The following is a 288,358-nucleotide window of genomic DNA, read 5'->3' as shown; positions in this document are numbered from 1 at the left end:
ATAACAACTTTGTTACCTGAATTCAAGCAGAGAAATAAAATACGAATGCATTTATGCAGAGTTACACAAAACCTGTAAGCTATTTGCAGTCCAGTGGATGAACACTTTTTGACAGGACAAGGGGAGAGTGGTTTGGCATGATTCTGTTTGGGATGTGTGACTTTTCACCGAGGCTTAATCATCAGATTGGGCGAGATATATCTGCTGCTTTCCTCGCCGTGTTTGCAAGCCAAGGTTTTGTGATTCAGCACAGAAAATCTAAAAGCTATTGACATAAGGCTACTGTTTGCAGAATCATTTCTTTAGGTACAATCAATCACGCAGTCATGCTCACGCTTGCAGTTCACACAAGGCGACTGAGGTGCAGCAGTAACAGAGAAGGTGAAGTAAATGAAGTTTGATCTTTTTCCACTCTTGGCTTCCCATTTTTCAGTTAGCCATGTTGATCCGTTGTTTTGCTTGGCTGCCGGCATCTACCTGTGTCTCAGAGTGGGAGCGACAGTGCAGATCTGCACACCTCTCTGCAGAAAAGAGATGGGAGATTGCATTTCAGGGGGCCAGAACCGTTCTGCTGGCCTGGGGTGAAATAAAATCATGTCCAGTTTGCTCCATCCCTGTGATGTGCTCTTCCCAGCAGGGCTGCTCAGCATTCTGGTATATCTCTAAGTGGTAACTTCCCCTGGCTGATGGTTTTTGCATGTACCTACTTCTGTGTGACCATGGACTCATTTTTGTTTTTCCCAAGATGCCTATATGCTACTGAAGTAACACGTAAGATCGTTTGCTTTAGAAGCTGGTGAGAGTTTTTCCTGTAAGGTCATGGTTTTCCAGGCACCTAAAATGGTACATTGAAAACAAGTTAAAAGGAAAACAGCTTCCCTCTTTTTCTCTTAACTGTGTAGATTTTCAGCCTTAACTTTTTGTTTTGTTTCAGGGTTTGGGGGTTTTTCTTTGTACTCCTGGGAATCTGAGGTTTATGTGGCTTGGGTAAATGGGAGTTAGATGTCCTAGTAACCAGTGGAGAAGGTGTCCAGCCTTTTCTATTTGTTTGTTTCTGACAGCGCTGGTGGGAATTCTCTCTTGCTTGTCATAAAAAGTCTTTTGTGCAGTTCCCCTCTTTCTTTAGGCTTTAATCCAGCAAAACACTTTGAGCACACAAGTGCTCTCATTTGCTTTCAGTGACAATATTCAGACTTAACATAAAGCATGTGTTGGAGTGCTTTGCTGGGTCAGGGCCTGCTTTACTTGAGCTGCATATTAAGTCTCCATGTGTGCTATTCTAGAAGTTTCATAACTGCACCATATCAATTCTTCATTGCACTTAATATTTTCATACAGTACAGGCTTGTGAAGAGCACAGATTAACCAAAACACGTGTGGGTAGAAGCACAGATGTGCACCTAGCTGTGCTCATTAGAGCTGGAATATTCAGGGCAGTTATTTCCTATACAGCTCTGCTTGCAAAGAACAAGCTTTGCATTTTTTCCCCCAGTTCATTGTGTTTCATTCTGAGATTTCAGAATGATGACTTAAGGAAATAATCGATAAAGTAATTAAAATAGCCAGGCTTTGCCCACGCATGTTCAGGCCAGACATAGTGGTTAACAGTGACTTCCCTGCTGAAAGCACCAAGTGCATACTAACATTGCTTGAAACTGATCCCTGGCTATTCAGGTCTCACCGTCTGTCCATTTGAAAACAACTTTTTTAGGTTCTTTCCTTTTTTTTACCTTCACAGCGTCAGGAAAACAACTTTTAGACAAACAGACATGTTTGGGCAGCCCTCACTTTTTATCAGTAGTAAGCTGAGGGCATCCTTCATGTAACTCTATTACCTCCCTTCCTGCAACCTTTGGAACTCTGCCTGTACAGGGCAGAGTTAATGCAGGCTGGCTTTCAGCAACCAGAGCAGCCTAGCCTCCCATCAGGTTTCTGCACTGCAAAGACCTAGGAGTGTTACAGGCTCGTCAGTCCTATCGCTATCCATCTGTACACACCTGAGGGTGTAGCCCAGGGTTGTTTCTGCTGAGACATGCGAAAAGCATGTCTACACTTTGAATTGTGCTTTAAGGTAAGGTAAACATAGCAGAGGTATTGGGAGCCGCCTACCAAGAAGTGATAGACTGATAGCGCCTTCCGCTTGGTTTAAGCTGGTTAGCTGAAAGCTGTCTTATGTATGTCTTTGCCACACTGCAATCGCAAAAGCAATTTCCCTAAATACCAGGAACAAACCAGAGACTTATCGTGTGCTTAGAAGATACAAAATTAGGGTCCATGTGACGCAAATAGGGAATTAGTCTCAAAGCTGCGTGTCCCCAGAGTCATTTGAAACAGTAACCTAGGCTGATTTGACCTCTTACTTTTGCCATTCAGTCCTTCGTAAGTAATCTTCTGCCCAGAACCAACAGCTCTGGCATGACAACTGGGAGATCTCAGGTATGAAAAGAGTTACCTAGGAATAGCTAACTCTGAGAAAAAGGCTTGAGCAAACACAGTCTCAACCAGCCCCAAAATCCTGGATCTCAGAGTGGATTTCGGTCCTGTGCTTTTCATGCTGGGTGCATTTTGATGCAATGAATAGAAAAAATATTTTCCCATTTCAAATCAAAATCCCCTCACCAAAACCTTATAAGTAGTGAGACAGCAATTGTCCTGCAAGGTTTAGTTTTCTGTTTGGTTTTCTGTTCAGTTTACCTGCAAACATTTTTTCCTACAGAATTTTTTCAGTCGAGAGCTTTTCTGAAACTCAAACCTGGAAATTCATTCCAGTTCTTAGTGCTGTAGATGCTTTGGTTTTGATAGTCCATGTTTCAGTGCTGGCCTTGTTTCAGCAGTAGCAGTGGTTTTCCTCCTTAGTAGCTGGTGCAGTGCTGTGTTCTGAGCTACCGGCTACCGCTTCTGAGTTACCGGCTGGGCTTAAACCAGGACAACTGGGCACAGGTTCTGAGCGGGGAAGACTTCATCCCTCTTTCACCCGTTTGAGAAAATGCTTTGACTTCACAATATCCAAAATAGAAAATTCAGTTTTAAAGCAGGTTTTCTTTTCTTGACGTTTCCTGTACTAGATGAGATGGAATTAAAGAAATAATAAGGATTTAACTGAAAGTGTCATTTAAAGCTGGGACCCTACCCTGTGTAATGACAGTGCAGCTGTGGTGGCTTGTTCTGTAGGAGACTGAAATAGAATTGGCCTCTTCTTCCCACAGAAAGTTCTGTGTTCTTCAGGGCAGCATAATCAGGAGTCTTTTCTCAGCAACCTTCACCAACCACTAAACCAGCTCTAGTTCTCATCTTAATATAGAAGGGATGATGATACTACACACTGCTAGGCAAGGTCCTGGTGACCCAGGAGACAGTGATGTGCTACTGCCTTCTATGGAGGCAGACACCAAAGTTTGGACAATTTGTGTCAGCTGAGGTGATGGAGGAGACGGTTTCAGGATGTGTTACAGGGGCTAAAATTCTAACTTCAGGAAGTTTATTCTTTCTTGTTAAAATTTTCAGTAATTGCAGACATTTATGTATGTTTCATGGCTTCTGGTGGTAAAAGCAGTGTCTGGGTGATCCAGGACAGGATCTTTCTAGACCTCTGTCCTTGATTTATAATGCTGTTTTTGGTAAAAAGATCAATGTCTTATTTCTTCATGGGGGGCAAGATGTGACTATAAGAGAAGTAGTCTCAAATGTGGTTTGCAAGAGCCTTTAGCATCTTTCTGAATTGGGGATATCTATGTTTTCCTTTTAAATCACAATAACAACTCCATTCCACGAGCTTGTTTCTACTGGTATCTCTTGGAAAGGGGAAAACCTCGTGAGGGTGGAAGAACCACAATAAGACTGAGATAACCTGCACATTTAATGTGATCAATGCATTGTGTGCTTAGCCAAAGTAGTGTGAAGAATGATGGAAGATTCTAGTGCAAGATTCAGCTGGGGAGGGTGTGTGGGACCCTGGGATCTGGTGGAGAAGGCAGTCTTGACCTTTGACAAGATAAAGAAGGTGGTATGTTAGCTTATGTGTTTTAATCAGTGACTTTTTAAACAGCATTTTGTGTTTGTCTCAGATGGGGTTTGATGTTTTCACATTAGAATGTATTAGGTGATCTGCTAGATGTATCTCAAAGATGTTAAACCTTATATCTGCTTTAAGACAGGAGTAAAAATATACCTCTTTTCAGTTCCAGCCCAGCTAGCTGGAGATGGTTTTTGCCTCAGGCTTCTCATCATTACCCACAAAATGAGGAATTACTGCCTCTAGCGCAGTGATCAGTGTGAGCACTCCCTAAACCACCCATTAGGGAACATTAGCCAGGTTTGCTCAAACCACCCAATTAAAAATTTAAACTAACCTGCTGTTTTATTCTGAAGGGTATGAGGGAGAGCTCCTGTGGAGCAGCACGCCCAGCAGAGCAGCGTGTGTTTGTGTGACATTCACTTCCCAACTCGGGGGAGGTGGTTTCCGACAGAGGGTAATAACTGATAGAAGATAGCAGGGAAGGGGAGAGATGTCTTTTAATCAGCGTTGCTACCTAAAGGGTGATCAAATACCTGCAGTCTGCAGGCCCCAGCTTGCTTTGTGGGAAAAGGGAGATAGGAGCTGCTATGGGGAGACAGGAATGGGATGTGTAGAAGGGCACCATACTTACATTTATTTGTAAAAGTGCTTTTCCGTGGTCTCTGTCCTGCACCCACCAAAGTGTGCCATTTTCCACAGGCTTTTGTCTTGAAGCATGAATCCTGTCTCTTCATCTTACTGCCCCTTATATCTGTAGCTAACTGAAGCAGCAGCTTGTTCTAGCTGATGCTCCCCATGATTGCTGCCTTCTCTAAATCAGGCCCAGAAGGTGTTATGAGAATTTTGCTTCTGCTGTTCTTCCTCTTTCTGCTATACATCATCCCCAGCTATAACTGCATTGGGAGTCTAATGATCTAAAGCCAGATGTTTGGAGCATAGATAATAGGACAGAAGGATGCTTATGCACAGGGAAAATAGGGATTAATCTTTTTTTAGTATATATACTTTTCCCTCTTACTCGTACAACTCCTGCCACGAAGTGTATTCACTTTTAAAGAGAATAGCATGGGAGGTACAGGGAAAAAACAAAAACATCCCACAATTTAAGGAGGATCTAAGAGGATGCAATGCCAGTTGTTGCAGCGTAACCCCTGATTGTCTGAAAGTATATGAGAGAGGCTGAATGGAGAGACAAATACAGGGGAAGAAAGAAAGCCCCCTACCCCTGATTTTCACTTTTCCCTGAGTCACATAGATGAAAACTATCCCCATGACATGCCTATATCATACCTGATCTAGTTAAAGCTTTGAAGAGTTGATACTGGGGTGTTAACGTTAACCTGACTGGCAGAATAATTCTTGGAGTTGACGTGACCAAATATATCAAGAAGAAGATAAATTTCACTCTGGTGAGGTCCATTAGTACCAGCATGGGGAAAAATGAGACTGCATCTCCCACGCTAACCAGGAATCCCTTATACCGCTCCCATGAAGAGTTGTGCCTGAGGGAGGGAAGAATGGATCAGAATGAAGAAAGTGGATGTGGGGAGCTGAAAACTGTTGCTGTGACTTGAATTCAGAAGGGAGTAATTAATGGGACAGATGACAGAATCCTCTGTTCTTGAAATAAAGTACGTTTGCTCTGTGAATTCACCAGTGAGCATGACACTGAGATTCTTGTGGATCATGTAACATTTCACCTAAGAGGTCAGGATAACCTTGTGAGAACCTCTGGAAACAATGGAAGGTCATGGAAGGAGGTTGAGGCCAGAACTTTTCTCAAGCTGTCTGCATAGACCTGGTTGCTGCTGTATTTGCAGAGTACCCACGGCAAAATCACTCTTTCCTGTAAGGCACCACTGGCTGATACCTCAGTGTGCATTTTGATACAGATTTTGCACTCCACAGAAAACAGTCTGATAAATAAGTCAGAAGGAAGGACACCAGATAACTTGTATAGCTTCTAGAGCTTGTGTGGCTTCTAGAGGTTGTGTGGCTTCTAGAGAAGACCTATCTGGTGCTTTCTACCCAAAGCATTTCACAAAGGTACAGCTCTACTTGCTTTATTAAAAAGGGGTCCTAAAACGTGGAAGCTCAGAAAGTGGCTTTGGGGCTGGAAAGGAAGTTCATGGCAGGCTGAGAAGAGATAATCTTGTTTCCTGATATCCTGGGTAGTCACTGGTCTGCTGGGCTTGGCACACCAACCTTCTTCTCTTCCCCTGTGTCCTATGGTACATTGGTCTGTAGTCCTAGAAGGCAGCGTTCCATGGTGGTGGCTAGTAACGGAGGCTTCACTGCAGTACAGGCTTTGTTTCTCGTTTGTTTCAAGATCCTAGTGAAATGCATTCCCATTACTTTGGCTCTGTAGTTACCTCAGCAGCAACATCTTCTGAATCTCCCTTATTCTGAGGGAAACGTTTTTATTAAATCCACAAATATGGTGGGTCACTGGGCACTTAGAGGAGAAAGTGGAGACCAGCCTATTACCTATGGGAGGGATGACAAACTGATAGAGACTGTAGCATGGGCAGCAGTAGAGGTACTGCTGCAGGAACTACACATGCAAGAGCAGTGAAAGATGACGACTCCCTAGAAAAACAAAAGCAGACACACAGGAGCCGTTTACCAAATAGTAAGAAGTGGTATTCATGAATTGTCATGCTTTTTAGCCTTAATGCCAGTTTTAGAGCTTTGTTGGGAGGGTAAGAAGAAGCTGTAAATTGACATGAATCAGATCACCAGTCAGAACGTTTATGTGAAGAAAAATATACAGGGGTCTGCCTGAATCATCAGGAAAATATAAAGGACGGGGTTTTCCTTTATGACTAAGGAGTTGAAACTCATGACTGCCAAGTGAGAAACGGCATATTGTTCTTTGTTGAAAACTGGAAACAAAAAGGTAACCGCATGTCTTAACCTTTCTGTGTTGTTGGGATATTAATGCTTAATATCATTTATTAGTTCAGCTGCTCAGGGCTCTCAGGGCCTGCTGACCTTTTCAGCTTATAGAATGAGTTGATCTAATTATCAATATTGAGAAAGGTCTTATTCCTATCCAAAACAGTGTGGAGATTTCAGCGCAGAAACACATACCCAGCACACACAGGTGTGCAATCCTGTCTGTCTCTAAATGAGCTGAAAATGCCCCAGTTTGTTCCAGGTTGTGGGGGATCTCTGGGGGCAGACAGATGCTGCTTAAACCACGACAGCATCTTTTAAGCTCCCAAATCTGAACTCTTCATTCTCTCACTCTGTTTCTAGGCAGAGGATCTGCTTTACAAAGTAGTTATTTCCCTTTTTATTTCTCCAGGTATTTCTAGCATCAGCAGGTCTCACAGTGGTGAAGCAGGGAACTTCTTGCTCCACTAGGAAGTTTGCCCAACTTCTGCTTTCTTGCTATAAATTGGGTATTAATGCCTGCTTCACACACATGAAATGTGAAATCATGTATGGAGAGTCTAAAGCAATGTTCATTGATACACGCTCTAATGAGAAGGCTGCATTGCTACTGGTAAACTGGTGCTCTTTGCTAAACTGGTACTCAGTTTCCCAGTCATGGCCATGTGTAAGCCTGTGGTCTGGAGCCCACTGAGAAGGGTTTGTCTTCCACCACCTGCTGCAAAGTGGAAGGAAGAAATGTTACGTGTGATCTGGTAGCTGGAGTGGCACATCCCATATGCTTCAGGCATCTGGGTGAACAAACTGTGACTAATATTAATCCTGGTGTGTGATAATAATTGAACTGAGAGCATTATGAATGAAGGTATGTGCATCAGGTTATCTGTGTTATGTGTTTTAAAGCATCAAGGGTGAGCCACATGTAGTACTGATTAACTACGGTATTACCTGTCTACCGTGATTATGAATGCTCATGAACCTTCTTGTTGATCATGATAGAACTGGCGTCTGATAGGAATCTGGATCATGCTACAGGAAGTTGTGGTCAGGAGCAGGAAAACCTGGCTCTAGTGATGTTGAAGCTGATGAGAGGTGTAGAAGCATTTATAGAAAAGTTTATTGAAGGACTACGTGAAGGCAACATTCATGAGAGTAGTGGGGTAGGACAAAGTGGAAGAATTTAAAGGAGGAGACAGCTTGCTAGCTACTACAGAGAGAGCAGACTCCTGTCTTCTGGCTTTATGTGGTACATATGTCATAGAGCAATAAAATGCTCCAGAAATGTTGGACAAGACCTTTTCTGGGCGGCTTGGCCTTGCACCTGCCTGACTTGCTTGGATGTTGCTGCTCTCTGCCAACAAACTGAGGTGGTTGGCAAATACAGGATACAGTGAAGGAAGAATGGTAGCAAATGAAAAAGGTGTTTGCCTTTATGCAATAACCAGAGATGCATGAGGGAGCTAAAGCTGGGGAATACTGCCAGGAATACTTGAATGGCAGGTATTTGGTGTTCATTTGTATTGAAACTTAAAAAGGAAGATACTGGGGTTGGGGTTTTCTTTCACCATCAGTAGTACTTCTCCCCCCTGCCTTCCCATCTTTTTAATACTAAAATGTTTTTCTTCTTTTATATCCCCACTCAGTGTTTACAAAAGGGAGAGCAGTATCTGCTTATAGTGGCTAGGGAAGCTGTTTACATTTTCCTACATCCCTGATCTTAGTTAATATTTAGAGGAGCTGCTCTTGAGGCTATAGAGGAGCCTGCATTTGAACATGGAGCTCTCTGACAAATACATCTGGCAGAAAGGTTACCAATACCTTTGGTTTTGAATGCAAGCACTTGCTTGAGGCTGAAATACTGACATGTGGTGTCTTTCTGTGTGATGTGCTTACAGCTCTGTTGTATGGTGCATACATGTAATGCTGGTAAACATTTCTTCACTCGCTGTCCTGGAGACTAAAACTGTTCAGCTGTAGAACAAGGAGGATTAGCAATAGCATGCACTTCTCTGTTCTCGCAGTGATAAACACTTGACTGTGACTATGTTCAGTTTGGGCTATTGTGTAAATATTCTGAGCTCGCCATGCGCGGGTTGTCATCACTGTATCTAGCTTCATCTTGCAAGCTTTTACCCCTAAAATTAAACCAACAGGTCTTAATGGGACAAACTAGGCAAGGAAAGGGTACTGATAGATACAGCTGAAGAAATGGGCACTTAGAGAATGTTGCAGTATTTAGAGTCCGAGATAATAAAGTGTAGACCAGCATAAATATCTCACTAATAGATAGTAATGTGTTATGAAATCTAAAGGGACGTTCTTGCACTACTGGACTACGTGGTACGGAGTTGCTGCAATGTACGCTGGCAGCAAGCATATGCTTTTCAGAAGCAGTCAAACTACGTTTTGACAAACTTTAAGTATTTCAGTTGTCACAGTTTTCCTTTAAAATTGTATGTCAGGCAATGAGTACGAAGCAGCTGTCATATTCCTGATGGGAATAAAATCTCTTCCATTTGTATTCAGAGCTTACAGTGCCTATTCTGGTACTTTGAGAAGATACAAACACATCAGTCAAAAACATCTGTTACTTGTAATGGATTAAAAAGCACCAGGTCTAAATGCACACCTTTTACAAGGTTAGTTTTCAGCCTAATTTGAGAGTTTTTAAGACTTTCAAAGCTGAGGGTTTTACTGAGGCTTAGGTTCATCCCTTACAAAAGGTGTATAGCTGATGCTACGTTTGAATGGCTAAATGCATCCCAACAGCTTCATAAATCAGAATAGATTTGTTGCCCACCGAAACCAGCTGAACAATAGACTTACTCACAGATTTGATCCTACTCATTTTACATTTCAAGGCTCAAAAGAAGTGTCTAAGTTGACTCAATTGTTTTACTACAAATAATTCAGCCACTTGCACCAGGGGCCAGGGATAATAGGTCTCTGTAGTGAGGCCTCATCTGCAGTGCCTTCCCTGGGGACATCCATCAGATCCCACAGGAGCTGTGTTCAGACTGATGTTGCTCCATCCTGGGCCTTGCCATTGTTAGTCCTAGGTCATTTCAGCTGTCCTTCTGCACAGATGGGCCCAAGACTTATTGGGGCGCTCGGGGAGCAGGATGGGAACGGTGGTGCCCATGTGCTGGACGTGGATCATTAAAGTCAGCATTGGCAGATTATGTAGGGCTCAGGTGTCTTCTTGGCGGGGTACACCCAGTAAATTATTTATCTAAATAAAGGGTTATCCAAGACAATTAGCAGCCATACAGTGAAGCGTGCTGTATGCTGGGTTGTCTCCCTCCCTAGGTTACAGAGCCAAACTCTTGTAAACAAGGGGTGTAAGTGGGTCAGTTGCTTATTAGCCCTGCCAAATCAGAAATTGTACTTTCAGCTCAGTAGGAACAAATTGGTTGTGACTGCAATTATCCTTGCCACCTCTGCTCTGGTGTGGTCCCTTGCATACTGATCCCGAGATGATGTAAATTAACACGGCTTCTCTGACAGCGATGCCTGTGCCTCTTCAGCTGTGCCGTTTAGCATGGATATGCCTGGATTAATGGCATCTGCATGTCTCCTGCGTGGTTGTCATTGTATATGGCAAGGGGCAACAAGGATATCCCGGATTACGGAAGCTTTGATATTCTTGTTTCGGAATGAAGAGGGGCTCATGTAAACCAACTTTGGTGTCTTTGTATTGCTCAGTGTGCTCCCATCTGGAAAGGTTTACAAGCACAAATGCCTGGAGGTAGCTTGCATCCTTGAAGCAGGATAGATATGCAGAGCACATGTGGTAAGCCGCCCTGCGTGTGCTGAGGAGCTCTGGAGTGTCTGTTGTATGACCAGCTGTGTGGGATCAGCTCTGAACCAGAGCTGGCTCCAGGCAGAGCAATGTAGCATGTCTGCACTGTGCTCCATGTGTTCAGAGGTGTATTGCCACGTGAATACAACCACACCTGCACCAGCCCTGCGTGCAGTTAGGGCCACACAAACACAGTCTGGTGCCTGAAGCAATAAGCCATGTTGGACATAAACTGCCTCAGTGGTCTCTGCATCCTCTGCACAGTCCCCGTTTCCATATGCATGGGTGCCTGCTGCATGCCTTTGAAGCACTAAATCTGTGTCTGCAATAGATAATTGCACAAGTACGATTGTATCAGTTAATGTGTGACTATGTAACCACAGTCTGTTCAGCTTTCAAATGTGGAACAGGCCTTTAAATACATGTATTTCGTTTTAGTTTTGCTGCTGTGCTTTCTGATGTCCTGGTCAAGACGCAGGCTGAAAGTAGAAGGCTGTTCTGTATGGGAGAGGGAAGGGGATAAAGGACAGCTGCTTTTAGAAGTTCAATTTACAGCAGAACTTTTCCAAACCATTCTTCAGCCTTTTTCTGCTGTGAGAAGAGTGCTTTTTGCCCCCTGTGCATCATACGGGAGCAAAATGGGTGTATTTTTTCCTGGCAGAAAGGTAATTGTTTTCTTCAAGGTTTTTGTATCCTGTGTCCATTTAACCGCCATGTGGAACGACGTGAAAAGGGCTTTTTTCCCGAGTCTCTCTGTTTCCTCAGTCAAAGGGCTGCTCGAGTTTTAGGCTGCCTGTATTATTATCTTAGCAGTGATTTTATGTTGCTAAATAACAAGCTGTTAGCACAACCTTGCCACTGGGGTTGGTCACACTTTGTGTGCTCAGTGTGTACATGTGCTTCTTTTGCTAAGTCTCATCTCTCGCAGCCTATAGTCTGGTCATTTGAAGCAAGGTTCGCAAACAGCATAATAATGCTGGAAGTCACAAAAGAGGGAGCTAATGGCTGCAGCTGCTATTGTAAACCTGATTTCCACAGCCTCAGCAGGGCTTGGCATATCACAGGCAAGTTCAGGAAAAGGGGCCCTTCTGCCACAGCTGTGCCTGAGCAGTTGGGTTTTGTTGTCAGCCTCATATAGAAGCTGGGCCATGGAAGCCTCCTGCAGCACACTGAGTGGCCACAGCTCCAGTGGGAGCCTTATGTGCTCCAGCTTCCCTGAATTAAACAGAGGGTGTCAGTATGCAGGAGGTCACTGGAAACTCAGGCTCCGGGTCAGCACTGGGGAAGCTTCAATGGGAGATACTCTGGTTTGCCCTCTAACAGAGAGCATCACAGGCCCAAAGAAAAGTAGAGGAGGTGAAGGCATTAATTTAATGTGTAGCTCTGTGCTTCTACGAGAGCTGAAGCAGTCCTCCTTGTGAGAGATAGCCTATGCCAGCTCAAAATGGATAGTGTCTTCCTTATGGCTTCTTTCAAGCCTGTGAGTTTCCTAATGAGGGAAGAACATAAGGTCTTGTACTCTGTATGTTTTCTGTTCTTAAAGATGTTCTGAGTACATTCTATTGGTGTCCAACCGGTAATTCTCCTTTTTGCATGTAATCTCCCTTGATGCTTTCTGTTTGCATTCAGGGCCAGGGCTGGTTTCTGGCTGTCAGTACCTTTTAGGAAGATACAGAGTGGACCATGGAAGGACTAAGCAGCTTTACTTTAACTTCTCCTGTCCCTCTTCTCTCATGTTACTCCCATGCAGCCCATGTCATGTGAGTAAGGAGAATCTGTACAGTCCCAATGTACCTTCCCTAAATTAGCGTTTAAGGTGTTTGGAAGCACCTGTGACATTGAGACTGAAAATGGAGGCTCAAGTAATCTCCAGTAATGTCTTGGGTTTCTGTGCAAATACAGTGCTTTATTCTTGTAGAGATGCTGGCTGTGCCATGACATTGTGCGTGCTGGAGATGCAGATTTCATTGAGACATTTTGGCGTCTGGAAGCCAGCATTCCATGGCCTTCTGTTTATGTGGGTTAGGCGGTGCAGGTGGCTTTCCTTTCCTCCTTTCTAGCCTGCATGGCTTTCAAAATGTAATGCACTGCATTTGCATATCAGACATACCAATGGGTGCCATCTAGCATCCCTTGATAAGTGGTTTAGGCCCGCAGTGTTGTAGTCTACCTATATATATATATGTAAAGTTTATGCAGTTGTTTTGTGTGTCTTGTAAGTTTAGAGCATTTGCCCCCCATTCCAGGCATATTTGAAATTATCTTAAAGATAACTGCTTGTAAACTGGCATCAGGGGAAGAGAAAATCTATCCAAGTGCTGCCCGTACTGTGGGAAATGAGGTGAAACCTGGACAGTTGCGTAAGCTAGCTAATCAATTAGTGCATACACTCTGCTCTGCCAATATGTATGCATGTAACTACAGATAAGCCAGAGCATATGGGATTTCTTGCCTGGTGGGTATAATATGGGTCACATGTGAGGCTCAGGTTGGAGAAGGAGCCCCAAACAGAAGGTGCAAACCTGTAGGAAGTAGGTAAGGATGCTTAGGTATTTAAAAGATCATTTCTTGTGAAAAGGCTATGGTTGTTCTCTAAGGAGGATGCGAATTACACTTCAGAACCTGTGTGTGGTTGTTACGGCCCATGTAGTGTATTACTTGGGTACCTCACAACTCGTATGCAGCTTGGTCACACATTCCTTTCATTGCTGGTGTAAGCATCATACTCCTAACACATCGATAACTACGAGCCCCGTCTGTATGGTTTAGAAACATTAAAATGGAAATACTTAGGTATTTTTAAAACCCTGTCCTTATGTGACTTTCTCAGGGTCTCACAGAAAGTCTTCTGTGGGGGAGGAACTGAAGCTGTTTCTGCTGAGTTGCAGGGGAACATTTACATATGCCAAAGGCATGGGCTGCGTTTGCCAGCGCAGAGCCAAGGAAGCTGGCAGGGGTTTGCTTTACTTGGTGGCTGAGCTCTACCGGATCGCTCTTGCATAACAAAAACTGCCCCATTGCCCAGTTCCTGCCAGGTCCTCCCTAATGCCATTGCTCCTCATGCAGAAAATGAAGAGTTACCCAGCGCTGGTAGCGATACATCCGCCTGCCTGCAGGTAGCAAGCTGGAATAAAGGCACCGCTGCTCTCCACATCTTAAGGACTTACACTGTGAGACATTGACTCCTTTCCACAGAGAACTGAGTGCTTTCAGCTGTCGTTAAAGTCAAGTCAGCCATCGCTGAATCAGACTCTTAGTCCTTTTAGTAGGAGGGCAACATGAAGTAAGGCAGTGTGCGGTGATGGGGAAGGGAGAGGAGAGTTGTATTTAATCCATGAAGTGTATTTGAACTTTTACTGGGAACACTGGTGGGGATTTTTGGAGGGGAGCAGAATGACTTTGTAGAAAGTGCTTTTTTTTCCCTGTAAAATACTAAAATACCTTTTTTTTTCTTTTTTCCTTGTGAAAATTTGGAGATACTTAAAGGAAACCAAACATCTTTTAAAAATATACCTGTAATGACAAGTAAAAAGAAAGTGCCAATAAAAACCTTCTACCAGATCCTACTCACTAATTCCATTTAACATTCATTCTTAATGTAAAATATCAGTGTTTAAACACTTGAAAAAGTTTTAAATTTCTTCTCTGATTTTTTTAATATTTTTAATTTTTTTGTGTGTGTCTGATGCTACTGATGTGATCGCATTCAGTTGAGAACCCGAATGTAGCGGGACTCCCATCAAGGCTGTCAGTAGCACGGGGTTATATGAGCTTGCCATTTAGCTCTGTGTTTGCTCTCGGTGAGGCTGATAATTTCATCAACCTCCCTGAAGTTGCATTTCATTCTCCATAAATTCTTTAGTGCCTTTTTAAGCCTCTCGTATTGGAGCACTTTGTCTTCTGAAATGTCCTAGTTTGATCTGTCATTATGGTGGCACGTCACATTCAGTTACTGTGTGTGTCTCACTAGGTGCAATGCAATGCTGGCTGCCAACATAACTAATTGTGAGCCAGTCTTGCTCAAGAGGCAGAGTGCTGAAAAATGCAGCTGAGAATACCATTTTCAGAGTATCTGCTCTTTGAACTGTTTTGGCATCAGTGAAACACTTCATTATAGAGACACATAATAGAACCATGGGCTGTTCAGGCTGGGAAACTTCTGCCTAAACTCCTCGCTGTCGCTACCCTTGGTTCGGCCCTGCCAGCAATAGCAGCTAAGGGGATAAATGAATAGGCTGCTGTTTCCCAAAGCTTTCAGAAAGACGCTCACAGTTGTGCCTGCCACAACCTTCTGCTCTGTTCAGGTTTGCCCTCTTCAAGCCAGTGTCCTCATGATGCTGCCAGTGCTTTTTCTCCCACTCTGCTGCTGGCCCTGGCCAGTGCTGTTGCTGGGACTAAGTGAGCAAGCCCAGCAAAGCGTGTTCAGCTTGATCTGATGCCTTGCCTACAGCTCTAGTGTGCTTCGTCAGCTGGGAGCTGGAGATGTGAGCACAGCTCCACTTGCAGCTTCCAGCACAGACATTTCATCCAGTGCCAAGCATGTCAGTGTGACACCCAAATTTAGCATAGCAGTCCCTGATGCAGTTAGGGCAGAGAGAGTGGGAAATTGTGGCAAAAATACTCTGTTATGTTCAAAGAGAGGTTAATAGTGCCATTAATAAAGCTATTTGCTAGCAAATAACACCTCTGTATATAGACAGAGTAGCTTTGCCCTTTACAGCCATCTGTCCCTTCTTTGCCTCTCTCCCAAGCTATCTCTGTCCTCTTTTCTGTAACATCTATTTGCATCACTTTTGCCTTATTGGTTCCCCAGGCTTATGAAAGTTGAGTTTCCTGTCCAAAGAGAAGGAATTATACCTGCTGTAACCTTGCTGTATAGCTTAAAAGGTTTGTAGTTTTAAATCCTAGCTTTCTGTGCCACCTTTGGTAGTCTGAACCACTGTGAATGATGTACAGGTGGTTTGAATGATAGAAACAATGCCTGATATAAATCTTGCTTGTGTGGTCAACCCTCTTTTTTCTGCCCAGGAGTGGCATCATAAGCAGCATCACTACCTGAAGTATCTTTAGCATCTGAAGCAGCATTAGGTTGTTGTTTGTAGGTGGTCTTCAAAGTCAGGTCATACTGCTAGCTCCATTACTTCTGATGCTGTAAGAATGCTTATTCCTCCCCTCCCAGCCCCATACCTTGGGTTTATTTATGGTAATACGCTTTTGATTCCCTTCCTCTCCAGGTTCGCAGCCTGTAGAGTGCTTCTGAATTACATTTGTGAATGCATTTTCTCTGCAACTGTCGATGATAAGAAGAAATTATTTCTAATGAAAATCTTGCGTTATCATTCCCCTATCCTCTCAGGATCTGCAGCCTAAGGAGGAACATTAAATACGCAATGCTGTGAGAAAAGTGGAAGAGCCATGGTTATGTAGTTTGCTTCATATTTTAAGGATATTCTCTACTCTTTTAACGGCTAGGTATGAGGTTGGTAATAAACAAACAAGTCCAGGAGAAGCTGAGGTTTAGAGAAAATTAAGACCTATCATGAACTTTGGCTAAATATACCCCTGTGCTTCCTATGGATGTATGTGTTCCTTTCCCTTCACTCTCTTCCTCCTAGAATGCAAGAGTAATTTTACTTGTTCAGACTTAATTTTTTCCATGTTCTTTGGCCTAGAGCACATAGAATTGGAGTTGAAAGGAAGGAATAAAGCTTTCCAAAGGGCTTCCTTGAATCTCTGCTATAGTACCTACTAGAGTGGCTGAGTACAGACTTGCCTGAGAATTGAGACTTCCATTTATGTTAGAGTATATGTGGACCACCATGCTCAGTATTGTACATCTGTTTATGGTTTTACGTGGCTATCATTGTAATTTGAGTCCTTTCTATGTAGCAGAAAACCAGGAAAGTCACTAAGTACTTGCAAGAGAGGAGACCCATTAGCTGGAACAAGATTCAAGCAGGAACATTTTGACCCTGAAGCCATACAGTTTTAAAAATAGCCTTTCTCAAGTCTTCCAGGAGATGCAACAATAGCTGTGAGGATCTGACTCGAGTGCTTTGGCTTCCTATATGTGTCTACACGCCTATAAGCTGCTTGTTATATCAGTAGTGATAATTCTCAAGGTCATGGGCATTTGCTGCTCTAATCTTAGTCCGCTCCCACTATCAAAGTGGGATGACAGCTGCGTGTGTGTGTGCTGTGAGTGCAAACTGAATTCAAAACATGCTGTAAAACATTACCTGGTTTTCAAGGGCAAAGCTGAAGCTAGGTCCCCTCCCAGTTTTGCTTTGCACTTAGAACTGAAAAACAAGAAAGAGAAAATGGGGGGGAGGTAATCAGGCAGTTGAGTTTTGTTACTGCATTATTAATTTTCATTAAAACCATAATACCAACTAAATAGCCTTGGAAATGTTTAATTACCTCTTTCGTCAAAGGCATTTGACACGCAAATGAAGGACGAGCCAAATGTGATGTGAAACACAATAACTGTTACAAATAAATAGGCTCTGGGCTTGGGGGCCTTGGGTGGCCTCGGCTTTTAACATCAGTATGGTCTTAGGTCAGCACAGGCCTCTTCTGGTATTACAGCCTTTTAGTTTTAAACAGATGAGCTTGTTCTGTCTGTTTAGGCTTTATGATTTGTTTGAGGATTGGTTTGAGAGTTATTAGGTGGAAAAGCCTTGGGAGTGACAAATGTGATGGAGAGGCACATGACAGGGAGAAGATTTTGCTGTATCTTTTTTTCTCTTTTAGGTGGAATGGCTGTGATTAAAGGTGAGAAAGTATCATTTAAGAAAGGTTTCCAAATATCCATCCACATACATGTACTTTACAGAATGTCTGACCTCTTTTCCCTTTCCACCACAGATTTATTTCCTAAAAAGCTTTAGTTCTCAGGAAGGGAAGTGTTATAGATACTCCTGCCAACATATATCCATCTGTGAATGCTGGTGTGAATATTTATATGTTTGAATCAGAACATGGGGAGGGCTGCTTGTGGCCTGGGAGTCATTCGGTCAGGAAGCAGATGGCTTGGTGGCTACAATGAGCACATGATGTGAATTACTGGGACCAGTTGTGAATGCTTTCTGAGCAATGCTCATGGTAAATAGTGAATACATTGTGCAGTCTGGAGGAATGAGTTTGCCAGTATCTCTGCATTTGTAAATTATCCTGTTTCATTGCATCACTTGCACTGTTGACATGTAAATGGAAAGGCAACCAGGTTCTTTGAATACCTAGCCGGGTATCATTTAAGTCTGCAGCAGTATGACTAATTCAAAGTATGTCATTTTTGTTGAGCACTAGGTACTACATGCTTTAGAATTACAAGAAAATAAGAACATTGGTTTGGCCTGTACTTAATGATAACGCTCAGAACTTCCAGTCGTTTCACTAGTTGACTTGTCATGTGTTCTGGCTTCAGGGACCAGGTATTCAATTTTCACTGAGGAATACTGCCTCGTGTGGGACTTGTTCTGCTCTGGTATGACTTGGTTACCAGTTATGGCAGACTTGACTTTATTGTTATCAAAGCTTCACTTGCATTAAGTATTTTGCATCATTCACCTGCATTTTATGTTATGCTTTAACTTCCCTGGGTTCCCAGTCTCATACCTATTTCCAGCAACTTTTCAGCTCTGTAATAATAAATAGATTAGTTATCATTAAAATATTACTTGTGTATGTTTATGCTTTTCCTAGACACTAAGCATAGCATTTTTTAATCTAATAACAGAATAGAAAGTAGACAAAGGAAGAGTTCCTTTTGTTTGAATACATTTTCAGGAGCAAATCAGCTCCCTCTTCTGCTGGATCAGCAGTGGTTTTCCTGGATCTTAAAATGCAAGCATGTCCTTCAAATAAAATATTGTTTTCTTTGTAGATGGTCAGGAAAATCAATGAATCTTTTACAAACTGAAATTGCATAAACATAGAATTACTGTAAAGGCAGAATTGGGCTGAAGGTGGCATTTTTAGTGAGTATTTTGACTGCTGTGATTGCAATTTCTCATATAGTAATAATGATGGAGATTGGAACTCCCATCCCTTAAGCTGATCTCCATCGTTCGTTCATTCATTCATTTGTAAATTGAGTTTCAATGCAGATTGAGTCCTAGGTGGAGAATTATTTCACACAGCTTTTCCCCTTTTGATCTTTTATTCAGTTGAGCTAGTGGGATGCCTTGCTTCCATTTCCAGGGTTTTTCCTTCATCTTTGTCTTTGAATAAAGCACTGAAAAATGCTTTGATAACTTCATCCAACCTAAAAATGGTTTTCTTAACCTTTATAATTCCTGTTAAGACTGAGGAAACCAGAAGGTCAAAGGAGGTGATTCTCCCCCTCTACTCCACTCTCATGAGATCCCACCTGGAGTACTGTGTTCAACGCTGTCCTCAACATAAGAAGGATGTGGAATTTGATGGAGCGAGTCCAATGCAGTGCCATGAAAGCTGATCAGAAGCTGGAGCCCCTCTCCTATGAAAACAGGCTGAGAGAGTTGGGCTTGTTCAGCCTGGAGAAGAGAAGGCTCCAAGGAAAACCTTGTATCAGCCTTCCAGTACCTAAAGGGGACCTACAAGAAAGCTGGAGAGGGACTTTTTACAAGGGCATGTAGCGACAGGATGAGGGGGAATGGCTTTGAACTGAAAGAGGGGAGACTGAGATGAGCTCTTAGGCAGAAGCTCTTCCATGTGAGGCTGCTGAGGCACTGGCACAGGGTGCCCAGAGAAGCTGTGGCTGCCCCATCCCTGGCAGTGCTCAAGGCCAGGTTGGACACAGGGGCTTGGAGCAAGCTGCTCTAGTGGAAGGTGTCCCTGCCCGTGGCAGGGGTTGGAGCTGGATGGGCTTTAAGGTTCTTTCCAACCCAAACCATTCTGTGATATTCTATGAACTGCTCCATTTGCAATCTCATACACATGGGAAGCGAAACTTTGCTACAAACAGGCTTGGAGCCTGTGTTGCTGGGGTGGGAGTAGATGGAAGGACATGCTTGCAAGGCCACAGGCAGAGCACTGAATTAGGCTTCTCCTTTCCTATCAATGTCATCATCATTTCTAGAAAAACAGCTGCACCTGCAGTTTTCCCAGTGTGTTCACTGTATCTACCCAGGATTTATGGCATATCCCTGGGGATGCCTGTTATATGTCATGCACAGAAACGACTGGAATATTCTCAAAGTTATTCTAGACATAACACAGGCCTCAAGTCCTTCAGTGAATCTTACCCCAATGTCAAGCAGAGCAATGGACTCCATTGTCAAATGCTGTGTCAAGAGCAGTCATGTTGATGTTATCTTTCCACCTCCTGCTCAGGAGAGGGGCAAGAGCTGCCACCGTGAGGAGGCTCGCTCCTGCTGGGGAAGAATGCCACTTAATGATGGCTTTTGTGAGTTATAAATCTGTGCAGATTGCAAAATGCCCTGAATTACCTGGGAAGGGCTTTGTAACTTTGATTTTGCTCTGTAATCATTTGGCCAGGGTTACAACTACAACAGAACTGAGATTAGAAGACTGGATACCTGAGTTCTCCCCAGGTGATGCAGAAGGGACCTCAATATCTTCCTTCTGGGCAGCTGTAATGATGCTTTTGTGTTGCCCTGAGCTGGCTGTGCTGTAACAGAAAGGTTGTTTTTTCTGTCAGATCCTTCCTATCAAAAAGTCCTTGGTTTATCATCTACCAGTGACTTGTCTGTCAAGTTCGGTTTTCAGGTGTCTGGTCTCATCTTCCCGGTCCTCTGATGACTTTAAGATATGTATCACCCCGGCATTATATACCTTATTATATATATGAAAACATTTTGTATTTCTTCACCCACCACCCGTGGCTGTGATCTTGCAATCTACAGAGCAGGAACTCCTTGTCTGCACTTTTAATTATCCTGCCTAATGAAACAGAATTCCATGATTTAATGACTTTTCCCCTCCCTTTTGGTTGACTGCAGTCACCAGTATTTTATGAGGCACCCTTCTTTCCCTTTTAGGAGTCCCCATTCTTGATCTGAAGAAGTGTAATTCCACAGTCATAAGTACTTTATTTTAGCAGTTTTTATATTGGCGTCTTAAGTAATTTGGTTCATAAGCAACAATTGGTATAAAACACAGAAGACCAACTTCCATGGTACAGTGCTGTGCAGTTTATCATAGGAACAGATCTGAAGTCACTGTACTTACTGGCAAGTGATGCTGCTTTGTCTCAGGAGAGGCATAATCCAGAGGTGTGAATGCCAAACCAGGCTTCCTGCATTCTAGATGTCATATTTCACACAGCCATCCATAAAAATTACATTGGTTAGGAACACATTGACAGTCCTTGATTGTGTCCCGTTAGAGTGAGTGACTTCTTGAGGGCACAGCTTCTGATTTTCTGAATCAGTTATTTACAGCATACTCCTGTCTGATCCCAAGCTCAGACTTTTGTTGGTAACCATAAAGCCTACCTTAAGTAAAGTTATGATTTCTTAATGCAGTGAGGAAATGATGGATTAGCACTTCAATATGCTATGCCAGCCATCTGATGAATTTTATGGTGATACCATTCCCAAATTGCCCGTTTGCTTGGGACACAGCTTTAGTCACTGTCTTGCCAAGGAAGACATCACTTTTTCCCTTTAATTCAAGCTGAAAGTTAAGAGGAGTGCTGGTTTTCTTTTCTTTGCCTAAGTTGATGTCTGTATGGTGCTGTTTAGGGCTTGTGGCTAAACCAGTGTTGATAACACACCAGTGTTTTGGCTACTCCTGAGCAGTGTGTGCATAGTGTCACAGCTTTCTTTTTCCCACTCTAACCCCTCTGCCAGTGAGTAGGCTGGGGGTTAGGAGAGGACACAGCAGGACAGCTGACCTGGATTGACCAAAGGGATATCCCGTACCATATAACATCATGCTCAGCAATAAAAGCTGGGTAAAACAAGAAGATGAGGGATTTTTCTTTCATTGCTCAGAGCCTGGCTGGGCATCAAGCTGCTTCTGGGGGCTGGTGATGATGCCTTTGCATCGCTTCTTTGTTCCTTCTTTCCTTCAGCTATTAAACTGTCTCAGCCCATGAGTTTTTGGCTTTTGCTCTTCCTGTTTTGCCCCACATCCAAAGAGCAGGGTGGGGGTGAGTTAGAGGTGTCCTGGGTGCTTGACTTCGGGCCAGGGTTAATCCACTACAGTTGAAAACTTTAGTACTCACCTACATAATAAACTCACAGCATCACTCTCCAAGATGCCCAGCTTGGCTCTCTGGCCAGGCCTGTTCCTTACCCTCCTCTTCCCATTACAGGCCAGACCAATGCTTGTCCTATCCCTTCATCTTTCTGATGGCAAAATCTTGTTCTGCTTCCAGTTTTAAGATCTGAATGAGCCCTCTGTTTACCAGCTATGATGAAATTAGCGTTTGCCTAGCTGAATTGGTTATGGAGTCCTTGAACAAAAGGTTTTAAGGAACAGAATGGGATTTGGGGTAGTATGAAGAAAAAAATATTATTGAGTACTGTGGGGGCATGGTGGTTCCTGGTTGGCTCATTAGAAGGGCTGTAGGCTAGAACCTGATAGCAGTACTCCAGCTATATACCATCTGTGTTTCTTTTAATGACAAAAGCAATCACTGGTTTTCTGCAGTGCTGTCAAAATGCTGAGCCAACGTGCCGATCTGGGAGTGTGGTCTGGAGTTCTGGTCTGGCTTCTTCAGCTGGGCTTTTCAGCCAATTCCAGCAGCAGATTCTGTAATATTGGAGAGGTTTGATCCAGGGAAAGTGCAGATGTTGCAGTGCATTTAAATACTTTGGCAGTTTGAAAGACTCAGTACAGTCCTTAGGCCCTTTTCTATTTGTCTTACGTGACACTTGTGGCACAGAGCAGAAGCAAAAATAGGCAGTCACGTGAAAGCAGGAATTTTCCCAATAGAAGCACCCAGGCAGCTGGTCAGAGGCACTAATAGCTCTTAATACTTACTCTTCTAACATTTGCACTACCAGAGAGAAAGGATATTCAAGTGCAACAGTGGATCCTTGAACTCAGAGACAACTGGTTATGGTGTTATAGTGGAGGTTAGAGTTGTTAAGGGTAACAGATATTTATCAGCATCCTCTTTGTTCACTATTTTCTTGCAAACGTACTGACAAGCCACTTCTGGTCCTCACTGACTGAGGTGACCTGGTCTGATTTGTTCTGACAGCCATTATAATAGTAAACTGACAATCCTATGTTGCTCTTTTGGGATAAGATTAATGTATAGATGTTACTTTTCAAGGAGGAGATCAGTCAGTTGGAGAGGATACCTCAGGTTGACTTGGGTCATTCTTACCCTACGTTTGTGGTTTTCTTTACTGAGCATCAGCAGTTATACGTAGATGGCTAAAATGCCATTTTATCAGAACTGCTGTAGGCGAGGAAGCTGATGGAATTGTTCCAGTACCTTGCCAAACCAGTCAGGTAACTGCGTTCCACAAGCTTTACATTAATGCTGAGAAGTTCACTGTTGTGCTTTCTTAGAAGACATGCATGTGGGCATAGGAGAATGACTAGCGTCCACAGCCATAAGTCCACCTATTGCTCTAGTCTTAGTGGTATTGAACCAGAGAGACAGCATTCTGCACTTCTTTGTGCTGGGCCATGTTGATATGTGGTACCACTTTTATACAGATAATCCATGAAATGTTTCACAGCACTGCAAGTTACTGTGACTGGCTACAGAGAGGCATTTTGGATCATCCAGGATAATAAGGAGCATCATAAAAGATGTGTGGTATAAAGTGGTACTGAACAATGAGGTTGATACAAATATTCTGTCATGAAAACAGCATGCAAAATTCTGCTGTAGCAAACCTTTCTGAAGTCAGTGCTGGACAAAGCACCTCTTGCCAAATGCAAATGCCTCATTCGGACCTGACCTGCAGCAGTTACAAGGTACACTTCATTCATTTCTGCTTGTGCTGCTCTGTGGAATGTGTGTGCATGGATCTTGACCTTGGATTTGCTGTCAAACTTGAGAATGGTCAACATACATAGTGCACAAAAATGGGAAGTTCTTTTGGTGATGCCCTTCTTCAGATGCATGCATGATTTAAACCAAACTGAGAACTTCACCTGCGTTACCAGCAGAGATGATTCTCATGAGTCTTTTGCAGGAAACTGAGATCCACAGGAGATAATTCGCGTTACTTCTATTCATTTGTAGCCCTCTGCTGAAACATGGGGGAGATGATTCTATGAAGAGACAGCACTGCTGTCATTTTTGACAGTTAAATTTAGAAAAACAATCCACTTGTGTCACTTGCATCAGCCTGTGACTATGCAGCTTTCTGCACCGACTCTGATGCCGGTGATACCATCTCCCTCCATTAATAGTGCCACCGTTTATCTTGGTCTCTAGTGACTCCTCAGTGCTTGAAAACATGGCCACTGAATGTTTTTACAGAGAAAAATAGACAGCTTACCATAACCAAATGTGTGATTTCTCATGCACACCTTCCATAAAATCACAGTTTGGGGCTCCCCTATTTCTTCTTCTTCTTGCATCCTAATTCTTGAGTGTTTTAGGAAATAGCTTCAACATTCTTCTGCAATCCTAACATTCCTTCAAGTTGTTTCAACTATCCCAAAGTCTTGTCTAGTGCAGTCTGTAATAACTTGGGTTTAGCTTGGGTTTTTTTAATGTTGTACAGAATAGTGTGTCAGCACAGCACTACAGGAGAGCTCTCTATAATTACTTCAAGGATCGGTGAAGGATGACCAAGTGCATTGGTACATGCACTGTGCTTCCTCTTCAGCAATAAGAGGATCAGAAAATTGTAGGTACCACCCTGTGTGCTTAAAGCAACAGTCACACTCAACCGAAATAGAACTCACTGTGACTTAAGAAGGTGACATGCAGAGACTTAAGAAGGTGACATACCAGACTGGAAATCTGTCATATTATTTTGCTGCATTTTCAGCAGTTTCTCAATTTGTGCTTTTACTGGACTCTAAATCCAGTAGATTTACATCCTGACCTGTGCTTTTTTAAAGTAAACTCTATGGATGAGTAAAGTTCAGGAATACTTGATGCAGCTGCCAGAAGCAGGGAAGAAAGTTACTTTAAAACCACTGTGCATAAGACTCAGCCACTTCTGCTCCATGTATAAGGTATACTTCCTTATGTTATCTTCTCTAACAAATAATGGCATATACATTACAACAACACTGCACATGACTTTATAAAGCCGATGAGGATGAGCTGACCATTTATAACACTGAATTAACATTTCATTAGCTTAATATACTAATGGAAACCCTTTCCTTGCTGCTGTGGTGTGAACAGAGAAGAAGCAGTGACTGTTTGCTAAAGGGGCTCTTTGACACTCACTCACATTGTCTTTGGTTGGTATTGTGCATTTTGTGTTTGAGAGCCCAGCAGGTTTGTCACTGGGACATTAGGAACTGCTGACACACTTGCTGTTTCCATGCTGTATTCCAGGGCAGCTCGAAGTTCTCAAGACTGGCTTCACTGATACAGTTCAGCACAAGAACGACTGGAGCACACCCAAGAGAGCAGGTGCCTGAATGTGTATTAGCTCATCTGCGGGCATGCTTGCACAGGCTGTGCGCATATGGTCAGGACACGGAGCATGCAATGCCCACAAGCTCTTGTGAGCTTTCTCTGTGCTCAAGGTGTGGGCATGCTGCCTCTGCTTTTCTGCCAAGGACACCAGGAGAGGGTCAACAAAGGAAAAGGTCTTGGAGTATTGTGCATCAGCCTTCCCAGTGCAGAGAGCACAGGATAGCATCTTTCATTTGACCTGGTCCTGGGAATGCTAGGCTTCAGCTTCTTTAAGGTGCCACATCTCCTCTATGCCACTCTACCAAATCTCTGAGGTCAGATAACAGGAATGTCCAGTAAGCTGAAGATTCCCTTGGGGCTACTGCACATAGTGGGGAGCGGACCAAAGTGGAACCATTTCTAGGGTGGAGGAATCATAACAAGCTGCCTTGTGTTCTCCCAGATGGATCTGAAGCCAGAGCATATTAACCACATCTGGAAAACTAGTTCAGAATATTAACATGTCCTTTAGCAAAAGCGTATGATATCTGTGTTAAAACCAGGTCTTACCCTTCTCTTTTAATGTTCTCCAGACTGTTATGATTAGTTCAAAGTACATTATCCCATAGACGTTGGTTTCCCTGGGTCTACATGAAGATACACCTTTTTAATAGTTCTAAGTGTCCTTATTACACATCCCCATAGCACTGAATCTTGTAGGCATTCATTCAGCTTCAGAGGTTGCTTCTTCAGCCTCCCAAACTGTCCATAGTTTGCTGGTTGGTGGTTTTCACCTAGTTACACCTGCTGGGAGCAACAGGGTAGTACACTAAGGGGACAGGCTTAGCAAAAGAAACATCCACACAGTTAAGACGTAAAATATGACAGACCTGTAATAATGATCACACTGGGCCTTATCCCTAGGTTGGTTTAAGTACCCAGGAAAAACAGGGTCTCTCCACGTTGGCCTCTGGCAATAAATGGACTCCTTTTGGCTGAAGAATTCCCCTTTTTTAAACCATCTTTGTCACTCTTTGGTCCTGTTTTAACTGGTATTATCTCAGCCTAAATATTTAAGCCCTCACCCTCAGCATGTTATTGCAGAGCATATCCAAAGCCAGGCACATTCTCTTGGCTGATGGCCCATTGCTCACTTCAGCATTGCAGGTGAGGGATTCCTGAGTGCTTGAGCTCCCATTCCTGGACAACCCTGCCAGTGTCTAGGTCTTCCTACCAAATGGATAGTATAATTCCCTAAGAATACAGGGTTCAGATAGCATTCACAGGGACACATGAAACTCATAGTGACTGTACAAAGACATTTCTGCAAGCTGCTGCAGTCTGCCAGTGTAATTCTTACTGTAGTTTAGTTGCTGAAGGCTCATTTGATTCACCAGTCGCTCTGCTGGGGATGTAAAGCAGCTTTGCTTTTGCCATCTAATGTTATGGTGACAGAAATGAGACTGCTTCTGCAGGCTTCTGCCCTAGAACCCTAGCCCATTTGAGTTGTTCACCCTGAACATGTCTGTCTTCAATCCTGAGACTTCAGAGATGCACCTGGTGCTTTCTCTGCCATGCTCAGCTGTAGCTTGCTGGAAGGTACTGAGAGAACTTGCTTAAATGTCTTGGGCACAAACCTTCAGGATGATACTGCAGCTCTGTTCGTATGCAACTAGGTGCTGCCTGTATTCCTTCCTGTATGGTGTTTGGCTTGGTAGCACTTGAGTTTTGATCCCTGGCTTCTTTGCTGCCACCAACTTGGCTTTAGAACATTGTCAGGCTTTAGGAAAGAGGCTGTTTGTTTGGATGGGATCCATTCCTGGGACAACAGTTCAGTTATGTTGATTTTGCTGTGATGACAAGCCCAAACAGGTAAATTCTTCCCGTTTCCCTTAAGGTCTTTTTATTCAGAGCCTGACTGTCCTCTTAAGGAATAAAACTGGAGAGATAGTGTTAAAAAGCACTCATGCTAGAAATGAAAGGTGCGGAAGAGTGATCTAAAACCATAAATGCAAGGGTCTGTGTGTGGTGTGGAGGAGAGGGTGAAGATACACTGGCATTCTGTCTGTGAAGATTCGGTTTCCATTGCGGATTTGATTAAATTGTACATCTTTGTGTTGTGGTAGATGGATTCTGCAGAAAATTTCCACCGTGTCTGATGGGATAATGGATTGCTTTAAAACCACAGTTTTCTTTGGAAGTACAAGCCTGACTATACTATTTTCTCTGTAGCTATCAAGAGCTTAAGACATTGATTTGTCTGCTCAGGCTGATTACCAGAACTAAAATTAAGCCTAAATCCTCAATGGTTCTGCCTAAACAAGAGTAGCCTGACCTAATAACATGTTTCCTCCTTTGTCTACATGCTGACTCTAGAATTACATTGGTTTGCTGTGCTTAGGCCCAGGATGTAAAAATTGCCTCCCTTCCTATGTGTTTACTTGAGCAAAATACAACTTGACAGATTTCCTCCTTGTTTAGGAACTCAGAGAACTGAAGTTTAAATATATTTCCCAGGAGGATGGTTTCTTGTGCCTTCCTCTCTACTGCCTGTCTGCCTGTCCCTGAGCTCTAAAAGGAGCTGATGCGTTTTAATGTCTTCCAAGTTGTGCAGAGCTAAAAAGGGGAGGAACATGGAGCCATGGCAAACCTCATGCTGCTGAAGTTGGGTGGAAGTCAGGCTGAAAGGCCCTAAGCCCCAGGGAAGCTGGAGAGACATGTGGCGAGAGGGCTATGGTGTTTGCTTCTGATGTGCCTGTCCAGGGTAGGTCAAGGTCTCCAGGAAGCATTCATCTGCCTAGCGTTCCCATGAGGTGGAGCAGTGCTATCTCTGTTATAGAGATGACAACTTGAAAACAAACAGAGGTCTACACAAAGGCGAACTGTGGTCACTGACCACCAAAAAACTGGGCTCCTTTGTCTGGAGGAGCCACTCCAGTTCCACAAGCTATAGGAAAAACAAAGATTTGCTTAACTGGAGCCAACTTTTTGTGAATCCCCCCCCCCCCCCCAGTTTCACTGTTCCCCAAAGAGTGACTTTTTCTAGGTCATGTAGAAATGATTAAATAGTACCTTGGAGCAAGGAATGCCTTCCACTTCTTGTGATTGCCAGGCAGCCATGCTGGCCACTTGTCCATCTTTCCTGACTCCTGTTCAGTTGCATGTAGCTGTTAAATAAAGTTTCCCTGTGGATATTTATGTAGAGTGCCTATGGTACTTCAACAGAAGCCACTGGCAGCAAAGTCTCTCTCCAGTCTCTCTGTTACCACTGACTCCAGACTTCTTTAGATAATAGCTGATAAAGTTCAAAACATTAATTTCCACCCATAAACAGGAACTGGAAGCCTAGGGAGTTAATAAGGCTTTTTCATCTCAGCCTAACTCTCTGATCTAATTTCAGATAGCAGGAAATATGCCAACTTTAGCCGCTAATTAGAGTTACTCTTTGGAGATTATTTGTAGCAGACCTCCAAGCTTCTTCTAACAAAAATGCACTGACAGCCCTGCCAGCATAAATATGTTAGATGTTGGTAGTGTAGAGGCCATTTGAATTACACACTGAATTGTTACAAAGAGCTTTAAGATTACTGTTTGTGAAGTCTGATATATTTTATCTGGAAACCATGGTTCTGTATTACCCCAGAAACCCCAAGCGTGGCAGCATTGCCAGTTCTGTCTCTTCTTGCAGGTGCCAAAAGGTTTTAAATCATGAAAACCAGTGGTATTAGTGATTCCATTTGATTTTTCATTTGTTATTTGATCCTGGTTTTGAAACTGCTCTTGGTACCTTATTTGGCTGCAGTCGGGTTATATTCACTTGGGATGAGGCCTCTACTCTACTCTAGAATAACTTTTGCTCTCAGAGAAAGTAAGGTGCTCTTTCATCATGACAAACAAGTTTGTCCCACCCTCACAGTGGGCTTCAGCTCTCTCAGGAAGTCATGCTTCCCCGTGTAGCTGTATTTACTATTCAGCAGAAGTAAGACATACAGAATCTGACCCAGAGAAGTGGAGAGTAAGTGTATGTTGGCAGACATGTGATTGGAAGATTCCTTTTATAAATGTTTTTTCCTCTTGTAGCGCTCATATTTTATGCTTCTACCTCACCTTTCATTCAAGGTTGAGCTCTTTTGCATTCAATTTCTGCAACATCCAGGTAATGGTGGCCATAAAGCAGTTTATAAAATTAACCAAGCCTCACATTACCCCTTTGAGAAATTCCCTGAGCTTTATAATAGACATGAAGTGATGAGTCAGTGAGGACAATGCTGAGAATAGAACCGTGTCTGTATTTCAGCTGCTGTTCATCACTCACTCGTGAAGATGGGAAAATGTGCGTTACTGATTGCAGCTCCTCCTTCCGTGCTTTCTAAAGAGCACTACTGAGGGACACATAGTGCTTCCAAGGCAGTTGAGAAAACAGTAACCCACAGGAGAAAGCAAACACTCAGGTCCTAGACCTTTGTGGGTTTAATGTACTCTTCATCTCGGTTTAAAAACTGTCAGAATGCTTGGGTGCTGTATTCCTGGGTACCAGCCTCTTCTTTGCCTCCTCTAAACCAAATTCCCTGGCCAGTCGAAAGCTTCCAGGGTGATTTTCACATCACTGAAGCTGAGACATACAGTGCATCACAGTTAAATAGGAAGAATGAAGATATGGGCTAACTGAACTACATTATGCTTGAGATACCAGGAAGCATTTTCAAAGCAAAATATTTTGGTTTTCAGGCTTTCGACTGTGGAAATATTTAATGTAGTTGAAAATTCAGTTTTCCAGGAAAGGCAGTCCGGGGAAAAATGTTGTCCAGCCCAGGCCTGTGCCCTGTTTATTTTCTTTCTTTAAACTGTATCTAAAGAATTTATAGTAGTCTTTTTTCTATGTGCATCCTGTGTTTATAATTCATGTCTTGTTTAACCTCGGAGTCTATGGATGACTGGAGAACTGGAAGAATGACAGAGGAACCACACAAGCAAAACCAAATTAATTTGAGAGGGTGAAACGGGTTTTATTTTGATTCTCTGTTGCCACTCAGCCTTATGGCCATTTACACTTCCTAGCTTGATATGCTAGTACTGATACAAAATGAAAGAGTGATTCAGAGCAGGTAGCGTTTCCTTGCTCTGCCCAGTAAATTTAATGGCAGATTTATAAGAGGTAGGTTGTGTCGCTGTGGAGGAACAGTTCATAGGCACAGCTCCCTTCCTCAGTGAAATGGATTTACAACGCCACGAATCCCAAAAGTTGAAACCCACTGCTGAGCTCGGATGCCTTCTTCCTCTGCCCTGTTTCAGTGACCAGGCTGCCTGCCAAAACCTTTGCATCAATCTTGAAATATTTAAGCACTGCTTCAGTAGTTGTTTTCTCCATCCTACTCCATATTAATACAGCCTAATGGTCCATACTGGAGGGTGGCGGAAGAGCTGTGAATCCAACATGTTGGGTTGCTAATGGATCCAGGTCTGCAAATGACAGTGCAAAACAGAAGGCAGTAGAGTATCTGGCCCTTTGTCTTTTTTAATTAACCTCTACAGGAAGAAATACCTAAGAGAGACTGATTTCAACACTGACCTCTACTGGAAAGATAGAAGAGCTGCCAATGTAAGGGGAACTGTGGAAGCATAAGAAAGATGAATACTCACATCCCTGGGTTGTCAAAAATAAAACCAAAAATAAAGGCAGGCCGAAGACTGTAACTTTGGTTTGGGGTAGTTCTGATAAAGGACGTGGCTTCCACTTTTTTAGACCGTTTTAAGGCAGATACGCACATTTGTTGAAGTAAAAAACAAGAATGGAAGACTTTCCTTTTCTTTTACATGTAAAGACAGCAGGAAATGTTGCTGTGGCCATGTGTAGGGAAGTGGCCCCAGCCTGCAGCGCTCAGAGGTGCCAAGCCACTTGCCAATGCTGCGTCCCAACGTGACGGCTGGCCTGCAGCATGCTCGGGAGGGAGCGGGACGTATGCATGGGTTGAATTACGTCCTAGCGCAGAAGGCAGCTATGTACAACGGAGGATGCCATGGTGCTCTCAAGAGAGCCACAGTTAGGAAATTTAAACGAGCAGTTGCTTGGTCACTTCAGAGAAGACATCAGTGAAAACATTTACTTTGAAAAAAGGGTATGTGGGTGGCTTGGCCAGCAGCAATATTTTGGTTCTTTCTACTGTAGGGAATTAATTTTTTTCCCAAACTCAGCCAGCCAGTTTAATTTAGAGCAGATTTAAGTTACACTCGGGGTAATGTTGGTATTAAATGAGTGCCAGGGCTGTGGAGGTGAACTTCAGCAGCACTGTGTATTGGGTATTGCTGAGAGTTTGGATCCTGGCGGTAATTCATTAGAAGGCTGGTGTAAGGAGCCATAATTTTCATAGTGTGGAATAGAAAAGCAGGGAGAAGTGAAAAGCAGGACAATGTAAAATAGCATGTACACCAGTAACAGTTTTATCTTCTTTTAGCTGTTTTCTCTGATGTCCCTCCCTGTTTGCATGTAAACTTGCACCCACCTCTTTTCTGACTCTTTTATTCCATGGAATATACAGCACTACTCATGATCTGTTTGACCTGTTCAGCTGCCTCCCTGAACTGCTGTAAGCATAAGCGTAGCGATGGCTAGATGCCCTGCGATCATTGAAAGGTGTTGCCTAATGTTAGGATTCATGTATTTTAATCAACAGTATGTGTTGGATTTACTTCCAAGTGTCTGGACAGCCCAGTACTTCAAAACCAATCAGCGCTGAAGCAGGCTTTGTTTGCTACAGGATATTTAACACATTTTAGTTCTCAGAAAGTGCTGAGCTTACTGGGTGGGATTCAGAGAGTTTTAAAAAGGGGATGGGAGGAGCTCAGCTTTGCAGTCTTTAATTTTCAGAGGCCAAGCTATGGGCATGGAATGCTGAACTGTGAGTCGAGCCCTACTGCCTCCCCTAATGTCCCCTGGGAGAAGCAAAAACCCCAGATCAGATCCAAAACTGCCACCAGACTGGATCCAAAACTGCCGCCAGTTGAAAAGCCACGTGGAGATGCATAGTGTACAGAAATGCAGGGGGTACTGAAGTGCTCCGCAGTAAGGTATTGATCTGCGCTCCTATGTAAAAGAGCAATTATATGAAACAGTGATTTTAACATGCAGGTGTGGATTTGGGTATTAATGACGTGAGATGGGGAAAAGCAGTTTTCAGTATTGCATACATGCTTGGGATTTTATCTGAAACTCGCTTTCGGTGCCTTGGTCGTGTCCTTTTGCACGCAATCCCTGAAATTCAGCCCTGCTTTGTTGCCTTGCCTGAGTATAGGAAACCAGACGTTTCCAAATGCATTTCTGAAACTCGGGTGGGGAAATGGGTTGCTCTGCAGACCTGCTCAAGGTCTTTAAAGAGATGTTAGCTTAACTTTGCTCCCTAGGCTAAGGTGTTGGGTCAACAGTCCAGTCCGGGCTAGCACTCTGATGTCAACGAGGAGAGAAAGGCTTCTCCTTAGGTATTTAGTTAGGTTCATGCTCCCTTAGGGTCCTGCCCCTCTCACCTCATTGCAGAGCAAGCTAGGGAGGCTGCCCACTTCACTTAAGCTGGGTCCCGGCATTCGTTGCTGACCTCTATTTCCCACTGCCTGACATGGCTCTAGCAAGGCCAGGTCCTCACAGGTCTGCTCTAGGGCAGCTGCCTGACTTCTTTAGCCCAGCCCCAGGCAACTGGATACTTAAAAGTGGCACTTGGCTGCAGCTCAGTGTCTGGGCTCCCGAGTTCAGTTCAGGAGATGCATCGCTGCAGTAGATGTGATGTTATGCTGCTGAACACAATGACGGGCTGTCATCAAGGCAGCGTTGTGCTTTCACAGACCTTAGGACCTGAACGGCAGCAGCTAAACACAACAGCTTGCGGGGATTGATAAGCTAAAGCCCTCATTTATTACAGTTTCCTCTGAAATCGGCTGCGCCCCTGCCCTGCCTGGTGCTCAAGCTGTACTTCTGCATTATCTGCCTCTCCAGACAGGAGAACGTGGCACATGCAAAATCCCTGCTCCATTAAGATCTTTGTCAGGCTCACACATTTGACAGATACGGAAGAGACAATCTCAGGCTTCAATGTTTTGTGTCAGTGCTTAACAGCAGGGCCCTGAAGGCTGTTGTTACCCCTGGGGTTCAAACCAAAGGGGAACAGATTGGATAAATTGAGATTATTCAAGAAAGCTCTTGAGTTGTTTAAACTGTGGGCACCAGCCCGTACTGTCCAAATACACGGCGTTAATGGTCCTTGGAGAAGAACAATCAAAAGTTAATGAAAATGTTTAATTTTCGATACAGATTGCCGGGCTTGGGATTTTGAAAGCATCTAACTCCGCGCATCCAGACAGACACGTTTGAATTCTGACTAACTTTAATGTTTTAATCGCTGTGGTTTCATTATCACTTAATTGCTACCGATTAGAGTTTTTTTGTTTCAACTGCTTGTTACTCAAATGTTACATCAAAGAAAGAAATGTGAGCACGTCTTTTGATAATAAAGAATGTCTTCTCCCTTGGGCAGCAGTTAAACTTTTACCAGTTGCAGATTGGGCTCAAAATAGACTCAATACCTTCCCCTATCCCACGCAGTGTTCATTGATGGGGCTTTTTGCCAGCCTTCTGCTGCCTGATAGGTAGCTAAATCACAAAAGATATAGATGCTGCTTCCGAAGTGCTGTGAGGAATGGTTGCCTGGCCTCCTGGTCAGAGAACAATGCAATAAATACAAGCAACCAATGTATTTATCCGTACAAGAGGGGAAGCAAAGGGCTTTACACAGAACCGCCGGTATTAAGGTACAAGCTCTCCATCTGACTCAGAACATGACCTTTTGAAGTAATTCTGAGCCAGCTTCTAAAGGTATGGAGTTGTCAGCAAGTTCTGCCTACTCAGGTAATGTGGTTCTTGAAGCCTGTTACATGTTTCCTGAGTGAACCCAGACTTACCTGCAAAATCCTTGTGTACCTGTTTAGATGTATTTCTGTCGGTGCTCTTCTTGACCTGGGAGCGTGGGTTGTAAATGAAGGGCAAGCAGAAACGAAGGCACAGCACCTTAACTTCAAATGTAGAGCCAACAGAAGGGTGCAGATATACCAGCCTAAAGCCCATGTAATGCATTGGCAGCCTGTCTGTCACTTCTGTTTTTCCTGGCTTCAATGCTCTGTATTTTTCATCATTACTAAGCAGAAATCACTTTCTATGCAGTGAATGGTTGTAGCTTTATGAGGTCTTGTAACTTCTGTCTAGGGAGAAACAAAAGAATTCTGTCTATGGCTCCATCTCTGGTACAGGCAACACACTGTGGCTGGGGGCTTACTGTTTCAAAGTTCACAGAAATAAGGGCTTTCCCTTTCTGGAGCTGAGTTCTTCAGCACCTGTACATGTGTGCAAGTTAGTGGACACACACATAAGCGCATATATGTATGACACACTTATTTCCCTTGCTGTCTGCTCAAAATGGACAGTGGGGTTTGAGGCAAGGGATTTGTTTTAGTCATCTGAAAATCAGACGTGAGCTAAACTGTATGTGTGTAGTCAGGGCTTCTGTACTCAGTCGGGAGAGACAATCACCTTCAGGAGATTGTTCATCACTGTAAGATTAATTTCATGGGATGATTAACTTGGACTGAATATGTGTCTTTCTGATCATTAAAACTGGATGGAGTAAATCCCATCCCAAGAGGCTAAGGCATCTACCCTGTGATGTTGTCTAAATACCTTTAATTCTTACTACAGTTCCTTAAAATCTCATGATAGGCAGCATTTCAGAATATAAAAAATATAAAATGGAAGCATACCAGAACTGGAAGCAGGAACAGGTGACCTTGAGGGCAATACAGAGGCATTGTCCAAATGTGCAGAGATCAGGTAAGGAATGTCAAAGCCCACCTGAAGCTGAATCTGGTGATGTGCAATGTGCCCTTGCGGCAAGGGCTGCCAACAGCATTGTGGCCTGCATTAGGAAGAGCGTCACAGGCAGGATGAAGGATGTGATCCTTTCCCTCTACCCAGCCCTGGTGAGACCACATCTGGAGTGATGTGCCCATTGTGGGTTCCCCATTACAGAGAGACATGGACGTACTGGAGCAAGTCCACTAAGATGATTAAGGGACTCTGTGGTATCTGTTGTGTGAAGAGAAGCTGTAGAAGTTGACATTGTTTAATCTTGTGTATCTTACCAATGTGCATAAATACCTCTTGGGAGGGAGTAAAGAAGATGAAGCCAGGCTCTGTCAGTGGTTCTCAGTGAAAGGACAAAGAGGATGGATCATGAACTGAAATACAAGAAATTCCATTTAAACATAAGAAGAAAGCTTTTTCTCTGGTGTTGTGGAGCAGATTCTCCAGAGAATTTGTGGAGTTTCCATTCTTGGAGATACTCGAAACTCAGCTAGACATGGCCTTGGTCAGCCTGCTCCAGCTGACGCTTGTCGTGACAGGAGAGTCAGCCTAGACAATCTCCTGATGTCCCTGCTAGCTTCAGTTGTTCTGTGGTCCCAGAGAGGTTTGGGAGTTTGCAGAGCTGCAGCCAAACCTTTCTTTGTCTCTTTTTATCATTAACACACCTGTAAGAGCTCTCTCCTCTGCAGCCAGCCTGCCTCTGAAAGCAGTAAGATACCAAATACGTAGAAATGCAAAATATGTAACTGTTGGTTTTTTACTATTAACATGTCATTAATCTGATTTTGTTTAATGACAAAGGGATAAATAGCTCCTGAATGTATAGTTAATGCACAAAGAAAACCATCAAAACTGTTACAGGATAGCAGCTTCACAAAAGAGCATCTGTTAAAGGAAATGACCTGCACAAAGTCATTGAAAGTCCATTATTCACTAACTGGCTACCTATTGAGAACTAAATGACGCAAATGACTTGCACTCATTGGCTTTTCATCTCCAGCGAGGTGGGCTCAAATCCCTAATAAGGCACCAGGTGAAAATGAGTCTCTTAAGGCCTCCATTCCAAATCCCCTGTTATGCACCATATAAATTAGCACATTAGCAGGCTTGCCTCGAGGGAAAAGCAGGACTAGGACAGCAGGTGTGTCACACAGCATAATTGAGATGCAGCAGCAGAGCAGGCTGGTGCTTTTGCACAGTGCCAGGCTGCTTCACGCCACCCCTATTGATCTGTAACTTCCATGAGCTCTAGACTGGCTCCTCATTTTGAAAGCCCCAGCTTCTGTTACATCAAAGAATCTCTCCAAGGGGGGGGAAGAAATCACTGAAGTTTTTGATTGGATAGGCCAACCAATACAGAACCCCCAGATGTGAAAACGTCTGTCAATATTAATTTGGTGTACTAGAGGCGGTTCAGAAAACAAATTAAGGACAGTCTGCTTGCACTTTTTTTTCTCTTCAAAGGCCACTCAGGCTGTTATGAAGACAGTGCTGTGGGTGAGAGGAGGAAGAGGAGCCATCAGGCATTACCATGCTGTTGTACACAGAGAGTGGTCTTTTTTTGCTGCTGGTGTAGATATGTCGGTGGGGTGAAAAAGTGGAATAAGTCTAAGACAGGTTTGGTAGGGAAGGACTTTTGTGACCAGTATGAATAGGGAAGGGAAGAATAAACTTAACAGAATACAATGGAAATATAGGCTTGATACTGTCAAAATGTTGAGACTCATTCCCCTACTACTATAGATTAACGCCATGGTACTGAATATCCTCTGTATCATAGGCCATCTGTCCCTCCTGCAAAACAGTGGTGAGGAGCAGGGTCAGAGGAATTCCTGCAAGCCACCAGCCTGGCAGCCTGCCTTTCCCAACCTGCCATTCTAATGCAACATGTCATCAACCCACGGAGGCAGCAGCAGATACCTGTTTGGTTCAAAGTTCAAGGCTCTCATATCGTATGTATTTACCTGACAGAGAACCGGAACAATATGGTTACTGTCGTAAAGCACTGGGAGAGGGTTTCCTGGTAGAGCTCTATGCATTCAGAGTCACATTTCCGAGGCTCACCTGAATTATTCCTGTTGACAAAGCAAGGCTGATGTGTTGAAGTGAAGCACTGATGAAGAGCAGTGAAACCACTTTGTTTGTTCTCATCAGGAGCTATTTGCAAACCTGCCGAACTAGAGAACAACTAGAAAGCCCTGTCTTTTGCTTAGTGATTATAAAATTCTTATTAGTGCATAACCCTTCTTCCTTGTTGATGATTAAGAGACTGTCTTGCAAAATTCTGGATTAAATGGATGTGTTCACTGCTTTAATCTTGGGGAATCAAATTAATCTCTCCTGACATTCTGATGGCTTTACCAGGATAACATAAAGAATTATATTGGCAGGAGGATGCAGGTGAAGTCCAAAAGCAGAGATCCCAATTAGCTGTTGTGGAATAAATCCCAGCTACCCTTCAACCCTTCAAATATGATACATTGGATTCTGTACAGTCTATCTAGCTTTGGATCTGAAAAAGCAAAATGAAAGAGGCATTTAAAAGTTATCCCTGTAACTAAAGCACGGGTGAATATTCATGAGTATGGTCCTAAATTCAAATCTAAAATTGTCTTGAGTTCATGAAAACAAGAATTCTCTTTCATAGGAAATGTCAATGTGTAGTTCTTTGTCTCTTGAGGTAGAACCAAAAGGCCACCCTCTGAAGTTACTCACATAAAGAGTAATGACAAAGGAGAAGAGATATGTGAAATCTGAGAATTGGGAAATGTAGATTAATACAGAATAATAAACTGGCTAGCAGTTAGGCACATGTTATAGAAAGAAGCACAGATCTCACTGATTTCGGTCTTATCTTGAATTACAGTCTCCTAAATGCCGTAAACATCACACACCGTGGCTTCCACCTTTGTACTCTGCTTGAGCTTAAATGTAACTGGACCAGAGAAGAAGTGATCCCTCATTTTCTCTATTAATTACCCTGGTGTGGCGTGCTCTCATTGTTTTCCTTTATTGACTTGGGAAGCCCTATCCAGTGGAAGGTTAGCCAGGACCCCAAGATCCAGTCTGCAAGGAAAGGGTGAGGCACTGACCAAACTCTTCTACTGAAGGCCCAGATATGACTTTTACAGACATCCTTGGTCAGAACCTTTTGTGCCTAACTCTGAGAGATTTCAGCAGATGGATGTTATCTGACCAGCAGAAATTAAATGCATAAATCATTACTACCAGACCCACATAACTTTGATCATTTCAGGATCTCGGACTCTGAATAACTTCAGGCACTATGATTGAAAGGATTGGTGTTGGGGTCCTGTTTGTTTGGTGTACAGAGAATATCTTTCCATCTGCACAGAGTTACCCAGAAACTTCGTACAACTCTGACCTTTTACATAGTTGTTAGAGGTTGAAAAAGAAACTAGAGATTTCTCCTGTAAAAGTGTGCTTGGCACAAATATCTGAGTCTATTTCTGCCTGCAGTGGAAATTTCAGATAAGAAATCTTGCTATCTAAACCAAGGTCTTTTTATTTTCCTTGCATGAAATGATAGTGTGGCATTCTATTGGTAAAGAAGCAGCAAAACCATATTGCATAGTATGTGTGTATGACATAAATAACATTGTACCTATGTTTTCTTAGCTTTTTTGTTATATGATGAAAATTCAGCATGGTTGCATGCATAATTTCATGTGCAACAAGCCAACAGCTCCGTGAATCACATCCCTCTGGAATTTTGCCTTGAAGCAAGTAGGGAATTTGAAGATGGAATCTCAGCTTTTCACTGCTGTATTGAAGAGTGGTTTTATTTCTCAATGACCGTGTGGTAATATTTTGTAATAGCAACAACTGATTATGCTAATATGGTTGCTATGGGAAGACTATTATTTAATTTGTATACATTTACATGAATTGTGTGGCATCATATAGCATCAACATTCTATTATAGAATAGTAATTACTCTCCAGTATGCTTCATATAAAATCCTTACCTTGCAGATGATCTCCATATAGGTTACATGCCACCAGTCCCATGCAAGTCTTTTGAAGGAGGCCTTTGGCTTGGTGGGCTGCCAATGAAGAAGGAAATCACATCATCAGGGGAAAGTCTTGGGATGCTTATAATCCCATTTTAGCCCTTTAGCAGACCTTTAAATAGGGCTGAGATGGCTCATTCACTTTGAGCAGAGGATCATTTCAGCCTTATGCAGCTGTTGTTATCAAAGTTAACTCTTATAAAACAATGCTTCACTGATGTAACCAAGGTATTAGTGTTATCTGTAGCGTGGTAAAGGGAACTGCTGCAATATCTTAGCGTTCATAAACTTAATGCTTTGGTCCGAAAAATATGAGATTACTCATTTCATAAATCCTTAGGTGATGTAGGTACAAAAATCCCATTGACAGTCATAGCATGACAGAAAATCATCTAGTCTGTTCTGCCTTAAGGCAGGATAAGTAATACATAAACTGTTTCTGGCAGATACTGTCTAATCTGTTTTTAAAGGCCTCTGATGATGGAGACCCAACACCTCCCTAGGCAATCTGCTGTAGTACTTCACTGTCCTTGCAGTGGGACTTCAGCAGGGGTGGGAGGGTACTTAAAAATACGTGAGAATTGAGGCACCACAAGAGAGAGCAAGGGTTACACTCATAAACCAGTCTGAGGGAGGTTTGCGCAAATAAGATGTTTTCTTTATGTGGATCATTACCTAAAGGATATCTGAGGATAGTGGGATGGTGTGGGATCTAGGGATAAAATGGTTCCTGAGAAAAACAGAAAGGGGGAGATGGGGTTGTCAGGGTGGTTTTTTTCCACCCCACAAACTCTGGCATCCTCCACTATTAGGAAAGCCTGGGAATGCAAAAGAAATTGTATTCTTTGATCACAGGCCTAACACTAAACCAAATCTAAGAGGGACTTGGAATTGTAGATGCACTAGGAAGACTTAGACTCGTGGCTAGATTAAAGTAGAAGTTCTTGAATAATTTCCTCCTTCACTTCAGAGAAAAAAACCCTTCTCTCCCAGAAAAATCAAAACAAGGCAAAACCCACTCATCTCAACTGCTTCCTGTCTAACTCTGTGGTGCAGGCCAAGTTGTAAGGAGTGTGTTTACAACAATGAGGCACTAATGTATTCATTGGAACCCACAGTGTTCCCTGAAAAACACTGAAGTACAGAAGCAATTACCATTAATCATTATATACAATGAAAGTAACATAATCATCAAGTGATAGCACCTTCTGAAATAATACATTACAACCTAGGATAAAAGAGCACTTCGCTGTTGCTGTTATCTCAGGAATGCTTTTGCTTTTTTTCCCTCTTCTTTTTATGTTTTGCTCTCCAGGTGGGGTTTGACCCCCCTAAAGAGCATGGTTTTCCCATGATTTGCTCTTTACAGAGAAGTTAATTTTCTTTAATAATTATGAGCATAACTGTTGCAACCTGTGGGCGTACAAACTGGAAACATTTGCCTAAAGCCCTCAAAGAGGGTTTTGCAGAGGGAGGTGATGGCTTCTGCCCAAGTGAAATTCGGCTACCGTGCAGAAAAGCCGTGCCAGCTCTCTGCATCACGATACTCTGCCAATTACTTAGACCACAGACCAAGTTCTTTTACCTCAAGCACATGGAATTGCCTCTCTGCAACTCGAAGTCAATTCTAGTACAAGGAAGGAAGGCGGGGGGCAACCTGGGGCAGCGGAATTCAGTGAAGGTTCAGTCAAGGAAGCAGGGACCTTTATCTGGTGGTTAGGCAAAGTGATGGTGATGAAGGAAGTTTCTGTGTGGATGCTCAGGTCTGATCTGTTCTTGACTGCCACCTCTGTTTTACATACATGCCTGGCACCTCTAAATTGAGAGAATATGTTCTTGCATGATATGAAGAACTGCGTATATGACAAGTATAAAAACCTCTACAGTTTTTTTTGAGACATTGTAAGTAAAGCTTTAAGTAAATTGAGAATTCAGGAAAAGTATGGGTGCCAGTTAGAACCTTTTTAGCACATTCTTCTGTATTTAATATAATAGATCCAAGAAGTTTGTTTCTTCTTTGATTTAATGATAAAGATATTTGCCCTTACATCTTCAGCCTTTGATAATGTCCATATGAAAATGGATTATTGGTATGGACAAAATGAGTTGTGTTTATCTGAAACTGGCTTTGTTGCTGTTCTGCATTGACTTCTGGGAACCATTGTGTTCTTGTCTTCCTGTAAATCTAATAAAATTGCACCTATTCAGGTTTTAAAATACACCTTAGTTTTTCACTTCTAATGCACTTAGCTATTGCACTTGGATTATCAGCCACCACTTCTGTTACCTTTCCTCAATGTTGTTCCATTCCAACTGCATGGGTATTTGCATATGTGTAGCCAGACCCATGCAGACCAGTGGCTTACCCAGGGTTTCTCAAGGTGCTTATTGCCACAGCACCAGCCACTGCCATAACCTCTGGACCAAACAATCTCCCTCTCTCTGAACAAGTGGTAATTGCCACTTAAAAAGTGATGGCTCTCCAGTTCTTGCTTTAAAATGTAGGGTAGTGCTTCCTGACAGTGTCTAGCAGAGATGTACCACTTCCAAAGGCCACATTCATAATCTCTGAAGTTTAGCTCAAAATCTGTATTTAGACATTAGGTTCTATAGGATTATGACTTAACATCACACTGCATGGTGCTGCCCTTTGTGGTCCAGAGTTACAGATTACACCTTTTGGCTGCTACTGGCTCAGAGATAGCATGTAGAAGTTGGAGTCTGGACTGAAGGGATAGCCCAAGGTCTCACAGTAAATGGATGCCTGAAGCATTTGAACAGGGCAGGTTCAGTAGGAACAGCTGTGGTTAAAGGGAAACTGGCTAATAGCCAATGCGTACTGGTAAGGCAATGAAGCTGAAAGGGAAACCAGGCTGAAAGGGTTGAGAACCTTTGTGGAGGGGGAGGAGGCAATAGCAGGAGGATCTGTGCTTTGCTTTGAGTCCATCTACTAAATACTTTGATAGGGAAGTCTTATTTAACCAGGAAGCTTTTAAGTAACTCACAGTTTCAGGTACAAGTCAGGTTGTGGAGATTTTTGTCCTCATGTTGTTTCTTTTATAAGACCCATGACTACTACAGGAAAAATGGTTTATATGAGACCAGTACAAATGCTGCAGAAAGTCTGTTGATTTACTGGGAATAGTAAGGATGCAGTTATGTGCAGTATGGTATTAGCTGCTACCCAAATATATCAATGGTTCATTCTCCAAGTGGTATTCTGGGCAAACGTGTTGATCTTTCTTTTGACATTTTCCTGCCTCCTCTGGAGTATCCTATGTGAGGGTTCTCTGTTCTGCAGTTCTTTTGGTTTTAAGTTGGTCAGATCTAGGGAAACCAGTGGGGAGAAGAGAGGCCAAATCATGCTACAGTGAAAACATACAGGAAACGTGGTATTATATCGCCTTGTGGATTCCTTCCTGTATCACATCTAATAGTGTCTGCTCTCAGAGTTCCAGGTTAAGGGGAGGTTAGTGTGAATTGTTACAGCTAATAAGTAGGTGGAATTACCGAGGAGAGCAGACACAGACTGAAGATGCATTTGACTGCAACTTGGTGTATTTGTTTCATTAAACCATGGTTCTCTGCTGCGTTGTCTTCAACAAGACAGTTTTCAGAATTCTCCATGGGACTGCTTGGCTGGATAAAGCAGCCCGTCAAGCTGTGACAGCAGTGATGTTCCACTGCTTTTTGTGCTGAGGCACTGATGAGGCTTGATTCATGTGTTCTGACAGAGGCTGAACAATACGGTGGAGTTCCTTAGAAAGGATACAGTTCAGAGGACAAACGCAGCTTTCACAACAAAGAGCTTTTGTGTTTGATTTGTTTGTAAATATGCCTGGATTGCATGAGTAGAGAATGAGAATCCATGAGCACTTTGGGCACGATGGTGGCATTAGAGGGTAGGATCATATCGCCATATTCACAGGTCAGGGGTGCAAGAGAGCAGAACCTATGGGTGATTCTTACCACTGAGTTAGGATAGGGGATTTACAGCAGTTTTAGTCCCAAAGCAGATTAGAGATTGATGATAGAAGGCTTTTAGATGGCTCTGTGAATCTTTGGGTTACCTGGTGCAAATCTGGGGTGACCCATGTGAAATCCTCTGTAACTAGGTGAAAGAATTCCCATTTTTTTGTAGAATGTGATTACTAATGCTGCAAGACTGCTCACTTGTTTGATATTGGCAAAACATCTGGCAGTGTTACTGTGATGTAAGTGCACTATTGGTAAGAGTCCCAGATATATGCAGCATCAAAACTGTTTCAGTGGTGAAAGAGGGACTGGAGCTGTCACAGTTTCACATTAGTAGCACTGTCCTCTCTGGGGGTAGCATTATTGTTTGTTGGGGAATTGAGGTACCCCAGTATTTCCTTTGGAAGAGAGAGGCAAGGCTGCTAGAGGAGAGAGTCAAACCTGAGAGCCAGACATACGAACAGCCAGAGGCTTAGAGCTGCAAGCTGTTGCATTGACATGAGAAGGCCTGCGGGCATGTCAGCGTGGCACATGCAAGCCAGCGGCCAAATGTCTCTTGCTGTGCCTGTGCCCGTGCCCAGCCGGGTGTTTGCATACATGGCCTCTCACCATGTCTGTAAGCCCTTGAGATGCAGATGCTTCAACACCTTACTTCCGAACCTTTTAGTGGCAGGCAGCCTGCATATGGAGGACATAAATTATGGATGAGTCAGCTGGTATTAGTTCTGCTATTTTGTTTTTGAAACCATCAAAGCCAAACACTGCAAACTGCTTCATTCTTAATAGAGCAAGAGTGGTGGGCACTGTGCTGGAGGAAACTGCTCTTGTTTGCACATCGTGTGTACCAGTAACCTAAAGGCTTTCTTGTAAGTTTGTCAGTACATGGTATACAGCGCTGGTTTTGCAGTCTGTTGTAATGTATCTTGGTCCTTGTAGTCAGAATAAGAAGAGCAGTCATTTCCAGAAACGAGAGAGCTCATTGTAACTGTGGGGAATGAGTTATGCATAATACATACCTACTTCAAAACCAAAGATTATCTGCTCTTTGAATGTCCACACAGTATTAACCGGCTGAATGTAAGAATCTGTCCAGTGACAGGCAAGCGGGAATTAACGCTAAAGGCGAGGATATTGTATTGGAGAATGGGAAAGAGCTGTCAAAAAAGAAATTAAGTGATAAAACTTTTGACTGCTAGTAAGTTATGAAAAGTGAAAGCTTACAAATGGGCATAAAGAAGCCAGCATTGAGAAAGAGGGATGCCAGGCTGGGGGGAAGGAGAGGAAGAAAGAGCCGCCCAAGGAGTGTCAGAGTTGAGTGGCACATGAAAAAGAAATGTAAGGAGGCCTCATGTATACCACCTGGCAAAAATATCAGGTGAGGGATCTTGTAAATGTGTAAAGGGAGAGATAGGAGGAGAGGGAAGTAAATGTAAAGATGAAGAGAAATGTCATTTTCTCTCATATTTGGAAGGCAGTGGCCAGCCTCTTGCGCAGTGGCAGGACATCAGAAGACAGAAGCCCTGCCTCAAACCCTGTTACACATCCTGCTGTTGTGGCTGCACGCCCCATGAGGACAGCTGGCACTCACAGTATGTTCTCCAGGATGGCATGTATGCTGATTTATGTAACAGACATACCACTAGCATTAGATCATATGGCCTGACGCAGAGGGATTGTGTAAAACACATGGTAAAGCTCCTCCCGCAGATTGATTTTTATGTCTTTTTTGTACTAGCTACCATATTTTAGAGACTCTTTATGCTAACTTTGTGCACTAGGTGCTGTGTCCTTGGGTTTTAATGATGGTATTGAAGGGATAAATAATGCTTTGTTAAGATGAAGTTTCTGTTTGAATTGCTTTAGATATTTATGCTTGTCACTAGATCCTAAAAGAAAAAGGCTGCTATTGAATTCCAGCATCATCCAGCCTTGTTGCTTTCCAACACCTCAGAAACAGGGTGATGCTCGGAGGTCTTGTCCAGGGCAGCTGAACTATGTGGTTTTACTCAGAATGTGGTCAAAGTCAGGCTATGTCCCCTGGAGAAGGACTGAAGCGAGCCTAAGCTTGGCAGCAGTGTGTGTGTCTTTACCTGAAGGAACTGTGGGTAGGGCTGCTTCTTGTTTGGAGTTCCGGTGTATTGTATTTGTTCTCAGTCCTAATTATTGTCAATCATTATCCTCCCTCCTTCTCCTAGGTGGAGGGGGTTTCTTCTGCTTTATGCTCATAAAGCAGTTATAATGTAGCTGGTACTGACCCTCTAGTTATTTTTTAAGTCGTTCCCTTTTCTTCCTAAGTGCTCTTAGTATTTGAGCTAGAATGTGGCTACAGCACTTGCAGTGTGTGACTTCTGCCTTTCTTCCCTTCTGTGCAGAATTGTAGGTAGTGGCCTCTTCAGATTTTAAAGTAACTCAGTTCCATTTACATCTCGGCATGGGAAGTCCCATGGAAGTCAATGAGGTTTATTCTGTAAGTGTTTCGGTCACACTGGTAAACCATGTCTGAGCTGTTTGGGTGTTGAGCTCTTGCAGATTTCACCAGCAATTGCTCCTAGATAATTTAAGGAGGTGCTTTAGGTTCAGGCCCTCAACGTTTTGCTTAGGTGTGTTTCCAATTACTATTGAAGGAATCAGTTTTCATTGCTGCTGGGAAATACTGCTGGATCTCTGTCTCTCTGGGAAATGAGATCCATGTGCACTTCCAGCCACCCCTGGAAGACTGTTGCCCTGAGACACCCTCCCAGCAAAGGCCTTCTAAATACAGTGGAGAGTTCAAATGAGAGCTTTCAATAAACTTGTCCTTCTTCCATGCTAACCTAGCTGAACACCACTTAGCTCTCCTAGTCTCTCTAAGACAATTGCACCACCTCTTTAATGATCTTTTCCCTTTCTTCTGAGCACCTTCTGGTCTGCTAATAGCTTGTTGGTAATGGCAGCGTTGGCACAGGGTGCAGTATTCCAGGCGTGATTGCATCAGCGCTGTATTTTCATTCGATGATATTGTTAGTCATCACTGTCTGCAGCACAGAGGGCAAACAGAGTGACTTTTCCAGTCCAAACAGTTTTAGTCATACACCGAGGCTGGCATGTAGAAGCGTGAACCCCATAAAGGACCAGCCTCACAACTCCATTATCAAAACCAGCTCCTGCTTCCAGCCAAACACTCTTGGGTAAACAGAATCCTGTGCTTTGCCATTTTGCTGCTGCATATTAATACAGACTCATCTGAATCTATGTGAATGTAGTTAAAGCACTTTTACCATGATTATAATGAGAAGGGCCTCATGAGGTCACAGGAAAGCAAGCTGCACACACAGTGCATTTTCTGCAGTTTGTATTAGAATTATAAATACCTGCAGAAAACCAGGGGTTTGGGAGATTAAAATGGTACATTATTTCCTTTACAGCATTGCTGCTTCTGAACTGGCAGTAGCATTGCACTTATTCTTTGCAGGGCATCAAGCAGAGGTTGGGAAAGTGGATATCTGCTCCCTAAAGCACTTTTTTTTAGCAGTACTGTTGAAACACAGCTCAGAATTATGTTTAATATGAGTGAGAAGCTGGAACCACTTGAGAAGGCAGATGGAGGATTTTCCAGACCTATTAACCTGCATCCTTCATGTATTGTTTGTACATCCATCCAGTTTTCTGCTCCAGGCAGCTTAAGCTGGTCATGCCACAAGTAGGTTTTCAGCTGGACCATCCTAGGAATGGCTGCCTCAGTATAAGGACCTTTTTGCTCTCCCTGTTGTTATGTGGGTTTCAGTTCAAAATCCACAGGACTGCTCCTGTCTCATCACTAACTGGCTTTGAGCTTGCATAGAAGAGTGGCATCTTGAATAGGGCTGAATAACCCAAGGGTAGTCCTTGTCCAGGCAAGTCACCCTGCCCGTGAAGGGTTGGAGCACTTTTCTCTGGTCATCTGAATAGAGCAAGCCCAAGTTCTCAAGAAAGCAGTAGGAAGTCATGTCTGATGAGCCTCTTGATGGCACAGAGGAGTGCAGTCATACTGAATGGCACTGTGTTTTTCCTAGTTTTGGCCTTGATTTTGATACCAGGATATAGAATTCACGATTGCTGGTCCACAGCGTGGCTCTGCTGTGTCTTGTATAGTTTCGTTCAAAGTGCTCTGTCATGGCTGGCTTAGTTAGGTAAGTTGCAGGCTGAAGCTCAATTCAAGCTGTAGAAAGACCCCTCTTGAAGATCAAAGGACCTATGTTTAAACATTGGTAAAAGTATACATGGGATGTGATGCCTATAATTGCAGGTAATAAAATCTATTTTTTCTCAGGTGTATATGTTTATGAAGCTTAATTAACAAAATGGTAAAAACAGCCTTCATACAGTTATACTTTTCCCTCAGTAGAGGCACAATTATTTGTTATATTTGGTATTTTGGGTGGTTTGCTTATCATGTTTGAACAGGTCTGAGATCTTACGGTCCTGTACATTAGACCTACACAGCCTTGAAGCTGTGAGGGTGGCTAAAATAGCCTTTGTCTCTTGTCCTAAAGCATTGGATGAATGCATACAGAGAGGACGTGAACATCAGCCAGGTTTTCTTAGGAAGGGGGAAGATATGAGAGGGTTTTACTTGGCACATGGTTTATGCTTTAAAAATTAGGGTTTTGTGAAAATAATCCTGATGAGCATGTTAGTCACGTCTCTTCAAATCGTACAAATGCTATTATACCCTCTGGGCTTTCAAGCCTTTCTCTTTTAAATACTCTGTAGTACTGAAGTAATCTCCAGCACTAGGATTTTGACTATAGAGAAAATAATTGCTTCTCACATGATCCTGACTTGTAACTGCATATAAAATTATACAGCACTACTGGTTGTTTTTTCCTTAGCCTTTTATATCCCTCCTTCCATTTTATTGCTTCAGTTATCTGCATCCACCTTGCAGTGTGTATCAGAGCTACAGGTCTTACTTTAGATTGGTTATCACTCCTGATAACTGAGAATTCCAGCCCTAATGGACAGTGGCCAATCAGTTTTTTCTCTCTTTTTGTTGTGTCTAAACAGAACATGTGAGCGAAGAAGAAATGAAAAGATGGAGAAGTGTTTAAATGCCGAGCCCTGTAAAACCTTGCTTTTGTTTATTGTCTCCTTAGACTGTTCAGAGTCAAAATTGTATGAGTAAGAGTTGAATTAATAGTTTACACTTTGCATTATTTTGTATGTGAGCCTGACAGGATGTCCCTGGGACATGTATCCGTATTTGATGAATTAATAACAGCACTCTGGAATGACTCATCCTTTCAGAGAGCTGTGGAAGTGTACAACTGTTGGTCTTCAAAACACTGCAGGCAGAGGACAGGGCTAGCTTTTTTCAACACAAGGAAAACCATGTCTTGCTATCCCCCTCACTGGCTCTAATCTGGCAATGTTTCTTGAATGACACAGGAAGGTAGCTGAAAGGCAGCGGGTACCCAAGGAAATGGCTATAAAACCTCCTTTAAATCGCTATCCATGTGCGTGACTCAACCCTGTTGCCTTTCCAGCTGGCATCTTTACTACCTGAGCACCTACAGAAGGTGGAGGAGAGCAAGGCATGCCGGGTCAGGTCTGGAGAAACTCCAGCTGATTCTCCTGGCTTTTGCTGTCTTGTTCCCATACTGATTGCCTGGGTTGCTGTCCCACCTCACTGTCAGTGATCTCTTTCCTGCTCCTGCTTGCTGGCACAACTCCACCCTACCAGATCTTTTTCATTTGTGTTGTTTGCCCTGTTCCTGCTGCTGCTGCTCCCTAGCACGTGCCCCCCTGAGGGGCTGAAAGTTAACCCTGTCTCATTCATAGCAGCTGTTCTCATTTCAGGAGTCTGTGTGAGGGCAGCCAGCATTGCCTGCTTTAGAGAAAAGTGCTTTAAGCATCATGAGTGAGAGGGAATACAAGTAGTTTCTTCTTACCCTCCTCCTCGTGATGGGGAGGGTTGCTCTGCAATGTCTCTTCGTTTATAATCCAGCATGTTTATATAAATGGTCTCTAACTTGCTGTTCTGTCTCTTGCACGCCTATGTATGTGTGCTAATAGATCCATGTGAATACGCATTCATATTAGCTCAACTGTTAATTCTAGTTATTTGTTGACCATTTATTAATAACACTTCCAAATAGCTCTCCCACTGCTTGCGTATCTGTCAAAAATCGCTGTCATTCCATCACTCAAAAACTACTCAGTCTCCATTTGCTGTCTGTCTGTGAATACGTAATGACAGAGGCTGGCTCAGAAAACCCGCTGGGATAAAATTACATAAAAATGCAATTTCTAATGAAAATGGATAAATTTGTCGAGTTGGGTACCACAATTCAGTGTTCTCATAAGAAGGACTCTGTTTAGATTTTCCCCAGAAATTACTCTGGAATTGGTATTTTATTTCTGGATCATACTACAACCTAATAATGTAGAAATCAATTGACTCTGCCTATTTTAGTCTTTGAGCATTTTCTTGCTTGTTAATAAACCCTGATCCTGCGGGCTTGATTCAGGTCCTCTAATTTCAGTGAGCTCCCATGAAATCCAAGCTATCATGTTCTCATGAAGTACAAACAGATGGGTGAAACAGCACTGATTTGTAACGTGAATCTTTAGCCACCAGCCATGGAGGAAAAGTAATTTTCATAGCGTGGGGAACTGTTCCATATTCTTCTTTGCAAGTCACAGTAGTTGAAAGCTATTGAGCCCTTTCACTAGTGTTTGAGACATCGTTTTTTTCCAGTGCTGAACTTAGGTCTGGCTGCAACTCTTCTGTTTTGTTTCTGGTGTTTGGCGATTTTAACTCTGATGAATTCTGGATACTTGAAGAATGGAATTCCATGCATGAATGGCCGAGTACCTGTCTAGCAGAGAAACTCATCCTGACTGATTCTCTCAGAGTCTGGCCCCGACTGGAGGTATTCTTGCTGAATTGACACTGCCTGCTGAAAAAAAATAGCAGCCCTGCTTTCGCCATCAGACTAAAACCAATTAGAGTCTGTTTTAAGCTAATGGCTTTAACACGGAAGAAATGAATGTGATCTTCTTTCAGCTACTTCTGACTGATATTCTGTCAGCTAGGCATTTTAATTCATCTTAATTCACATAAGAGCAAAAAGGCATTTTTTCAGTACTGGAGTCTTTCTACAATCTCTCTGCTTAAATAATTGAGTCTTAACCTCTGCAGAACGAGTCTGTGGTGTTCAGTGCCATTATAATTGCATTGGAGGGTGTAATTTATTGCCTTGCTGGCTCCTTTTCTTTTCTTTCCCAATAAGGGTCTAACATTAAAATACATCAAACATTGAGGCTACCTGAAGGAAAAAAAAAAGGTAAGAAAATCAGAAGCAGGCAAATTTTAAATCTCTGATGTTCCTTCGGTATCTGCCACTGTTACTTGAGCTGCTTCTCCTGCCACCATAGTACAAATATTGGCAGGTTTAGGTGGGGCAATTTCTTAATGACAAGTTCTCCTCTTGAAGGCTGCAGCTTGTACACAGGCATCTCATATACTAGAGCATATGATGCATTCAACAGTGTATCTCCAGGGCTATGAACGGTGTCAAAAATTGATGGGTATTGTCTTACTGAAACATCAGAAAAACCCAGTAAATCAATTTGCTGTCCCTAGAACATCAATTTAATAGCACTGGGTTTTCCTTATGGAAAAGATCATTGGACTGTAACTTCAGTGTCCTACTTCCAGCTCAGACAAGTGTCCCTGGCCCTCCTGCTCTCCTTCTCAAGGCATCAGATCTACCCTGTACCTAGGCATGGGGAGAGTTTCCTTTCTCAAATTAAGAGTTTTCTCCTTTTAGCTTTATCTCTTTTTGTTCCGTGTCACTGGACATAGCTGACTGAATAAAGAAATAGCTGTTATAACCATGTTCATGTTGAGATTTCACGCTGAATCTCTTTGGTTTACGGTTAGTGCAGCTATGTGCCAAGGCTGCAGAAAAGCTGATAGCTCACAAATAAGGTGTGCCTGCTTTCTGTATAAGTTTGCAAGCTTGTAATTAGCACAGAATAGACGTATCTCATGGGATTCATCAGGAAAATTCAGCCCTAAATCCGACACAGGAAAAGATGAAGCCGTTTCCCTGGGGTACAGGAGCAAGGAGCACAGGCTGTATACCAGGAACTGTTTTGCTCATTCTGGATTTCTAGTACAGCTGATGCTGAAGCTGGAGGCCCATGATCATTAATAGTTGGGGCCCTTCATGCGGTGGTGAAGCCCAATGCTTAGGTTTTCTTAGTTTTCTTCATGAAATTCAAGACAAAAATGTGTGTTGGGATTTGTGGCTGCTCAGGACAATGATGCTTGCATTTCATATTTTTCCAAGATCCGAGAAGACATATAAAGTATACCTAATTTATTTCAATCCTACAGATGATGGAGTAGTATTATAAAACTATGGATATTCTGATTATCTTCTCCTAGAGCTTTTGAGTAAATAGATTATTAAAGTAGTGGTAGCTTTAGAACTTCTTGCTCTGTAATGTTGTCACCAGAAGAGGCTGGACTAACTCATATAACTGGCTATATCTAAACTAGATATACAGGAATGCTTTCTGACCCTGAGAAAACATCATTGTCCTTGCTCCATCCAAGGTTTGTGTCAATAATTCAGAGCCGGGGACATAATTCCTTTATTTTCCCCAAGCATGCATCAAGCCCAGTTGCAGATGTTAGAGAAAAGGTAGCCTTTAAACGTGTGCAGAGGATTCATTCTTCCTTCTCCTTGTAAGTTGTTCAGTTGCTCATTTACAGTAGTTTTTGACCTCCTACACAGGATCAGGTAAACATCAAGAGAAACACTGCACAGTTTATTCATCCTGGATCTTGCATTTCTAAAGAAGTGATGTTCAGAAAGTCTGCTGCACATATGTACACCTGATGAATACATGAGACTTGATGCTTCTGTTTCTACCAAAAATATGCTTGTCTGCTTAGCTACAATACCCTCCTTACCTCCTCAAAGCCCGGGAAGAAATGCATCTGATGTAAGTTGTCATTGACAAAAGCTGAGGAGCAGGTCCTGGAATCCATTTTGCATTTTTGGGCAGTTCATGGAAAGAAAATAGCCTTACATTTCACTGCAAGCTATTTGGCTGTCTGACAGTTAAAGAAGACCAGTTAAGCAAACAGAAAAGGGACGAAAAACTGAGTTCAGAGATGGTATGTTCAAAGCGAAAGGAAGGAAAGGGCAATACATTAGTTACTAAGGCAACTGTTTGTTTAACGCTCAATCATTTCCTCACTGAAGGGAGCAGCTTCTGTTTCAAATTAATTTCCTAAGCTGTTGTTGCACTACTCACTCTTTCCTCTTACCATGTTTCATGCCCAGCACAACTTCTTGCCAGCATCTCATTTTCCAGCTCCCATCTAACCACTGAACTATGTTTCTCAGTAAGTGGTCAGGGCACAGTTATGAGGCAGAGATTCTGCTGTTCGCAGCTTTGGTTCTGATCTATCAGCAACTGTACAACTCCAGGTACCTAAGACAGAAATGACTGTCACTGATTTGTTGGATAGCTGCATCAAGATACAGTCGCCATAGAGAGGAAAAAAGACTGAGGTTAGTTCAGTGTTCATTCCCCTAACCATTTTTGAAGCGTTAGATGGTGGTGATCAGAAAAAGTAGGTCCTGTTAGACTGGTTGCTTTACCACTTCCTGACTCAGTGTGTTTGCTAATATATTTCAAACTCTGGTTTTACTTATTCTCTTTCCTGGCCCATTTTATCATTTAAGGGCTTAATTCAAGTTCATTACCTGTGCTGTAAGTAGCTCAAATGTGTTCCAGTTCCTGATTTCTACTTTGGAAACTTTGTATTTTATACTAATCATACAATGCATGGTTGAAAATCCTTATTAGATGTAATTGTGGGGTTTCGTTTGGGTTTTTTTACTTCAAGGCATGGTAACTGAACTTCAGAATCCACTTCTGGAAATAGAAGGATTTTGCTTATCAAGAATAAACATGATTTTCTCTATTTTTCATTTAAAATATTGATATTTCTTAATGTTTTAAGAATCAGAGGCATTCTTATTTATTGATCAGCATATGTTTCTCAGTATCAAATAACACAATTTCATAAATAGTAATGATCTGAATGTGTGGTTTTATTTGTTAAAATATTCATGGCTTCTCCTCTGGAGTTTTAGAATTCAATCAGTTTTAGCGTCTTTTAGGGAGGGATTTTAGATGAGGAGAGGAATTACCCATATGTAAGAACATAGTGAGAACATATGTCAGAACTAGTGTTAAAGCTGCTTTTGGGAGGTCAGGAAGTGCAGGGGTAAAATGATAACTGCCAAAAGTCAAGCTGAGAGAGATCTTGTAAAGGAAATTTAAGCAACTTGTGAAAGATTTTTCAACCATGCAAATAAAAAGAACAAGAAACAACAAATGGCTGTGCGCACGTTGTGCGCTGAGGAGGGGGATGGAATTAAAGACAGTCTCACTTCCCAGTTCGGTTTCTTTTTCCCCTTTTTATTTGCAGTTGAATTTGGGGGACGGCGGAAGAAGAACAGGGTAAAGGGGATTGCTAAGAGGAGAAAGGGAATGGAAATTTCCACAAATAAGATACGCAAAATAAACTGTGATCTCTGTCCAATCCAGCTCACAAGGGCACTGCCTTAAATACCTGAAGGTACTAAGATACAAAACCAGATGTCCAGCACAAGGATTTGCTGCAGTGGAATCAAGTCATAGTGGGCTTTTATGAACAGAGAACAGCAAATTTATTGCCAATATTTAGGCATTGAGTGGCAAGGGAAAAGCAATCTAAAAAGCTGCAGACCTGTTTGACTGAGTGCGTTTGTCCATATGGCTTTGTGCGCATTTCCAAGGGAAGAATAATGGAGTATACCCAGGTAAATGAAAGCAGGATCACATGCAATGTAAGTTTATCAAAGGAAGATCATAGCGTAATAGTATATACATTTATGTTCTTTTTATGGCTGTTTTTTCTCTTTGTAAAGAAACCTTTGCTTTTTAGGCAAAGCAAATTCCGCAAGAGTTGCTTAACCCACAGCAGAGCATTTGAGGGGGTACAGAATATGAAATGAAGTGTTCAACTGAGGGAGATTTTTGACTTGTGTAGGAACTGTACAGTGGTAAAGTATCTGGCCTAGTGGGGAGACGACACAGATTATTAAGGGAAGCATTCAAGCTGGAAGGATGCTATGACAAGTGTTCTTTCAGGACGGGTCTCAAAAGCAATCCTGTTTAGTATTTCCTTAAGTAAATCTGGCACAAAATGAGGAAGGGGCAAATAGACTGCAGAGACGACACAATCTGAGAGGGGCCATCGATACAGCGTAGGACTCAGAGAACTGTGTGACCTTAAGGACAAGAAAAGAAACAAGATGAGGATTAAGACTCCATCCAAGGTAGTGCGTAGGGTTAGACACACTCAGATTCAGAGCAAACCCTTCTGCTGTAAACAGGGTTGCCATCAGCTGGGGAAAAGGCAACAGGAGGAGAGAACCAGGCAGTCTGATCACAGGATGACTATGTAGCACAGCCAGAGGGAGGGGGAAGATGGTGAAAGCAGATGCAATTTCAGGTGAGATGCTGTCAGCAGTGGGGAAATAGAATTTCACTGTGAGAGACTCGGCTGAGGCCTCATCTGGAATAATGCGTACAGAGCAGTGCACTGCAATAGCTGGGTAAGATTAAATAAACCTTGACCGAGTGGGAGCTACCTGGATAATGTAGGGAATGGAAATCTATGAGTATTGACCTGGCTAATCTAATGAAGGATGAGAGGAGATTGATTACCCTAAGTAAACACAGTACTACAAAAGATGGGGAGAAGCAGCATGTATAAATCACATGTAATTACATTATTAAAAGTGAAGGAGAGTTACCTAACCATCAGAGTCCTTAAACAGCCTTTCAATAGGAGTGGCAGAAGTAAAGTATCCATCTGGTTTTGTGGAAGGTTTTTATGTTGTGATGCTTGTACAGAGAGGGACTGGATTTTAAGACCCAGGACAAAGTACCTCCAGTTCAGTCTACAGCGCTGATGCAACCTACCAGTTGAACCCCCCCGTACCCACATGGATGATTCTCATGGTGCAAAGAGGAGCTGGTGTGCTCTGGGTTTGTCTTTCAGCCCCAGCAGTTCCTATAGGAGTTATCTTTGCTGGCAGAGAGAGCGCTCTGCACAAGCAGTATTTATGTACCAGCATCCAGGTTTCTTCAAGGTCATCTTTTGACTGCATCTTCGTACAGTTTTGCCCTCTGTTCCCCCTCTTCCTTCATTTTGCCCCTTTTGCTATCTCTATTGGTTCATTTTACTCACAGTCTCCACACCTGGTTTCTTTTCTCTAGGGCTTCCAACAACGTTTTGCAATATTGTAAGTGAATAATCGTAAAGGCAGCCCTTTGCTTCTAAGCAGAACGGTCATGCATAAAGAATGTTGGTCTCCAAAGGCAACCTTTCCTTTTAAAATAAAAGTCTGTGTTATGTGGTTTAGACCTAGGTTATAGCAGCTAAAAAGATGATGTCAGTCTATTGCATTATTTTCCCCAAAGGTAAAGTGTCCATGCTTAATGAGACATTGAGGAGAGGCGGTCCAGAGGCACACCATGGCCTTGGTTGTCTGAGTCCCTGTCAAGACACCTTTGTGCAACTCTCTTTTTCTGTCAGCATCTCTCCAATGCACAAAAGGATTTGAAGTAAGAGTCATGAAATAGGAAGGTTGTGGCTTTACTGCAGGGCTACCAGCTGGAGGCTTGTGCAGATGAAAGTAAATGAGTCCCTCAAAGACTAGATTTTAAGAGATGCCTTGGAGGTGAAACAAACATTCGCAGTAAAATGGTACGTTACCTACTGTGCTGTATTTTATGAGCTGTGTGTTGGGTACCACCCAAACGAGGGAACTCTCTGGGGAAATGTTCTTTTGAATCACAAACCTGGCTAAACTAACTTAAAATACCTGGTTTCGTGATGAGATTTCAGTTTGTGAAGCTTTCAGCCACATCTTTCTGTTTTCACTTCGCTTAAAGAAAGGAAATAGGTTTGGTTTTGGTTGGTAGAGGGAAATTTAAGATTTTGTCTCATTTGTGTGGACAGGAGATAGACTTATGGCAACTTACATGAGAATTAAAAGTGTACCCCAAGGACCTTAAGTTTCTTTTCTCGTTGGCATTCTGCAATACTTTGTATGTTAACTGATCTGCTCAGTGGCATTCACCAGTAAGGGCTTGCATAGTCTTAGATTGAAAATGGATTCTTGTCTTTTTCTGTTGTTAAGTGCTCATGATTATATTACTAAAATGCCTACCAAGAAACTCCAGTCAGCTGATGTCAACTAAAATGCAACTACACACAAGTAATTTGCTACCCTAAAGCAAAAGCCTAACAGGGTGATTTTCATCAGTGTCTCCTATTGACTTCATTTGGAAACATGCATCCAAGCTTCAGATGAGATATGTCAAGAAGTCCTGTATGCTGGAGCAGTATAGGTTGTGAAGTGCATTGATTTAGCACTTCTTGGCAGCTCACCCTCTGGGCTCATTAGGTGCAAGGCACTCTATGAGAGTCACACTGTCATCACTACTGTCCGCTGCTGCTCAGTACAGTGGAAGCACCAACTTTGCCTGGCCAAGTTAGCAGCTGCCTGATTCTGAGCTCCTCCTACGCGCAGGTCGATTCTACATCACACCATTCAGGGTGACACCAGAGCAGGCCATTTGTGAGCTAAGAAATGTATCGTATTATTGTGTGCGTATACTTCCATCAAGAGTCTGCTGAAAAACAGCTTGTGTTTGGGGTTGGAATATTTATGGAGCATCTTGCAAATCATTTTCAGATTCTGCCGTTTAACACCTTCTTTGTGCCATATGTTCTGCCATATCTTTCTGAGCTCCTTTTTCTAACCGAGATGTTAAATCCTGGTATACTAAACCTCACAATTCTGGGAAAGGAGCGTGGGGGTAACGATGGGTTCTTTTCATTTGTTTTAATTTACAGATAGTGAGCTAACATATTTGATGCTCCTCTACCCCCACCCCCAAAATGAAAGCTAGTTATACACTTCAAAGCTGTGCAGCACATTTAGATAAAGCGTATCTATTTATGGCTAGCCTGTTGCGATTTATGGGGCAGAAGGGGAGGTGTAGTTAAATCTGCACTCCCAAGTTTCAGCCTCATCCTAGACTAGCATAGAAGCTGATGGAGCTGTGAGTACCTGGCAGGCCGGTGACTCAAATGCCTGTTAAGCCCTGGTTTTTGACTCTCCTGAAAGCTGTCTTAAAGTGGAGCAGCTTTAAAGGAATCAGAGCTTGTTTGTAGGACTGTTGTCAAGAAAGTTATTGCTTATCTCTGTTTTGGCGAGGGGTAATCTGCCTTGAATTGCCTTGCATTAGTCATTAAGCAAGAGCACTGTCTCAGTGTAACTTCCTTCCCGAGCTCAGCTCAGCATCTCCTCAGGCTCGCTTTTCTTGATGTAACTTTGTTATATACTCCAAGTATGTAATATTGGCCTTGCGGTTTAAGAAAGCTCAGCTTTTAACAGCTCTACCCTGTCATTTGCATTATTTAGTGCTAATAAACAGGATCCAATTAAGGGATGCAAAGAAGGAAGTGGAGAAGTCAGTAAGTTTTTCAAACCGTATCCAAATTTAAGCATTTCGAATGTTGTGAGTTGGGTTCACTTGGTCTGGTTTTGGAGCGTATTTATGAGTTTATATACTCAGAGGCAGTCTACGTCTGTGTTCTTCCTACACTGTTTCAGATGTGTATCGTCATACTGGAAAGTGAATGACCAAAACACAAGAAGACAACAGGCAGTTTTCATATAAACATCACTTTTTTCCCATACAAACCTTTATGAATAACTGAGGACCTGATCAGTGCAGCTCCTTAAGGGCAAAAAGGTTGATTTCTCACTACCAAATGTTTGGTGATCTCATTACAAGTCATTTCTCCATAGGGTCTTGGGGCTTCGGGTGCTCCTGCATTTCTAGCTTCCCATCTAGGCCTATGTCTGTTCTTAGGCGCCTAATCTGATGCACCTGTGCTTTGAAAAGTTCTGCCAGAGTTTCCAGCAAGTCTGTCCGTCTCCAGGCACTTCAAAGTGATAGTTTTATTCTGGATGACGGATAGGAGGTGTCTTGGCTCTATATCCAAACCATAATGCTGTAAATCACTGGTTTTCATTTGTAAGGAGTAAAATTACATTCACCTCTTGGCATCATTTATCATTCTGAGGCCAGGCTTGATATGTGTTCTTGGTTAAGCTCTGAGAAATCGGGGCACGTATCTTCCAAAGACTGTGCATGGCACCCTTTTACACTTGTATATGTGTCAATAGAGGAAACAGGCTTATATTTCCTCAGATGCTTTTTGCATGTTAATATGCTCTAGCATATGACTGCGTAAGCCTGTGCTCAGAAGGTTACCAAGGGGATGTTTTTGCTTTTACAAGTAAAGCACATCTAATCATATTTGCATCTTTGACTTCTTACCTCCTTAGGGATATGGAAAAGTCTGTGTATCTGAAACTTCTTCTGTGATCTAACGAAGGGACCAGCAGCTGTATTTCTCTACGTCAGTTTGTCTGTGGGAAGCTGTTTCCTCATATTTCCAAAGGTCTTGGTCTAAACCAGCTCTCCTGAGGCACCTTAGAAGACAAGCCAGGTTATTAGAGATGCCTCTGCTTACAGATTTTTCTCAAAACCTCTCATTTCATATGTGTTTATCCATTTGAAGTTTTCCAAACAGGATAGAGACTGCAAGCACAATATCTGTTCAGGGTTGCTCTCTCAAATGAGTCTATGTCAAGTTTGAAGCAAATGGTATTAACCCCTTTTTGTTTGACACTAGCGATGGGGTACACAACAACTCCAGAGGAACAGGTTCCACAGCTGAAACTCCAGTAAACTAAAGGGGCTTACAGACTGCAGATCTGAAGTTATCATAGACTGAAATGCTATCTTTCTTGGGAGGAAACTACCCTCCCTTAAGAGTGCCCCAGCAGTTTCATTTTGTGTGGATACAGTACAGAAGAGCCAGGAAAACTCCAGACTAGAAAATGAAGGAGCAATTCCAGGTCCTTGTATCAGATGCACACTTTATCAGGATAGTACAAAGTTGGATCTGTAGCTTGCCATATGCAATATCTTTCCACAGTATATAGTCAGAAACAGCACAGAGATAATTTGTATTGTCATAAAATTAGTTAAGAATATGAGCGAGTCATCCTCTGTTTCTTGTATGTAGGAAGAATTGGGGTTAAGAATAGCAAAGTGCTTTGTGTTTGCTTTTTGCTCCATTGCTGCCTCTGTGTATTATTGATGACCTTAAGCCCACATGCAGAAAATAGGAGTTTCTTCTTACAATACAATACATAAAACATCAGAAAAATCCTTTTTTTTTCTGCCCTGTGGAATGAAAGATGCAAAACCTGCAGTAAATCCAACATGAACTTCATTATGGGAGTGCAGACTCTTGCCACAGTCCACACACGCGCATATATCAGCCTGTAGACCAATATCTACAGGTTGATTTATTGTGATGTAGATGAACAGATTACATCAACAGTGCAGATCTGTCCATGCTCTATTTAATCATTAGTGCTACTCTAGAATGTGCTTTTTGGTTTGTTGAGGTTTTGTAATAGAAATCAGGCCATGTGTTTTTCTAAGTAGTTTGTTGATCTGAGTAAATGGGAAAGGGACTTCCAGCCAAAGCTATAAATGTGGATGGAGATAAAGCCTTAACAGAGTCTTTTACATTAGAGGTTCATAGCTGTGCTTTCTATTAGCTTTATTTTGGGGGTGTACCTGTTTCTGAGAAAAGAAAAATGTAAAGATCCAAGCTAGATGACAGTAAATAAATAAATGAGCAAGGCATTTCCCAGGGATAGAGGGAGGAAAGTCAGGGCAGAATAAGAAAGTGCACACATGTCATAAACAGATCATGTATAAAGGTCAGCAAGCTGTATAAAAGACACCACATTTTTTCATGTATAAAGCTGACACATTCAGGTTCACAGAAAGCAGGTCAAAGCAGAGTCTCATTTAACTGCATCTCATGTAACTGCGTTTTGTTTTGCACAATGGGAGCGCTGAGCACAGCGCTGGGTACCAGCTATTTCTCTGCTTGTTTCCTTGGTTCCTCTGTTCGCTTGGCTTCTCACCCCTGGACTCACTAAGCACTGGCTTAATTGGGAGTGCTGTCAGACTTGGTTTGCTTATATTTACACAACTGAGCCCTGCATGTGCTTGTGCCTGCCTGGATGAACTTTGTTCAGACTGACTGTTTCTCAGGGATACGTGGAAAGTGAAACGTGTAAGAAGGACGAAGCATAATTTCACATTGTTAACTGTTTCTAAACGAACAGTTTGCTTTGTTGCTGAATTTCCCCTGTCCTCCAGGGGCCCTGTCTGAGGCTGTTTTCTACAAGTGCCCTCATGCTGTGGCCTGTGCTTGGTCAGGCTATGAAACAGGCAGGGGTCTGATTTTAGAGGGGAAAATAATTTTCTTTCACTCTTCACTATCTATGGGATGCTCACGGTCTGCCTGCTCGGTTCTAACATCAGTGGCTTCCCCATCATTTACATCCGTGGGTGAGGATGGAACACATGTGGATACAGTCTCAGTTAACTCTGAATTATGGAGGAGGCTGGACCATTGCTGTGCATTGCTATTGCAAGACAGGGGTAGGTATGCTGCACAGGAATCTGCAAGTGAGGGACAGCAGGGCTTCAGCAGTGGCTGGGTACATGCAAAGGCTGGAGGAGGAAGAGGCGATGGCTGGCCCGCCCTGCTGTGCCAGTAGCTGACCCACAGGGTGTCCCTAAGGGCTGTAGTCAAGTGGCTCAGCCTCTCTGTGCTTGCTGTGCAAGCGAGATAATACGTCTTTCTCTTGGTGGGTGCCAGAAGGAAAATATATTCACGCTGATGAGGGGTCACATGCCGCAGTTGCATGGGATGTGATTACTTTAGCTATTAATTACAGTATTAGTTTGGACGTTCTCCAGCGTGCTGAGCGAGATTGCCTTTCCATGGAGCAGGAAATATTGGCAGCATACTTTTAAATTCAGGCAGTGTGTTTTCTCCCTTTCCTGAGCACTGTCTCAGGGTCACGAGAAAATAAAGAAGTGAAAGGGGCTGAATTTTTACAGAGCGTTGGGAAGAAGCAGCTTCCAACAGGCTGAGGAAGTAGGTAACATTTGACCTTTCCAGTCACATAATTTCAGAGAGCAGGAGGAGAGGATGAGAGAGGACAGGAAGGGGAGGACCTGGAGGGAAACCCAGAACAAACACAGGAGGAGCACGCATGGCCCTTCATTATTTACTATTTGAGAGGCATGAGGTGAAGCTGCAGCTAAGGAGGAATTCTCAGGCTCAGCTAAGGCTCATAAACTAGATGCTGAGACAACAAGCTTTTCATATGTCTCTGATCATTTCGCATGCAAACTCACGTTGGTAGAGACGGCGGGCATGATGCTCAAGCGAAGTGCAGCAGGAGTTTCACAAGCATTGGGACCACGTATTCCTAACCGCACGGTGTTGCACGTCAATAGACAGCTGTGAAGCGCAGCAAAGCTTTTCCTTGGCCATAGTCTGCGCGTTGATGCAGTTGTGCCTGGTCTGAAAATCTGCCTCGCTGAGAACAAATGGGTCCATAAAGCAACTGTCGAACGTGCGTGTCGCTCAGCTGCTGGCGAGAACCGATACAACTGTGCTGCAGTCAGGAAACACAAGGCTTCAAAAAGAACGCAGGTCATCATCTGGATAGGGTGAAAACGCAGTGGGTATTCTTAGGCCAATCTTCTGCTATTTTCTTTGTACCCAATACAGTCAATTTTCCATGAAGTCAGGAGACATGTAACTCAAAAATCAGAGATAGTGGCAGGGAAGGGTAAGAAAACTCTGTCAGAGCTCTGCTTTTCACGTCAGGTGCCAGTGGGACCCATCAAATGTTCATATCTAAATTTGCATACTTTATTATCTCTAGAAAATTAACATAAGCATAATATTTGCTAAGAGGCAAATGCTTGTTGTGTTGTACCTGCTTGCAGCAGGTAGCGATTTGCTGAACAGAACAACTTGGTACTCAATATCATTAACAAGAAAAACTCAGTTATTCTTCTAGTATACTTCTTTCTAGGACTCTCCCACACGGGTATGGATGGGACTGTTCCCTGTTGCTTCCCTCTGACTTTTGTTGTTTCCCACTTTCTGTAGTGATACACCCATTTGAAATGGAAAAAACATTTGTTTGACATAGAGATTAGCAGATACCCTGAGAGGATATTTCTTTAATCATTAAATAGAGAGGGATGAATCTGTTTTGAAAATAAGCAAAGCATTTGTAGCACTTAAATGGAGCATTCTATTTGCTCAAGCTTCATGTTTTTATCTGGGTGTCAGAATGCCATAATAGCGTGAGTGAGCTATTTGGCCACAAATCCATCAAAACCTTGAAGAGATGTGGTCTGAAAACTACAGTTTTGGCATTGCAAGACAGGAATAACAACTTTATAACAGCTAAAAATGTTTCTTCAGTTTCCCACTGCCTCCTGCATTTCTGTTACTGGTTTATTTGAGACCCGTTTTGGTTTGTTTCTATTAAGGGAGATATGATCCGAGAGGTCTGCTTGTCAACTGCCTGGGCACTGAAGTTAGGATATATCATGTGCATCTTCTCCCCCTGATTGCAGCAGTATGGATGTTATTTCAGTGCGGTAGAACGTTTCCATGACCAATATGAGCACAGTGGAAGGGACTAGAAAGGCATACTCTGTCACATACTTTACACAGGAGCTGAGTAATTTACCCAAGAAGACACGCTAAAAGCAGTATGTGGCCACTTCCAAGAGCAAAAATCTTCAGCTAATTTCTCCTGTGATGTATCAAATGCCATTATTTTCCTTTAGCATTACTGGCAGGCTCATAGGAAGAATAAGAGGCCATTTAATTAAGAACAAATAGATGTTCTGATTTCCACTCCTGCCCACCATTCCACTCCTCCCTCCTTTAATATGACTCAGCTGAGATAATCACCCAGGCAGCTATAAAGCAAAGAACAGCTGCCCCTTGTCCTTTGCTCTAACAGATAAACTATACTCCCTGGCACTTGCTAATGTTTCTTACAGTTGCAGGAGGAGAATAATAGCCATCCTTCATTACTTCTACGAGATGATCTGATATAATCCCTTAGGCACCAATTGAACACTCTGTGTCCCATCATGCAGTCTCAAAAGGGGACAAGATAAATGACTGACAAGAAATCAGCTGTCCTCTCCATACATCTTCTGATCACCTCACTGCTTCTGCCAGTTGCTCTGTTGTCGAGAGTTGAGTGAAGAATAGTTGGAGGGGTTTTTAGCCAAAGTATTAATAACTTTCCATCCCTTTGTATGGCAGAAGCCCACTTAAATGACAGTGAAACATCACCAACAAGGAAAAGCATGTCCTCTTAGCGATCAAAGTCCCTAAATGAAAATGGCATAGAGCCTCGTCCATAACTCTTGCTAAGTATTTAATCTCATCTCCTTCAGATGTTGCTCAAAAGATGTTTAGTGCTGCTGAGGATGCCTTTTCCACAATAACGTATCTGTGAGGGGCTTTCTACTGAAAGAAAATAGAGCAGTCAATACTGCTAATGGTGCTGCAGAGAGACATTGGGGTGTTTTTATCTAGAAGATGCTACTGAAAATGGTATAGCTACTGACACCTATTGTGATAAATGGGATTTAACATTGGCTCAAGATGAAAAGTTATAATAGAGTGAAAAGGAATTGCCTGAACACAGTCCCATGGTACAATATCATTTAAGGTACCCTGACATTTCTGACTGGAGGTGATTGATTAACTGGTGTACGTATGCCTGTAAATTTCTGTACATAATGCAACACATCCAAAAAATATTGCTATAGTTTGTGTGTCCTTCTGCCTGTCCTGCTTCTGGGCTGAATGGGTTTTCTTTCAGCTTGGTTCCACAAAGCCCCAGAAGCCATAGTTTAGAGAGCTGTTTGCAGAAGGCCCTGCTGGAAGCTGCGTGAAGTTATTGAATATTGGGAATAGAGGTGGAACATTTATGCAGATTTTAATGGAAGGTGTCCTTCTGCATCACCTGGAATCATTGGCAAAATTCCCAGTGATACAGGAACAGCAAGCAATATAGGGCTGCGAGCGTTGTAGGGAAAATATTCTAGTTACTGGAATCTGATGTAGTTATAGCCACTGGGAGAAGCATCCAGTCATTGAGCATCTAGAGATGTAAACATTATCATTAAGATAAACATATCTAGGACCAGGGCTTGAGCTGAATTGGGTAAAATAAGAGATAAATGAATATTTTTCACGAAGTTATTTCTTAGATAAACTAATTTAGCATTTCCTTCTTTTTGTACAATATTGAGAAACAAATCAGTTTTCTCAAATTATCCCATTTCCTTGCCATTGGTTTTCAAGGTTTTTCTTTTTAAGCTCTTGGCTGTTTGTGATTCTGTGCCTGTTACCTGAGTTATACAGTGACTACTGAGGTAAACCCTAGAAATGTTTTGCTTTCATAATAATTTTTTATTTGAAAAGTTGCATGAATTCCTTTTGTAGTCTTGGAGAGCTTGGAAAGCACCTGCTCCTTTGTAACCTCAGGTCAGAAGGGGCATCTCCATTTAAGCGAGGGAGGAAAATGAATGTGATAACGATATAAGAGAAAGCATTTTTAATTCCTCTCGTCTCTGGGCCACAAGCCAATTTGAAAACATCCACAGCAGCAACTATGAGAATAATCATAGTGCACAATACGCAAGATAAAGCCTGATCCCTGCTTTTGCTATTTCCTTTAAAGAATTTGGCATTTGCTCTGTATCAGTAGATGACTAAGGGAAGAATTAACCCCCAAAATTGGATCACCCCTATTGATAACCCCTACGGAGAACGGATAACCCCTGTAACTGAATGCACGTAAAGCACGAACTAAACCTCATACGTCGTTTGAGTGAAGCTGGTCTGAAGTGCGGAGTCAGACGTTGTTAACCTTGGGAAACACAGCATCTTTTTTCTGTGGTATGTTTTTTATGTACTGCTCTGACAATTCCTCATCTTTTTTCCATGTCCCACTTCCTTTTTTTTTTTCCCCCCCTCTTAATTATTTCTATTCAGAAGCAATCCCTCCATCTGCTTTCACTCTGCTTCCATTGGTAGGTTTTCTTTTACGTCTCTGCAGCTGCTGTTTGTAACCTGCAGTACCTGGAACATTCATGTGCTAAACTGGAAGCAGTCCCATGAGCAGCAGTAACTCTGACTCCAGCCTCTCTGAGGAGATGCGAATTCTCCTCGTCAAACCTTTCCTGGCTTTACCCTCACATTTACAGTAGTTAATCAGATGTCCAAACACTCGCGTTCAGAGAAATGCCACCTTCTAGAGCAATAATCAAAGTATGACCCTGGCTGAGCTGTTTTGCAGGGAGTAGTGCAATTGAAATCCCTGCCTACCAGGGGAAGCCTGTTTTACTACGACTGTTGAGCTTTGCAGGCAATCTCCACTGCTTCTCTCTCTGTAAACATCATCAAAGCTACTTGAGCTAATTAATTACAGGCTGAGGGATTTTAATGCTTTCAGATACATGTGCCAAACACAAAGAGTCTCCCAGTGAGGATATGAAACTTTGGACTCCATATTTGAGCTAGATATTTGAAGATATGCATCATCACATTCGGGATTCAGCATTTCTTTAGTGTTACAAGAAACATGTTTCATTTTTCCCTTGAGATATGATTTATCATCTTCTGACCAGAAGTCTTCACTCGCAGAACGGCTCTGACCAGACCTGTTATCGGTCCGGCTCACGCCACCTTTGCTGTCTGGAAAGCTGGTAGGTGTGGGGCTTTTGTTGGCGTAGTGAGGAGCAAGGATTGAAGGTGGCAAGTTCCTTCAACACCCATCAGCTTTGCAGCTGCCAAGGACAGGACGCAGCGTTCAGTGTCACCATATGGAAAGCAGACTGAGAGAAATGAAACTGTATTCCTCCCAGGAAGTGTAGGTGCCCCTAGCAAAACTCAGAGGTGAGGAAATGGCTAGAAAAGTGTAAAGTTCGTGTTCATCATCTGGGGTACATTAACGTGCTCAGAAATTCCTCTATGGCTTTGCATGTAGTTTGTGTTCTCAGTCATGATTTTATCCACTTCACTTGTAAGCTTATCCCACAAAGTACCTTTATGATTTTTCTCCCTTGCAGTTCAGTGGCTAGACCGTGAGTTTCAAAGGTACTGAATCCAACCCTGAACAAGCCCTAACATGAGCAAAAAGGAAATTAGCTCAGGTAAAAACAAAAGAAAAGGGATTTCTTTAATGCTCCTCTCCTTGAGCTGAACTTAGACTTCAGAGTCGTTTCACACAATGGACAGCAAGTGTATGGGGGAGTCTTGTGCTTTGAAAGAGAACCTTATAGGGCTGTGGGAAGGAAATTCTTGAGACACCACCGTCATCTCAAAGGAAGCAGGATGCAAATACCATAGCAAAAATAATATATGGGAGAACTTCAGAGTGTGGGATAATATCCTAGTCCCTGTTAACAGGCTTTTCGTTACAACTATTTGAATGGTTTTAATGAGTGAGTCAGTACAGAATATGCTATTGCCTTTCACTGTATTGGCATCACAGTCATGCTTGGAGGCTCCAAACAAGACTGATACCTGCCGTGTAAGTTCAGCAAGATAAATGATCCCTATATTTACCTTTATATCTCCGAGAAGCAGACTTAATATTGTTGTACAGGGATGGTTTAACAGAATAGGAAAAAGCTGAGATGTAAATCCCTGTCTCCTAAGATCCACTCCCTGCATTACCCATGAGTCTGTTTGCCACTTCAGTGTCTCGTACCACAGATGAAGGCAGTTGATATCAATAATTTTTTAACATCATATAAGTATAGATTGTATTGCTGAGAGCTGCGGTGAAAAGGAATGGGGTAGACCTCAATGTTTTATAGCCTACTGCACAATTAACATGCTGAAGAAACTAAGCAATATCGCTGCTTTAAGTTTAACTTGTAGAATTGAATCACAAATGACCATGGGCAGAAGAATGAGTCACATTATAACAGCATACAGGATGTATATGAAATCTGGGAATGTGCAAGCAGGCACATCGATTACATCCGAACTATTGGCAGGCTTTGCTGATCTCCAATACCTCTACTCAGATGAAAAAATATTATTAACCTTTGGTGTGACACACGCAAATAAAATATGATGATTCCACAGCAAACTCAAGGATCTACACATCACGCTTTTAAGATAAGCAAATTTATTTTAGGCATTGGATGAGTGTATTAGCTTGGTTTGGAAATCAGGCATTTTTGCAAGTCACAATATTAGCTGACATCATAAAAGTGTCAGTGATTCTGCTATCATTTGTAACCGAACGTTCCGTGATGGAGGTGCTGAGTGGCAAAATGCATCAAAATATTATCATTCATAAATATGAGCTGCCTCAGAGTTCCAAGGAGCCAGTCACGCAGTGGCTGATGCACAATCAGAAACTGGAGTGTTACAACCTAAAGCTCAGGTGAGGAGTTAGTGTAGTGAATTATCTCATCCAGCCTGCTGTTCTTTGACTGCAACCTTGTAGTTGCCAAAGGTTGGCTATCAAAAATACTGTGATAAGCCCTCTTCCTGTGCCCTGCCAGGTGCTTCCAAAGGCAAGCCTCCACGGTACTGCCGTAGCACAAGGAAGGGTCCCAAAGTGGCTGCCAGTTTTCAATGTGAAGATCTTGGATCACACTGGATTTTGAGAAACCCATTTTAATACACCTGCCTGCTTTTAAATTATTTTTCCTTTACCTCCTCTCTGTTCATTTCTTTCCTGATTTTTTTTTTTCCCCCCAAATGCGCTAAGTATCTCCCATTCCATTGTTTTAATTGTAAATCTTTCCTTAGTTTCTTTGCTTTCTACCCAATGGTTATATTCCACTGGGGAGAAGGGAGCAAAAGGGAAGTGTATGCTGCTGGCCTTCAGCCTCTGAAATGATGAGTATTCCTTGCTCAGGATAATAGCAGAAGGTATTTTCCCATCCTGTTTTCCCCTCCTTGTAGGTGTCTGCAAGTACAGGAGTTCTGCTGAGGCTAGAGAGAAAGGGATTCCTTATTTTGCCTTTGTAGCAAGGAGTCTTAGTGGATTTAATTCCTGTAAAGCCTGGAATGTAAGGTCTGACAGATGCAAAAATATTATTATGGTGTAATTCAATTTTTAGCAGGAATCTCTGCTAAGTTTGTCTGTATCTGTAGTTCCTTATGTTGTACAGTCTAGAGCTGGAGTAATACATGACTCATGGCTCAGATATGCCAGTCCTGGAGGATTCTGTAAGCAGGGAACATTGCACAGTCCATGGCAATACGTGATTTTTCCACTGTACATTTCAGTTGTAGTGCAGATTTGAATGGTTCTTCCATTACGTGTTTGTGAGCCATATTCTGATTGGTTCAGTACTCTGCCTGGTTAGGTGACCTTGCATCTTTCCAGAATTCAGTATTGTTAGCCTAGGCATCTTAAGAAATAGTAACTTCTCCTGTGCTCTTCCAGTGTTTATCTGCATCTCTTTCCCTTCAGACTAATATGAAAGGGGTCAGCAGCTTGTACAGTCTTCTATTGTTTCATGTTTCTTGTCAGGGATTTTCAGTGCTCAGACAAAATGCAGTGAAAATACGTATTGGTGCGGCTACTTTGGGAAAGCAGCGATTTTTCACCTGGCTCCACAGCAAGGTTTGGCTGGAAAGCTGTTAACGACTGCCTCTTCTTATGATAAACCTCTAATTTTATTTATCGCTAGCATTTTTTTGCAAACCTGCAATTTTACTCATCTCTGCTATTATATGCAGTGGTCTGACAATGGACATTCCTTTACCTGTAATTTCAGGAGAGACACTGTTTGAATCAGCAAGGGCTGTGGAAATGCTGTTTGTGCTCCATGTTCTCAGGAATGAATCAGAAGCAGAGGAGGGGAAGACTCCTAATGTGTTAGATGAAACTGAGTCACCGTCTTTTGTAGAGGGGCTGCTGCAGATGTGGGATGTGCTGAGAATTCTCATGCAGGAACTAAATTAATCCTCTAGCAGTAATGCACCGTTTCACAATTACCAAGCAGTTACAAATGAAGTAGCCGAGGGATGAAGGTATTACTCATTTCAGCTGCCTAAGAATACAAAGAAAGCTACCTCATCTCTCAGACAGGCACTTCCATCCTATGATTACCTTAAAGATTGCAGATATTAGAGAGTGAGTCCAGAAATCTGTTTTGAGGAAGGCTTATATAATATATACTAGCAAAATTTCTGTGTTTTGCCAGCTGATTTTGCTAATGCCATTAGTGCTTTGTCTGTTAATGGCCTGGTGTTAGGCACTCAAAAAATCAGAAAGAGCACTGGTTTAGAGTGAACTTTAAAATCCAGCTCCTTTTGTGTGGTTGATAATGTGGTATTTTACTTGCAAAATCAAAATCAAATTCTCCCTTCATTATAAGGCTGTCAATCCAGATTAATTCTACTGAGGAAGAGCAATAGATTTCATGATCAGAAATGATCTTTATTATCATCTAACATGACTTCTTACAAAATACAGGCTCTTTTTCAGAAATTCTATTAGAAAGTCCATTTTTTTTTAGTGGAGTTGCAGCAAATCATGAGAAAGACTTCCAGATTTGATTTAAAGACCCCAAGTGATGGAGAAATGGCCACATTCCTATGTAACTTATTACAGTGCTTAAATACCTTCTCTGTTAGACACCTGAATTTGCTGGTAAATTGCTGGTCTGCAATTTGCTAGGTAAAAATAACAAATCCCATTTGGAATGGGCTGAGAGGGGAAAAGCTGGTGTGCAGGCTGGATCCGCAGTCTGTATTTTGTGTTTTGTTGTGCAGTTACATCCCAAAGGGCAGTGTATAAAGCCTATGTTTTATAGGCCGATGACTCTAATATTTCATGGATATGTCAGAACTTCAGCTTTTATTTCAAAGTTGTTATTCCCATTTATATGTGCCAGGATGGATCTGAAAACAGAAGGAGGCTGGGTACAGTGCTTCTGTTTGGGTTTACTGACAATGCGAAACAGCAGAATGGAAATACTGAAATTAGCCTGTGGGGATTTGGTCTCTATCTTCCCCTTGGTATGAAGCAGAACTCCCCAAATGCTACTCTCTGGTCAGCCTGCAGGTACAGCAAGAGTAAATTATGACCTCTGTGTAATAATTGGGGTAGTTGTTTATTATCCCCATCCTTCTTTCTCCAGGACCTCTTACACTGCTTCTCCTCATCCTCTAACACTTCCCATGTGAAGGGAAGTACTTTGTTCATATTCGTCTCCTATAGAGCATTTTATGTGTTAGTGTGAGTGATGAAAAGTGGTGCACTAGTAGAAGTCAGTGAACAAATGCATCAGAGACAGCAAGGAACTCTCTGTCTAACTGATAGTGTAAGAGTAGGGCTTTCACCTCCGCAAACTAACGTCTTTCCCATATGATACCAAAAACTGGTCATCTTCAATTGTAAGAACAAATACCAGGCGAAAGGCCTTTAGTATGCCAGCTTCAGGGGTAGGTAAACAGAAACAGAAACATTTGCCCTGCTTCTTTTCTTTGTTTGCTGCTGCAAATTAAGTTGCCACATGCTTAGGTCACAGACGTTGTTGAAGAGGTAGCCAAGAAAGTGCTGTAGCAAGGGTGAATATACATTGCAATATAGTATGATAATGTAATAGCACCTTTATTTTGATGCATTCTGAATTGTAACTCAATCATTCCGAAAAGGATTCCTTTAGAAAAATGGAAAGAGGGTTAAGAAGGTGCAGGGACCATCATTCTATCCTCACAGTTCTTAAGCAGGGTGCTGAAGTTTATCAAGGAGACAGGAAATTAATAGTTTTGAGGCTGTGTCAGCCTTGTTCCACAATGTAGTTTGGACTGAAGGACATAGCTGTAGCTGTTCCTCAGTAGCACGTATGTTCTCATTTAGCTGCCCTTTGAACAATGCAGCCACTACCCTTCTCCCAGTTCTTCTGGATTAGCTTCGTGACTAACTGTGGTAAAGTTTAGGATGACGTGCAATGGGCTGTTCATGCGATAAGCCAAGGGGACACATCAGCAGCACTGAATGATGCCGATTTCCGAAGGAATTCAGGTTTTGGAATTTCTCATCCCCTCCCACAAGGGCTCTGCTGAGAAGGCAAGATCAGGACATATGCTTTAAGACCCAAGGGATGGCTTTATGTCAGACACAACAACGGATGCAGCGCCCAGAAGTGTAGGAGTTGGGAGGCTGATTTATGACCGTGCTAGGGGAGAGAGTGTTCCAAAAGGCCTCTTGCCATTTCCTCCTAACACAGTGGCTGTGCAGGCCAGCCTTGCAGCAGGAGAGAGGTCAGCAAACAGGATTACATAAGGCTGCTTGCTATGCAGAAATACGCAGATGGCCTAAAAGTGTTTCATTTTTCAGATGAAGTCACATGCCCAAGAGCTGCAGTTTGGGGCAGGAGAGGAGTCTCCGAAGAGCAAGTACAGCAAGAGTTGTTTTATTTTCATTTTAATTGAAAATAAGCCTGGAATCTCTCCAGGAAATAAGTTTTGAAGGAAGGAGTTGGCTCGTTCGCAGTCCAGGCAATTTAGAATCGCCTCCCATTATTTGTATTTCATCTTCAAGCACTTCAGAGGCATACTCGGATCCTTGAGCAGATAGTCATCTAGAAGGAACTAGTTCCAAGTTGATATGGGATCATGTAGTTGGCCTGAATTCCACATGGTGCAGCAAAACAGAGGGCCAGCAGTTCTTTCCTTCTCAATAAAGACTCGTTTACCACTATGTGGTTTGAAATGCACTGCTGCTGCTCCTTTATACCCCTAATATTCTATCACATCTTAATCCAGAGCTACATTTTGTGCTTGGAAAAGGACAAATCTCAGTACAGAAATTATAACCAGTGGTATATGAATTTACAAAATGAAATTTCATCTCTTACTGATCTTTATTCATTTTTATTGCATGTTTGCATTTTTTGATGTTTGTACTAATTCAAAACTCTCACTTCTTTTCATCTCTTATGGCTAGAGAGCCATGATTTTCTAACTTACAGAGGACGTTTTTGTCCTCTAATTCATTATTGCTTTTAATATAACTTTTATTTAAAGATATATTATAACAGAATCAAGCAAAGCTGAAAGAGAAGTTATTATGGACCTCTAGCCATATCTGTCAAGGTGAAAATCAATTTCAGACACAGGTGTGAAAGCAGTAGTATTTCAGCAAGTTCATTAATAGATTGAGGGAATTACTGTGCTAGACATTAAATATTTAAGCAAACTCAATGTTCCTGGTAAGTACTAGAATAACTGTTGTAAAAGTCTTCTCTTTAGTGTGACAATAGCACCGTTTACACAGAGCTTCCTTCCCTTTTTGCCAAAGACATTGTTTTCCTTGCCTTGCCTCTTCCTAGACACAGCATATAGAGGCCTTGCAATTTTCCTAGGCATCATTCCGAACCTAAAGCAGAGTGCAGGAACTCTCAATCCTGACAAATATTTGTGTAGTCTGCTTTGAAATAAGGCAGAGGGTGGAGGATCCGTAGTCTTTTTGAGTGAACTGCTGTTTTCCTACCCATAATTACTAGTAAGCTTTTCACAGTGTCTAGCCTAAATCTGCTTTATTGCTGTTAAGTCAGTTCTTCTTCACCAGGGACATAGAGAACAGGTTATTTTCCTCCTCTTTGTAGCAAGATGGACACAGGCTTAAAACTGAGTGGGAGAGCAGATAGCATAGTAGGGTAACAGTATGGACAAGGAGAGAAATAGTGGATTGTCTCCTGAACATCTTCAGTGTCTCTGTGTTAATCTGTACGCAGTGAAAGGAGTTTGGGAATAAGGTAGAGGATCTGGGAGTCCTTTATGAGATCAGTATTGTGTCTGACTCATGAGTGGCAGCCTGAGTCACCACTCTGGAATATGTGTTTAGAAAGGTTTAGCCTGTCAAGGGTGGTCCTCAGTTGGAAGTTTTCTCTTCCTTGGATCAAAACCACCCAGTTCTTCAAACGCTTCTTTGCAGATCTTGTCTTTTGAACCTTTTCTAGCCTCTTTGGAGGTCTGGGTTTTTTCTCTTCTCCCAGGGACTCTCTTGAGGTGTGAAAAGATACTGACCAGATAATCCAGTGATTGTCTACGAAATGAGTCCAAAAACTGATCTCTTGAGCCTTAAATGGATGCTTCTTTATAACTGAGAAGTGTCTTCGTTTGCCACATGAAAATGCTGCAGCTGCACCCCTGAAGTACACCGAGGCCAGGTTAGCCGCAGCACTTTTCCGTGGTTGCTAACAGAAGTGCCCATTAGCACAGCTATCATGTGTACATCTGTTCAACAAGAACAGGGTTGAGCTCACATCTTCGTTTTAATGAGACATTCACACAGACAGTCAGGAGCTTTTAAGTATTCCCTTACAATCAGAGGACCTCTTCAAGTACATGTCTAAGGAAGCAAAGGAAAGGGTAGTGAAGTAATTAAGAAGAGCATGTAGTCCCTCAGTCACCCACAAACTAGTCTCTGTTAGTTTAAACAGGGAAGTGTCTTCGGGTGTCTCAGAGAAATGGAACACAAGTATGCTGTGCCTGGTTGTGTGAAGAAGAGCATCACCTAGCCAGGAGCCCAGCCAGGGATGCCACACCAGGTGGTAGCAAAAGGATGTGCTTGCACGCACCAAGCTTTGAGGCTAAATGTCATCTTCCTAGCTGAAGTTTAGCCTCCTGTAGTGGGACCCCATATGCCTGTGTGAGCACAGCTAAGGAATAATAAATCAGGGCAACCAGCTGTGCCCATCAGGAAAGGTCAGGCAGCAGGAGAAAGGCTGAGGGGGAGTAAGGGGGACAATGATGCAAATGCAGGCTTGGTTGCAAGAAAGGAGCCTGAGGCTGTGCATGGAAGGCAGCTACCTCTTCAAGGGAGAAGACAGGGAAGAAAAATGGTGCGCTCATATGGTATCAAATGAGTGAGGAGATGAGATCAGGGAGAGAACCCAGGTTACTGTGGAACAGGAAATACTGTTTAGCAAAGGGGGGAAAAAAAAGGTGTCAAGCAGTTAAAGATGCAGTCACTTAGCTCGCATCTGCGTGGTTTTTATAGAGACACAACAGGAAATTGTCTGCACCACCTGGTGAGCAGCGTGTTCGACCTCTCGCATAGAACCAAACGCATTAGGCTTACTGAAAATAGAAGGGCTTGTTCCCGAGGCCTCGTTGGATGTGTGCACAGGTATTTCTTTGGTGGGTTTTGGGGAGGGGGTGGAGAGAAGAAGGGTTTGTCGCAGAACTGAAGGTTCAATAGCCAGCTGATCAGTTCGGTAAATGTTTCATTTCTGCAGCCGGGTAGGACTTGGAAACGATCCAGGATGCCTCTGATCTGCAGTTGCTAATGAAATCGTATTGAGCTGTTTAAAAGGTACCCTGCAGTATTTGGATGGTAGATCTGCACGTTTGTGCCGGGTTTAGGTCTGGCCGGCCGGTTTCATCGGGAAGCTCATTAATTCCGCTGAAAGAGCGACAGCCCTGCAGTAGGCCGAGGGAGAGGGAATGACACTGACCTTGCTCTCCCCCACGTTCCCTTCTTCCTGCTCAACCCCGAGCGCTCCCAGCCGGGCTGCCGCGCTGGGGCCGCGGCGTGCTCGGAGCTCCCCCCGCTGGTCAGAGCCGCCGGGGATGCAGGAGCGAGGGGATGCAGGAGGGCGGGGATGGGGATGAGGATGAGGATGAGGACGGGGAGGGGGCGCCTCACGGTTTCCCTGCAGGGATAATGACTGCTATCGTGGAGCCCGGGAAAAGTCTATGCAGCCTATATGGTGAATGTCTGTGTTGAATAGAAATATGTTCCAGGAGGAAAAGAAGGGAATGTCAGGTTTTATTGATTACTTTTCTTCCTTTTTTTTTCTTCAAGATTCTGTTTTCCTGCAGGACAGGTAAAGCTGTATGTTGTAGGGCTTTCAGAGAGGAAGTTATTTGTGACACCTCAAGCTGTGCCAGGGGAGGTTTAGACAGGATATTAGGAAGAATTTCTTCACAGAGAGGGTGATGAGGTGTTGGAAAAGTCTGCCCAGGGAAGTGGTGGAATCAGCATCGCTGGAAGCGTTCAGGGATGTGTAGATGATGCCCTCAGTGACAGGGTTTAGTAGGGGACTTGGCAGTCCTGGGGTAAAGGTTGGAACTGATGACCTTAAAAGCCTTTTCCAAGCTAGTTGGTTCTGTGATTCTATCAAAGGGACTCATTAGGTCACATGAAATGATTCCGTGGCATCACTCTCATTTACTGATCCGATCCCATCCCAGCACAAACACGCACATGACCCATGGATTATCACCAGCATGCTTTGGTCAGGGGACACACCAGGTTAATGAACAGGTTTGTTTGCTGTGTCACCTTGCCAACCCAACTAACCTGCTGATAGACAAAATTGCCTGCTGGGGTCAGGGATGCAGGGAAACAGAGTCAGGGATGCAGGAAACCTCTTCAGGAGTCAGAAGTTAAGTTTTCTCATGGATTTTACCAGGCAATGCAAGCAGTGGGCTGAGTTTGTTGCAGCAACAACTCCACTCTGCATCACTGAGAAGCTGCATCTTTATGCAGAGAAGCTGCACTGCCCAGGCAGTTTGTTGGTATCAGCTGCACAGTAAGAGCCTCTCAGCGAGGCTGTTTCACCTTTCATGAGGGCTGTGGTCTATTTATCTCTGTTGCTTCTGTTGAGGTTTTCCGTTCCTCAGGCAAAGCAGTTTTGCAGAATTCCTCCCTTATCTGCTCATTAACCCTTTTCCTCATCAGGCAGCAGTAGGACTCTTACAATAGGTTGCAACTTGTTTTCCCCTGAAATCCATTTTGTTCCCTTTGCGCTTTGAGTGTTCTGTTTTGTGCTGCCAAATCGGTTTCCTCCGTTTCCATCCTCCTCGTGCTTTCACTGTTTCCATTAGTCCGACATTCTCCAAACCCTCACTCACAGTTACGTTATCAATTGGGGAAAGGGGAAATAAAGTAGCCAACAGCTGAGCGTTGTCCTTCCTGTCAACTCTGCCAAGAAACTGCTTAGAGCCTCCTGGCTCCATTCAGAGACTACTGTTTTACAACCTTTCCAAGGGTCAAGTACTAACAGGTATTGGTATTCATATACAGAATACTTTCATCCACTGCATCTTGAAACGTGAATTGCAACCTTTTGTATTCCAAGGTACAGCTTACAAGGTTTTACTTGTCAAAGTAGAGGGCCTCAACTCACTTGAGGCAAAGCATTTTGTTCTGAGGATGTGGTTATCAAGATGTCCTCCTCCTCTGTGGGGCAGAAAGCTGCACTGAAGTTGCCAGCGACTGAACGCTCTCCCTCTCTGCAACTCGCACTGTGTCTGATACTGTCTTGGCTGTGATTTCATCAGAAACCGTGAGCAAAACAGTGTGGGAAGGCAGTGAGTAGAAGACCTTCACAGGAAAATGAAATGACACCAGAAGTGGCATTAGAGATTTGTAATGAGGGGGCTGCTGAGAGAGCACTCACAGCATAAATGTCAGGGAACGAGCATGCTGTGAGAGGTGTGATTGCTCAGATGAGCCTTGAATGTTCATGGTTATGAAAGGCCCCTGTGCCATTCTCCATAGAAGTAGCGACATTAAAATCCAATGATCCACCAAATTCTTTCATTCTTCTCATCACATGAAGTTCCTTCTCTGGTTGCTATTTGATATGCAAGTCTTCCTTCTTTGTATTTTACGCACAAAAGCGTTCTCATCTCGGCACTGCAGAGACGGCAAATTTGTTCTGTGTGTTGTGAGCAAAGCCTGATTAGATTTCCTAAACAAAACATAGCATGGACAATAGGGGTGACTTGAGAAGAAGCTGATTTTTAATATGCTTTTCCACAAGCTCGTTTAAAAAAATGGAAAAGGTGATGTAGTCTAAAGCCTAAATTGATGGAAATGAGAATTTGAGACTCCAAAAGAGTTAGCTGTCATCTCAATGAAGTGAGTTGGCAAATAGGTGTGCTTTCAGTGCAGGGTGAATTCAGTGGCTTTGCAGCCTCCCTCCTCGGTTTTAGATCCCCTCTAAATTCAGGCTGTGGGAACCGGGAGAAAGGCACCTTAAAAACATTGCATTCTTAGCATATACAGTGAATTCTATACCAGTGTAGCCCTGTCATCAGCAACCACTTGTGGTTGTATCCCCATGCTTCCAGTGCAAGTTTGCCTGACCTTTACAGGCCTTTTCTGCTCGGTGACTGATCTTGCTGGTCCACAGAGGAGTTCAGCGAAGTCCAGCTGAAAAGTAAAAGTCTTTGTTTCATCTTCTGTAGGTGCCATACTGAAAGTTTTGGGTTGTGAACTGGCTGCTCCCTATCCAAAAGAGCCAGCCATGGACGTGCTTGCACCACCCAGTGCACTCCCTCCTCCCTCTCTCTGTCCTGGAGAAGACAAGCCTGATGAAGGACTCTTGCAAGAGGCAGGCAAAGCATTCCCTCCCGTTCTCTCAGAAGCGGAGAGATTTACATGGGCAGATAAATGGGGGCTCAAGCTAGGAGCTAGCAGCCGCTTTGCTTCTATTTTGCTGTGGCAAAAATGGATCCTATTCCTCCCCCCGTCCTCCTGCTGTCCCTCACCACACCAAACCTGGCACAAGAGGGAATCCGCCGATGTCCTGGGGGAAGAGGAAGGGCTACCCAGGGCCAGGCAGGCTGGCAAAGGCAACTAGGCAGTGCCTAGGGCAGGGGCACACTCAGGTAGTGCTGGTTGAATAATAGAAGGATTGGTTTGGCACTGCAGCTAACACATGAAGCAAGGCAGCTGGAGAGAAGAAAATCAGATATCACTTTGGCCCGGTGTGGTGGGTTGATCATGGCTGGATGCTGCCAAGGCCAGTCAAATCACTTCCGCTCCTCAGCTGTAGAGGAGAGAGGCAATATAGCAAAAGGCTTGTGGGGCAAGATAAGGACAGTTTGCTGTTTGAAACCACCAGATTCCTAAGACATTGCGTGGCAAACATAATACATGTTTTGAATTTGCCACCTGCTACTTCTCTTTGACACCCTCTAGTTCATTTATGGAGGAGAGGATGAATGGATCTTCGTTGTTCATCTTTACTTAGTTTCTGCTGGGTGAGCAACCTTACCCTGCCTTACCTGTTTAATGTTCCTTGAATATACATTAAAATAGGTAGCAGGAGGAGTTATGTGTCGAGCAGTGGTGCTTTCTGTAAGTAATGTGTGGAAAGAAGGGAAATAGCCTGGAGTTTTTCCACTCCTGCTAATTGCCTTCTTCACCAGCTTCCTGCAACTTGTCCCACACCCTGCAGTTTGCGTTCATGCTGCTATAGACGTGAGCCAGCAGCGTTTCAGTGTGAAAGGCCTTTCAGTGCATGGTAAAGCTTTATTATTTTTCCTGCCTTTTGGAAGATAAAAGCTTCTAACCAGCTTCCTTTAGTTTTATTCTGCAGCTCTGATAGCCTTTAGCTGCCTTTCAGCCCATTAATCAGTTTCCCAATCCAGAAGCAGGGCACAGATGTAGAGAGTTTTCTGTCCTGAACTCATGGATTCTCCAGCCGTAACAACCACATTAAAGCCATCAGGTCCAAATTAGAAATGCCTTCTTAAGTTTAGCTGTCTGGTAGCAGTCCTTTTATTTAGTGATGAGCTTAAACCCCTGTTGCTCCTTTCTAACTTCGTGTACCTTTGCAGTCAGGTAACTTACTTGCTCTTATGTTTCTGCCATAGACTCAGACTGGTTCTGGTCACATGCAACAAGGGGATGGTGGCTTTTCTGCTTCTGTTTATAAGGGTACAGCTTCAGTAGTTTTGCTTGGCAAACAGGAGCCGGTTTTATACTTCAGTCGAGACTGCTTTGGTTTTTCTATGTATTTGTTTAATAAGAAAACTTATACAAGTTCTTATAAGAGAGGGGAGTTTAAATGTTGTAGTGCAGTCTTTCAGGTTCTTCCAGAGTCTTTAAGTGTAGAAAAAGATGTGCAAAATCAATAATGGTATTGTTCTCCTGACTTTTTTTAGGATGGATGTGTACTCAGGATTCACCCTATCCCAAAGAACCTTCTGGTCACCCTCCCCCAAAACATGGTAAGTCCTATGGAGAAACTGGAGTAGATCCTTCACTTTGTTCTGTATACCTCACATCAGCTTGCATATGTGTCTTGGTCATTTGTTAAACAGAGAGTAGAAATTCAACCCTTAACTAGTGTTTTCACTTCCAAACTTTTTGGTAGTATCTTTCAGAATGCAGAATTCTGAATCCTTCTTTCCCAGTGTGCAGAATATAAGTATTAATATTAAGCACACTTTTTATTATTGCTCTCTCAGTGCATAAGCAAGTTTTCAATGGTTGTAGGTGATCCATTATGACACATTGTACTGCATGACAAATTCTGTGTTCATTGCCAGTTTCCAAATGTTATCCTCGATGCCTACTTTATCCTCACCCTGTTGGTGTGATCAATATATATGAAGGGAAGCATGTGGAATTTGAGGAATGGAAGGATAAGTTATTCGTCCCTTAGGAAACTGAGTCTGTGCATGTTATCCTTGCTCCATCCAGACAGCTGAAGTAAGAAATAAGTGCTCAAAAGGTATTAGCCATGGAGAAAGAAATCTGTAGTGAGGAGAAAGTATTATGATAAGTAGGGGACTGTAAGTTGCAAGAGTACATTAAATGAAGCAGTACTGCTAGTATATCAGGTTTGGGTGGCAAGGTTTTGGTAGCAGGGCAGGCTACACAGTGGCGTCTCTGAGAAGCTGCTATAAGCTTCACCTGTGTTTGATAGAGCCAGTGGGGTCCAAGGTAGACCTGCCCCTGCCCAAGGCTGAGCCATCAGTGACAGTGGTAGCACCTCTGGGATAATGTAATTAAAAAGGGTGTAGGAAAAAGTCCTTTTCAACAGCAGCTGGGAACAGGAGTGAGAATGTGTGAGACAAACAGCCCTGCAGGCACCATGGTCAGTTGAGGAAGGAGGGGAGAATGTGCTCCAGGCATCAGAGCAGAGATTCCTGTGCAGCCCACGGTGAGTTAGGCTGTGCCCCCGCAGCCCGTGGAGGTCCATAGAGGAGCAGATCTCCCCACGCAGCCTATGGAGGACCCCGTGCTGCTGGAGCAGGGGGATGCCTGAAAGAGGCTGTGACCCCATGGGAAGCCTGCACTGGAGCAGCTCCTGGCAGGACCTGTGGAGAGAGGAGCCCACACTGGAGCAGGTTTGCTGCAGGACTGGTGACCCCACAGGGACCCACACTGGGGCAGTGCATGGGGAACTGCAGCCTGTGGAAAGGGCTCATGGTGGAGAAGTTAGTGGTGGATGCGAGGGAGCCCACGCTGCAGCAAAGGAAGAGTGAGGGGAGTCCTCCTCCTGTGGAGGAAGGAGCAGCAGAAATAATGTGATGAACTGACCACAACCCCCATTCCCTGTTCCCCTGTGCCACTGGAGGGGAGGAGTCTGAGAAAAATGGGAGTAAAGCTAAGCCTGGGAAGAAGAGAGGAGTTGGGAGGAAGGGTTTTTAAAAGTGGTTTCATTTCTCATTACCCTGCTCTGATTTGATTGGTAATAAATTACACTAATTTTCCCCAAGTCGAGCCTGTTTTCCCCATGATGGTAATTGCTGAGCGATCTCTCCCTGTCCTTATCTCAGCCCATGAGCCTTTCATTGTATTTTCTCTCCCCTGCCCAGCTGAACAGGGGAGCGATAGAGCAGCTTTGGTGGGCACGTGGCACCCAGCCACGGTCAGCCCGGCGCAGCTAGAAATCCCTATTGGAGCCAGCAGGGCTGAATTTGAGGATAAAACCCAGTAAAATGCTCTACTGAAATCCTTTTATTTTCCCTCTTGCTGCATCCAACATCCTCCGCAGGCATCTCTGCAGCCACTCCCCTCTCTGTGAACACCATATGTCTGATGTTTTGTACAAGCTGTATTTTGTGCTACATTTTGGTTAACGAACCAGGAAGATTAGAAACTAGAGGGGGAAAAAAAATATCAAAACCTGTACTTGTTAAAAAAATCAGGGCGCTTTTGTCTTCCGTTTTTGTGAGAACAAGAAACAGCCTAAAGACTTTAAATACCTGGGCTTCTCAGAGGTAATGTGTTATTCATGTCTTCCTCTATCTCTCAGTGTAGAGGGCGTTCCTAGAAGAAAGTGTCATATGTCTGTATTGTAGCTCCTGAAATAGCTGGTGCTACTGGCAGCTGGACATGAGTTTGATTAACTTTAATGTGTGCTGGGCTTTAAACCTTCCTTCGCTGTCTCTATAATAAAAGAAACTGAAGAGAGAAAAAAGAACATAAAAAAGCAAAAGCTAGTAAGTTCAATTTAGCTATTCTCTATAGTCATGCTAAGCACAGAGCAGGACGATTTACAGTCACTAGAAAGTGCAATGCACAAACATGAATACCAGCATCTACATGGTTTTCATCCTGCTTGTATGAGATGTGGCGTCCTACGTGCTTTGTTAGCTTCCAGAGTGTGGATTCAGGAACAAAACACTGTTTGCACCATAATAGGTGATGATGTGATGAGATCAAACAGACTGTAGCTGGACTCTTATTGAGATACCAGCCCAAAGGGTAAGGGTTTTACGTAACAGAGAATGGGCTCTTCTCTGGGTTGGTTTTGTTACTCATGCGGGTTGCTAACACACCTGAACACAACTGCAGAAGTGGGTTGGTGGGCAGTGGCAGTACGAAGGCCTTGTTCCTAGTGCCTTGGAGTCCTGTGGTAGGATTCCTCATGTCACTGTTAATAAAGATTCAAGTACAGACGGAAGCTTTTCTCATGTCGGGACTCGCGGCACTTCTCTATCCTCTGTGAATTCCCTGAGGCTTAGTATGAATTGAGGTCACACTAAACATACTCGGTGCGGGCAGTGTGTGCCCTTTCATCTCTACCTAGCTACCTGTTTCCAGTCATTTTGTAGAAAATTTGACATCCAGAATGTTGAGACCGACTTCAAAGACCTTTATTCCCTGCCCAATGTTGCTGAAATTGGTTTAAAAGTTATTTAGTTGGATGAGAGAGGCAGATAAAAGCACACACATACTTACAAGCAGAAGCTGAGCTTGATCAAACTAGGCTAAAAGCAAACACCAGTCTGAGCTTCTTCTTGTCAATGTGTACTTAGAATTTTGTGAACTCTTAGATTATGAAGCACAACTTTCTAACATAAATTAAGAGGTTTTCTGTTTTGGAAAGTGGTCCTACGAACTACATGGAATACCTGGGTTCTGTGCTCCCCCTGATTACCAAAGCAATGTGATAATATTAAAGCCTTCAGCTGTCATAAAGATTTTGCAGCCTGAATAGGCAGGTTCTGCAGGAAAACCTCAGAAATGCAAGGCCGTGCTTGTGTGCTTGCACTGATACAAGATTGAACAATTCACTGTTCTCGCTGTTGACCGTGTTGGGGATGGCTTGACACAGTTATATTCACAGTCAAATAAAACTTAGACTAAATTTTAAACAGTCATCCAGCACTTGTAATTCCCCTCCTTTAAAATCCTTTCCTCGATTTAATAGACAGGAATATCCCACCCCAGCAATTTAAAGTACTTTCTGGTGTTTCCCAAATTGCAGGTAGTTTGCACACTGCAGGCTGAGATCCTCTGGTTTAGAGGGCAGGCTCTGGATTCCAGGCTGCTTTCGTTCTTCAGCATTAACAAGAATAAAGGTGAAAACTCACTCTGTCAAAGATGGCCTCAACACTTGGTAGAACTGGAACCGTGCTAGGAAAGGGTTGTCTGGTACATTAAAGCATAATTGAAAATCAGAAGGGAAGAGGACAGTGTTGACACACTAGTTGTAAGATCATTGAATGCTCCATCCCTGGTAGTGTTCAAGGCCAGGTTGGATGAAGCCTTGGGTGAGATGGTTTAGTGTGAGGTGTCCCTGCCCATGGCATGGGGGTTGGAACTGGATGATCTCAAGGTCCTTTCCAACCCAAACTATTCTGTGATTCTATTCTGTGACTCTTAATAGGCTTGTAAATAGAAAAACTATATAAGCCATCATTCCTAGAGCATTGCTTTTTTGCAATTAATAAAGCAAGCAACATGGAGTAATCTTAAATGAACTGATCTTCCAAATCACCTCTATAAAGATATTGCATTAAGAAAGCTCTTTCCATGTGTCATCGTATGAATAGACATTCTCAGATTAAAATCTAAGCAAACTTTTAGAAATAAATTTGACTGTATTTTTTTGTCAAAACTAGTTGAAGTTTCATCTTCCTGTTTAAAAAACAAGGAAAACCAGGCAACAAAAAGCAACCCTCCTCTTACCCTCTGTTTTTCTTCTTAATTTTAGCTATTATCAGGAATCAGAAATTTGAAACAAATCTGAATTCCATGTTGAGTCCAGCCCAGAGCAGGAAATGTGTGTAACTTATTTTGTATGTCTTCTCATAAATGACTAGCCTGAATTGATTCTGAGTGCCTTAGGCAGTCTGGTACAATCCCGATGACCTATTTTGAGAAGATGGGTAGAAAAGAAAGTTTGCCTAATCTTTGTGCATTGCAGCTCATTCAGTGGCTCCTGTGGCAGTCTGGACCAAACCCTAGATGCTTTGGCTAACAGCACTGTAAAAAGAAATGAGGCTTCAAGCGTATACCAACTATAGAGCAGAGAGTTATCTCAAGTCCATTTTAAGAGCCACAAAACCGTACCTGTCCTTGGGTGTAGATCTAAAGGGAAAGGATATTCCTATGAACCAGAATCCAGTCAAAGCAGCTGAGACAAGGCTCATTTTGCTGTCAAAATCCTTACACCTTTTTGTACTTGTCTCTTTCGCTGTGCTGTGCGCTGGTTGTGCTTGCAAAATCTCATCTAAAAAGTATGTCCAGCCTTTCAGGGAATAGGAGACATAGTGCCAGTGGGGATTAGTGCTCCCTGCTAATCTAACTGTCCCTGTTAACATGGAGTAAAGTCAGAGGCTTTCTGAAAGGGCAGTTGTTGTTCATTCACACCAGCCACCCATCTCAGTTTCATTCTGGAGATGACAACTCCCAAACAATTTGACAAGTGTTTTTCCAATGCTTCCCCGATCATACTGATTTCTACTGCTACAGATTCAGGAATGACAAAGAAAAGCAAAACTTGTCCTGGAAACGTTTATGTCACATAGGAGGAAAACTATAGTGTGAGCTGGAATGAAGTACTTGGAAACCAAGCTCCAGTTCAGGTTGCTGTGTTATTGAGGGCCTAGAAGCTATCTAATTTGGGTTAAACTGCAGCCAGACATGAGTGGTCAGGTCTCACTGGAGCCCGTGAATCTCTCCACCAGCATAAAGCATTACAGGCAGCAGCAGCAGCACCTTTTTGAGTGGTGGTTTTATTACTTCCAGTGCCACTCTTTTAAGTGGGAGTCTTGCCCCTGTATCTGCCCCACTTTCCCACACCTCTTTAGTTTCATCTGGATGCTCCATAGCCCCTTTCTGTAAAGGGGAATAGGAGTCAGAGTAAAACTATTGTGATCCACAGAGGTACGAGGTGGGAGTCCTCCTTTAGTCCCCTTCTGTATCTGTGTACCAGTATCTTGCCAACTATAGTTCTCCGCATGCAACTATTCCCCAGAGCGTATAAAAGTGCTCATGTATTTGTTGCTCAGGTACAGCTGTCCATAGGTAAAGTATCTTGTTCTGAGCAGAGTTCTTGTCTGCTGTCAGATCAAATGATGCTGATGACTCTGATCAGGGAGCCCTCTGGGAGACAAATGAAATTTTCTTGTGATTACAAGAATGTATTGTAGTCAGGAGTGTCGAGTGCTCCTACACAGGAGCATCCAACATAGTACAGGCTTTTCCTTAAACTGTGAAGAGAATAACTCTACAGAAAGGGTTGGAAGATGTTAGCTTTCTAACAGCCATCAGTGTGCATAGTAACTGGCAATGTGGAAATCCACCAGTCTGGGCTTTCTTCCTTCCACTCCAAACAGCCCATCCTTGCTTTGAGGTAACAGGACAAAGACCAGGGGTCACATTCACAAAGATTCACTTGGGCTTATTAAAAAAATCACAGATCTTCATTTGCTTCACTTCTGATAAGCCAGTGGCTATTTGGGAGAAGGGCAGCTATAGTCTGTGCTCTGACATTCAAGCTGAAGATACATAACTTGTGTATGAAGTGTTTGGTGCGGCTGTGGGAACAAAACAGGTAATACAACCAGGAGTCAAATGTTTCAGTGTAGTTTAATGTGATGGAAATTAATTCAATATTCATCATTATCCACAGAGCATCTCCAGAGGTTTGTACAGTAATGTCACAGCAAATCTATTCAGCTCTTAAGAAAAGAGAGACCATGCTCACAGCTGAGCTAATTTATATTAATACCCAGCATAACAGAAGTTATTTCACAAGATCTTTAGGCATTACATCTACAATTAGCTAAAAAGTACATACTTTATTACCTTATCTCTTTTACTAAGGTTTGCTTCTCATCTATTTGCAAATTTTTCAGGCTTACAAAGCTTCAAGGACTGTTTTCAAAATAGCACATCTTGCTAAACCGTGCCCCTACAAAAGATTAATTATTTTAAGGTTTTTACCATGCAAACCAAGAAAACTTCAATACTGGTAGGCTGGGGATTTTTGCTGCTGGAATTTACATATGTAGATTTCCCTAGGTAACAAAAATCTGTTCAAGTTTAAAATCCTCAGTGCTAATGCTAACAATAGATACATTCACCACGGCGTGATGACACTGGATAGGCTTAACATCTAAAAAAGCCATTGGGTCTATTATGCGGTTTCATAAATACAAATTACTCGTGATGGAATTCGTCAATGAATTGTACAATAGAACTAACTTCAGAATCAGCATCAGGATTGCATTGCGCTCCTTGCTCTTGTACTCTCCAAATGTCACCATGCTGCAACTCAGAACCTCTAAGTACTTATCTCTCAAATATCAGAGAACATTAAAACAGGTAAGAACATAAGAATGGCTGTCCTATGTCTAACTGAATAGACATTTAGCCTAACACCTTGCCTTCAGCAAAGACAATGTAAAATGCTGTTTCTGATACCCGTTTTGGAAATGAGAAGTGATCCAAATGAATTACTGTTAACTCTCCTTGCAGTAGTGACATCCTGTAGGGTGGGAAACCTGTAACGTTGATCAGCATTCTGCCTAAACATGACAGTAAGGTACCTCAGGCTCTCAGAATGGAGCTGATAAATTGCATGGTGAGAACTACAAAGTAAAGCTTCTCGGATACAGGTCATAAGCTGGAGGAATATTGCTATAGTAATAGGTTTGTGTTGCTAATATTCATGTCAACAGAAGGATATGGAAGGAGATCAGAGTCAAGAGGGCTTCTTTCTTATACAAAGCCTACTTTCTAAAAGCATGCTTGCAGCTTTTTAACATGGACCCAGGCTTTTAACGTATCAAGAAGAGTGTAGCTGCTACCAATGCAGGGTGCGTTGTGGCTGCAGATCCCCAAGTAAGTATTTGTGCAGTTAGCCAGGGCTATGCCTCTGTGACCCCACTCTAACTGGCGTCCTCCCTGCCTCATTTGGCATGCTCATGACCTCATGAGCGGGTGTTTTAGTCATACCTAATGTCGCAATCCTGTGTCAAAGGACTTAAGGAGCTATAAATTGTTTATCCTCAAGGTGTCTTTGCACAACCGGACCAGTGAAGAAACGCGTTCAGCTGCATTTATGGAAACTGTTTGAACGTTAGGGAAACTTGGGAAAGCAGTTTCCCAACATCCTTAAATATCAAATTTTGCAACAGTTTATTCCAGCACCCGTGAGACGAGATGCTGGACTTCATGTCACCCTGCAGGAAATGGCACAGTGGAGTAGTCTGTAGGAAGTGGACCACACAGGAATGAAGTACTGTACCAGGAGAATTGTATAGGAAACACTGCAATAACAAATACTAGGGGTTTCTGTTATTATTTTTTTTCAGAGGAAGCTACAATCTTTTTTTTCTTAATAAAATTAATTACTGGCCTCTAACTAGATGCTTTACAAGTTATAGTAACAACAAATTGTTTGCTATTTGAAGTGGGTGCCTATCAGTTTTGTTCAGTTGCCTTAGAAAGAACATGTGGTGAAGACACATTTGCAGACAGATAATGATGTTAGTATCAAACCTTATCGGAAGTGATTGCATTCCAACAATTAAATTAGATTTCCCTGAAGCAGGATAATTGAACTACAATGCAGTGTTTTGCCAAGATTTATCCTCTTCTGTAAATCTAGTCGTGGCAGCTCTGTAGCCTTTCAGGTGATTCTGAAAGATTTAGGAATCTCCAAAGGCGTAAGTTTGGGTGTATTTGTAGCTTAACTCAGATGGCTGGGGTGGTGTCACTTAGAAATGCCTTATAATAATGCTGCTGTTTCACACATTGGGACTTTTTGGGGCCTGGATATTTAGTTCAGCATTATGATTTCCAGGTACTAAAGTCCATTGTGGATGGTCTTTGGTTTTCCAGCTGCTTCTTCTGTGAGGATTTTGTATCTGTCAATAAGAATAATATCACTCCTCTAACCTTGAGTCCCCCACCAAGTGAAGGGAAGTACTGGTACCAGTAAGGATAAAAACACTGTCAGATTTTTACGTGTTTCAGTGAGGACCACAAAAGCAGGACACTTAGTAGAATTCAGAGCTGCTTATACTCTGGGAGTCTGAGCATCCTCAGACTCCATATGCATTTCTTGAGTAGCCATGTGTTGTATCACATGTAGCTCACAAGCCCTTCAAGAATACCTCTACTGGAGTTAACAGCAGTGCTCTACTGATGCAGGGGTGATGGGGGTGTTTGAACTGCTCTGTGTGTTAGGAAGTGAGTGGGGGCTGCTGAGGCCAAGACTGGAGGGGCAGTGACATGTTGAGCCCAACTCTGTACTGCAGTGGGGACAAGGGGACCTCTAGGAGACCATTGCCTCCTCATTGTGACCCACTTGCTCCTTAATACCCATCATCTTCAACTCATTTTGATATGAACTGAGTGTCTGATATTTCACAGTCAAATTAACATTTTGGTTTGCTGATCAGGAATCTTGGGATACCCTACTTGCATTTTTAACACTGAGTCTTCTGATGGAGCTCATCTAAAACAAAATGTGTGCTTCAGTCTCCTGTTTTATACTGTAAAATATTAAATACGCTGCATGTAGGAGTCAGTTTTTTGTGTTTGAGGTCTCTAAGAAAGAGGTGTTTTATTTGGTTAGAAAAAAGTACTTGGTAAAGTTGCCCTTTGCAGGCCCACTGTGCCCTAATAGTTTCTTCTGGTCACTGAAAGCAGACGTATCACGGCTGGGACTGCCTCTAGTGCATGATACATGCAGTCATCAAGCGAGCAGTCACCTGAGAGCACCCTTTCGGTTTTTAGTTTGACCCCAGCCACAAGCAGAGTGTCTGAGTGCAACAAAAGGAAAGTATATTGAATTCACTAAGTTAACCTTAAGAAGAATATTAGAAGAGTTAAGAGTGAAATAGTGCATGCAAAGGGGAATAGTTCAGAGAACAAACCCTACTTGAGAAACAGCTTCTAAATAGCAGGCAGAGAACGAAGCACATAAATTACCTGTGTGCCAAACTACCTGAAAATAATTTGGATACTCACTGAAGCAAAGTATTGTATCCAATGGTTCACTGCTAGGGCAGATCCATCTGCTTTCATTTCATTTTATTTCTATCCCCTGTAAGAAAATCAACATAGTTTTGCTACCCTACTCTACAGTCCATAAAATCAGAACTATCAAAATTCCTTCTGTCTTGAATGGAGGTCTGAACACTTTCTGGTTTTATTAAAGTGCTTTATTTTTATGTGATTACTTCACCTGAAGGAAAGTAGGAATAAGCTGCTCATGCTTAGGTTACAAGATCAGAACCATTGACTTAACCTTTTGCTTTCAGTTCGCTATCAGATGCCAAAGTGTAAAGCTGGCATAGAGTGCGTATTTAACTGTAAGAGTTTATGGGATGTCTGCTGTTAGAGCTGAAACACTGTGAGAGAGCTGTGAGATTTTTAACTGTACCTGGAACCTTAGTCTAAAGGCAGATTTGCAAACTGCTCTCTCTGTATAGCAAATACACATCTGTCTTTTCAAGTGGTGGTAGGTGGATACCAAACAAAGATGGGAAGTGTTGCAGGTTTGGATGTGGGGACAAGGGTACCAGCAGGTGAGAAAACAAAAAAGGACAGAAGAGGCCAGGGTGTGCAGAGAAAATCACTGCTTCATTAGGCTTTTTCTCAGGTTCTCTTACAGCATTGATTCAATCTATAATGTGCGATAAGATCAACATCCTGTTTACTTTTGGTAATTGCTGATCACATTGGCCTCTTTGCACGAACAAGGGGCTATATAAAGGCTTTATGGGCATAATCTTGGGAACAGAGATAAGCTTCATTAACAAGAAGCTTCTTTAAAATTTTACAATAAAACCAGAGATCTTGAAAAAAAAAAAGCAACAAAACCATACTAAAATAGCTAAAATCCCTGAGCTTTCACTGCAGGGTTCATGTCCTTGTTCTTCCTGGTTCAGAACAGGGATTTACGGTTGGATCTCTCATATACAAGCTAAGAATTATAAGTGCCAGAGTTGATACTTGCTATTACTGTGTGTCCTGCGTATTCTAGTAAAGTTGTCATCAGCTGTCTATGGCGTAGTCTGTTAGCCATAATGATATTTTAAAATGACCTAAGTAATTGAAGGTTGCTTAAAAGCCATTATCCTTCCTGTGTTAAACAAATTAGGAAGTTTTACATAGAAGTATAAATGCCACGTTGGCTAAGTTCTGTTCCTCTGGAATTGTATCTCTGCTTTCAGCAGGAACAGGAGAAAAATGTCTTACAATGAGTTTCTTAGGCAGATGTGTAGATAGGTGCTGTGTGTTGGCAGATTGTTAAAGCCAGTCTTCACAATTTATCAAAGGCAATTTTATTCATGGGATTTAGGCTTCAATAGCTGCAATAGGCACAGCACATGAATCTGAAAATCCCTATCTGCATTGTTCGATGCCTAGATGCCTTTGAAAATCTAGCCTCACAAGCCATAGTAGAATAAAATCCTGACTACAAGCAGAACAAAGCCATGTTTTGATACGACCTACACAACCTTTCCAATGTGACAACGTCACAGCGGTAAATGTCAGTATTTCAGTATTTCCTTGGTTAGGGTTGAGGTGCAAACATCGTAAAACCCAGACTAAGTCCAGGAACCTCTTTTTTTTCAGCATCTGTTTCCAGTCAAGAGTGAATTTTAAAATCCTGCTCTTAAAAGTATTGTTTTTCTGGAGTTAATTTTGCCACGCTAAGGTCTGTATAATTATATAACAGTTGGCAATGACAGCTTTGGAAGAAAGGGGGTAGTACTTACTGGGCAGGTAGCTTTATACATAGTTGACAGCTGTCTGAGTCGCTGAGATGCTAATAGCGATTAGGTTACAGGTGATCTCTGCTGGGATGGATTATTGAGTATCACATAGCTAAGATGACTGGAATCTCATTGTAAAGATAATTTGTGTCACGGCTATTGCCATGTTGTGTGTGGTAGTAGAGTAGAGAACATTATGCTTGCCTCTAATTCAGTGAGAGTCACAATAGATAAATTGGAGGTCAAAAAGGCCTTTTGGGAGAGCTCTTGCTGAAAAGGGTTATATAAATGTAAAGTAGTATTATTATTATTTATGAGCAGATTGAGTCAAATGTCATGTCGGATGCATTTCATCAATCTGAGATTGGATTTAGGCCTGTAGCTGAGCAGCAGCTCAATGATACAAACTGATAGGGGGATGTTTTAGCAGGCTAAACAGAATCAGACAAAATAACAAGCATCTCTTTACAGCAGCTCTCCTGTTCAGTGATGTATCTGAGGTCTGGCGTTCGGAACAGCAGACCTGTGGCACAGAGCTTTTCCACCAGGGCTAGAAACAACATGCAGTCTCCAGCCCATTGCAGAAGTGTGTAATTTAGATCACATAAAGATTTTTGCTGCATGATAGAACTGTGGAAACAGATATTGGTGTTTTAGTAAATCCATAAACATAGTTTATGTTAAATTGCATAATTTATATAATTGTATAGGCACGTTAGGAACACTGACAAGCTTTTTTGACAACGTGCGTAGCATATTCTCTCCATGGGAAAACGTTTGTGATTCAGTGAGCTCTTGCCTCCCAAGAAAAGGAAATGTCCACTCATTGTCCCTGCTCCCTATGAGTGTATGCGTGCACGTGTACAAGTATAGGCAAATGAAAGGTGAAGTTAAGCTTTCTCCCTCTAAGTCTCCCACTAAGACTAGGGAGACATCCCTGTAGCCCACAGAACTGCATGGTTTAAAACGTTTAATTTCTGAAATCAAAACACCAGCTTTCCCCTTTTGCATTTTCTCTTCTTTGCCTTTAATTAAGTTTGCCCTGAGAAGCTCGTGAGGCCAGATAACCTTGTTACATGAAAGAAAAAGATTCCATGCTATGAGGTGGTTCCTGCTAGCTTGGCCATCACTTACAGCGCCAGGATTTAATATCCTTTAAGCTTTTCTGTTTGCAGACTCATTTTATTTATACCCCATTTATATAAACTGCTCAGCAGATTAGAGGAGCAGCTCTATAGCCTTAATTTCAGTGTCACTTTCCAGCTGTTTTGGTCAGGCTTCCTGCCTGGTTTTAATGTATTTGTGCACTAAAATGAAAATATATCTCAATGATAAATCCTCTCCAAAGCAGAGGGAAATAGCGGCAAATAGCATCTGTTGAAATCGAATGAGAATAAAAACAAAAGCCCAGAGGAAAAGCAGGTACAGTAGGGAGCTCGAAATCAACCTGAATATAGAGTTCAGGCTTAAAGGGAGTGATCTAAATCCTTAGAATTATCCATAGATAGGAGATGGGGAATTTGTGACCTACTGCTTGTTCAGATTTGTCAGTTCCAGATGTACAGGGGATCACTTATTAAAAGATATGATTCACTTTTGGGTCTGATCCAAGGCTGCTTGAATTCATCCAGGGGATCTGTAAGTTCATTACAGATATTCATGACAGTCACTGATTATCCCAGAAATAAATGCATGCAATGATATGCTCTTGAAATTGGAACAACAGGGAAAGGCAAAGAGATCTCCCTTTCAGCCATCTCTTAAAAGAATAAATCCAGGCATCCCAGCTGCTCCATTTTGGTCATCTTTACATGCCCAGAGCTAAGCACCTAAATATCTGTTCTGCCTTTTTCTTTATGTATTTATTCCATTTCTCTGGAGGCTCTGGTACCCTTCTACCCAAGATTAAAGACAAGCGCAATCTGAAACCAGCTATGAAATGAGGTATAAATCTTTTTATGAGGCTAGCCATTGTCATCTGCACTTGAAAAATTGTGGTTTAGTTTGCTGTGTTAAAGCCATAAGCTCTGTATAGGCTTGAATGTATGTTCCTATTCACCCAGCGCTTCTGGTTTTGCAGGGCTGGGTGCTAGACAGTCTGATCATGTCAGTCCCACAGTGCTTGCTGGACTGCAGCATACTTGTGATGTAGCAAAAATGACAAGGAAGGATTTGGCCCCACGTCCTCCCAGGACACATTTTGACTTTTCTCTCTTATACATCAGGCAATGCAGATGAGAGCCAGAGGAATACCCTAACTTCCATACACATCCACCTGCATTTAAATAGAATTTTACTCTGGCTTTACCTTCAAATATGGATATTTTTTACTCGGGCAAATGAGAGAAACACTTGAAGTCTGCCCTTTCCCAGTGTCTAAGAGTACTTCCACACTTAAGGTAGCATAAAAGTGACTTCCTTCAAGTATATGGGACAGGAGTATTTCATAGCGCTTGTTTCACTGGGATTTATAGTAAGAGACGGAAGGAAATAGCATCCTCACAGTTGAATTTGATGGGCAGATGCTATGGCAATATTGCAGGATGGGGTTTTCCTTGTGAAAACTTAAAACTAGTGTAGTTTCTGTAAGGAGCAACAGTGAGAAGCAGTAACGAAGTCAGACAAGGGTGTAACTCGTCCCAGCTCAGGAAAAGAATCTGTGCATTCACACAACTCTGGGAAATCACAGAGGTTCCACTTAAACTTGAGAAGAAACTTCTTCTCGGTGAGGGTGACGGAACACTGGAACAGGCTGCCCAGGGAGGTTGTGGAGTCTCCTTCCCTGGGGACATTCAAAACCCGCCTGGACACATTCCTGTGTAACATTATCTAGGTGTTCCTGCTCCGGCAGGGGGATTGGACTAGATGATCTTTCGAGGTCCCTTCCAATCTCTAGCATACTGTGATACTGTGTGTGAAATGGGAAACAAGGTGTAAATGTTAGAAAACATCTGATACACGGTACTTAAAATCTGGAGAATACCCACTTCAAAGAGGAGGCTTATTTAAAGCAAATATGGCTGAAACCGTAACAAAGGTAGCGTATAGTGCCTTGAACACATTGAAGAAACGCAGTGAACTGTAGTTCCAGTGAAACCATTGAAGAATGCATTCCCTCCAAGAAGTGATTTTCTGTGGGGGTTTTGGTTTGGGAATTTGTGTGTGTGGTTTTGTTGTTGTTTGGTTTAGTTTTGTTGTTTGGGTTGGTTTCTTTTGGGGGGGGGGAGTGGTGGTAATAAAAGCTGCTCCTTCCTTGTTTACACCAAGGTAGAGGTAAGATGGGAAAGGAATCAAAGCTGCCTGCAGTGACCTATCGTGTCTACTAAATCCCAGCTCAGTCCCTGAAAAAATCTCATTTGCTCTTTATTCTGTAATTTGTAGTGTTTTGTTTCAGCAGTTCTATATGTTGCAAGCAAAGTCATTTCCACCACATCCCCAGGAGACCATTCCATAGCCTAACAAACCTCATTCTAGGATGCTGAGATTTTCTGTTCTAAACTTTGTTTCAATTGATCTCTTAGAATAGCTTGTACTATCTCAGCTAAACAGAAAAGAATTGAAGAAGTCTGTAAGCAAAAGTCTGCTCAAGAAACAAAGCAAGTCCTTGACTGGAGATGCGTCAGTACAGACATAAGGTTTGCAAAGGAAAGATAGGGATGAAAATAATGATTCCTTCATAAATATCCTTCATTGAGAGGGAAAAAACAGTCTAACATAGAATTCCAGTGTTATTCCCTTTGATGTTCTGTTCTTTACACTGCACCCAGAGACACTGTCTGCAGAAGTCCTGTGTGCCTCCCACTGACCCAAGGAAGGTGTTCATGGCAAACCTGTACAGCTTTCCCATGCTTGTCCTTGCCATTTGCTCTGACACAAGGAACCAGATCAATGTGAAGCCCATCATAGAGAGATGTTTGTGGCTCATACGTCAAATGCCTTCTAAATGAGTATGATTGATCTGAGATTGCTTCTTTATATTTCCTCTTGCTTTGCTTCCTCCCCAAAGAACAATTCGCACATGAACTGCATAAAGGTGACAAACTACCCATTTGGGGTGTGTTCACTGCTGGAGAGGCAAAGGTAAAATGAAAAGCACAGTTAACAGGAAGAAATTTCTTCTGAGATCAGTAATTCTTCTTCTTTAATAGTCTGCCAGCCCGAATGAATACAAAAGCATCAGAAGCAAGGAGATTTTTAAAGAGATTATAAAATTGTTACTCCACAGAAAAAAACACTCAAGTAATTTCAGCAATGGCTCCCAGAAACTGTGCACAATGTCCAAAGCCACGGGGCAAATGCAACCCCAAACCCCAACAGCCTTGAAGGAAAGCTGTGGAAATGCCTGTATCCCAGTGGTGAGAAGTCTTTCGGATGACCAAGACTGGAGGTTATTTTAGCAGAGGCTAAACAGGGACAACAGCTGAGTAATACTAAACCCAAATTTCCATTAATATTTATGGTAACTTCTTAGAGCCGTTCTTTTCTAATTTTGCTGCGGAAACTTAGTGAGGAATCTCACGCTTCTGGAGTTTGGTCCTTGCTTAGAATTGCAAGAGGAGGAAAGCTGGGATTAAAGTAATTATATTCTCAATACCACTTTCTGTTCAATAACAAGTATGCGAGAAACCTAAAGCCAGGCTTCCAGACTTCTCTAAATGCATTGTGTACTAATGCTATGAAACGCCCGCACCTGCTGTTAGTGTTGCAGTGCTGACTCAGCATTTCTGTAATCTAAATGGCAAATCTGAAGATTCAGCAAATCAAGCTAGAGATCAGGAATTAGAAGTCCAGGGAAACATTAAGCAGCACCGGCCATGCATTTAAATTGAGTTTTGAAAAGCATTTTTTTTTGTGTCATCATTTTTTTCCTTTTTTTTTTTCCTTTTTTCCTTTTTTTCCTTTTTTTTGTTTTGTTTTCCTTGGAAACAAGCATTTCTGCTGTGATTACAGTGATGCTCTGTGCTTTCAAAGTCTGACAGGGTCCATCTGCAGGTCTCATACCTTGCTGTGACAGGAAGCGTAGCTTTGATTGTCCCTGTCCTGCTGTGGCCCTGGGCTGCATCACCTTACACATTGCCTGTGCTTCTGCATTCAAAGCAGGGCCAGGCAGAAAGGAGAGGGGAGAGGGAGAAAGCATAAATAAAGATCTTAAAGGGATCTGGACTGACCTTAGGCTGGATCCTAGGCATTGTACCGGTTTGAAGCAAACCAGTGTGTAACGTATTTCTTAATGGAGGAAGCTCTTCACATAACGTTTGATTGCTCTGATGTGTTTGTGGATTGAGGAGGAAAGGTGGGAGGTGACCAGCTGCTGTCAGTGCTGGAGTCTGTGCCACTTACTAGCTAACTTCTGTCTCTGTAATAAAAGAACAGATTAGACCTGAGTGACACAGAATCACAGAACTGTTTAGGTTGGAAGGGACCTTGAAGACCATCCAGTTCCAACCCCACCCCTGCCAGGGACAGGGACACCTTCCATTAGACCAGGTTGCACAAAGCCCCGTCCAGCCTGGCCTTGAACGTTTCCAGGAGCGGGGCATGTGTTTGTATGTCATTATTTGACTTCCTTGTGACCTTTAGAGAGATGCAGGATGCAAATCTTTGTATGCTGCTCCCTAGTCCTTCAGAGATAGCTGTTCATTAGGAGCTAATCCGTACCGATCCATGTGCTGCCAAGGTCGTTGAAGCTCCAGGTGGGCTGGTTAGCAGGGCTCTGAAATAGCTGGGGAGGATGAGGAAGCTGGCTGCCTTCTTAACTTGTGACAAACCCTGTGGCACAGCATAACTTGTACATTATCGCCTGGCAGAGATGAGAGCCGTCTTTCCAGCTGTGTAATGGAGCGTGATGAAGGGATCTTGAGCTCTCTGAGCAAGCTGGTACCTTTGTGCAGGGCAAAGCAGGGCGGAGATTGCTGGTTGGATGCAGGAGCAGCACAGCTGGCTTAGCACAGCAGCATGCCAGGTGGATTAGCCCAACTCAACAGAGCTTCTGCATTTTCCAGTTTCAGGAGTTAATTTGCTCGGTATGAATTCGGGAACAGCTCCCCATACCCACTGCACTCATTCGAAATTCTCCTTGATCAATGACCAAGGGACGGTATGTTTTTATTTCTTTTAAAATGCACAATACAGGTGTATTATATTTGAACGTTTTTTCAGCAAACTAGGGAAGCTCCTATAGGGAAACGTGATTACTGGTACTTCTTTACAACAGGTTAATAGCTTCCCAATATTAACTCCTGTGTTTATACTTTCATTGTTATTTGTTTTCATTAAATATTTGCTTTGGCAGGGATGCATTTACACAAGCATTTTCTTCCCTTGCTGATTGTCCCCAACTCCACCTTCTGTTATCACTAACACAAGTGTTTGTAGGGCTAGCCTATGAACTGCGTTACGAAAATCATCCAGCATTTAAGAAGAACCGGAAGACAAAGAATGGGGAAACTAATGCTTCCCCCAAAATACTGTACACAAGAGGGCAGTAAGCCTCTGCTGCAGGTGGGTAGGGTCTCCCACCAGCAGAAAGGTTGTGGTCCTTTCACCCTGAAAGAAAGTGTACGCAACAGCTCATCCCAAAGAGCTGTGGATCCTCCAATATAAGTGTGACTTAAACTAGGATATAAGAACCTGAAGACCGCAACAGTGTTCCACAGCTTCCCCTCTTACTCCTGTCGCTCACCCCAGCTAATGAAGAGCAAGTGTGAGGAACTTACTACTCCTCAGAGTCCTGTTTCCTTAGCCCGATCAGTTTGCCTGCATCAGCGTGAATCAAACTGATCCAGATTCCCTGGAGAGGAATAAACTGCCATGTGGCTGTTTATCTTCATAGTTCCAAAGCGGTTTGGACTTCGCATGGCAGGAGAAGCTTTGCTATTTGCAGTGTGTATTTGAGGTCTTCTGTTGTAGGCTGGGACTAGGAGGAAATACGATGATTTAACATGTAGCTGTTTTGTGTATCCTCCTTGCTCTGCTTTAAATGTCTGTTAAGTAAACACAGCATACTCTTATGTTAAACAACCCAGTAACTAAGTCATTTATACAGTAAATATCAATTACTGCAGAGCAGACCCTTGAGATGAAAGTGTAATTCAAGATTAGCACATGCAAGGCACGGAACCCAGTATCCTGTCAAGCACAGGATATGACATGTAGAATTTGCTTTGCTCCTGACATAGGAGACGTACCTAAAGAGACACAGAATGACAGCACGCAGGATGAAAGTGCAGCACTTCTGCTATACGCACTGAGACCAGCTATGCCCAACAGCTCCCCAGCAATTTCCTGTAAGAGGAGAAGAGTAAACATAAAGCCCAGGTGGATCCCGTTCCCTGTGGGCACCTGAACTGACACTGTAATTGTTCCGGCTATTGGGCATTAATGATGCTTTTTACATCCCAATCACAGAAAGCAAATACAGGAATTATCTATTATATTATATTATATATTAACAGCTACTGGACTTCATGACAAGCTGCAGGCAACGTCTAGCTATCCTGCCACCTTCTTTTACATAGGTCCAGGGGTGTGGAATTTCTCACAGAGAGCTAAAAATGAATGCTACGAGTAGTATATAGCAGTCCTTTCAAAGATATAAACCAGCTTTGCATCTATGGCTGTCGGCATTCAAATATGATTAATTTATTCCATCATTTTTTAATTAAAGTCTCCCTGGATGTCTTCAAAGCAGCAAGTTGTGTGCTGGCTGCAGTTCTCATTGGCAAGGAAGATGCACACACGGCCGTAATAGCTAAAGGAGAAAGATAAGGAATAGGGAGCCTCCTGTAAAAGTGCATCTGGCTTGGGCCAGGGCCATTTGACCTGGATTTATGGCATATGTCTGTGTTAAGAAAAAAAAGGACTCGTGTTGTTTAAACATGAGTTTTGTGTTGCTTTCTCACCCATAGACTCCACAATTCATTTATTTATGTATGTATTTCTTTAATTTCCCAGGACCGCACATTCTCTAGTTCCTTGCCTTGAGAACTGAAGTGTTTTGAATCTCTCATCCTGACTCATTTTGTCTTACTGAAAAAGCTGTTTTGCTGGGGAAAAAAAAAAGACAACCGAGGGAAAGAATCCGAAGATAAAAGTCAGAATTATACAGAAAAGCAGTCTTGCTGAAAAATAACATAAGGTGGGTTGGGAGATGTGTAATAGCTTCATGGATTGTCGCTCTTACCACAGAACAGCTTTTCCTATACCACAGCTTAAAAAGCCATCTGCCTTGCCCGGCTTTCATTAAGGATTAATTATGAAGAAAATATTCCTTAAACCAAACTGTTGACACATGTGGCACAGGTTAGAGGGCTCCAGAGCCCCAAATCTCCAATTTAGTTGCCAAGCATCTCATCATCTTTCATATCTCTAATTCCATCACGCATTCAGTACCCTTTCCAACTGCCTTCTCCAATGCTTCATTTTATGTCTGTTTCTCCTGTTTTGTCTACTCTCTGTTTTTGAAGAAATACAGGATCTTTGAAATGGTGGTGTTCATTTTATTCTGGTATAGCATCCTTCTTAACCTCCTGTCTTTACCTACTGATTAGTGCTGCTGGGAACTATTAAACACTTGCAGCAGTCTGCCTCTGAGCTGGCTGCATTTCAGGGCTGAGAGAAGTTGTGTTTTAATGCAGATCTCTGGGTAAAGAGGAAAAGGATTCAATGGGATGCTCTCCTGGTTTAGAGGCTCTTCACACTACTTCGTCATGTGAGAGAGTGTGTTTTTGAACGATGGGATGCGCGCTGAGGAGGATGGGGACAAGAACAGGTTGATTTTGGAGGTATTCACAAGTCCAAAGAATATTATTTGGTAATCACAGTAAGTCAGTGTTAGCACTTATAACTATGATGAGTCTTTAATATAACAACTGTTACCTTAACAAACTGCAGAGGAAAGAACAAGAGATGGAGAGAAGGAGAAAAAGAATTAGAAGCATAAAGGGGTTGGTTGGTTGCTGTCCTGATTACATTTATCTATTATTAGAACAACCAATTCTAGAATGCACCAGGACATCCTAGGGGATGCTCCCCTCTGTCAGACCTGTGGTGCATCCTGCTCGGGGTTCTTTCTCTGACAGTGTCAACAGAGTGGTTGTTTTGGGGAAGGTCAAGACACTGCTCATACCCTACAGTCATTCTCTTGCCCCCCAGCCTCCGGGACTGGTCTGTGTGTTAGAGGGTACATCCCTGCCTAGGCCTAAATTCACTCCCTGCTGCATAAGAAGTACCTTTTCTGCCTGTTTTAAGCCAATCTCTAGGTCTTGCCTGAGTGCTCCCTGCTCCTAGTATTGCAGTACAGCAGTTCTGCATTCAGCTTATCCACTGCCTGCGTGATGTAATCAACCTTAATCATATCCCCTTTTTATTATTATTCAGACTGAAGAGTTTCCACCTTTCTAGTGTTCTATCCTAAAGCAGCTTCTTCATCTCCTCAGTTGTTTTAGTTGTCTTTCCCTGCACCTAGAAGAACACACTAGCACCCAGAATCAAAAATGTTTTGTGGTTTGCTTTGTTTTGGGTTTTTTTTCTTAATAAGTAAATGTATCCATACAAACATTGTGCATCTCCAGGTATTTTCTGCCCCATTACCAGACTGTTGGTTTTTGTTGAGCCTTTGCTCTGTTGAAAGCCATAGACAAAGTATTTGGTACCATCCTGGTTTGTTGGTGTGTTTTCTATGACTAAACCATTGAGCAGCACCTGAAAAAAGTCTCATGTGAATTAGAAAGGTGTCTAATGTTCTTTTTTTGCAAATGACACTAAAACTTTGATCTGTGTTGTCTGTACTTCTCTCACGTAGCCAAGCATTCAATAATTTTTATGCCTTCAGATGCAGATTGAAAGAATTTCTCCTTACAGTTACCAGTTCTAGACAAGGTTCTGGGTACATTTGACTTGTCTGCCATGAGAAATATACCTTACAGTAAAGGTAGGACCTGATAGCTCACTTAAAGGCATTTCTTGAATTTCTTTTGATTACCCCTTTATCCATTGTTTGATGTTTTCCTACTCCTTCGCATTACCATTCATTTTTCCTGCATTAGCAGTTTCAGCAGCCAGTCCAGACATAGACTTTTCCACCCACCCAGTTTGCAATTCCCATAAATCTTCATATACTTCCTTCCTCGGGAGATGGAGATAGGCTGACTTGTAACTCATGGGGATCTGTCTGCATTCTTTCTTCAGTCACTTTTCCTCCGAGTGGGTTATGGTTTTGTATTTATGTTTCTATCCAGGGAGCTTTAAACTGCACATCATCTTTTTGCAATCTCTCTTGTGTTCTCCCATTGCTTGTTCCAATCTTGGGATGTAATCTATATGAACTCTGATGGCTTTGCTGTCATCAAAAATTTATTCTCTCTTGTTTTGAAATGCTGCAGCACAAGATGTGAGCTAAAGGGTATTCTGGAGAAACAGAGTCTTAAAAGTCCACGGACATCAATTATTTTTTGTGGGAAAAATACCTGCTTTTTCTCCTCTCCCCAGTGTAATGTGTCCAGAAAGTGTTCCCTTTCAACCACCTAGCTGGGCCTTTAGCAGGCCCTGTGCAGTGCACCTGCAACACTTGTGCGAGTCTTTGTGTGTAGGGCACAGTGGTCCTGGTCTCTGCTTATCTAAACTCTTTACTTCTAGGGTTTCCTTGGAGTAGACAGTCTGAACTGTTGTAACAGCAAGGCACAGCAGAAACCCCAGATCTTTCATTTAATGTACCAAGTGCAACCCTCAGTGTGTTGTAGAAACTGTAAAGAAGCTTCCAAAGAATAAATAATATATCATGTATGTGTCATATAGGATAGCTCTTTCACTCTAATATCCTGTTGGGAGGAGAAGGGGACACCAGTGATAAACCTGCTTAAAATGGGGAGGATGCAGGCTGGAGATGCTCAATAGCCGTATCTCTTCCACCATCAGACAGTGGTGCTCTACTGGTTGATGCCAGGAAGGTGCAATCACTCTGAAGCAAGTCTGGCAGACACAGGCTGCCTTTTGTCCTGGTGCTAGCACCCACTGTAGTGTCTCCCGTCAGCAGATCGGGCTGAACAGAGACTAAAACCATCTCAGTAATAAAGGAGGGGTTGCCGATTGCATGTGCACACCAAGATGCATGCACAGCCCGTCACAAACATGCGCGCACGCATGCTTGCGCTTTGACCCCTGCTTATGGCTGAACACACAGCAGTGCGTGTTCAAACAAGCAAGCAAAAAAAACCCCAAACACCCAAGAAACAAAATGAAACAACAGAAACGGTAACAAAACCCTTTCTGTTTATTGTGACGGTAGTGCTTTGGGTTGGTTTGTGGGTTTAATAGCATTCATAGCTTAGTGAAGGCTTTGGGAAGACAATGTTTTCGAAGGGTTTCTCGTGAGAAATCCTGCCCTCATCCATCGCCCAGCTTCTTCACTGCCAGAGACCACCTGCAACATGGTGTAAGAAAAGGAGCACAACGTACAGAGACTCATTAAAGCACCTTGCTGATGATCCAGTCTGGCTGATGCAGTGCGGCACGCTGGCCTGCACAGCAGCAGAGAATCCACCTCCTCCCTGGCACGCTCCTCCAAGTGCCTGGACACGCAGAAAGGTATATGGGGAGGCTGAGGTTAAAATAAGAAAGAGGGGACAATGAGCTCCTGTATAAATGAAGAACGCTTCTATTTCTTTCCCTTCCCCTAACATTTCCCCAGCAGAATTAATACTTTGTTTTTACCTTTGGTAATTCCATACCTGGCTCTTCTGTATCTCATAAACCTGGTCCCTGGCTGCTTTTATAGAGGCACTTGGAAAATGTGGCCGTTCTTGGTGCTGTAGGTAATTGTTGAGCAGTTGCTCCTTTGCAGATGTAATATTCTCAGGTGTTCTCTGAGCCTATGGAAAATAGTTGTTACTGTAATCTGTAGGCAATTTCCCCTCTAATGCCCTAGGCATGTGTTTCTCCTTTTGTGGCTGTTTACCAGTTCTCCAATGGATTAATAGGAGAATAGTTCGCTCAGTGGCAATCTGAAACTTTAAAACACCCTCAAATGCCTCATTACAGACCAAATAAAATAGTTTGGGTTTTGTGACTGATTAGCCCCTCTCTTACCTTCCTTGCTCCATTGCTTTCAAAATGCTAATCTCAGGGTGCATTTATTTTCTTGTGCCAGCCTGTTTATAGCTACTGTATCCTTTTGCTGGAAGCTGACTGTATCTCCCTCATTTGCAGTAATCAGTGAATTTCCATGATCTATAATCATAATAATAAGTCAGTTGAGGCATGTTTTTCAGGAAACTAATTTCAGTTTCTAGGGCTGGGCTGTCATCTCCACTTCCATCCCCGTATGTAAGACGAAGCAAAATGAATCATGATGCTGGACAGAGAAGTGTTTGAGAGAGCAGGGCTAAAGGGAGAAGAATCTTTCACAGCACATTTCTGAAGAGCAGAGCTACCCAGCTGTGCTGCAGCATGTTGGTCATTATAATGGTTTATGTCTTTTTATTAAATGGCTGTAGCACCATCATTCTTGGTCCTTTTCAGGCCTTGTAGGTTGCCATAAAGCAGCTTTAGGACCAGCATAGCTCACTTGGGCGAACCTCGAAGCATGATACCCAGCTACAAGAGGTACACAGCAGAGCCTCCTTAACAGCCAAAAACACAAGGAGCAGGAGAAAGTAAGGTAGGAGTGGGTCACAACAGACATGTAGCCAGGAGTTCACACTCCTTCACCTCCCTGCCTCAGTCATAGGACTTACACAAGAATATCACCTGTAAAAGAAGCATGGAGAGGGATTTCTCCCTTTTCTTTTCCCTCACATACAGAGTCTAGGGAAAATATCAAAGGGCATTCCACTGTAGGGAAGAATGCTCTTGCTAGCTGACACCCAACAGAGTAAATGTACCCAAAAGGATAGGGTGGGAAGGACATGTAATAACACCTATGGTCAGTTTTGGCCAGGGCACCAGCATTAAATCATTTGCACTTGAGGTTTTGAGGTGCTGCCTGGTGACAAGACAGACAAATGCAATATTTTCGGTGCCCCCTTCTTCAGTATCGAGATTTGGCATCTTTCTCTGCGTGGCTTGTTGCTGAAGAAAAACATAAGTGCTGCATCTAACCCTGTGGCAGTTTCCCAGCAGTTTTCAGTTCAAGTATTGATCGACTCTGGTGCTATAACTGAGCGTACCCTTAGGGAGCATGGACATAAATTTTCTTTAGCCACTACCAAAAGAATTAGTAAGAGAATAGAACAAGCCAGCCAAATTTCTACCGATCCTGTAAATAATCCTTACTTAAGTAACGACAGAATGTTGTGGACTAATAGCGGCTATGCACAGACACAAAAGCATCACAAATCTAAAAGGTTATTTCTGCAATATATATAACAGAATTTATATGAGCAAATGTAACACAGAAACTTAGAATAATGGAAATTTTTGGGCTGTTACAGACCTCTGGAGGTCATTTGGTCCAGCCCCCAGCACAGGCTGGGTTGTTGTGGCGTTGGATTGTTGTATGCTGAAACCTGTTCTGATTCCATCCCTCAAAGTTCATTCTTTGCTAGAGTGGTGATCAAAAGGAAATTAAATTCAGATCCCCACATCCAGATTGGTGGTGATGGGTGCAGTGATGGGCATATGGCTGCTATAGAAATGATAATATATAGTATTATATAGCAGTTAGCATCTTACAGTTTAATTCATTGGCTATTCTTAACCAAAATCAAATCCCCTGGAGGTACACACCGGACTTCCCCATCCTCCCACATTACCCACCAAGTGCACCTCATTCCTTCAGCAAAAGCAATCCCATGGATGGGTTTGCCTTTACCTGAAGCAGGAATAACCCAGGCTGTTTTCCCCAGCAAATTCTTCATGGTGCACCAGAGGAGCTTTATCCCCCTGTATGGTACATAGAATTTCTGACTGGGCAGGGCCAGCCCTGTTGGCAGATCCCCTGGTGTTGACTATCACCTCTGAAAAGAGGGTTGATACTGGTAGTTTTCTCTCTAAAGAGGTGATAATGATCTTAGAAACCATGCATTGTGAAGTTTTCAAACTGGCTAGCTGCATTCTCACAGTTAGGGAATGCTGGCAGACAGACCGAGCTTGGAAAGAGTTAGAAATAAGGTGACCTTTCGCATGAAGAATCTTGATTTGCAGATGCGCTGTGGGACTATGGAGCAGTGTTTTCTGTCTGTTCGCTGTTTCCTTTGATTCAAAACAGATTTTGGAAGATGAATTTCAGGGTCTCAGAGTTGTGAGTGTTCTGATATCGTGTCTAAATGAAGGGTGGCCTGTGTGAACTCACCAAGCACCGGATGGTTTGGGCTTTTGCAGAAATGTGCAGAAGAAGAAAACACAGTGGAAAGGTTTGGTGTCAAGTAAAATTGCTCACCTGTGTGCTTAGAGAGCCAATATCTCAGGGAAACTTCCAGCATGATTAGATCAGGAGGCAGAGATGGACCTTTAGATGTGTCACTGGGCAGTCACTTCCATTCAGCTTTCACATTAAAGGGAATTAACTCTTCCAGTAGGGATTTGCAAAGAGTGCCTGAAGTTGTTTCTCAGCCCTGCACCTCTTCTGACTGTCCATCTCACCTCTAAAATATGAGGTTAGGATCAGGTTAGCGTCAGGCTCTCAGCAGCAGGGGCCGTGCTGGGGCTGTGTGGTCTGTATGAGGTAGGAGCGAAACAAAGCACCACCTGGATGGGTTGCTGCTTGTCATGTGCGGAGGAACGCTGTGCTCAAATTGCCATTGCTAAGAAAGGTTTCACAGGTTGAAACTGGTACTGCTGTGCAAGTGCTTTGACTGAAAAAAAGCAGCTTTTAGGATATTTATAGTGGAAAAAGCTCAATTATCCTACGTTCTTTAGATTAAGTAAACCCTCTTCCATCTCTGAATTACCATCTTGTTGCGGTTTTTATCTATAACTCAGAGCAAGAAGTTAATCTAAAGCCAGGGTGGTTGAGTGGTGACCTTCATCGCAGAGCTTGCTTACTTGGTGGTAGTTCCTGATCCTTGTTGGTGCTTTGATTCTCTTGGCCACAACCAAATGACTTCTTTTGTACAACTTCTAAGCTGTGCCTCGTTTGCTTCAATGCATGAGGTCCAAGGAAAGCCATTTCCTTTTCCTTTTATTGCTACTTTGTTCTGGTTTGTTTTCTTGAATTTGTGAGCAGGAAAACATACTGACAAGCAACCTTTAGGGAGTTTCTAAAGTCAGTTTATGGGAGGATAATTTGTGATGCTGCTAACCCTTGTGTGGTGTTAACACTTTCGAATATGTCTAATTACACTTTAAGATAAGGATATTAATGCCATCAATCAGCGCTGATAGCTCACTGTCACAGAACCCAGCCCTTTGGCAACCCTCACATGTAATGTAACAGCATAATTAATGGTTATAAAGACACCATTATGCGCAACACAGTATTTCTATCAGTTGGCTTGTAGTCATTAAATACCATGAATGTGAGGTTAACAAGGTAATGACCCAGTGCTGAGAGAGAAAGGGAGGGTCAGGCATTCCTCCTTCGGCCCTAGTAATACGGCAAAAGGTGGTTTATTTTTTAATCTCTGGCTCATAAACTACTGAGAGAAATACTTGAGTTGTTTTCCACCGCGTTCTTGCTTGCTGGAAGCTGCAATGTGTGAGCGGATGCATCTTCGGAAACAGAAAGGCAGATGAGACCGTGTGTGAAAACCACCATTGCCACCTAGTGTCGCTCGGTCGTGGAGAGATGGAACGTTTCCACACGGCCTTGCAGGCAGACCGAAGCTGACCTGGTTTTACCACCCTGAATGGGGCAGGATAGTGTTGCTTCTGTATCGTCCTGTTTGCTAAAGCCTCAAGAAATGACGGTAAGGGCTCCTGATAATCCGTAAGGCGTTTTATTACGCGCTCCTGTGCTTGTTTTGCTGGGAGGTTAGCAGGTTGGCAAATGTTTAAGCATCTGTCTGTGTTTTCATGGAAACGTTTAAGGTTGGGATTAACAGTGATTGCGTATGTGAACAGCATCCGAGCAAGACTGAGCAAGTGACTGCAGGGACAGCTAGCTTGTAGCAGGAGAATTAACTGCATATAAAATGGTAGCTAAAACCCTCTCCTCTGTTTTATATGCCCTCACCCTAACTTGTTATTTTTTCCCCCTGCAACCTTGCGCATGTTCTCTGAATAAATTTGACTCTTTTATACTGACTTTCAACCTTGAGCCTGCTCCTTGCCTTTTATTTGAGAAAATAAACATACAGGATATTTATTGTCGTGTTTGGAGAGAAGGTCTTTTGTGCACATTAAATCGGAAAGAGCAGAAGTAGTTACTTGTTGAGAGCTTCACGTATGGACTAGTGTCAAGGAATAACAGACCCTGTCTATAAGAATTATGCAAGTTCAGTCGACTACATGAGCGCTGTATTTATGAGCTGTCAGGGTGTTGCTTCACTTCAGTGTCTCCTCTGTAGAAGAATGCTTCTTTTGCACTGCTGTGCTCTGGCTTTACCTACTGCTGGGATCTGGCTATGGCAGCAAGGAAAGTGGGGCCATTACAAGGACCCCATCCCATGCAGCTTCTCTCTTGCCCTTGCAACCGTACCGTGCCTCAGTGCTTATTCCTACCTGCTGAAGGTCTGTGTTTCAAGCGCAGCCCTTCCCTCTGCCCCTGCTGGGGAACAGTGCTGCAAAGAGGGTGGTGAAGCTTGGGACTGAGGAAGCTTTGTGTCCTTTTTCTGACACTGGCTGCCCTGTGCAATTTATCCTGCCCACGGTGGTACGTTTACTGTGCAAACGTGTGCATGCTGCTGAATACAAGGAGGAATTACAGTTAGTGCCCTCGGATCCAGTGGGAAACTGCATTACCCTGCAGTGAAACAGGGCTTGGTATCCTGGATGCAAGGCTGTCTTAGGGAGGCTCTGTGGCTTTGGGAACTTGAACTAACATTTCGGAGCAGCACTATGCTTTTATCTTGTAGACATGCCAGTGTATCTGATGCTAATGCTGTTACCTGAAATAAGGTTCTTCAGGAAAGTATAGCGAGCTGTCTTTAAAATAGAAAGCTATTTGGTCACTGCAGCACAAGGCTCAACACAGGGCAATTCACCTGCTGCTCAGCATTTACTTGGAATTCAAGTGAGGTGGGTTCAGTATTCAGCTGTGCTTGATTTATGCACAAATCATTTTGAGTCTGTGTTTAAGCTGCGAGTTCCTACATCACCATATTGCAGCCTTTTACTTCTGTTCAGAAGCCTTCAAGTAAACACCTGGAAATATTGGGTTCAAGCTGACTTCTTGGACTAGACCTGGTTTTCAGTCAACCTGGAGAAACTTGGACCCCTTTTGAAGTATCAGAGGTCTTAAGGTTGTAGCTGGAGAGAAGTTTTGAGAGTGTGTCATCTAACTTGAAGCTCCAGTTGCCAGAGGGAGGTTTTGAGACTGACATTTAAATTGAACCTCTGGAGCTTCAAAAACTATGCACCTGAAAAGCTGGGTGGTTTCTGAAGTACTTTTGAACATATAGCTTCTAGCCACCTGTGCCTCAGATGCTATATCCTGGGAGTGCCGTAAGAATAAATGTTAGACACCGGTGCTCAGAGCCTGCAGTAAAGAGGGCTACGTCTTTATCTGCCTTAATGTACTCATTTTATCAGGGCTTTGATAAGCAGCTTAAATCCAAACCCAACACTGTGTAGTGTGGGCAGGTCAGTCAAGCTCTCAGGGTTTGCAGAATGAGCAGAGTAAGACTCTTTATCACACATGTGTCTCAGCACCTTGAATGCAGGAGGTGCCTTGCAGTGTCCATTGCTCTCTGATTGTCCTGCCCAAGGGTAGCCTATTTCTGTTTGAAAGGGAAGGTCTTTACCTTGGATCTCCACCGGTGCCTCTGTACAGCTGAGAGTTTGCAGGAATTGTTTGCTAAACTGTATTCAACCCTCGAGGGAGATTCTCAGGTGGTTTCTTGGGCAGCAGCACTTCCTAAAGCAGCAGAGCCCTACATACACATGGAGACATCTCTATGCGATGTTGCTGATAGAGCGCATGTGCCATACACCTCTTCTTATCAGCTTCTGTATGGTGCTAGAACTGTCATCTCAACCCATTTCCCAATACTCCACCTTTTGAGTATGAAACTTCTTAGGTCTCTTCTCCTTTTGACTTTACCTAGTTCACACACTGCCAGCCTTCCTCTTAAGCCGCGTCTCTGTGATCACTAACATCAGGTGTGTGCATGGACGCACCACTCAGCAGTACAGTTTTTTGATCCAGATCCAGTGTTGCATTTCTGTCACGCTTCTGTCAAATTAGCGAGAGCTTATGTGAGCTTTAAGCTTTATGCCAGCTTTATGCTGGCTGTGGCAGGACAGACGATGCCTAATCCGAATAAAGTTAAGCAGGTGGGGACAACAGGTGACACCTGATCTGTCACAGAGCTTGTTGGTGCAGAATTAACCCATCCAAGTGATTTCTTAAAGAAACCTGAATAGGCAGATTCATTTCTTGCCAGGTCGGAGTTATGGCCAAACAGCATTTCTGATGTGGTACAGGATGCCCTAAAGCTGCATGTTCTGCCTGATTAAGTTATGGCCTTCAATGAGCATAACACTTCTCAGAAAAAGCTTTGTTCTTGTTGTCATCTTAGAAACTCAGCAGTGAAATCAGGTGCTTTTCCAAGTGTTTTTAAACAAAAGCAAAACGAAGTTTACTGATCAATAGATCAGTGCTCTGTGCATCTCTCAGGAGTGGGTAGTGATTATTGCTTTCCCTGATGCAAAGGTTGGGTGAAAGCATCTTTGTATCTTTTGTTTCATCCATTTTTTGAGAGGTTTTAACTTTCTGTTGCTGATATTTTGAATTAACCAAATGATACTTTGAAGCAGCATCAAGAAATCAGACTTTATTGCTCTTTTAAATCAATGTTTTTAAAGAGTACTAGAATAAATTGTTTTAAAGGCACTGTTAGTCCTGCATAGCATTGCCATTTTTAGTCGAAGTTGTGATTTATTTGATAATAACAAAAACAATGGAAAACATCCTTCAGAAAGATGAAATACAAATGATAGTACATCTTCCCGTCACACCTTGGCATTTCTATCTGGAGCTGGAACCACAGAGGTCCATGAAAATGAAAGATGCTGAGGACCAGCACTTCAAAGCAGACCCAGTTTCAGTCTGGGGAAAAAGATAACCAGAATCAGTTTTTCTTGGCTAGATTAAGAAAGTTTCTAGGCAGAAAACTAAGTCTAGAGGTAGGTGTTGGTGAAAAGAAGCACACTACTTTTCTGGTTAAGTGCTTCCTGAGAATTGTTGAAGTTTGCAGTGTCCTTTTCTCAAGAGCATCTGAATTTCTTTGCTTCGCTTGTGCGCACCTGGACCATCCCCTGGCTCAGAGCAGATGTTATTGCTTTTCCAAAAGCAGAAACAGAATATTGTGGTCCCAGTCCTTCTCCCATTCTACACAGAATTCTGATTTACCCACTCCAAAGTCAAAACAGACAAGAGCAACACTGATGCCTTTGCCTGTAATCCTGACCTGATGAAAGTGAAAACTCCCAAATTCTTGCCCACATAACTGTTTTACCAAGGCCTACATCATGAAAGTACTTTTTAAACTGGATTTTCTTTCAAAGGAGCCTAACTTCAGACATTTTATCATTTAAGGAAACTCTGGCAAGGACTCTTTTCTATCATGAATCTAGAATCACAGATGTAGAAGGCTGGAAAGGCCCCTGAGAAATGATCTTCTCCATACTTTGCAGAGAGACAAGATCCTGGTATGCCATGACCTTCTCTCAAGAGATGTTTGTCTCATTGATAGCTCAAAGCATTCAGTAAAAGTTGTTTCACATCCTCTTTGGGTAGTCAGTTCCTCCTGTCACCTTTGCAGTGTTCACCTTGCATGTCACCTATCTGTTCTTTGCTGGAACCTAAACCACATCCTTCCCATCTTTGAACATTGACAGCCATTTATGCATTAAAGTGCATAGCAGCATCACAAACGGCTTTCTGTATTTTATATATTTTGAATGTGTCAGTAGGAAATATATCATTTTATTGATTGATTTCTTTTTCTTGTTTGTTTTTTTTTCTCTTTACAACAGCCTCCCATATTCACTTTGTGGTCCATAAAATCCAAGATCCTTTTCAGCAGCCTGGTCAGTTATTCCCTGCTTTTATTCAAGCATCTGGTTTCTCTTTCCTCAGTACAATGCTCTTCTTGTCTCTGTGGTGTTTGTCTTGATGATTTCAGGCATTTGTTCACTGTACAAAGATCCCTTTGCATTCCAGTCCTGTCATCCCTCTAGCCTGGTGCCTTCCACTAATCCTGTTCTTTGAGCTGGAATTAGAGTAATGCACTGGGCCATATTTAAGCTATTATTTGCAAGAATCACCCTAGTAAGGTCTCCCCTATTCTGCCCCCACTTTTACTATCAAGTTTGGAGGACAATTCGCTGAGCTATTTTTCTTTATTTTTCTTAGTATCGCCCATTCACACTTGGACCATGCTTTCCTGGCTCGTTCATCATAATGGCGCTGAGGACGCTGTTAAAAATCCTACTGATATCAGGATTCCTAAATCACAGGGTTTTTCCTCGTCCGTCTGGCCAAATGTCCTGGTAAAGTAAAACAAAATACAAAGAAAAAACTAAAGCAAAACCCAGGGAAAGGGTTTCCTGAGATTTGCTTTCCTTTGAGCACTCCATTGGAAAGTTTCTCAGCCCTTAACAAAACTTGTTTCTGAAATAGGTGTTTAGCTTTTTGCTTCACAATTCTAAGAGAGCAAAGGCGCTCTGACTATTCTGTAGTTTTCTGAGTCTTTTCTCCCCTTCCCTCCCTCACACATTTTTCCTTTACAAAGTAAGTACTTTACTTTTCCTCCTTCAGTCCCTTGGGATCTTTCTGCCCTCCATCACTTTTTTGATGCTAACTGCTTTAACTGTTTTTCAAATATTGGTGTGTTTCATCATACATCACTCACGCCAGTCTATCTAACACATCTAAATGTTGTTCACCTTTTGCCTTAGGATGGAACAAAAGGCAATCTCAAGCCAGCCTTCTTCACAGCAGCTGTTGATTGCTCTCCTTTCCTGTTAGGCATCGGTTTATATTCTCCTTTGCCTCCCTGTGCTTCTCATGAATTTTGCTTATTTAATTCTGTCTTCTCCTAGCTTTATCTTGTGCAGGATTCTCATTGTAAATCAAGACAAATGTATATTTTCATGCTCGTGCTATTCCTTTACAGCTGTGTGTCTTGTTTCCACTTCTCTTTTCACATTGCCTTTCTGATATTCAGATCTGCAACAAGCTTCTGATACTGTTGTAATATTCAGTGCTTCTTATCTTTTATCTGCATTGGGACACTTTGTCATTGTGTCTTTAATAAAGTCTTTCTCGGTTGTGCCAACTCTTAAGCAATGCACCTTTATCCCTTGGATTATATTCCTAACAAAATCTTCCTGACAGTGGGTTTATTTTTGTTGAAGTCCATTGATCTTTACTTTCCTGCTTTCTTGCCATCCTTTTCTAAGCAAAGTCTTTTGTGATGCTTTACAAATGATGTTTAGACTTTCCAGCCAGTTCTTCCTAGTTTGAAGCAGTGGATGGGGGGGTGAGAATAATTCCTTCCCCTAATAGTTTCCCCAAAATGTGTTGTTTCCATCTTAGCTTTTAGCTTGAGTGCATCCCAAAAGCCAGCTTGGCCTTATAGTTAAGCTGATTTGGCATAAGCACTTTTTGGGAACACTGTTTTGGGGAACTGTGTATGCATTTAATCTTGCAACAGGGAAATGGGTTCAGAAAAGCTTCTAACCCATGTAAGTGTGTGGCAGTGCTACAGGGGTTGCTGCTCCTCTTCTGTATGAAGTACTGCTGTGCGCTGTAATGTTAGGTAATTTGGGAACTAATTTGGGAACCAGGGCACCACCAAATGCAGAAGCTTCTTTGATGAACTACAGCTGACTGTGGCAGAGGTGGGTGGCACTAAACGTTCCTTTGGTTGACAGGATAAATATGACTAATCAGAGATCTATGTATGCGTATATAAACGTGCATCCCGACGAAGTAACGGATTGTTCTTCTTTCAATAGCATCCTTGAAAATAGCATGTGGTTACTGCCAGTTTCCTGTTATTACCAGCTCTGTGCTTTGTATGTTTTTATCCATTCCCAAGTACAGCTGCATTCATTCTCTGCTTCTAGGTGAGAAACTGTAATAGGCTGCTGTTGAGAAATCCCCCATTTTTTCCTCCTTCAGAACTTCATGGAACTCTGACTCGTCTCTCCTATCTGAACTCAGATTGAGCACATACTATTTCCTCATATGTTTTGCAGCCTTTTCTTCCATTTTTTCCCTTTCCTGTCATTCTGGTCATGCTTGATACCAACATACCAGTGCTAAAGATCGCCCTATCATGTTCCTTAGTGCTGGCAGTTTCATCCATGTACTAAGATTTCAAATTCTTTCTGTTTTATTAACCACATTCCTTACATTGGGAATAGACAGCTCAGTAGGGTTCCTTATTCCTCACCACAGTTTGCCTTGTCCTGTCAGCATCAGCTACCTACTTACAAGAATGATCGTTTTTGTGTCAAATCTTACCACTACTCTCCTTTACAGGATTCTGTTCCACATTCAGTAAGTGCTCAATATTGCACGGGTATCCTTGTATCCTACATGCTCCAGATCCATGCTTTGGAAGTCCACTCTGTGCACTCAGTGTTGTGCACCAGTATGCACTAGTAGATCTGATTAAAGCAGCCCTGCAAATCTGACAGGGAAATGGGTTAGCCCAAGTGCCAGCTATACTTGTTCACCATTTATACTTGTAATTAAAAACTAATGATAGTTGCATGTCTGCCAAGAAGCAAACTCCCTTGGTTGAATGGATGAGAAGAATTTTGCAAGTCAAGATTAAAAGATGCTTCCTTCTCTGCTGGGATCCAAGTGTCAACCTTTTGTTTGTGAACTGCGAAATTAATTGCTCTACAATGGAATCAGACCTTAAATTAGTGCAAGAGTGTGTTGTCACTTCACTTTCAGTGGCTCCGATGGCAGAACTGTGTCCCTGATTAGCTAGAGAACAACTACCCTGCATAATTCCATCATTCTCCCCAATTACATTTTTCATTCTCACATAACATTCTATTAGCCGTGTTTTACAAACTTGAATGATTTGCATCTGTCATCAGGGAGAACTGGAATCTTCATCTCCAGACAGACCTTGGGTGCCCTTGTGTGGCAGCCAGTATTTCTCTGGAGATTCTGATTTTCTGGGCCATGCATATCTCTTCACTTGAAATTTGACTAAGACCACTGAGTTAATGCTATAGAATCACAGACTGGTTTGGTTTGGAAGATCAGCCTTAAAGGTTGAATAGTTCCAACCCCCCTGCCATTGGCAGGGACACCTTCCATTAGACCTGGTTGCTCAAAGCTTCATCCAGCCTGGCCTTGAACACTGCTAGGGATGGGGCATCCACGGCTTCTCTCAGGAACCTGTTCCACTGTCTCACTGCTCTCACAGTAAAGAACTTCCTAATATCTCTTCTAAATCTCCCCTCTTTCAGTTTAAAGCCTTTCCCCCCGTGTCCTGTCACTACCTGCCATTATAAAAAGTCCCTCTCCAGGTTTCTTGTAGGCTCCCTTTAGCACTGGAAAGGCTGCTATGGGGTCTCCATGCAGCCTTCACTGCTGAACAAGCCCAACTTTCTCAGCTTGTCTTCATAGGAGAGGGGCTGCAGCTTCTGATCATCTTTGTAGTCCTCCTCTGCACTCAGTTGAGCAGATCCATGTCCCTCTTTTGTTGGGGGCCCCAGAGCTGGATGCAGTCCTGCAGGTGGGGTCTTATGAGAGCAGCTTAGAGGGGGAGAATCACGTCCCTTGCCAGAGTGAGTCGTCTCAGCTTTGGCTCCTCTTCACTTGCATGCTATTCCACTGAGCTTTGGAGACCAGAGATCATCTAAACTGTCAACTGTATAGCACCTCAAGCTCCAAAAGCAGTACAAAAAATGTCCACTACATGCATTTGTAAAGTTATTGGTATTCTGTTGTTCTTACTTAGGCACCAGCAGAGCTTGGCAGAATCTTCTGAAAGAGATCCTGATTATTTGATGCCCTTTGGAACTAGTGAACTCAGAATAAGTAATAAATATAAACAAGTACTCTTCTGATTTCTCTGCATCCATTTGGAATTGCCAGCGACCTGTATTTATCCTGAAACTGCCTGTGTAACCTATTTTTGGTTTCATTTTCCTTCTGTTGTTGCCATGGCTATGCTGCCTTCACAGATGGTTCCTCTCTGACCTCTTCTGCTCGCCACACCTTTCCCTTCCCATCAGAGCTGAACAAACGTAGTAAATGTAGTAATGGCTGCAGAAAGGGGAGAAGAGGGAAGTGTAGACACTTTCTGTCCTTTATTCTCGTATTCTGTGTTGTGTGACCTCCATGGATCTTCCTTCTTAGCAAGAAACACAGTACTGTGGAAACTGGCAAGCTTCCTGAGGTGCAGCATCTTGAGCTCATGGGAAGAGTGGTCCACATCAGTGACAGAGAGTATTGGACTTTGTACGTATAGGGGAGAGGTTCATATGAATAACAAATTACCTATGAGACTGTTCAGAAGAACCTCTGGGAGCAGAGATCAGACTCACAGGGACACCTTTGTGTCATGGCATTTTTTGAAGCACCGGTTCTGCAATGCAGTGCATTGGCTGGGTCTCCTTAATCTTCTTTATAATGTGGAAGATCTGTCTGCAGTCTCTCTAACAATTACCAGAGAGCAAACTGGATCTGGATCTGGAAGTCAAAAGAACCTTTAATGATTTGCTTTCATTTTAAAAGATTTAATCGGGGTCCCTATTGCTCAGGGACCTAGTTGATCACAAGTTTCAGGAGTTGCAAAGCACAAATCCTGAAGGCATTAGATACCCAACTGCTAAAAACAGGCGTGTATCTTTGAAAGGGTAAAAGTCACTGTACTAGTCTTAAAGGAGGAAGCAGAATCTTGCCAGTCTGTCTAATGCTTTTAACCTTTATCAGATAGCTTTTGTGATTTATGGTACAATTACAAGAAAGGATTAATATTCAAATAATTAAATAAGATTTATGGTGTTCCTTTGCATTCAACCCATTCCTCTTTTCAGACAGTGAAAATATTAGAACTGTCAAGTAAAACCAGGCCTACCGCTCCATTTTGCTAGAGATTGCATCTCCCGATTAAAAATAAGATTTACCACTATTTACAAATGCCTCTCTGTTCTCAGTTCAGCAGTCAGCTATATATGCAGGTTACTGCTTTGACTTTTAGTGCAGAAACAGGCCTGTTCTGCTCAATTTCCCATAAAAAATGCTGTCAAAAGACTTTCTGGATTCTAGGTTATATTACATCACCCTGGCTCCTGTCCTGATGTCCTCCTCAATGCACTCTGTCACATTTTCTGACAGGACTCCTTTTTTAGTGAACTTATGCTGATAATTTCATTTTTAATCAGCCAATTTCTCCATCTCTTTATAAGAAGATACCCAAATCTCTCTTTGGGAGGAGTAACAAATCTCTTAAATGAGATACTTGCCATTAAAATGTTTCTAAGTCATCCCGTCATCTCTGTTTCCATGCTAGACCATAGAGAGAGAGAGAGAAGTATGCAGTTGGCAAAATATTTAAGGAGAGGGGATTACTTCCTTTGGTCACACTATAACCCTCGTGTCTCTGGGCAACTTTTATTTGACCCCCTTTGGCTAGGCTTGGAGATTTGGAAGCAGGATAATGTGCTTATGGAACACAATGACAACAATTACCTAGTAATTACATATTTTTGTTGAAACTCCTGGTAATGAGCTAAGATGATCTTACTGTTAGTAATACTGTTAGCATTAGTGTGTTTGCCACTCGCAGGGCTGCCATGCAGAGTCTTGACTGGGCAGGCACTTGTCACGTAGGAAAATGTCAGTAGGCATTGTAGAAATAGGCCCTAGATGACAGTGTCCTGGGAACATGCGTATGTATTGGCTCATATAGAAGGGGAAGTGATGGAAAAGTAGTCCTGTGTCTTCTGTAGCCAGAGTCTGTACGGAAAGGGCTTTAGAAAAGATGGTAACCCTAGAAACATCTTGAAATGTGAGCTCAGTTTGTCAAATCTATTATCCTGAGCAGAGGTGTAGGTTACGGTCAGTACCAATAGGTCAGTTCCATGATGTAGATGTGGGAAGGAGGAAAGGAGAAAACAGAACTTTGGTACTTTTGGCTGGAAGCTGACTTTAAAATGCAAATCCTTGTGAATGTTCACTGCTAAGACCAGGGTGCCCAGTTTTGACTTCTGTGTGTTGCAGTTATAGTTGTAAACCGCAGTGTAAGAAAACCTCTCTATATAGATCAAAGGAAACTTACCTATGAGGGTCTCTTGCCCACTTCTCTTGTTCTTCTGGCCAGATGAGACAGACTTGCAGTTCTCTAAGTGGCAGTGCAGTGGTTCCTGAGTAGACCTTCCAGGGTCTAAGGTGTTCCAGACTTCCTGATGTCTGGCCCAACATATGTTATTGTGCACTAAAGTTACAGAAACAGTATTGGCAAAACTGTGTATATTAAATGGTTTGCTACACATACAGTGTATTTAGAGAATTATTACTTTAGCCTGTATGTTGCAAACAAAACTCAGTGATAGCTGAACAGGATTGAAGATCTTAAATCACTATTTTCTGTTAAATAATCACATATTTCATTGTTCTGTTTAGCTTTCTAAATTGCACATTTCATTTTGAATTGGATGAAACTGGTATATTGCCTATTAGCTGTGAATCCAAGAGCAGTCAGCACATTCTAAGTGAATATGCTGATTAAATAGGAAAGAATAACTGGGTCCTCCTACACAGACCAGAAAAGAGGAATGTTTTCTTGCAGTGAAAGCCCATTCAGCTTCCCACAGCCATCTATGTGAATCCCCTGTGTAGATGAATATTCTGTTCCTTGGCCCAAAAGGGGGCATGTGGGTTGACTGTAAGAACTGCAAGTTTTTAGTGTTTGAAACTTACCTGCCCATTGCCTTTTATTTTGGTGTGTCATTTCCATGATTTTCATTATATTTATGCATTAAAAAAAAAAAAAGAAAAGAGAAAAGGAAACCAAACCTCTTTTCATTTTTTGCTTCTCTCATCTTTTCCATATACAAGTCAGGAGGTTGGCAGCTTTCCATGAAAAGCTGTTCCTGCTTCTGCAAAGCTCTGATTCTGCTGCATAATGATTTTGCAAAAAGAAAACCTCAGAATATAATTTAAAGGGACTGGCCAAGAATTTCCCAGCCATTTATAGAAACTCGGTACCGTTCCTAGAGGCATGGCAACCAACAAATGCATTATGCCAGTTCCTTCCAAGGAAAGAGGATCCTGGGCATGTTTTAAAACTTGATGGAAGATAGATGCTTCAGCTCCATTGCAGGTCAGTGGGAACAAAGTGCCTGTTTCCCTTGAGCGCCTGAATCCCTTGGTCTCCTTGAAAACACCAGCCTATAAAGAAATTGCCTCTAAGATGCTTTTCAGGGATAACCCTATTGAAGGTGAGGAGGTGTAGTGCTGTCTCCGTATCAAGTAATGAGAGGCTGGAAATCTGTCCCTCAGCTCTGCTAATCTTCTAGGATCAATTTGTTGGATGTAAATGGCTTTCCTTGGCTGCTTAATACCGAGGCCCCACAGTCCCTCTCATTAATAAGGATGCTCAAAGAAAACATGCTGTGCTTTTATTTGTACATCTTCATCTTCTTACTCATTATAAGTAACAGTTTTACTGAGTGTCTCAATGCCTAATCATGTTGTTGTGTTGTTTTTTTTTTTCTCTCCAATCCATAGTTGTGGTTTAATATACCATTACAATTTAAAGCCCCTGTAAAGAAAAAGTGGTTCTTATCTGCTGCAGAAATGACTTTCATTAAGCATGTTCCGGCAGCGTATGGGAGCGTGGAGGTACTCAAGGAAAAGCTGTAAATTGTGGTGCTGTTAACTGCAAGCATACTGGATGGCACAGAAGCTTCAACAGCTTCAGGAGTAATGAATCAAAATTATGGGGTTTTGCATTAAAGCTGATTGCAGATAAAGGCAGCAGTGTTTTCGAATTGGCACTTGACTCCTGCTAAGATTTGATCAGAGCTCTCGATAGGCATGCGGTCTGAGGGACAGCAGGGCTCTTCCCCAAGGAGAGCACGTCCCAAAGCTAGCAAAGTACACGTGCACCATGACAGCGTACACCTGGCAGATTGCAACCTGGTTTCCTCAGGATATTGCATGGTTTGTCACCTTCTGTTCCAAGCCGGTTGCTGTTGTATGGAGAACTTGGCTGGCTTATGCTCCCAGAGAAAAAAAAGTCAACAGATTTACATTTACTCTCAGTTGTGATAGTCTATTATCAAATTCAGCAGCAACGTAGTGACTGCAAAAGCAGCACAGATTAGGAAGCTACTAGATGCTACAGTGAGCAGTCAGTGAGATTTCCATCCAACAAAAGAAAGCCCGTATGCCCCTGTCCTTTCACTTCCCCATTTTAGTATCTGCAGAATTGTTCTCAATAGAAGAGCAGTCCTCTCTGCAAAAGATCTAACAGAGCTCACTGTTAGGAAAGTGAAGTGGTATTCAGCCTAGAGGTCCTGAGTTCTTTAAAAAGCTTTCTCTTCTGGTTTTGCCTTTGTGTAAATTACAGTGGGAGAATCACCATTTATTTAGTATCGATAATACACACTATTCATAAAATGCAGAGGAATCTAAATCAAGGCAGAATGCAGCTTAACAGGTTCTTTGTAGCTTTAAGATCACCTTTCCAGAGTCAATGGCAGACACTTAATTCCTGAGCCTTCTTAATTCATGGAAAACAGTGACAATTCCATGTGGTATTACCTTCCCAAGTAGCTCAAGCTGCACCAAGTCTGACCAAGGAAATGCATGGCTCTGGTGAGCTGGTCACTTGTGAAAGGCCAAATCCCTGCCAGCAGCAAAAGCAGTAAAGGTTAACCAGAAGATAAAAATAAAGCCATGACCATGGCTACAGAGACGGTTAGCTCAGGACTCATGTAGTGTCTCCAAGGCTCCGGGACCAAACATCCTGAGCAGCATTGCACAGGTTAATCCCTGAGAATTTATTTTCTCTGAATCGAGCATAAAAGCGGTTTCCTATTTCACAGAAGTGTTTGAGACTGCGTAATTACCAGGTCGTCCTTTGATTCATAGAGTTGAAGGTGGCACAGGAGTGTGAAGCACTCTTGTAATTTCAAACAGAATCATCTGCAGCTTAAGAAATGCACTCTGTGGACCACAGAGAGAGAGGAATCTAATGGAGGAACCCACTGGAGAATCTTCTGGTGCTAATAGGTAGCTGCTGGAGGAGTTGAGGAGTGGCACAGATTCCTAGTGGTCCCCAGTGATCCTCGGCTTCACACCAGAGGAGGATGTGGACCCTTACTTTCCAAACGTGAAGATGAACCATTTGAAAGGGCACACTTAACTGACATAGGTCCAGTCTCAGTGACTATTTACAAGTATTGAATAAGGCTTAGGCATGGCAAAGTAGTTATATATTTTTTCATAAATCTATATGAATTGATGTGTATATATATGTGGAGCCATTGATTTTGAGGGAGAAAGTACCAATGCACTAAATGAATTGCTGAACAAGTCCAGTGAAATTCAGCAGCCAATGTCAGATATAACTGAGATGATGAGCAGTTTTGACTACATCCTCTGCTATGTGGTTTACCAATTCTAAGCACCACCTTCCACATAACAGCCCAGGGGTAATTTAACATAGTTACGTCCCCTTGATTCTACAAAAAGAAATCAGTAGTCATTAGAGTTACATTCAAGAAGAATCCCAGAGGCTAATAAGCATGCAGTTGTTTTATACCCACGGGCCTATTAACCTATCCTTTCTTGCAGGATTTATGCACAAAACTCAGCGGGAGTTTTCTGGGAAGATTTGCGTGTCTAGTTTCCAGTAGAGTTAATAGGAGACGTGCATGTAAATGCCTTTTACACAGACAGGCAATAACCTTTCTTTGAAGACTCTGAGGAAAATTTCTAGTTCACTCTTAGTCTGGTGTATTAAACCCAACAGACAGTCCAGAGATTTATCCTATTCTTTATCTGTTGCACTGAAGTCTTCAGCTCAGAAAACCATCTTTCCATCTCTTTTTTCTTCTTCCTCTTACCACTTACTACAGATGGTTTCCCCCTTCTTTCTTCCCTTCAGCTATTTATGTGTCCCCTGTTGGGGACAGGATACTGATCTGAAGCAGTCTGCCTGGTTTTCTATGATGTTAGATGCTCCAATATTAGCCCATGTCTTTATTTCACTGAATGCTGGCTCTGCACCTCAGTTTAGTAGAGTAAATCTTCAGGGCTGCAATGCTGATGAGGAAGGGAAGGAACTCCCTGGCTGTTGCTGCACTTTGTGCCTGGGGGGAGCACATGTTGTACTGAGGGGTGTTTCCCCAGGACCCCTAACCTTCCCTGCTTGTTCTGAAGTCTGAAGGAGAGAAACAGCACCAGGCTGACCCTAAGAACTGAAGGGAGAGATAAATAGATGCCATGAAGGACTTTGTAGGGGCTGGGCAGGAGAATGGGGGCTGACACAGGGAAAGCAACTGTGAAATAAAGATGCTGGGTGTATGTGCTTTTGTTACATGTCAGTGAGGCTCAGCCCTGCAAACTGCTGCTGAGGAAGGAATGCCCAAGCTAAAATCAAAGACCAGGAGACTGCTGGAAAGTGGTGGTCTTCCTCTGATGGGGAGCTTGTCACAGATCTCAAGTACCACGTCTTGTCCAACCCGTTGCTGGTAATTCCATAAGCAGCGAGCACGGCTGGAGTATACTAGTTATAGATCCACTGGACTCCATTGAGCAAAGTCACATTTCCCTCAAGGCCTTTGAAGTGTTTCAGTGCTAGGACTTCCATTCTCCATTTTTTGGCAAAGGCGATGAAACATTCCAGCTATGGAGGTGAGATTCTTCCTGACTCAGTTCTTTCTGGGAATGGAGCTACTGCTGTGCCTCCTGTTGCTGAACTGTGGCGCGAGGTTGCTGTGTGAAGCTGAACAGATGCTGTGTGGCATCCTAAATATACCATATGTTGCAATGCGGGGGATGTTGATTCTTAAATGTATAATTTGCAGAGCAATTTAGAAACCTCTTGTGACAAATGGTTTAGCTCTTCAGAGCTCTTCTCTCTTAATCTGTGTATAGCAACTAGCATATAGTGCTCTAGTTCATATTTGGACGTTTTTGCATGCAGTTGTGTTGTTCACACTTGATTTATTTGATTTAGTTAATTTCTTTGTCACTTTACAGCATAGTGCGTGAATCCTCAAGGCAGGGCTACAAGTTATTCACATAGTAGTCCAGTGCAGTATGCAGTGAGAATGTGTTTCTACATGCTTCATTTCGCTAGGAAGTGGTCAATGACTATATCACAGGTTCACTGTGGATTTTATAGTGTGTACTTGTATTTTCCTTCTTCCCCCTCAAAACTCTGTCTCTCTTTTTTACTCAGAATAACATTAAAGAAACAGATGCTTTGATTTTGATGCTCCCTGTAGCATTGCAAAGAGAATGTGTCTCTCCTAAGGCAATGCTTAAGGTTGTTCCAGCAATTGCAGCTTTGAAAAGAAAACCAAACAACCCTCTCCCCCCAAATCAACTTTGTGCTATATTTTTGGCTCCAGAAATGGCTGTGTAATTCATTGCACCTGTACTTAGTTATCCATTCAAAACAATTGCTGTTTCACAGTGATTAGCTGATTTGCTGATATGAGAAGCAGCTGGGTTTTCCATGGCCAAGTAGGAAAGCAGGAAGCAATGAAATCATCTGAGCCTAGATTCTTCTCTTTTTTTAAGGCACACAGAGGAATAATCTTTCTTCTTCAAAATAAGACTTCCTTCTAAGATAAAAATAACATGATGATCTTAAGGTCCTTTCCAACCTTAACTATTCTATGATTCTGTGACTTCAGGTTTTAAATGGAAAGTCAGGGGTAGCTGTTTTAGAGCTTTCTATATAAGATAACTCCAGCAGTCGGGTAGATGTTCTCAGTGCAGAATAATTGCTTTACTCTTTCTAATGGACAGTATTAAAACATTTGGGATACTGTGTGTCCTGAGCTGCTGTGGCAGTCTGCTGGTCCCTGGCATCTGTAACCTTATTTATGCTGCTGTGCTTTTCAAACCTTTGGCTTTTTCTCCCAGCTACTGAGGCTGAATGCTGTTGAAATATGAGGAGCCGTTTGCCATCTCTTGTGTACTTTATGCATCATATAAAATTTATGGTGAAAAATACAAGTTTAAGGAAATAACCTGGCCCTACTTCCCCCCTTTACCCATACCAATACATGACTTCACTAAGTCAATAGCATTACACAGAAGTAAAATAGGTGAAAATAACTTGGAGAAAGCATGCAAGTGACAGGCTATAGTGTTTTGATACTGACTTCTATTTTCTTAAGAGGTATAGAGTAATTCACTACTGATAAGTGTTTGATGGAGTTTCAGCTCATAAAAGTGTTTCCCCTCTATCTACTCCATCTGTATTCATTCTCTGCATGGGATCCACTCTTATTAAAGCTGAGCAATGAGGCCATAAAGGACAGTTAATGGAGGGAAAGCAACTTCTCCCTCTGTTTGCTTTAACGCGTTGGTGCAGTTGTAAGCATGAATTGTACTTCTGAGAAAGCTCTGCAGGAACAGTCACTACTTTCCAGGCAAAAATAAAGCTTTAATCTCTCATATTTTTTCAGAGGTTGATGATCATAAATCAGATTAAGCTGGTATAATGGAAGATGTCAGCTCCATGGGAGCAACCCTGTGTGCTGTTGCAGTGGGTAGGGTACAGAACTCTTTGGCTGTTAGGTTTGGAAGAAGAACAGTTGTTGTCTGATACTTAGGCCTCAATTCAGTTACCGGAGCGTAGGCATCTTGTGCTGTCTGAGACACCATAAGGTATCCAAGACACCCAACAGGTTTGATTAACAAACCCACAACACAAAAGCCAACACAGGATACTCATAGCTTTATGTAGCATGAACTGGAGGTCAGTGGGGGCACCGAAGGGCATGAAAAGTGCACTGAATCGAGCCCATGATGTTGTGGGATCTCTTACATGCCTGAACAGCGAATTCCCAGTCAGAGCTAAGGAAAGACTGGAGCTGGCCAAGCGGTGAAAGAAGAGCTAATTTGGTGTCAGTCACATTAAGTTCAGAACTCTTGTCAAGAGATATTAAAATAGAAAGGAATATCTAGGCATCAAGTGAAGTACATAAAATTGAGCGATATGTGATTCAATACGTGAAGCCTGACACCACACGAATGACTAAAACTGATGGTACTTTTCAGACGTGGTAATCAGGAGTTAAATCTAGTTTTCTGTGCTTGATTGAATTCTCCCCTGAGAATTTCTCTCCTATTGCTTTTTAAATAGTATAGAGAACAGATCATTACTAGCTATGGGTAGACTTCAAAGGCTGCTAAAACTGAGCTCACCTGGCAGGTTTTTTGGAGGCTTATTGGAGCTTTCAGAGTTAGCGTGGTAGTCTGTCAAGGACAAAGAGAGAACAGGTCCTTCATGAGGAACCGATTTCCTTCTAGAAGGAAATATAAGAGAATTTCTCTTTATGATGGTATTTTTTTTCTTCTCAAGAAATAGGCAGTATAGTGACATTAAAGCACAATAATATAAAATGTAATTAAACTTAATTAAAAAAATATACCATAGATTGTGGCTCAAATTTGGTTTCCATTTAGTGCAATGTGGTTACTGTTCTAGAACAATTTTCCTCCGTATGCAGATCATGCAGTCAGTCAGCTTTTAAAGGCAATATAAGTTCTTGTCTGCATAAGAAAGATGTAATCAACATTTGAATCTCAGCATGGTAGCGTCAGTGGGAAGAAAACTCCCTGCCATAGCAAGCACAGAATCTTCAGAGCTTGAACAGTTTAAACACCAGGAAGTTGCCTGGTGTAAACAGTAGAAATCTTTCATCTGTGCTGAGTCCTCACCACTAACAAAGACAACAAACTTAAAAGGATGTCTTACTTTGCTTTTTTTGCCTCCTCAACCACCTATTTGCTTGTTTCTCTGATCTACATCTGAAAGAAGACGCTTGTTCAAAATCACTTTAAGATAAGACAAGATAGCAGCAGATCTACACCTGAAGCATTATATTTGGTGGATGCATTTTCTGTTTCCTTATAAAGCCAACAACAGAAAAATTGCTCAAAAAGTTTTGCAGTGATTATAAGACAAAAAGTTCCCACCTTTCATTTTCTATGGCAAAACTGGCAAGAACAATTTTAGTAGCTAAACCCCATGTTACAGTAGTGCTTTATTCTTTGACATGTCCTTCCTACATTTCAACGTGAAATTTGAACTACTGAAATTCTGATGCAGGGTTCAGCGTGCGTGTTCTCAATCTCAAGGATTCATAATCACAAACCAAGCTCAGAAATAGGGTTGAGCTAGAATGCACATGCATGCATGCACTTATATATAAACTCATCACGTTATAGGAGAAATAAGTACTGGGGACATAGGAGGGAATTATTTGACCTTCTAGTTTTAGAACTTTTAGAATCCACTCATTTCATAGGTTTAAGCTTTTCTCATTGACTATGGAGGGTAGAAATTTTCTTTTAAAATAAAATCAAATTAATATTCTCATGATTTTAGCTGTTAGACCCAACCTCAATGCAGTAATGACGCCAAGAGCTATGATAAAGCCATGAAAGCTGGGAGCCCCACATCTTTTGAGCAAAGCTCTCCATGTCTTAATGTGGTGAACTCCAATAATTACTGATAATAATTCAGGAAAGCTGCTTTGCTGAAAAAATAGGAGATAATTACAATAAAGTGAATCATGTAGCAAGATATTTTGCTACTCAGCTGATGCTTACAAATATATATAATCTTACATGTATGCACTTAAGTATGTACATACTACCTATATATGTGTGGATGAGCATGATGAGGCATATAGATACATATGAGATAGCAGTAAGGTGTTTTGCATTGAAGAAGAGCTTCCCTGCTTGAGAAGAGGTGAGGAGTATGTATTTCCTGGATGTATCAGAATGTAAAGAATGGATGTCATAAGCAAGTGCTTATCCTTCTCTTGGGCAAAGAGAGGTAAAAGCCCCATTTTAATATTTTTCAAAGTCAGGATTTAAAATAAAGAACTAAAAATTAAAAGAACATGACGGTAACACAAGGATATTGGGTAAGAAGAATGAAAGGAATCTTATGCATGTGGCCCTTGGGAAGTACAGGAGACATTATTGCACAGTACGGCTCAGGTTTTGACTTGTTTTGTTGAGGTCCTTGGGTTCTGCTAGAGTGAAAGGATGATCCTGATTTGAAAAGAAATCGAATGTATTTGTTCTTCCTCAATCAAAATTCCTCCATTGATATCCCTGAGGCACTGGAAGTCCTCAGTCCTGCGATTCACATCACAGCTGGGAACAGGGAAACACCTGTACCACTTTTGTGTGCATTCCCTTTCCTGTACCTTTCAGGAAATAAAGAGTGGGTTTTGTCTGCATGAGTATCTCAGGAAACTGTTCTGTAGATTATTTCCTTCAGTCGTAATCTACCATTCTCTGTCCCTGCTACAAGACAATGCAGGAGAAAATCCTAGCTCAGGTCATCCTCTCATCCTGTTAGACCACCTTTTCTTACTACAGTGACTGGGCTGTGACCCCTTGTCCATTTAAAATGCAGCTGCTGCATTCTTCTCATGTGCCTGCTGCTCTGATTCTCTGAGCAAACAACTCCTTTTTCTTCTGTTTTTAAATTCCCCTTACCATTTCACTTCCTGCTCTGTGTTTTCCTGTTCCTCACTGCACAATCTGTTTTACCCTGAAGGTCGTTCACAGCACTCTCTCCCTCCTTGTCTAGTCAAGTCTCTTATCTCAGAACATTAATTTAGCTTGACTACAGTGAGGGAAAGTAATAAAAAATAATTGGTTATTTGCAATACTCCTAATCAAGGTTGTATTCATGTGTCTTTTTAGAGCTGTAAGGCAGTAAATCTCCCTCCTCTTGCTTTCTGTGTAGTGTATTAGACTCCATTGTATCCGTCACTAGATAAATATTATACACAAAGATACTTGCTTTTCTTGCACTGAAAGGGTAGATATGCTAAACATTAACTATTCCAGGAATATTAGGATGTTCACTTCCTAAAGACAAGCTCCAATTTAGTTCTTGCTTCTCTCACAGCAGACTTGTCCGAGATCAGCATTTGTCATTAAAATGGACATTTAACAACAATATGAATAGTACTACTTTTGTTTCGATTGGTGAAGTCATGACTACTATGAAATGTCTACATTTTAATTTCTTGCATTTGTACCCATTTAAATGATGATCGGACACAGCAATAAGAATGATACTGTGTTTTGATGCTGTCTTTCTAGACAGTGACTTCACTGTCCTTCCAGAGCTCCATGGTCAAAATTATGGCTATTACACTAGAATTCCTAGTCTTCTACTGAATTATTCCAACTGAAGAAGAAACTGGGGAATGAGTTTGTTGTCTTATAGCTGAGTTCCTGTTATTTCAGGTAGATGGTCTCTTTCTCTTTAAAGGCCACGATTGCACATCCTTAACATAGGAGTCAAAAAGACATTTATCCAGCACACAGCTCCAAGTCTTTCAGTCAACAGCCCGGCCTGCATTTCCTGCTTTCTCTGAAAGCTAGACTGATCGCATTGGTGTCTAGGCAGTAGTGGGCTTTCATTTCAGTCTCCTCTTTTTCACTTCTCACACTTTCCTTTACATAAAAGAATAGTCTGAAATGCTCTCCTTACTGTCAGTCCTTCATTTTCCCCTGCAGCCTTACATTAACCTTTAAGTGGAAAAATGTACCTACCTTTTCATACCCTAAGTAAATGCACCGGTTTCAATAAGGTGTAAGCCAGTACATAACAGAAATCTAATGCCAATGCAACACCATTCTTACATGTCTACAATATTTTTTAGTCCTAAGAATTCAAGTGTAAAATAATGGACGTTTTCTGTTGATCACAAAGTCAATGTTACAGCTGTACACTCATACAACTTTCTCTTCCTTTCCCTGCTCCACTCTTCATTAGCTTTGAGATTTCTCCTCAGTTATATAGAAGCAGTTATATAAAAGGGATTATTTTGCAATTGTAGTTGTATCTGAGTAATCTTTGAGGGAAAAAATCACTTTTTTAAGCAATTGGGAACTATTTTGCTTTCCTATATATCAAAATTGGTGTGCAGATTTTAGTTTATTTCACTGAGAAAAATAATCATTCTAGAACTGAGAGCAAACATGGAGAATTCATCTGGGAAAAGTGTTGGTTTTCAAAAAGGCAAAAGAAAATGAAAAGCAGAAAGAAGCCTTGAAATAATCTTGTCTACAGAAGGATGCAAATTAATGTCTGCCCGAGTCCTCTTTGAGCTATAGCTGTGTTTATGAAACATGAAGCAAACCATAGCGTTTTACTTTTAACCTTGTGTTGTTCTCTGTGCACTGTTGTTAACTTCTCAGAAGCTTCAGGTATGTTCATGTTTAATGTCACTGTCAAGCCTCCCATTCAATTCAGTAGGAGCAGCTCTTCAGCCTGGCTCTTCAAATTCCATGGGCTTGTTGTGCTGAGCAGGAGCTGGACACTGCGCATCTTTATTACCACCACATATCATTTTCTTGCTGAGTCCATTGGTATGTGCTATTGAACAAGGGATAAGGTAGTACCATTTGGTCCCATGGTTGAAGCAAAGCCAGACCCAAGATGGCAACCACTTGAGAAAACTCAGTAGCGCTGTGTGAAACGTTAGATTCTGAAATTATGCCAAGTGAATGGACTTCACCATGATGTGGTTGGTTTTACAGACTAGTTTTGCACTGTGACCTAACCATGATACGATGATAATGAATCGTGTTTATTTGTTATTATTTATTATTTATATACTACTATTTATTGTTATTATTATGTCCCTGCCTATGGCAGGGGGGTTGGAACTGGATGATCTTAAGGTCCTTTCCAACCCTAACTATTCTGTGATTCACTTCAGGATTAGCTAATACTGGTCTGACGTTTTAAAATCACTGCAACCCTGAAAGCTACCAACCACATTTTGTCCCTTGCATCAGGTACTGCAGGAGAGGAAGGACACACAAAGCTACACCTAAGTAAACAGAGGCACAGCAGATGGATCTTGAGCTGTCTCTTCTGCCATTGATCCATGTACAGAATGATAGAATTGTTTAGGTTGGAGAAGACCTTTGAGTCCAACTGTTAACCTAGCATTGCCAAGTCCACCACAAAACCATATCCTTCAATGCCACATCTACACATCTTTCAAACACCTTCAGGGATGGTGACTTAACCTCTTCCCTGGGCAGCCTGTTCCAGTGATTGAAAACCCTTTTGGTAAAGAAGTTTACCCTAATATCTAATGCAAACCTCCTGTGGCACAACTTGAGAACAGGAGAATTTCCTAATGCTGCCACTGAAATCCTATTTGCACTAGGTAACATTTTCCTTTCGTTTTAGGTATAAAGGACATAAAACTTAAGGCAGTGAGAATAACATTTACAGTGTTTGTTTTTTTAAACCCCAGAGAAAAAGAATATCAGAGTTAAGGTTTCCTTTCTTTTTTCTTTAAGCTATATCGTTAGTCATAAGAAAAATACGATGGCAACTTGTGATCTTTTGTAACTCTTGCTGTAACACCTACAGAGAACAATGTAAAGCAAGGATGCAGTGACATGCCTTAAATTAGATCTCACTTTAGCAAGCTTCAAGAGGATATTTTATGGTAGCACAATTTCAAAAAGCAATACATTCCATGGAGTTTTTAATAATAAATCGCAGTTTCTGTGGCTGGCAATTCCCAGTATCCCCTCCGCTATTATTGCAGCAGCAGTACATCTTTGAATAAAATCTTTCCTTCCCTCAGATTCTTCTTGCAGTCTGGTCACAAAGTGGACTTGAAATTGCAGGCTTCTGAATTGAGCCAGGAAACAGCATCACGAGTGGTTGTTCTCAGCCGCACTCTGCTGTCAACATACCTTCTGTTGGTCGGTATTAAAGTGGTCTTTATCCAGCAAGTACAGAACAGAAGAGTATAAAGCTTGTTTCCCGTACAGTTTTGATACTGATGAACACTTTAACATGCTTAATGCAAACAATATTCACAAACCATTAGTGAGATGAGGAGGAACAAAGATGCAGCCAAAATTCAAAATACATCATTCTGTTATGGAATTTCCAACTTCTGTTTAGGAAAGGGTAATGCAGTAGCACAAGCACCATAATTCCCATTGTCAGTTCTTTTGCTGAGTTACACATTAACATTCCGGTCCCAAACGAGAGAAGGCTGACTTCTTGTTACTTTTTATTGGTGGATGCAAATGACTTAGATTCAGCAAGTTACTTGAGCACACAATTGGCCATTGAATTAAATGGGACTTATCCACTTAAAATCAAACGTGCCCTGCAGGCTGAGCACTGTAGCACTGAGATATTAAAAATGGATTAGGGTACAGCAGTACAAAAATTGAGACCATCCACCATCTGAAGTACAGAAAGAACTGAGACACGAAGGAACAAATCCAGCAGATGATGTTTAATACCTTTAGGCATGATGGGATAATAAGTAAGTTATTGTGTTCTCAGCCATTAAAGGAATGCATTGGTTTTAGAGACGTTCTTATTTCTAGTGAAATTTTAGTGAAATTCACAGGAACTACAGACAGATTCTTCCTATGGCTTGCAATGTGTTTGCTAGAAACAGCCATCTGCTTCTTCTGCATTCTCCTAAGGGGAATAAATTCCTTACATCTGGCCTGTGTAATAGGACTTACTGCCAGATCCAAGACCCAATGAAGTTAAATGATGTCTTTCCCTTAGTCAGGAAAAAATCAGAGTTGTATTGCTTTTATAGCTAACATCTCCTGCTGCTTTTGCTGGTTTTGTTGTTTGAGTCTTATCCTATTCCAGATAATGGGCAGATGTTGCTGCCTATATATCCTTATTTCTAGATTTATGCACAGGAACTCTCTTACCTTGCTGACATAGATGCTCAGTACTATCTATTTTCCAAAGAACTTTCAGAAACTTTTAATTGCCTTAATCTTAGAAACAGGATTGCTTAGGAAATCCAGAAATTGACAGCCAGGTGATAAAGCTTTCTAATTTTGCCAGTTTCTGTACTTATTGGCTATTTAGATACTTACTTCTAATTTATTTTATACTATTAATCTAATTCTCTGTGTATTTTACCTCCTGCTCCGCTCTAGAAGTGCTGGAGCCTTGCATTGTCATTTCTTCAGGAACTAAGTTACTTCTTCTCTGCTGAAGACCTAGATTTTGCAGGCAATTTCAGGCCACACATAGGACAGAAATATTCCCTAGGGAGAGAAGTCCCTAGGATTTTCCTCTCTGCTGTAATACCTTCTGTGGGCAAGACCAGGTATGTCACTATATGGTAGCACAGTGGCAGATCTGCGGCAGGGTTAAACTGCTCCTTACTATTTTGTTTATAGCAGTTGATAAGGGATGCAGAGACACGTGTCTTTCTTAACACAGACAAAAAACCCAGTCTTACGTATCTAAGGTGATTTTACTGTTTAGTTGATTGCAGAAGTAGGTGGGGAAAGAAAATCAACCAAAAAGTCACTGAAGTGTAGCAAAGTCCAGTGTAATGCTGTTGCCATGGAAAATACTCTGGATGCTTCTGTTGTGCACCTATTTATATATATTCAACAAGCAGTGACTTTGGTGGACACCTTGCTGATTACAGATATGTTTTAAAAAAAAAAAGATGAATGTTATTAAAGTATGGACTGGCTTCTACATATTACAGAGGTGAAAATGCTTCCTAAAACCCAGAAAACTGAGGGGAGCTATGGCAAAAGGTGACAGTATCTTGGGTGGCTGGGAAAGGAAGAGGAGAGAAGGACTGCTTACTCAAGAGCAAATAGAACTGGCTTGAGGCAGGCTAAGGCAAACAGTGGTAGGTCACAATGGGTAGGTCAGCTCACAATGGGTAGGTCAGCTATCGATCTCATACTCATGGGATGTTGGGGACTCTGAAGGCTTACATTGGTTCAAAAACAAATTATTCATGGAAGAAAAATCTGTTGGGGGTATTAAACACAAAGTCAGTGGTCTCTGAAGCAGGAATTTCTTGAGCCAATTTTTTTCCAGAAACTGAAGAAATAACAGTGAAATGTCATGGTAGATTTATGCTATTCCTAAAGTATCTACTTGCTTAAGTATCCACTGTTGTTCACTCTTGGAGAAATAGTACTGGTCCAGATGTATCTTTAGCCTGACCTGTTTCAGTTGGGTTTATGGTCTTATATAAAGTGGATGCTGAAAGTGCTTGATTTGATTGATTTTTAAATGGATTTGTGGTTTCCCTGATGCAGAATTTGTGCTTTTAATGGGACCCTGGGAAGGAACCACCTCAGACTCAGCTTTAAGCCAGGTGATTTAACAAAGCAGGTAGAAGATGATACTTCAAAACATTATTGGGGATGTTAGTGGGGTTACATATGATTGGAATGTGAATTAGAAATATGTAGTAAATAAAATAATCCAGAGGACTTGAAATCAGAACAACGTTTTTCTATTATGTCTGGCCTGTAAAATCTACAGCAGACATTGTAATGTAATGCAATGCTGTGTTTCCTAAGCAGTAAGGATCCTGTATCTGGTTTTAGGATTGGAAACGATTGCTGACAGTGTATTATATTGTTAATACTTGTCACTATTTGTCCTCTTCCTAGGACCTTCTGATTACTTAGTACATAATAAGTTCTCGTTATCTAATGAAATCACCTGGAAATTGTTTATTGAATTCAGTAGATTCAGCCTTAAGTGCTTTGGTCATTCTTTCCAAATAATCAGTGGTAATTTGTTGTCAGTCCAGATCTAATATACATCCCTGAATGTCCCTTGCAATTGTCATCCTGATCCTTCAAGACAATCTTCATGGGCAGAGAATGCAATTATTAACATTTAAATGGTAAACATCAATAAGCATCCTCCACAAGAACACTCATTACTGCCTTTCTTCTGATGCATGAACGTAACCATAAGAGCCTCATACACTTTTACTTGTGCATTTGCTACTATTGTGGATTCTTCCTCTTTAAAACAGTGATTTATTACATGTGTGATACATACTCAAAGAATATATCTTTCCTTGTTTGGGTTTCAAAGCTAGCGTGTGGATATTGATATTACATACGTATGTGTGTGCTGCTGCCTCCTGCATGGAGCTTACTGTTTCTGATTTTGCATAGTCTTAGCAGTATTGCCAGGACCGATTGCGTGTCTGTTTGCTTAGGAGACTGGTGTTGCGCCTGGTGGTCTGGTTTAGAGCAGTTACGTAAGCCACGGGATGTGAAAGTGGACATCAGGGCACTATCTGATATAAAAGTGTTTTTCAGTACTCTCTGCTAGCAAATGCATGAGATATGTTCCAAAATTGCGCCTTTCCTCCATTCAGTCCTACTTAGGTACTTCATGAACTCCTCCTCATGCTTTCTTTAATGTGTACTTGAATGCAACCAGTTCCTCCATGCTCTGCATTAAAACACTGCCCTCTGCTTTTTCAAATGTCATCTCGAGGTGCTTTGATTTTGGAGAGCTTTTAATAACCCGTAAATAGGGAAAGGTTGTGAAGAATGGGACATGCCACCTTTTGCAGGGAGTGCCAGTGTGTGAAAGAATTACCCAGTGTTGTAGGCATGTGATGTCTTGCATTAGTGATTACACCTTGACCTGTGTCTGGACTGGGATACCTTTTCTTTTGAAAGCACCAGTGCAATAACTGGTTCCAGGAAAACAGACTCTTAAGCCTCTTCACATCCAACCAGAAAGAGGATCTTGCTACAGTAAGCAGTACTGCAGGGTACAACCAGCATCAAGTCCCTCCAGCTCTGTAGCCTCCCTTAGTGATCTCTAGTAGCCATCTAGTGATCCGATTACTCTTTTCCCCTCCATGTGTGCTAAGTGATGGATTTCTACCATCCGTGCTATCACCCTGTAGAGCACTTCTGAAAGTACAATACAGTTGTAACCCTCGCTCCAAACATTGCTTGGATAGTTCACATTTCACAGTGTGAAACTCATCAAAGGCTCTTGGGTACAAGACTTCAGGAACTGGTAATCAAAGAAAGTGAGTGGGAAGGGTGCTCTAGCTCCTTCCTAACCTCCCTTGAGCATTCACTTGTCTTTCTGCACTACTGGGCTGGTTTTGCTTCATAGGTCTGAAAGTCCTTGTAGTGAAGGTGGCAGACCCATAACACAAGTATTACTTTCGCATAATAAACACAAAAAAAACATTAATAATGATCACTTTTTCAGCCCTTTGAGTATTACTACACACCGGACACACTGTATGGATATGCTTCCATGTCTTTCTGTGGTTTCAAAGAACACTCACTTCTCCCTCTGCGTCTAACATTTTTACTCAAACCACCTGTTTCTTAGAAATAAGCAAAAAAAAAAGCTTTAACTCTTCTTCCTAGGTTTGGTTTAGTTTGGTTTTTTCCTCCTTACAGTATTTGTCTTAAGTATTCCCCTCAAAATACCTTTTCCGGCAAAACACCTGAGTCTCCCAACCTGAAAAAGTCTTGTAAGAAAGCATTTTCATATGAAACCCATGTTGGTGACAGTATTTTATGGAGCTGAGTCAATTAATGTGAGTGAACAGGCCATTTTTTTAAAAGCCTAATAAAAGTTTACGTTCTCACAACTGCATTTCTAAACATAAAGGGACAAGGAATATGGCAGTGATGCAGGCACAGAGCTTGAATTAGACAAGAAAATTGTATTTCTTTTCTGTTTTCAGTAATACATAATGGACATTTGGGGTCACAGAATCACAGAATATGCTGGCTTGGAAGGGACCCATGAGGATCAAGTCCATCTCCTGACTCCACACAGGGCAACCTAAAAGTTAAACCTTGTGTCTAAGCGTGTTGTCCAAACACTTCTTGAACACAGACAGGTTTGGAGCCTTGACCACTACTCAGGGGACCTTATTACAGTGCTTGACCACCCCTCTCAGTGAAGAACTTTTTCCTAATACCCCATCTGAACTCCCCCTGACACAGCTTCAAGCCATTCCTTTGTGTCCTATCACTGGACACCATAGAAAAGAGATAAGCACCTCCCTCTCTGCTCCCCCTTATGAGGATGGTGTAGGCAACAAGGAAGTCACCCCTCAGTCGCCTCTTCTCTACACTGAGCATACCTAATATCCTCTAGATATTAGGGTCAGATTCATTTGTACTGTAACTCTATTAGTTTCAAAAACTTACAAGGATGTGTTTTGCCTTCATATTTAGTATTTCACTCATTAAAAAACAATAAAAATTGGGGGGGGTTCAATTAAGTGGGTAAATAATATTAATACCATAAAAGAAATTTGCATTTATGTAGCAGTTCTCATTGACAAAGGATCTCAAAGCAATTTGCTGATAGCCATATAAATTTCTAATTAAGAATTCCTTTTCTGATTATTTCTGCCTAAATGTGTGTCTTGTTAATCACCAAAACTTCAGGCTACAGTGCATTAATTGTGACATACTCCAGTCTACAGCCTTACAAATTATGAACTGGATTTGTAACCACCTACGGCTAGCTGAGTCCTTACTCAAAGGGGTAATCCCACTGAATTCAATGAAGCTATAATTGTTCAGTAGTGGGTTTTAAATATGGTATAGCTTAGACCTATGGATGTCTGAGACAATTCCAGCCTTAAAACTTAGTAAACTAGAACATAAACACCAAAGTAATATTAGCTCATTTTTCATATGGAACCTGACAGGAAAATCCTGAAAAGGGGAAAATACTTCTTGAAACCATGTGTCGGTCTTCATGTTCCATTATTTGTTATTGGGCAGTGCTGGGGGTGGCAGAAGTGATATTTCTGACCTGGTGCACAGAGACATGAATTATTTTACAGACTCTCTTGTTCTCAAACAAGGACCCCAAGTCTGCTGTAAACTGTTATTGCAAAGTATCTTGTGTTACAACTTTTTACTTGCAGTTTCTAGGTTGCAGGTGTGGATGGTGAAGGAGTTAGGTGCTTAATTTGCTTTTGTGAAAGTTTCCCCTCAAGATTTCTGCACAGATCTAAAGCATGAGAGAGGCAATTCCAGCAGGAATATAAGGATGAACAAGAGCCTTCCTTGTTCCCCATCAGCTAGAAAAACTTCTTGGAAAAAAGAAGTGCTAAAATCTAAATGGGGTGGAAGAATTGTCAGTAGCTCATTAAAACGGAAGCACAAAATGGGACTTCTGGCTTCTTTTTAAGCCAAAATGAAAATTTAACTTTGCACTTGAAACGTTCTGCAGGTTTTAATCTCTGTGAAGCTTTTCAGTGTGTTCAGAAGAAACATGAGTACCTCACCACAAAGGCACTGCGGCAGGAAAGAACCAGAAGTATTTACACAATCAAGGGCTATTACTGTCACCTTCCTTTTTATCAGCTTTTTATCACTTTTCTCCTGGATCTATCAATTCTGCATTTTCAGATAGCATTGTCGCTTTTATCTCATCCCACCTACTGAAGAGCTGTTACGGAGCCCCTCATCCATATGGCCACCTTTTCAAGCAGATTGCATTCTGACTTCAAACACCCTGATCTTCATTCTTCTGCTCTCCCTCCTGGAACCAGTTTAATCTCTTATTCACATGCCTCAGGTTTGCTGAATTCAGCAAAAAGATGGATTTGCCATCCGAGCAGCATTTCATACATTTATTGTGTGAGAGAAATTGCGTGCCGTAGGAATAGGTTTCACACTTCCATGTGTCCTACAAGCCTAAGCATTGTCAGGGATGCGCCTTTGTAATGGATACCAAAGGAACTAGCATTGCTGTGTGGAGGATCTTGTTTTGAATCAAAATCAGCAAGAATGCTTGTTTGAGGTGTCGCCTTATGTTAGACATGTGGAAATGGATGACTTCGTAACGGAGAGACTCTCTCTTCCAAACAAATGAGAGCAAGGTTGGAAGAAAAGCTGGAAGGGAATTAGTACTTTAAGAACCTTTAAGAACTGAAGCAGTGACTACCAATACTCCTTTTACATTTGATTTTAGCTTAACATACAAATCAAAACGTTAGATTCTACCCTCTGGTCTTGTTTAGACCCAGCTGGTAACTTAGCACCACACAGCTGCTCACTCACCCCTGCCTTTCCCTCTGCCTGTGGGCAGGATGGGGAGGAGAATCAAAAGAATGTAAGCCCCACAGGTTGAGATAAGAGCAGTCCAGTAACTAAAATAAAATGTAGTGATAACAGAAAGACTATCAATAATAATAATAGGAAACAACAAGAGAAAAAAAGAAAGCTCAGAAAACACAAGTGATGCACAATACAATTGCTCACCACCTGCCAACTGATACCCAGCCTGACCTGAGCAGCGATCGGTCCCTTTTGGGTAACTCCCCCCAGTTTATATAGTGGGCATGATGGGCTGTGGTATGGAATACCCCTTTGGCTAGTTTGGGTCAGGTGTCCTGTGTCTGCTTCCTCCTGGCTTCTTGTGCTTCTCCTCACTGACAGAGCATGAAACTGAAAAGCCCTTGATCAGAGTAAGCATTACAGAGCAACAACTAAACCATCGGTGTGTTATCAGTGTTGTTCTCAGACTAAAGCCAAAACACAGCCCTGCACCAGCTACTGGGAAGGGGAAAAACAACTGTTCCAGCTGCAACCAGGACACCTCTCCAAGAGCTACTTAGGGGTACCAAACTCCTCCTTTTCTTTGGGTAGATTCCTCTTTTCTTCAAGTGCTACCTCTGCACCACTTCCCTCTCCTGAGGCAGGCTGCAGAAACCAGAAGCCCCTTTGTGTCTTTAATATGCAGGCAAAGTGCTGTAGGAAGGCATCAAATTACTAATGCAGAGCTAAGAGTGAGATATGATTCATTCATTCTTAGTCCTGCACAACTCTCTGATCAAGGTGATATTCAAGGAGGGTAGTTTTACAGTGTAACAATAATTTTTTATGTATTTTTTTTTCAAACATTTTGCATGACAAAGAATATATACTTTAAAAACCAAAGCGGTGGTTTCATCATTCACCAAGTCTCCTTCATCTATTAGAAAGATCAGAATAACTGTCAAAGCTTCCAAGTTGGAAACAAGTTTGATTTCTGGCATCGGTACATTAAGGTATATATAAGTACAGCTAATGGGACACACTGCAGGGACCCCTGAGCTAATACCCAAAAAGTTGTCTCCAAAACTGAGAGCAGGCCTCACCAGATGGATGTGTGCTTCCATCTGATGATGCTCCTATAGAATAGTTAGGGTTGGAAAGGACCTTAAGATCATCCAGTTCCAACCCGCCTGCCATGGGCAGGGATGGCTCACCCTAGGCTCCATCCAATCTGGCCTTGAACACTGCCAGGGATGGAGCATTTACCACTTCTTTGGGCAATACCAAGTTAAGTATACCGTTGTGTGTGAGCTGTACATCTGTACAAAGCCTATATTGATCGTTTATCATAATTCTGATATGCTTTTATAAAACAAAAGAAAGAAAAAAAGAAGCCAGTGTTTGGAACTGTCAAAAAGTCCTCTTAAATAGCAGCCATTTGCTTTTAAAAGCATTATTTGCATTGATTGGTTTTCTGTCTGTAGAAGACTAGATAAATAATTTGGGATGTTGGTGCATGCTATTCTCATTTCTACTTCTAATTAGAAAAAGTTCATATTAACTGGATGAGAAGTATAAGGCAGGCAGGATTTAGATATTTCCACCGTAGAGAAGCCCATAGAAACCATGAATCAATCTGTAGAACTGAAGTGAACTTTGACTCCACAAGTTTCTGAATGGCACAAGCCCAAATGCAGAATGTTCAGAGGATTTTGAACTGGTAGACATAAACCAGATATAACTGCGGGTTATTCCTGACATGGAATATACATCTGATTTGGTGCAGATTAAGGCTGGTTGCACATGTTGAAGGATGACACTGGAATGGTTATGGATCAGATCAAAGCTATTCTGCAGCATCTGAGTAGTGGTCAAAGTTATTTTTAAGAAGGATTATTCTGTCTCTAAAATCCATCAATTCTGTTTATGGTTTTGATTTTTATTTATCTCTAGTTAAAGACATAGTTTCCTTCCCCCCCCCCCCCAACCAGTTTCATCTTGTTATGCTTAATGAAATTACAATCCTTTTTACTCCACACGTTTCAGATGCATGCATTTTCATGCTAATAGCCTGTGCAATGCTAAATAATCCATGTCAGACCTAGTACTGTTAATCTTTCCCTGTTTCTGACAGAATTAATGGTAAGAATCATTTTGCTACAGTTGAGTACAATTTCCTGTCTGTGGATATAATTATTGTCTGACAAGATATTAAGCAAATATTGACTATTGCATTGAGAGTGAAGCCTTCCAAACAGTTCCTCAATTTCCATAAATCATATTAATTAATGAATTTTCTGCTAACAATGCATGTGCAGCTGTGTTCAGTGTAAAACTTTCCAGCCTGGTAGCGTCTTGGAAAGAACATAGTGGGAACTCTCGAAATACAGGAAACAAATCCAAGACCCTCAGTCAACTGCAGCAAACTGGATGAGAGAGCAGGAGCTCTCCCTGCCCTCATGGCCATTCCAGCCGGGTATCCGGCTCTTCAGCCTGAGCTGGCAGAGAGCAGGAGCATGGGGAATCTTGGACAATATCTTACAATCCCCAGGTATTTCAGAGTCTCTGTGATGGATTTGTAACACGGTGGTTCTTGCTTAATAGTGAGCGTAAGAGTATGATTTCCTTTGCAGATATTTAGCATTTCTGTTGCAGTTGTACGTATGAGGACCCTTAAAGGTGCTAAACTCCCTTCATTCCCAGGAAGCCATATCAGATTAGGGAGAGCAACACAAGGAGAGCCTCTAAATATTTGCTAGGACATCACTACGCGACTCTCATTGGTGCTATGGTGTAGCCACAGGACCGTGTCCCTACAGCCTATTTTAGAATTTAGGAACATCTAGATAGATGATCAAAAGATAAACTGAGCAGAGAAAGTTTACTTCTTTTTATCTGTATGTGCTCTAGCATATAGGGAAACAAAGAGGGAAACAAGGACTGAAGGTTTTATTATCACAGGGGGACAAAAGTTTCTCAAAGCTTCCACCCTCCGTACCTTTAACATCTTTGTTCATATGGTTTGTATCCCTGAAACAGACCGTAGAGTCTGAAAATGCCATCTGGCCAGGGGTGAATTTACTATGTTGCTATCAGTAGCTGAAGCCTATTGGCCATCAAGAACCCACAGGAGACACAGCCATGTGGTGTCGTGCTGCCAGACCAGCTCTCATCTCATTCTTTAAAAAGAGGCTGTCTTTGGAAAAAGGAGGTGCATCTGCCCGATCCACTCTGCTTCAGTGGCCCCCAGCTTCCCAGAGCCAACAGGCACTATGAGGAACATAGCACTAGTTAGATCCAGAGCTTCTTTGAACTGTAAGCCTCCAGCATAAACCAGCACACTTAGGGCAGATGATACCTTTGTGTAGAGCAATTCTTTGTGCTGTAACATGGAGCATGGCAGTAATGTCTTAGGGGGTTTTCACAGTTACATGCTCCCAACTTAGAGTTCTGGGCACAGTATCTACCCATCCATGTCAGCAGCCTTTCTTCTTGGGGAGTTCTTTTTATCCGACCTATATCCCTTCTGTTTCAGGATCAGCTTTTAATTCTCTGCTTCCAGTTTCTAGTTGATGCCTCTCCTCTATGTCTCTGACCTTTCCTTCGACTACCTGGATACTCCCCTCTTACTCTGAGACCCAATGGAGTAATATCATTTGCTTGTCATCTGATGCTTTCCTGTGTTTCAGGATTTGTGCTAAATGAGTTGTGGACTGGACCCATTTTCCTGGGGGCTAGTTGCATGTGATCGAGCTTAAGAGGCAGTTTAAAAGACTCTGTCCATTCCTACGCTCCTAACAGTATACACAACACTCTCCTGCAATCTGGATTTCCTGGGTTGCTTTAAAACTGGGTGACAGGCAGGAGTAGGTTCAGGAGGGTTTCCTGGTGCAGTTACTGATAACGCTTGTGGAACTAAAACAGTTCTGAGCTTTCAGAAACCATTTTCTCTGGTTCTTTTTTTTGCTTCCTTGAAGTTCTGGGAGACCAAGAAACCAATTAACAAAGAAAAACCACCCTTGCCTCCTTTTAATCAAAAGCGCTGCGATCTGGAACTGCTTCTGAGGAGGAAGGAGACTCATTTAACTTTTATAGAATCATTGTTTTTCAGTGATCTGCCTCTCTATGACGAGGTGAAAGAGTAGAGTCAATTCCACACAAAAGATACCGGCATCAAACACGGCTCTTCAAATACGTTCTTCTCTTTAAAAGACTTCATTGATCCCAAAATCGGCAGGCAGCTGAAAAGCTTATATTCACACAAGTGTGTGTTGTCGTTACTTTTCTGTATTGGACTTCTTCCTGAAGCTGGTTTTTGGGGGTGTTTTTGGGGTGTTTTTTCATCACGCACCGAAGCATCCAGTACTTTGGAGCCCTTTGACTGAGCGTGAATAAAGAAATAGCAGGCCATCAAAATACCACTTGTTTTGATAATTGGACAAAAAAATCAGCCCCCCAAAACACCCAGTAAAACCCAAACCCAAACAAACGAACAAGAACCAGCAGTATGAGGTAGCTGCCAATCTATGGCAGTTCCTCAAATGAGTTCTGATTGAGGCTTGTGTCATATAAAGAGGGAATCTTTACTCAAATTACTCACAATTAATAAACCAGCCTGATGCTGGTTTTGGTGAACTATCAAGTAGAGTTGGATCCCATCAAGTTGGATGGGAAGACTCTGAGAAAGAAGAAAATCGAATAATAAGGTAATTAATGTCTATGTCCTGGCGTCATCTTGGCAGCACAATGTTTCTAGAGCATGACCTGTGGAATTTCTCTGCGGAAGATCAATGGATTACCTTTTTTTGGTCATCCTACTTCAGGAACGAGTGTCTATTATCTGTCCCCTTGGAAAGACAGAACAATACTTTCTCCTCACACAGCATATGCTTAACTGGAAGTGGATAGTGACTGCCACTGACTACAGGGACTGTGGTGACACTTCATCCTCCTGTCAAACAAATACATCCATTTGTTCAGTAGGAGGGAAAGGTTAAGTGGGTGCCTGGAAACACCTATGAGAAAAGGATGGACCCATCAAAAGTGAACTGGCCTGAGCTCAGCTCATCTGGAGAGTAAGAAGAGTAGAAAAGGGATTAGGGTGACTACATTTCAAGCTGATATAAACCCCAGCTACTTCAAAATTACTCTGAAAGGGGTATGGCAGCCAGAGCTGGTATGAAAATTTTGAGCATATTAGAAGCAAAAATGTTTTCTCTGATGCCTCCCTGAAATTTATCCAGTACCATTTGAAGAAACATTGAAGCCTAGATGCAGCAAAACTACTGTAAAACTTTTAAGGGGCTTCATTATTGGCCTTATAACTGCATGGTCTTCACTTCCCCTTCTCTTCTTTCCTCCTTTTGCCTCATAACATTGATGTATCTTTCCTCTGAAGTCATTCTCTGTCTGGTAGAAGGTTTGGAGGTGAAAAATGTGCCTGCCTGCTAGAAAGTTTTCTATGGGAAAAGATGAACTTCAGGATTTTCAGTTAGAAGAATGGGAAGAAGCAGTTCCACAGAATCCCATTGCTCCAGATAGCAGAGCAATGAAATACAGGAAAAACCCAAGGTGGGCTAGTGCACACCTCAACTGCAAAGGGACAGCAAGGGGGCTCTGGAAGCAGAGTGCAGAGGTGAAGGAACTTTACAATCTATTTATTCCAGTTAACACAGTTCATAACATTTTATTCTCTCAAAGGCATTGCCATTTGTGTTTTCTGTCTGATTTAGGGTAAGAACTAGGGATAAAATAAACTTTCTGAAGGCAAGATCTCTGGTTTTCTGCAGTCTCCAATTCTGATGGTCTTCAATGACACAGTCCCACATTTCTTTATTTTCGGAGGTGTCCTGGCTCATTTGGTGCAGAAAAGCAGCAGTGAATGAAACAAGATAGTCCTGTTGAATGCCTTCCATTCGTTGAAAAAATGGAATTGAGAAACATTTGCAGACATCACTGTTATTTATGATCACCTGTAGAAAGCCATTGTATGTATTTCTAATGAATATGATCTATTTTTCTCTGATCATTTCTTTACTAGTAGACCTGGCAGTTTTAAGCAATTTTAAATTAAAACAGATTAAGAAATAGATAGAATAAATAGAATGTCTTGCCTATAAATGCTGATCCTGCTCCTACTCCTTTTACTAAAGCAAAAGACCTTCATAATTCATTCATGCCTGTGTAGTCATGACTTATGGAGCTTTTACACTCATGAGAGAAACATAATAATCACCCTTCATGGGTGAAATATTCTGTGCAGACTTGGGATTTTTTCTCCATTGGTCTCTCTTGAAATGCTCATCATAAAGGTTTGACAAAAAGTTTGTTCAAGGGTTAGATTTCTTTACAGAAATTAGAGTAGTTAATTCCAGACCACGGACAAAATTTGATGAGTTTTTCTCTCACTATTTTGGTTTATCCTGGCTTTACAGCTTTATTCCAGTTTTGTTCATGTTCAGATTGGACATGATGTGCCAAGACATTCTGTAGAGGAGTTACCTGAGGATACTGTACATAGCTATTTCTAAACACAGCTATTAGTGAGTATGGTATTTACAGGTAGACGTGACATACAGCAGATCTCTAGGCAACCTGAGGAAGAGACTCTCATTAATAGTATGGACCAGCAAGTAGGTGTCAGCACCTCAGGACAGATTCCACCAAGCTAAACAGTCTGCACTGTGTGGCTGATTTAAAGAATTTCAGAAAAGATTTTGGCTAGACTATTCGAGACTAGCAATTATGCTAGAAATAAAGCCAAATGAAGCAGTCAGAAATCTCATCCAGGACTTTACAAAGCTACCAGTAAAATGCATTTATGTGGAATGAAGTTCGTTACCGTACAGCTGGATGCACATGTGTGTATTGTTCAGACCCACGCACATGTGAGCAGGGTTCCAGTATCGGTGTATGGCCCGGTTTCTGGTATGTGGCCCATATCCTCTGCTTTCGCTGAGACTCCAGTCCTGCCATGGCTGTGAAATTGCCTTCATGCATCACGTTAGGTATGCATGTGAGTATTTTAAAGAATTAAGTCTAAGGGCCAAATACACAGAATTGTATTCACACAGGGATGAAAAGATGCAAATACAGAGCTGGCAGGATTCGCAAAAGCGCATAAAAGCCGGGAAGTAAAAGTGTCATTAGGTCCACAAAAATCCTTAAAACTCTGGCCTGAACTGAATGACCTTGTGCAAGATGTGTTAGCATTTTCCTATGTTTCAAAATGCCGAGAAAGATCTCAGTTCTCCTGAAACTCTGGCTCTGTGTGAGTGTGCTGGGATTTTTATGAGATCTGGACATAACGTCAGAATATTGATTTCCTCCATGAAAGCAATAGATGCTCTTCAATAATTAAAGAATTTGGGCAGCTTCTTTGTATGTCAGTTTATCCTTATATAGCCCAATGTATTACTGGCATTTTCAGACAGGTATTTTGAGGCTGACTTAATGTTCATATCACCTTCAGACAAGCTCAGGTGAAATTTGATGTACAAAAGTACTTGTCCAAATAGGGAGACAAGCATGTTATGACTCTTAGATAAAATACCTGAGTCTGAAACATGAATTAGGCATTGTCATAATTCTGATCTTGTAGAGCTGAAACATCGTATTGCTTTGGAGAAAGGAGTTTTTTATCTGTTTTAGTTCTGTTTCTCACTTTACTGCTGACAAAAATGTATTGTGTAACACATCATTAGCTAATTACTTGATTACAATTTAATTTCTTCCGCAGAATCTTCCAGAAGTAATGCACTAAAACTTTATGTGGGTGGTATTATTAAGTTACTGTAATTTAAACAGATTGCATGATTATGATTATTTTATTCAAATACCAGTTGTTCTTGTGTGTATGCTTGCTGGCAAGGAAATAATCAGGTAATGAATACTAAGGCCACAACGTGAATTGCACACTACTCCTCCGCTATCTAACCTGTAATTGCAATGCAACGTTTTTCCCTTCACTAACACATACTGCACTTGTATTAAAATTATGGCTAAATTGCACAAAAATCAGAAATTCTGAAATGAGGTGTTAGGTAACACTGACAGTTCTTTCCGTGCGTATGGTTAAGTATTTCATATCAGAGGAGTGCTACAGAACAAGAGGGAAGAGGTGAGAAAGAATGAACTGAGCTCTTGATTTTCTTGTGCATCATCAGCAAGAAGACTTACTAACTCCTCTGTAGCGATACCTGTGTGATCACCATTGACTGGTTAAGGTGCTACAGAGAAGTCCTATTTCTGGTGACCCTGGAGTTTTACAGGTGGGAATGGTAGGCTTGTTCAGTCTCTGGAGCCTTTATTTTCTGAAAAGACTTGCTGGGTGAATCCTTGGTCCTTTTGTAGGGGTTTCTACCTGATTTTGGTCCAGTTTTTAGGGCAGATGGCTGGTGTCTGAAGAACGTGTTCTCATGCACAGCCTCATTATGTACTGCAGAAAGGAGACTGCAGTTGAGATTCAATATATGCCTGCGTAGCAGTGAGGAAGGGATGTGCCTTGCGGAGGACATTCTGTCCATCTCTCTTCCTAATCCGTGAGCTTACGCTATGGCATAGGTGAAGACTGTTCTTAGTGTTCCCAGCACAACAACAGTGAATTCAGACTGGAGTAGGAGGATAAAAAGTGAAAAAGGAAGAACAGAAAGATAAGGGAAAAGGGTGACAAGGTGGGATATGACTCCTGAAAGTGTGAAAAACAACATCAGGGTCCTTCTGCTTTGTTCCCCTTCACAGTTTGCAAACGTCTCTAAACTAGCATAGGAATGACTGTGTAAAAGTATGACATGGAGAAAGCATTAAAAGTAGGGTACAGGGCAAACACTGACAGCAGCTAAGGTTGGCCTTCAGCTAAGAAGCCGCAGGACAAAGCTAAAAAGAGGGATAAACAAGTTAGTATCAGGGTTTTTTGGTGAATAGTTAAGAGCTTTTGTTAAGCAAAGGTATTTTGCCTCAAGGAAGCCAAGACTGAGCTTGAGCAGGGCTTCTACCCTCTAGATAACAGTCAAAGCAAATTAGGGAGGTGGAAGGAGGAGTAGGGGGGCAGGATAGTGAACCAGGACTGTCACTTCTGTCCTCTCTTTCTCTTACCTTTTGTATCTGTTCCTATGTAAGCAAGCTCTAGATAAGTTGAGCACATTGTACTACAGTCTGTCGTTTGACAATAGTCATACAGTCTTCCATTTCTTAAAAAACAGAACAAGAGCAGCCTATGGAAGTGATTACATCTGAGTCTTCTTTCAACCACTCTCTATTTTTTTCCCTTTAAAATGTGCATCTCTTTAACTTCAGTTATTGCTGAAGGCAGGGAATGAAGAAAACATGAGCTGGTGACAGCTGGCTACACTTTGGTTCACATAAAGTGCTCTTAATCCTTACAACAGCAGTGAGAAGTATGCATTAAAGAAATGGACTGTATCATATGCAGGACTAGTAGCTAAGATTGTAGCCGAGATTGCTTAGTGCTTCCTTTTATTATAATAATAGCTTTTATTTCCCTAATTGCCTCTAACTTTGCTCACATGTAATCCGGTGGATTAACACTTGTCATGATAAGCATATACCTCAGCTGGAGATACCGAGTGAAATTTTCAACAACAATTAATCCACTTCCAAGAATAAGATTGCGGAGAAAATTTGTTCAGTGCCATTTTAGAGTTTTATGGCAGCTCCTTTCCAAAATGAGCATATACATATAAAGGAATCCAACTGAGGCTGCCCTTGTAACCCTGATTTTGGCTTTTTCCGGCTGCTGCTGAGCATTTGACTTTCAGCCTTGGTGTTGTTGTGTAGTACTTCATGTTGGTCATGCCATGTAATTTCACAGTGAGTTCCTGCAAAAACACATATACACAGAACACAAATTGCAGAGAAATAAAACCATCCAGTGTTTTTAAAGGGAGCCTCAGTTTTATTTCTGCACTTCTGCTTTCTTTCTAACGAATACGAATCTATTTCTTAACACGTCTATCTGTGCATTAAAATCTGTTTCTTTTTGCTATAATGAAGTGCCTATGCAACTGTTCCTGCTGTTTCTTGTCCCAGTTTGAGTGACATCTGTATATTAGATCTTTGGGGAAAGAGTAAAATAAATTGGCTGAGGCTGCTTTTAAAAATATTAGGTTACCTCTGGAAAGTGTTTTTTCTCTTCTCTTACCATTCATGCCTGTCTCTTCCATGAGCTTAATAATCATTGTGTTTCTTTGTAAGAGTGTAGTTTCCTCCATTCCTGCCATTTAAGATGGCAGTTTCTTCTGACATCTGCCCTTGACAGTGCAAAGGGAATGGTACCTAAACACGAGCTTTCCTCTGTTTCATGCCAAGAATACTGGCAAGCTTTTCCAGGGCAACCTCCTGGAAATCAGACAAAAGATCAGATTAAACCACCAAAATTTCACTAGCCGTGGAAACGTTGGTTAGCGCAAGAATCCATCTCTGCTTTAAGACTGAAACAAGCTTTAGGTAACTACAGGATGGACAGTGTATATCTTTTAGCAGTGCAGATAGGTCAGAGCCTAATTACTACATCTCCTGACTACTGGCGCTGCAATGTATTTGTTAAACATACTGTACATACAGCATAGACAAACTGCATATCTAAATATAATCATTTAAGAGTCATATTGATTCAGTCTGTTCACAGTTTGGCTGATTGGGCACTTCCTGAGCTTGTTTTGAAAGATTAGAAAGTACTTATTTCATCTTCAGGTCAGACTGAGGCAGAGCTCTATCTGAATACCTAGGAGTGTATAAGCATGGAATGCACACCCCTCAGATCTCCCAGGTTCTCACCAACACTCTAAGCTGATGTCATTTTCCTGGATAAAAGGCTGAGGTATATTTTTTTGCAGGAGCCATACTTCATGGTCTCCATGAGAAACTCTGGGAAAAACAGCTTTGCCTAGTATTGCTTATAATCCCTTGCCTGTTTTGCCAATGAATGTATTGCGGAACAGAGTGCAGAGCAAAGCAGCAGAAGGATGTAAATCCTTGAAAAGATGAAATTGAAGAAAGAAGTTTTCAAGTGGCTTCTAAACTCAGGTCTCCAAAACTCATAGAATCATGGAATAGTTAGGGTGGGAAAGGACCTTAAGATCATCCAGTTCCGATTGCCCTGCCATGGGCAGGGACACCTCACACTAAACCATGGCACCCAAGGCTTCATGAGTAATGGGCAATAGTCTTTCAGCAGAGCGTGCGTGTGTCCTGAGAATAGAAGAACCAGCAGTTTCTCAGAAGAGAGAATGCAAAATATCTCAGGAAGGAGGTCACCAAACCTCCTCACAGACTGCATGATCAGACTGTAAAGACAGAGCTAGACCTATTAAAGTCAATAAGAGCATTATCCTTGGGATTTCATCATTAGCATTTATTCCCCTCTCGAGACTTTGGTTTTAGGAAGGGAGCAGTAGTGGATTTTATAGAAGGAAAATGTGAAAACATGGAGAGTTCAAGATATGCTGCCTACAGGGGTTAGAGCAGTAATGCACTAAAGTAACTGCAGAAGGAAACAAACATCTAGAAGCAAAATGACATAAAAGCAGAACTGAAAAAGAGGTAATAAAATGAAGGGGTTGCAGTTCTGGATTTGGGTATTTCCTTGTCCGTCTCCCTCTTGGTAAATGCATAATTGCCATCCTTACAGACTGAATTGTGTTAATCAAAAAGAGCTGGTGGTTAGCAGCAGCTCAGCAGTTTTTATAAATAGAGTTTTAGATATTAAATGGCAATTAAAGGCTCTTAAAAAGTAAATGTCCAAGTGATGAACTCAGCCTCATGAGGCCTGGAAGGAAAATAGTAAAGCTGGATTCAGCCACAAACCACTAACTATAAACACACTACTGGCAGCATGTCTGCTTCCTAAAATACCTTATTAACACCCTGTCTTTAACTCTTCCATCATGGAACAAACTCACCAAGAGCTACAAAAGATATTGAGAACTCTCTCTCAGCTTCTGAAACCAGCAGGTCTGGAGAATGCCTTACTTTAAGGGGCTATAGCAGCCTAAAACCTGGGTTATTCTCTTAAGTTTCATTACTACCTTTATATCCTTAAGCTTAAACTTCATCTGAACGATCTTGACAAGTTTTGAGTCATGATCTATTAAAAATCTAGCCTAATATGTGGCTGATAGCAGTGACTGAGAACCAAGAAGAGGGAGAACTAGCTCTTCCAGAACAGCTAAGCCCAAACGAGGGTCCTGGATGTCCCAGAGTGACTGTAGATGCTTTTATGGTGTGATTTTTATGGCTTCTTAGTGCTTGTCTCACTCATTTTTGCAGACTGAGTGAGATAGAGTGGCCGTGGCTGGTTGCTGGTCAGGACCCCTCAATTAGGGGAGCCTGTGTAACTGTCCTGTAGTATTGCAGTTGAGTCTTCTTCTCCCAGGGGCAGAAGGAAGAAGTGACGCTGTGGTTCTCTGATGGGGCAATGATGCTCCGTGCTTGTCTCAGCTCCTGGCTTCATCCCACCTTCCCTCTGTCTCACAGCTGAATTTCCTGTACTGAAAACCTCATTTTTCTGTCACTGGAGTACCCTGGAGTCTCATAATGTTCATCCTTTATACAATTTATGCATACATACTCACTACCTGTTTGGAAAGGGAGAGAAATAAGCATTCTGATACGTAATTGTTGGTGGTCTTAGAAAGGGCTATTCACATGGCCCTGGAAATAGAAGACCTCTACTGCGGCACTGAGTCAGGAAGGGGGAGAAGGTATTTCAGTGCTCCTATACCATCCCCTGCACACTTTGCAGAGGTGCTATTTTGTTTTCTATTGTAAAGAAGCTATATTAGAAGATGATGATTTGATATGAAGGTGAGCTTTGTCCTTTAGGATATGGATTAAGATCACCAATTTATTTCTATGTTGGGCATTCAACAAATCTTGGAATCACAGTGTAATGATTTAATTCTATCTGAACTTCCCTGTGCCACCCGATCACCCTCCTCATCCCTGTAGAACACACCTCATTGAAATTTCATCTATTTTCTTCTTACTGCAGACTTTCATTATCTTACTCTTTATCTGCCCTGAAGTGTGAAATGGTAATAGCGTTGCTTATATAGCTCCATTCATTTTCAAAGCATTTTACAAACATTAACTAATTAATGGAGAAGGCAGAGCATCAAATAAGGATTTTTTTCAATCTGTTGGTGAACTGATATAGATGTAATGTGATTTGTTCACTACCTGAGGAGTTCGGAGGTGGGCTCTCATTTAACGTGCTGACCGATTTGATTGTCGCTGGTGATGAGAGGGAGAAATCAGTTTGTTTCTCCTACACGAGGCACGTTTTTTGTCAATTGAATTCATGCTTCAATCCTCCATTTAAAATTAGTTCTCTTGAATGGCATGCCAGAAGCACAATGTACTGATTTTCACAGAAACGGAGAAATTAGGATCCACACAGTCATTTCCAAATCATCAAAATCTATGGATTTGACATTTCAGCTGAAAAAATAATTTCATACAATTTTGAAAGCCACTTTTGTGCAATTTCATGCTCTACAAAAAAATCCATTTGGATACAGAACTGCGACGCTTTGTGCAAACATCTCACATATCGGTTAATAATGATGCTTCAGTCTGGGATTTTCCATCTTCATTTTCATTGACCACCTACCATCATTTTCTGCTGAGGAGAAACTGCCAATTTACAACCAAAGTTAGAGACACATGATCCAAGTGAAGTAAGCTGGGGACAGGGACGGGGTGGGGGGGGACGGGGGGAACTGTTAGTGCTGTGATACAGCAGCAAAAGAGTGTTCTCTAAACTTCCCTTGTCTCTGATTTGCGATGTAGTAGGAGGAAGTCTGAAGATTATCAAGCTGTGTTTCTTGTAGTGGATGTATATATCCATGTATATATATATGTGTGTATTGAGGGAAAACTGAAGGACATGGGATATCGGCAACTGGAATGCGCAACCTTTTGTCTCCCAGAGTCACAGCTTGTCTGTACTGGTTAACCAAGGTGCAAGGGCTGGTTAGCGGTGAAGTCTTGGTCTTAGTCCAGAGGTAATTCTACTGGAGATAAGTGTGCACCCTATTCAAATGTGTGTCCAGAACAGCCAAAGCCTGAACAGATCATGGAAAAGAGATGAATCATTCTGATAGTATAAGAATAGTGGGAAAGAACCACTTAGTAAGTCTTTAAGAAAAACCAAACCCCAAACCACGTTTGGTTTGGATTGGGGTGTGGGTTCCCTCCCATTACTCATGACTGCTGGCAACTGTTGGCAGTGTCTAAACTGCAAAAGCAGGGGGGAAGTTAGCATAAATTATTCCTTATTCAAGTGCAGTTACTCTCTGAACAGCATTCTTCTCAGAAAGTGGCAGTAGGTATGGGCTACGTGAGCTTCTGCATGGGGCAGCAATGAGTCAGAGCCACGCTGCCTGCTTTACCTAACACAGAGAGCACTGGAAAGCCAAGGTCAGGCTTTGTGAGATGGCAGCTACTGCTAAGGAAGGGGCTTCTCCCCAGAGGAGCAGTTGCTGGTGCTTGTTCCCTCACCCTCTTCCTTGGCCATCCCAGGAACTAGGTATTTTCAGGGACCTTCTTCCCCTTTTTCTCTCCCAGCTCGACCCCTTCTCCCTTTTGTATCCTTCCTGTGAATGGAGCAGCATGGTTCTGGTCTTCATCCTCAGGGTTGTAAACCCCTGTCTTGCCAGAGAATATCTTTGAAGGTGCAGTTCTTGTTAAGAATTCATCATCAATAAAAGGAACCTGATTTATAATGACTTGTCTCTGTGTAAGCGCTGGGAAGAGCAGTCCTTGCTTTGTCTCTATTGCCTATCGGTAGATTTCATTCTCTGTGACAGTATATCCACCATATGACCAGGAGACTGCAGCTGCAGGCAAAACCAGGTTTAGGAATAAAACCTTCTATTGCCTCAGAATTGCTGTGGTAATGGACAGGAGTTTGAAACAAGGACAAGTTTGAGTCAGAGAGATTATTTCCAAAACCCACCCAGAAAACGTCTCTAAATCCTGTTTAATCCAGGGAGGGAAAGAGCGGAGGAAAGGGGAGAGGGAAGAGGCTTCTGGATTTAATTTGGTTCTAGATTGATTTACAAATTGCTTGGCAAGCAAGTTCATGCATATTAATTACATTTCTAATGAAAAATATTTGCAGATGCACCTGTTTGCATGGCAAGGTACAGACTGGGCTCGCAAAGCTAATATAAATCATGTAGCAACTGTTGACTCAACCGTTTTGATAGAATACATATTGCTGATGCTGTCACATAGTTGTTTTGCTGCTATCAGGCTGTACAAAACACGGTGGCTGGAGCTGGTTGTTGATGGGGACCCCAAGATTGAAGAGGCCTGTGTGAGTGTAGATGACAGTGGAAACATCCCATAGTAACACAACAGAGTCACATGAAGGACCAGCTGAAAGACGGATGTTGATAGAAGTCCGAAGTTTATGTATGCAAAGACTTGCCAGGTGTATTTGCTTGCTGTTTTATGGGGGTTTACCCTCAGAACAGTGTTCTGTAATATGTCTTCAGTGTTGATTCAGCTAATACTGGACTAGTTCTTTTACTGGCAATAGGGCCCATGTGATCCCCACAGAGAGGAGCTGACAGTTTGAACCATATTGGTCAAATCCTGAGCCTAGGCACAACATAGATGATGGGTAGGACATTGTGCAGCTACTGTTTGGTCCTCCAGGTATCTCTGAGCCATTTACTTGATTTTTACTGGTATGGTATGCTTTGAGTTTTGTTATTTAAGAGAAATTTTGAAGTAAAATGCTTAAATTAATGTTCACTGTTTATTTCTGCTTCATTATTTAAAGTGTTTATTCAGTACCACAATTTAGTCTTCACTGAGCTTGTAATGCATCTTGTATGGAATTGCCAGAACTAAAATATACCATTAGCAAATCTAATGCTAAATGGTGCTTGGTGGTGGTTGAAATTATAGTTTAGATCCTGGGAGTATAAAAGCATCGTGAGATCCTTCGCACTTGGATATGGGGTTTGGAATTCCTGTTAACGTTGATGAAATCTGTGCTCAGGGATCTGGGAGAAAACGCGCGCCACGCAAACTGAATGTCTCATTGCTGCGCTTCACCACAGTGCGTAGTACTGAAATGGTCCCTGCCTGGTGCAAGGCTCACTCAAGGCACAGTGATTATAGTAATTAATAGCAGTGTAAAGCACTCCTTATGTTTAGTAGGTGTAATTGCCAAGGATGCTTCTTTTTAAAATGCTTTGAACTGCATTCTCTGACTGGAAGCACAGGGGCTGTCAGGTATTTTTTCTAATTGAGAAAGAAATCAGTTATCCAACTCAAAACCCTTAGGAATAGTGGAGCCATAGTTCATGCGGAATAGGGACTTGCTCCCTCAGGAGTGACACTGATTGGTTTTCAGCATGTCTGCTTGTGAAGGTACTGTTTTAACACCTGGACAAGGCTGTGACAAGCAATGGTGAAAAGCGATGTACAAAGCTCGGATTGTGCTTACAGGGGTAGCCTGCGCTTTCTAAGTATCAGTCCCTGACAAGTAAGCATCCTGTTTTCTTGGTGGCGACCTTGTATGCTTCCTACAGGAATGCACTGCAAGGAGCTGGCCATTTTTCTGCAGTTTAATGGGTAACATTGAATAAATGCAAGAAGAACAAAGGAAATATCTAGGAATGAGGAAGACTTTTGGTTGAACAAATGGATTTCACCTCTGCAAAATCAGAAGCATCGTGATTTTCTGTAACATTTAAGTGACTAAATAACACACGGAAAAAGAAGTAAAACCAGCTTTGTGAAGAATATACGAAATTATTTATGGCAGATATCCCAAAAGCCAGGGGCTTATGAGGAGAGAAGCAGTGAACTAATCTGAGAAGCACAAAACCCCCTTTCTTATGTAGCTACGTGACAGCTGATCTTGAAAGATAGGACAGAAGGTCAGGGTGCAACAAAACATAATTCAGTAAAATAGTATAGATGTTAACCAAAGAAAGGAGTTGTTAAAAGGAAATTGAAAATGGTAAAATCCTAATAATACATACTCCTGGGGTCTGGATCCATCACAGTATTATCTCCTTCTCCTGGTGGGTGAAAAGGTGTTCCATTGCACCCAAATCCAGGGTGCAAAGCATCGAAATGCACCCTAACATCTCTTGACATTTGAAGTCTGTTATCTGTAGCAGAGTACTGATGGCATCGATGCCCATTTTTACAGGTACTGAAGGCTAAGCCCTCAGCCTGGAGTCAAAGCACCAGAACCTGACTGACTCGCAAGAAGGCAGCTCTGTCCTAACCGGCTGAAGACTCAGATTTAAGCAGGTAGGTTTATTTAAGAGCTAAGTTATTAAATCAACCATATAAGACATAAAGAGATTAGCATCACACAGGTTTTATACCAGAGATACTCATCCGACTTCAGACAAAAGACTCCTAGTTTTCATGTGATTGTAACTGGTTAAAAGAGAAACTATTGTATGGTGGTGACGAGACCAGACTGTAGAGCACAGAGGAGAAATCCAGCTGCTTGTGCTATGAGAAAAGCCAGCCTTCCGTAGCTGCAGGTCTGTGTGGAAGCAGTGATTTGCTACCTGTTGCTCTGCAGAGGACGGCTGTCGGATTAGAAGGACTGACTGCTGCAAATGAAGTCATTAGATCTGTTCAATGCAGTCACCCCTGACACCATTCTCTGCAAGTTTTATCAAGCATTCATTGCCACAGTGGTGTATAGATTCAGCTGTGCTGGAGGGAGCCCGTTCAGAGTCTTTAGTTTCAGTGGTGTGCCCTGAGTCTGAAGTTACTGTATTTCGTTGCTTGTTTTGGGGTGGGTTTGGTATTGGGGGTTTGTGTGTGTGATGGTTCCTCCTCAGAGGGCAAAATCTGTCTCAGCTAGTGTGGGTGTTAATATGTGGAAAGAGTTAGTCTGGAAATCGCCATGTAGGCTGGCAGACTAGGATCCCTCTTGTTGTTCTGCTCTACCTCTGGTTTAATATCCACATCTCGCTGGAACACAAATAACGAGGAGGCCAATGGCAAACCCACTTGTGTCAATATTTCCATTTTCTGATGGTTTCTCAAGCAGGACTTTCCGTGGCTGTGTTTGCAGTTCCAATCAAACCGTAGGAAATAATGCAAGTGTACAGAAGTGCTAAAAAGTGATGGTCAACAAAGAAGGGCTCAGCATGTGTGCATTTTAATGCGGTGTTAATTGAGAGCTGGGTGATGGTAAACAGAGAGCTAGAAACTGGAACCATTTAAATGCTGGGCTCTCTAATACAGAATAAGAAGAAGTTCAATTCTAGTTTTTCCTACTTCAGGCTATGTTACAGTTGTGTGGCTGGAACATTTGTAATTTATTTACTAAAAGCTATCACTCCAAGTTCAAAAAACCCAGCTGGGTAGCATCTAACTGCTGAAGCAGGATTGCTCATGTAGTTTACATATAGAAAATGAAGGAAGCCAGATATTCATTCTAACCATGTCCCTTCATTAAGCCTCCAGTTAAACTCAAAGTTTGCCTAGTGCTGTGTTCCTGAATCACATCACAAAACACTGCAGTGATTTCCTAGCTTTTCTTTTTCCTCCTGAAAGTGTGGCAGCATTATGCTTCCCTATTTTGAGTGCTTCAACCAAGGAGGAAGTCATATGAAAGGCTCTCAAAAGTGCTACTTTATCTCCATATTCACTATTCAGGCTTGAAAGTGAACCCTTTTTTGGCTGCTTCACAAATGGAATATTTGAAGACATGCCTTTGATTTCCTCCTTTAAATAGAAAACAGAAGCAGTGTTTCTGGGATGCTAAATCACTGTTTACTCTGATACTTCATTAAGCTCTCGGAGACTTGTGTCTATCTCACTTTTCAAAACGCTGCAAGAGGGTTTAGTTTTGTGATTCCTGTTTTACTGAATCCCTTATTCCCTGCTTGGAAATGTCATAAAGCTGGAATGTCAGTCCTGTGATAGCTGGGAATATTCTTGTGCTTTTTTTCCTGCAAAACTAGTATGCATATAACTAATGGGCATATTTTTAAAGTGCCTTTCATCTACATCTGGAACTTGAAGGGAAGCATTAGGGTTTTCTGCAGGGGGTAGTTATTTTTACCAGAGTGTAACCCTCTATCACATCTGCTCATCTGGTGACAAAACTGACCTATAGGATGTGCAGCTGTTAAAGGGCTGCATGAATGGGCACTTGCCTTGTGATTAAATGAAGGGGAATCCCTGAGTGGCAGAAAGCCAGCATCAGTATTTTACCTACACATGCTCCTGGGCGATAACACCCTGAAGAAGAAACCATAGCCAAAATAAGCATATCAGTCTTTGCAGAATTGTTGTCTGCCCATGCTAACTGACTAGAGCAATTCAAAACTCTTCTGTTCATAGGAAAGCCAAGCTGCCCTTCTGCATGGCCATTAATTAGACAGAGCGCAATATGCCATGTGATGCTAGGATCAGCTGTGTCATGTTATTCTGTCCCAAGCATGAGCAGATCAAAAAACAACTCCTTTCAGCCTGAACAGAAGTGCCACAATGCCACTGGACAGGCTGCGTTTCATGTAAGCCCATTGCAACTGGAAGACATGCAAGACGCACAGCATTTACTGCTCAGATGGCTACTCGGTATGGTTTGGCTCTCTCCAAACCACATCTCTCTAATAGAGCCCCTGAATTTCCCTCAGCTCCACTCAGAATCGCTCAGCTGCCATCCTGCTCAGGGGCAAAGCTCCCATGGAGCACCACCATAGGTTGGTGATCTAGTATCTTGATAACAAGTGGTCTGGGGACCTTTGTTTTCAGTCTGGATGAAATCAGTTGCATTAGGGAGAAATGTAATGTGGCTCAGTACACGTTTCTCCAAGTGCTTATGGAATTTAATAGAATAATAAAAAATATATTCTTATTTATAACCATTTTTGACCCGCCTGCAGAGTTCTCTTGCAAAAGTTCTCCTGTTTTCCCTGTTAAATTTCACCAGATAGTTTCAAGAGCTTGTTTTGAAGTTACTATTTTCTAGAAGCATTGGTGGCCCTTTTTCATAACCACAAGGGTAAGGATCAGGATACGTAAGAATATGGGTAGTTAGGCCATCAGGACAAAAGTCAGGCAAAATGAGGAATGGTTCATATGTCTTTTTGTCTCTTACATTACTCCTGCAGCTAATTCATCTAAACCAAGTGTATTGTGGTGTTAAAGAGTTGGTGTGGAAGCAAACCGAATTCATTTCTCTGCATAGTCCATAGCTTACACTGTTTAAACAGACAGCTTTCTTTTTATGTACTTCTTGTAATCTGAAATTTCAGTGGTAAAAAGTCAAGGTTCAACACAATACAGAACAGCTACAGGTATTCTGTACATTGAACTTTTCACATCCATTTCCATGAAAACCCATTAACGTTTCACCTACAACATGCAAAAACCTGGAGTGCCAGGATGTGCCCTGGGGAAGAAAGGGATGACCAATAATAGATTTCACCTTTCAAAAATGGGGGGGAAAAAGAATCCATGAAACATGGTAAAATGATAATTACATGGAAGCGGTGTGCAAATGATAATGTCTGATTGAATACCTTCTTTAAGTGGAGATTCTACTACTATGGTAACAGACAAAAAGCCTAATATATTCTGACTAATCAGGATTGATGTTAATTAAAGAAGAGTTCAAGATAATGACTTCTCATTACTACGTGATAGCTAGAAATAGATTGTTCTACCTCTAGGTAAAATAAGCAATTAGATAACTTCTGTTTTAAGGGCTTCTTTTTCAGAGCCTCCTATCTCATTCTCTGTTCTTTTTCTGTTGTCAAAATATTAATATGTACATGTTGGGGTTTTATCGCTGCTCATCTTGATGGACTTTTTTTAGTGCTTCTCAGACTGCATTTATTCTTTCACTTTAGTGAATTTATTTTTCCCTGTTGCTGTAAGGATAGCACATCTTACTGGTTAAAAAAATTAAAGCCAGAGACACTTAAGAATAAGCCCTTGGGTTATACATTGGAAAATACAGACAATATGAAATAGAGGCAGAGCTGAATCCTTCGCTGAAGTGGTAGAGTTTTCTTTAGAAAAGGAAAAAAACCTTCAATTTTGTATTCTTAGTCATTTAGCTTCCCTGATAGAATCCCGGAATGCTAAAACCTCCGTTTGGAAGGTGTGTCTTGTTTCTGCACAGAGCAAAACGCAAGGTGACAAAAAGCCCTCTGAAAAATCACTGGCTTTTCAATCCTTTCTTAAACCCACTATGAGCGGTGGTTTCACTGTCATCACTTCCATTTCTCACTCCTGAGTGTGTAAGGAAACCAACAGCCACTCCAGACCCTAGGTGCTTATGACCTGGCCCTGACTTCCTCAGAAACGAAAACAAGAGTCTATTTCAGTTACAAACCATCTTTTCTTCCTCTTTTTCCCCCCTATTATTCCTCTCTTGAACACTAGGTTTTTAAACACCCGAGAACTGAAGGTATTGAACCAGGTGGGCTGTGTCGTCATGAACTTGTAGTTATCCTTAAGAATCAAAGGACATTGGCTTAAATTCTGGCTTTCTATATGCCGTTGGTGAGGACGATCACCCAGGACTGCTGCTGGTACAGGGGCACTGTGAAATTCACTCCCTGTGGAATTAAGCTATTGTCCTTTTGCAAGACACAGTTCTAAGTGCTGGTTTGGTGATAGCTGAGGTTTAAGAAGTACTCTCTGTATGTATGTAACAGTCATTAGAGCTGTGCAAAGCCAAAGACAGCTGAAATCTCATTGGGCTGGAGGTTTCACTGAAAAACAGGCTTAGGAGCCTTTGGGAACATCCAATTCAAGACGTGAACAGGTAGGATGAAGGTGAGAGAAACAGAGCTGAATTGTCTGTAAACACAGACTTTCTTTGCGGCTGAATACTTGTAATTAGACCACGAGGCTTTCCAGGTCACTGTTAATGCGCAGAATACAGCGGCTTTGTTTAAGCCGTCCTTTGAAACCTGAGATTTATTCAAATCCAGAAATACCAGGTGACCCTTAAAGTGCACAGGTACCTGTAACATAAAGCAAAAAAGGTTGCCTGTTGCAGCGCACAAGGAAACGAAACGAAGCAAAACACCCAACGCTGAATAGCACAGAATCCTAGAATGGTTTGGGTTGGAAAGGACGTGAAGATCACCCAGTTCCAACCGCCTGCCACGGGCAGGGACTGAAGTTTTACAGCCCGGCTCGGCAGGGAGCGGCTTGGCTCTGCCCGGCTCGGCTCGGCTCGGCACGGGGGAGAACGGAGGAACCGGGGCACCGAGGGGGTCTGGGGCAGCCCGGCAGCGGGAGTGGGGGGATCGCGGCTTGGGGGGCTGCTGTCCCGGTATGCAGCGGGGACCGCACTCGTGTTCCCCGCGCCCGCTCCGTATCCCGGTCTCCAAGGGCAGGAGGAGCCCGTGCCCTGGCTGCTGTGTGCCAGCACCCAGCAGAGCCGGGCGCTCCTCTTAGCGAGTCCCGGACCCGTCGCAGCAGCATCCCTGGGAGAGGATTTTGCATTTGATGGAATCCAGGCTTTGGATGATGGGGGGATCTTTAGTTTCGGAGCTGCTGAACAAGGGAATTCTGTTCTGGCAAATCTGAGTGTCAAAGAATAACCTCCTGCCATCTGGGGAGCCTTCTGCTTACACGCACACCCCGCCGAGCCAAAATACAGCCGTTCAGCCCAACAGGATTCCCACCTTCGGAATGATCACTCAGAAACATCTGATTTTAACAATGATCCACCTGGAAAGCAAGAAAATAAAACCCAGTTTAGCCCAGACAAACCCAGCACCATTTAGACCAGTTCAGCCCAGTTTAGCCCTGTTCAACCCGGCTTAGCCCAGTTAAACCCGGTTTAGCCCAGTTAAGCCCGGTTTAGCCCAGTTAAGCCCGGTTTAGCCCAGTTCAGACCAATGTAGCCCAGCCCAGCACAGTTTGGACTGGTTTAGACCAGTTCAGCCCAGTTTAGCCCTGTTGAGCCCAGTTCATCTCAGTTCAGACACTTCAGCCCAGCCCACTTTAGCCCTGTCCAGCCCATTCCAGCTCATCCCAGCCCATTTAGCCCAGTTTAGCCCAGCCCAGTTTAGCCTTGTCCAGACCAATTTAGCCCACCCCAGTTTAGCCCAGTTCAGATCAGACAAGCCCGGTTTAGCCCAGCCCATCCTAGCCCAATTTAGCCCAATTCAGAGCTGTCCAGCACAGTTTAGCCCTGTTGAGCCCAGTTTAGCTCAGTTCTGCCCAGTTTATCCCAGTTCAGACCAGCCAAGCCCTGTTTAGCCCAATTCAGACCTATCCAGACCCATTTAGCACAGTTCAGCAGGGTTTAGCCCAATTCAGACCAGTCCAGCACAGCTTAGCCCTGTTGAGCCCAGTTTAGCCCTCTTCAGCCCAGTTTAGCCCAGTTCTGCCCAGTTTATCCCACTTCAGACCAGCCAAGCCCAGTTTAGCCCAATTCAGACCTATCCAGACCCATTTAGCGCAGTTCAGCAGGGTTTAGCCCAATTCAGACCAGTCCAGCACAGCTTAGCCCTGTTGAGCCCAGTTTAGCCCTCTTCAGCTCAGTTTAGCCTAGTTCTGCCCAGTTTAGCCTAGTTCAGCCTACTTTAGCCCAATTCAGAGCTGTCCAGCACAGCTTAGCCCTGTTGAGCCCAGTTTAGCCCTCTTCAGCCCAGTTTAGCCCAGTTCTGCCCAGTTTATCCCACTTCAGACCAGCCAAGCCCAGTTTAGCCCAATTCAGACCTATCCAGACCCATTTAGCGCAGTTCAGCAGGGTTTAGCCCAATTCAGACCAGTCCAGCACAGCTTAGCCCTGTTGAGCCCAGTTTAGCCCTCTTCAGCTCAGTTTAGCCTAGTTCTGCCCAGTTTAGCCTAGTTCAGCATACTTTAGCCCAATTCAGAGCTGTCCAGCACATCTTAGCCCTGTTGAGCCCAGTTTAGCCCTCTTCAGCCCAGTTTAGCCCAGTTCTGCCCAGTTTATCCCAGTTCAGACCAGCCAAGCCCAGTTTAGCCCAATTTAGACCTGTCCAGACCCATTTAGCACAGTTCAGCAGGGTTTAGCCCAATTCAGACCAGTCCAGCACAGCTTAGCCCTGTTGAGCCCAGTTTAGCCCTCTTCAGCTCAGTTTAGCCTAGTTCTGCCCAGTTTAGCCCAGTTCAGCCTACTTTAGCCCAATTCAACCCAGTTTAGCCCTGTCCAGACCAGTTTAGCCAGGTTCAGACCAGACCAGCCCTGTTTAGCCCAATTCAGATCTGTCCAGACCAATTTAACACAGTTCAGCAGGGTTTAGCCCAATTCAGCCCAGTCCAGCACACCTTAGCCCTCTTGAGCCCAGTTTAGCCCACTTCAGCCCAGTTTAGGCCAGTTCAGCCTACTTTAGCCCAATTCACTGTCCAGACCAGTTTAGCACAGTGAAGCCCAGTTTAGCCCAACACAGCCCAGCCCAGTACAGTTCAGCTCACTTTAACCCTTCCCAGTCCAACATAGCACAGTTTAAGCCAGCTCAGTCCAGCTCATTTTAGCCCAGTCCATCTTATCCAGCCCAGTTTAACCCGGTTCAGCCCAGTTTACAGCCCAGCCCACTCCAGCTCAGCCCAGACAAATTGAGTCCAATTAGGCCCAGTTTAGCATAGTTCAGCCCGCTTTAGCTCAGCCCAGCCAAGACTTGAGCAGCCAATTCAAGCCCAGTTCAGCCCAGCCCAGCAAAATTTAGTCCCAACTCAACCCAGTCCAGCCCCATTTAGACAAGTTCAGATCTGTCCAGCCCAATTAGGCCCAGTTCAGCTACTCCAGCCCAGTTTGGCCCTATTCAGCCTATTCCAGCCCAGTTTGGCCCACTCCAGCCCAGTTTAGCTCTTCCCAGACCAACCCAGCTCATTTTAGCCCAGCCCTGTCTATCTTAGCCCAGCCAACTTTAGCCAATTCAGCCCAGTTTAGCCTAGTTCAGCCCTGTTTAGACCAGTTTAACCTAGTTTAAACCAGTTCAGCCCAGTCCAGCCCAGTTTAGCCCACCCAAGCAAAGCCCAGCTCAGTTTAACCCAGTCCAGCGCAGCTTAGCCCTGTTCAGACCAGTCCAAACCAGTCCAAACCAGTTTAGCCTGGTTTAGCCAAGTTCAGCCTATCCCAGCCCGATTTAGCCGAATTCAGCACAATTTAGCCTTGTGCAGCCCAGTATAGCCCAGCCCAGCCCTGTTTAGCTCAGTTAAGCCTAGTTTGGCCCAATTCAGACCAGTTCAGCCCAGTTCAGCACATTTTAGCCCAGTTCAGACCTGTCCAGCCCAGTTTAGCCCAGTCCAGCCCGACTAAGCCCAGCCAAGAACAGTTCAGCCCAGCCCAGCTCAGTTTAGCTCAGCTCAGCCCAGTCCAGCCCAGCTCAGTTTAGCCCACTTAAGGACAGTCCGTTTAGCCCAGTCCAGCCCAGTTTAGCGCAGTTCAGCTCATTTTAGACTTGTCCAGCCAGGCTCAGACAGGTCCAGCCCAGTTCAGACCAATGTAGCCAGGGCCAGCCCAGTTTAGCCTAGGCCATCCCACTTCAGTCCAGCCCAGTTTAGTCCAGTATAATGACAAGGAGATGGCAGATGTCATAGGTAGAGTGCAGAGGAAAGGGCTAATGAGTTTGCCTATTTCTGCCTGCTTGTATTCATAGAAAACTGTTCCTTATGGTATATCCTTCACTGTTTTATTTTGCCTTGCTGTAAGTTCCCCTAGAAAGCTCAAATAAGCAGGACCTCATGAAGCTCGTGCTGTTACAAATGGTTGGAGAGAAATTAGCTTAGGAACTGTTAATTCGTTTCAGGATGAAATTAAGTGAAGCCCTAGATGCTAATGGAAATGCAGTTTGTATTAGCTGTAGCATTGTAGTGGTCTCCGGGTACAGTATATAGATTAGAAACAGAAGCACTCCCAAAGGGGAAAACATGTCTATGCTATCTGTAAAGGAAGAGTAAGGAAACATTTGCATCAGGGAAATTAATGAGTTCACATTGTATCACTGGATTCACAGTGTTCCATGGTACCGCTTGGAACTGAATAGCAAATACTCTGTTCCCTAGAAGTGGAATTTGTTGCCACCTGAAATAAATTCTCACTATCAACAGGAGGCCGATGGCACACAGCTGAGACATTAATCACACATGGATTCTCCAGCCAAATCTCTATCACATCTTTTGAAATTGGGCCAAGCTCTATAGGACCCTTTCAAACTAACCTCTGTGTTGCTGTTTAATAAGGATATGTGTGGAGAGCGTTCTAAATTGGATGATGTGATAGCTCTTCAAGTTTTGCGATTTTAACCCCTTTAAAGAGTGTAGAAACTAGCATGCGAGAGGCATTTGGTGACACATAGGGATTCCCAGAGCACTTGAGAGGCTTGAAAATAATTTAATTATCCTTGTATCACAGTGATTTTCCTCCTGAGCTCCTGGGAACTGTATAGTTGCCATCTGTGTTCATCCTAGAATACTGGAGGCCCCTAGCTAGGAAATCCTTGGTTTATGGTGAGATTTCTGTTTTATCACGTGTATCGTTGTCATAGATTGAAGATCTAATGGATGCCTTTTTAGCTTTCACCAATACTTAGTACCAAGGAACATTTACCATCTTTGATGAGGAGGGGGCAAGTATAAATGCTAGGTTACAGTCATTATCTGACTGGGAGAAAAATAATTAATGCCATAGTCTGTACTGAGGGAGCTTTGGATCAAACAAAAACTGGTTGGCTTTAATGAAGAAGCTGAAACAAGAGAAGGATGCTTAGCAAAAAGGTGAATCAAGGTGCTGTTGGATATCTCATTAGTGACAAACAGTCAGACAATAAAACGGAAATAACAGTCCACTAATAACTTGCTTAAGTTACTTAGGTGAGAGAGAAGATTATCTCCAATGTATTTCTTTATGAAAGGACAGATCAAGCAATATCCTCATTGCAACACAGTCTGTTTGGTTCATAATATGCTTTTCTGATTCCAGATCAGGCTTTTCAGCAGACAAAAGCAATAAGCACCCTGCTGCTCCTGTGTTACCACTTCTCACAAGAAACAGCGTATTAATAAGGACACTCAGCCTCATAAGAGCCATAATGAGGAAGGAACTATGGCTGCTTCATGTAAAGTAAACCAAATTAGAAGTGGTTTATCCCAGTGCTGGTGGCAATCCCAGCAATAACAAGTAAAAAACAGGATAACCAGACTGAGCCATGGTTTCCAAGGAGTTGCCTGCAGTCAGATTTGCTGTATGGGGTTGTACCTGGATAAATACCCTGAGTGACGTCTTCACACCCAGACCGCTCATGTCATTCTGTTCAAGCATAGGTTTTAGTTTATTTTTCTAAACCTTTAGAGCTTAGCAATTTCTTCTGGTTTGTTCGGTTTGCTTTGTTTTGAGCACCTTTCCCTTTCTTGTTCTTGTTGTCATTTTGAGGTACAAAGAATGGTTCATCTCCCTTCTGCTTTGTGACTTTCTACCTCAGGTGAGCAAAGAAGATATGGAATGCCAGTTTCTAAATAGAAGGGTTTTGATGGAGGTTTATGGGATTGGTCTTTTATTTTTTCAACATCCTTTTGTATCTGTTGCAGTTTCCTAGAAGCAGACCTGTTCTTTACAACATTGTCACAAACAAACCTTGTCATTTCCCTGTTCACCTATTGATTCCAGTCATTCCTTGAATACATCTTTAGCCATTGGTTAAAGCACTGAAGTCTATAGCAAGGTTGGGCAGTAAAGCAGACTGCAGGCAAATAGCATTATAAAGGATTGTAAATGAACTCTGATGCTGGTCTCGCAGATCAAGAAATAGGATGCAGCTACAGCTGTTATCTCTGTTTTATCTTTCCATATGGCAAGAAAACTTGGTAGATCTGAAAGCAGTTAATGAAAGCAGTATAAAACTAAATCTACTGTAGCTTGTGGTCAGCCAAATATGCAGTAATATGCTTATTAAATATATAACAATATGTTTAACAGTAACTACTTGGAATTGGCCAAGAAGCACACTACTCTGGGAGGACTTGAGGTTCATATGTAGAAAAGGAACAAGACCTAAATGTTACATTACAGGGAAAATGTAATGTGGAAGGAGAAGCAGCAGGGCTTCAACTATGATTTTTAGCTATGATTTTTTGTTTTATGTAGCAATTAGACCGAGAGTCAGAAAATATCCCTGTAGTCACTGACATGAACATTTACCATCTGGAGTTTTGGTGCTCCTACCTGTAACATCTGAGAAACACCTGGAAATTCACAAGGGAGAAGTGTTATATTTAACATCTAGATTACGCTGTTCAGAAAGGCCCTGCCTATGGGCAATGTGTGGTTCTTCACTCGTTGGCCCAGATCCTTCTGAGATTAAAGATTAAACTAGAGCCATCAGCTCAGATTTTAGTCCCTCAAAGTTGTAAGGACTAGGAAGCTTTATATTTGAACGTGCAACTGTGTTTAGAGCTGGAGGGAACCTAAAGGACAAAGAAATCCTTTGTATTAGCAAGTAATGGAGATGTCCTATGGCTGTGATTTTGCCCTGCTGTTTAAGTTACACAGGGTGCACCGAGTACTATCTGCTCTCCTAGGAAATAGCTGTCAAACTGATTAGAAGGTATTCTACAACGTGTATGATGAAAAGATTTGCCAAACTTCTCTCTGCCTTTCACCCTCTTTGACAACTTTCAGGTTTTAGAACAGGAAAGACATTTTGAAGTGTTGGTACTTGTCTCTGCCAAAACCTTGCAGCGCTGAGCAGGAGTAGCATCACAGAGCTCTTCCCTTGCCCTCTCTGTTGTACTTTCCGGCTCTTGAGGCCCAAGGGCAGAGGCTGACCAGCTGCTTCTGTCAACTGTCCCTGTTAAGGGGGTCCACCACCATGCTGCAAATGTGAGGGAAATTGAGATGCAGGACCCGGGAGGTGTCTGCATCAGGGTCCTGAGTTACACCTTGCTCTAGTCCTGAGCCAGCCACGCTGCACAGCTGATGACTGCCAGTGGCTGAAAGACACTGGAAGGGTTTATCACAGGCATCTCTTCCACACCCTTGCCACACAGGGAAAATGTAGGAAATGTAGGAGGGAAGTGCTTCTGAGTCCCATTGGTGTGCTGCAGCAAGGCAAGGTAGTTCATTTATTCACAGAGCCTGAAAGAAAAGCAAGTGATTCTGGCTGGTGTTGACCAGAATCCACTATGGAGAAAACTCCATGGGAAGTTTCTCAAAGGCAGTGAGAAGAAGATTTGGGATGAGCTTATTGTTTTGCTGCTGTTGCTGCAATGATCAGAAACCCCTTAGTCTCTGGGTGTGCTCTGGGGATTCAGCAGTCTGTTTATGCAGCTGAATTGAGCTGGTGAAGCTCTGCTGATTTCAGGGAAATAGATGAAGATGCGACAGTTTGCCTTGGTGGATGAGATGGCTTGGGGTACCTCCTCCAGTGCTGAGTGGGAACTCAGTCTGCTGACAAAGAGCTGTCAGCAGGTCGTAGTGGTTGTAGGATTCATTGCATAATGTCCCTTAAAGAGATAGTAAGGGGAAAGGGAGACACCAAAAAGTAGCGGCTGTTGGCAGAAGACCAGAAGCAGTCATTTCACTGCCATATGCATTAAAAGAAAAGGAGGGAAAAAACATCTGTGGCAGCTAAATTGGTATAATAAAGTCAGCAGATGAAAGCAAAAAGATCAGAAGAAAAGAAACACAAAATGCAGAAAAATGAAACTGGAGACGTTTAAACGTGCGTTTTATTTCCGTAAGTTTGCAGTGGGATAGGATGCAGAGGAAAATGTTTTATTAGAAAAATATGAAGGCTTGAGACTGTTTCCTCCTCATGTGAGGAAATCACTCGCAGAAGGAAGCCGGGGTTGGAGCACAAACCTGCTCTGCCAGCCGTGAGGGAAAGATCCTGTCACAAGTGAGACCAGGTCATGGTTGGTGCTGGAAGGTCTCCAAGGAGGTGCTGTGATTTCCAGCAGTTCTGTTTCTTTTGCCTTTAGCGTGAGACTTCTTTAAAATGAGCTTCTGACTGCTTTTCACAAGTGACTTCATGGCACATTTCACAAACGTCTTGATCCCCCTGTGCTGGCAAAACTCCAGCTCGGGTAATTGCATCTGCACTGGGTAATGACATCTGCATAAACTCAGTCAGAGATAGCATCCAGAGCACAGGAAGAATCCTGCACACAAGCTGCTGACCTCAGCTTTGAAAAGAGACCCTGAAGTTTGTGCATTGTTGAATGGTATTGTGATTTTTAACCCCAGGGTGGTAAAGGCAGTGTGGCTGTTGCTGCCTGCTTACAGTGTGCTAATCACTTGAAGTTTGCAGAGTACTTTTACATCCTCCAGGGTAAACAGAGTCGCATAAATGTGTGCTGCTTCACAATGAATAAAGTAGGGTGCATATATTAGGGAAAGCAAAGCAAAGAGAAGTAGGAAAGATTAAAGCTATAGAAAAGAGAGAGACTGAAACAGAAATGGTAAGGAAGGAAAATTCATTTCTCACGTTCAGTGTCACATCCAAGCCACTACAAATAGAATCATAGAATAGTTAGGGTTGGAAAGGACCTTAAGATCATCCAGTTCCAGCCCCCTCACACTAGACCATGTAGCCCAAGGCTCTGTCCAACCTGGCCTTGAACACCGCCAGGGATGGAGCATTCACAACTTCCCTGGGCAACCCATTCCAGTGCCTCACCACCCTCACAGTAAAGAACTTCCTCCTTATATCCAATCTAAACTTCCCCTGTTTAAGTTTGAACCCGTTACCCCTTGTCCTGTCACTACAGTCCCTAATGAAGAGTCCCTCCCCAGCATCCCTGTAGCCCCCCTTCAGATACTGGAATAGTCTGTAATATTATTATTACAAGAAAATCTTAAAAAAGATGACTGAAGACTCACATAAAATTTAGTTTTCCTATTTTATTTTAAGGCTATAAATACGCTGTTATACCCTGCATTTAAAATACAGAAGCAGAACTTTGCTTGCTATTATTCAAATGCAAGTAATGCTTGATGGCTGTTGTGAAGTTCCAGTCTGTATCCTTGTATAGGTGCCATTTGAATGCACAGGACCTCACCGAAGTTCAGTCCAGCTGCCACTGAGATTTTCTCGAAGTATGTGTAAATATACCAGGCTTGTGAACATGTTTATTCATACTGTGGTGAAGGAGATGTGCTGACTTATGAAACACTGGGACTTTGCTTATAAATAGCTAAGTGTAAATTCACAACTGACAGCATCAATAGAAAAGACACCTTTTGGCCAGGAGAACTGGTACTGCTCTGATCGCTGTCAATTTGCTTGGTGGATCGCTGACATGCTGTTGTACAATTGTGTTAGCAAGAGGAGCTTAGGAAACGCAGAAGCAATGAATTCTGAAAGAAATTTGTTTTCTAAAAAAGGCATTTATTATCTAAAACACATTTTGGGGATGACTGCTGAAGAACAGGACTGTGGAAAGAGCATAACTTGGTAAAACACATTTTTGATGCATGATTATTTGCCAGTTATTGCAATGTCAGAACCAGGCATCTCCTCTTGTAGTGAAATACATAACAAAAGCCCCTGAATACAAATAGACTATTTGCACTTTATTCATTTAAGTGTAGCCTACTTGGGTGCATCCAGTTCCAGAAAATGGAATCAGCCACCCAGAGCAGTCCCATGTTTTCTGTAAGGTGGCTTTAGCCACTAATCTACTGTTTAAAAGAAAGAAGGGGCAGAACAATTTGTATTTCTCTCCTTTTATTGGTGTGTTTTAAAATAGAAGTGGTGGCTATGGTTTTCTTCTCCATTACTACAATGAGCCACATTCAGAGCAGCCCTAACCTCCTAAAAATGGATGGGTAAAAATCTGCTTTGCGGGTCCTGTTGTGCCACAGTGGCCAGAAGAAGCTTCTGAGTACGTTAGCATTGCCAACCAAGACTGAGAAAGTATTGGAGATGTGTGGAAGGTGACTTTCAGATGCCCCAAGAGGCTGCCAGGCAGGATTGCATGTACCTGGGAACGTCAGGTACCTAGATCCTTTTGAAGGTTTAGAATCTGGGATTTTTTTTGATGTCGGACTAATCAGCCAGCAGTCCGTGCTATTGCTCATAAATAGCAGAGGTATAGAAAGGGTCCTAATGCAATAGATTGAGCAGTGCTTAATTAAGATCAAGCCTTTGATTTACTATGCATAGTCATATGCAAACGCATTCTGCTTGATTGTAAATAATTTAAGGCTGCAGTCTCTCTTCTATAGAGAATGGTAAGTAGGCAGTCTCAAAGATCATTCACGGCTTAATGGGGCTCAGTCACCTTCTGGAGGTGCCTGTGGCCTTGGGCAATAGGTGATTATATACTTGGAGCACTTCAGTTAGGTGAGGCTTTTAAGCCATAGTTTTAAAGCCAGAATGAATTCAGCCACTGGACCTCCAGTGCAGTGTAAGCCACAGAATTTCACCCAGCATCATCGCTTGTGTGCCAAGCCTTCCATCGACCTGGAGCATCTCTCTTGAAGAGATCAGCTGGAGAAACTGCCTGTTTAAAAGCAGGATGTTCATTTTTATTATTATGGTTCCAGCATATTTCCTAAAGAAGTTGTTGAAATGCCAGATGCCACTTTGGTGAACTCCAGATGGTGGAACTTGAATTTGTACTGAGATGTGATTTACTAGAAATGCTCCTTTACAGGAAAAGTAGGTCTCGGGCTTCTTCTTTTTTTGCAGTATTTTGGTTTGCTCTTCAGACCAGGCACATAAAGTTTCTTCACTGTATGGATTTATGATAGGAATCATTAGTGTATGAAAGTACCACAGCACTAAATATTGCTTGCAATGCAGGATGCTGAGAAGTACAATTCTTTATTAGAAGGGTTACCCAAGAACCCAGAAGATCAGACTATCTCTTTTTTTCAGGCTGAAAGCCTACTTTTGTTTAGTGTTCACAGTATGCCTTCAAATACCTCCCTCCACTTCTCAACCTCAGGATGCTGTTTTGTATGGTAACAGCATGCATAGTTTTAAATATTTGCATAAAGACCAGGTTAGCTGGTCTGTTTTGTTTTGTGCTGCCTGTAGCTTCCCAGCTGGGGTTCCTGCAGTGATGAGAGAGCATAAAATCAAAGATAGCTCTCTTCATCTTCCCCTTTTCCAGCCCACTCACAGGAGCAAAGCAGTGGGCAGCAGCCAGAACATGATACACTGCTATCCCCATCCGTCCTGTATTCTCTGTGATCACATCTATCATCTTTATTCAAGGAGACTGAGCTGCTGGAAGGAATGCAAAAGATTTGACTGCATATTTGTGTTCTGGAAGCCTTTTATGCTCGCTCTTTCAGCTGGAAGAGCACCTGATAATATGTCCAATTTCCTATATGGAATAACATGACACTGCAGTGTCATATAGTAAGAGTGAAGAGTGCAGAGATCCGATGTGATTCCCTGATTATGCCTGCATAAACCCTATTTGTTTAACCAAAATTTTTCTTTTTTTTTCTTTTTTTAACTTGTGACTCTATGTGTTCATAGTTCAGAAGGCACAAGAGATTTAGTGGTGTGAATTTTAACTATTATAACCTGTGAAAATAGCTAGAAATAATTTGGGGCTTGGGAAAATAACTCACACTGAAGAAATCGTACTCTTCATCTTGAAATAGCATGGATATGCAAAGCTGTATGAAAAGCATAGATATTACAGCATGTATAACTTTGAGTGCCCTGGAGTTACTCCCACCTGAATTCCAGTGCTCATACTCTTGCTTTCACAGGCTGCATCTGCTGTGTAGTGCTGCTTTTAATGTGACTCATTCAGATTTCATGTCTATTAAGCAGGGACATGTGGGCTGATATGAAGCCCAGGTGCCTAAATACCTGCTGGTTTTCAGGTTGGTCCTGAGCTCTGTGTTGCTACAGTTGCCCAGGATATCAGCAATAACAGCTTTAATGCAGGATTAGATAAGGCTACAGAACAGTTCACTATCAGAAGTAGCTGTAGTACCAGCTGTGTATGTCTGACATAGATTTATGGGGGAACTAGGAGGGCATCACATGAGAGGCTTGCTGTCCTGCTAGCCTCATTCCCCCTCCAGGCACACTGAAGCTGTGTCCACACCTGATGGCATACCTCTGAAACCAGCTAGGTTGCAGATATAGGCGAGGTCAACGCTTCAGATGGGTTAAAAGCAATTGATCTCTCCAGTTCTACCTCTCTTCATTTCTCTCAGGTAAATAATAAGTCCTGTTACAGGGAGAAATTCAGCGTATTGATTTGGTCTTACCCAATTTGTGTTTTCCCTCACCCTCAGTTATAGGGGTCAATGGGCAGAACATCTGTTGAAAGAAGCAGCAGCACAGCACAGAGTGGTCAGGTCAGATGGTCCCTATTTGAAGTGAACTCTGAGCCTCTGCCTCTCTACCAGCAAAATCGTATGACGACTTTCATCCTCAAATATCTCATTGCTGAGTGCCTTGTAAAGCTTGACCTGCCTCTCTAAGAATGACTTCATGCTGTGCTGAAACACAGCTCCGCTGGGACTGCACAGTGCTGCCTATTAAGGGGCACACTGTAACATGAATGAAGCTGAAATTATTACCGGGTTGTCTGCTGTGTTCCAGGAGGCATTTGGGTCAAGGTTTTGGGGCTGAATCTCCATTCAAGCCAAAGGGTTGACGGGATAATTAAGGACAAGAAGTATCCATGAGGTCAGTTTTACACCTCATCTGAAGAGTGCCGTCAGTCCCACCCTTTCTCAGGGTATGATGAAGTCCTCAGTTCAGTACTCACTAATAATTGCTGATCACATAATTCTGCCAGGACCTGCAACTTCTTAAGTTTTCCTTGGAAGTAATTCTAACGCTGGCCCTGCTCTGGTTACCCTTTGAACATTGAGAAAATCTCAGTTTTCAGTAACAGTGTGTAAAAGCACACTGTCTTTGTGTGTGTATCTTCTGCTGCTACATCAGTAACCAGCCATTCATCATCTAATCAGATCCTTGCTGAACTATATGGCATTTGGGATCAAATGAATGATGGATAAATTCAGAATGCAATTTTAGCTAGCCTACTTTTTGTTCATATTTCCTTCTTAGTAGAGTTTGAGTCTTTTTGACCTTGTGAAAAATGGCTGCATTTGAAATAAAAATGTGGTTTATTTCTAGATAATGGACTATGCCAACTTCCATTTCTTTTGGAATTCAATAGAGACTGTTTGGTGTATCAGGACATTTTTTACATCCTTATTTACTTATTCTTCCGTTCAGACTATACTCCTTTATATAGCTAAAACTCCAGTCTTTACTCATATCTTCTGGCTCCAACAATTCTTTTGTTGATTTCCATTGTTTTCTGTGTGGCAGGAGCTCTTGCTATCAAGCATTACATTTAGTTTTCCACTCATGTAGCTATGAGCTAACAAATTACACCAATTTCTTGAGGCCTTCTGAGCTAAGCGAATTTGGCTCAATCTTTCTTAGCTATCAGACCTTCCATTATTGTTAGGCAATGCTTCAGTGATATTTATTTGTCATTCTGGTAATGCGAGTTCTTTTGCTTTGATGCTACGACTTTGAAACCTGGATGTCTGACAGCATAGTACTTCCTTCAGAAAGAGTGATTAAAATGTGCTAATGCAGTGACCCTTGGTCACTTGCGACCCCTGAAGACATCTCCTATGGATATCTGGGTTTGTTGTATGTCAGCTTTCAGGAAAGCCAAAAAGGGTTGTATTTATTCACAGCATTGTGCAAGGGGCAGTGTGGGACTTCACACAAGGCAACAGCCATCCCTTCTGAAGCTGCTTGGGAGCAACGTGATCTCCATGGCCCTTGGGAACAATGCAGGCTGCTCTTTCCTTATGATGTGGCCTCTGAGCTTTGGGCAGCAGCTTATCAGACATTTTCTGCAGCTTCTTTAATAATCTGATTTTCATGTTCACCTATATTGTGTTCACAGCCATAAACATTGCCTTTGCTAAGCAGCGTTTTGGCAGAAACAATCAGCATCAGATGGAGACTTGAAATGCTTGACAGAATTCCCTGGGGCAGAAACAGCAGATGTGGGGAGGCAGGAATCGCAGCAACCCTCATAAGAGTACTGGGCAAAGGCCTTTGGGAAGGCAGAAGCAGCATGGGCTAACTGGGGGAGCCTGAGATGGATATGGTTGCTCAGCAGAGGGGAACCCTCCTGTGAGCTTCATGCAGATTGTCATTAGCTTCAGTAACTCTTGGCTTTCCTGTTGGGTCCTGTCATCCCATTCTGTTCCCTCATTAAATCCTCAACTGCTTCTGCTTTTCTCCAGCTCTTCCCATCGATGTTTTCATGTCTGTTTTTCCTCAGTATAGACTCTAACCACATTTCCCCTTTCCACCTCCAGTTCTCCCCACTGATGCTGTTTCTCCCACTTTCTTCTTGCATGGTTCCTGTTCTTCTCTCTCAATTCCTCACCGCAGTTTTTGCCCTGCTGATGTGAAGTAGTGACACTGTCCATGACACTGCTGCTCTCTCAACCCACAGAGCCCTTTGGTGCCTGGTTTGAACTTCAGTCCGAATACACACTCTTGGTGGAAGCCCAGTCAGATAAACAGTATATACAGAGTAGTTAAAAGCTGTCAGGCAGAAGAGAGGAGGAGTGATCATCTGTGTGTATGCCAACCACAAGGTGCATAAATGATTGTGATGTCTTCATCGGGCTTTAAACACAGGACTCCAGGTAGCTGTAGCTTCAGCCAGACTCTCTTCATTGGTAAAGGTGCACAGACAGCTCCATCACAGTTGTATCGCACAAAAGATGTAGAGATGACAGAACCTGGCATGCTGAAGCAATTCTTCCAACACAGAAGAGCAGGACAGGTGCTGTACCACCCCCCTTCTTCTTGAACACAGAGGAGAGAAACATCCTTATATGACTGAAGGTGCCAAGACACCCATGGGAACTTAAAGGACTGGTTAGAGTAATCCATAGACTGTTTGTACTTCGTGAAGGTGAGCCTCAGGCACAGGGTTTTGCAAGCATTAAAGGTGACTCACTGAAGAGGCTGCTAGTACAAGCTGTGCTATGGCAAAAGAGCTGAACCCAAGCCAAAAGATAAGGACATACGCTGTCTGATCAGTCAGTGTAACATATGGTGGTGAGAGAGTCTCCTGAAGAGGCTGTTCTCTGCCATTGCGTGGTGTTTTGCATTACAACATGTCTAAGTTGTGACTCCTGCAGTTTTCCCTCATCATACTTCTTGTATAGTGAGTTTCTGCCTGTAAACAGCACCTTAGAAAAGATACGTTCAGCAGTGTGAGCTCTCCAGCTTTACTCAGATCTACCTACCTCATAGCAAAACATGCTCAACAAGCAAATTAGGAGGGTAACCTGCTGCTACACACGTTGGCCAGAAAGGTAGTGCCCCCTTCGACTGTCCTATGCCTGAAATGTTTTAGGTAGAACACTTGGTTATACTTCTGCACCATCATAGAAAAGAGTAGAAAGGAGCCCAAGGGTTTCTAATCCATCCTGTGGCCACAAAGAAAGATGAACTGTGTTTAATCAGTCATATGGGCTGGGGTTTTCTTTCCGCTTCTAGTCTAGAAGAGGGTAGAAATTATTGGCTTGGTAGTTGGAATTTTGAAGGCTATATGTTTGTTTTTTCTGATAAAGAGTGGTTGGTAGCGGTTGCTAGTGTAGGATGAGGTACTAGTTAATCATTTTACGCAGAGCAAGATTTTAAACAAAAGGGATTTTAAACATAAGGCAGCTTCACAATATAAAAACCTTGTCTAAAACGAAGGTAACTGCTTAAAATGTTGCAGTTGTGTTAAGTTCCCTGTGTCTGAGTGAATCTGATAATGCAAAATGCAGTCAGAAAATTTGCTCTTTTTAATGTCAGTCTTTAACCATTTTGATGTTTCCAAAGCAGTCATTGATGGCAACTATTCATCCCAGTACTTGTTTTGGCAGGGGTAGGGCTGAAAGAGCTAAACACACTTCCAAGAAATAGTAGCATTTGCAAAAGTTTGTGTGTGCTTTACTATGCATTAACAGAAAAAGTAGTCAATAAAACTTGTTTTGGCTTGAATCTTCAAGCCATCTGTAAGCTTTACCTGTGACCTTTGCGACTGGGCTCCAAGTTCAGCCTTACTGATGGACTCTGGTCTACCATCGTATGTCCAAAATTAAGACAAGAAAGTTTAGTTTTAAGGTTCCTTCTGCGTGTCTCTTAGTAGAGGTGAGAAGCGGTCTCAGTACATTGTAGATTGCTGGATGTTTGGATCTAGCAGAAGCGCTCCTAGGGACAGCACTTCTAATTCAATCTTGAAAGGAATGGAAGATCTCTTTGTTGCCGGAGGAATTACTGCAGTGACAAAACAGGGCTATAGATCAAATGGTTAGGTTGAACAATAAGTAAGATGATGTATTTTAAATGGCTCAATGGTATAATAGCGGGGAGGTACCAAGTGCTCTTTGGAAAGTGGTTTCAGATGTTTCCTACCCAGAACAATACAGATTTTGGAGACTTTGTTTAAAAGCAATCACAAGGCAAAAGGTCACCATGCAAGCTGACTAATTGGTTGCTGGCCAGATGGAAACCTGTACTTAGTTCATTTCAAGGACAAGTTGCTGCTGGCTAATGCATGGCAGATGGGGAACCAGGGGAGTTTATTTTCATGAGTCACACTGATGTGAGGCCTGTATAACTCTTTGTACTGGGGGTTAAGCTAGATCTTGTTTTTCTCATCTGAAGGATAGCCTGTGCGTGCCCCATGTTAAAACAAAGAAGATGTGTATGAATCAAAGTAGAGATCTCACTGAGAGATCCTGTTTCACTGTGAGCTCAGACTGCAGTATCGCATGCTAACTTAGTCAAAGTACTGTGTAGGTCTAACCCTTTTCATTCTCCTGTGTCCTCTTTAGGATGCTTTCTGGATTACGTGATATTTATCTTCATCCACCATTTTGTCACTGTCTCCATAATACAGTACATAAATGCAAACATCTTTCCAGAACAAATCTACAAGATGATATCCCTCTCTGATTCTTCCCAAAGACCCACTTCTACAAGGAAATTTTCTGGCAGGAATGAACCTCTCTAACCTAGATGATTATCACTTGTATGAAGTATTAATCAGAATAGCTTGTAGATAATTCAAATAATACTTTTAAAACAAAGATTATTGTGTCATCTGGTACTTCTATGAAGATCCACCCGTTCCCATCTTGAGCATGGTCTCTTTTGTTCACATTCAGTGTACATCCTTCACATTCAATGTACATCCTTCAGCTTAGTCTACATCTCTATTTGGTAAGATCTTTACAGTATCTCCCTTTATCTGTTTTTGACGTGGAAGTAGATTCTTTAGCTTCAGGCTAAACGTACAATCTAATCCTTGTCTTTCAGAGCTTTGTAAAGTTGCCTTTCAGTTCTGTTCAGGTTTCCAGCATGCTAGGAGCAAAGAAACATTCATGTTTGAAATATCAAAACTTATCCGTTAGTCTTGCCTAAAAAGCAGAAATCTAAGATTCACCAAGTAAAGAACAGCCAAGATTCCCTGTAAAGTTTTTGTAGGTTTTGTTGCCTTTATTTTGAATTACGTAGAGAAGCGATGGAGTTAAAGGCCAGCTTTACTCAAGTACAGGATTGTCCCACACGTGTGTGTCCAAAAAGCTCTCTCATAAGTTGCATTCAGATTTGGCAAGCCTTCACCGTGATATGAATCCTTATTTTGTTTTATTTTTGCTGCCTGTCTTTTCTTATATAATAGGTCCTCCAAAACTTTACCAAGCTAAAGAGAATGCTCAATGCTGTGTGTACCCTGTGCAGATGACAGCTCTGGGCATACCATCATATGTTTGCATTGTAGAATATGACTTTCATAAGTAGTTTTCTCTAGTGGCTTAGGTTGTAAATATACTGATATGTAACTTGGTGTCAAGCTGGAGAGCTACCATGGGGAGGCAGCTGTCAGTATGGGTTGCTATGTATATAACATTTGGACTGTGCTTTCAGAATAGACATAGACCACATTGAAAGCCAGGTGAGGTTGTGACTTAACTGATTTCTGCAGTTATGAAAAAAGCTGCTTACTGTTCAGACTTGGATGTAATGCATGAAAGGAAAATAAATTTACAGTGGGAAGCATTAAATATTACTATTTTTCTGAAAATGTTGCTCTGAAAATTAAGATCTTACATTTGCAAAAAAAAAAAAAAAAAAGGAAACCCTAGAAAAAGCCCCAGTTGTTCTATATGTTTTTTTCCAAATAAAAATAAGGGTTTTTTTTTAATTTTAATGGAAATGTACATTTTTAAAAGTTACCCATTTTTAAAGAGATCCTCGACCATCCCTCTGAAATCATAGCAGTGGATTACATTTGCAATGAATTCTATCAGCAGTCAGGATCTCTGCTTGCAAGTGTAAACTCTCAAGCTCTAAAGCCTTTAATTACTCTAAAAGGCACAATATGCATAAATAAGGCATTTCATTCAGCAGCACCAGTTTGGTGGTTTTCTTATTTGCTTACTCACAAAGGTATTGAAAAATGTCCTTAAGAAGTCAAGAATAAATAACCTCCAAAGCCTAATACCAGCCTAGCCAGCCTGTAAATGCCAAGCTAAACCCAGGGGAAAACGAATCAGTTCTTAGGTAGTTAGAGGAAGAATGAGAACAAACATAATTAAACCAAAACCAGGAAGAGATAAAACTAGATAGGCAAGCTGAAACAAAGGAAACCGTTTTCCCTCTGATCATTTCTATACTTTCTTGATCCTTGCAGTTATAAATTGTCCTAAAAGTTGTGAGTTGAAGGGGTTTAAAACTGTACCAAATTAATTCTTTTTATGTTGTTACTTTGCTCCTGGGCTTTCAGGAGTAATACCTTGCAGAGTTTCTCTCCAAACTTGAGGTCAGAAGTTTGCTTTAAGGAGAAAGATGCATTAGAACTTACCCTGTAATCCCATGACTCCAGAGCTTGGTATTTAGGTATAATGCCAGATGCTGGCACTCTTGGAAATTCAAGAGCGTTAATGGCACTTATGCCCAGAACTGTCTCCCTGCTGGTGTTTGTGGCTTTGTACCTCTGATTCTGCAGCCAAAGGGAGGCCCAAGGAGGTTGCAGAGTGACCACAGCACACAGCCCCATTTCTTTGGAGCATGACATGGCAAAAGAAAGGCTTCGCAGTGGGCAGAGAAGTGTAGAGCAGACACCTCTGAAGCAACTGGTACCTGTGTGTGACCACAGGTCTCCCGTTGACAGTGTCTGTGTTGGTGTGTTGGTGCTGAGCTTCGCACACGAGAATCTGACCATAGTTTGCAACATCAAACACAGCTAAAACCACTGTAACCTCTTCCTACACAGCACATCAACCCTTTGCTCATCTGTCTTCTTTGGCAATACCAGCCACATCGCTGGTCTCATGGGGAACTTTCCATGTTGGACTCTGCAGGAGGGTCAGTGGCCTCAGCTTGTCCTGTCTCAGAGCTTAGCAGGAAAAGGAAATTGGTGGACTGAACAGGAAAACAGATTTGTAGTATTTTAAAAGCCAGCTTTCATCGTGTGCGGGGCTCCTTTGGCTCCATATTGATTTGATTGGGTTATCTTCAGCAAAGCATCTGTTTTAATTTACAGCTAATGCTCCAAAGGCTTGAATCCTGAGTCAGAAACTCTCCTCCACCCCCTCAAAATGAACAAAGGTAATATTTATTTCAAACACAGAAGGCAAATGAGTGAGTGGAAAAAAACACAGGCATGCAACTACTCTGTGATTTAAAGATACATCATGTGAAATCCAAAACTGTTTCTCTGCTATCACCCTTAGGTTTTTGCTGTCTCACTGTTGTTTTACCAAAAGCAAGCATTTGATCAGATTTTGGAGGAAGATGACTGGGGTTTAATCCAAAATTTACCAAGAAATTCAATTTTGTAGGGGCCAAATTCATTTGAATCTGGTAAAGAACAATTTTGGCCAGAAACGTGGGGGAAGAATCAAGAACAAACCAAACCAGCCAACCAACCGAGAAGTGCTCTTGTTTTGTAACAGATCTCTTTGTTCGAAACAAAAGGAGAAGATATCAACAACAGTGAATCAGATTACACCCCCAAAACGAACCGTGCAGTAAGTCAAAGAAAGTGTTTTATTCAACCCAAGAGAGTTATTTCCAGGTTGTTTGTGGTTGCTGTTGTTGTTGCAGAAAGTAATCATCATTTCTGATTTAGGTCAACCCGAATAAAAATTGATGTAAGATTCTTCAGGTTAGCAGCAAACCCAGCGAAAGCATTATTCATATGGAGATGTTTTTCTTGACGTTTATTATAGTAATATGTTTTATCTGTGCAGCATGCAAGCTGTTATTCTAATAACTGCTGTTATGCCTGAAAACATCTTGCACATCCTGATCCTGAAATTTTCCTATGCCAAGAAAATTGTTATTTACGTAGCTCAGGTTTGTTTCGTGGTGTAACCTACCCTCTGCTGCCCACTGGCTTTAGATTTTCAGGGTAATTTCACTTGTGACTTTGAGTGTATGGGGCCCAGGCAGAGAAATGCAAGGCAAAGGTCTGAATTCACAGCAGCCTCTGTGAGTGCATTGCTGCCCCTTGGCACAGACTCTTCAGCTGCACTTCAAACTGCAAACCCAAAGGATGGTTTCAGGAAATGGTCTCCCAATACTCAGATAGGTCATTGGCCCTCCAAGCTGTCTGCAGTCTGTGAAAGATGAGCACAGGGAAGCTGCCAGAGGAAGATAAAGACAAAATATAAGCCATGTGTGTGACACTGAGGCAAGGTCAGTGCCCCAAAAGGGGCACTCTGAGCTAATTTGCAGCATGCGAGTTGACCCAGAGCATGGCAGGATCGAAGACTTCACTTCCTCGAGATCAAGACTCAGCATGAGGGAAGAGGGAGCGGGATAGAAGAGCTCGAGGAAGCATCTGCCAGCTAGCTACCACTGGCTTGTCTTACCGAGCAGCAAAGTCATCTCAGTTGCTGGCGTGCTCTCTCGTCTTCCAACTGATGAAGAAAAGAACCTGATTTTCTCTCCTGCTGCTGGTGTTGCTGTTGGAATTGCCAAGGTTTTCGGAAGTGCTGATACAGAAGATTTGCAATTGGGTATAGCTGTTGACAGCTCCTTTCGCAAGTAATGAAGTCTAACAAAGGCAGTGCCTGCTACTGCCCAGAACTGCCACTTAGCGTGGCAACAGCTGAAATCTGTGCAGCAACTTCTCTTGCTACACACCAAACGAGCCCAAGCACTTTGAGCTGGGGACCAAGGGAATAAAATACTGAGCTAGGTATGGCAACATGGCAAGAGAAGCCAGGCTGCATCTCCCTTCAAACTGCCAATCTGCCATCTGCTACCCTTTCATTTTCCCTCGCACCACTGACGCAAGGAGTGTCCAAACTTCAGCACATGTTTTGCAAACAGCAGTGCCCCGTGGGCTGTTGCTGTAGGTCTGCCATCGCCGTCAGGCCCGTTCCAGCCTACTTAACCATTTAATTTGGTAAATGTCAATATGGCCTTTTTGTTCGTCTCATCACCATATGCTATCCGATTAAAAGTCAGTCGGGTTTCTCTCAGCCCCTCTTTCTTTCAGGAAGATCACAGGCAGCTGACAGCCCCATTGGGAGTTTTAGGTAAAGGTGAGCTGTGTGCTGTGAAAGTGCTGCTGCTATTGTAGGCATTGCAGCTCTGCTTCAGAAACACTGCCATGAAGTGGGGCATCACTGCACAACTCATGCTACAAACACTGCTTGGAAACTCATGTGAGCCCTTAAAAGGGAGGGCAAGGGGAAGATCCGTAGATAAGGTATAAAGTATGCAGATGGGTATGAATCTGTGGAGTTCTACTAATAAATCAGTCAATAAGAAGTGCACTAAACTTGCTGACAGAGTTTTCTTTATTTCCCTTAATACTTGAATCAAAGAGTGACACAAAGAATTGCATTGGACAAAAGTCAAAGGTTGGTGAAGATGAGAGGTGGAAAGGGGGCAACAAAAGAAGAAGAAGGAAACAGCAGCAAGTTCTTTCCTTAGAGACATTGCTCACAAACATTTGAGATAGAAATCTGTTTTACAAGTTTTGCACTGCTTTCTCCTCTCTCTCATACGAATGCTCTGTGCACACGCTTCTTGTTCTTTGAGGGCCATTAATTTATCGTCTCTTCTTCATGGTCCTCTGGATCATGATTTTGATATTTTAAATAGGAGCAGGCAGGAGTACATACAAGGCAGAGGGAAAGGCAGGGTTTATTTGCAGAATTGGCAGAGTGATTTAGTCGAAAAGAGCATTAACCTTGGACAGGACAAAGGCAGCCTTATTTCTGGCACAGCCGCTGACCTCCTGCATAACAGCATCTTTCTGGTTGGTCTCTAATTCCTACAACCCCATCAGAGGAGTCCCATGAGTGCTGGCTCACTCACATTCACTCTCCAGCTGCATCTTTGCCTAATCTAAGATTCAGCCCGCATGGCAGAGTTCACCTTGGCGTCTTCTTCGCCTTACATTGGAAGAGAAAATCTTCTCTTTCTCCCTAAGGGGTTTCCCTTTGCAGAGAGGAATGTGTGGGGTGTGCGGGAGGATTGTATATAAAAGTGAGCGCAGAGGGCAGTCCTCCAGCCTTTCAGCTGTCATGCTTTGGGGGCACTGCTGGGGAGACCATAGGCACACTGCCTGCAAGAGGTGGAGAGAGGGGTGGTGGTGGGAGCAGGGGAGAGACCTGCCCCCAGCTCACCCATCAGTCTGCTCCAGCACCACTTTAAACTTCAGCCACCACAGGACCCAGCCCAAGGTCAGGCTTACAGCCAGCACATGCTTTGGCTTGAGCAAAGACAGAAGACCCAGGGCTGTAGTTGCATTTGGAGAGTGCCTTTTCATTGGTTTTGTAATATGAGCTGGGGGAGACTGGTTATGAAGATCTAGTTTTTCCTTTCCTCATGTATTGCATTTGCTCGCTCACAGTGGTTTTTTTCTTCGTAACTTTCCAGTTTGGAAAATGCATTTCAGCTGTGTGTCATCACAAGTGGCCTGCCAGCTCCTGGCTGAAAACAGGGGGCTGAGCCCCTGCTTCAGGAGCTGGGTCTTAGACCCCAAGATGAATCATGGAGTGATGGGCAGCATGTTGTGAGCACAGTGATGACTGCAACAGCTGCTGGGTTTTACTCTCTGAATTAAAATAGATGTCACTTTTTACACCTCTCCTTTAAGTTTGATTCCTTATGCAGCACTAGGCAGCCTTAGTCTGTCTGTTGGAGGGAAGGTGGAGATTTAGCTTCTGTAAAGGCAGTTTCATTGAGAATTGTTACTTGGAGATACATATTTTCTGTCATTCCTACTGCTGTGGAATGATCTATATATCCTGGTATTTGCTATCCTGTTTTTTTCCATCCTCTTCTTTATATATCTCATCTTTTGGATTGTGCTTTTCAAGCAAAGACTAAGTTGTCAAAGGTCTGTACGTTAAAATACCTAGCATTTAAAAGGACTGATCATGTTACAGCTGTTTGGATGCCATCACAATGATCTGTTGTGTATTAATTGTTAGTAAATAACAGGTTACCAAAGCTTATCCTCAAAATATAAAGCAAAATTCTAACTGTATTCATTAATTGATTTCTTATATTAAACATTACGTGTAAATTTAACAGTCATTGTACAGGACAGGATTTGGAAGTTGCTGGATAGCCCATGTCATGCCATTAGTCTAAAATATATTATATTCTTTTTCTACCCAGGTTTTTAACTCATACAAGTCTGTAAAATCATTGTCCAGATACAACATCAGATTCTCTTACTTACAGAAGAAAAAAGGGCTACATACATGCCAATCTTAAGGAGTTGAAGAAAAACCTTGTTCTTGGTTCCAGCACAGGTGCCTTACACTGTTGGGCTGAAGTAACCACAATCCTAAGTGGTGGTAAATGAGTTTTTGATCTTCTGAATGTTCAGTAAGCCCAAGAAAGAATCTGTCCTTTTACCCCCACCGTGGTCCTTGCAATTCAGAGCTGGGTTAGATTAGTGTGGCTTTGCAGAAGTGTTGCGCTCGTCAGCCGTCACTCTAATACCACTCACAACGATGGAACAGCAAACGGAACAACGAGGTGTTCCATTCACCTGATGGAGATGAAGGGTATTGCTTTCTGCTTCCTGCAAGGACTTTGTTGGCCTTGACTAGCATTTGCACTTGCTCACTTGGTAGGTAGTGTAAATTGAGGAGCTAAAGGGAGCAGAGTTGACTAAAAGGGCCAGGAGACAGGATTAAGGAGTGTATTTGCTCTATGAATGGGTTGAGTGTGAAATTAGTACTCCAGCTAACCCGCTGTAGCAGAACACTGATGCAGCACACATGGAGCTGGTCTTCCCTTCCTCAAAATTAAGTGCTTGCTACTGACCAGCCGCAATTAAACTCTCTGGCCTTTGATGAAGAGACATGCTGTGGTTTGTGCTAAAAATACTGGCTTTGGCTGAAATAAGAGGATGAAACTAGATAATCACAGAATGCAACATTAACCAGCGGGACAAAAATGGATAGTCAATTTAATCCAAAGCTTACTGGTTCATTATTTCATATCACCGGGCTCTTCAAAAGAAATTACAGCATTTACTCAGTGGAAACCGGGGCTTGTCTGCTTGCAGCACTCTCCTAGATATTCTTTAGCTCAAGCAGTGTGTTGATATCTGCATTTTGCTTTAACAAATGAGGCAAATTGAATTCCCCAAAGGATCAATTGGTTTTGCTGCTTTCCACATACTTTTTAAATACATTCAGTAGCTAACAGAGAAGACTGCCTTAGGGACTTGCTTGAGTTGAGGCTGAATTAAAGATATTTATTCATAACGTGAGCATACTACCTGAAGCTAACCCAAGAGGGAAGAGTGCCTAGAGCTGAGGGACAAGGACTGAGTTTTGTCTCAGCCTCTGCAGGGCAGTCTGATCTAAAGGAGAAATGGTGGCTGGAGACCCAATCTAAATTAGGGCAGTGTCTAGCTCTAGCCACAGCCTTTGATTAAGGTGCTGAATCAATATGAGGAGACGGAGAGCATGAATCTGTTTCTGCCTCTTTCAGTAGTCGGAACAAGGCTTGCTTAGTTGGTTATTTTCCGTATTAGCTCAGTAATGCTCTAGTGTCACTGTGAAAACCCTGGCTAAATGGCTGCCCTTTCGCTGAGGGATTTATGGCTAAACCAGAAGTGGGCAAGTCATGAGAGAGGGAAGGGAGGGATGGAGGGAGGAAGACAGGGATAAGGAAAAGAGGGAGAGAGGGGGGAAGAAAAGGAGGAAGGAGGGGAGGAAGGACAAAAGGAAGGGAGGAAGGAAGGGAGAAAGGGAGGGAGGAAGGGATGAGAAAGGGAGGGAAGAAGAAAGGGAAGAAGGGAGGGAGGCTGGCAGGCAGGATGGAAGGAAGGTCTATGCCTATGTAAATGTGAGGTGACCAGCACACAGAGCACATTTGAGTGATGAAAGACACTACCAAGTCTGCTATTTACCCAGCTGGCGTATGTGTATTTAACGGGGAGGAAACGTCCCCCCATCACGACTCTTTCTTTTGGTTGCCTGAACCTGGCCCCATGGCTCAGCCTGACTCCTGAAGGCTGGCGTAGCCCCTGACAGCAAGCTGTTGCTCTGCTGAACTTCCCTCAGCAGCAGATTCCTTTTTGCTGTAGCTGTCCCAGCAGTGCATCTAAAGACTTCAGTTAGAAAGTCCAAGTTCAAACCACCCGTGCTTAGCTGGGTCTGTGTGCCATCTGCTCTGTACAGAAGATGTGATGGCAGTGCCTGTGCTGAGACTGATGGGTAGCCTGATGAAGCAGGAGGGGCTTCAAGGAGAAAGCCTCTGCAGCAGTGGGGAGAAGAGATAAGCGATGCCAAGAAGCACACAGCAAAGGACGCTACGTGTGCCTGCACTTGCTGGCACTGAAATCAGCCACATGCTGTAGCATTTTACTCTGGCCTTAACTGTAGGCTTTCCTTGATGCTTCTGCTTACCGCCCAGTAATGCTGATGAATGGCTTGTGCCCGTCTATGAGCATGCCTATGCACTTTTCAGGACCTTGGCAGTTCATTTTATCCTCCTCAACTTGCTGCTGAAATGTTATTCCTTTTTCATCCACTTACTGGGCAACTTGAGTCACAGGTCTCCAACAAGGTGGCAGTGTGTCAGGAGGCAAGGAATTAGATTACAGTTTTGTGACTTTTTCCTTCCACTTGAATTACTTTTGCTTCTTTTTTACTACTCTTACAAATATTTCTATGCCAGTGTTTGCAAAGCATCAGCATTTTTTGCTGTTTTTCTGACCCCTGGGTGTTACACTGTATGTGATGAACTATTCACTCCACATTCTTTGTGATCTTATTGGGATATATAGCTCCTTACTATGCACAGGCCATTTACACTTTTCTGGGGTTATAAAAGGGGTGGCAACCTAGTAAAAATGGGAAACAGTTTGGTGTAAGGGAAGGACTTGAGAGGCAGCCTCAGCAATATGGAAGGGGCATGTGGTATTCAGTTTATTACCACTTTACAGGCTCCTGAAGCTGTTAAAGCAGGGTTGAGCATACCCTGCTGTTGAACATCCCCTGCTTAGCTCAGGTGGAAGCTCTCACCTCCTCCACTCTTTCATCCTCCCTACCACATTCCTGCATTAAAGTTATGTGGAAAGATCCTACTCTTCACTAGGAAGTCAAATGAGAGAAATAAGGCATGGAAATAGTGTGGAAAGCCAACGTATGTCTTCTGTATGGTGACTGTAATGCACAGCAAGAGTCTCGGTACCTTGTGTCAGTAAGTGTAGAGACTTGAAACTTTTAGGCAACGTTTTCCAGCAGGTCGTACCTATGCATTAGGATTTCCCCGGTCAATAGAAACTGAGCAGTAATAACCTTAATTAACATTTGCATAATTGGGATTAGGAATTTACAGAAGAACCGGTGTAGTAACATCATAAAAGATTGTTTAGCAGATATTGAATGATGCTTTTGTTTCGTTTTGTTTCAAGTCGCAGTGAGCAGCAAACAGGATGTGTCTAGTTGATTATGTAATTAAACATCCTAAGTGGCTCTAAGCTGAAGTAATTAAACATATTAAGTGGCTCTAAGCTGAAGTAATTAAGCACTTTCTAGGGTGAGTAAGATCTACAAGAAGGCCAAGTGTTTCCTGAGGAGTCCAGCTAAACCATGGACGTTGTCCAGCTTGAAACTCCATTCTAGGTTGTTCGTTGCTGTTTGTTGATAGTTTCAGATGCTTGCTCTCAAGAAGCGCTCCTTGAGCATTAACACATAATTCTATTAGACAGAATACTTCATTATTTGCTGCTCAGCTTCAGTGGTGCTATGGGAATTGGGGCCTCAGATAACTCCTTTTTCACTGTCAGATTACCCGAAGCATCGGTTCTGATGGATCCAGGACTAACTTTGGACCCAGATTAAAGCTCCATGACTTTGCCTTGTGCGTGCTTTGAATTTTTATGCAGATGCTCAGAAAGTAGCTAGCAAAGGGGCAGTGGGTAGTGAAGCAGTAGAGAGACAACACCTGCAGGTCCCTCCGGAACCCGAAAGCAGCTAGTTGCAATTAACAATCAGCAGCAGGGTACCAGAGACTTAATTGCAGGAACAAGGGCAGTAAGTCCCTGATAAGGCGCTGTGGGAAGTGTCAGCTCTGATTTTTATTTCGCAGTTTGAAAGCACTGAGGTGGTGGTGCTGAAAGAAGCAGAACATTTTAAAGAGAGAGAGTCCTGCAGAACTCCAAATTTATCATCGTTCTAAAAAGATCAGGAAGGAAAAGAATACAGAAACTAAATGAACCTACCTTATCAAACACGATAAGGTAGTTCATTTCATTTCCCTCAACCCAAGGGTTGGATATTACAGAACCTCTTATGAGGTGGCAGCAAAGAAGCATTTCAGTGCTGTAGGAGTTATTAATGGACTGATATTACTGTTAGTGCTGCTGAAGAACTTCCAGCGAATGAGATAGTACAGAAAGAAAATCAAAAGGTGATAGGACAATTTCCCTTCAAGTTGCCCGCCTTTGGATTTATTAGTTTATCTGTACTTACAATCTGATGCTTGTTCTTCCCAAAAGCCTTCTTGCCTTCATTCAACCTTTAGGTTTCTTGGGCTTCCCTTTTTCCCCTTACAGCGTCACACTGGTCTATGGGATAGCACATTGCCAAGGAAGTCCCTTCTCTGACATCCCCACAAGCTTTACTCTCGTTCCTTTGGCTCTGTTTGTTCTCAGATATTTTTGGTCACATTTGGAAAAAATTTATCTTTCCGGTCGCAGCATGTTAAATTATCCTGATTTTTGTAAGTTGAAAGTGACTGAAGGTGTATGTTTTCAATCAATTTTTAAGACTCATTCTTTCTGAGATTGCACATCTCTAAACTTGAACTTCCTTTGTGCTTTGGCAACCGACTGAAAACGAGATAATTTAGTTAAGAAGGAAATGAATTATTAACCCTCTGAAACCCTAAGAGCATCACCTAATGAAAACTCAGTACTTCAGAGATCTTTGGGAAGCATGGTATATAGTTCAGAGGAGCCACAAGGGAAGTGACTGAAATATGAACTAGAAACCCAGAATGCTTACAGGTCATGTAACTAACTTCTAAGGTAAAACAGAAAAAACCCTGAAATTTCATGCCTTGCAAAAGGAGCAGATGAGGGTACAACAGACCGCTATGTGCAATAATTACTAAATGCTCAGATGTTAGACTAGAGGATCCAAAATATCATTTCATTTTAGCATATAGAAGACCCGCGGCTCTTTTTATTGCATGCTTTGGCTACGCTTCTGCGTGTTCCCAACTGTGAATTTTGACTGCACGTTAGGTATGGACTAATCCAATTTGTCACAGCAAAACTTGGCAGAGTCAACTGAATTTCCCTGATTCAAGGACAAGATGGTTTAGTTTTGTACAGGGTTCACATCAAACTTGAAAATTCTTCTTAGGGCACGAATGCTACACCAAAACCAGACTGGAGTGTTCTGAAGCAAGTTATAATAAAGCAAAAAATACAGTTAAAGCACCGTAGAAGAAGACAAATGTACCACTCCCATTGGAACAAATGACAGAATAACAGCTTCTATTGACAGTTGCTTTATTATTGGAAAAATCCTTTTCTGGGGAGTCTGGATTGCACAGAGCCATCCTGTAAAGGCAAAGCCTGGCTGCTGTTAATCCTGGCCTTTGGCAGCTGAAAATCTGTGCTCCAGCTCTGTTCAGCCCACTTCTTTTTGAGAGCAGTGGCAACGATGATGAATTTCTGCTCTGCGACATCCACAGCTCGCGCTAAGTCTCCTGTAATCAGATACCCTGTCAAAGAGTCCTCCTTCTCTAACACCACTTCTGTGTTTACTGAGCCAGACATATGTGGCAAACCTCATGGAATAAGGCTTTCTGCCTTTAAGTGAGTCCTGCTGTTTGAGCTGAGCAGGTTGGTTCAGTTCTTCTGAGAGGCAGGGGCTAAACCGGCCATCAGCGCCCTGCAGCCAGCGCTGGGGTTGGGTGATACCCCTGTCTCCAACCCGCAGCAATGCAGGAGCTGCTGCCTGTGCACTTCAGCCATTCCCTCTGGAGTCTGGGAGATTGATGGGCAAAGCAAGACATGTACGGGCACAGCTCCCCCAGCTCTACCCGCCCATGCTCACACATCCATCTCATAAATCTATCTTAGTCTATTTACTGGGGCCGTAGAGCCTGCTGGTGTCAGTGATTGCTCATTAGCCCATATTCATGACAATTATCCCTAAGGAAGGGGGAGCTGTAGCCTCTCCTTTTGGAATGCAAATTAAGCAAAGTTTGGAACTACTGCACCAAATCACGGGATGCCAGGCTGTCATTACTGCACTTGGTTTTTCAGAATACAGTTTTAATTGCACTAATTATCACAGGCTTCCACAGGTATTTTCAGGCTTTAATGAAACACTTTATGAGAATTTTAATCATGCTCCCGTGGAAGGCAGTGGCAAAAACGCTTCAATGGCGTTGGATCAGAGTACACACAGTGAGGGTTATTTATTGTTCTTGTATAACTAAATAACGACATAAATCTGCAGCTGTACAATAGGAAGCTTTAAACTAAGGTACTCGTGATTCATTCTATTTGGAATAGTTAGACAAATAGGGCCTCGAATGAAAAATAGGTGAAGCAAATTAATTGCTAATTTAGGATGTTGGCAAGAATAACATCATAAAGACATGGAAAGTGGAAGCACCACGCTGCAGGCTCAAGCAAACGAGTCAGCCCCCGAACACCAGCCCTGCCACTGCAAAATCCTCCTGACACAGAACCTATGGCAAAGGCAGAGACAGCCTCTGTACTGCACTCACTGAAGTGTGTGTGCGTCTAATGTGGTCGCAGTAACCAGGACTCCACATGAATTAATAATAATAACCTTCTCGGCTTCAGCAGGATTACTTACCATCTCATCAGCTAATGTGTGCAAAGGAGTGTGCTGCCCAAAGGAGTGGGTAGGAATAACAAAAATGCTTAGATTTGGTTTCCTACAGGGTTTTATTTTGCACATTTACCTTGCCTATGGAGAGGTGTAAGCAGGCTGCTCCCTTTTTGACCTGCTGAGGTGTTTCCTTCTGCCTGCTCTGCACGTTTTTAGCATGATTGTGCAGTGTGCTCAGTCAGGGCTGTCAAACGGGCCATAATGTCACAACATGTACAGGACAGTAGTTGTCACTGGAGAGGAACAGCTCTTTAACTATAGCTTGTTATTAAAAAGCCAAGCGTGGGATTTGGATAGAGGCATAGGGTGCCCTTGAGATACCAATACAGGGCAGTCAGGTGTTACCTGTGCCTTTCTGGAGTGGCAGTGGGAGGCCAGACAAGGTGCTCTAGAAACAGATCCCTGGTGTAAAATGGAACTAAACACCCCAGGTTCACCACCTGAGCCTCTCCTCAAGTATCTGCTTATGATCCCCTTTTCCTGGTAGCACTAAAAAAGGCTGGAGATGCAACCAGCTCCCACTGGCAGTGGTTTTTTCTGTGTTTGAAGACTTATTGTGACATCTTCCCACTGTTGGAATCTCTCAAATTATGCCACTTCCTTTCTTTTGATGTTTTTTTCCTGCTAGATCCTGTTTTTTAGACTTCTGATAATCCATAGTGCTTTCATGTGGCTACTCTCCAACTGCAGAAGCTTTGACTTCTCAGTCTCATCCCTGACTCCTTACTGAATCCTTTGCAAAGTATATGAGGCTGGTCCTAGCCCTCAGTGCCTCCATCAAATGTATGAGTGGTGTAAGAACAGCCATGTGCGTCTTATGCTAGCTCTTCTGAAGGTTTCACATAGTAATTGTGTTCAAGAACAATGGGTATTCACAAAATAAGATCAAGTGATGAAAGCCAGACAGAAATGACAGAAAAATCTGGAGTAATGGACATTCCTTTTTCTTAATGTGCCTCACAACTGATATCAAAGTTCAGACCTGGTTCTTAACGTTGTGTGAACTTCAAAAGGTGTCAGGTTTTATTCAGTAAGAAAGGAAGGTCTCCAAGGTTTCATGTAGTTCTGCTCAAAGAAACCCCTTCCCTTTTCATTCATCTGTTCACCCTTTGACTCTTTGTATTTGACCTTGTGCCTAGTTCTTAGCGAAACATTAGAGCAGCGTGGAGCTGTAAAATGGTTGCACAGTCGCTTCTCTCTCTCCTTGAAATTAGACATCCCGGTCAACCCAGTTGCAGTGCACTCACCTCTAGAAGGCCATCAGTGTTTGGCAGCTTTAATTTTTCATTCTCTAAAAATGAAGCATTTAATGACAAAGGAAACCTGTCTCTGAACCAGCGCAGCACCATCTTGCTGCATCCACAGAAGATGTACACAGTAGCTCAGAGTATAAACTACCCGCATTTCACCCTGCCCACCGCTGGCAGTAGCAAGTCAAAACTGAAGATAAGACTGTGTAAATGTTCTCTGGCTAGGGGGAAGAGAAAGGAATATTGCAATTCCAGATGAATGTGGACTAATGGAGCAGCGTTGTTTTGTCTATGCTCTCTCACAGCAGATAACAGAGCTCAAAGCTGTCAGTCTCCCTGGCCATCAGTTTCCAAAGTGGATGGTTAGGAAAGTTACCCAAATGGATTACTTTAGTTACTGTTTAATTTTGAGGATTTATTTCTCTTGTATAGATAGCAGTAAGCATGAGATTGGTGTGTTGGAGCTGCAACAAATCATGAGAATTAAAAATTCTCTTCCACATGCCAGCGTGATTAAATGGAGAATAGACTTATAGAATATCTATAATAATACATGTATGGTAGATACCTTTAAAAATATCTTCTTGGAGAATTATCACCAAAGAGACAAAGGGTCATATTAACTTCTGGCATAGCGCTTGTTCAGACCAACTGGAGTGATATTCGCATCTCTTCCAGATGAGATCCTAAAGCTGAAAAATTGTGATAGGTAAGAGAGCGTTGCTGAAATGCCTAATTTCTGCACTAGGCACTTTAAAAGCATCTAAATGGCTTATTTTTCAGCTGTGAAATAGAAGTCTTTTCCACCGTTCTGGAAACATGGGATTCAAGGTGACTTCACGGGGTGTTAATGGACGAGTGATCTGCACCCTGCTAACAATATTTCATGAGCAATGGTGTAGCAAATAGCATAGTCTATTATACTGTGCCACCAGATGCCATCTGAAAAGCACGTTGCTGGCTTTTACATCCCAGCCTTGATCAGCTTTCCACAGAAATAACACCAATGCCCACTGTCGGAGACAGTGCATCCCCAGCGTTGACTTGCAGCTCCATAGGTGATATCCCATTTCCAGTATGTCTTCCAACAATTGAATCTCTGATGGCTAATAAATGGTTAGGGCACTAGTTTTCCCTTCATTGTGCACTGGTACTTAGATGAATGGAGCACTTCTTTTAGTATGGGACGCTTTCTTTAGTTCACACAGATTTATCGAAATTACCCCCTTTGAGACCTCATGGTAAAATAAGAGTTAATTTTAAACAAAGTCCTTGAGCATTACTGTGGGGAGATGACCCTGAAAGAGAGCCGTGGAGAGCATGGGGTAGCCTAACTCCTTTATTTAGGAGACTAAAACCAGCTGACTATAAAATAAGAGGATACAGATCGACAGTGGGAGCGCAGCATATCAGGAGTGTTAGAGGTGCTCAAGGTGTCTTGTGCCCTTCAGTGCCTCCCCTTCTGACTGTCAGCAGCCTCCACACCTCCATGTCTGCACCGTGGACACCCTCAGCACAGTTTGGACCCCTCACCTTTTTTGGTCCAAAGCATGGGCAAGGGAAGGAATGAAGCTGAGGATGAATACTGCTTTCTTCAAAATATACTGTCTTCACAATACACTCTTTTGCTTTTTCAGTTGCTAGACACTGTCATAAGGTTTTCATTGCAGATCTCTTCTCCTGGAGTACTGTTAGAGTGATCAATGTTGCAAATGGAGTCAACCTCTTCTGAAGATGAATAGTTGCGATGACATGCATGCTTTCTAGTGAAATCCTGTTCAAGCTTGCTCCCAAGGGCTGACAGACTATTGTTAAGGGAACAGACACAGTAGGACATGAAAGGGTTTTTCTCCAAACACATTGACAAGTGATGTGTTTGAGGTTTGAAATATGTTTCCAAAAGTCAAGGCCTTGCTGCTTCTCCATTTTGTTTAACAATTGCTGCTGTTGTTAACTTCCACCAAAATAAATTTGGCAGCCAGCATTAGGAGAAATAGCCCTTGTAACACCCATTCCAACTGGCTAAGGTAAAAACTCTTCAGGAGTGCAGGCTCTCTGCTTAGATCCTGCCTAGGGTGAGTGTTACTCAGAAAATAACAAACTTTAATGAAAGAAAATGAAAACTTATCTCTGATCTTTTGCAGTTCAGTCATTGGTAACTGGTGTAATTGTGTTCTTTTTGAAGTTACATCATAACAGGATGACTAAAAAGACATATAAGTTGCCCTGAGCTGTCTGGAGGTGGGTAATGCAAGCAACGGTGTGAATAGTAGTCACTGGTGAGGGGCAGAAATTAATAGGAATTCGGAAAGAGGTGAGGAGAATAGGTGGGGAGGAAGCAACTGTAAGCGATTTATACAGTTTAAATTGCATCCTACATAACACAGTGAATATGGGGAGTATTTTCTGTTAAATTTATTTTTATGTTGTGGCTCTTTGCCTTTTCCTTATCTTTTCCCTTTATATGTGTATGTAATTCTAAATATATGCATATATGAATGTATATTTATATACATGCATTAAAAATAGAAATTAAAATATATAAAAGCAATATATAATTAAAACTGTATGTCTATAATTAAAACCTATATATGGGTGTGTATATACATATATATATATGGCTTTGATTTTAAAAGGCGGCCTTGGACAGAAAGAAAGCAAAGCAATACAGAAGCAGTAACTCAAGCCCACTATCTCCTGTGTTTTACAAGTATGAAACACCAGTGTGAAGATTCTCGGGGGGGCTGGCCAGTATACAACCCCCTCAACAAACCCCGTCGCTGCTGCCTTCTCTCCAGCTTAGGTGCCATGAGGCCTTACTTCTCTAAGACAGCCATCTGCACAGTGCCATAACCCTTCTGCCTATTTTAAAGCATACATGTTAGCAGCAAGAGAGATTTTATTTCAGAGGAATCTGTTTCTTCGTCTCGCTCCTGTTCCAGCTTGTAGCAAAGAGCTTGGTGACCGCTCTTGATGTTGCCTACATCCTGTTGCAGTTCCCTGCAAACTTCCACACTCATACAGTGAACTTCTCTTCAGCGATAAAATACAGCAGGCAGGCTTTCAGAAGCAGCCAGGAAGGCAATATTTTCCCCGCTCAAGTAAATTTTACTTGGCATTTTCTTTCTCTGCTCTTCTCGGTGCCCAGGCTGCCTATTCCCCTGCAGGGCTCAGCATGAGCATCAGCCTGCAGATGCAGACTAACTGCACTTAGTCTGCAGCAGGAGCTCTCTGTGCTTGGTACTTTTCCTAACACTTGACTGGGAATATTGGCTGGGGAACCAGAGCCCTGAGTCAAGGAGCAAATACAAGGTATGAGCAGCAACCTCCTTGTTTTAACACCTGGAGGCAAAGCACACGCAAAGGAAGAGAATGGGTTATTGAAAGACTTGTCTCAGAGGGGTTCTGCCCCCTCCTGACCTTTTTGTCCTGCGTTATGCTTTAGTTATATATTGTCATTCTCTCTCCTTTGAAATTACAGTGACTTCTCATGTAGTGAGAGCACCAGCATCCCTGTGGGAGAAGAGGAGGAATGAAGCTAGGCAGCAGGTCCTGCCTGGCAGGAGGTTGTTTTCATCCACAGCTGGATAGAATCACCAATCAGTGCTAGCTCGTCTCATTTCTCTCAAGTTGGTATCCTGGCAGGCACTGGGCAAATTACTCCCATACCTAAGGAGAGGTAAGACTGTTATGCTCTCCCTGGAGAAGTGTGTTATAAGGATTAATTATCTCCTGTTTGTAAAGCAGTTAGTATAGAAGAAACTATCTGTGGGAGGGCCAAGAACTATACCCTAATGTTACTAAGTTGGTGTTTAAGCTAATAGCTCTCTCCTAACTGTACGTTTACCAAAGAAATAGGAGAGACAAGGTCACCACTTTGAGTCCGAAACTAGTTCATTACTCCTTCGCCTGCTGGATGAGCTTTCAGTTATTCCCTACCAGTCTCCAGTTTCCCACAGGCTGTGTTTGCAGTGTGAGCTGCAGGTGGTGTAAATTGGTATCCCTTGGAGTCAAACCAAAGCAGGACCCTCCCTGGAGGTCCCTCAGTCCCGGGCCAGCTGCAGGCAGCAGTACTGTGGCCAGGTTCTGTGCACGAGACCAGATTTACTGTGGTCCAGCCTTTCTCTGGACTCAATCTCAGCACACACAAACAAGTGGTGCGTTTCCTTGTAGCTCTGAGACACTTGAAATTCATCCCAATCTGTTAATTCTGCCCTGCCCTGTGTCTCACAGTAGGTCCTTTTAACTCCCGTCTCTAAATGAGGCAGAACTTCCCGGCCACAGGCAGTTCATTTAAATATAAATGTAAAAGCTGTGCTGGAGGAAATGGTTTCTGCTCAGCTATTTGATTATGAAATCAAATCATTTCTCTGCTCTTTTCAAATTGGTGGCTAACGGACGGTAACAGTGAAAAAGGGGGACTGCAGGGCTGGGTTTACATGAATTAAAGACATTCATTCCTGTGTGTGCTTTAATCTGTATTGAAAGTAGTGTGTTTTCAATTACGACCTGAGCCTATGGGATTTATTTTTTTTAATCTCTATGGCAATAGAGAGAAAAGCCTTTAACCCTCAGGAAATTGTTAAAGGTAGGATTATACACCAGTGCCATCAATTATTCTTTCTAATGTTCACAGATGATAACAAAGAGGTGAATTGATGGGTAAGATCTCTACTTTAGGCAACAGGAAACACCAGCTACAAGTAAAAGAAAGGCATGGGTAAAGAAATGGCTTAGTTGAACTTCCCTGAAGCACAGAAACAAAATGCTGGAAGTACAGGAATCCAACAGTGATTTCTGATCTCTGGTGTCACAGAAAATCACTCAAGGAGTTGTCTTCTGAGTGAAGTGGATGGATGGTTCCTGTTCTTTTCCAGAGGAAGTCAAAGGGCAACCAATACATCAGTGTTTGCTTCAACAGCTGAAACTGGAGTTCCAACAATGAGCTCTCCCTTCGCCGTAATTTGGGTGTTGGAAGGAGCAATATAACTTTGGAAGCCCAGAAAGTTTAGGCTAGAGTTTCTTGTTCTAGGAACTAGTTGCTTTGAGCTGCCTTGTCACAAACTTCCATGCCTTAAGTCACTCTTCCCTCCTGGGTGCCTGAAACTCCCTCTTTCTTTCACCTCATGAAGAATAACTAATTCCCCTAAATACGTTCTTTTTTATCTCAAAGTTTACACACAGGAGGGACTCAAAAGCACGTGTGTTGTATTCTTCCTCCAGCTTAGCACTTTGCAACCTTGCAAATCTTTGCTCTTTACCTATCAGAAGCCCATGTTAGCACACGCAGGTGGTCTGTAGGAAACTGGTCCTGGTGCCACCCAGCTTCCAGTAATGCACAGCACCTTTTCTCACTTCACCTTTGTTATATTTTGAAGGTTTTAGACCTAAATCACTCAGTCTCTGCAGAATGACTTCTACAGGTGGAGTGTTTTGGGGTGATACCAAGCAGGTGTTATAGGTCCTATAGGTACCAAACTGAGCAGAGGGCCTGGTTGTGACCCAGATTTCAGTACATTACTAAAAACTATGTGTGTTCATTTATAATGATTCCTTGGGCCATTCCTACTCATTCACCATATCTGTAGTTACTATTTCTATACATCTAATTGTATTCCCTGTTCCATCTTCTGCACTCTTCTCCAGGCAGATGACTCTCAGTCTTTCTACTTTGTGCCTGCCCCTTTTGCTTAGACTAAGGGAAGAGGGGGGTTTGTAACAAAGCAATACTTCAAAGTTATGTTCCTAGAACAGCAGCAGAAAAAGTAATAAAAGCCACAAAAAAAAAAAAGAAAAAAGGAAAAGGCCATTTATGCCTGTCTATAAACCATGTCTCAATGCCTTAGTTATTGTGAAACAGGGTTTATTCATACTTTGCCTTATAGCAACTGCTTTCTTTATATTATGCTATAATTTGTTTGGCTATAGTCTAATCAAGAGTGTGTGTGTGTGCATCTCTGTGTGTTTCGGTTTCAGCATCTGTGCAGTTCTTTGGGAAAATGGGGACAAACAGCTTGCTTGTAATAAACAGTCCCACAGCCTAATTTACTCACTCTGTGTTCTTGCTTTAAAGATCTGAACAGAACCTCACATGCACTAAACTTCAGTTTCACTCATTGCCTCTTACAGGAGATGAATGGTGTATTCACAGGAGGATTCGGATTTCATCTACACCCTGCTTCATGGTCAGTGGTTACGATTGTCTGAAAAGGTAGCAGTGGGCATTAACCAGAATCATACAGCAAGTAGCCAGGTACGTTCGTTCTTTGGGTTTGTTGCTGTACTCACACACACTTCATAGGAAAAGTATTTGGTTTAAACTGTGCCTAGTTGTAATTATACCTCCTTCAAGAAAACGTCCTTTTTCATTTCTTCCTTGCAGGGTTTCCTCAGTATTTCAGATCTTGTTTCCCCTCTTCCTTTTTCTCTTTCCGATATAAGCTTTAGTTCAGCGTTTCAGAGGTATGTACTCTGTATGGTTTCTGTTTCTTACTCCATCTTGGCTCCAGGCTTCCAAGACATTTTGCTATAACTGTGGAATGAAAAAAGCATCTGGACTGAAAAGCGTTGTTAGGAGATCATCAGATGCTGGTAAAGGTAGTAACAGAGCATCTGATACTCATCAAGTGTAAATTTAATAAAGGTAATTAAAAGAAGCACATTAAACTGAAAGAGGAGAGGCGGATCACAGGATAATCCCATGGAATGTCTTTAAGTGCTCCGTTACCCTCCAGGTTTGAGAAGTGGACGTTTGTCTTGAATACTCTGCTATGTCTTGCACTTCACTGCAAACTACGTATTCTAATCCACTCTCAGTCTGCAATATGTTTTTACACGAGTGCTTCATACATGACTGTGGCTGGATTTTTAACAGCATGAAACATTTAAAATGTATCTTATTTGGTTACCTAAAAATACAGTAAAGAGCTTTGTGAGATTGAGCCAGAGCTACCGGTAATTTTCACTGACATAAATTATACCCCTCCAAAATAATGGAAAAAGAAAAGGAAAAAGGAAAGAAAAATTAGAAAGTTAAGCTCATGCTATTCCAATTCCAAACAGCTGTATATGTGCATAAAGATGCACACACTGAATGTCTTCAAGCACCTGATCTATTGGGCCTCGACTATATACATACCTGAAGGGAGGTTGCGAAGAAGGCAAGAAAGAGCCAGGCTATATTTAGTGGTGCCCAGTGACAAGTCCAGAAGAAATGGGCACAAACTGGAATAGAGGAGGTTCCCTCTGAACGTCAGGGAACATTTTTCCTGTGAGGCTGACCAAGAACTGGCACAGGTTGCCCAGAGAGGTGGTGGAATCTCCCTCCTTGGAGATATTCCAACGTCATCTGGACACGGTCCTGGGGAGCTGGCAGGGAGGACCAGATGACCTCAAGAGGTCACTTCCAACCTCAACCATTCTGTGGTTCTATGAAGTTCGAATTTTAGCAATCCATGGTTTTAGTTCTGGTGGTTCCTGTATCAGTTTCAGGCCACACTCGTGACTAATGAGTGAACCAAAGTGAACAGGTTGGACAAAGCCTTGGGTAAGATGGTTTAGTGTGAGGTGTCCCTGCCCATGGCAGGGGGGTTGGAACTAGATGATCTTAAGGTCCTTTCCAACCCTAACTATTCTATGATTCTAACAGCCTGGAAGCAAACCTACTGATGCTTTTCCAGCCTTCTCTTCCATGGCATCACTGATTCTTGTAAGGTCCAGGACAGGCTAAAAAACTCCCAGACAAACAAGGAATTAATTTTATGTCTACTTGGTGCAGCGCCTCACCAAATATTGGCAGAAAAATCTCTTTTGCAGAGTAACTTTCCAGAATAACCGTATTCTTTTATCCTTCTAAATTGCTTGCTTGTGTGCGTCAGCACCGTATCCCATGGACAGAAAGTTTCACACCCTTTTATCTTTTCTTTCTCAGAAAGAAAGCTAGACTCTTGATCTCTGGCACAATATCTCAGTTCAGTTCTTGGCAAAAAACTTCCTGTGTGACAAAGGTTATGTTGCTTTATTCAAGCAATAATCCACTAAGCTCCCAGTGGTTTCAATGCATCTGAGGAGTTTTAGGTCTTGTTTCCTTCTTTGAGGAATATAGCTAACAATACTTTCCTTTGGCTGCCCTTTATGCATCTTCCCCATCTAGAAAATCATCTCTTTGTGGTAGACACAGTCTTCTGCTGTATGTTTAACGTTGTCTAACACAGTAGGTCATTCATCTTGGCTGGGAAGCCTTTGAGAGCTGTCAGTGTCCAACAGCGAATGCCATTTGCACCTCTGGCTTTTCTTATATGAAAGTTGGAATATTTCGCTCAGAACTACAGCAGATCAAAACTCAAATCATATGTTTCTTCTAAGGGAAGAAAGATCTGCGTGTATTTCATCCTGAGGTCTGTGGGTCTGGGCAAGGGTTTACGTCTTTGAAAGAGAAAAGCTTAGGAAGGAATGGACTGGCCTCAACAAATAACAGTAATAGTAGAAAGTGTAATAATTAATGAGACTGACAGCTGAAATGGCTTATTCTTTTTAGCAATATAGGCCTGCAGTGTTACAAATTGTCTCCGAACCCAGATCTTGCACATAAGAGGGGAATCGAACACTGCTCCGTAGCCGTTTCTCACAGACTGCAGGAGGATGCTGTCTGCATGTGCTCTGATATTCTGCACTGCTTGGTGAAAGCAATTCACAGAGCAAAGGAGGAAGAAAATGAGCAGAGGGTCCCACAACTCATCTCAAGTTTCCTTTGGTGACTGTCTGCCATTTCTTTTTCATGAGGGCTTTGACAAGCAGCAGCAGTTATAAGATTTTCATTTCCTGGAACATTTCTTACCAGTCTAAAGCTTCTTTTTTTGTTGTTTTTCCTTTTTTTTTTGTTCTTTTTTCCTCCCCCCTTTTTTTTCCTTTTAAGATAGATGTACAGCATGACTGAAGGAGAGATTCGTGACCTACTTTTCCCAAATCGCATATTGAGCTTTGTGTTCTTTCTGATGCTCAGTACAGAGTTCTTCCCATTAGAAATCTCCTTGGGCTGGTTTATGTTAGCCTTCCCATGGCAGAACAGCAGGGCAAGGTATAACTCAGGCTGAGGAGGAAATCCTATCATCGTACTGGAAGAGTAAGAGATTGCTGGGTGTTAGTGAGCAGGTCTCTGTACCTTCAGTAAATAAGTAAAACCCAAACTAAAATGAAGAGACAGTCTGCTTTATCAGTCATTTGCTGAAGGGAATCCATCTGGATCCTTAATCAGGGCTAAGAAAACAAGGTTTAGGCAGTAGAACATGTTAAAAATTGGAAGTTGTGAGAAAAGGTCATGTGAATCTAGTCCATATTAGCGACACTTAGGATGATTAGACAGTGAGGCTAATGATTTTACGTAAGACTGACTAACCCTCCTTGCCTTCGGTAGCATTTCATCACTTGTGAACCAAGGGGACATCTGACAGAGACCACAGCATCCCAACAATTTGGCAGTGCTGTTTAAGAGCATCCCCCAGCCAGAGCCGTCCATCAGATTGCTGGGCAGCAGCGATGACATTTCGGTAGATGTGTTTAATTATATCAATACATCAATAGTGCTGACATTTCGAAGAGCTATCACCTCAGGATAAGCCAGCTCTAAAACTAATCTCTTCTCTGTCCTTCTCCATCTGCCCTGACAAATAAAGCTGCATGAGTCAGAGTTTTAAACAGAAGTAGTACCTAAAGGGAGGTGCAGAGCATAGAGAAGTCCATTTGGGAGCCCAAAGCAGCCAATTCCCTCTGCAACTCTTAGTGGCCTGAGCATCTCTTTCAGAGCCGAACTTCAGCCATGGTTCCACAAATACCTTCAGAAGTCATAAGGGGGAAAGACAAAGGATGGTACATAATGTAAAACACTTGAATATGCTTAAATTAACTGGCAGACAAAAGTTAATCCAAATAAGCACAGTTACATTGGCCAGGAGGAGGTACCAAAGCAGGTAGGTTTTGTCTCACTAGTCCACGCATGTCCTGGCTGTTAACACCAGTTGGTGAGCAGTTCCATGCAGCCAGTGCTGCAAAGCATTGAGACTCGTGCTTGGGCTTTTCCACTGGTGCAGATTCAGACTGGTGCCATCAGCCAAAGCGAAAAGTCAGATCTCCAGGCTCTGAGGAATCAACAAATGTGCTGTTAGAAGTGAAAAATGGGAGATGCCTTAAGGAAATAATGCAAAAGCAAAGAGGAGGTAAAGCAACCATTCTGTGGTTTGCAGCCCAGGATGCAGCCCTCTTGCTTCAAACACACAGCGGCTCGGATAGCAACATCATGCAGGATGTAAGTGGGAATCTGTCGTTTCTCACTGGGTAATAGAAAACATTTAGTTGTCTTATTTAACATTTTTAGTCTTTACTGTTGTGTTTTCATGGCGCACAATATCTCAGAGAGAAAAGGGTTGGTTTTTTTTTGCCTCTCCTGCTTGAAAGCAGGAGCCAAAAGAAATCTGTGGGAGTCCACAAGATATAGGATCGGTGGGGCTGTGCTCACAGTTGTAACAGGATTGGAGAGAGGAACACAGGAAAGGGAGCACCAAAAACATCGTTTCTTGGCCACAGTGCAAACAGGAGTAGGCCAGAGAGGCTGCAGCCTATGCCAGCAGAGTGCATCCCTTCTGTGGGGTCCATAAATAACTGAGGATCTCCAGGCTAAAGCAAGACCCTGACTGCCACTGACATGTCTTACAGCCTGCTGACTGGGGGAGGCAAGCAGTGGGAACTGATGTTGCTCCACTTCACAGTTCTTGCTTGCTTCTTGGTTGCTCTTCTTGAGGACCAGTGACAGGCACAAACAGGAGCAGCAGGCAAAGCTCAAGAGTCATGCCCGGATTTTTTCACCACCACTCTCTCTACCAGAGCCTTTCCTGACTGCTGAATCTTCCTTTGTGCTTTCCAAACCTTCCATTAGAGGTTTGCACCAGTATTTTGAAAGATGAAAATCATAATATTTAATCTGAGGTATTGAAATAGAGCAGTCCACTGTTTAAAAGAACAGAACAAATCAAAACAAAGTCTTAACTCATCTTCTGCCTAATGCTGCTCAAGGCAACAAGTAATTCTTTAATAGCTAAAATAATTCCTTAGTAATTAACTTGGCAAAAGCGATGGTTTTGGTTTGAAAAAAGTCCTACATTATACTTTTTTGTTCACTGTAGCAGACAGTTCTAGCTAAGAGAATTGTTCTTCTCTGTTAGAGATGTTCCCACAGAGCAAATCTTTGAAGGATACACCCTGTAAGCTGAGAGCATATTTCCTCTTTATGGCCATACAAAACCAGCAGGTCTCCCCTGTAGTGTTCCCAGGGCACTTTTCCCGAGCTGAGCCATTCCTGGTGTGTTTTCCAGCCAGTTCAACAATACCAATTTTCTACAACCTCGAAATCAATTTTGGTTTGATTTGTTTTGCGGGAGATGAAGAAAGTTGTTATGTTCTGCCGCCGGACCTAACTCATGCTCACCTAAACAGCTTCCCAGCCCCTGTCCTGCCACTGACTCAAACTGCGTAGAAACATGCTTTTGGCAATGGAAATCAACTGGAGGCTTACACAGGCGTCCGTATATCTACTTAGGCATAATGAAAATGCACTCAGGAGAACCTTCCTACAGCCATTTGTTGTGCTTATACTGCTTCTGTCCACACCACCTTCACGCCAAATTCAACCAATAGTTTTCAGTTGCTTTTAAGTGTTCCTTTTGACTGTAAATGTTGGGTGGAAATAGCTACTAATTTTGAGCCTTATCCTGCTCCATGGTCTAAGTACATTTCTGAATGCTTTTTGTATCGCCCTTATGGCCTTTCATGTCTTCTTTACTTTCCTTTTTTCAGAACCACAGCTGACTGGCTGAAGTTGAAAACTCACTGAAGGGCATTTTCTGTGTCACTTCAGGCAGCTGCACATGAAATTGATGGAACATTAACTTTTGCAGGTGAGCTGAGCTTCATTTCTAATTTGCTGAAAAGCAGGAAGTATTTAGGACCGTTTGGCCTTGAAGAACTTGGGAGAACCTTGTAGGAGCAAATGTCATGGTCACAAACTTTCCTCCAGCTTGTTCAGTGCACGAATGATTCTTTTGATCCTCCTTGGAAAGTGAACAGCAATGCATGAACATCAACACGATTTCAGTATTACAATATAGAAAGCAAAATTCCATTGGTGAGGACTTTTTATACAGGACAAGTGGTTTTGTACAGTGTGTTTTGGTTAGGCAAGATGTGCCCTGAAGAGCACCAGGATTTGTTTTAGATGGTGCTGACAGGGACAAGCTTAGCTAGTAAGGAGGGAAAGATGTTTGGGGAATAGGAAGAAATACTGGACAGACTAAGCATAACATAGCTTGGCCATCTCAAGCTGCTGAGGACACTTGTTCACCTCTCTGCTCTTCCCCCGCTCACCCAGCTCTTGACATGATGTCCTGAAGAAGGACCTGCTCATATCTTGGGTGCCGAGTTGGAGATGTAGCTGCTTTATTTTCCCAGGGTCTTTTCTCTTTATGCCTGTAGAGAGGGCTTCTGAGATGTGATCTGTCTCCAAGGTTCCTGATATCACAGTATTTCTTTTTAACGCTTTTGCTGCCTCATTGTTAGTTTCCCTGATCACTCTGAGATCTGTTATCTTTCAAACACCTCGAGTGATATCTCGTGCCTTCCCTCATTCTCTTGCATCTCTTTTTCCCTAGGTATAAAGTACAGAAGTTTCGGATGGAAGTCTGAATTTTTTTTCCCTCCAGCTCCATATCTTGCTTTCTAATTTATCCCAGACAACGTCTATCAGATTGATCAAGAGTTGCTCTACATCAAACCTTCATTAAGCAAAATCATGATCAGAGCAGTTGCCGTCTGGCAAGCATCAAACATCTTCTCTGTACCTCATAGTGTTCTACTCTAGCTCTTTGCTGATAAATGCAGTACTGACTTCTTCAGGTACAGAGGTAGGTACTGCATTCACACAAGATATCTGTCTTTATCTCATGGGCTCATGAGGTATCATGAGCATTTATCTCATAGGTGTTACAACTTGATTGTTAGCTCCTCTCATTCAATCTTTTATTTTGGATCACGATAGGTTCTGCAAACCCAAAACGTTTGCCACTGACTTTGTTTCTATTCTGGGTGTCATGTTCTCACTGCATGCCTTAAATTTTAGGGCAACAGAGTGTTTATCATAGTGACTAAATGATTTAAGTCACTGTTGACTCTGTCGCTTTCACATCATTATAAATATCTTGGCTCCAAAGGATTCAGGTTGTGTGATGAACTCCAATAAATCTCTTCCTTAATATTGTCAGGGCTTGAAATGGAAATGTCTGCAGTAAGGAAAAGACAGAATTGCAAGGGTGTCATACTTATCTCTGCGAAATAAATGGTGAGTTTTTTAATCTTTGTCATCAGGAATGATAAACGTTTCTGCAGTTGCTTATTATAGTGCTGCACAGAAGCCCTCCTGCATTCTCTCTCTGGTTGTGCAGAGTTATTAGGGTAGGCCAATGAGGAGTATTACGTATTTTAATGTACAGAGTTAAAATCCATGCTAAATAAAGCTGTGTCTGCCCTGCCCTCAATGTCCTAAGTCTCTGCAAGAGCAGGAGAAGGTTCTCATTGAAACCAAGACCACTTCATATTAAGCTGAAAGGGAGAAGTGTTCTTGAAGTAGGATTAAATGATATCAAAACTCCCTTTCAGTGGTGCTTTTGTTTTAATACTCTGAAACAGCTTAAGGGGGCCTCAGTGTAACTGAGGATCAGAGTCAAAGAAATACAGTGTCAATAAAAAGAAATACTGGGGTTTAGTTTAGCTGTGGATGTTTGTGTCTTTCCATACAGTGCTTTAGTATTTGTAAAGAATTTTTAGTGGAAATCAATGACCGTTAGTAATGATCAAGTAATATCCAAAGCTGCATTTCATAGAATGGTTTTATGGGCAAAATATCAACATGTTGGCTTCCAGGATTCACAGCACAGAGCAGCACTAGGGAGGGAAGGAGCTATAAACCACTCAACCTCACTTGTCTCATGTAATCAACACAGAACTCTAAATGCAGGCCACTGACAGCTTTAAAATGGAGCAAAATACCTTCAGCAGTCTCACAAAACCAAGGGAAAAGTCACATCTAAACCTAAACCATAAGAAAGAGGAAATAAAGCACAAAAGAAGCTGGGGATCTGGTGGGTATTTTAATAGCAGCATAGGAAAGGTGAGAGCTAGGCAGTATGTTACATCAGCTTACAGAGGCAGCAACACAGTGGCCCCCTGCCATGGGAGAGGAAGGTCCTATGGGATCCCCAGCACCACCAGTGTTGACCCTGCAGGCATCTCCCCTTTGCATGGAGAGGGATGGCCTCATCCTCTCAGACCCACAGACAGGTTTCTCATGTGTTTCTCCAAAGCCAAAGCTTCCTCTGGAAGGGAATTTGAGACGCAAGGCTCCCTGGGGCATGCACCAAGTCTGCCATCTGCCTTTTTGTCTAAGATACATTACTCAGTGCTTGTGAAACCATGCATATAAACACCAGCTAGGGCTAACAGAAAGCACGGGTCTCATAGCTGTTGCGTATTGCTTGGGACTCTAAAAGGCTCATTTTCACTTCCCGGTGTTCCTAACCTGAAAGACATTTTTGTAGTCAAAACTACCGTGGCAACCGGATCTGACCTTCTAAAGAACACAAGCCGAGGGACTAATTAAGAGAGATGTTTCAATTACTCCTCCTTCCAGGAGCCTGGTGCAAAGCTGGTGCCACAGAACCGGGAAATTCATCATCTAAACGAGTGAAGAGTCAAAACTATGACTGGAATTTAAACACCTCATTGCTACCACCTATGTGCCAACGAACCCGGCTGTGAAAGCTGACATAAGCAGTCGGCCTCTTACAAGAACTGTCTCTGTATATACATGAAGCCAGGTAATGGATGAAACGATGGAAAGGTGTGTTCAGGAATATATAATCCCAGTGAATTTTGCACCAACAGAACATGCTATCGAAGGCTGCTTCCGTGCAAGTCCACCAAGGCTTTGACGCCGCAGATTAATTCCAGGTTAATTCCTTCTTCCTTCAGCACTTCCCAGTTGCAATCTGGAGGAAATTCTGTCTTCCATCTTGGCTCCCCCCTTTGACCAGGGGTGTTTCCACAGCAGTTAATGCAGATGGGTGCTGTACTCCGTAGCGTGAACAAGGCCCGAGAGTACCTTGCTGTACTGTGAGGAAAGATCTCCTTACAGTCACGTAAAGTGTCCTGCTAAATCCTTTCATTATGTAAAGTCTTCCAAGGAAACTACCCCAAACCTGGAAACAAGGCTTTAAGGTAAATATGAAATGCAGCTTAAAAAAGAAAGAAGAGGAGGAGAGGGGAAATTGAATGTTACTGACTTTATTGAATGTCTCTATTCAAATATCCTGCATAAGCAGACATGTCACTTTAATCAGACAAAACCCACCAGGGAAGGTGGTAATTATTTGTATTACTTCTTGACAGCTATAAAAAGCTAAAACGTTACTGTGCAAATCCTGCCTGAACTATTTAAACAATTGAAAAATGTGATTTAACAGCTAAAACAAACTTGATGCAGGCTGAGCTCTCGTCGACACATGGGAGATGAACTAAGCTGGCTCTTTGTACAGGGAATAGAAATCAACTGTGCAGTGCCCTCCAGGTAGCATGGCTAAAACCTGATACCAAATACACCCTAAAACCTCATCTGGCAGTAGGGAGGGTCAGGGGTTTGCCTTGGGAATTCCCAGAGGGCTTTAGCAGCCAGGCAGAAGTGCCAGGACCTGTGGATGACACTGCCTTGCCCAGGCAGAGGAGGTGAAGCAAGGCAGGAATGAGGTTCTGCGGTACTGTTTGCATTGTCAGGTGTGCTTCAAGAATGTGATGTGCCAAGGAGCAGGGCTTGAAGGGTCTAAAACACCATGGACTGGCAGTAGACCCTGGGTTAGGGCCACCTTTGTTGGCTGGCGCACCAACAAAGCCAGCATGAGAGAGGCTTTGTAAACACAACTGCATGTTTCCAACCACCAAGTGAGCTTCCAAGAGAGGGGTGTAAGAAGATTTAACCCAGTTCAGCCCTGGGGAAAGCCCTGGGCTAGCTATCACTTACACTAAAATGCTTGTCTTAAGGGTTTTTTCTTAAACACTAGCCTTTGATACTGGAGTTGAAAATTACAACACTGCCAAAAGCACAGTGATTTCCAACAACAAAATCTGTGTGGCCGCTGTGGAAATGATACAAATGCTATTATCAGAAATCTGTTTCCGCTGATGGGTCGCTGTGTGTTCATAAACTAACATCACATAGACTATGCTAAGGACTTCTTCCTTCTTTCTACATGTTCACGGCCTCTGCTGTGCTTTGCCCTGCTTTGTCTTTATAACAATACCGTAGAAAGCTGTTTTCCACTTTCACTACTCCTAGATACCCGAGACTCGCCTCTAAAACCTAAAAAAACTAGGGATTCTTTAAAAAAGCTGAATATCTGAATAATGAAATAAGAAATGAGTCTCTCCGCAGGCAGTGGGATTAATAAAGCCTGGCTCTCGAAAGATTTGTCTTATTTCCTTTTAAGCTCTTTGATTTCATCAGTAATTTGGGTTCCCACGTTCCTTACTTGATCGCCATGGCACAAGGGAAAGGCTGAAAACACTTGCTAGCTGGACAGCCAGGAGTAGATGCATTGCTACCTGGACCAGGAGCTCTGTTTCAGTTTCTATGCCAGACAGGCCATGTCTGTTTTCAGCCATTCCTTCATCCTCACCGAGGCTAGAAATGTATCTTCAACAAGCATCAGAACTGTGGTTCCTGTACTTCTAATGATTTCCTGCTTGCTTCCACCTACCTCTAATGACTGCAATATCAAAAGGGTCAGGAAATAACTGCAGAACTGAGAAATCCTGCGTCTGAGTTCTCCTTTTTCAAGCAGAAGAAGGATCAGTCAGATGTGACACTCCAAGCACTCTCTCCTTTTTTCCTCTCATCTCTTTGCTGTCACATTTTGGATGTTCATCTCCACCTGCAAGCAGTTTTGCCATGGCTGAATTGAGGGCCTGAAACTCAGTTCCTGTTATCTAAACTCAGCAGGCATTGCAGGCAAGGGCACTGTCCTCCCCACATCCCTGTGTTAGGTGAAACAGTGAGATCCATTCTCACGGCCTAGTGGTCTAAAGTAATTCACTGTAATTGTTTAGTCCCAAAATATGCTCAGCAAAGACATGGAAAGAACCATATAGAAGGCAAGAAGAAGCTGAAGGCTATTTCAGATTGATATAAGCAGGTAGCTTTTAGAGTCTCACAAAGAGAAAAAAGGTCTCGAAGTGAGCTGCATGCATCAAGCACTTACCAGAACAGAGGAATGCCCACTAAAACACTGAGTTTACCTGCTACTAATCGAGGCTGAGTGCTCTTGGAAGACCAGCAACTTGACTGGAAGGTGCATCTCCTAATGAATGCTCCTGCCCGTCTGGAGAAGCCCCATGAGCAGCAGCAGGGGTTTTTAGGACACGTTGAGGACTACTGGGGCTCATTGGCCTATCTGTGGATAACCAAAGAGTTGGATTTTTTTCTCTGTGCTGGCAAATGGTATTTAAATACCTTTACGTTCCTGTGACAGTCAGCCTGGTGCAGCAGGGACAGAGTCTGTGTCAGGTTGCATCAGTGCGGTGCAATGAACCTGGCCTATTTTGGGAGGTTTCTTTTCATCATTTTTTCATTCTGCAGCCTCTAGCCCCATGCTCGGAACTCTGACATCTTCCTACCCACCCTCCACCACCGCCACCACGTGTATTAGATCTGTGCTGTTTGATGTGCTGTTTCCTGTCAACGTTCCAGTACGTTTGCTCCTTCTAATGACTTGCTTTTCTCCTTTGAACAACTTCTTCCTCACGTTGATTTCCGGGAGCACTTATCATTTATTGATGGATAGTTAATTATCACCAGGCAATAGATCTTGCTCAGCTCCCTGAAAGCAGCAGCTGACATTTCGTGTGCCTCACTGCCAATGATCTTTCACAGTCACAGATATTCTTCGCAGCAGATAGGACACGAACCTGCATTTAATCACACCGAGTGAGTCAAGGATTCTTCTTTGTCTTTGGTTAAATCTCTGCCTCTCTGCAGAAAATCCTGATCAATTTCCAGGCTCGTCTCTGTTTACCGAGTGATTGATTGCAGGCACCAGCAAGAAACCATTTTACCCTAAGACCACCGATGCTGCCTTGCAGCCGTGGGGCATTTCTGCTGCCTTGCTCCCTGCCTGCAAAGCCCAAGGCACACCCTCCAGCCCTGGGTGCTGTTTTCCAGGAGGTGTGCATTTACTCAGATCTCCTCACTGTGCAGCAGCTCCCCAAAGGCCTGGGGGGATGCCCTTGTGAAGCATCTCCCCAAAGGTCTGGGGGGATGCCCTGAGCCTCACTGTGAAGCAGAGCTCTCTGACACACATCAGCCTGGATGTCTCCCATGTGCACAGAGAAGTTTGAGCCACCCTGCCCAAAGCCATGGGTACTCCACCTGACCTAGGATAGCTAAATGGAGCATATTGCACAACGATAATGTAACCTACAGGGTACATACATTTGACTCCATATCGCTGCATCTTGTCAGTGGTGAGTTTAAAGTGCAATACACCTGTTTTCCCTTAAGACTGAAAGGTGCTGGCCTCCTTGGTCAGGGAGGAGAAGCAAAATTAGTTCATGCCGTAGTTCCAGGTGAAGGGATAGAAATTCACTACAATGTTTTATACACATTATGTTGTCTTTCTTTTTTATTTCCCCAAACCAAAGGATAATTCTCTAGTCAGAGGAAGAAAAAATCTTCAAAGAAAAGAAGATCACTCATGAAAAACAGTTCCGAGGCTTTAGGAGGAAATAACTTCACCTCCCATCCTTCAATAAGCAAGAGGGAGATCACAAAGCTGCTTGAGAGGTTTTCTTCTGCCATGCATTTTGTTGGTAAAAGCACATGTTGTATCACTTGTGATCAAAAGCTTCCTGGACAAAACCAAACTCTTGGGCTTGACTGGAATTTCTGATGGACAACAAATAATAGGGGCTTATAATAAAATAAATATATATATGCAGAGACATAAACAAACCAAATCTATAAAAATGTACGCACATTTATCTCTGAAATCCAGACTAAATCCCATCTGAAGGTTTGTAATTTATTTTACAGGGGAAATGAATCCCAAAAAGTAAGCTCATGCATAGAATATGATATTTGCAAAGAACATGAAAGCTACAGCCCTTATCTAGCTAAACAGTTAAAGATGTGCTTAAATGCCACATGGAATGGGGACCTCTGTAAGGATCAGCATAGACATGGAAGGGTTTTGCCCACTTTTAAAGTTTTAGGTGGAACTTTCTCACAAGAAAAAATTGAAGTTTTAATAGAATGCCTTTTCTGGTCATTCAGCACCACGTGCAGATGGTGCAGAGGTTTGCCGTGCAGGAGATGGTCTCACTATAGTACCCTATATGGCAGAACAGGGCATTTGTCCTCCAGGCCATTTGTACCAGTGTGATTTTTTTCTCTCCTTTCAATCACTGCAATTGCAAATAAAGCCTTTCTTACAAAATCAAGTAGTGAACATCGGAAGTGTTTCACAGTATGCTGAGCTTATAGCTTCTCCTCTAAAAAGGAAGCTAAAAGATCATATGTTCTGAGCTTCTCCACCCACTCAGGAGTCCTTCCAGCTATTCTGCACACGCATTCCTTTACTGTCACCTACTGAAAAAATATATATTGTCATCCTTAAAAGTGGCAAGTGTATATGAGCAAAATAAAGATGAATGGATACCTTTAAAGTACAGTTCTGCTTTTCCATCTACTCTGACATAAGGCATCTGTCAGTCTTAAGCCTTTCCTATTTCCACACATAATTTTAATGTTGAACTCAGGACAGTAAAACTCCCACTGGATTTCAAAGCGCCCTTTCTTCTCTTCCACAGGTGTGATCAAGTCCTTGTTAACCAGATCCGTCACTCATCAGTCTGCGGATCTGTGGGATCCCGTTTCAGCAAGTTTGACGTGTCAGGTCCTCCTTGCCTACCTCCACTTCTCTGTTTCTTTCATGGATATTCTTCACCACTTTTCCCACTGACCAAAGCACTTCTGTGGGTGCCTCCAGGTAAGTGGTTGTCTCCATAGTTTTTAAGTTAAATTCATGTCTCTTGGCTAGACAATGCTTTTCAATGGCGTGCACCATTCCCAGTAAATGTGAAACTGAAGTTTGAGAAGCAGGGAGATGTTCACTAAGGATATGTCCTTGTTAGGTTTCAAAGTCTGGGAAAAAATGTTTACTTTTAGGCCCTCCTAGGTTGCACGTTTTCACACCTTATAAGCACCATCCTGAAGAATTGCTGTCACATCCAGTGAAAGATGAGAGACATGCATGTGGTCTATCCAACAAGCCAGCAATGTGACTGATAAGCTGATCTTGCCTGCTCATTTTTTTCCGTCTGATTTTATCACACTTTCTGCTACAGGAAAAAGCTGTTTCAGTAATAAATCAGAGCAAATAAAACTCTTCAGCCATGAAAACCAGACTGGACCCTTGTGCTCAAATTTACTAGGGATGATTTAGGTATAACAGAATTCAGTCTTGTACTGATGCAGGAGGCATGGATATGACAATCGGGTATAGATCCCTTCAAACAAACTGAGACCAAGATTTATGCGTCAAGTTTTGAGAGCTCCTGTCTTGAGATATTAAAGGATGATCCCCTCCACAGTTTAGGAATCACTTCTTTATGTGACAACCAGAGCTGTCCCTGAAATTGGGATCTTCATTCCAAAGAACTGCCCTTGGCAAATGTATGCAAAGAAAGGAGAAAGTTACGGATTTCCTTGAAATCCAAATTGCAGATGAAAAAACAAGACCCTCTTTCCTCACCGCTACTAAAGAGAGCATGATATACTTTTGCAGGGATAGACAGTTATCTTCCATGTCCTGGCTAAGTAAGTCATTACATTCTGTCCCCCTGTCTTCCCTGCAGGGTCCCGAATTAAAACAATAGTTAATCTCCTCCAAGGTGTGAGGCAGTATGCCCGAGTTCCAGCCAGGAGACTTTCCATTTCTACAGTAGATGCACTAATTACCATTATCCCCAGTGCCTGCATAATCTGAAGTAAAAATACCTCTGCTTCTCCTCTGTCTGCACCTTCGGGGGTCCCAGAAGGAAACAATATCTCTTAACTCAGAAAAAGCCTTTCAAGTCCTGTCACACTGATGCTCTCCTCTTTCACTTCTCCCTCACTCCTAGTTTTCAGGCAGAACTTTCTAGCTACTTTATTATTTATTTGAGGAACAAAGACATTTTAAAAGCCAAAGCGCTGGCAGAGTGGCTTTCTCTATGATCCCTCCATCGTTGCCTCCATCATAGACCAGCTGTGCCGATGGGCTGCAGTCACCCTGTGGCACCCTGTGAGGAGCAGGGTGAAGAAGCTACCTGTGGCTGCTGATTTCACAGCAAGCCTGTGACCTTCTCCAGCCACACAAACCTCAGGTGGAGGTTGATGTTAGCTCAGTGCAGCTGTGGACCAAATATTCTTGTTTCAGAAGGGCTAGTTGCTTACTAAACAGCCACTATCAGAAGAAGACATCATTGTTTTAGTCAAGGATCACATGGAGAGGGTGAGGAGAATGACTTGGTCATCAGAAGCCTGTCTATTCCCTTACAGGAATTAGTGTCTCTCCATAGCACAGCTGTAGGATTAGTTACCCTTTTTCTGGTCTCTGCATATGCACTCTGAGGAACAGCCTTATATTTATGCTATCCATGCCTAATTGCCTGATTGCATAATTCCCCTCCTCTTAAATGGGAATCCAATTACAGCTTTCCATGTATGCCATCTGCTCTTACCCCTTGGCAAGTTTGGCAGTTTCCCTTTGAGAATCAGCAACCAGTAGCTGACAGTGGCCAGCCCAAATTAGTGCAACAACAGTATTTATTATTCATACAGCAGCAGGAACACAACACTAAAGAAAAAAATAGCTCAAAGTAGCAGCGGTTTATGTACAAGTCAAACTCAGGCAAAGCTCAGACATCAGTGATGGCAACCTAGAAAGTCCCATCTTAACCAGCTACCCCAGGGCTCCTTTGATTCTGTCTCTGACGTTCAGAGGGATTGAAGTGCCTGAGCATCCAAGTAGCTCTTGTAAATGGGACTCGGACAGATCTGAATCACCAAGAAATATTGTACCCAATTGCAAGCCAGAGTAAATATTTATGGCTTTAATGAAGGCACAGAGTATGTGCACACGTATGTACCCTCCTCCTTCTTGCTCTGCCGGATCAAAGTGAACATGAAGTTTAGATAACTTCATCCTCTTTTAATCAGTAATTTCATACATGATTGGGTGGTTCCAGACTGAAGTTTTCTCTTTCAGAACAGGCTACCCTGCAGAGCTCTGGTTTGGTTGGCCTTGCTTCTTCCATATTAACAGAAAAGAGGGGGGTTGCCCCCATAAATAATGCAGTTTTGTCCCAGAAGACACTGCTTTGACTCTGTGTTGACAGGAACTTCCCTATGGGAGTGTTAACAACCACTGACTGTGGCACTGCACTGCCAGGAAAAAAGCTGTCTTTCTGTCAGTCATTTTTCTGTTATCCTAGTGAAAACTCAGGGTTGGCTCAATTCTTCCCTGGTATTGCAAATTGTTGAACCTTTAAAAAAACCTAATCGCATATACACCAGTGATCACTCCCATAGATGGGGCCTGAGGCAAAACACAGATGAAAAACTGTGCATCTTCTTCTGACATTTCCTGGGCAATGCTAGTCATGAAACTACAAATAAAAGCGCCAGGACCAGCTGCTCATTTTATCTGTGCCCTTCCAACCAGACCAACTATTAAAGTCTCCTTACCCAAAACTTCTCTCAGTTCGGGAAGAATCTCTGCAGGGCAGTTATTCAGATAATAGCAACAGTCTTTTCCATGACTGTTACATATAATATATATATTATATCCCTCTGTGTTATGGACATACCAAGGTATATGGTATACGTGTATATTATATAGTAAAATTACTATGTGCACCTTCTAAAATACAATAAATACATATATTATTACATATTAAGACTATTATATGCATACACATAATATATATTGTATACAGTATATAGTATACAGTATATATATATAAGGCTGCGTGGAGATCTCACAGCAGCCTTCCAGTATCTGAAGGGGGCCTATAAGGGTACTGGGGAGGGACTCTTCATTAGAGACTGTAGTGATAAGACAAGGGGAAATGGGTTAAAACTTAAACAGGGGAAGTTTAGGTTGGATATAAGGAGCAAGTTCTTTACTGTGAGGGTGGTGAGGAACTGGAATGGGTTGCCCAAGGAAGCTGTGAATGCTCCATCCCTGGCAGTGTTCAAGGCCAGGTTGGACAGAGAGAGCTTGGGTGAGATGGTTTAGTGTGAGGTGTCCCTGCCTGTGGCAGGGGGGTTGGAACTGGATGATCTTAAGGTCCTTTCCAACCCGAACTATTCTATGATTATATATATACGTAAATATGTATGTATGAGAATACACAAGGTAACTTGTGTATTCTTAATTTTGCTGTTCAACCACCACTACGTTTGTGTTCACTGGGCTTTGTTTTTCATGCACCCACTCTTAGATGATGTAGAAACATCTGCAAATATGTCAGAGGCTCAAGCAGTACCTCTGTGTACTACAGAGATCCTCTCAGCTCTTGAACTCAGATGTAGGATGCATGCAGCTCTGGGTGCAAGAAGCACCTCTGTTGCCACTGGAAAATAAAGAACCATGGGCATCAGGATTCAGAGAATACAAGCAGAATAACTTTTAGCTCCAGTAGACTTTAGTGTCTGAAACTTCTACTCATTTATAATGAAAGAGTAGTCCTGAAGAATAATCCGAAATACACATGGGGAAACCTACATCTGATATCTGACCTGTCAGCACCGGACAGGAATCTGTTCTTAGCAAATAAAGTGTAGCATCTCAGCTAGACCAATACAGAGTAGGACAAAAGCTTAACCTAGACATCCTACCCTGCCAGGAGCTAGCCTAATATCTCAAAATACAAAATTTAATTCATCATCTTGCCTAATATTGGACCCATGATGCATAATAAGGGCTCTAAGTCTTTTAGATAATATTTTTTCCTGAAATACATCTATTATTCATCAATACTGCTGGTATGAAGGTTCATTGGAAAAGATGGATTCCACGTGAAGCAAAAATGTCATATTCTTTGTGTAGCAGTGAGCTGAATTCATATCTCGCTGCTCCCTACTAAATAATATTCACTGAAAACCTGAGTGTAAAGGTCTTTATGAAATGTTTATTGAGAAAGCACATATCCTACCTGTAATTTCTAAAGCAAAATGAGTAGGCTGATCTAAAGCATTTTGAAAGTACATATGAAAAGTTAACCTGATGTACCACATCTGAGCTGTTCCTGTTATTCCAGTTGAGATAATTTACAAAATAAGTATGTGCAAGGGGAGACTGCAGCATGATATTAACTTATGTGAATGCATTATAATAGTCAATAATTTAATCACTTTTCAATTCTTGTAAAACAAAGAACATTTTCCAGCATTGTCTGAGCTGCGCTCGCTGTAATCAATGCGTGTTCAACTCCTTTACACGAGACAATTGGGTTCACCACCCTGGATAATGAAGACCTACTGTATTTTAGACCTGAACTCGGCAGGTGATTGAACATTATCTGCTTCACAGGAAAATACAAGTAGAATGAGCTCTTCAGCTGTAAACAGTTCAGTCATAAAGAAAGAGTTGAGGTATTTCTTAGTTAACCATCTCAACTCTGCTACGTATTGCACCGATACTCCCTAGCCAGTTCTGGGTTGCGTATCATCGTCCATCCCAAAAAGGGAACGTTAGTGAGGTTTCTTGTGAGAAGTGTCTTTACTAAACCAGGCATGGATTCCCAGGAAGAGTTTGGTGCAGATCATGGCCTGACTGCATTTTCTTCTCCCTGGCACAATGGCAAGAAAGAAAGTACTGGAATAATCTCCTTTGTCATCTAGAAATAGCACTTCCTTCTTTCTCTCTCCCAGCTCCCCGTGGTTAATGTGTTTGGTTTGACAGCCCTGCAAATGCTCTCCCGTGCTGTAGCAATATTACTTTGGTTTATATTTATCATGCAAAATTAAGGGTTTAGATTATGGGGTTCTTTTTTAGAATATCCAAAATACAAAAACGCACTGAGCATCAAAGTAATCGACTAATTCCTGTATCCAGATCAATCATTAAACACCACGAGGTTCTGACAGATGCCACCATGACAGATTTCTTCCTCCCGTGTTGTTTTCATTGCCACAGCTTTTTTTATTTGGGTCATAATTGCATTTGGGCTTTCAATGGCATGTAGTCAAACTACCTCATTATGAATGTTAATTTCCTGAAAATAATTGAAACCCAATCCATATTTTTAATCTGTGGCAGGTGCTTGGCTACAACAGCCTCCTTTTGTTGTTCTTGCCATTGACATACAATATGGGATCCAGGGAAATGTCTGGTTCCCATGGCTATCTTCCCGACACCGGCTTTGTTAAATAACTGGTTTCACCTAGCCAGATTTTGAATGTTTGCAATCATGTCCTTGTAATGACGCTTGTTGCCTACCACCATTTCATAAGGCAGTTCTTCAGCACTTCAGCCTTCCCTCGTCAGCGCTCGCTCCGTAAACAGCACGCTCTGTGGTGTATTGTATCCTCGTGCAGCTTCCCCAAAACCTTCCGTAAAGCCTGTCTAACAGCATGGGCAACCTCAGTGCTGCCATGTGCCTGAAGCATGACCATAAACCCAGACCACTAGGAAAAACATGGGGGAAGTAATCAAACAGAATAAGTCCACAGAGGAAATGCTGTCTATGTCTGTCTACACAGCATACAGGCATCCCATGCAGAGGTAATGGTTCTGGTTTAGAAAGCAGAATTAGGCAGCTTTTCCATAGCTAACACATTAACAACTTTTCTTGAGTCTCCATACCACTAAACTGTATGTATGTGCCCCGTGGAGTCCAGCGTAGCTTCATAAAAGATCCATGTAGTTTTGTGTGTACTTAAATGCTTTCCTGGGCTATTTAAAACGCTTTCATTGCACCCTACCTGTTAAAAGCAGACCACCATAATCCTGGAGATGGGAATAGTGTAAAAACACTTTAAAAACACTCTACCTGACTGTTAGAAATCTTGACATTATTGCTGTCAGCCTGTTTCTCACAGGTGAGGAGTGAAAACGCTTCTGCTTAGCATCTTTCTCCTCTGTTTCTGGCCCACCTCCAGTCCCATCTCCCCAGGATTCCTTACGCATCGCTAATAGGCAGCTGCAATTAAAGTCCTTTAAAACAGCCTGCTCTCGTACCAGTTGACTGCAAGCTCTACAGCAGCATCACAGCCTTTAGTTTTTGCTAAGGACATGCAGTTTTTCCAACAGTTTGAATATCTTTGATCTCTTCCATTTTTAAAGGGCCATCAGGAAGACTGATTGTTCCTAGCTAATTGCAGAGAGAGAAAAGAGGAAGGGAAGCTGGTTGTCAATAATAGAAGAATGCTCTGATGTCTAGGTAGACTTCAGTGATTATAATGCACGACGGCTGGTGTCTGATTTGGCAAGCTTGTTCCTGTACCAAGAGACTGTACAAACTGTGTCCAGCCCAGACTATATCAGCAAGGTCTCGGTGTTTAGTGGTGTCTTTGGAGGCTGTTCAAGAAAAGGCAGATCCAGTTCTCAGATGCCTCAAGCTTTCCCCAGAGCGGGCATCACCACTGCTGAGACAGCTTTCCAGAGCACGGACCCTCCTGTGGGTATGGCCTGACCATAGCTCTGCTAGGAGCAGCAGAATGTCCACTGGCTGTACCAAGAGCTGGTCTTTATCCTCACAGAACGACAGCCTTCTCTCCTTGCTCTGTTAGCACAAGGGACACCCTCCAGGAGTGGTTGCTCTGTTCCCTTTGGGGAAGGGATGGATATAACTTTCTATTCAAAGCCAACAGGGTAGTCTGTGAGTCAGAACAGAGGATTTCTTTGCCGTACTTTCAGGTCTGCCATCCAGAGAAGAGGAGTGAAAAGGGCTGTTTAAGAGATGTAAGATGAAGTGGCTGCCTCTCTTCTTCCACCAGTTAAGTGAAGCAGTTTCTCAGACCAATTGAGGTTGTGCTTAAAGGCAAGAAACTCCAAGCAGGAAAACGCCTTGAGCCATGTGTTGTGTGCACGCCCCACACCTGCCTCCCCTCCTGCCATCCAGGGCTGTCACAGAAGTCCACATCTTCTTGAAATGCTTTTGAGCTGAAACAGAAGGGGTGCTGGTGTGTATTTAACATGGAGATATCAATGTGTAATAGTAACAGGAGTATTGTGACATGATCAGTGAGGTGAAGTTGCTGTACAACAAGAAGAGGTGATTCTTTTCCTGTACTAATGTACCAATCGGGCTTAGGGGAGCGTCGTGGGAAAGGGGGAAAAGGACCACACCATAAATCCTGATGAGCTGCTGCAAGCACAGACTGATGGAGCAATGGGTGAACATTATCTTAGGGGAATTTGCAGAGCCAGCAAGGAAGACACGAGGTTTTCTCAGAGACTGGAGTTTGGAGGCAAGAAAGAGCCAGAGAACTTCTAAAGGGAACTTGCCCTAAAATGCCACAGGACAAATGGTTTAACTTAATTGTACCAACCTTGTCAGCCCAGCTGCAGACTGAGAAGCAATTTAGTCCACTGAGGAGCCCCCTGCTATCTGATTAAAACACAAACCAGAACAAAAGTCCTATTTTATACCAAATTTTGCACATTATTTAGATTATAAACGCATTTGCTTTGTAGTTTTAAGATCTATAGGTTGGGAGGCTCTGGACCAACCTTTGGCCTGACAGTAAAAGAAGGATTTCCTTCTCTGGGCTTGGGAAACCTGTTGAAGGCTATGGTCTAGCCAGGACTAATGTGGGAGGAGCAGTGGTGCAAAAACCTCTGTAATCTGTAGTTTATGCCAGTCAGCAAAGCAATGCCAGCCATGCTGGCAGTGGAGTGCATGCCTGATGCAGCCTTTCTTGGCAGCAGGTTTGACTCATTTCTCTGCACATCCCATTTTCCCTGAGGAGTCTGAGTGCACACTGCCATAGCCACTGTTCGACTTCTCGTATCGCCTTGACTTTGTCCACTCGGCAGATGCATCACTGATTTCTGTAGCAGTGCTCTCTTGCAGCTTGCTGTGCTATCTATCAGAGACTTCTAAATTACACACTAAGGATAAAACAAGAGGAGGGAGGAAAGCAGATTTGGGAAGATGCATCTTATCTGTGCACTTCCTTTTGCCACTGGAAATTGGATCTTGCTACCTTTTTTTTTGTATGGCTTCTTTAGAGCATAAGAGTTTTCTTTAAGCAAGGAATATAATTGTCAACCAGACTATATCATTGTTAAGCTGCTAAAAAGTATAGCTCTAGCTAAGCAAGGCCTTGGGATAGGTTGTCTTTTGTCCTAGGCTTCTTAGAAGCTTTTGTGGTGGTTTTATCTTAAAGGAAGTCTCTCTGCATGTCTGAGCAGGGGAGAGGAGGGAGACTGCAAAACTTCTCTGCAGTTCTGAGGCTGGCAAAATGTATGTGTGATCTGCAGATGTTCTCTAGCTCTGAGAGCATCTTGATGTGGCTCACTGAGCTCTGCCACTTGCCCCTGAATTTTCCTTTCATGCTTCCCCTCAGCTTATTTTCACCTCATTCAATAACTATTAACATAATGCTGCTGTTAGAAGCCAGCAGGGGCTCATTGCTACTCTCCTACGGTGGCTCTCTACCCTGATACACTCACCTGTCTGCGTAAATTGAGCTAGTAAAGAGAAGGCAATTTCTAGGACACAAAGACTTTAACAGCCAGATTTGTGCCTGGTGTAAATCAGCACCGCTTTTTGCTATGGAGCTTTTCCAGCAATGAGTGGTTCAGCCCAGGTGAGAATTGTTGGGCAGGAGATTGGAAAACCTCAAGGCAATTATTCTTTATTTCCTTTTGCCTTTCCCTGCAGCATCTCCGGAGCTGTCATCCACTCAAGCATCTGGGCACAGACCTCCATCAAAAAGACAACCTTGTCCAGCTGTGCCTCGTTTTCATCAGTGCTACACACTCAGCTCTGGCTCCCAGGAGTGGCTCTTCTCATCCTGGCCAAGTAGCTTTGACCCTTGAGGGGCTGTTCTGGGCCATGATGAAAGTCTCATGTGACCCTGATAATAAATGTCCTTTGGAGCCCTGGTTATTTAAACCTAACAGTTGAGCCCCAGTTCAGCAGGTGATGGATGCATATGATGCATTTTTAAACATCAGTTCAGTAAGGGAGCAGCAAAACCCACGTTAGGGTGTTTCTTTTGCTTCTAAGTCCTGCTTTAGAGAGCCAAAAGATCTTGCACAGAAGAAAAAAACAAGGAAAACCAAGGAAACATCAATGTTAACCTCAGCAGAATCCAAATTCCAGGGCTTGCTTTTTTGCACTGTGATGCTCTAAGTTAACAGTGACTGGGACTGCGGATGGGCATTAAATGGTCATCACAGGCGGATGATGTTGTGGTGCAAGGGAGTGATCCAGCATCGCATCCCAGAGCCAGCTGTCTTACATGAGCGAGGAAGGTGGGCCAGATTCATCCACTGTGCGATTCATGGCCTTTTTATCTCCAGATTTTCCATTTATTTTTATATCTGCCAAGAGGGTAGTTTAGAGAACATTACATTGTCATAACATTGTATTCCACTGGCAATATTCCTTAATTGTAGTAATAATGCATAATCAGCCATATATGTATGCATTAATATATTAGCTGCCTAGCTTCTCCGCTAACTTCTGCGACACCCAACAACAGCCCTGCTTGGCTGCCCCATTACCTGAGTTTCAGGGTACGAATTTCTGTCTGTTACCTGCTGGGGTGTGTGCTGGTTTTGCAACAGGCGGCGGTGGTGTTGCTGTCAGAAAGCCATGGAGGTTTATTGTGGAGCCTGTGATGTTTGTACAGTGAGATTTTCAGAGGACCCAACAGCATTGCAGTGCATTGATGGGCTGGCAAAGGGGGAGCTCTTGGCACGCTCACCAACCCAAAGGAGTTTAAGGACACCTAAAGGTACCGCAGGCTCTGCCTCTAGCTGTGTGTGCTCAGAGTGTCAGAGAACAAGCCCTTGCTTTTGGAGTGGCCAGAGTCTGCTGAAGGTTTTACTGTGGTTTCTTTTCCTGGGGGCAGATGCTGGATATGTAGGAGCAGACATTGCTCCCTGGGCAGAGGGGAGCAGCTATTGAGTGGGAAGGAAGGCCACAAGGAAGAGTCAGAGATATTTCTCTTTTAATAAAACCATTTGTCTGCAGTAACAGGCAGCAATTAACAGCAGGGCAGCTTCAGCTGATCCCAGCTTCTGACTGGAGTGTGTGTGATTTAATGAAGTGCTCCACATCCCACCAGTCATTTACTGCTTCCCACCCAGATTTGGACAGGCTTCTGAGCACAGGCCTACAGAAGCAAAACCACATGCCACAGTCCCAAGTATTAGAGTTACAGACTTGCCTCTGAAGCCACTGTGAGCCAGCTGAAGAAGGGCAAGTGGTGTCTATGAGGGGTAAAAATGGTACAAAGAAAAGCATGCTGTGATGTGCACTTGTGCTAGGAGGGTCCAACACCAGGGGAAACAACAGTGATGCTAGATGAAAATAGATCAGACCACAGAAAAGACCAGCAACTGCTGCTTGTCTCTGCAAAAGCGTTGAATGGCATCTGCTGAATGACAGTGCAACTCCATTTGCAAAGTCCTATTTTTAATTGCAACAAAGAGCCACAAACGGCCATGTGCAGAATAAATGGATGGCTTTTTGCTGTGTTTTGCAAAGGTGAAATATGGGGCTGTGGAAGCGGGTGACATTGGTGAAGGGACTAGCTTTGAAACGATAAAGGAAAGTGAGCAGGGGAGGCAAAAGGAGGGAATTGGAAGAAATGGAGCAAGAGGGACATTATTTTGTGTAAATGAAATTTAAATAAAAAAGGATGACACTGGCTGTGATCCTGTAATGCTGAAGTACTTTAAGGCCAACAGTAATAAGAGACTTATATATAACGTGAGTTCCCCATGAGTGCCAGGTCTACCTCTTTAATAATGGAACTGATGATCACATTCATCAAGAAAACAAATAAACACCCTTCATATTGACCAAAAATGGTAGCCTTGGTCACTTAACATCCTCAGAGTTCAGCTGTATCAAGGTGAACAACAGCAAAATCTACCAAAAAAAGGTAAGAAAGTGCCTAAGAAATGTTAGATTGCCATTTGACCTGTTTTTCAAGTCTCTCTATTGAAATAGCTGGGCACAGCAGAGGGTCCTGTTCCTGTGCCTTGCTGCTTCCAGGCTGCTGTAGAAGTTGATTTCTTCCACTCCAGTCTAATCAGCGCAACAAGAGTTGCAGAGAAGCTCCCATCTGAACAGTGACAGCCATAAAGGAAAACTGTAAGCCCCCTCTGCCTGGAGGGTTGTCGTGGGTAGTGGCATATGCACGATGGGTGGATTCCTCCTAAAGGCCAGCAGACTTTGTCACTTAAGAAAGGGAAGAAGGAACATGGGAATATTCAATCACACCCATTCAGATCTGGCAGCATTAAAGGAACAATTCCTGTTATTCCCAGAGAAATGCCACACAGCAATGCTATTATTAGGCCTGGCTCAGATTTTGTCTGGTGTTGTCGCATGCCACGATCTACCAAGACGAAGATGTTTACGTACTCGCATGGAGACATATGGGTCGAGAGGGCCACTGATGCAAGGCAAGACAGGTAGCAGCCACAGAGGCAATTGGTTTGTAGAATAGAAGACAGGCAGAACCTTGCCTCTGGTCTCATGCCAGCTGGCTCAGTGAGCTTCAGGGAAGAAACAGCAGAGAATTATTAGCTCTCTGGAATAAGAGACTACTGTTAAAGGATGACTTGTGACACCAAGAAAAACTGTACAGCTCCCTGCCACAGGATGTTGAGCTCAGTGGTATATATTTGTTCAAAAATACTTAGACTTGTTCATTCACATTCAGTTATTATTAAACATGACAGTTTGGATGTAACCTCCTTGCCAGAAAGTGCCTGAGCATTGTCAGATGTTCATTGTCAGATGTGAGTCATTTCATATTGGCCCTTTCCCTTACAAACTTTCCTTGTGAGTTGTCTGTTGGGCAGCAGCAAAGCAAATCCACATGGCATAGTAAAGGCATAAAATGGCAGCATATATTCACTGCAGCAAATGCCATGCTAATGCATGTACCCAGATGCTGAGAGGTAGCTGCCCTTCAGCTCTCCCGGAGTCTGAGCAGAGAATATCTGTCAGCCCTGAAGACCACATAGGCACATCCTTAGACAGACAGATCCTTATCTCAGAGGCAAAGTTATTAGTTGTTCCCTTGTCTGCCCTTGAGAGAGCATAGTTATAGGCCATCTCTTGCTGTGTGAGCTCCAAGTCCCTCAAAGCCTTCCCTGCCTGCTTAGCTTCATGCAGTACAAACAGCCCTACTGAACTTACATCAGGCGACTCACAGTGCGTAGCATTAACAGAGCAAGAGTTTGTATGTCCAGGGCTTAAAGCTGCAGCCTAGCTCAAAAAAAGGATCTATTGGTACCGTACCATTTCTAACATCATCTTTTCCTAGAGGAGCAGTGCTGGCTTTTGACTAGCATGTGCTGCGGTAGGGCAGTGGTACTCATAATTGATTTTCCCATTCCAGAGAAGCAGTTGTACCTATAAGCAAATACTCTCTGAATTCCACCCAGAGGGCAGAAAAGGGTATTTATATGACAAGCTGTTTCTAGACAAATGTAGGGAGTTGACAGAAAATTAAATAGAAGCCACAATCTTCAGTATGGGTTAAACCTCAGAGATAGCTCCTTTCAATCTCTTCCTGGTTTGGGGAGCCCTATATATTCTCCAGTGGATACCTGCATGGATGGATTCAATTAAGCCACTGGCAACCAGCTGGCTGGGTTTAGTTACCTTCCACCAGCCCCCAGGTGTAGTCCTTGGACCACTGATCTGTGAGCACGGGTTTTGAAATCAGTGATTGTAATTCTCCAAGGTTTGGGGGCACCTTGATGTACAGAGAGGGTGGGGGTATAATCTCCTCATAAATTCACGCCTCAGATCTGGTACCATGTGCAAGCCTTCCCTTTGCCATCACGCAGGTAGGAGCCGATGAAGTCCTCCTTTGCCAGATGAAGGTGGAAGGTGCATAGAGCAGCAGAGTGGACCGTCCAGGGACAATGTCCAGATCCGGACCAGATCGTCACCTTTCTCCCTGAGGAGGAGATACGAAATGGAGCAAACGTCCCGAGTTTGAAACCTACACATTTGCTAACGAGACTGGGAACGCAGGGCACGGTACCCAACCCCGCATCCCCCGCACGAGGAGATGCCGCCGCCGAGCCGGGTCTCTCCCCGCGGTGAGGCAAACGGCCCCGGTTGGCCTCGGCTCACACAGAGCGCTCCGTTCCCCCCGGGCTATCGCTCCCGGTGGGTGTGCGAAGGAGGGGGTGTTGGGGGGGAAATGACAGCGCTTTTGTTGCGGGGTCCAACACTGACACCTACCGACCCCGGCGATGGGAACGGCCGTCAGCGCCTGCCGCTGCCTCTGAGCGACTCCGCGCAGGAGGCTCGGCAGCAAGGATGTGCAGGGCTGTTGCTCCCTTCATTCCTTCTGTGCTCGGTTCTTCCTCCCCGCTCTCCGAGCCTCAGCGGGGCTGCGCAGCCCGGACGCACAGGCTGGGAGCACTGGGTACCGGGGCCAGCCTACGGTGGTGCTTCCTGCCCCGTGAGGTTTGACTCTGCCTCCAGCAAGTTTTGAGCCTGAGGACTTCGGTAGGGGAAAATGGGTGGTTTGTTTTTAACAGCCCTCGGTCGCAGTCCGCGGAACCGCTTTCGGTGTCCGTGTCAACACTGAGCACCATCGCTGTGCTGCAGTGCAGAGAAGGGCTTTGACTGAGCAGATTGCCAGGCAGTGAGTAAAACAGCACTGGTCTGTTTAAAGCAGGAAAGGTCTGTTCTGGACCTGCCACCAACCAGTAGCACCTGATGATCCCGTTACCTGCAGGGCTTGGGTGACAGGCTTTCCTCAACTGTTTTGTGCTGTTATTTTGCCTTCAGGCAAGGGTTTGGAGAGAGACAGGGCTTCTTGTGCCCTCAGGTGACTGCTGCAGGCACCCTTCTCCACTGATCAAAGGTGAAAGCTGGGAAGTGGCAGAAGCAGGTGTTGGATGCAGACACTGCAGATGTTGCATGCAGACGCTCAAAGGAGAAGGAAAAGAGGAGCAGCAAAGGGGTTCAAAACAAAGCCGGATCAATATCCATTGCCTTCTGTCAATACATCCAGTAGTTAAGCACCAGGGAGGCAGAAGAACTGTGAAAAGGCAATGGACAAAGCTAGTAGAAACCAAGAGGAACACCCTGCCTATGAGTAAACTCAGGCTGCAAATCAGACTTCCACTCATGAGAAGAGTGAAGCCAGCCATTGGAAGGAAGAGCAGGGACAGCATTTACTGCAGCTAAGGTGGAGGTTGATTGGTTTATGCAGTTCATGTCATGGTAGCCAGTAGTCACAGCAGACACTTTTTGGGTACTTAGGCACGAGACCTTTTACAAATTCCTGTGTTGCTATGGAGCAGGTGAATCCCCAAACCTGGCTACAACCAAAGGGCTTCCATTAAAAGCCTGTAGTCAGGAAAGCATATGCTGCTGTGAGACAAGTCCTTTAATGGCACATCATATTGGAGATACAAGGGGAAGTTTCAAGATGTCTGAGGGGAGCCCAGAGCCTGGCAGCATCGCCAAAACAAGATGCAGCCTTACCAGCGTGTTTGTGCTGCCACTGAATCTCTGATGCTGAAAAGAGCTTGTAGCAAACCAGCATAAATGTAATACAGGTCAGTGGCATAGGTGTTGCTTTTTGTTTATTAGAACGTGACAAGAATGGAATCATTTTTGTCTGGTTTGATTATTTAAGTTCCTGGGTATAAACAAGCGGTTTGAGCTTTCCGGTTAGGTGGTTACTGCTCAACCCCAGCTGCAGCTTTAGCAAACCAAGCCCACCAGGTCAACAGAGCAGCAAGTAGACAGGTAAGGAGGGTGTCAGTGCGTGCCTACAGTTACAAGTAAGAAAGCACAATGTGAGATGTTTTAGTGTGAGATGTCCCTGCCCATGGCAGGGGGGTTGGAACTGGATGATCTTAAGGTCCTTTCCCACCCTAACTATTCTATGATTCTATGTTGAGACTTGCCCAAGCTGCAGCCAGAGTGAGATGGGAGACAGGGAATGGGGACTCAAGGGCAGACTTGTCACCCAGCCAGGAGGGTGGGCAGTAGCCAGGGTGACTGTCACCAAATGTATATGAGGTTGGGCTGTTAAGATGACAACAAGCTTAGAAGCTGACAGTGCTGACAAGTGGGATGCTGTGCAGGCTTTCTGGAGGTCGTAATCAAGTGTGACAGGGACTCATCCCCAGATTTCCTGACCTGCTCCATAGTTCTTATTCATCTCCAGTGCTGTACTTAGGGGTGGTCTCCAACACTAAGTGCTGTCTCTTCTCAGGAGCCCAGATCTGCAGCGCAGTGAAGAGGGGACTGCAGTTTAGCCACGCTGCTTTCACTTCTGCAAGTATATTCTTGGAGCTTCCCCATGCAAAGCTCGACAGGAAGGCATCATGATGGCTAACGGCTTCAAGCCATCCCTTTTTATTGTAGTTTTGCTTTTGTGTTATGTAGGATATGTAATGTATTGCATATTTTTAATCATGGACCCTGCCTCCTCCATGCTTCCAGGCAGCCTTTTCCCCCTGCCTCATTCTAGCAGCTTTCTTGGGCTATATACTCATTCAGAAAGCACTGGGAATAGGTTCTCAAGCCGTTTGGCAGAGCATTGTTATCACTCAGGAAACGCTTCAGAAACAGCTTTTAGAATCTTATTTCACAAGGAGTGAGCTACTTATCCGTGACTCCTTGGGTCATTGTAGTAATTTCTCATTGTAATAAAATGTGGGTGAGATACTGGAGATCAGTGAAGGCTGACAGCTGTACTCAAAGAGTTAAACAATAACCCAAGTAATAAACCATATTATAGGTATATCCAAGCGTGATCACAATATAGGGGCAAGGGCAGCTAAATTAAGAGAGAGATCAGGCTTGGTGGTTAAAACACTAGGAAGGAGCTAAATCTTTATCTCCCTGTCTATGTCTACACCATCGCTTGGTGGTGGCCACCTGCAAGATGCAGGAAGGCATGGGGGGCTGGGGTAGCTGTGTTTACAGCCGAGACACATCTCATCCTCCGTCCTCAACAAGCAGGAGCAGTCCTTCCCGTGCCTCTCCAGCCCTGCCCTGGGCAGTTTCTGGGCCCTGATTAATAACCCCTGGTGCCCCACGGTGCCCTGCCAGCCATGCAAGGGATGCTCAGGGCTCTGCCCCACCTTCATCTCTCCTTCCCCGTCTGCCTCAGCTACCCATGACAGTGGGCACTGCGTGATTTGGGGATTATGGGGCTGTGAAGTGCACTGGGCTCCTTAGGATAGGTGAGAAAAATGTGCAGAAAAGCATCCCCTTGCTACAGCACGCCCTGGTTCATTCCCAGTTATCGCTGCTGGCAGGGGCCCCCCAGGCTCCCTCTCCTGTGTGTGCCCATCCAAAGAGTAAGGCTGCTGCTCCTTTTTCATCTCCTCTTCCCTTGCAGTTTGGGCTCTCCTTCCATTAAATAGTGGGTAGGGATGCATGAAAAATTAAAATGTGTTATTACTTACTCCCCTTTTGAACTATTTCCTTCCCCGAGGGTTATCTGCTTCTTAACTCTACCTGGTGACAGGGGCACATTGCGCATTGCTTTCATTAATCTCCATCCCACACAAGCCTCGCTGCTCGGGGAGGTTATCAAAATTAAAATGCCAGACCTTTGTCTGAAAGCATTTCCTTACCCATTATCACACCAAGGCTTGTGAGGGTTGAAAGAAAGGGGGAGATTGGTGAGGGGTGGGAGAGGGAAGGACGTGAATTTTTACACAGGAAGGGGGAAGAGAATTGCTTTTAATTGGAAAACGCGGTGATAAAATCACATAATTAATGAAGTGCAAGAGCTCAAGGTCAGTGCAGTACCTGAAGATGCTTTAAGCACATTTTCTAGCTTGGTCTCTACGAAAACAAGCCAGTCTGTGCATGTCTGTTTGCTTTGCCTTCCCTCTCCATGACTCTAAAACAGCCAAAAATGAGAGAGGAATGGAGACCTCCTAAATAAATTCATTTCTCTGCTTTTCATTAAATAGCCGCTGGCAGAGATGTGGGACCAGGCTCAAGCAATCAGTTGTTTCCCAACCCACTTTCGATGCTCTTAGCTCTAACTTTTGAATGATGCACAGCACCCCACCAAACCCTCTGCAGGAGGAGGGCTGCAAGGGAGGAAGGGGGCTCATTCTATGACTAATGGAGTTAGTTGTAACTAAAGGAGATGCTAACAGCTGAAGGGGAACTACATCCTCCGGTTCAGTTAAAAAAGGAACAGAAAGAAACCCCCTGGGAAGTCAGTTTCATTACCTCTGCGGCTCATAGAGCTCCTCAGCTTTTTTAACATCATCACACACCAAGCTAACCACAGCCTCGTAAACAGCCTGAAGGATTGAGCTTGGGAACAAGGGATGGCTCCGAATGGCTCCAGGAAGATGAAATCGCCTCATCCCCATCCTTGCTCCATGTTTTTCCTCGCAGACAGGTCGGCACAGGAGGGGAGATGTGCTGGGGTGGGCATTGAAGAGACATGCAGGGCATGCTGCCCTGCTCTGCTCCTGGGGACACTGGGAGCTGTGGGGGCTGCTTCTGGGTCCCCAGACCGCTGCAAGTGCGAAGGGGAAGGCACTCGCTTCCCCAGAGGAAATCCATCCGTCCTCCAAACAGTGGCTTTGCAGGGAGGAGGCCCCTGCTTAGCAAGAGAAAGCACCGTGCGTGGCAGAGAATGAATAATTGATTCGGGTGACAGGGATTCACAGATGTGACATCATCGTTGGGTGCATTAGGATGCTGAGCACCCCTGGGGGGATATGAGGAGTTCGATGACCCAGGGAACTCAAAGATATTCATGCATAATTTATTTTACAGGGGAAATAGGAAACCGGAGCAGCCCATAAAATTCTGATCGCATCCCATTTCTTTGGTTGTGTCTCCCTCAAAAGGGTGTTCTAGGGGGGACATTATATCCGTACATGAAAATACCAGCTTTCCATAGGGAACATTTTTCTCCGTGAGCAAAATCCCAAGTCATTGTACCTTAATTTAAAAGCTAAGTCTTTTTTAATTATTGTAGCTCACTGAAGCAGGAGTGCAAAAATAATAGGTAAATCAAAAGGGAGAAACCCAAAAGGCAAAACAGGCCACTGAGCTTCATCTGGTAAGTGGGTAACAGCTTGAATCCTGGTGCTCAAAGAATCCCTCTGAAGTTCAGTCTTGTAAAATCACACTTTCTCTCTTAACCCCTACACCAGTAGCATGTCCTGCAAGGGTATCTCTCTCCACAGAGGCAATTTGGTGGTGGTATCACCTGCAGTGCCTGGCTGCTGCGTGATTTCAGAGGCTGAAAACCTCTTTTGATGCCAGCCTTTCTCTCGTCTTTAGTGGATGTTCTTTGCTCTCGTTTTTTTGAATGAGTTTCTTTTGTTCCTCCTTTTCCCCCCCTCTGGTTTTGTTCCTCTCCTTTCTCTCCTAAATTGCACAGCTTTCTACCAGCTTTTATCCTCCCTTTCTTTTTTTCTTACAGATTTTGAGTGTAAATGAAGAATGCACCTCTTAAGGGAGCAGATGTATGAAAAGCCTTCATTTTGCAGTTGGATTAACTCCTTGATTGTCACGTATCCCTCTGGATAGCACTTGGGGTAATAGGAATGACAAATTCTGTTCACCTTTACTTAGGACCATCTGTTTTGGTAGACATATTTAAAAGTTTCATCTTGCATTCATTGAAAACAGAGTATTTTCCCAACAACACATATATGTGAGTATTGCGTTAAGTCTTTACATATGGATCATATATAATAAGGTTCTTTTGGTATTATACAGTACCTCAATAGCTCAGGTTTTAGATGCTACTCAACTAGAAGAGTCAATAACTGAAGTTTCTCTCTGATAACAGCCCATTGGGACTGCCCTGGTGTTTAGGTTTGGTAAGCTGTGTAAGACTATCACTTAAGCCTCCATTCAAAGCAAACTTCTGCCAAATCAGAAACACTACATACAGAAACACTTCAGTATTGTTCAACATGGACTTACTTGTGTATCATATACAGTACATGAAAACTCCATCATCCAGCCTCTGCCCGAAGGAAGGCTGTTCAGATGGCAGCTTCATCAGTTAGGGAAGCCTGGCACTGTGGTGCAATCTAAATTCAACTCTCCCATCTGTTATGCTGCAGTCACTGAGTCCATGGTCAACCACGGGGCTGAGGGAATAAGCAAGAACTGGAGGGGTAACTGGGTAATATGGGATTTGCAGCTGATGCTGCAGAAGCCCCAGAACCTGGGACTGCATCCAGCAGGGCAAGGTAGGATAGTCTACCTGAAGCTGTTTACACTACTGCCATGGACTTGTGCATTGGTAGCACATACACAGTTTCAGACAAGCGGCTGTCTTCTCTGTGAAGCATTAGCTACCATATCGTGAGAAAAAGAGGATATCTGTATTTCTTAGCCCTGAGAGCATCCCTGTTTGGCTTGTAGGCTTCTTCTATTTCCTGAAATACAACTTACAAAGACCGTGAGCCAACATAACCCAGAAATACAATACATAGGGATATATCTGTGTACACATTATTAAGCATTAAAGGTAAAGTTAGATTAGCAATAACCCCAATAAAATGGATTGTGATTGAATCATTAATTTTAATAATAACCAGCACAATAATTTTCCTCCCTTCTTCCTTTTACAAAGCTCTTATTATTCAGTGTGAGAATGATCAGAGAACTAGAAAACATGACCTGCAACGAAAAATTGAACTAATTGGTTCTGTGCAGTCTAGTGAAGAGAAAATGAAGCAGAGACCTGGTAATAGTTTTTAAATACATAAAAAGCTTCTGCAAGGAAGGGCGCCTTCCAATTTCTGCATCCATAATGGATAAGACAAAAAAAACTGGGCAAAAAAATACTCTGGCAAGACATCAGGAAGCACATTGGCTCGGTTAAGGGCAGTAAAATCAGGGAATAGCCCACTTGGGGAAGGTCCATGTGTAGGGTTCTTAAGGAAGAGGTTAGAGAAATGTCCTTTGGGCTGTCTGGCCTGCTGTAGGTGACATCTTAAGGTTCTTTCCAGCTGTCCTCTCTACGGTTCTACATTTTACATCTATTTATTAAGACTGTTTATGTGGTAGAAAGCCTTCTGTCTCACAACACTGCACTTAATGCGGTCATTGGCATCTGTCAGGAAAGGATTGGGCCAATCAGGCCTTTGAAGAACTGAGTACAATGCAGGGATGTACATTGCTGAGTGATTTTTATTTCCTTATATGTGTCAGGCCTTGCTTCAGCTTAAACTCCTGGGATAATACTGCAGGTGACTGACATGCAGCGCACACATTGTGTTTAGCAGCCTCACAAACCAGAGCCTGGAATAAGAAAGGGTATTAATAACATGTCAGGCACCTCAGGAGTATGCAACAATTCAAGCACCTGCTGACAGGGACATTTTATATGAACCCAGTACCGTATCTTCAGTTGGGAACATCAGGGATCAAACGTGCAATCCTATTTTATAAATACCCTGGTTTAGGGTATGCATTAGTAGAGTTCCCCTGCTACCAAAGTATGACACAGGGGGACCAGGCAAAAGCAGCCTCCTGCAGTGTGGCATGGACCAGAACTCTGGCAGACTTCTGCAAGGTCACTCAACAGCTTTCAACAAGGGGGTTGTGAGAAATGCCATGAGCAGTTAAAGTACAAGGGGGATTGCAAACCACGTAGGGCATTTGGTGTGTTCACATCAGCTGTTTTAAGCTCTCCTAGATACTTAATTTTGAATTCTCCCTCGAGGGAATCGGTGTTTCTTTGCAGACTCTTTAAGTGACTTGGGTACCTAAATTAGCTCCTAAGTTATATGGTATGAGAACCACCCTGTGTCATTATCCCGGTATTTGTCTGCAGTGCTATGTTCAACATCCCAACTGATGAGCAATAGTTTACTGAATCCAGAACTGATGATCCTTGAACTTCAGAGGAGGTTGCATCAGTGTTTGGATTTCAGTGACAAGGTTCACAACCAGATTCTGGTCACATCAGTACGGCTCCTTGATGAAATACCTATAGTCATGATCGTAGTATTTTGCAGCCCAGTGAGAGCTTGTTCATGGGAGAAGCTTGCAAAAGGAATATTAACTAGTTATAAAACCTGACTCTTTCTTCCCAGCCTTGATTCACTTGCATTTGCTATTTCTCGTGGGGGTTATATGTTACGTAGATACGATAAATACAGAATACAAAGCATTTGAGCTCTCTGCTATAATAGCATGCACTTGGTTTGTGTCAAACAGGTGCTCTTTGTAACTGTAAGTTGATTAGGGACCAGCAAATGGCCAACTGATGTGCAGGCTGCATGGCTGTAAATGCCAGTTTCTCAAAAGAAAGAAGGAGGAGGTGTTTCCGAGTTTCACACCGCTCCTACCTCAGAAAGCCGTATGCAAGCTTGATAAACTAGGAAATCCGGAAGCACAGTGAGCCCTTGCAATGATTCATCTCTCTTTTAACGTGATGGGTAATGAAACGCCATGGTGGGACAGCAGCCCAAGAGCCTGTTTGGAGCAAACTCATTTGGCAGTGATTCTTCACAGAGTCAACGCTGTGTAAGAGCCCAACAGGCAGAAATCAGCGCGTGAGATGTGCATATTATCCTCTCATCTCTTGCTGATTTACAGCACTTCGCAGTCGTTCTAGCAGAGACACCCACAGCTTCAATTTCTTACGTATTAGGCAGGAATTCCATACACCACCACCCCCCCCCCCAGGGTTTAAAGCACATCATAAGCCCGCATCTGCTTCACATGGGTGCAAGAGTGCGATTCCCTCAGACAAAGCTTTTTGGAAGCTATTAACAGAATCGCAGCTTTTAGCCAGAAAATAAGCCGGTGTCCAAAGTACTTAAGCACATATGGCAAAGGCATTAGTGCATGCTTAAAGTTAACCGCTTTCCTGGCCTTGATTGGTGTCTTTTCCTCATTTTGTTTCTTTTTTAATGGCCACATCAAGGTCTGCTCCACAGTCCTGCAAGGGAAGTGTAAGACTCCAACTAATTTCAATGAGATCTCGATGGCAGCCTCGCTTGCTTTCTCTTCAGTCATGGCAACATTAGCTTTAACATCTCTAAATAGCGTGTGCCAACCATTACTTTCATTTTCTACTACCTCTCTGATTGATCTACATAGGGATTTGCTGTCATCTGTGGGTAGCTGATGGACCTTGCAACCAAATTATATTCTTTGGCTCTTAGCTGTCAAGAAGCTTTATTCCCCCCCTCATTATTTGAAGGGTTTCCAATTCAGGCAACAAAGTAATTAAGGGCAGTGGATTCCACATTGACTGTAACAGGACTATCCATCCAAATTTGACTTCCATTACCTAATTCTGATTTCTCCCTGCAGAACATTTACAAGGCCAGGCAGGTGTATTATCTCTGCATACCATTCATCATCAAGCATGACTAGAACAGGTGGCAACATACTGATGTGTGTTTAATGGAACAGACGTTCGAATGCATATTTCAGAACTGGGCAAATGGTTTCCTTTGTAACGCTGTCAGATCCTGAGCAGTGATGGTTTCAGGAATATGCTGCCTCATCCCAAGCTGTGGCTCACTTTCATGTCTAGCATCTGCCGACCAGCATCCTGTCTTTCAGAGTTTCGCAGTCTTCACTGCTGCCTGCTGACAGTGCTTGGACAAAATGACATGAGTAGTCTTGGTATGTAACACCCTTCTTTTGAATCAACAGCGTGTGACCCTGCCTGGACTGAATGACCCCTGCGTGGCTATCGCCTTAGCCTTCTGGACCTTTCAGTCTACCAGCATTGGAAACCAGTGGTAGCTGTATTTGCCTCCTGTGCTCAGCCCCTGATCTGGAAGTCAGCCTTGTGCCAATGTGCTTCTGCTGAAATTTCAGAGGCAGACCGGATGGTTGCAGCTGAGGATGGGAGCATCGCTGTGTCATCTCTCCTAAATGGAGACCCATTCAGTTCTTGTGCCCTCTTCAGAAAGGTGTCATTCTAGCTGCGTGCCTTTCTTCCCTTAGGACAAGCATAGCAAAGACTAGAGGTTTGCACAAGAAGTGGAGGCTTATTAACGCTGTTAACACTAGATGTGTTTGGATATTTAACCCAAGTGCTATTGGCCCGGTTCTCTATAGGAAGAAGGTGTGCACTTCCAAAGGGGAAGATCAAAATGAAATGCCCAAAGCACTCTTTGGTGGTTGGTATAAATGCTTCTTCAAGATTTCCACACTTACAGCTTTTTAGCTTTCACTCAGTGCTAGTGATGCCTGAATCTCTAATCCTTCAGACCCAGATCCAATTTTCAGTTACTTCAGTGACAGCAAAGTAAAACCCTCAGAGAGTCTCATTGTTTTCAGTGGAACGGTTCAAGCCTGTGCAATTCAAAGGTTCAGCTCCTGCCTTAAAACAAGCACAGCTAATTTGGGTCCACTCAAAATTTAAGTCCTTCATAGGTCTGAGAGTCACAAGGAAAAAGACTCTTCAAAGGAACCTGCTTTCACAGGGAGGGATGCGTGGACAGCCTGTATGCCTGATGGAGATCATGCTGATTCAATGACAGCCTCTCTGTTTTAATGTGACAGCTGATTGCAAGTCTCTGGCTGACTTGAAACCACAAATAAGGTGTTTTATTCTATTATCGCCATTTTAGAGGCAAACCCAATACAATTTGTGAAACACTGACATAAACTCCTCACAGCTCTGAAATCTTAATGCCGCAGAATATTGGCAATGCTTTTAACTGTATTTATTCCTTCCCTTCCCTTGTGACTTTCTTTTTTGCTTAATCATGCTCCTACCCACCAGCATAGTTACTATACATGTTCACAAGCTGTCAGGTGTCAAAGTTAATGCCAAAATACCATACAGATTAATTTTAGCCCACCTGAAACTGATGGAGTGGGAACACTAGGCATTTCAAACAGTATGGGCCAGTAAAAGAGACTCGAGAAGAATCAGCGACCATTGGGCAAATTGGGTAACACAAGCACTGAACACTCCAAATGGAGGGTTTTCCCAAAAGGAAAAGCCTCCAACTGACAGGGATTTTATTGAATAGGAATAAAGGGACCTTTCTCTTTTTTGTAAGCTGGAAATGACTAAAGACAACAGAGAGTTCTGTTCAGTGCAAACACCAAACAACTGTTTCATATGGGTGTGCTACTATTTCCAGCTACCTACCTGAATGAGCCTAATCTGGGCAGGCTGACAGCATTTAGCACCTGCTTATGCTACAGCTGTCACTCATCAAAACTTCTGGTCTTTAACTTCATGTCTAAACACAAGTGCTCTCAGCTGCTTCAAGACATTCAGCTCTCATACCCTGGCGTAGTTTCAGAAAGGGCCATAAATAGACAAAGAATCAAACAAATGCAGTAGAGTGCTAACACAGAGAGAGAAATGCTTGCTCGCATCCCCAGTTTTACACATTGCATGTCCAGTGTAACGTCAGCTGCTTCCTTGATTTTTGTTTTTTGGATTCAGGAAGGGTGCAGAGATGGTGATGCACTGACAAGCAAACAGCTAACAATGTTTGGAGGCACGTGAAGAAAGAACTTTGTAGAATTGCTGATACCAGCTCCAACACTAATAAGGAAATTGACTTATTAATAAATGCCAATCAACTTTCAGCATCTGACTGGTGACTTAAGTGATCTCGTTAGTCACAGGTATAAAGAGGAAGAAAAAGCAAGAGGTTGAGAGTTAATGAGCTACTTCTATGTAGCTTCTCCATAATCTTTGGGAACTCAAGCAAAGGGGAGAAAAACTTCCAGTTCATTCCTTTACCTTGACAGTTACTTGGTAATGCTCTGGATACAACCAGTATTTGGATGATGTCCTCACCTCAAGCTTCACGCAGACCACAGAGCCCCTCCTTAGTAAACTGCTCTTTAAGCCATGTGTCTTTCCACTAAGCTTCCATTGGCTTCACTCAAGAAGTCTCCCTTTTGCCTGACAAAGACTGGACTGATTTCCACCAATCACTGCAAATGTATTCAGCAACCAAATGGTGTCAGCAAACACCCATGCAGTAACTCTTCAATCCTAACTCGGTCACTTTATTCTCTAGGAAGGTCACAAATGCAAACAGTTTACTGTAATTTGTCTGCTTTATTTTCTCCATGGGTAATTCGTTAGCTAAGATGTCCACCTTTATTTACTACACTTCAAACAAATTGGGGATTACTTGATTCCTGGGAAGCACAGGTCTGACCCCGTGTGCTGAACATGAAGCTCACATAGATGATTTGTTGCAGTGCTAGCTGCCCAAATGTTGCTGGCAGCTTGCTTACTGTGAGTTGCTTGTCTCAAATACTCAATCACAATGTACCTGTTAGGTGATAAATGGATTGAAATGTGCATATTGCATGACTCTGCAATATCTTACCCTCAAAAAACAGCCCAACTAGACCCAAAACACCCTAACAGCCAAAAGGTAAAGTCAACCATGAAGTACGCAGCCAGAAAAGTGTAAGATGAGAACTTTTGACCTGTCTCAAGCTGGAAATCCCAAAGCAAGGATGTATCTGACCGACAGTATGCCATAAATTTCCCTGCCCATATGGCACAGCAAAGATACGTGCTTGTCCTCCCTTATTTTCAACCAAATATGAGCACTCAAATGGTTCTGTAAACCAAGTAACTTACAAAGTGGGTTAGGAGTAGACATGAATCAAACAAACCTCTCTTACATGCAATGGGGAGGAAAGTCTGTACTGTCTGGTCCAGGTGGTCATAGAAAGCAAAACTCTTGTTTCTCCATGGCAGTGTAAAGTATTGTCCCTTTGTCTCAAAGATCCTTCTCAGATTCACTCAGAAACACTGCAAGTAGGTGTTTTGGGAGGATGGCAACACTGCGGTGCCAAATGGTGGCTGGACCTTCCGCTACCTCACCTTCACCCAAAGCTTGTGCTGTTCAGCTGGATAATCTGTTAACACAACCAATTCTGCCTGGCATTCCTGCCTCCCTTGCAAGCAGAGGCCATAAATACCAGGAGCATTCAGCTCACGCAGATGAAACCTAAATGCAAAGAGCAAAGTCTGTCAGACTGAATAAGACCGGAGGCTGTCTCAGCACATAAGCACAGCTGTACCTTTGCCCAATTTACCGTACGTTTTGAAATGTACTTAAATAACAGTCTTTTCACTGCAGCCAGTTATAATGGTCATTAGAGTACTCTGCATCAGCTTTCCTTGATGCTCTCATGAGCCTGAACACTAGCAATTTATTACCCACGGGGCCATGCAGCTTCAATCTCCAGTGGCACAATGAGTGTTCTTTCATTACTATAGAGACACTTCACTACGTTCATTCACCTTCCCCGAAGACAGCGAGACTGCCCCGGTGAGAATTAAGCGCACAAATGTTCCACGCTCTATGATACATCGACCGGCACCTACCAGATTTCCCCCTGCTGTTTGGTAGGGTTTAGAAACAGACCAGACCGTTTTCTGAAGCCTGACAGTTTTAGCAAGGGCCGATCTTCTTTCACTACGCCTTCATGCCCCCAGCAAACAGGGTGACCTGAAGGGTCCAGTTGTGCCTTTCCTAGTGGAAGCAAAACCAGAAAGGAAAGCAAACAACTCACGTTCTCTGAGCGAGACGGGTCACCAATGCAGCAGAGCAGTTTCTAAGCCAGGTGGTACACGTCTTTTGACACTGTGGGTGACTCAGGTGTACCTAATAGCAACGCTAAAGGGTCTCATAGGCGATACCAGCATGCCAGGTGCTGGCATGACATGTTCTCCTGAGTCATCCCCTGCTCTTTGAATACTCTGCCTGTGTTTGAACTATTTATTTAGGCTGTATTCTGACTGTAGGCAAAATTAAACTAGTTCATTTTCCTTCAGTCAGGCTGTTCCCCAATCAACTAATGCATCATATTGCTCTGGTTTTAAGCCTTTGAAGCAAAACAGAGAAAATACAACACAAGGTTCACCAATGAAAGGTTCCCAGATTCCTCCAACAAATCAGTGGATACCCGAGTGATTTATAAAAAGGAAAAACACTGTGATTAAACCACTGCAGCTCATTGGAATTTTATTCTTTAGGCCCGAGAGGTGACTGAATAATGACTCAGTCATAAAGTTTGTGGCCTGTGCTAAAATCAGACAGGGATGAGTTGCCTGTTCTAATGTACTCATTAGGGACAGACTAAGTACATCCCAGTATGCTTGAATAGAACGATTATTTCCTGCTGCAATTGAAATGAATTATCAAATGCCAAGTGAAAAGCTCTGTTCTGAGTCATCATTCATCAGGAAAGATTTGTTCACAGCATTATAAAAGTCTGCAAGATCAAACGTTTATATAGGAATGCGTTCTTTGTGTCAGCAACCAGCACTTAACAGCTCTTTCACAGACTTAAATGAAGTTTGCCTTCATCTTTGCTACCAGCACTTGGAACGTACTTTAAATTACCGTTATCAAGACTCGTAAGCATGGTCCTGTTCCCTTCACTGGTATTCACTGGTATTTACATCACCTGGTTTGAATTTTCCTCAGTGGCAACATTATGCAAACTCAATGGATTTTGCAGTGTGTATCTGCTGGGAACCTCAGCCGGGGCATCTTGAGGAGCTCAGAAGTGAACCCATGGGCAAGACACCAGCACAGCCAGCTGCAGACCTGTTATGGTAAGGTAAAAACTGTCTGGTTTTCTTCAAAGGTTAAAGTGACCTTGTCCAGCCAAATGGCAGTGAGGTCCCTGCTCCTCCCTTAAAGGTCATAGCGCAAGCTGCAGGATGGGTGGTGTTGGAAAGCACAATTAAACTCACCCTACAACAGGGCCCTTTTTTTCCAAAGACAGAAAGAAACAGCAAAAGCAAGCTGAAAAAATTAATCACGTCAAATGTATCATAGTTCTACTGGATTCCTTCTTACTTAGCTAAAGGCAAAGTTGATATTACTGCTGAACTTACAAGCTTTATTAAGGAAATTACACTGAAAGATAAGAAGCTACAAAAAGTAAAAAAAAAAAAGAGGGTGACATTATATTAATAGCATTAAATCCTGGGATTTAACACGGGCACTTCAAAATTTTATCAAGTACAAATAGCCAAACTTGTTAATTCATTTGCTCAAGGTGCAAAATGGCAATCTGACCAATATGATCTCCTTGCTACAGAGTACATGAGCTACCAGAACTAAAATGGTGAATCCCTTTGCACCATTTCTTGCACGTGAGGCAGGCACACATGCACATCTCAGCCATGTGTTTGCCCTCCCTAGAAAACAGCTTTGAGAGATCTTTCGGTGAGCAGTAAATAAGCCTTGTATTAAAAGCATGCACACATCCTTGGGCTTGATGATCTTAAAGGTCTTTTCCAACCTGGTTGTTTCTATGATCCTATAGTTCTGCTGCTAATGCTTGCAAGTCGCATACCCTATGGTTAACTGCGTCAGATAAAACCAGGTATGTACTCAAGAGCCTCCGAGTCAATCTGGCACACAACTTAAATGGCCTCTCTGTACCTCCCACATCTTGGCACCTCACATTCATCCCTTTAGCCTGGACCCTCTCCTGTGAGCCTACTGGAACACTTTGTCTTCAGCTCTTGCACTGCCCTGCAAGCCTTGCTGTCTTGGGCTCTTCATGGATTTCTCACCCTTTTGCATGCTTTGCCTTGTGCTGCCTCTGATGCTGTTTCTGGGGCTGGTTCACACTTGCTTTTCACAGTGCCCTTGTACTTGCCACAGACTGTTGCTTCAAAGTGAAAGACTCAATGGCTGGGCACTGCAAAGGCAGTTTCAGGAATTTTGGGGAGAAAATGAAGGGGAGTGGGGAGGTAAAGGACTAAGGAAGCGCTTCCCCCAAAACCACCTTCCTGTCCTGCTTACCCTCTGGTTGCCATTTGTGGGAATGAGAATGATGCATGGCTTAAAATGGTCGTGATCCTTATGTAATGCCAGACTCTCTGGTTGAAAACTACATCTATCATTCCGACCGGGGATTAATACCTCCAGACCTGATAAACTAATAAATGACACATTCAAAAGAAAACTGCTTCAAAGCAATCCTGATCAGATTCAGGGCAGTTTTTTTCAGTACCAAAAGCCAGAATAATTTCCTTCACATTTTCTTTTAACTCTGTGCAGGACAGTGCAGCGCATTTTGATGAGCAGAGGCTTTCTCAGGCTCCCGGAGCCAGAGCCGAGCCCATCTCTAAGATAATGTTGCCATCTATTGGGCTTAGGAGGAATGCAGTAGCACAGAGCGAATCGCGGTAGCTTTGGTTTAGGGTGCAGGGAGCGCCCGGCCAGCATCCTCACCGGTGCCTCTCCAGGCCCGTGGACAGGAGAATGGGTCCCCATCCATCACCCTGCAGTGGGTGACCCCATGCACTGGGCGCATGGATCTCAGCTGTAGTAATGGAAGCTCTTTCGAACACTAGGAGTCAGAGATGGCCTTGAAGGGCAGGAGGCATCTGTTGGAGGCTTACTGGAGAGCACCAGTCTGCAGGGCCCGAAGTGATGATCTCTGCTGGGGTCATTCCTGATAGGGGAAAGAGCCAAGCCCGTGTGCTGCGTGGTCCTTACCCCAAAGGGGCTGTCTGCCTCCATCTCCCTGCCCAGCTTCTCTCTTTTTCTATGAGCTAAGGAAACACTCTAACACCACCTTCATTAAAATCGAACAGCAAAACCAATCTGGTCCCTGCTTTGCCCACCCCTGAGACCCTGGGTCTGTCTCTGGCCACCTGTACAAGGGGTCATGGGTGCCTGGGGACAGTGAGTGCTCACAGCCCGCCTGCCCAGCCATGAGGAGACCCTGCAAGCTGCCAGCACAGAGTGCAGAGATGTGCCTAGGGGATGGCCAGTGACATGGACAGGGAGAGTCCCAAACCACCTTGTGGCACACCAAGCACGCCCCCAGGAACAGGGTGCTGGCTTAGGGAAGCACGTAGTAAAAGGGAGACAGGCTTCAGCATGTGCTTGAAGCTTAGTGAATGCCCAGGTGCTCTCTCTGGATCAGGGCCAGCACAAATGGGCACAGCAGCATTAGTTCTGGTGCCCAAAAATGCTGTAATGTGCCCTGTATTGTCCACAGCAGGAGCTGGGTTTTTGCTTGGGATCTTCTACACTTACTTAGGAAAAATGGAGGTGAGCTTTTAACACATTTTCTGTTTCCAATCAGAATTAAAAACTGACAGAGAGTAATTGCCAGCTCCCAGTAATCGGAGAAAGACCAACACAACAGCACTCCACACTTTTACAGCTTGAAGAAAAAGTAAGAAGTTACTTCAAGCTGATAGGTACGGTACTGTGCGCAGCCAGTCGTTACATTGCAGTTATCTGGCTTACACCTCCAAGCACCAAAATTGCTTTGACAGACAATGCTGCTTTGGAACTGACTGCAACGTGTCTCACCTCATCAAAATCACTAGCACATCCATTGGCACTTCTCAGAACAAGTATCAAAGCTCAAGGGCTGTATATGATGTTAAGCAGTTTAATATTGGATGTAAAAGAGTGGCACCGGTGCTGCGGAAAGACCTGCAGCCTATTTGAAGGGTAATACCAGCTCTGGGAGGTCACAGGCACTCAAGGAGGAGGGAGAACTTAATATTTAACTTTATCTCCCATCCACAGTGTTTAATCACTTGATCTAATACATAATCCTTGATCTTTGATATTTGGAGTGCCACAGGAATTGTGAAGCATCCTTTTCCATCCAAGAGAACTTGAGGTGGAAAGGATCAGTCAGCAATTCTCTCGCTGAATGAAGCACTAGAGAATAAACTCGAATGAAATACTGTAACTACATTACACAGCATCGCCACTGCCTCATTTTCAGACTCCAGGCACTTTCTTGTGCTTTCACCACTACTGACCAGTCCGTTCAAGGAGAACCTGCAGGATAAAGCCATGATATTCAAAATCAGCATCTTCAGTGCATTTGGTATCAATGTTTAAATTCCCAGTGATCTTCAGTGTCACTACCTAACTAAGCCCTGTATTTTCATCCATTTGTTGAATTAACATGAGCTGTGTTTTCGTGGCAGGTACAGATGAAATGGACACCTGAATTGTCAGGCTATTTCTATACCTTGCTCTTTCCCAAGTGCTATTCAGCTTATGTTTTTTTTTTTCCCCAGAGCATTTTTTGCACTAAATGAGCCTCTGTATTCCTCACTTCTACCTAGGGTTGAGATACAGGGAGATCACAAACCTTCATCCTCAGCACCTACATGCATCTGTGAATAGAAGGGAGTTACAACACACATGAGTGTGGAATACTCATGTTGTGTTCTCCATCCTGTGCCCCTGAGGAGGAAGTTACGGGTACTCTCTAACGTGAGGGCTGGAAAAGGAGAACTACTTCTCATTCTACCAGAAGTCTAAGAAGATCAGATGAATGGTGAAAAGGAATCTCTAACATCCCACTTCCTAGTCGGGATTAAAGAGTCACATCCAAGCTCAGTAGCAGTGCCACTCCTGGGGGCTGCTGGCAGCACGTTGGAGAGGAGAGGCTCCCCTCCAATGTTGGTGTTGTAAGGAACAAATTGCCACAGTGTCTGTCCCCAGTGTAAAATCCCTGAGCACAGCACGGGCCAGAGGGCTAAAAATGCCATAAGCATCAGTAGGACAGGCAGAAGGACAAGCAGAGATCAGATCAAACCATCTTGCTACCTAGAAATAGGTGTCTCAGTATGCCTGTCACAATTGGTTTAGGCATGAAGGCACACACACACACACACACACACACACACACACACACACACACACACCTCCTTACCACTCTTCTGCTATTTTATTTCCTATTTTTTGGCTCTCTGGTTGTCTCAGTTACTTCTTTAAACTCCCTGCAGAAACTTTCCTGCAGTAACTGATCAGACTCTTTGCTCAGCATCAGCATCAGCAGAGGACATATGAAAGTTACTGCCTATCTTCTGGACCTTTCAATATTGAGCTGACCCTGCCCAAGGGTAGGAAAAAGAACTGTGTGCTGCTTGGCCTTGTGGTACTCTGTGTCCCGCATGTCTCTGTAGCACAGTTCCACAACCACATTCCTTTCAGATGAAGAACACTAAGCCGTTCCTGCAGAAATATGTAAGACTAACAGAGGGATGCTGGGTGCCTGGGCAGAGAGCTGCAGAACCAGAACCCATCGTCTTTCAGAAGAACAGATCCTTAGAGCCAATTGAGGGATTGCAAGAAATCATTCACCCAGCACTACCAGTTCGCAGCCTTTTCACCCAAGGCTTGGTTTGCTTCAGCTTAGTCATACAAGGGCTAAGTACATCCGAACACCTCTTCCAGGATAAGAATGAAACGTGCAAACTCATAACTGCAATAATAAGAATGCCGAGCTCAACTCTTGCGCAGATGAGAGAGCAGGCATCAGGGAAAGTGCATTTCATTCAGATCATTAGATCCTGCTGACATTTTCTGTGATTCTCGTGTGTTGTTCAGATACAAAGAAGGAATATGAAGTCATTGCAGCCTACCATAAATAAAGCTGACACGGAGCTGACATGCTTCCCCCTGCAATCTTCACAAAGACCTGCCTGCAACAGGAGCTTTGCTGCAGCTTTCAATCAATGCAGCCTACAGTGATGTATCTCCAGGGGCAAAATGAATGATACTTGGAAAGTTGCTCTTTCTTACACTATTCATTTTCTGTACAACCACTATATTGTCCAGTGGTAACTGCATATAACTGCTCACCAGGACTCCTGGACCAGAGGCTCATTCTTTGCCCACTAGCTTGCCACATGGCTTTCTCACTTCTCTGCTTCCTTTCTGCAAGGAAGAGTTCTACAGAAAGTTATGAAACTTGGTATTTGTAAGATGCTCGAGATCCATATGCAAAGGCCCTCCCCAGAGGCAAGGGTTTTGTTGTAAAGATATTATGCAGGGCTTTATTTTTTCCTCAAATGAAGCCATCAAAGCATAGACTGTATACAGGAAACTATTCCTCCTAACAGCTTAGTCAGAATGTGTATAGATGGCTCATGTTCAACATATTTGGGGTAGGAACTTTCAGCAGGAGGAATCTGCTGGGAGTCTTTGCAAGCCTGTATAAGTACAATGCACAGATTGCAGGTGGTAAATTAAGAAATAGCCATGATTTTTTAATGTAGATGCTAACAGAAGTGTGCTCTGTCTCTCCCAGATGCAGCACCATTCGTCTTCGTAACCGTATTCCGTATTCCAATAGCACAGTTGTGCCACAAATCTCTTTTCTGCCTACAGACTAGAAAGCTGGCAAGAAATAAAGTTGTCGAGATGGCGATATGTAGTTTCACACACAGGACCAGGAAACACGTGGCAGGGAGAGGAAGAAGACACTGGCAAGGGTACTCTTGGACTTTTCCATGCAAAAGCAAGAGATGCTACTGCCACAGCTAGGCTGGAAGGCATCCAGAGCTCAGGGACAGATCCTGGCCACCCCAGAAGGATCCTGGACCCTCCCATAATAACTAATCTTCAACACTAAGACTGCCCCAAGGTGGTGAGAAAACTGAGGCAGAAATACAATTGCATGCTTTATTGTTCTTAACCACTTCTGTATTTTATTGATTGTGCTGCTAAGTAAAGAACAACTGTGATTTAAGATACTCCATCCCTTCCCAACAGAATACGAGTTACCCAGAATAATTTGAGAACACGTTTGAAATGTGCCTAATCTCTTTTTATGTCTGAAGTCCTGGGTACTGAATTTGATGCATTTCCCAGCTGTCTTAAATGCAACACATGCAAAGGGAAGAATCTCTTGGAAACTTTAAGTGAGCATTCTTGCTGTTTAATTCTTTGGAGAGGTCCCTTTGTTGTAGTGCTGGCTCTTTTATATGAGAACACTGACTGTGCTCCTGGAAGATCTTTACCTGGTTTTATTTGCAGTGTTAAATCACTGAAGGGAAAGTTAAATACAGGAAGAAAGATCTGTGTACGCAGCATTCTAAGCCATGTCTGCAATAGACAACCTCTGCCTTTATCTCAGGTCCAGCTGCCTGTAAATTTGTGAAGGAGAAGCATGACTCTTAGGCCTCTGAAAGCCTTTATGTTTCAGTATTTTACTTTCAGAGATGCACCATCACCCACACATTGACTCGTCACCTTGAATAATAAAGTGCACAAATGTAGTTTCATCTTTTCCATGCCAAGTTGTCTGAAGAATATAGGAGTACATCAGGTTCCTTTGATTTGTGGCTTGTATGCTTCGTAAACAGCTTTGCCACAATCTGACAACATTAAGGTAATGGGACATTCCTTTCAAAGCCCCTATGCTTACAGATCCCGTTATTATTTACATGTATAAGCCCTGAAACATTGCAATTAGTGGGATGAAGTTCGGAGGAATGCATCCAGAGGAACAATCAAGGCTTATTGTCTTGGAAGATGCAGAAGCTATTAGTGATCCCATGAAGTATTAGGGATGTTGATCCTGCTTCACTGAACAGCTTGGCATTTCCAGCTCTTGCTGTTTACTGAGAAGGCTATCACATTTGTCACATAGAATTGAAAAAGGGCTATCAGAAATTCCTTTCATTTACGTTTGTTGGGAGATATGCAGAGTGTATTCATGCCTGGCACATTGGAATGTTAAATTCAATTCTCTAATGTCTGCCACCAGCTTGGGGGAAAACAACACACAGGTTCTTTCATGTACCCTGGGGACCATCAAGGGAAAACAACAGCTCCAGAAAGCACTTGTGCTGCTGTGTTCTCAGGGCGCTGGCGTTAGGAAGGATCTCTACCAAAACCCACCCAATTACAAGTACGCTTTGAGACAGTCAGCTCCTGTAAATGCTTTCAAAGACAGTTGCGTGGATTCTCAAGGGTAAATGTCTGCAGATGTTTTACATGCGCGTCCCGTGTCTAGCTCAGGTGTGAGCTATTGCCACACAGTTCAGCTGTTTGGATAAACTAGCTTCTGATGTGCTGCATCAGATCAGTACGTGCATATGTAGGCATCCGTAAGGCGTGTAAAATTGTGAGAGCGTGGCTCCCTGTAATCAGCGTGGCCCCCAAAACCCCATCCCAAGCCAGCACGGGACACTTGCAGGAAGGACCAGTTTTATTTCCATCAATGACAACTTCACCTTACCGCATCAGTAGGACTGAATGCAAAGTCAGGAGAAGAAGGAAAGTGGAGCGGACCCCCATGGAAATAACCACGTTTGTGATGCCAGTGCTAAGCTGATTCATCAGCTGGGACAGATGCTCGATTTGTGGGGTGTTTTACAGCATGCTCTTGAAGGTAATTTTGACTTAGTTGTGACAGAGCCCTACGGCACTGAGCTACGGATCCCAAGTATTGTTCTCCATCATCCCTTCAGAAGGGCTTTCACATCTCTCCAGGTGGAGATGAGCTTTCTGTCTCCAAGCACAGCATCTTCCCCAAACAATCAGGCAGAAGAGTCAGCATCCGTTGCTGTGCTTGAGAGATGGTGATTCACTGCAGGGGGAAGGCAGGAGGTGTTGCCAACGAGCATTGCAGGCTCGTCACAGGACATGGGAAGGAAAACTGGGATGAGAAGGGAAAAAATAAAACAACTTTCCAGTATGTGAAGGTGAATTCATCCCCTCTGTTCCAATCTACCATCACAAGGTATAGCCATCTGAGACTCATTGCCATGCTTTCCACCACACAGTAGTGTGAGGCAGGATGTGAAGAGAGCAAACCAGTTTCAGCAGCACAGCGGCAAGCTGTGTCAGTGAGGAGGCAGCTGCATGTACCCCTGTGCCTTTGGTCCTCACCTCCATGTCTCTCCCCTCCCAGCCCATGCCTTGATGACAGTTAGCAGCTAGGAAATAGCACTGGAGGGTGATAGAAGTTGGTCGTTGTGATAGACCCCTTAAAATGAGGATATTGAGGAGAAAACATTCTGCTGCTTTTGGGGAAGCTTTTTGCAGCTGCCAGGACAATTTGTGCGCGTATTTGGCAGTCTCTGAGACTGAGATATTTAAGAAATCAGCTGCTTCTTACTGGTATAAATGCCAGAAAATCTCTACAGATGAAAACAGCACTCTAGTTAGGCTCACTAGTGGGGCAAAATCCTCAAGTACTAGGCTTTTAGGGGACATTTTTTGTTCCCTGAGCCATTCTGCTTTAATGAGTTGCAAGCCATGACATCGTCTCAGACTCTCTCCAATTTTACCTCATTTCATGCTGTGCACCCTCACTCGTGCATGCATTCAAAATCATTCACAAGCATAAATCCAACGAGATTCGTAGAAGCTAGAGCACCCAACCCACAAGGCACTCAGCCTGAAATTCTGACCCAGCTGGGAATAGCCCCTGTGGAGCCTTGAAGGATGTTATCAGGAAGTACTACCACAAACATAGCCGTAACACTGGTCCCTATAGAGCTACACATCACTGTGCACATACAGACAATATGATTGTGGGGCAGAAAGCCGTAAAGCCTTTCAAATGCAACATGCATCTAATTCTTGACTTTTCCCATGAACTCTTTTTTCCCATATGGCATAGTACGTATGTCAGGAGAACCAATCAACGTATGGAAATCTGAATCTAAGTGGAATGCAGATCTCGTGATCTGCACCATCAGATGCTGAGGTGCCTTTAAAATCAAAATCATGCTTTTAAGCTTCTTTAGAACTTTCAGTAGCCTTTTTATGGCTATTATGCTGATGCAAAAATGATGTGAAATAGCTTGTTGCCTCACTGTGAAGTCAAATAGGATCCTATCTACCCTGGAGCATCCTGAGTGAAGACAGAAGAAAGCAGCACAAAGGGAAATGTGACTTTCCAACCCAGCAGTTTGGATATTCAAACGAGCAGGGAGAGAACTGTTTGCTTGGTTTTGCTCCCAAAACAGTCTCTATAATTTACACAAGTACTGAATAAATGCAAAAGCCATTTCTGGAGCCTGGGTCACACAACTATCAAGAGAGTGAAACGTCTCAGTCCATTTTGGGCTCCCTCCTGTAAAGCTGAGACTCTTTCGACACAGATGGACCCATGCATCTTGTTCCATCAGCATCTTCATAGCTACCACTTGAAAGGGAGTGAGTCCCAGGTGTGTGTCTTTAAAGCCCCCAATTCACATGCTGACCAGTTAAACAGATTTGCTTATTTTTCTTTAACAGCCTAATTCATCAAGGAAAAGCTGCAAGGGGGGTTCTGGTCTGCCAAGCTTGATTGGGAAATGGGTTAACCCTGCAGCCACACCACCCAGTCAAGGCAGAAGCCAAACTGGATTGCCCCAGGTAACAGTGATAAAAGGGAAGTTAGTACAAAAGGAGTGATGATGGTCAGGGGTGCTTCCTAGAATGGGGTAAAATGGCATGGTAAAATAGCACTAAAAAGAATTTAGGTCTCTCCTTGAATACTTTCAGGTGGTTAAAGTGTGTTGGAGGGAACTGGAGATCGTGTAATAGGTTAATGTTTAGGAATACAGCTTGAGAGCAGAAGTAACAAAGTGGGGAAAGGGATCCTTATACACAGAAGAGGTTTGAGGTTAAAAGCAAAAGATCCAGTGACGCCCAGGGCTATCTGGGGAGTGGGCAGAAGCTGTCTGATTGCAGTCACTGCTCTGCACTTGAGGTCATCTCTGCTGCGTCAGGAAATGGGCCATGGGGGAGCACTACCTCTGGGTTCCCAAGTCTAGGGATTTCCTCCCTTCGGTTCCAGCGGGCACTCGACCTGTCAGACTGAAATCTCCAGTTCATCCGACTGATTGCACACCACACAAAACTGTTTACAGACGGTGCTTTTGGCTTATAAAGCAGTTAACTCTCTTCTCTTACCTTACGTACCACTGCGGACTGAGCTAGCCTAATTCCTGTAACGTTACCCTCTGAGGGTCTTTCAGTTCATAAAACATATATGGTTCATCCCTTCTGAACACACACAATGGCAGCTTAAAGGAGGATGACAAATCTTGATTATTTTTTCCCCTGTGGTCACAAGTTCTATTTATAGGTTTATGTCCTGTACTCCTGGGTGCCCCTCTCCAAGCGCAGCACTGAAGCAGAACCTGCATGTGCTTCCCTGCCTTCAGCACCCAGACCTGCTTGCTTAACATGAAGCACGAGAGGAGAGATGTACCTTCCCTCAAGAGATCCAGCCTCCCATTTGTTGAACAAGAGCTCTCCCTTTTGCAGGGAAGGAGGGCAAAAGAGTCATTGCAAACAAGGTGGGAGGATAACACACCCTTAGCAGGCCACAGCAGCCTTCAGTAATTGTATCAGACACCTGACACTGACTTCCCATGCTAGCACAGGAAAGCTGTTGAAGGATATAAAGAAAATTGCTTGCTTGTACCTATGGCTTTTGGTGTATCAAGATAACCCACTGAGCCTTGATGCTGTCACAAAGTGTCATCCGTGTGCAGAACTGTCTTAATGGCTTCAGCTGTTTTAATGATGTCTCAGAAAAGGAAAGGCTTCAGCTAATAAAGGTAGGAAAAAAGACTTGGTAGCTATTGAAGGGGCAGAAAGTGGCAGGGGCTGCTCTTTACTGGTCCCATCTCCAGTGAGGAAATATGCCCTTTACCAAAAACACTCCGTAAAGGATTTCTCTATGAGGGCACACAAGTTTCTGCTTGATGTTTTACACCTCGGAATGTAAATATTTGCATGACAGTACATGTAACATACGAGGTATCCCAAGGAAAGGAAAAGTCTTGCTCAGCTTAATGAGAAGCGAGCATAAACTGAAAGAATATACTGCTTGCTCACATTCCCTGCCCTGGAGAGGCCATGGCTGCAGGCTGTTTCCCTGCTGTCTCCTGCATAGTTTAAAAGGAGTGATTTGCAGCCTAGAAACCAATATTCTGAGCGAAGACACAAGAGCCACTGAAAAGCTGGGGCTGGACTTCTGTTTCTTTGGCCGCCAGGCTTATGAAAAGGCTTCTTTCTGCTTCGCACCTCCAAGTGAACAGTTGAGGAGCTTTTGTGCCAAGCTGTGAAAGAGGAAAAGGCTTCCTACTAAAAGGCAAGTAAAAATATAAGGTATCTTGTATGAATCTGTACTGGGTTTGCGTAGCAAGGCAGGGGGAGGACTACAGGGCTGCCTTCTGTGAGGGGCTGCTGGAAGCTTCCCCCACGTCCAGTGGAGCCAATGCCGGAGGTCTCCAAGGTGGACCCACTGCTGGCCAAGGCTTAAATATGTTATTCCAGAGGATCAGTGGTAGTGGATAACCTATTTAAGATGGAGGGGGAATTTACTGCACTGGAGCAACTGCAGGCAGACAGGAGTAAGAATATGTGAGAGAAACAGCTCTGCAGACCCAAAGGCTAATGAAGAAGGAGGGGAGGATGTGCTCCAGGCATCAGAGCAGAGATTCCCCTGCAGCCCATGGTGCAGCCCATGGTGCAGCCCATGGTGAGGCAGCTGTGCCCTGCAGCCCATGGATGTCCATAGAGGAGCAGGTCTGCACCTGCAGCCCCTGGAGGATCCCATGCTGGAGCAAGGGGATACTCAAAGAAGGCTGTGAATCCATGGGAAGCCTGTGCTGGAGCAGCTCCTGGCAGGACCTGTGGCCCCATGGAGAGAGTACCCACACTGGAGCAGGTTTGCTGCAGGACTGGTGACCCCATGGGGACCCACAGTGGAGCATGGGAAGGACTCATGTTGGAGAAGTTCGTGGAGGACTGTGTCCTGTTGGTGGCCCCTGCGCTGGAGCAAGGGAAGAGTGTGAGGAGTCCTGTCTCTGAGGAGGAAGGAGGGGAATGGGACAACTGACCTATACATGTGAGGAACTGATAGCAAATGCCATACCCTGTCCCCCTGCGCTTCAGGGATGAAGTTGAGCCCAGGAAGAAGGGAAGGGTGGGGAGAAGAGTGTTTTAAGATCTGGTTTATTTCCCATTACCATACTCTGAATTGATGGGTAATAAATTAGTTTCCCCACGTCAAGTCTGTTTTGCCCATGGATGAACAACCTCACATCTCTGCTGGACATTTTGGCCAGCACAAGGGGGGCTCAGGCACTGACGCACAACCCACAGAGCCCAGAACTACTTTATCAGCTCCTTCAGGCATTCATGCCACTCAGGACCAGGTGCAACAGCTTGATTCATTCCTATGAGACCCCCCCAAAGCTGATGCATCTTTTGGATGCAGCATTCAGGTCAACCCCACCACAGCTGTGTGCCAGGGGAGAAGCAGCACAGCCTACAGCCTACAAACAGCACTTACACTGACAAATACAACTTCTAGCTCTGGAACAAGAAACGTTCCCTACTTTTTTCCTTGAAGAAATAACATCATTAGGAAACGAACAAGGATTCCTTCAGGACAGGCGTAGCAGCTCCCAGGAAGCATGGTCGCATCTCTTGCTCTTCATGAGGTACTGGGCAGTTCACACACAAGTGCTTCTTTTAAACGGTGTATTCGCTGCCAGACCTAAACGAATGGTTTCTGTTCTGCTCCTGTTCACCAAGACCCCACTCAGTAATCACAAGAAGAATTGGTATTTGGGGTAGGGCTAATTTTGTTTGCTTGTTTACAGGACAGGGATGCTGGAGACTAAACTGGTTGTTCATATGAAGGATCATGCATTCAGCCCATCCATCTCCTGAAAAGCTTTTGGGGTTTGGACTGAGGTTTTCCCTTATTTTAGTCTGTCTTTGCCAGCAGCTGGTTGATGTGATCAGTCTCTGTCATGTTCCTAGACAGGCTGACTCAGCTTCCTCAGTGGTAATAAGCAATTTAAGGGAGGAGGGAGGGAAGACCCCCTACTCCATCTCTGTCTGTGCATCTGAAAATCCAGAGCAGGCTCTGCACTTATTTGCTGATGGCAGTTTCTGAGGTTGTGGCCCATTTTTCATATGGGCTGATTATAAGTTTTGTAGCCAGGTTCCCTTTTTTGGCATTAGAACTAATGTCCTCTCACCATTATCCTCGCAGGCTTTACTTCACTTTTAGCTGGTGTTCACCACCACCAGGAGCAGGATGCAAGATGAAGAGGGTTGTCATTTAAATCCAGAGGCATATTTGTTACGTTGAGGCAGGAAGAATAAATCAAGAACAACTAATGACTACACCTCGCAGCACTGTTGTTCCACAGGGAGCTTGTATGTATCCAGGGATATTTGTTATACCGAAGAGAGATTCACATTTCACTTTTCAACCCTGCCCATTAGCTACCAGTCCCATGAAACCATTGCTCTCTGCACCTCTGCTTTCCAATGCACACTTACTGCAGAGCCTCTGAGGGGGCTCTTCTCTCGCCCCAGGTTTGGTGATTGTACTTCTGACAAGGAAGCATCTGAGACACTGCCTTTGCTCATCCATTCCTTTCTGATCACTTCAGCATCCTTTGGGTCCCTGGGTCCATGTTTCCAATTTATCTTGGTTTCCAAAGCAACCAAGTCTTATTCTTGCTGCTTCTTCTCAACTGATTTGGTCGGACTTCTGCTTTCTGCATATTCTGTGCCTGAGTTTTTGTTTTGTTCTTCCTTAAATATTACATTTGTGGCTTTTCTTCCTTCAATGTTTGCCACATTTAATGGTGCGTCGAAGGACAGCTGCTGCCTTCTTCCCATTAGATCTCCCCTTTAATAGGGTTCCTCTGATCTTATTGCATTCTTCAGTGGAACAGCTTCTCTTACTGGCATTTGGGGATCATACCAATGAAAAGATACCATTACTGGAAGTGGCACTGTACATGTACTTCCATTTTCTGACACCAGCACTTCTGTTGCTGCTATTTGCCTCTCTTGTGCTAGTAAAAACCTCATGGGATTTTTCCTGAAATGTTAATTTTCCATCTCTCCAGTCCTCCCATGCACCTCCCTGTGAAGCCAATTGCACTGGGTAACTGCTCCCCTGCTCCATGTATAAGCTTGTTCCTCCCTTCCTTTTGTCTTCTCTGCACTAGTTTCTTCAGGCATTTAGCAGTACAGTCAAAGCTATCAGACACCCAAAGTCGTCCATACACCTTGAGGATCCCAGGAATGATACGGTGTGTATGCAGGCCACATGGTACGCGATGCATCCAGCATTAGGGACTCTGCTTCAGGGAAACACAAGACCAGCTTGCTTGGAGGGGAGTCAGCACAATTTGGGGTTCGCTGTCTTGGTGACAGCTGGGCACTGCTGTGCCTTGTGACAGCAGCAGAGCAGGTCCCTGCATGGAGCTCATGGGGTCCATGCCTGCACCATGGACCGTGTGCTTGCAGACACCGGGCAAACACAAGCAGTAAAAGCCAGTCCCGTTAGCAAAAGGTGGGTGAAGCAGCAGATGAGACTGAACATCTGTTAGCTGCTACATAGGTATGTTTCTGTGTGTAGTAAGAACAAAACGAAGATGTCAGCAGATTTTTGTTTTACCCTCCCTGACTTCGATTATTCTCTTTGCGTTTGACAGGTGAGATGAGCCTAATTATTCCCTTTGCAAGGTGTTTACGGAGTTACACCTCTTCCTCTTAAAAGTGAGTCATAATACGGAAGCCAATACCTATCCTTGACAAGATGTTACATCTGGAAACAGGGTTTTTTCTTAAACGCGGTAGATTTCTGCCATAAAGGCATCAGAGCGCTACGGGCATCACATTGCCCTTTGTAAAAGGGTAGCTCATTCGTTACTGCTATTCACTGTCGTTATGTTTTGGCTGATTGCTTCTCAGGCGAGGCCGTAAGCGCACGGTCAGGCTGAGCGGGCTGGCGCTGGCAGGAGGGATCGCAGCTGGACAGCAGGGGGCAAGAGCGCTCCACGAATGCTCCGCGGGCGGAGAGCAGCCGCGGCAGCCCCGACTCGCGGTGAGGGGCGCGGGGGGGGAACGACGGGACGGGGAGGAGTGGTGGAACCGTGGCAGGGAGGGAGGGAGGTGGGAGGGATGAGGGCGGGGAGTGTCCTCTTATTCTGCACCCAATCCGTTCTATGCAGTCTGCTTCTCTGCCTTGTTCCCTCCGTTGCTGCTGTTGTTGCTGCTGTTGTTGCTGCTGTTGTTGCTGCTGTTGTTGCTGCTGTTGTTGCTGCGTCGTTCAAGCTCTGTGGAGCTGTATTTGGAGAAATGAAGTCGCTGTTGGAAGTGTTTGTAATCCTAGGTGTTTCCACGTGCATCCCTATGAGCTGGTGCATCCTTGCTACGCACAAAAAAGGCCCTTCTGCGTATGCGTCGTTTTAAGACTGTGCATGGTCCCGTTGCCTTCCTGAAGCAGACAAAACAACCCCTAGCTGAAGTATCAATCCTCCAGTTGTTTGCTGCTATAATCAGCTGGGCAGCAGAGATGGCTTTAAGAAGCGTCTCCCACTCAAACCATTCCCTGGTTCTATGTCCATTATAAAGCAGCTCTTTTTTGCATTACTGCAGTGCACCTTCCATGAAAACATAGCCCACCTCTCAATTACTGGGACTTTATTTCTGTTCTGTAAATTGCTGGAATGTTGCCTTCTCTTTGCTTAGCTCCCTGTTTGCGGTTTAGCTTGGAAAGCCTCTAACATTCCTTTACAGCAAGACTTCTCAGCAACAAATTCCCTTCCAAGACTTTTTACCTTTGAAACATCTCTGCAATGGAGGGAATTTGGGAAGGGGAATGGAACAAAAAATCTTTTTTGTCTGAAGAGAGGCAGAATCTTGCTTTGTTGGGTTTGAAAGCTGGAATTTTCACAGTGTCCCGTTCCCTCATGGGTCTTCATTTAGGAAATGAATATGCAGGGAATTTGGGGAAACCTTAGGGAAATAAAGGTAAGAGAGAAGGGCACTACCCTGGCCCTTTCCAAACTTCAGTATTGATGGAGAGCGAATATTTCCCCATTTATTAGACATTTACACACTGTTTGCTTCAAGGACGTGGAAATTCATATTTATCATATACATCACTTGTTATTGTTCTTACTTCCTGACTGGCTGACTGAAAGAGGAAATGAAGCTGTGCTGAATGACTTGTGTTACTGATCGCACAGAAAAAGAACAAACCCCACACAGAGCCTAAACCACTGTAGACCTATGGTGCTTAAAGGTAACCAAGTATTGCTGGTAGAGGTGTTGCTTTAGCTGTACTCGAATGAGGACACAGGAAGGCAAGGTTGGTAGGGAGAGGTAATATGTTTTATATAGATTGACTTCTACAGCTGGGCACCTTTTGGTGCTTTGGTACATCTCACAGGTAGTTTGACCCCATACAGAGTCTATAAGCATGTATTTACTTTACTTTTACTATAGGAGGTGTCATGTATGGACCACATCCCTTGGAAAGGAGTTTGCTTTCTGCACCATTAATGCTGCAACATCACAGCTGCATACAAGTGATGTAACTTGCATGGAGTCCCACTGCAGTGGAAAGGGGATGCTCCCGGGTTACTGCAGCTTACTGGAGATGTTTCTGCAGCTGAATGCTTTGCCTGCTTCAGCCTGGACATGTGCATCTCTTAACACATCAGCCAGACTCCAGGCTCTTCCCCTTCAACCACTACTGCTCACAGCAAGGCCTGAAGGCAATTCACACTCCAGCGCCTGCAGATATGCCTTCAGGGTTTTAGGCCTTTATATATATTCCCTGTTAAATTTTTACAGCTACAACTTGGCCAGTCCATTTGGATTCTTCATTAGGGTCCCTGTTCAGTGGTCTTTGAAGTCAACAGCGTTCTTTGAATGAAGCTCTATGGCTGCACAGGCTTTGAAAAAGAGACCTCACACATTAGTGCAGTGCAGGTTAGGAACTCCTCTTTTCCAAGCTAATGTGCTGAGTCTCCTCTTTACATTAATAAAGGCATATGGGAAGAGAGGAAAGCAACGTCCCTGTTTCATGCTAGGAGCTGTGACGTTTGGAGGCTGCACATGCAAACAGCTAGCTCCTCTAGGAAGCTTCTCCTAGCTGTGGGGGGAAGATGGAGGCCATAAGTTGATTCTATTTTTGCCCAAACAGCCTGTGGAAAGCAAAAGAGGGTTTCCTGTGGAAACACAGAGATTCTGAAGCCTTCTGAGCTCACCAGTGACTGCAGTGCCCCTCACTAGCTGCATGCTCCTGGTTATTAGGCAGGGACAGCAAGGGTGGGCAATGGCACTTGTGGGCAAGCTGACATTTTGCTTGTGGGATTTTGCACAGGTGAAAGCAATGTTATCCCTTAGGGACCTGCTTCTCACACCGGCCGCTAAGGACAACGCACAGGGGCGGCATTTATAGCTTGGTGTGTCAGCAGGAGGCGATGGGGAACAGGTTGCGGTGGCGGCCCCAGTGCCTCCTGCTGCTGCTTGCTTGCTGTTCATCAGTCAGCAAGTGTTCCCTGGACAAAGCTGTTCATTCAAATGCTTTCCTCTAAAATGGCCACAGTTTGTTGCCAGTGGTGGTGTAGCCTCGCTGTAATCCTGCGGTCCCCCATAGCTCACAGACACTTCCAGACCAAGAAGCAACAGCTGAAACAACCCCTCGTTTTCAGTCAGAGCTGTAGAGCAGAAACAGCCTTATTCAAGTTTCCCAGGCTTAAATTCACAGGCTGCCCTGTACCTGTCAAGGTGTGATTTTCAGCTACTGACTGTCCTTGCTCAAAACACACATAGGAGCAAGACCCAGCAACTGCGGTCTGACCGAGAGCGTGGACATTTGTCCAAGTTATGCAAAGCATGGTTTGGGGTGCCGTCTCTTGACGTCGCCTTTCACCTTCTTTAACCACTTTCCCATTCTTCTAAACATAGATTCCCATTAACAGAAGATGATAACTTCGCTTCTGTCCTGGCACCTACTGGTAAGACCTCACAGTCGAAACGAGAACAATCTCATAAGGCAAATGCATGCAGTGGTTTTAGACTAGCACTTGCGTGCTTCACTCACCAGCTTGCTTCTCTGTGTCACAAGACCCAGCCATACCTCAGGAATTCCCAGGAGCCTGTGTCATTTGTTCAGTCACTTTTCCAGATGTAGATGCTGTAACATCCTGAAACACAACAGAGAATTAGTAGCAAAGGGCAGCACAGCCCCTTGCAGTTACGGGCAGCAACCCCTGTAATGCCTTCCCAGAATGTCCCGTTATATCTCACGGTAGCTGGCAGTGGGGAGCAAAGCTAGGTGGCTTCTAGTTCCTGGTCTAGGCATAGCTATGGATCACAGATACCTATTTGTCCTCATGCCGGCATTGCTCTTCAGCTTAAATGACTCTTCCTTTTTCCTTCCTCTGTGTGTTACAGACAGCAGTCGTGCTTTCCACCTCCGCTTTACTAAAGCATCCAAATCCTTCCATCGCCCTTCATACATGTGAAGCAAATAGCGTTGTTCTTCTTCGAGGCAGTGGCTGCACAGGGTGTTTGTGACCCATCTTTCCTAAGAGTGTGGGGTTTAGATACAGGTCTTATCAAAGGTAGACCTGCAGCTGGCTGGAGGACAGTGCTTCCTGACCAGAGACAGTTAATCAGCAACAGTGTCCAGATGGTCTGTGACTGGGCCTGGTGATGATGCACATACTTGGGGAACTTCCAGGTTTTGTTCATGATTCATTCAGCTTTGGCTTCCCCTGCTAAGAAGGGGAGATCTCACAAAACACAGTAATAGTTTGCATTTACACACAGCTTTGCATCAACTGAACTGGAGATTTTGAGATGACTCCCTTATTGGGACATCCTAGCATTACATTGTGAGGCTGGATCTCTATTCTATTGTGTACAAGCAGCGGCTCACAGGAGCCTTTTATAAGATTTGGTTTAGCTCTCTTCAAGGCCATTTGCTGCTGCAGTGGGAAAGGGCTTAGCTTGCCTTCCAGTCTGCCATGCTGCTTGCATCCCTGCTTTAATAATGACGGTAATGCAAACCGGCACCCTCCTTTTACCCCCAAGGCAGCTGACTTTTTACAACCTGACACCAGGTTTGTGTCTTAGAATGCAACTGCTGTCATTCAAATGAGTGAGAAGGAATGCAGCAGAGCATCCTTTTAGCACGAGGCACATATGCATTTACTGTTGGTACTGCAATGATAATGAGGTGCACCTTATCAGTGTGTTATGTGAGTGAGCATCTGCGACACCTTTAAGATGCTGCTCCCACTGCAGCTAACTGACAGGAGTATGCTCTACTCAGAGGATGTAGTGGCAGTTTCAAGGTCGAATTGTGCATACTGCTCACAATCACTGTGCTTGGTGTATTCTGAAGAGATTTTGTGTAATTGTTTGGGGTTTGTTTTCCTTTTCATGGAGCAGAAACTTGCAGAAACTTACAAGACTGAATGTGCTCAGCTACATTGCAGCACTGCTAGCAGCCACGCATAGCACAGGCTGTCTTCCGGTGTTACCACTCCGCTCACACTCTCTGCCTTTCACTAGGGGCTGATGGCTGCTTTAAACCCCCACAAGCTCCTGCCCCTCGGGGCGTGCTCTGCTTGTACCTCTGGGCTGCTGGGGACAGGGGACACAGCCACACAGCCCAGGGTGATGTGTCTGTGTCCTCCCAGCACTTGTGAGCGTCCCAGCTGCAGGCTGCACTCCCTGCTCTCTGCCTGCGCCTGCAAGCATGCTCAGCTGGTAGGACCCTATGCCTCAGGGGTGGCAGGGAGGCCTCCCGGGACCTGTGTGCAGCCTGTATTCTTCCCGATGGCAGTACCCTGTTCCGCCTCCTTCCTGCAGAAAGCTCCATAACCGGTGAATATTACTGCACATTATTTAGTCTCTCCTGCAATACCCTGCTGGAAAAGCAGAGTCCTCGAGATGCCCCGGCTGACATCGCTTCCTCTGCCCCCTGCAGCCCTTGCTCTCCCATCCCCACTCACCCCTCAGCTGACAGTCTCCGTGGCTTGCCCCATGCTGTTACAGGCAAAGAGAAGACCCGTTTCTCCACTGTGCCATTCCCCTCCCTTTGCCGGTAACTCAGCCTTGCTGTGAATCCTTCAAGAACCAAGTTAATACCATCGATAAAAGAAAAAGAAAACAAACTAAAACAGTCAGTCCTTCCAGCTTCTCAGCTGCTTCCTTTTCATTTCGATCTGCATCTCATTTTGTGTGCTGAACTGCATCAAGCCCTGATGACAGAAATGCTCTGTGCTACGGGCCAGCCCTGCCAGGATGTACGGGGACATCAGATACTCTGCAGAAGTATTTTATGTTTAGAAGTAAAGCGCAGAACACTTTATCCATGTCCCTAGAGGCTCCAGGGAAGAACACTCGGGCAGGTACAATGGGGTGGCAGTGCCAAAATGCTGTTGGTCCATCGCTGTTCCATGGCCCAGGCATAAGTTCACCTCTCAGCTCCTCAGTGCGCTCGCACTCAGCAGCGATGAAGGAGGGCAGAGGAGCTGCTCCACCTCGGGGGCCCAGTGCAGCCCATCGGTATTTGATCAGAGTGGTTTTCAGCTGTCTCATCTTTGATGTTTCTTCCCCTCTTCTCTGTAGGAAACAAATCAAAACCCCGGTGGGAGCCTGGAACAGAAATGCTGTTGTTCTCCAGAATGATAACGTCTCCCATGTACACCGTTCCTGTGTGGTCACCTTCCCTAGAACACCACTAGAGAGGACAGTCTGCCATTTGAAAGTGCCCATTCAGTGCACGCTCAGACCTCAGAGGTGCAATCGGGCAGCGATCCTCCAAAACCAGCACTTACTGAGGTCCAGGCAGGGCAACAAGAGCTTTGGGCTTCGCTCTCTGTGGTTGTGATCTACCCAAGGTGCTTTATGCATGTTCTCAAGTAGTGGCCTACCAGACACCTAAGAAAGGCCATTTTTGTGTTCAGCCCAATGGGCTAATGCAATACTTATCTTCTTGAAAACCAAGCAGGTTGATGTTGGTATTTTTTGGCCACGTACAGTTTTTAGAACACAGGAAATAATAGAAAACATCTTTTAATTACCATACCTGTTTTATTACTAAACTTAAACTTATTAAACTGTTTTATTTTGTTAAACTTAAACTTCCATGATACACAATTCAATTTCCTTTGGGTTTCAGAGACAGTGACAAAAGGAAGATGGAAAACCATCCCTCAATTTACTACTGTTCCTGGTATCCCACCACCCCGCCTCATCTGGGCTGTCAGATGAATAGATCTCCTTTAGGCTTCTCTATTCAGAAAACAGAGGTTGCACAACACTGAAAGGGCCTCCTGGAGGAGAAAGCGGATGGTCACTGCTAAAAGCACTGCTTCTCCTTGGAAGAGATCAACATAGGTACAGTAGTACAGATAGGTACAGTGTACCTATCAACATAGGTACATAATCTCTGCCCTCAGGAAGGGGAGGCAAGTGTTGGTGTTACGAAGGAATATCAGGCTCTTAGACATGGGTAAACAATACACTTGATGTGTGCAACAAGGTAAGGACTGCATGTAGACTGTATGTAGATCTATCGACTAACTGATGCAAATGGGGTACAAATTGGCAAGCAGTCAGGTGTGAGAGCACACTCTTCTGCAGCATAAGCCTGCAGACTTGCCCTTGCCTATGATTTTAGACCATCCCTGCTGCAATCCTGCCACCGATCTATACAGAAATGAATTTGGATCAGTGTGGTATTCCGTGGATGGGCACAACTTAAATGTCAAAGAAATGTGTGGCGGTAAAGATGGAGCTGTGGTTTAAGCACTCTGGAGAGGCATGTTCATTTCTTTACAGCATCCTGAGTATCGCAGGCTGTGCTTAGGAGCTTTCCGTCTCCTCAGATCGAGGTGCTCTTTCACAGATATGATGTTGGAATATTGTGATGATTTAACATTTTGCGAGGTTTTAGAATGTGTCCCTTGGGTTTAATTCTCTATATTGATATGAAACCACAGACCTAGGTAAGAAAGAGACTTGGAGTAAGAAAAACAAGGTAGAGCATATCAGAAAGTGAGACCGATTCACCAAAGCCTTATAGGATTTAGAGGGAGAAGGTAAAAATGTTATGATCCTGTATTTCCTGGAATTTTGTGATGCATCTGTGAGGATCTCTAAGCCATAAAGAACTTGCTGTCAAACTTCTGACACTTCGGAGACTTCTTGCCATGAAATGGCAAACCTTCCGTACATCCTGCTTACAGTACCACAGTGAGGCCACATTCAAGTAGAGGGAGGTAGAAGAGTGGGTTCTTTGACCCTGGGGTCTTTCTAAAGTTCCCAGGGATTCAGAGGAAGCAGATGATGAAGCAGTTCCCTCTGCTGGAGTAGCCTTGTCCACCTGGAATACATCCTGTAACAGTGTGACATTGCTCCGGATTACTTCAGTAATCCAATAAATGTGAATTCAGCCCTGGGGAAATAGGACTGTGCAAAAATGTAATTATAGGCTTATAAAAATCATACTTTGCTAATATTGCATTGCTTTCCCAAGAGAAACATATAACCCTGGGGACTGAAATGGGTGTGTATTTGCTACATCCGTCATTACAATGCGTGTAACGTGAAGAAACTCCTTCAAAAACTGATTTTCAAATAATGTCACCTTTATTACATTATGCCTCGTGTAAGCAGAATTCAGGGGTGCTTTTTCACAGGATTCAATAGCAGCAGAACAAAGTCATCTCTCAGGTATATTGGTGCCTATCTTAGGCCACTGCTCTGTCAACAGCAATGCAAGCACCACATGGGTGAGTGCCTCCTGGAGTACCAGCAGGCATTAACCAGACTGGGAGGATTCAGGCAGAAGTCCAAGGATGATAGTGAGGGAATTAAAGCTAGGACTTCATTGGGTTTTGGTTGGTTGGTTGGTAGTTTGGTCATTCCAGACGGTGATACCATTCCAAACTGGTACAGATGAGGCAAGTTAGCTTCTAAATTACTCTTACCCCATGTGGCCTCTCTGCATAGTCTATTCCTCTTTGTAGCTTGGACCACGTTGTTAGAGCGAGGTCACCCCAGACCTGATGTGCTGTGGTCCTCATGTATGAGCGTAACTGTGTGGTGCTAAACACAACTAATACTGATCTTGAAAGAAGAATAACTTCCAAAGAAGCAGAGAAACGAAAATCAGTGCAAAATGAGAATCACCATGTTTGTGCTTTCCTGTCAGCAACAAGGCTCAGAACCACCCATTGGAGGAGATAGGAGGACAGGAAGTGCTCAGTGATTCTTTTGGTCTACTGTATTGATCAGAATACATCATGCAAGTCTGTTAATGGTGTATTCTTGCACAGGGAGCATCAGCCAGTCACTGGCAACTCACGCTGCTCCTCAGAGTCCTAAACACGTGGGGGTTTGCAGCTAGGGAACTGAGGATAGCTCTGTCATAGATGAACTTGTCTGTCATCTTATTATTGAGAGCGTTTCTCCATACTGTGCAAGGTCTTAAGCCTCTTAAAGCTGTCTTTTTTACCTTGTTTCTTTTTCCCCCACAAAATCATTATCCTAAAATATTCCTGCCTCATTTAACAGCAATTACTGCTAATACACTTCCATGGTGTAATATTGTAATGTAAATTTAGCTTGACTGCATGAGGATGCAGGGATTTGCAAGTGTTGTTGCAAATGTTGCCCTGGGAATCCATATTAAGCTATGAAAGTAAGTTCCTACACTTTGTTGACAATAAAGCAAGGGATACAGGATGTGACCAAGCGCACTCTGGCCAGATCCATCACGCTGCAGTGGTGTATGCAACTGCTATGCACGCAGGCTGGTGACAAGCACAAACACAAGGGATGGCTGAGCCCCATGGCCGGGCAGAGGTGCCAGTGCCCCTGCCCTGTGCCAGGATGGGTCTGGCCAGGCTTGATGTGCTACAAGTTTCCAGGGGTATCCTCTGCCTTTGTCACTGGCTTCAAACACACCAGCAGAGAGGGAAAAAAACCTGCATGTTTTCTGTTTCCAAAGGAGGATTGCTGCAAAACGCATGACATGAGAGATGGGGAGTGTGTTGTATAACTGGTTTCACCCATGAGATTAGGGAACTGCTGGTTTTCCTTTTTATCCCTAAGGAACTTCTCTCCATTGCTCAGATGCAGTTCAAGGAAAGGGGCCAAAGCAGCAGCAAGCCAAGGCATCAGCGCCAGACAGACTGCAAGGTATGGTAAACCCAATTTAAGTGAAGGGAGGCCTTTTGCCCGTGTCATTGAGATCTATAATGCCCAGACATTAGGTCAGCCTGGCCTCTCTTAAGAAAAAGCACATGCTCAAGGAAAGCAGGTTGTCTTGGCTGTCAGTTCCTGATTTAGCCCCTATTCACTATTGGCCGTTTGAATTTGGCTACCCCAGCCAAACCCTGCTTGGATGATTGACGTTTTTATAAGAGACGAGCAAATAGCAGATGACAAATGATTTACATCTCCTGCAGATTTACGAAGCTTTGGATTTATAAACATTTTCAGGACTGCACCACAGCTCTCCAAATGTTTCCAAACAAAGAGAAACAGAAGCTCCTAACGAGTGAAGACCTCAGGATTAATGCATTATTACAGAAACTGGAGTTCTGTTATGGAACCAGCTCCAACACTTGACCTGCCTCTTGCCCTTTGCTCCATCGCTTCACTCTTTCACATTCATTGCCCACTCCTCCTTGTTCATCCTCCTGCTTGCCCAAGGGCTTTCACCCTTTTGAGCTTTAATTCAAGTGTGTAGAGACTTTCCATGCTGTGTTGATTTCTCATACATTCAGAAAGCTTAAGGACGCTGGTTTAGAAAGCCTTGACTATTAAAGCAACCAATGCATTTACAAGTCTGTGACTTCTAATGAAATGCAAGTATTTCACCTCCCATGTGACAGCCTGTTGTACCCGTTCTCTCCTCCTAGTGCTTTACTGATAAACATGTTCTCCTACAAGCAAACAATGAAACAAATCTATTTACTCAGGCACAGAGCTGCACCCAGCAGGACAGCATCGCTCCCTATCTGCAGGCCAGAAAACACCTTCCCACAGCCACCTTCGGAACACCACCCCTACCTAAGCCTCCCCATCACAGGGCTCCATATTTCCCTTGCCAACTCCGTTGCATGTCTACTACAAAATGCCCTTATCCAGCCAGTTCCAGGTTTCGGACTAGTGCCTAGGCTTGATGTGGGGACACAAAAGGTGCCAGCTGAGACTGACTCTCTTGAATGGAAAGCCTTAAGTATGGTGCTGCAGCAGCAGTCACTTGTTTCTGCCTAAACACCAACTTCCCATAACCTTCCATTTTAAGTTCCTCATTCACTCTGTTAACTGCAAGCCTCTCTTTTCATATTACCTTGTCCCCTCTCCTAATCTAATTCACCACAACCTCCTCAGAACAAGGTGGTTGGCTTCATCACTGAAATTATCTCATGTTATGGTCAAAACAGGAGGCAAAAGTGCCAGCATGGGAACCCTCAGGTCCTGCTATGGTGTTATAGCAGCTCACTGCTCAGCTGTAGAAAGCGTCAGGGTATTTTATGAAGTACCCCTAAGGCACATCAGCCTTTTCTGCCCCAGGATTGTGCCCACACTAAGCTCCTGATGTTCTAGACTGGCAGAGGCTGTGCTCCCAATACAAGTGCTGGGATGAGCTCCTCTCACTGGCTGTATTGTGGGACCTATGGTTATAGTCACCAAAACCTGAGTAAAATGCCAGCACAATACCTGGCAGGAACCTCCTATGCTACGCTGGCTTCTTGGGAGCAAACCTGTACCCCTTAAGACAGCTACAAAGCTCTGTGTGAATGCTCTGCTTGGAAGCAGATGGAGTTGAAACTGTTGGATGCCATTTTATGTTGGTCATGCAGTTCTGTAATGCCTTCTCTCCCACTGCCCTGGCTGCTGCTGAAAACACCTTCTCACTCAGAGCCTCTAAGAGAGGTAAAGGCTTCATCCCACTGCAAGTGAATGAAGGCACCAGGGACCTTGCTTCTGCAGCCTGATCTGCCCACCACTGTGTTTGTTTCCCCGCTGAGCTGCAAGTGTCCTGATGCTGAGCAAATCTACATCCAGGCACATCAGTGAGTGCCACGTTAGCAGTAGTTCCTGCTCAGAGCTCTCCATCATCTCCTCAATTTGAAATTGAGATCCCCACCATCTAAAATAAGCTTTTCAAAAGGAGAGAGGAATGCCTGTGTTTTGGAACTATTCTTTTCCATCTATACACATAGGAGCAAGAAATGAGTTAGTGAGAGGTGTGTGTGTATGTGCACATACACATGCACGTCCATAGGCATCGTAAATAGATTTTGTTTTGAAACAGCAGTAAGGCGCTTTTGCCAACACATAAATTAAAGGCAAGGAGTCGTGCTAGGCAAGAGAGCCAGAACAGAGAGCTGCAGGGAAACATCTCTCTCATTTGAGTGTAAGAACGAGCCTGCTGCTTACTTCTAACACAAGATTTCGTGCCTTTAAAGGCAAGCTGCTCCCCACAAGGGTAAAAACGGGAGGGAGGCATTCCTCCTGCAGCAATGCTGCCGGAGCCTAATAACCTTAACCGACCTCAGGTGCCTCCATGCTCCGTATCTCCTCAGCTCATTCCGCAAGCGCTACTTAACCTAATTAAGGAGGAGAAGGCACCTCAAGACGGGCGAGGAAGTGGTGCTTTCATCATGTGCCCTCATGCACGGTACAGGACGGAAGCGGTCTCCCCGTCCTTAAAGCAGGATAAGCTCCACCTATGCGCTCACGGGTGAGGGGAGCCGGGAGCCGTGTACCCAGCGGGGCTGCGCTCCCGCATCGCCCGGGGCTCCGGCGCCGCTGCTTCCAGCGCCGGGAACGCATCATGTGGCACAGGTAGGTCGGGCTCTGCAAGGACTGCACCATCCCCTCCTCTGCCTACGGGGGGAGACCAAAGGCAAGCCGTGCCAACGAGTACGGCATCGCCCGGAGCTCTCGGTGGCAACGGGAGGGTTGAGCGGGAGGCAGTGGGAACGCGATGTAAAATGGCAAATGGTTACAGGAAGAGCGAGCGGTTTTGTCTTTAATTCTTGTACCAGAGAAGCAAGAGGGCGTCTGAGCCTGCCGAAGTCTTCATTCCTGTTTTCCTTTGAGCTGCCTGTGGAACACCACGAGAGCTGGAAATAGGATGAACTGAAGTGTGCCACTAGTGCTTTAGGATGAACTGAAGTGTTTCACTAGTGCTTTAGAAAACGCTTGCTATACAAGAGAAGGGGGGGAGCACGAAAAGAGGCAAATCTCTTCTTAGGTCATGCACATGCCTTGTAAAGAAACTTCCTCAAATGGCAACTTAAGTTAAAGGCAAAATTTTCCACAATGGATTTTTTTATACCTTTTTCTGAAATGCTTATTTTAGTCGTTCAGGGGAAAATGCCAGAAATAGAGGGGCAGTAAGAGTCACCATAATAGCACTATTTGAGACGTTTTTGAAAGCAGATTATCGATGAGTGGCACAAAACACAATCGCTGAGGTCTACAGTGGGCTGTGACAAGGTGCATCTGTGTAATTGGCATTCCTGCCTTTTGCAGAAGGGGGGGGAACTGCTTCAGCCACTGCTGCCTGCAGTTTAGAGGGGTACAGGAAGGGAGAAAGAAGTCTTTTCTGATGGAAGACAAAGGGGATCCTCCCACAGGCTCCTTCCCAGTCCTTGTGTAAGGAGACCTGCAAATGGTTTTTCACAGCAACACACTGAGCAGTGCAGCAGCAGAAATTGTGCTCTCTGCCGGGTAGAGAGGAGCCGTGCAGTGCTCTATGGGAATAACAGTGCTGCTCTCGCAGCCTGTTGTGCCACCTCACATCACTGGCATGGTGGGGAAAGCAGGCTTGCCCTTTCTATGCACTGTGCCTGGTGTAACAGGCCCCAGAGAGCAATGGGGACAGAACAAGGCTATGATAGCTCTCCAGACCTGCTCCCTGGGAGCTGAACCAAGCTTCCCAAGGGTTTATCAGAACAAGCTGCCTCGCAGCTGGAATGCTGGATGGATGCCATCTCTAATGCAACCTCCTCTTGCCCCAGGCAGCCCAGCCTGGGAAGCCCCACACACAGTATACACCTTCCTGCTGGAACCTGGGTAACACCACAACATGCAACACCGATGAAAGACTTTGGCTTCAATACACCTGCAAACGGTGACACAAGAGCATTTCACCATGGAAGTGCTCGCTAGCTGTAACCTGCACTGAGGTGTGACCTTCAGGCACACTACAGTACAAATAAGAACAACAGCAGCACAGCTGAGTGTTACATAGCAGAGAGCGGGAAGGACAGCAAGTGTATGAGTTAATAGCACTGGTCCTGACCACACCACAGGGTGCATAACGAGGAGATTTGACTGCATTCCTGAAAACTTGCAAAGTGATGCCTGTCGGAAGCGTTATAGTAATTCCCCTGGGATAGCATCTCTTCCACAACATCTGCTTTTCAGATCTGGCTCATCCCTGACCTCCGGGCAACGTGTGTAAATCACCAAATACACAGAATGGGAGTTTTGAAGCACAGAGTAAGCAGTGGGTTTGGGTGGGGGTGAGTTTAGTTCTAGCTTGACTCTTCTGAGGTTTGATCTGCAAAATCTTACAGGCATTACTCTGGGAGGACCCCAAGGGCTTGGCTCAGCGCTTTTGTCACTGCCATCAGCAGCCCCAAGGATGCGGGGACATCTCTGTGGGGCAGGAGGTGAGGAAGAGAAATGGGCTCTGAAATGTCAAGTAAGTAGGATAAGGCCTCCCATGAAGGGAAAAGCCTATCCCCTCCTTAGTTTGTCGGTGTAAATGGTACCGAATCACTCCAACTATAAACACCATGGAGGGAAAAGGCACCAATCGTGGAAGATTTGCTACTGCTTAATACATTCCACTGTCTGTAATGCCTTCAGACTGTCTCCTTCAGAGAGGCAGAGAATGTAGGGTCTGTTCATACCTCCCACATGTCAAAGCCTGACTTCTGTGGCCACGGGACTGCCCCAGCACAGAACCTGCTCAGTCCCCCCCCGTGCGAGGCTCTTACTGAATTCCACGCTATAGCGGCGGCTGTTGAAGCACTCCGGCTCCGGTCGCATTTACGGCTTGGGGCTTGATGTAATTCATAGAGGGACTTTTCTGCCTGGGTGTGTTGAGAAGCATCCCCCCCCAAAACTGCCACCGTGGTGCTCCCTCCACCGCGGCCCGCTCCCATGCGCTGCAGGTCCCCTGACCTCTGCTGGCTACAGAAGGCAGTTGCAGAGGGTTTCGTGCCTCTTAGGCCATGAGCAGGAGAGCGCCGGTACCAATATGAGTGTGTGCATGTGGCTATAGGTAAAAGTACTTCAGTTGAGTGAATGTAAAACTGCCTGAACCATCACAAACACACACAAAAAATCCACAATTCCCTTTTTTGGGGGGAACCCTTCTTTACTTATTTTACAGGTAATTATTTGGAAGGATAATTGGAGTTTTTTCTAGTTTTTATTGTGTAACTATTGTCTGATTTCGAGTGGAAATGCCCTAAATGATTCGGTTACATGCACTTGCAAAAAGTCACTTTCGTCTACTTTCAGAAAGCAGCCCAGAAAACGTGCTTTAAATGCACAGTGTTGGTTAGGCAGGCAGAGTTCCATATGGCAGTTTATTAATGTTGTTCTATAGGAAAAAGTATCCCCAGAGGATGTAAGCTCTGCCTGGCCATCACGTTTCCTCTCTGATTGCAGTCAATATTATATTTGGCTTGAAATTACCAAGCATAATAGACTGGAGATTAACTAAATCAAGTAAAAATAGGGGAAAAATAAAAGGGGGTATGAAGACCTAAGGATAAAGAGGACACGCTTGAAATTTCCTTAAGGGAAACTTTGCTGCTTCAGGAGCATGGCACTGGAAAGGGAGAGGATCTCTGTAGTAGGGGACAAGTACACTTGTCCTTCCTAAAGGAAAAGAGCTTTTTCCATGGTCTGGAAAACCACGTAATAAATGATGTTGAGCTATCCTGAGATCCAGACTCAACAGTGTCCACAGCCAGGCTGATCTACAGGTTGCTGATGTTAATACATGCGATGATTCCCTCTGACTGAACGAGCTGTCTCTTAATTGGACAGAGCAGAGCAACCCTGTTGCACTGAAGCAGATAGGCAGGCTGATGAGAAACAGCTGAGATTTCAATAGAGGACCTAAATGTAAGCTTCTGTGAGAGTTTCCAGAGAATTTAAGTCAATTTAATTGATAACCCTTTATTAAAACCATTAACCAATATTTTCTGCTTATCAGAACTGCAAGTGTTTGAAACGCTACCTCAATTTTAGGATCAATCTGGCACTGTTACAAAATACTGGAAGAGCCAAATATAATGACTTCTTTCTTGTGAGAAGTCCTGCAATTCTAAAGCGGGGTCATTCTTCACTGGAAAGCATCAATCGCCTCTGAATAAATAGAAGACACACGGACCCAGCACACTTCCTCCGTATCCTTTGGCAGCATACCTACCTTTGTCATGGCCTCTTGTGCTCAGCTGAACTAAGAATCTGTGCAAGTTTCAAAGCACTGGGATGTTATCCATGGAAATATAAGGAACGACCTTTGCAGAAATGGCTAGGATGCTTTGGAGCAAAGGCCTCTCACATCCTGGCTTCCTTGTGGGATTGTCCTCCAGCTTCTCAGAATGAGTCAGAATTCTGCTGAGTCTGTCCCAGGCCAGATGACCATTGTCAGATTTGGGACTGCAGGAATACACCCTTGGTTTTTGAGAGCTCTGTTAGGCCGCGCTTGGCTGTACAAAGGAAACTGAGCAAATAGCGCTTCTATTATATGCAGTTTCCTTTTATTCCTCGTGCTTGAATAAAAGGATTGTTATTTTTCTTCAGAAGGAGGAACAAAGAGTGGGTAAGAGGCAAGTGGAGGTGCTTCCTTGATAATCAAGCCCTCCTTTTGTCCTTTTCAGTGGAGTTTTATTTGCAGATGCCTGTTCTGCACAAGCTTTAAAAGGCATCAGCTTCCAACAATGCCGTGTCCTCATTGAGGCTGACCTGGAGAGGACCTCTATTTACCAGATATAAAGCTGCTAATTATTTTGTGTATAGGCCTTAACGTGATTACGGCGAGCATGGACACTGGTTGTTGTTACAGCAATTTGAATTAAATTATGCTTGTGCCGGCATAATTAGGATCGCCCTCCGTTGGGCTTGTATTTTAACGCAGCATCTCAGCAGCTTGGTGAAAACAGCCACAGTTTCACCTTGTGCTGGCTAAAGCATGCGGGCTGCAAGACTGGGATTAAAACAAGGAATTTCTTGAGCAAACCCTGAGGAGGGACGTGTGGGCTTCGTGCAGAGCCCAGCGATGGCTTTCCTGCCCCTCTGAGCGTTTCAATAAGCGCTCATAAAAGAAGGAGGAACTGGAGTTATAAAAACTAAACTCAGGCCAGGCCTTCCTTGTTAAATGAATGCTTTTGCGCAGTGGAAACAATCGTAGTATTCAAGCCCTGCAACACAAATGAGGTAATGAAGTCATTAGGGCTGAGCTAGGCGTGCATGTCGGGGGCATGGGCTGCCCAGGGTCCAGCGGTGCCCCAAGCCTCGGGGAGCCCCACTAAAGCAGGCGGACAGTGGCAGGGTCTTTCGGAAAGCCAAGTGGGAAGATGAACGCAGCAAGGGGATGGATTGGTGCCTTTGGCCAGCACTGGTCCTGCCATGGCCAGGGGGCTCGGGCCCTTCGCAGGAGGGAGGACATCCTCTGAACCCCAGCAGTCCTCCGAGCCGCCCACCAGCACCCCCTCAGCAGCACCGTCCTGCAGCAAGAGGCTGCCTGCAGGTCTCTAACCTGCTGCCATCCCTATGGCTGTACGACTGCCCCGCTGTCTCCATCCTGGAAGCCACACTGCGCCGGCTGCAGCTTTATTGCATGGCTTTGGGAACAGCTGAAGGTGAAAGAGTGCCTTCTGCCTCCTTCCTGCTGCTTTGGAGGACACTTGGTCGAAAGCTCGCTGAGGGCCGCGCAGCTGATGCTTCCAGTGTAAACGCTGCCTCTGCAAGCTGCTCATGGCTGGCTCTGCTCCCAGTGAATTGTCCCCAAGGACAAGAGCAAGCAGGGCATCCCTTCCATGCAGCGGGCCCACAGAAGCCCCATGCCAATCCACTGCCCACCGGTGTGGATACCCAGAGCACCCCCTGAGAAGTGGCAGCAGAGAAGGGATGCACAGGGGGTAATAACTGACATGTGCCTGTCCGAGTCATAAGCGTTGTCAGTGTAGTCAGGAGGGAAAAGGTGTTAAGTTAGTTGCAGGAGCTCCAGCATGAGTAACTCTGACATGTGATTCAGCTTCTAAGAACGATGTTAGTCCATCGGAGGTGTGAGTCTTGTGGTGGCAGCAGGGATGCCTGTGTGGTCAGTACTACAGGGGTCTCACCGAAGCAGAAAATCACTGTGTGATACTTGGTGGGATGCTTGGCTTCCAGAAGCACACAGAAAATAAGCTGAAATCTAGGCAAATGCATTTTGTGTTATGCAGGTACTTAAGGAATTTGTGAAAGCAGGGACTGTAGCTTACTTTCATTTGCAGCACTTTCCTAATTTGGTGTTCTGTACATAGTGTGAAGTCAGTACCGAGCAATAAGGTCAAATCTACTGTACAGACAAGAATCACACATCTACCACATGCTTTCCAGGAACTTACTTGTGAAGTCTTGGAATATATGACCTTGTTAGCCAGGGCTATGTTCTCTGGGATCACGGTAAGCCACCAAGGTGAAAGAGGCTGGGGAGAACCAGTTTGCAGTGAAATTCCTATGCAGCAGAGCTCAGCAATCTGAATGGTCCAAGACACTGTCTCTGAAATGTGGAAGACTGCAACAGCGGTACAGCAGCAAATACAGCTTGCCTGGTTCTTGCTATATTCCATGCCCCTCACAAACAGTAAAATGGAAAAGGCAACATTTTCCTTAAAGGAAAAAGTACTTTCAGGTTTATACTTGAAATATCAATAATTCATTGCCCTAAGGATCAAATACTGCGGGAGGAAAACCTTGCAATCAATAATAATATTTGCAGTTAGGCTTGGTGCAGGGGTTAGGTAGGGTTAATCATGTCTCATCATAACTGACCACCGCATGGCTCGCGGTACATTTTACTCCCACCCCAGAGCCGCGGTGAGGCAATGCCAATGGGGTATTGCTGGAGGGTCAGATTCAAATCCCATGTGCTTCAGTGCTTGTTGAAAACAAGAGCGGGGGAAGACCTTTTCTTGGAATTGGGATCACCACCCCATGGATTGATGCATTCTGCTGTCAGTGAACATCCTCCTCTGTCCAGCTCTTTGTGTTTTGCCAAGGTTATTGGTCCCTGTTTTGCTACAGATTGCATCCATAGCAGAATGGAGTGTCAGACCTGCTTACAGGAGGCTGCCCCATCGTCCTGGAAGCCCAAGAGTCTCAGCAGTGCCATAAAAGTCATTTTACCCATGCAGGGATGACAACACCAACTCTGATGTCTCCCAGAACCTCTGTAAGTGGCGTTATTCTCCCAGCAGTCCAAAGAGAGCTCCTCCTTGGCTCAAATAGGCCCAACATTCAGATTGCAGGGCTTTGCCTTCCCTGGATAATGGGTCCTCTCCTGCTCCAGGCCACACCATCTTTGGCCTCTGGACCCTATTCTTGAAGGAGCCAGTCAAGAGGTGCTGCCCAGCCTCCTGCCCAGGAGCAGGGAGGAAGAAGGGTGATGGAAGTGGAGGGATGCACGTAGTGGGGCTGGTTTGACATGGGCAGCAAAGCCACAGCTACACCTTTTAAAACAACAACCTCTGCTTGTGGCTAAAGCCAGCCCCATCCTCCAACAGCAGGACCCAGCTATGAAAGCTGATGAGGAATCTTAATGATCACAGCAACTGAAGGGGAAAGAGCAATTTCTGATGCAAATAAATTTGGGTAGAATTTTCTATTTCCAGGTGGTACCCAAAACAGGAGCATCCTCCTTCCCTACCTCACCGCAGTGGTCTTTCTCCCATAAGGCTGCTCTGAAGACGATGCAGGTGGGTTATGGATTCATCTGCTATGGGTGTCTCAGCACAGCAAGGCAGGGGGGATCTTCTTGTTGTCAGCAGTCACGGTGACTGCATTTTATCTAGATTCCATCTATGGATCTTAATATAGATCTTTGTTGCACGAGATTGAGTGCTGTTCCTGTGAAAGCGCTGCCTTTTGGAACAACATTTCAATGAGTTTATTATAAGAGCACTCATCAAATGGGGGGGTGGGGGGGGAAACAAGCTATTTTAGGAACTGAAAATGAACTCACGATATGTAGTATTGAGCAGTCTTATAGGCACCTTCAGACTTAGAAAAAAGGTAAAGAATCAGGCTTCAGTAAAAGCAAATGCAGGTCTTTATGTGACGTGTGTCAGTTCCCTGCGGCCCACAGAGATAACGCAGCATAAACCCAACCATAGGAATTTATGAAACAGCTCTTATAAGCTCAGCTGACACTATAGGGCATGGCCTAAAGCAATCCAATAGTGTACCGAAGTAATGTGACACACACTGAGAGGGCACACGTAATAGTCTGGTTTCACTGCCACATTGGCGTGGCACTTTGAGGCGAAGGAACAAACCCAGTCCGGCAGCCGATGCGGTTGGTACTGGTGGGTGTTCTGCACTGACTTGGCTTTTGCTGTGCCTTCCTGAATCAGGGAAGAGCTCTTTGCTGGTAACTCTCGTTCTGTTGGCACACACAGAGGCCGTGCGGTGGAGGCAGCCGGACAGAGACCAGAAATCCTCAGCTATTAATTTCTCTCCCCACTAGATGGCCCAGGTCTCTACCCATGAGCGAGGGAGAGATTCCTTCCCCGCACGTAATCCAGCTCTACGGAGATCCCACGCCGGCAGGGAGGCTCTGCAGGCTGACAGCCCCATAAGGGGAGACCTGCTCCCTGCTGCCCTACCCCTGGCATGGCCGAGGGCTCTGTTTTGGTAAATCACATCCTCTGTATGTAGGTAGAGAGCGATGCTCCCGAGCCCTGCTACCCGTGCCGTTTCACATACAGCTATCCACCGGAGAGCCAGTGCCAATGCTGATGGTGTTTTTTCCAGAAAGCTGCATTTGGAAACTGGTATCCTGGATTTAAAGGCGACTTCCCTGTTTTTACACCATGCAGATATTTCATCTGCGTGTTAGTTTTCCTCTAGCTGCTGCACAGAGACATTTATGCAGTGTTGAGCAGCTCTGACACAACAAAAAGCAGGGTGTATCCTCCTTTGCATCTACATTCACATACTGTTAGGTACCTAACTCTCTCCCCACACTGAAGAGGAAACAACTACCCCCTCCAAAACTACTCCGGCTACATTAATCTGTGAAGATAAGAATATGCAAGTTCCTCTTTGTGCCCCAATCAGGACAGAGTTAAAAATGCAACCCCTTGTAAATGTATTTACTTACAGTTACAGAGCAGGAAGGCCTGGGATATTGCAGGCAAAAAGTGTGATCTCTTCAGCAGTGAGCAAAGCCAACATTTGTTTTAGCTCGAGGAACTCAGATCCAGGTAAACTGGAAAAGCTCACGTTCCCACCCCAAAACCATGCTAAGAAAGGAATCAGATGCACAGTGAGGGAAAAACACTTCTGTTACAGATTTTATGATGTGACCATCTCCTTGCTTTACATCTGCACTGCTCTTGACAGTCTATCAAAATCATGCAGCCTAAGGAGCTCATGTCCTTATGGTGGAGGCATAAAATATACATACACATTATTAAAGTTGCATTAGTTTTGTTCAATCTGCAACACAGGACCTTGGAGGCGTTGTTGCCTTGAAGACCAAACACCGGTTTTGGTAGTTAAGGAGCATAAATGCTAATTCTTTCTCTGATATTCACCTGCCTTGAAACTTCAGCTGTGTCACTTCTGCTGCAGTTTCCTTATTTGCCATGTACAGAGGAAATAGTGGTGTGTTTTGCCTTCCAGGGGTGTCTTGAGCTGTTCATGGCTGAACTCTGCTTTGAATGCTGCTTAATGGCTCTGTGTTTTTAAAACACACGAAGTCCCAGGTTTCAGTGATTCACCTGGTTTTCCCTTGCTCACCCTTGTGAGAGGCTGCGAAGCTGGTCCTGGAGGAGAGAAGAAAGGGATAGCATATGGCAGGGCACGCTGCCTCTCAGAGGGACGCTGCAGCTGCTGCCCGTGTAGAACAGGCTGGTGATGCAGCGAGCCCGGTGCGTGTTGCCCGCAGTGTGCTCCGGAGGAAATGGTAGACATTCTCCCATAATTCAGCCTGTTAGGTGGTCAATGTTATACTACAGGACAGGCTATGCATTCCTGACCTCCTCTGCCATGCATGCCAAGAACGAGGATTAATGGCCCCTGTAAGGACCAGAATAGAAATGGTACTAGCAAATATCAATCTTCTTCCTGTATGTGCTATCCAGATTCATACCTTAGCATAGACCAAGCCTGCTTCTGAAATAGCCCAGTGATCCTATTCAAAAGCACCAAAATCCTCATGCCTGGCTGCACTGTCAATTTAAGGTGCTCCTATCTCCCCTCGGTGCTCTGGAAAGCTCTGTTTGCCCTTCTTCCTAGGCAAAGACCCTTGCCTGCCTCACACATCCTGACAGACCCGGCATTACTGTACTTCATGAACCTCAAAGAAGAAGTATGACCATCTCCAGCCACTATGCATCCATAGCAATTTACCATGGCCATTGCTATGGGGTCTCTGCCACTCAAGCTACTGAAGACATAAACATCCCATGTCTGCTCAAGACAAGCAACCATAAGGTTGATGTGTCCAGCCATGGGTAGTCTGTGGAAAGGCTTGCGATCCTTGGGTCTTAGGAATAAAGGGTTGTGCTAATTTGATTGGCAGCAAAATACAGTGTGTAACATGTGGGCAGTCTGCTGTTGATCAGCTCAGGGGAGCCAAAGTGCAAGGTATAACCTCAATGGAGCTGGTGTAGGACTGCAGCCTTTCTCCCTCTCCAACGTATGTGGCAGGAACCTCTTTTCTTCCTCAGTAATTAGAAGTGAGGCCTCAAAATAAGAAGCCATCAGCATCATACAGCTGCAGTACTGATGTCAGATGTGCATAACCCAGAGCGTGGAGAAAGAAATCAAGAACACATTGCATATGAATAACAACAGGTCTCCATGAAGCCATATGACCGGTCAGTTGGTGGATTAACTGTTTTAGTGGCTGTTCCCACCAAACTGACTCTCCTGAGGGAAAGCAGAAGAGGAAAGCTCTTTTTTTCCCCCCTCTCTCTTTTCCCTGGAAGAGAGACCCCCTATAATAGAGTCCTTAGTATCAAATAATGCATCAGCCTATAACAGTAATACTGATTTTCATTATGTCTCCCACAGAGCAAGCAATCTTTCCAGCCACCAGAGTTTGGTCACTGGAGAAATGCAGCCTGAGATAATACAGGTGTATGCATCAGGGTAAATGACTGATACACAACGGATTTCCACATTCCCATGATGCTAGGCTGTTGTGATGCTCCTAGATGAGGAGCGGAGCTGTACACGAGCACTCGGAGGAGAAGCAGATTTCAGTGCTGATCTTTCTGTGATCACCAGAAGGTAAGCTTCATTTTAAGTCTGGTCTCAAACACTGAAGCTCCCTTTAAGCTGAGATTTTGAAATTCATCCTGGCCCTCTCATTATGGAAAAAAAAAAGAACTTCAAAACTTAGTATTTTTGTCACAGAGAGGTAATTGCACTGATATTTTCTCACTCTGTTTTGTTTTCCATCTGTGGACATGTAGGACACGAAACTTCAAATTTGGAGAAAATAAGCCATTTTAGGTCACTACTTCAGTTTTTAAGCTTTAGGCAAGGCACCTCTCAAAGGGAAGCAAATACATAGCAGACATAGATGCTGCTTGTCACTGTGAGCTAACAGGTGAGCTGCAGTCAATTAACATAGCCTAGAGGGCTGTACAAAGGGGATCCTCATTTTGGGTGAATGTGAGCACACATACACAGGACCTTCTGCAATAAATAACACTAATTCAGTAACTTGCTAGGATCCAGAACCTGGGAATTATTTAGCTGTCAAAGAGTAAAATCATTGGAAGAAAAGTGTCTTAAAGCACCACGGAAGGTGCTTTAGGCATTTCAAATTGCTGAGTATCACATTATTGACACCACTTTCTCTCTGAAAAGCACACTATGATCTTTTCCAGCCTTCTTCTAAAAAGAGTTTCCATGTTCAAAAGCAAGAATCTCATGGAGTTTGTGAGGAATTCTATTATTGCTAATAATTTTCCAAGGCAGGTTCTTAGAGCCTATGGCAGGCAATTGTAAGTCTTCATTTAGGCATAAAGACTTAAGTCACTACTGTAGTTAAGTCTCATCCTAAGTATACCTGTGATGCTCCAATCAGAGGACAAGTCAGTGCTGATGAAATGTCTGCAATGCTGAGGAACAGCACAGTGATTGTGAAGGCAGTTTAGGTCAATGATTATGAAATTCTGCACCCAAAAAGACATACAGATAATCTATATAAATCTTTAAAGCCCTCACAAGATAGAGTTTAAAATGATCTAATACCAGGCTAATGCTTTCCTCTCAAAGAAGAGAACACACTGCTTCTGAGCAAGAGCTATAGGCAAGCCTCAATTCATTTCTTTCCAGCTAGTCACAATGTAGTGGGCCACTAATCAAAGCTTTTCTTCCCTTTACTCAAGCATCCACCTAACAAAAGGCTGCTTCCAGGACAGAGAAACTGAAAGACCAGAGGGATGTAAGTGTCCGAAATCTTCCATATTTCGTCAGGTTCTCAGGTGGAATAAAAACCTCACAGATTTAAAGCCCTCTAAGAAACCGGCACTTGACTCAACAGCCTGAGTCACTTTGAAATGTAACTCGGATGAACTATCCTCAGCACACTGTGATGGAAAGCTGCTGCTTCTCTCTTACCTACCACATTAATGCTGCGCAGAACCTGGATTAGCACAGGTTGGAAAAGCAACAGGATTTGAAGAAAAAGCTGGGAGGCTGACCATCCTCTCCATTGTAATCCATGAAGTGCTTTTCTAATCCTGGTGTGCTTTCTCTGTAGGCTTCCTAAAATATTCTCCCTCAAAAGGTCAAAATAGTGTGCATTTGCTCGGGCAGCAGTTACTCCACAAAGGATAAAACAATTCCTGGCTTTCCTCTAAGTTCTCCCTACATGCCTGCTCTTTGACTGGGAGCTTCTCTGATCAGAGAGTGCTTGGCACATTTCTAACACGTCCTTGTGATTCATTAATTGCAATCAAAGAGAGACCCATAGGTACAGATTGCTCATCTCCTTGGAGAAAACATTGCCTTTCTCATGTCCGATATCGGCAGATGAAAGGAGAGCCCCATACGCCACCCTTTGTAATCAGTCTGTTGGGAGATTTACATTCAGGGGCTGAGCAATGGGAAAGGCAGCAATCTATCCCACTCAAGAGCTCTGAGTAAGCTTCTATCGCTTTGTCTATTCCACCCATGACACAAGGCTGTTCGGTTGTGGAGAAGACATCCGTCTCTGAACTACTGGAGATGAATCCTGGTGAGTTCCCTGCCATCTGTGGGCAGCACAAACCTAGCACTCCTCAGGAGTAACCAAGAGCCCTACAACAGCAATGGAAACTCCTCTTGAGCAACACTCTGCAGCTCCCTTCCCTAAAACCCTCTCAACATAAAAAGCAACGAATGAGCTCCAGAAGAAAGGAACAAAAGGAAGGAGGCAGAGAATATAAACCTAGAGGAGACTCCTCCACACACCCTTTTCCACACCAGCGTTAGTGCAGCACGCATCACCAGAGAAACTTACACTGGGAATGAAACTCAGCAAATATGGTGCCTCTGGGAAGGTTTTTGGTGCAAAATACAACCTGACCAAACCACAGAATCAGAGAGTTACCAAACAGCCCAGGCTGGAAGGAACCTCAGCAGATCATCTGGTTGAAAGGAACCTCAGCAGTTCATCTGGTTGAAAGGAACCTCAACAGATCATCTGGTTGGAAGGAACCTCAACAGATCATCTGGTTGGAAGGAACCTCAGCAGATCATCTGGTTGAAAGGAACCTCAACAGATCATCTGGTTGGAAGGAACCTCAGCAGATCATCTGGTTGGAAGGAACCTCAGCAGTTCATCTGGTTGAAAGGAACCTCAACAGATCATCTGGTTGGAAGGAACCTCAACAGATCATCTGGTTGGAAGGAACCTCAGCAGATCATCTGGTTGAAAGGAACCTCAACAGATCATCTGGTTGGAAGGAACCTCAGCAGATCATCTGGTTGGAAGGAACCTCAGCAGATCATCTGGTTGGAAGGAACCTCAGCAGATCATCTGGTTGGAAGGAACCTCAGCAGTTCATCTGGTTGGAAGGAACCTCAGCAGATCATCTGGTTGGAAGGAACCTCAGCAGATCATCTGGTTGGAAGGAACCTCAGCAGATCATCTGGTCCAACCTTTCAAGGGAAAGCGAGCCTACATAAGATTATCCAGCGCCCTGTATTGTCACATCTTGAAAACCTCCAGCAATAGGGACTTTACCACATCCCTGAAGAGGTTGTTTCTCTTACATGTTTATGTTGCTTAGAAGCCACCTGATTCTGAGGCAAGTCAACGCACAAAAAGAGCCATCCTCCTGCCTGTTGCAGCAAAGATTTGACAAGGCAAAAGGTGTAAGTGGGAAAACAGTGACTGATCTGTGACCAAAAGCAGCCTGCATGACTTGGACATGCAGGACAGTGAAGCATGTTAATATGACACACTCAGATGTGTGCCTTTTCTGCCCTTTTTGAGTGCTGAGTGTAGCAGAGGACATTTCCATCAGCAACCAAACAATCCAGTTTCTTCCAGAAGCAGCACTGTTAACATGCAGGAAGGGTGATGACTAATGCTGGACAAATTAATTTTGTTGCAACATTTGTTTTATGAAAAGCCTCAAATGAACCTGTCTAGTTTATTTTCCAGAAAGCTCTTTGCTGATGACTGCCTTTTACTGACGGCATTATCTGAGAGACCCCCAAATGATCAGCCTGGGGGTTGTCAGTGTGGTTATTTGCAGGTGATGAAGAAAGGAAGTAAATAAAAATATGATTTGACATTTCATTAGTAATGCTAGAGATGGCTGTGCACAGAGCAGAGGCAATGAATATTGCACCTGCTGGAGTGCAAGCAATAAAGGCAAATGCATAGCCTGCTCTGACCTCTAGCCTTCATTACCCAGAACAATATGCCATTCCCTGTATCCGAAATCACACTATGCTTGTGATAGCGGCAACCAGTGGCTGGATTTACATCCACCCAGCCAGAGCTAAATTGCTATGATTCAGCTACCTCCTTCCTTTCTCTCTTGAACATAACCTGTCTTCTAGCTAGACTGCTGCCTTTCCAGTTGGGAATAAGCCACTGTTTTAAAGAAAAAGAGCTGTGTGGGTGGAATGAAATGCTTGGAGGATATATGCTCTGCCATTTAGATATTTTTTTCCCTAATAAAGAAAGGGTGCAAAAAAGATGCCAGAATCCAAAGCGCAAACCCAAGCGTGCAACTGCATCTTTGAGCTTGTCGCTTGGTCTTTTAGATAACCAGATAAAAAAGGCAGAACACAAGGTTCCAATTTCCAGACTGACTCCAAGCAATCAGTGGTGATTTGTCCAAATATTTTTATGGAAAGAAAGATTATAATTAAAGTGGTATCTTCATATTCTTCTTTATAGAGGAATATGCAGCTTCCAGTGGTACAAATAAGATCAGACTTTGACCCTGTATGAACACATAGTCAATCAGTGAGCTACCCTGGGAACAAAAAGCCATTTCCTTGTACTTGATACTTGAAGAGATTATGAGAAAATGGTATGTTTTGTATAAAACATAGTGCACAGGCTTATGTCAGTGCAGCTTGAAGGAAAGGTTACATTCAAAACCCAGTATTAATAAGAACTTCATTTTTCTCTCCATCATCTAGCTCTTTACTTAAAAATAAGAGCATTGAGAAAACAGTGTTGATTTCAATCTGGTGGGGGTGATAAAAATGATTTCCTCAACTCCGGTCTTGTACCGGATGCCCACATTTGGCTCCAAGAGGACCAGTGGTCAGTCTCAGGACAAGCTGGCATTTGGAAACAACCTCCATCTGTAAATCTGTATAGAGAGATGCATAGAAAAGAGACAAATTTACCTGTGTATAAATATATAAGGATAGATACAGGTATAAAGATATAAAATACATAGAGATATAATATATCCTCCTTTACAGATATGTATTATAATATATCCTCCTGTCTCTCTTTGGAGAGCTGGCCAGTCTCTGACAGCCTCTGCTTGCTGGGTTAGCTTTCCCCCTCTTTCTGTTTTGGCCACCTTCCACCAAAGAACAAGTGATTTACACTGCTTTATGCCTGAATTAATTAATGTTGCATTCTAGTGTGGGTGGAAATCAACCTTTTCATTGACTTGGCTGCTCACATGCACACACACCTTTCCAGGACACAATTCAATGCATCCAGGAAACCTGGATTAAGGCATGGCCTCATGGCAATGGTGAGAAAACTAAACACTTCCTCACTGGAAACTAATGAGGAGTAACTGTGATGGTGGAAACATCACCCAGGTGCTGCACAAAGGGCAGAGCCCTTCTCAGAGACTTGGGAGATATACAAAGCATTAAGCATAAACCATGAATTCAGATCCAAAGTTACTCTACCGGTACCTTTGTTTCAGCTTAACCTTGCTCTCCAATTCAGAGCAATATTGCAGGCAGCAAAGAACAGAGCTTCCAGAAGTTATCAACAAGGCTGTGTCTCTAGGTAGCCAGTAGTATAGTGTTTGTGGCATTCATCAGATCGGTGGGAAAACAAGCAAGTTCACTCAGGTGGAAAGTGAAGTGGAACCACTGTCCCTGTAGGCAGGTACAAGCTGCAACTACAGAGCTCTAAGGTGTACCAGCAACTGTTCCACCTCTCTTCCAGCCTCTCCCCCGCATGACAAGTGGTCCACGAAAGATGTTCAGCTGAAATAAACAAGGGTTTTGATAGTAAATAAAACCTGCCTGCAGAAAAGAAAGTGCTCAGCTCTACTTCTGCATCACGTAACCGTTCATGAGAATATTGGCCTAATCCAATAGAAACCTTCAGCAGGTTCCAGTATGAACCAGCAAAAAGAAGAAAGAAAAAAAGGGAAGAAAGAAAATGAAACCTTTCCGATAGCATAATGATTTATCGCTTACTTTCAGAGTGCAAAGGGCAGGTGGGGCATCCGACTCGTGTTGATATTCAGTGGAAGTCAGCATTTCTGTGCCTTCTGAAAAAAAATCTCTTGTAATTTCTGACAACGAGACAGTGAGAAAGAAGGAGGTCTCATGATGATCTGCATAAGTGAACTAAGAGTCCATCTTACTCCAGCATCTGCGCAGATAATAGTCTGAGCAGGCTGGTTTCTGATCCCTTGTGAATCACACCTTCACTCTACAAGGCTGTAATAGGGACAGTACCTAGTCTTACATATCACTTACAGTCTCTAGCACTCAAAGTACAGGACTAATCCTTTGAATGACTTACTCAAATACGAACTCAGGTGTTCACAACTGCTTCCCAAAAGAGGGAAAGGGAAGTAGCAGCAATGTTCTTGTTTTGTCTGGTTAAAATCAAAGCTTTCTAATACACTGAATAAACCAAGAACCACAGGTTCAGGCAGCAACGTCAATTAAATACGGTCAAGATGGCAAGCACAGAGCCTGGGTACTGCAGGTAAGCACATGCTTAAAGCCAAGAATGCACCCTTCACTGCTACATTCACCAAAAGCAAATGTCCAGCACCTTTGAAGCGCGTCTTTGAACCGTGGTCTCTGGATCTGGGCCAAGAGAGAAACAAATTCCTGGCTCCGGTGAGCTTTGCAACCTGCCCTCAGGTATATAAATCTCAAGGCACCTCCTCTAATTACAGTTTCAAGAGTGAAATATTGGAGGAAGCAGTTTTAAAGAAACCTTGCCATCACTTCTGCCACATAGATATTTATGATCTCATCTCTGTCTGCAGGGTCAATACTTCCACCTAGAGGTGGTTTTCCATAAGGATGTCACATTTATGTTGATGCTTTTGTAGAGCCGTTCTGCAGCAAAGAATGGGCTGGAGACTGGGGAAGCTCATGCCTGCAGCCAACTATTCCAGTTTGGCAGGACTCCTTCCTTCTGTTTCTAAGTGGTGGCCTACCAGTTCCCTGTGATTCATTCACACTTCAGTGTTAAACCAATGTACAGACCTAGTGCAAAGCTTAAATACAGCCAGAAGGCTCCAGTCGGTGGCTCAAAGGAGCTAAAAGTCTGACCTGTTTACTTTTAAAATCAAACCTTGTCTTTCCTGGCTTGATGGAGGGTTAGAGACAATGTAAAGGGAGCTTCATCACCCTTGCATTGATGATCGCTCCTGAAGTCTCTGCTTGGAGGGGATGAAATCCTCTCTCCGATAAGTAGAAGACATCTGCAAAACCTCATTCTTAAAACGCTTCAGAAGCATTTCATAGGACCCTCTGCACAGAGGTGGAGTTTAGAGAGCAGCGGCACACTGATTCCTTTAGCACACACATGTCTGAAAATCCAGCAGCCTATTCTTAATTCATAAATGGTTAGCACCACATTTCTGCATTAGCTGGCCCTGATTCTGTTTTCATGTGCGTAATCGCATACCCTGGTATAACTTTAAGCATACTCCGATATAGTTGCTCTAATTGCTGGTGACAGAACACCTAGAATGGGTCACATTTATTTTATAGTCGTGACTTACTACAGAGGCAAGGGGTAAGTGCATTTGTTTTAAAAATACCAAATTGCTTTCAGCTTTAAACTGTCCTTTTGATTTTGGAATGCAATTGGTGTTGCATTATTCTGACCTGCGAGAACCCTCACCAGTTACGCTGTTCTTGGAATGCCAAGAACATTAAGTCCGTCAAAACCACGAATGCTGCCTTACTGATTATGAATTCAATCCTGATTGCACTGAAAACAGTTGTACAATTCAATTTGATTTCAGGGTAGTCAGAAATGTATTGCCAACCATGGTTACTCTGAAGCTGGATGCGCTACTGGATGTGCTACCTTTGAGGGGGCTTTCTATAGAGCTTCATGTCTGGGCTCTGCAGAATTAACTGAATGTGAGGTCTTTGACAAATCTTGATGGGCAACATCCTGCTTTGATGCCTCCATGTTCAAAATTGCTCTCTTTAATCTAAATGTATTTTATAAAACAAGTTGGGTACCTGAAATGCACTTCAAATAAACAGCTTGTTGGGTCTGCGGGTACGGGGGATTTTGCTGGGTATTTTCATGGTTTGGGTTGTTTGGGTTTTATCTTCAGAAATGCTGATCAGCCAGCAGCTTTGTGCTGACAGGGTGAGAACGCTGCAGTGTGCCAAGTGGTGCCCTATTCCCCCCAGCTGCTGGTATCCTGCTGCCCATCACACATGGGCACATCACCCCTGGAGCCCACAGAAGCTCCTGTGTCGTGCCTCCATGACAGGGGTACAAGTCTCGCTCTTTCTTCTGATTTCCTGAATGAACAGGAGCAAAGAATGCAGGCACTTATGATCCTGGTGTCTTTGCTGTAAGATGGGGATAATGAGCTGGTTCTGCCTTACAGAAACCCCATGAGGATGCAGTAGGGATGTTAAAGTCCAGCTGAGGTCTGAAACTCACTGACACACAGCATCCAGAAATGCCCTGTTCACTCCCCTGCTGACCCCTGTGCATCTCCTAACAAGAGAAAAGATTGCATGCAGGACTGTGAGTCTCTCTTGTTTTGTGATAGGCTTCACCTGAGGTGGGGAAGTCTGTCTCTTTTTATTGCTGTTATTCTACAGTTTAGGAAAAGGGTCTGCGGGTGACACATGTGGAAACCTTTTCTGTATCATTTGGACCTTTTACTTAGTTTAATGGTATTTAAAGCTGGTTCCTTAGAGGAGAAGGAATGAACTGCATCACGACACTTTGTCTTTACTGTCACACCTTGTCACTTACCAGTGCAACCACACCAAAACCTGCATTCTAAGGTAGTACTTGGACTCCAGACATGTATCAGTACAAAAGCATGGTGAGCCTGTGAACCTCTACATGTGAAGAATCTTTCTTCACAGGTGAAGACACTTCACTGTCTTGTCAATACTAATCAGTGTTAATCAAACCTCCCCATTAAAACACAGGTGAGTAACGCCCAGCCTTTTCTGTCTCAGCAAGCAATGCAGTTTTTCCCGCAGCAGCAGAAGTCCTTCTGCTATACCCCAGTTCACCTACTGGTGCAGGATGCAGCAAGGCTGGTCACCGTAACCCAAGTCAACACAGTGCATTGACAAGATGCTGTTGGAAGGAGACCGATGGCCTGGTATGTTTGGGCAGCCTGTAACTGGTTGACAGGACACTGACTGAGCATCCCATTGTCAGACAAAGGCCAAGGCAGTCTCATGGCCCTGGCAAGCTATCTGACCTCAGCGACAGGAAATAAAGCTCTCCATGCTAATTCCAGATGAAATCTAGGGAAAAATCCAGAAAAGCTCTTGAGCATATCTGATGCTGCCTTTTGAATTTGTTGGTAATTTGTCACTCTTCACTCACTAGACCTTGCCCCAGATCAGTTAATGGCACCAAAGACCAGTGGCTATGGCAGGGGACCACACTTGGGAGCGCCATGGCCAAGTGAAACATGCCTTGGAGATAACAAGGGTGAATCTAAATACAGCACAGAAAGAAGCAAGATCAGTATCAAAGAAATTAAGCGTATATGCTGCTCCCCGAGTCCATTTTACCTGTACTCTGAAAACTTTGCAGAGTTGGAGCCAGCACCCAGATTTCTATAGGAGTGGAGGGGGGAACCTTCTTACCCCACATACATAACTGGGTAATCCATCTCAAGGAGAAAAGCGTGATCACATGGTGAAAAAAGTTGCTACTATGGTCTTTTTTCCAGTACCCTCTTACACACAAAGTAAGTTAATAGTTAACCAGCTAGGCCCACATGGTATGTTTGATAGTAGAGAGGGTGTGAATGAAGGAGATTAAGGGTTGTAGAAGCAGTCGTGCAGCTATTCGAGCTGATTTGTATGAATGACCTGGTGGTTTCACCCATGCTTCTTCCTTTCTTACTGTTTTTAAGGCAACACGTTGGACGCCATCCTGGTGTCTCTGAGATGAATGGAAAAGAACATTGACTCACTTTGTGTGGGCACTGCGGAAGAAAGCGGTGGGTATTTTTTCAGGGGGAGCTGAAATAACAGGCTGGATGGACCGGCGTAGTGAAAGACGGCCGAGACTGCTGTGCAAAAGTGGTTGGCGGTGTTGTGATTTCTTGCTTTTTAAAAGAAACTAGGGCAGGAAAAAGATTGTAGGTGGCTTGTTACTTCATTGGGGGGTGGAGGATGGCGGGGTGAGCAGAGCCGGTTTGGAGAGCTGAGCAAATAGTGTCGTTGAGTAGTGTCAGTCACAGTTCTGAGCTGGGAACATGGGGAGCTACAGTTTTATTCTGACTTTTAACAGCAATTGAAGGTTCATGCCAGGCAAATGACTTTACCAGTGCTGCTTTCTCCAGGACCCTTCTCCATAGCTGCCCCTGCAGGGCAAAGCAACATTTCCGACTCTGTTTCTCAATGAATGGTTTAGCTAGAAAACCCTAAGCTGTTTCAGACCTGCTCTTCCTCTCCCTTGAGATCATACAGCTGAGCTCGTGCTGCTGGATCACCACACATGGCAGCAGGCTGGTGGCCACCCTGATGCTGGGGCTTTCCCCTCCCTTCTCAATGGTGCAGCATGCACCATGCACGCAGGGATCCTGACTTTGCTCCCAGAGGCATTGACTTGGAGAAGTCCTCAAGCAAGGCTTTGTACTCGCACTTTTGGCAAAGTCACCTGATGTATTAGCTGTCCAGTTCTCGTAGCCTCCTGTTGTAATACGAACACTAAATAATGAATACAAATGGCAGGAATTTAGTATGACTAAATGTTATCCAGACCATAAAACTCAAACAGAAACAACAAAGAACTGTTTCGCTGCATAATTAAGCTAGAAATATTTCAGGCATTTAGTAGTGTGAAGCAACATCAATGGAAAGAAACGGGGCACTCCTAAGCCTAAAAATAAATACATATTTATTTGAAACCTGATAATTGAACAAATTATGTTCAGTCTCTTTGAAAGAGACTGAATATTTTCTGTTTAAGACAGAGATCCATGACTTGGCTGAGCCATAGACAAAGCTGCTGAGTAGGTGATGTGCTGCAGGCTATTTATACTTTGCTCTTCGCCCCAGTTTTAGGGCACAAAGCTGCCTGCAAGCCATTGCCTTAGAATCACTTCTTCGCACCAATGTTGTCCACCCTTTTGGCCACAACAGACCCTGTACCTGCCTCCTCCAGCAAATGAGCAGTTTTTGTCTTCTGTTGGCTTTTTATCTTTCCCAACACAGGAGAAGCATTGTCATACAGCCCCATCAAACAATTTGACACACCTCCATAGTGAACCACATGAATAAGGGGACACCTCTGTTTTGGTCACTCAACATATATGTCTCTTGTTAGAAGTCAGGAAGAGTGAGGTCCCTAAAAAAGACGATAGCAGGAAGCAAGACAAAATGTACCAGACCTCTGAGCTGGGAACAGTGCTTGCTCCTGCTCCAGGTTTGACAGGCTTCAGGGAAAACAAGGAGCAAGCAATGGACTGGATTAAATCTTGTGACAGGGCTGAACTCTGCGTGCTGGAAATGATTACATTTTTCACCATATATATACAGTGCCAATTTATTGTAGTGGATCCATGCGTTTTGCATGACTACAATAACAGTAACAAAATTGTTTGGGTTTTTTTATCAGCACATAAAACCCCCAAGGCTATCTACCCTTGAGTGATGCCAACACAGTCTTGCTGGCTTAGCTGCATTAACATCAGCCCTCTTTCACTGGTTAGGTCAGCAATCATAGAATTATAACATCAGAATGGTTTGGGTTGGAAGGGACACCTTCCACTAGAGCAGGTTGCTCAAAGCCCCATCCAACCTGGCCTTGAACACTTCCAGGGAAGGGACATCCACACCTTCTCTGGTTCAGGTGTCTCACAATCTTACAGTAAAGGATTTCTTCCTAATACCTAATCTAAATGTCCCCCCTTTCAGTTTAAAGCCATTCCCCCTTGTCCTATCACTACATGCCCTTGCAAAAAGTCCCTCTCCAGATTTCTTGTGGGCCCCTTTATCATAAAAGAGGCAGAGATTACTGCTGTGATGAACTCTACACTTTAATATGAACTAACATATTATGTCCATTCTAAAAATACATAAATAAGATGCAGGAAAAGATCCTTAGTTTTAGAGCACTGTAGCCCTGTTGATTTCCATGGAGCTATATTAATTTACATGAAATGCAGTTCCAACTTTGCATTTCCAGTCCAACCTTCTCAAATGGGGAGTAGGAAAGAAGTATAGAAAATACATGAAGATGTAAGACTGTAGATCTAGTCCCTCAAACATAGACAAGATTACAGAAAGACAGGAAACAGAGAGTAAAATCCTGATCTTATTTCTACCTTTGTGTATTCTTGGGATCATTTTTCATTGCTCAGTTTGGTTCAGGCGCATAGAATCTAGATCATACCTTTAAGGCTCCCTCGTATTCAACATCTAATAGTGCTTATCAGTTACTGATTCTAAAGGGCAGAAGTCACCGAGTAATTGATGTCTTATCTGCAAGAAATAATTCTCTTGATAGAAGTCTCTGAGCTACACAAAGCCAATTATTATTTCCAGGAACTTTTAACTAAGGAAAAATGCATCCTTGAAAACTATCAATCTTAATTCCTAGTATAGCTCAAGTGTTTCATTCACTCTGCATGATTTTCAGCCTGTCCCCTGGAGAAAACTATGTGAGGTCATCGCAGCGGTCATCAAATGAGATGAGGTGAACTTTCTGATACTCCTAATTAATTGTCCTGTGCCCATTGGTCTGTCTCTAATAAGAGCTTGTGGTGGCTTCATGAGCTAGGGCATTGCAAAATACAAACCCAGTCACTTATCTGTGGCTGATAAACCTCATCTGCTCCTTAAAGCTATTCTTCTTCTTCCCCCTGAACAATCAAACCCAAGTTTTTGGCTTCCAGCTAGAGAAACAGTGTGGAACCAAACCCCATCCTCTGCAATCACAGGCAGCCACTTGGCTGTCCTCACTGCCTGCTTATCGCCCGTTCTCTGTACAACTGGCTTTTCCATATTACCCATTTGAAATCATTGATTCACAAATGCTCTAGAAGATGCCCAAGATTTGCCAGTATTTTGCTACAATACAGCTATGAAT

General features: G+C 43.4%; 3 long non-coding RNA genes across 4 annotated transcripts; all 3 read left to right on the top strand.

Moving 5' to 3' along the window:
* Positions 1–79,124: 79,124 nt before the first annotated feature.
* LOC133269193 (uncharacterized) lies at positions 79,125–202,215 on the top strand. Of its 2 annotated transcripts, XR_009743368.1 has the most exons (5): positions 79,125–79,194; positions 178,124–178,188; positions 193,686–193,883; positions 196,334–196,389; positions 202,049–202,215. It is a non-coding gene; the product is annotated as an uncharacterized LOC133269193 (long non-coding RNA). The 2 variants fall into 2 exon arrangements; XR_009743367.1 differs by lacking the exon at positions 178,124–178,188.
* Positions 202,216–228,013: 25,798 nt separating this feature from the next.
* LOC133269192 (uncharacterized) lies at positions 228,014–238,748 on the top strand. The gene is made up of 3 exons (XR_009743366.1): positions 228,014–229,074; positions 237,976–238,106; positions 238,556–238,748. It is a non-coding gene; the product is annotated as an uncharacterized LOC133269192 (long non-coding RNA).
* An 8,248-nt stretch (positions 238,749–246,996) lies between these two features.
* LOC133269741 (uncharacterized) lies at positions 246,997–285,820 on the top strand. Its single transcript, XR_009743538.1, has 4 exons — positions 246,997–247,650; positions 252,759–252,822; positions 272,010–272,093; positions 285,177–285,820. It is a non-coding gene; the product is annotated as an uncharacterized LOC133269741 (long non-coding RNA).
* The last annotated feature ends 2,538 nt before the right edge of the window (positions 285,821–288,358 follow it).

Source organism: Pezoporus flaviventris, unplaced genomic scaffold (genome assembly GCF_033815535.1).
Source record: "Pezoporus flaviventris isolate CSIRO_AGI_PZ_B2104156 unplaced genomic scaffold, CSIRO_AGI_Pfla_v1 ptg000015l, whole genome shotgun sequence".
In the NCBI taxonomy this organism is placed as follows: domain Eukaryota; kingdom Metazoa; phylum Chordata; class Aves; order Psittaciformes; family Psittacidae; genus Pezoporus; species Pezoporus flaviventris.
The sequence above is the reverse complement of the archived record's forward strand: the minus strand, read 5'-3'. Positions and strand labels throughout refer to the sequence as shown.